At 42.2% G+C, this 230,364-nt stretch overlaps 1 protein-coding gene across 13 annotated transcripts; it reads right to left on the reverse strand.

Moving 5' to 3' along the window:
• Positions 1–80,712: 80,712 nt before the first annotated feature.
• SUSD1 (sushi domain containing 1) lies at positions 80,713–222,517 on the reverse strand. Of its 13 annotated transcripts, XR_007477858.1 has the most exons (18): positions 221,673–222,517; positions 210,321–210,434; positions 207,488–207,643; positions 196,440–196,592; positions 195,620–195,799; positions 182,589–182,768; positions 172,759–172,856; positions 171,954–172,140; positions 163,811–163,920; positions 159,971–160,163; positions 134,450–134,541; positions 133,094–133,280; positions 122,339–122,435; positions 117,661–117,919; positions 110,341–110,380; positions 98,816–98,909; positions 98,368–98,491; positions 94,848–95,227 (listed from the first exon to the last, which is right to left on the reverse strand). XR_007477858.1 is itself a non-coding variant. In XM_004269333.4 (17 exons), coding segments are annotated over exons 1-17 (2,247 nt in total). In that variant the 5' UTR covers positions 221,779–222,517; the 3' UTR covers positions 94,848–98,490. The 13 variants fall into 13 exon arrangements, 12 of the variants coding, with proteins under 12 accessions (XP_033283341.1, XP_049566919.1, XP_033283342.1 ...); XM_004269333.4 differs by having other exon boundaries at positions 94,848–98,491; XM_049710964.1 differs by having other exon boundaries at positions 94,848–98,491; positions 222,018–222,516.
• Between the last annotated feature and the right edge of the window lie 7,847 nt (positions 222,518–230,364).

Genomic DNA, 230,364 nt, shown 5'->3' on the forward strand with positions numbered 1-230,364 from the left:
TCCCACTTCCTCATTCAATTCCCAGGCCTGACTTATTTCAGAAACTCTGAGCCCCTTAAATGAAAGGAAGGTTGCATACCCCTGACAAAGGACTCTGATAACTTAACAGGTTTGTATGTGCCTCTTCCTCCTCCTCTTCTCCAAAAGACAACTATTGATCAGGGTAAATGTACACGTAGGGAAAGAAAATATCCCAACCTTTGGCTTTGAAATAATGGGAAACTAGAAAGCCACGATGGATTACCAGTCAGTGGCAGCCTTATGGCGATCAGATTATAAATGCTTTCATTTTAATCTGCCTCACCATGGGCCCTATGAGACCCCAAACTCATCTTATGGTGACCGTAGAGCTGGAATAAATAAATTCAGCCATTGGCATAGTTTCCAGATTTGTTTCCTAACCTCTGTCAAGAGGGCTATTACAGTAAGAAAAGCCAATGAAGCCTTCAGGCAGTACTGCCCCATAGAAATATAATGTGAGCCACAAATCTAATTTTAAATTTTCTAGTGGCCATAGTTTTAAAAGAGAAGAAGAAACAGGTAAAATTAAGTTTAATAGGACATTTTATTTCACCTGATACATCCAAAATACTATCATTTCAACATATAATCCACGTACAACTTATTAATGTACTTATTTTTGTACTAAGTCTTCAAAACAGGGGGCACATTTTGCACTTACAGAACATTTCATTACAGACTCACCACGTTTCAAGTGCTCATGTGACTAGTAGCTATGGTATTGGACAGCATAGCTTTAGAGCTTCTCCTCCCCACCATGAGAACAAGCCAAAAAAAAGTCTCATTCCTGGAAGATTCTCAGAAATGCGTGTGCGGTCAAATCAAAAAGGAACTGAGAGTTGCAGGGGTTATGGTTCCTTTCGTATTCCTTTTTAACATATCTGTTGTCTATGCAGTTGTCAGATAGATCTCAAAGAAATACAGAGGATTATTTTTTTATTGTGATTTTTTTAAAAATTGAAGTATAGTTGATTTACAAAGTTGTGTTAGTTTTAGGTGCACAGCAAAGTGATTCAGTTATACATACATATACATCTAGTTTTTTCGGATTCTTTTCCCTTACAGGTTATTACAAAATATTGAGTACAGTTCCCTTGCTGGTTGCAGAGGATTATTAAATGTTTAATTAGGTAGTGACTCCAATTGTATCTGCTGTTTCAGATGTGGTCTTTTTGCTGGAGTAAATCAGCACAGTTCCTAACACCTGGTATGCAACTATGGAAGCAGTAACTGTTCTGTTCATTCAAATAAGAAGAAAGCATTAGTTGCAATTTGCTCTCACCTGGCAGGCAGAGCCGTCCACCTCCACTGTTTTGCCTTGGGATTATGTCAACTCTGCATCTGTGCCGTGATTTAGTCCATGCTTGACTTTCTCCCTATTTCACAGGACGTGGTGTTGGCTCATTATGTTGATGACATCAAACTAATAAGGCTTGGAGGCCAGGATGTAGCAGATGCTTTAGATACTTTGGGTAAGATACATTTGTGCCTAGGCACTTCTCTTGTGGTCCAGTGGTTAAGAATCCGCCTGCCAATGCAGGGGACACAGGTTTGATCCCTGGTCCAGGAAGATCCCACATGCCTCAGAGAAACTAAGCCTGTGTGCCACAACTACTGAGCCTGCGCTCTAGTGCCTGCGAGCCACAACTACTGAGCCCATGTGCCACAACTACTGAAGCCCGCGCGCCTAGAGCCCATGCTACACAACAGAAGTCACCACAATGAGAAGCCTGCACACCACAATGAAAAGTAGCCCCCACTCGCCGCAACTAGAGAAAGCCCAGGCACAGCAATGAAGACCCAATGCAGCCAAAAATAAAAAACTAAATTATAAAAATAAATTATAAAATTAAAAAAGGACACATCTGGGCCTAAAGTGAGAGATGTATGCCCTGAAAAGATAGGGCGCTGCCACCTCATTAAAGTACAAATCCCTCATAAAGTTCAGGAATTGGGATCTCACCCTCAAAGGAAAAGATGAGTGACTGTACCTTGTAACTTCTACCATTAAGAAAGAAGCACATGTGCGATGGAGGGGTATAGGAATAAATTAGGAATTTGGGATTAGCAGATACACACTACTGTATATAAAATAGATAAACAACAAAGACCTACTTAGAGGACAGGAAACTATATTCAATATCTTATGATAACCTATAATGGAAAACAACCCAAAAAAGAATAGATCGATAGATAGATAGATAGCTGAATCACTTTGCTATACACCTGAAACATCGTAAATCAACTATACTTCAATAAAAAAAAAAGAAAGAGAGAAAGAAAGAAGAAAGAAACACGTTACTTCTTTAGATTTTAGAGGCACTATATACCACAATTAAGCATGCTGTTGACCCCTTTACTGCTTTCAGGATTGAGCAGGACCCAGAGCAAGGAACATACTCCACAGCTGTTTTTAACACTCAGCACTTGGGATTCCTGCGGACCCAGTGGTGTTTGAGGTGTGTGTGTAGATATAGGATGCTCTATGGCACCTGTAGTAGACCTCAACTGGAGAACCACAACAGAGTCCCCTGGGTTTTGAAGAAAAGCCAAGCACTCTTTGGCAAGTAACTATTCTCCTTTGGAGAGGCAGTCTTGGCTTGTTACTAGTACATGGTGATTGGATTCCTATCAGCGAACACCGAGTTCATACAATATGGACTGTCCACTGTGGACTGGAAGTTATCTGATCCACCAAGCCGTAAGGCCAAGCATACTTAATAACACCCCATCAAAATGTCCTGAAGGCACAAATTCAGATTACTCAAATTCTCAGTGTGCCTCTACTCGTCACACTGCCACCTCTTCCTTGACACATATCTATGATCTCATGCAGAGTTTTTTATAACTAGTTGGCCTAATGCAGATGACTCTGTGATGTTCTGGCATCAGAAGGAAGTAGAATGCTAAGCCTTTTAGGCCCCCTTAAGGTTAGGCCTGAAAGACCATCCTTAAGTGAGAGAGAGAAATCCTCCAATAGGCAGAACTTTGCCTGTAAAGTAAGGTGGCCTCAGCATGGATCTATAGCGTAGATTCATAGGGAACGTGCAATGTAGATTCATGGGAAATGGCTAATGGTTTGGCCAGAGTTCAAGAAGTTGGAATGACCAAAACATATTGATGGGAAAAAGTTAATGGAAGAAATTTGTTGAAGAACCTCACAAGATATGTGAGAGTGTGAGGCTGTGTCCCATGTGAATACTCATCAAAAGCCTCCACTGCAGAGGAGGTCATGGTGGCAAGAATGAAGGTTTTGCACACCTCAAGAACATGGATTCCCCTCATCAAGGCTGGCCTGGCTACTGCTATTACTGAATGCTCACTTACTAGCAGTAAAACCAAACCAAAACCCCTGATGTGATGATATAACGCAGGGGGACCAGTAGGCTATCTGGTGGCAGGTTAATTTCATTGGATTCCTTCCATTACAGAGGATAGTCCTCCCTAGAGAGACATTTTTTTCTGGGTTTTAATTTGTCTTCCCTTCTCTCCATGCTTTTTCCAGGTGTCACAAACTTGATTGGTTCTGACCAAGAAACTCATTTAAACATTTAAGAAGAAAATGGGCTGGTGTTCATGGGATTCAGGTGTCTCACCATGTATCCCAGTCACCCAGAAGCAGCCAGCCTTAAAGACAAGTGAAATTGTTTATTGAAGACTCAGTTATGGCAAGGGTGAAAGACAAGACCTTGAGAATTTGGGCTGAAGTACATGCTCTGAACCTGTGGTGCTATTTCTTCTATAGCCCAAATACGTAGGTTCTATAGCCAAGGGTTAGAAATGGTGGCTGTAGCATCTTTCACTATTACATCTAATAACACACTTAGAAAAAAATGTGGTGCCAATTTTCACAACTATGAACTCTGCTAGTTTAGAAGTCTTCATAAACAATCAAGAAATCTGTCCACGCGGGACACAAAAAGGATGCCACTGAAGTGAAAGCTGAAACAGTTACTTGGCCATTTGGGGCTTCTTATATTACTTGAAGAACAAGGGGTTATGGTGTGGATGGGAGTGATGTATCCTGATAATCAAGGAGAAATAGAGTTGCTGTTATAGAACGGAGGCAGGGAAGAGTACGTCTGAAGTCCAGGATATATCTTATACTTCCCAGTACTTCTTTGTCCAGTAAAATTTAAGTGAAAACTGCAAAAACCAAATACAGGCAAATAAAGATTTATGTCACCATAGCATGTATAGAAGCAACCAGCCAACATGCTAACTGAGGGCAAAGGAGCATGGGGTAGATGATGGAGGAAAGAAGACATATAAATACCAACTCTGACCATTTGACTAGTTGTGGTGAGGGGAGGATATAATGTGTACTTGTAATTTTTCCCTGATGTGTCATAACTAATTGTCCTTTTCCTTCTTTTCTACTCCCCTACTAATTTATATGGAGGGTGTGGTGACGGTGGCTATCTTTACAATATAATGCATAGGTTACAGGATATAAAAATAGAACCCAGATGGAACTAGAGTAAGAATATACATCACACAGAGATCCTGGGCTTGAAGCTGGATGCCCTAATTGATGAGAACTTGACTTGACTCCCTTTTTGGACAGAGGATAAGCCTGTTTTCATTTGAGGTGTAGTTGCGTTATCTCAGGCAGGAAAGTTGTTATTGGTAAGCTTAAGAATACAAAAACGGTATATGCTTTGTTTGCTGGGCAAACAAAAGATTGACTATACTGCAGATATTTGTCACATTTTCTAGCTGCCCAGTAAATTTTTGAGCAGCCCTGGTATATTTTGGAAATTTACCACCTTCTAAGTCCCACTTAACGTCCCCAAGGTGAAAGCCCAAAAGACTCTCTTTCCCAGCTTTTCTGGCAATTGTGGCATAAAATGTAAGTAACCCAGACTCCACCAATAAGGCTTATCCATGTAGACATAGATTTCAAAGTGCCCAACGTAAGGAAGCAGTACTGCATGGTTTTTTCTGTCAATAAAGTAACAAGTAACTTGACTCTCAGAGCCCTCAAGACTGAATTCTTGGTAAAGAGATGCCACAGATACTGGCAGCAGTCGTGTTTGCAATAAAATCGAATTTCTCCCACAGAAGTGGCAGCAGAGAAACCACAGTATTTGGTTAGTGCCCAGGGGAAACAACTTAGATGATTTTCTCATAAAACCAGTTCTGTGGCATGGTTTTGGGCCCCTGGAAATGTGGAACTGTGGCTGATTCTCTTGGTCTGCAAACTGCCCAATATCCAGTGACAGTTTCTGTTGCTTGCAACTGGTGACTCTGCCTGAGCCATATAGGGACTCGTTCCATTGAAAGGGTTGAAAGATACATGAAAAGAAGGAATGGAAGGAAAGTCTAGAAAGTGTGATTGTGGAATTGGTTCAGGTTTCTGACCAGGGAACTGACAATTACATTGGGAGAATTAAACTGGTAGCAGCAGGGAAGCTATATAAAGGAAAGACTTGAGACAAGTTCAGTTAAGGTCACGACAAGGCCAATGAAGAGACCTTCACTCTAGTCTGTGTTGGGACACTGAGGCTTAGACTAGATCGGGTGTCTAGATCCAGGATAGCAGACATGCCTTGCAGCCTCATTCCTGGTTTGACTGTGGGCAAGGAACTCACATGGCTTTCTAATCACAATTTTTAATCTCTTAAAAGTCACTGCTCATCATTTTTTCTGGTATTTGAATGAAAGAACAATCAAACTCAAATCTGTCTAGAGGTCACATGAGAGTATCTTCTCTGTGTGGAGTGAAGGTTGTCTTTGACATTCCCTAACTTCCTTTGTTGTGAGGTCCTCAAAAGCTGCACTTATGCAGAACATGTTCCTTCTATAGGAAACATTTCTGAAGAGTAGTGTCTTACTCCGTGTTTGATGGAAAGAAGAGAAGTAACATTTGATGATCTAATCACATGCCAGACCCATGAGCCTATTTATTCCAAGAATCTTATGAGGTTGGCATGATTATATTCATTTTACAGAGGATGAGAGTCACAAGTGGATTCCCCACTGTTTTCAGAATTCCCACCTGCCAGGCTAATCTAGCCCCAGTTGGCCTGGCTGAGGCCCCTGTTCTTCTTTTGCTCTATATTAAGGGACTCATGGGAAACTTAGAAATGCTACAGTCATGGAGAGAACTACTGTGTCTTTTTCACCTCCTGCCTGGGACCACAGAGACCTAATAGGAAAAGCAGAGGGAGGAGGGTGGGTAAGGAGAGTGTGCTCATCCTCAGGATTGATGGCAACCACTCCCATCTGCAGCGTTTACAAGCATGGTTCCCGCTTGTTTTCTCTTGAATGAAATCTTCACAAGGACTCTCTGAGGTAGGTATTCCAAGGCCCTTTTTTTTTTTTTTTTTTTCCCGATACACAGGCCTCTCACTGCTGTGGCCTCTCCCGTTGCGGAGCACAGGCTCCGGACGCGCAGGCTCAGCGGCCATGGCTCACGGGCCCAGCCGCTCCGCGGCATGTGGGATCTTCCTGGACCGGGGCACGAACCCGCGTCCCCCGCATCGGCAGGCGGACTCTCAACCACTGCGCCACCAGGGAAGCGCTCCAAGGCCCATTTTAAAGATGGAGAAGCTGAGTCTCAGAAGTAGACTCACCTGCGTGCAGTTATGCAACTAGTAACCAGCCGAGCTGAAGTTTGAGTTCAAAACCCCTGACTCCAAAACCAGTGCGTTTTTTCAATACATTAAGCCACAAAGGAAGATGAGGGAAGGAGCATCTTTCTGGATAGAGTCATGCACCTGGGACTCCCTGGTTGGAGGCCAGTATTCCTGCGGGATGTCCTTCTTTCCTCATGTTGCTTTGGGAGCCTTAAGGCAAATCGCCATATCCTGTACTCAGAGCTGGTGTGGCATGTGCTCTCTCAGCATCGAGGCCTAGGGATGGCAGTGTATTTGGAGAGGTAATGCTCATTACCCATACTCCTCCCTCCTAAGCCAGCTCCCAAAGCCACTGAGATTTAATCATAGGCATTACACAGTCCAAGATCAAAATACTAGCTCTCTGGCTGATAAAGGAGACCATAGCTTCACCTCTGAGACTTCCTACTATCTATCCCCTGCATTTTAGTCCTCCCTCTATGAGGGGCAGAACACTGGTAAGTTCACTGCCTGAAGGAGCAGAGAACCTGCGTCTGCTGACAGTAGGCTGCTCCAAAAGAAGATTTCCACATTCTCACTCTTCTGGTTAATCAATCTTCCTCCCCGCAGGAAGCACAGAGGAGCTGGACATATCTGCCCATACTTTCTCCTCTTCTCTGTGACAGTGTAAGGGAAGGGGAGCACGCATTCGTCCCTCTCAGCACTGTGCCTCCTACATAGCAACATCCTGAGTCATGGATCATCAGCTGATGCAATCATATAATCCCTTCTGATGAGGAAAGAGAGACAGTGGTCTCTGTCTTATCTAGAATAGTCAGTAAGTGAGGCAATCATATAGGAGGGAGGACTAGTAGCCTGGACGAGTAGGTGTGTTAGTTGGGGACCGATGGAATCACCAGTCAAGGAAGAACCTTAGAGATGATGTACAATAAATACCTGCATACCTGACAGGCCTGTCTGTCAAGGTCATAAGGGAAGCAATTACCATCATATGGAAGCTGGGATGCAAACCCAGACTTTTAGTCAGTTTGTCCTAAAGAAGTCTAACGACTTCAGCCCCATACTCATGAGCCCCTTCTAAAGCTTTCTCGTTTTTAGGTCCCATGCTCACACTGGTGACCCCTCTAGCCTGGCCATCCCTGAATGGGTATCTGACACAAGGGTAGCCAGGTTATATGCTACTCTCTAAATTGGGCAGTAGGCACTCCAGTGACCGATTGAATCAATGAGATTCTGTCTTTTGAGGATTTTTGAATATGAGACATTGGACATTGAACAGTTGAATGGAGGGGCAAAAGGCACAGAGAACAGGCAGCAAGAGGCATGAGCTGAAACCATGAGTGAGCAGAGGCTGTGAGGTCAGGTGGAGAATAAAGGGCATTTTTTAGGTAGGGCTGTGGACAGTAGAAGAAAAGATGGAAGAGCCGGATTCAAATGATGGTGAAGCTCTAGGGTAGAAATCAGCTTCTCCTGCTGCTGAGGGAGGGTTAGAGATCACCCAGTTGTCAGACCCATGTAGGATCCTGTACTACCCTCCAATTACCAAACTGTGTTCTGGGCCCTGGGGTGGCTAGCTATTGTGCTGTTTATAGATTCGCCAGAGATCTGGCTGTATGGTCAAGATACCACCCTTTGTTTTTTTTTTTTTTTTTTTTTTTTTGCGGTATGCGGGCCTCTCACTGTTGTGGCCTCTCCCGCTGCGGAGCACAGGCTCCGGACACGCAGGCTCAGCGGCCATGGCTCACGGGCCCAGCTGCTCCGCGGCATGTGGGATCTTCCCAGACCGGGGCACGAACCCGTGTCCCCTGCATCGGCAGGCGGACTCTCAACCACTGCGCCACCAGGGAAGCCCCCACCCTTTCTTAAAATGTATACTTCATAAACTACCAACACTCAGGGTCGTCTAGGTGAACCCCTTTGTACCTTACAACCCAAAGGCGCTAACCCACTAGCTTTTATACTGGCAATGGCACCTGTACAAACCATATAAATTAGTATTATAATTTTTGATCCAATAGTTTTATCCCCTCTGAGGTCTTCTGATTAACCCAGAACTCCCTGTGGTCACTTCTTCCATCTCAAATAATCAATGATACAGCTTTAGAAACCTTCAGGTATAGCCTCACCAGCTCCTTTTTTTCCCCTGACACTCTAAGCAGGGATTTCTTGGGCAGTCATTGCATCCGTGTCTAGTGTCTGTCCTAAGGTCTAACATGGCATGAGCAGTGAAAATGCTTAAATGCCCAGAGCATAAACTCCCTATTTACAGGAAGTGGAGCTGCTGGGTAGAAATGTTTGTGTTGGATGGAAGGAGGTAAGTTGAGTGGGGAGAGAGCAGGAATGCCCCCATATTAGCTCAGAAATATAACCTCTAGCTTCACTCTGATTTGCCCCGACTGCTACGCTAATTCCTTATCCTCCTCACCCCTTTTTTGCACTCTGCCACTCTTCTCTCCTCTTCCATCCCCTTGACCCTGGGTGGTATGAGTAAACCCTTAGGAAGCATCTGCAAAATCCAGGTCTCCTTCTCCCAAAGAGTCTCTGGTGGTAAAAACATGAATTTTCACCGTTAGGTGAAATTTAATCTTAAAATTTAATTTTAATTTTTAAAATTTTAATTTTATTTAATTTTCTCACCTATAAAATTGGCAGTTTAAAAGCTCTTTTTATTTACAAAGACACAGGAAAACAAGCACTCTCATAGACTGTTGGTGGAAGTATAAATTGGTACAATTTGGGGTATGAAAATTACAGATCACATGCCTTTTGACCTAATGGTTCCACTTCTAGGGATTTAGTCTATAGATATACTCCTACATGTAGCAAACTTTATGTTGAATCTCTTTCTTTCAGGGAGTATCCATTAAGGATTGCTCTCATGAGGAAGAAGCAGTGTTTGGAATTCTCTGCAGTCATGATATGAGATGACCAGTGTGGTAGCCCACAGCCTGTCTGGATGGAGAATGGATATAGGCAAGGTGACATCTCTCTCCAGCAAACCTTCCTCTGATTTCTCCAGTAGAATGACATAGACAGCACCTCACTGACCTCTCTTACAGACGGCAGTTGGAGAACTCAAACTATTCATCAATTCTTCTGCCTTTCTGTCTTTCTTTTTTTTTTAATTTTTATTGGCGTATAGTTGATTTACAATGTTGTGTTAGTTTCAGGTGTACAGCAACATGAATCAGTTATACATATACATACATCCACTCTTTTTTTAGATTCTTTTCCCATATAAGTCATTACAGAATATTGAGTCGAATTCCCTGTGCTATACAGCAGGTTCTTATTAGTTACAGATTTCATATATAGTAGTGTGTATATGTCGATCCCAGTCTCCCAATTTATCCCTTCCCCCTGTTAACCATAAGTTTGTCTTCTACATCTGTGATTCTACTTCTGTTTTGTAACTAAGTTCGTTTGTACCCGTTTTTTAGGTTCCACATATAAATGATATCATATGTTTTTCTGTGTCTGACTTACTTCACTCAGTATGACAATCTCTAGGTTCATCCATGTTGCTGCAAATGACGTTATTTCATTCTTTTTATGGCTGAGTAATATTCCATTGTATATATGTACAACATCTTCTTTATCCATTCCTCTGTTGATGGACATTTGTGTTGCTTCCATGTCCTGGCTATTGTAAATAGTGCTGCAATGAACATTAGGGTGCATGTATCTTTTTGAATTATGGTTTTCTCTGGGTATATGCCTAGGAGTGGGATTGCTGGATCATATGGTAACTCTATTTTTAGTTTTTTAAGGAACTTCCATGCTGTTCTCCATAGTGGCTGCGCCAGTTTACATTCCCACCAACAGTGTAGGAGGGTTCCCTTTTCTCCACACCCTCTCCAGCATTTACTTGCCAGAGGAAGAGAGAACTGTGACCATGCAATAAGAGCTATTGGGCAAAGGGGGATTAAAAAGCAATATCTCAACTTACTATGGCTGTAGAGGCATTTAGTACTGGTGCACAGGAGATGCCAGAGCCTTGTGCAAATGGAGAAGTCATTTTCAGTTCTGACCTCAAGCAGGAAGGAACTGTTTTGTCCAGAGAGCATTTAAAACCCCTTTATATCACCACAATCTGTAATGAATACAACTACTAGAAGAGAAGGATCCCAGCAGACTGCATCCTAAGAGTCCCTGGGTTAGAGATTCAGAGTGCTGGCCTCACTCAGCTATTGCCAGACTCAGCATCATAGTACCTTCAAGAGAATTCCCTGGCGGTCCAGTGGTTAGGACTCTGTGCTGCCACTGCACGGGGGCATGGGTTTGATCCCTGGTAGGGGAACTAAGGTCTTACAAGCTGTGTGGCACAACCAAAAACAAAAACAAAAAATCAAAAAACAAACCAAAAAAACACAGTACCTTCAGCTTGTGCAGAAAGATGATGTATAGCAAACAGATCCTACAGAAAGAGGCAGACCTCCCAGTGCAGGGCACATGGTGCGAGATGGGGAAGCAGACGCTGCCTACAAAGAATTAGACCCAAACTGCCCCTCTGTTTTAGGGTCATCCCTGGAATCGTCTGAAGAGCTGGGGGTCAGAACCTACCATGGGTTGTTACCCAGTGTGTATCATAGTCCCCCTTCAGGCATTCTCACCATTTCATTTAGCCTTTATTCATAAAGTTCTGGGCTTGGTGACTTCCAAGGCAACATTAGAGCCTTCTAAAAAAATAAAGATAGGCACTGCTTTTTACCAATTTCATTCCCATCATTCCTGACACACATTACAACAGTTCTTCATTTAAGGGAACATGGTAATTGGGTGTCAAGAGCATTTCACTAGCTCTTTTATGTAAGACGAACCTTCCTCTGCTTTATTTCCTTATCTGCAGTGACAATTTTTACGATCCTGTGGTGAAATTACTGACTCGGAAGAAATTTGGGTAGGGGTAAGGGCAGGAACAAAATGATGATGGGGTTTAGACTGCCCGGATGGCAGGGAGATAATTCAGATGGAAAAACAGCAAGTCCAAAAATAAACTGTGCCTTTGAGAGCCTAAAAGGAAATGAGAGATGAGTCCCTGCCTGTAATTTTAGCTGTGCTCATTGTGAGGATAGGTTTTTACCCTCTGATAATAAGTAGACTTTAATCCTAGATGTGAGTACATGTCAAGTGGGTGGCTCCAGAGAAATTCAAAGGAATTGCACAAAACAACATCAGCCCGCAGCCAAATTCTCACACTGGATTACTAGCAGGTAGGAATGGCAGTCTTGATATGGCTCATTAGGTAATAGAAAAGGCATTGATTCTTCCAAGTCAACAAACATTTTCCCAGTGCTTCAAGAGCCAGCCAGGCCAGCTAATCCAGCAACGGAAAGGCGTGCCTATAGCATGTGGTGACACATGATGCACACCCAAGCGCTACCGTGCCGATTACTTGTGTAATGGGTGGATGAGTCAAAGATCACACTTCCCGGGCTTCTCTGGTGGTTCAGTGGTTAAGAATCTGCCTGCCAATGCCGGGGACATGGGTTCAAGCCCTGGTCCGGGAAGATCCCACATGCCACGGAGAAACTAAGCCCGTGCGCCACAACTACTGAGCCCGAGCTCTAGAGCCCACGAGCCACAACTACTGAAGCCCACACACCTAGAGCCCGTGCTCTACAACGAGAAGCCACCGCAACGAGAAGTCCGCCCACCGCAATGAAGAGTAGCCCCCGCCTGCCTCCACAACTAGAGAAAGCCCACGCGAGGCAACGAAGACCCAATGCAGCCAAAAATAAATTAAAAAAAAAAAAAAAAAAAGATCACACTTCCCAGTTTATCAGCTGCGTGATAGCTCCCAATGACTTGCTCCAGGCTGTCAGTGGCTCCAGGCAGGCAATCCTGGGGCTGACTTATGAGCCTACAGAGTCACCATCAAGACCTGGGTTTCAGTGTCTTAGGTGAGGAGGCAGGATAAAGAGACTCCTGACTCACATCATTTAATCCAAAGAGGTAGATTCCATCAGGGACTGTGTTTCTGTGAGCATCCTCATTCTCTTCGGGGCATTATGAATTGATGTTGACAGCACAAGGGAAGGAGCGAAGTAAGAGTGTGATCCAGCAAAACGGACTCTGGCAACGTATAAAATCTTCCCTACAAGGCGTGGGCACCACTGGCCAGTCAACAGAACCCACAGCTATGGCTCCATGTTCTCTCCTGTGAACTTCCTTCCACAAGTCCCCTGACTGTAATATTGATATCGACACGGGTCACCCAGTTACCCGGTTAGTCCTAGAGAGGGTGAAGTGGTTAGCTTTCCTCCCAACCTGCAGTGGTCCAGGAAGAAACAAGGAGACATATAATCCCAGATTTAAATACTGGTTAAGCTACATAGTAATTGGATGACTATGGACAAATAATTCATCTGAGTCTCAGTTTCTTCATCCGTAAGTTAAGGATAATAGTATCCACTTTGTAGGGACGTTTTGAAGATTAAATTAAATCAGGTATACAGAGTATCTAACACAATGCCTAGCACAAAGAGAAGCTCTATAAATGATAGTTCCCATCTTTTGTGTTAGTGAATTTCAGAATTGGAAAAATTTTAAAGGTCATCCAATAAAACTCTTCTGCTTTTCTGTTGCCAGAATCACCTATTGTACCTCCAAGACATGTGACCTTCCAGCTTCTGCTTTGAATCTATCCAAGAAGTTTCGAGGTTCTTGTTGAAACTGAGCTGAAATACAATCTCAGGGACTTCTGCTATGTGGAATAGCAACCCCTTGCCCACGTGCAGGAGTAGCGCTCTGGTTGTGTAGACACGCACCGCACAGCTCCGGGTGCTGCAGTTCACGTAGACTACAATGTAAATGGTGCCCCCTGGAGTTGAGCAGTGTGATGGCCCTGTCTCTGTAATAGTCATCCAAATATTTGGTGTCAACATTATATTCCTTTGAGTCTTTTCTTCTCCAATGAAAACCTCCAGATTCCTTCTATCACACCTCACATAACAAGTTTTATATCTCCCATCACTCTAGTCACTCTTCTCTGAATGCTCAGCTATGTGGTGCCTGGATGTGGACACAGTGCTTTAGTCATCATACGACCAGTTTGGAGAATTGAGACTCACTCTTCACATCTCATGCTGCTAAGCTATATTTTCCCACCGTCACCCCGTCCTGTACATGCATGATTAGTTTTTTTTTTTTTTCTTTTTTTTTGTGGTACGCGGGCCTCTCACTGTTGTGGCCTCTCCCGTTGCGGAGCACAGGCTCTGGACGCGCAGGCTCAGCGGCCATGGCTCACGGACCCAGCCGCTCCGCGGCATGTGGGATCTTCCCGGACCGGGGCACGAACCCGTGTCCCCTGCTTCGGCAGGCGGACTCTCAACCACTGTGCCACCAGGGAAGCCCGCATGATTAATTATTTTAGTTTTCACTTATTCCAACAACAGGACTTTATATTTGCCTCTGAAATTTCATCTCACTAGGTTCAGCTCATCCTTCCAGATGGCAAAGACTTCTCTTTTTTTTTAAATAAGAAATAGACATTTTTTATTGAAGTATAGTTGATTTACAATGTTGTGTGAATTTCTGCTGTACAGCAAAGTGATTCAGTTATACATATATATACATTCCTTTTTATATTCTTTTCCGTCATGGTTTATCACAGCATATTGACTATAGTTCCTTGTGCTATACAGTAGGAGCTTCTTGTTTATCCATGCTATATACAATAGTTTGCATCTGCTAACCCCAAACTCCCAATCCATCCCTCTCCCACACATCCTCCCGCTAGGCAACCACAAGTCAGTTCTGTGAGTCTGTTTCTATTTCATAGATAAGTTCATTTGTGGGTGAAGATTTCTTTGTATCGTACAACATATTCATTCTCTCCTGGTGGTACAAAGATTTCTCAAGACTCACAGGACAAAGGACAGAGCTTTTTATTCCACTCTTAGAAAATTCTCTCCAACTTGACGTAGATTCTTTTTCCTTCCTTCCTTCCTCCCTCCCTCCCTCCCTCCCTCTCTCTCTCTTTCTCTTCCTTCCTTCCTTCTTTCCTTCCTTCCTTCCTTCCTTCCTTTCTTTCTTTTTCTTTCTTTCTCTTCACCTTTTGATACCTGTTGCACTGGCAACCAGTTAAGATGTCTCTTTCTTGACCACAATCATACTATGGGACACGGTGCCAAGCTTCTTATTCAGGTTATTTATTGCTTCAGCCAACAGTTATGCAGCACAAGCTTTGTCTTGGCATTGTGCTAGATACTTGCAGTACAGGCAATGTTGTGCTGGTAAATGTTTAACAACCAACAGCCCAGGGGGTGGGCGGGGGGGAAACACGGTTTGTAGTACTTGATGATTTCCGTGGTGTGACTACTTCCAACATGGCAGATTCCAGACTATAAATGTGATGCCACTGAACATGTTATTGGGGAGAAATGTGCACAGATAGCTCTTGTGAGCCAGCATGAGCCAACTCCAGCACACCACTGATGACGTACAGGTGAACCATACAAAACTCTGTGACATATTTACAGCCTGCTGATGCGTGATGTCTATCTTCCGTCTAGATCTACCATGGAGAAACTATGTCAGTGGAGGAAATAAGATTTGTCTGATATGTTTTGTTCTCAATGAACCCATGTTGTTTCATAATTGTGATGAACTCTTCTAGATGCTTTGAAACATTCTTTTCCATACTTCTTTCAAAATTATTTCCAGAAGCAATGTTGAACTCATTCACCTACAGTCTAGAGAATCTATCTTCTCCCTTTTAAAAATTGCTACTTGGTTTTGTCCATTTCTAACTCTTTTACTAGCCCCCATAAATCCTCAAAGCTGTCCATGAGCAATTTGGAAATCTCATTCTTAAATTCTCTTAGTATCTTGGGGTGAATTCCATTCTGATCCAGGAGCCCAGAGCTCATACTGCCTCTTCACTTATCTTGAGCTTTGAGTCCAAACAGTGTTGATTCTTCTCTTTTGAATCCAAAGATCTTTTTACTTGATGAGAATGACAGAAGGAAAGTAAGGATAAGGATACTTTCGCCATTTTTCTATGGCAGACAGTCTTTGTTTACTATGATAGTCAGGAAAAGCTCCCTCTCCGCCCCCCACCAAAGATGTCCACATTCTAATCCCTGGATCAGGGGGGGACATGTTATGTTACATGTAAACATGTTCTATTGTATGGCAAGGAGAAATTAAGGTTGCATGGGGAATTAAAGTTGCTAAACAGCAGGTCTTAAAATCCAAGACATTATCCTGGATTATGCAGATGAGCCTAAAGTAATTACTAAGGTCCTTTAAGTGTAGAAGAGAGAGGCAGAAAAGATTTAAGCATGCTATATTGATGGCTTTGAAGTTGGAGGAAGGGACCACAAGCCAAGGAAGCAGGTGGCCCCGGAAGCCGAAAAAAGGCAAGGAAACAGATTCTCTTCTAGAGACTTCAGAAGGAAAATAGCCCTTCTGACACAGATTTTAGCCCAGTGAAACCCATTTCCGATTTCTGACCTCCAGAATAGTAAGATAATAACTTTGTATTTTTTAGCCACCAAGTTGGTGGTAATTTGTCACAGCATCCATAGAAAACTCATACAATAACCCATTCCAGACCTCCTTCTCCCTTGCCGTCTTCCCTTAGAGAGGCTAGAAATTCCAATACTTGCTATGTCCACAGTTCTGTGCTGTTTTAATCCATCAGCAAAAACATGATGGGGATTGGACACCACTTTCACCAATGTATGGTGTTCTAGAAACCCAGAGGACCTTGGCCACTGAAGAAAGTGCTTTGACTATCAAGACATGCCCTCTAGGGCTTCCCTGGTGGCGCAGTGGTTGAGAGTCCGCCTGCCGATGCAGGGGATACGGGTTTGTGCCCCGGTCCGGGAAGATCCCACATGCCGCGGAGTGGCTGGGCCCGTGAGCCATGGCCGCTGGGCCTGCGCGTCCGGAGCCTGTGCTCCGCAACGGGAGAGGCCACAACAGTGAGAGGCCCGTGTACCACACATACACACACACAAAATGCCCTCTCACCAGAGCCTGATGGGGGATATAGTGCTACTCCTCTACAGTGTTATGCTCAGCTGTTGTCACATCCGATGTGGGAGCCCTCCAGCTACACAGCTCTATCTTTACATGACACATGCACACACAGCCCCTTTTCTCCAGGTGTCTTCATATCACTGAGTGCTACATCTGACAAGTTTCCAAACTTGGCCATCTCATCTACCTGGAACCACCTTTCCCTACAATGTCAGTGTCCCAGCCCCTGAGAGCAGAAGTCTCACCTCATCCCAGTTATTTCTTTCAGAGGGGGGAAAAAAAACACACCCTACCTTATGACAGTAAAAGTGCATCTCTGCTTCCTAATCCCCCTGAGGCAATGACCCCATTAGGGCATGGTCTCATGATTCTCATAAATGTCACTTCACTGTTTGATTAGTATTGCTTCTCCATCTTGCTTCTCTAACCGCTTCCTCTCCCCTAGCCCCCACCATGAAACTATCAGCAAAGCAAGTAAGACTTCGGGTCTTACACAAATGAGAATTTCAGGAGAGGGTGGAGAGGGAGCCATATCTGGCCCTTTCCTTCCCTGCAGCTGGGTGGGCAGCCCACAGTTCTTTCCCACCACCATAGTACTCACTTTTTTCTCCATTTTTGTCCTTCTCTACATGCCCTCCATTGAGTCTCTAGCCTAAGGTAATCAATTTCCACACCACCATAAATTACCCCTTGAGTAGCTCTGCTCCACTCCCTTCCATCTCTGTGTCCCATTCTTTGGTTTCATGCCTCAGAGTCTCTGGAACTGTATTCACTCAGTTGATTACTCATGCTGTGTACTCATGTACCCTCCGTTTATTACTCACTGATACATCCTAGGTGCTGTGGACAATCAAAGCTGCTTCATGTGACATGAGTCCTGCCTCATAGTCCACAGTCCAGTTGGGAGATTACCAGATGACTATGCGGTGAGGTAGGAAGTGATAGATGCTGTAAGAAAAGAATCGAGGAACTTGCCTGGTGGTCCAGTGGTTAAGACTCCATGCTTCCACTTCAGGGGGCACGGGTTCAATCCCTGGTCAGGGAACTAAGATCCCACATGCTCCGCAGCCAAAAAAGAAAAGAAAAAAATTGAGAATTTACAGTGGGAGCTCAGACATGGGCAGAGAGGTCACTCCCAATTTGAAGAGAGGCCTCAAAGAAGAGGGATTTCAAAGGTAGATCTGGAAAATGGGAGTGATTTAGAGATGTGGCATTTCAGGCAGGGGAGGCTATCATGTGAGCAAAGAGGTGTGATAAAGCTGGGCATATCCATGAAAAAGAATAAAGTTTAGCTTGGACAAAGCGTAGAGGGTGGCAGAGTGGGAGATAAGACTAGAAATGTGGACGTGGCCAGACCTTGGAGGGTTGTAAAGTCAGCAAACAGGACTTGGCCTTTCAGCTGTAATCAATGAGAGTCTTGAAAGTCTGGTAAGAAGTCAAGTCACGTGCTTTGTTTTTTTTTTATTGGAGGATAATTGATTAACGATGTTACGTTAGTTTCAGGTGTACAGCAAAGTGATTCAGTTATACATATACATGTATCTATTCTTTTTCAAATTCCTTTCCCATTTAGGTTATTATGGAATATTGAGCAGAGTTCCCTGTGCTATACAGTAGGTCCTGGTTCGTTATCTATTTTAAATATAGCAGTGTGTACATGTCAGTCCCAAACTCCCAGTCTAGCTCTCCCCCACGCCCCCAGTAAAGCCAGGTACTTCGAAAAAAAATCTATAATAACCACTACAGTTTTTTAAAAAGAGAGAGAGAATGTTGGTGTTCTGAAATTTGACTAAGTTGTATAGGTTGCCATCTAAGTTCTGATAGCTCTCAATTTTTTTTTTTTTAACACAAGTTCTGAATTAGGGACTTCTCTGGTGGTCCAGTGGTTAAGACTCCATGCTTCCACTGCAGGGGGCATGGGTTCAATCCCTGGTCAGGGAACTAAGATCCCATATGCCTTGTGATGTGGCCAAAGGAAAAAAAGAAAAGTTCTGAATTTAAAAGGGCCAAGTGAAGAAAGTGTCACTTGGATTCTGAAAGGCCCTGCCTGTGCGTACCCCAGAGATCAGGGCTGAAAACACAACCTTACCCAGATCCACCAGGCACTGGCCTCTTCTAAGCTGTGCAGTCGGAGAGGAGGAGGTGGCGATTTTCACATGCAACGAGGGCCGCAGTGAAAATGACCTTGAAATGACATTCAGGAATCCAGTTTTGTCACTGATTTACAGATACCTTCCCTTCTCCAAGCCTCAGTTTCCCGTTTGAACCCTGAGGGAGTCCGTCCAGGTGACCCCTGAGCATGGGAAGTTCAGTGACCTCTGCCCTGCTAGCTTCTAGAGCGTCTTAGCCTCTCTGCCACTGTCCCCAGCATGGACTTGAAATAAATGCACTCTGCCCTTCTTCCTTATCCCTGGGACTTCTCTTGTCCTAAAATGCTGCACGCAGATGTCTGGGTTCAGGAAATATCAACTATAACCCCCTCTATTCTATTACCTTCCCAGGTAGTTTTGGGCATACATGGGAGAGAATGCAGATGGGAGTTATGCCGGCATGGGAAAACCTTGAAGAAAACCAACTACAACTCTTTCTCCAAGAAAGGCCTGCCATGGAGTACTGTTGAGAAAGTGGCTTTTAGAGAAAGCACAGCTTGGGAATTCCCTGGTAGTCCAGCGGTTAGGACTCCCGTGCTTTCACTGCCAAGGGCGAGGTTTCGATCCCTGGTCAGGAAACTAAGATCCGGCAAGCGGCCAGAAAACAAACAAATGAAAAGCATGGCTTACTCGGTTGTGTTAACCTGAGAAGTGTCAGGTAGGGTGGGAATGACAGTCATCTTCTTTATGGAGTCTGGTCTAGGATGGGAAGTCGCATTAGAAAATGGCCCTTTAAGAAGGGCTTTACTCGTCACAGATTCTTTGGTCCCAATACCTCTAGTTGCAGGTGGGTCTGGGACATATCTAACTGGTTTGGAAATGCAGCTGTCAATCTTTAGGCATCAGCTGAGGGGCAGGACAATGCTGAGAAGCCGGCAGTGGAGAGAGAGTAGAGGCAGAAGTAGGGATGGTGAGGGAAGAGGAGGTAGGCAGGGTCCTAAAACTCCCCAGGATCCTGCAGCGCAGCCTGGCTAGGAGTGGGTCATAGCCCTTGATCTTGCAGAGAAGACACCCCATCTTCCCTGGCAACAATATCTATACTCTGGAGATAGGTGCTTTCTCAAACCTAAGCCAAATACTGGGCCGAAGGCAAGGGCTCATCTGTTGGTGGTCTTCCATACAGACCGTTCACCAAAACGATGGCATGGGGCCGAGCCTGGCATGGCTAAGTTAGAGGGCCCTTGGAGGGTACCTAGGTGAAGCCCCCTCTCTACCAAGGGGGAAAATTAGGTTCAGAGACAGGAAGGGGTTTGTCAAAATCATTCATCTAGCAAGTAGCTGCACTAGAACTTGATGGCAAGCCTTCTTATACAAGGTGCAGTGATTAAGAAAACATCGGCTTTTGAGCTGGCCAACATGGGTTCAAATCCTGCCTCTACCTCAACTAGCTGAGAGATTTGACCAACTCTTAACCTCCTTCAGGCTCAGCTGCCCCATTTATAAAAATGGAGACTCTAACAGAATCTACCTCACAGGGTTGTTGCAATGCTTAAATGAAATAATAAATGAAATGCACTTAACAGAGCAGACTCACATATAGTAAGTACTCAGTCCATGTTAGGAGAAAAGAAATCCAGGTTCTTTCCTCAACCCCCTGCAGGAAACACCTCCCACCCTCCATTCTTGCCCCCAGACCAAACTATACTAAGTAGATAATACTGAGTTTTTCCATAGCCGGTCATAGGCACCACTCCTTTGGTTTTGCTCAAAGCACAGGTCAGGGAGAGAAAGAAGAGGGTCTCACTCCATAAGCCCCTACCCCCTTGCATGCTCAGTCTATTTACACTGGGGTTGCAAATGTAAGTATCAGCAGAGAACAGACAAGTATATAAACAAGCGAAGCAGGCCAGGTGAGAGGTATGACTAACTGGAGAGTACAATTTGATCCTGGAGCCATAAAACTGCCTTTGCTTGCACTTCCTGTGATATTGAGGGTTGATAGAAAAACAGCCATATGGGACCAGCCGTATTTTGAATCATTAGAATGCTTGCAATGTCACCTTTGTGAGGACAGGTGGAAAATTCTTGACTGATACACCTATCAGTACTAGGTGGGTACCTCTTAACCAGTGATCTGGGCTTTTACCACCTTGACACAGTGAACTGTGTAAGCAACAAGATGTACTTGTGTGAGTTGCATTGTTGACAACTCAGAGGAAAACATGTGGCCATGTACAGAGACATGTTGGTCACTATGTGTTTTAGCTTTTTTCCTTTCTTTTATCCTACCTAATTTTTTAAAAATTCCTTACTTCCATTAAGGAAGAAATTGTGCTTAGTGCAATATACTCAAACAAAAACGTATAAAATGAATTGTATAGTTACAATTCCTTTAGAGAACCACCCCTTCAGAAATAATCTCAACAAAAGTTTGATAGATTCTCTTCCAGTTTTATGTTACTACCCACACGCTGTATTAATTTGCTAGGGCTGCCATAACAAAATACCACAGACTAGGTAACTTAAACAACAGAAATTTATTTTCTCACAATTCTGGAGGCCAGAAGTCTGAGATCAAGGTGTCAACAGGGTTAGTTTCTTCTGAGGCCTCTCTCCTTGGCTTGTAGATGGCCATCTTCTCCCTGTGTCTTCACATGGCCTTCCCTGTGTGTGTCTGGGTCCTAAATTCCTCTTCCTATAAAGACACTAGTCAAATGGGATTAGAGTCCCACCATAATGACTTCATTTAACCTTAATCACCTCTTTAAAGACCTTATCTCCAAATACAGTCACATCCTGAAATACTGGGGATTAGGCTTTAACATATTAATTGGGGGGCAAAGGCTGGGGGTGGGGAGTGGAATCCAACCCATAGTGGTATGTGTGTGTGTGTGTGTGTGACATAACAATAATTTTTCTGTACAGTTCTGCAATTTGCTTCTCTCACTTAAAGTAGTTTCAACATGTTTTCAAGTCAGAAGCTGTATATCTTCCTGAAGAGGCTGAGCTATTGAGTACTTTGCTTTTTCATCCCATATATAGAGCAAGGGAGAAGGGGGTTGAGAACCACCATGGAGCCGACAACCAACAGCTTCAGTCTAAAAGATATTCTGCCTCTTCACTGCCTCTCTTCCTTCTTCTTCTAACTGCTTTTATTTCTTTGTGTTTTCATCTGAAGTTTACGTGATTTTCTTAAGCTCGTTCTTCACATCACATATCAAGTCGGCTACTGCATAAATTATGCTCTGTTTGCTATTTCTATGATAATGTATTCGTTCTAACATGCTCTTTTGTCCTTGCTTTCTTTTCTTAGCTCTTCTAGCATCCTTGTTTTATCTCATTCAATTGATTTATTACCACATCTTTTATCTCATTTTTTTTTTTTTCACAGAGGTCACATGCTCTTTCTTTTCTGTGAAAAGTACAAGGCAGGTGTTGTCTGAAAGCTCCTGCTGCTTCCTGGGACATTTTCTCCAAGTCTTCTGTTTGATTCTCAATCGTGGGTGTGGTTCCTCCTTTACTCCCCTCCTGTGTCTTTGGATCCCCTGTAGATTCTGGCTCTAGTTCTTAAAAATGGACAGTGATGACCTATGTTCAGCCTTTCAATGGTGTGTGTGTGCGTGTGTGTGTGAGTGCCCACGTACACACATACATGCAGGAGTCTTGAGGGGTTGGTGTTCGTGAATTTTGTCTCCACTCCCTTCCTCTGGAATCTGATCTTGTTGGGGCCCACATGGTCCTGTGGGCACGCCTTCAGCTTTCAGACTGTCCCCATCCCTTTGCAGGCTCAGTCAGGCCCCTTGCGCATTGCTTTGATGTGGCAGTCAAAGCTATTTTGGTGTCTTTAATTCCATGATTAGAAAAGATTTTCTTGCCTTCAGATTATATAAACGTTCATCTATATATTCTTCTAGAAAGCCCAAAGGGACTCCAAATTTATATTCTACCCCCCATGGCTAGTCGACTTTTCCAATGTCATTTTTCTGTTATCCAAATCTTTCCTGTCTACAGAATATGCTGAAGTGTTTATATATATATATATATATATAGTGTGTATAATACACCGAATAATGTATAGACATAGGACTTTTCTAGGCTTTTCTTTCAGTCTCATTAACATAGCTCTTCTAGCTATATCTATTTTCAGAACACTAATATAGATTCACAATCATATTATATTATATTGCATTGTAGTATGTTATACTTAATTATTGAATAAATATAAAATTTTAGCTTTATGAATACAGGAAATCAAAAATTGGATAAGTTACATAAAATTTTCCACTGCCCTTTCCTACCACTTAGACCCCCATGTGCTAGGTCTCATCAAAATGCTGACCTGATTGGAGCACAATGGATTTGCCCCAAACAAGAAAACCCAGAATTTTTTTCTCTTGCCTGTGGGGAAGGCTGCCTAGAGCAGGGCAAAGGAACCCGTGCTGTGACTCAAGAGGTATAAATTTGTCCAAAGTTATCAAATTTTTATTTTAATGTAACAGAGGGGGAAAGTCTTATATAGATATTTTATTATTTTTTTATAGATCGTTACTGGAGTATAATTGCTTCACAATACTGTGTTAGTTTCTGTCGTACAACAAAGTGAATCAGCCATATGCATACACATATCCCCATATCCCCTCCCTCTTGCATCTCCCTCCCACCCTCCCCATCCCACCCCTCTAGGTGGTCACAAAGCACAGAGCTGGTCTCCCTGTGCTATGCTGCTACTTCCCACTACTTATCTATTTTACAGTTGGTAGTGTATATATTGCAGCACTATTTACAATAGATATTTTAAATCATCTCAACAAGTGGTCCCAAAATTTATCTTAGACATGAGCACTCTTTGTTTCAAAAAATATTTCAGAGTCCATTTAAATAGATAACGTTGCTTCTCAGGTTGGATGACCTGGTCCTAAAGTGTAAAGAGAGAGTTCCAAGGCTTTATAAGAACAAAAGAAATTATTTTAGACTTCTAAGAGGAGAGGACAGAAACAAGACAAGAACAGAGGAAAGTCAGAGGCTAGTGATACAGTAAAATCCCCAGGGGTGGGAGAGCTAAATGGACTTTTAAGAGGATTCCTGATATTCCAAGCTGGGTTGTTAGTATTGTTTTGACGTAAGCTCCACCGTTTCTCCAAGTTCTCGGTGTCATCAGCTCCTCAAATGAAGAGCATGTGTGTAGGGGGAGGGGAGGGGAGGAAAGTAGCTGTGTTCATGTCTAGGTCTATGTGTTGTCGTGGGATGGTCTATAATCTAAACGGATTCAGCAGAAACATGGGCTTAGAGCAGAGGTAACCATGAGCAGGTTCGTTCCCCGAACACTTGCAAACATTTGAAGAAAATCATTGATTTCTACAAGTTATGAAATTGGGACTTTTTTTTTGGCCGTGCCGCATGCAGGATCTTAGTTCCCCCAACCAGAGATTGAACCCGTGTCCCCTGCAGTGGAAGCACGGGGTCCTCACCACTGGACCGCCAGGAAATTCCCTGAAATGAGGATTTTTTTTTTTTTCCGGTACGCGGGCCTCTCACTGTTGTGGCCTCTCCGGTTGCGGAGCACAGGCCCCGGACGCGCAGGCTCAGCGGCCGTGGCTCATGGGCCCAGCCGCTCCGCGGCATGTGGGATCTTCCCAGACCGGAGCACGAACCCGTGTCCCCAGCATCGGCAGGCGGACTCTCAACCACTGCGCCACCAGGGAAGCCCTGAAATGGGGATTTTTAGATTGCAATAAATCCTGTGAGCAGGGTGACCCCAGCTGTCATCTTGCAGTTATCTAAAACTTCACTGACTTTATCTGTGTTTGTCTTTCAAAAGAACTGGCATCATTGATATCTTTGAAGAAATGAATCTCTATATTTCTCAATTTACCTCCCAGAAACTAGTGGGGAGAGAGAAGGAATAAACAAAATTTCAAAGTCTCTGTCAATTCTTTGAATGGTCCATTTTTAAGCAGATCAAATTAGATATGATTAGGTTTTCTAATCTATAAAATGTGGCTAATCTTACTAGTTTTTTCACAGGATTGTCATGAAGATTAAACAATCAATCTACGTAAAGTGCTTTAGAAGTGCCTGGCACATAGTCAATTCTATTTATATTTACTATTATGGTTATTAATATTACTGTCATTCTTATGCCTAGTAGGATAAGGGGAATTGAGCTGGGAGGGGGATTCTAAGAGAAAAGGACCCAGAACCTTCAGAAGTAGGGAGAGGATTGGGCCTGGGAAGTTGACTACATAACCCCCACCCCCGATTACCTCAAACCCTTGGACAAGTCTATATTTTAAAAATTCTTTTCTCTTATTTATTTATTTTTAAAAGTGTGGGTAAGATAACAACCATAGGGCTTTATTTTATTTTATTATTTTAATTTTCCCTTTTTATTTTATTTTTGTATTTTTTATTTTTGGCTGTGCCATGGGACATGGGACATGTGGGATCTTCCCTGACCAGGGATCAAACCTATGCCCCTTTGCACTGGGAGCTCAGAGTCTTAACCACTGGACTGCCAGGGAAGTCCAACTATATATATTTTTTAAAAGCCTGTTGGAAGTCTTTTGCGGGCAGTTGCAGGGCAAAGAATCATAGAACAGGAGCTGAGTTATGGAATAGAGAAGAGAGAATGGCTCTAGGAGGTAGGATGCAAGTGCAAGCAAGCGGGCTTAGGGAGCTGGAACTTGAACCCAGAGCCAGAAATAACCAGGAGTCAATAAACTTCCCAGGAATCTGTGGGAAAGGACATTAGACCTCCCACTGAATATGGGATTAAAGAAATCATACCAGTTGGAAAAACAACGCCACCACCCAGTAATGATCTCACCTGACCTAAGATCACATTAAAAATAGAATGTACAAGAAAGTTAGTAAGTTAAAAATATACCAGATGAGCACTTCTGATAAAAGGGGTAGCTTAAATGTACATTTACAAGATCCCTTCCAGCCTATACCCATTAAAATGAACAAAAATATCTAAATATAGAGAAGGCCCCAATCTCATACATATTAAGAAAATTAACTAGCTGTGGTCATTATCCTGCTTCTCCCCCATCTGTGACTAGGAAATTACAACCTAGGACATCACCTCTGCAAAAGATCCATGCCTAGATAAAGTGGTTTAAAGATGGTCTAAGAAGTGGGGTTTCTTGGGGTACTGGGGGTGCACACTGACATGGAGGGATTGAGCCTGCCCATACCACTCATCTGGAGAAGACAGTGACCAGGATTTCACCCCTCCCTGCAGACACGTGATCAACCAAGGTGGCCAACAGACACAAAGGAAGATGAAATCACAAGGAAAAAAAGAGAGAGAGAGAGACATGTGAGGAGGAAAAACACTATAAAATAAAAAATATAAACTGAAGAGCCAACATCAGAGCAGAATTAAGTGACCAGCAAAATAAATATTCAGATTAAGCATTATAGATGTCCTTGGAAATACAGAGTAGGAATTAGCAATGTGACGGCATAAAAAGATGAATAGATATTATGAGGAAGAAGCAATGCCACTTGAGGAATAAGATGAGTAAATAACTTTAAGTTTCTTGCTGCCTAAGTAAATAATGACAAAACATATTAAAACCAAAAAGTGTGTCCATGACAACACATAACTAGAACTAGAGAATACCATTGGACTTCCCTGGTGGTGCAGTGGTTAAGACTCCACACTCCCAGTGCAGGGGGCCTGCCATCGATCCCTGGTCAGGGAACTGTACCCCACATGCCACAACTAAGGAGCCCGTGAGTCGCAACTAAGGAGCCCGCCTGCTGCAAATAAGACCCAGTGCAACCAAATAAATAATTAAATTATAAATAAATAAATAAAACTAGAGAATACCAGCCTGATGGGAGAGAAGGCTGGACCACAGGGATGTGGAATGTGCTAAGATACGTGACTTATTTGGGGAGAAGACAAGATAATTTCAAAAGGTATAAAGAGACTGAAAATAAGGTGACAAGGAGAGACACATCAGATAATTAGAAGCAAAAGAAAGCTGGAGTAGCAGTTTAATTTTAGGCAAAATAGATTTTAAACTCTTCATCCACTCCCGCAAAAAATAGACTAAGGGAAAAAGAACAATGACGTCATAATTGTACAAGTACAGTAAACCAAAAAGACATAACAATTATGAAGCTATACACAACTAACTATTTAGCTGTAAAATATAAAAGCCACAACTGATGGAACTAGGGGAGAAACAGATAAAACCATTTTTGGAAGAAGTTTTAGCACTTCCTTCTCAGAAACTGCTAGAGCCACACAGATTTTTAAAATTAAGGACCAGTATGGAAGATTTAATAAGTATAGGATGGGCCTTTTTAAAACTGGGACTTACCAACATATTTTTCTCTCAACACATCTGAAGGAAGAGGCTCATTATGGCAATGATTCTCAAAAGCAGGAAGCATTGTTGTGAAAGAGACAATACAAACTCACAAAACTCAATAACGATGAAGGAAAATTAACTATAGAATCAGAAAAATGAAAACTTGGACAAACATTTTTAAGTCTGCATGAAATGGGTGAAATTCTAGGACAGTTGACTCAACAAAAGTGAGTCTCTAATATAAACATGGGATAGCTATCTTTTTGTTTTTCAAGTACTAGACCCTGGCTAACTCAGGATTCATCTCCTTTAATTCTTTTTTTTTTTTTGAATTTTTGAATTTTATCTTATTTATTTTTTTATACAGCAGGTTCTTATTAGTTATCCGTTTTATACATATTAGTGTATATATGTTAATCCCAATCTCCCAATTCATCACAGCACCACTTTCCCCCCTTGGTGTCCATACGTTTGTTCTCTACAAACGTATCTATCTGTGTCTCAATTTCTCCCCTGCAAACCGGTTCATCTGTACCATTTTTCTAGGTTCCACATATATGCATTAATATACGATATTTGTTTTTCTCTTTCTGACTTACTTCACTCTGTATATCATCTCCTTTAATTCTTTTTTTTAATTTTTATTATTTTAAATTTATTTATTTTTGGCTGCGTTGGGTCTTAGTTGTTGCACACAGGCTTTCTCTAGTTGTGGCGAATGGGGGCTACTCTTCGTTGCAGTGTGTGGGCTTCTCATTGCAGTGGCTTCTCTTGTTGTGGAGCATGGGCTCTACGCACGCAGGCTTCAGTAGTTGTGGCACACGGACTTAGTTGCTCCACAGCATGTGGGATCTTCCTGGACCAGGGATCAAACCCATGTCCCCTGCATTGGTAGGCAGATTCTTAACCACTGTGCCACCGGGAAAGCCCCTCTCCTTTAATTCTTGAAACTAATATTTAGTAAGTACCTACCTTATGCCAAGCACTTGTCCATGTAGAAACCCATTTCATCTTCCTTATGAGCTAGTTACCATTATTATCCCCATTGCACAGAAGAGGAAACAGTGGCCTGGAGAGATTAAGGAGCTTGCTCAAGGTTAATAAGCACTTATAATAAACTAAGTATTAGAATATGAGAGGTGATATTATCATCATTATTTCTATTTTTTAAAATTAAAGAATTAGACTTAGGGAAGTTTAATGAATCTTCCCAAGGCCACAGAGCTAGAGTGGAGCAGGTACTTGAATCTGGTTAGTCTCACTCTAAGAGCCTAAGCACGTGACCATTAATCAGCCTCTCAGAGATCAGGGGTAGCTCTCTATATACTCCTTGTGAAAGTGCCCCAGATACATCATTAGGTGGGGGTGGGCAAGGGGTGGGGGTGGGATTGAGCTCCAAAAATAGTATGTAAAATATTTCCTTTAAAAATATAACATACCTCTATATATACAATGGAATACTACTCAGCCATAAAAAAGAATGAAATAATGCCATTTGCAGCAACATGGATGGACCTAGAGATTATCGTACTAAGTGAAGTAAGTCAGAAAGAAAAAGACAAATACCATCTGATATCACTTATGTGTGGAATCTAAAATATGACACAAATGAACTTATCTATGAAACAGAAACAGACTCACAGACATAGAGAACAGACTTGTGGTTGCCAAGGGAGAGGGGGTGTGGGGGAGGGGGAGGGATGGATTGGGAGTTTGGGATTAGCAGATGCAAACTATTATATATAGGATGGACTAACAACAAGGTCCTACTGTATAGCACAAGGAACTATATTTAGTATTCTGTAATAAACCATAATGGAAAAGAATATAAAAATGAATGTGTATATATGTATAACTGAATCACTTTGCTGTACCGCAGAAATTAACATAGAATTGTAAATCAACTATACGTCAATAAAATAAATTTTCAAAAACTTGCTTCCTATATACATATACACACATTATATTATATATAATACATATTATAATATATAATATAATTATATTTATACACATTTATATTTTTATTTATGTTTGCATGTATATATTTATTTATATAATAATATTTATAATAGTATTATAAAATTATATAACATATTATATAATTACATTATATAGAAAGAGACAGAGAGAGAGACTGAGATATATACAACCTAAGAGCTTTGGAATCACACTGCATGTGCTGGATCCCATCTCTGCCATTTATAAACTGGGTAACCTCAGGTGAGCTATTTAATGGCTCTGTGCCTCAGTGTCCTTTTCTGTAAAATGGGGCTCACAGCAATACATAAATCATAGGGCTGTGGAGATGAAACAACTTGCTACACGAAAGTGTAGTTGACCAAGGGCAACTGCTTACTCAATATGAGTTACTTTAACAGTGCTATTTCTGGAGAATACTTCACTGTTATTATTTTTGTAATCAGGGTAAATTATGAAATATTAGGAATAGTAACCCTAATATAATTAAAGCCATGTGAGACTGATGCAGAAATAAGTAGATTAATGAGCTAGAATAGAAGCTTCAGAAAAGTCCCGATTATACTGGAATATTAATAGATAATAAAAATGTGAAATCAGTGGAGAAAGTATAGGCTATTTCATCTAGCCATTTGGGGAAAATGCTTGGCTACTTTGGAGGGAAAAGTAAAGCTGAAGTCAACAGAGCATCTCTGTTCCTTCTGCAGATGTGCAGGGCTGTGGTTGGCATCACTTTAGACTAACTGAACTATTCTACTATCTGCAGTGGACCGGTGAGCTTGTTTCATTTAGTGCCACCTAAAGTTGCTTTTTCTTTTCTTTTTTCTGGGGTAGGGTATCTACCTGGGGTGGGAATCACGTGACTAGAGTCCTGTTAGGACAGTGTTCTCAGCCCTGGCTGCACCTTAGACTCACCTGGGGAGCTTTCAAAACTCCATATCTGTGGGTTCCACATCCCCAGATTCAACAAACCACAGATCAAAAATACGTGGAAAAAATAATTCCACACAAAAGACCCCAAATAGCCAAAGCAGTCTTGAGGGGAAAAAACAGAGCTGGAGGAATCAGACTCTTTGACTTCAGACTATACTACAAAGCTACAGTAATCAGACAATATGGTACTGGCACAAAAACAGACATATAGATCAATGGAACAGGATAGAAAGCCCAGGGATAAACCCATTCACCTATGGTCAACTAATCTATGACAAAGGCGGCGAGGATATACAATGGAGAAAAGACAGTCTCTTCAATAAGTGGTGCAGGGAAAACTGAACAGATACACATAAAGGAATGAAATTAGAACACTTCTTAACACCATACACAAAAATAAACTCAAAACGGATTAGAGAGCTTCCCTGGTGGCGCAGTGGTTGAGAGTCCGCCTGCCGATGCAGGGGACACGGGTTCGTGCCCCGGTTTGGGAAGATCCCACATGCTGCAGAGCGGCTGGGCCCATGAGCCATGGCCGCTGAGCCTGCGCATCCGGAGCCTGTGCTCCACAACGGGAGAGGCCACAGCAGTGAGAGGCCTGCATACGGAAAAAAAAAAAAAAAAGGATTAGAGACCTAAATGTAAGACCAGACACTATAAAACTCTTAGAGGAAAACATAGGAAGAACACTCTATGACATAAATCACAGCAAGATCTTTTTTGACCCACCTCCTAGAGTAATGGAAATAAAACCAAAAATAAACAAATGGGACCTAATGAAACTTAAAATCTTTTGCAAAGCAAAGGAAACTACAAACAAGACGAAAAGACAACCCTCAGAATGGGAGAAAATATTTGCAAAAGAATCTACGGACAGTGGATTTATCTCCAAAATACATAAACAGCTCATGCAGCTCAATATTAAAAAAACAAACAACCCAATCCAAAACTGGGCAGAAGACCTAAATAGACATTTCTCCAAAGAAGACATATAGATGGCCAAGAAGCACATGAAAAGCTGCTTAACATTACTAATTATTAGAGAAATACAAATCAAAACTACAATGAGGTATCACCTAACACCAGTTAGAAACAACAAATGCTGGAGAGGATGTGGAGAAAAGGGAACCCTCTTGCACTGTTGGTGGGAATGTAAATTGATACAGCCACTATGGAGAACAGTATGAAGGTCCCTTAAAAAACTAAAAATAGAGGGTTTCCCTGGTGGTGCAGTGGTTGAGAGTCCGCCTGCCGATGCAGGGGACACGGGTTCTTGTCCCGGTCTGGGAAGATCCCACATGCCACGGAGCAGCTGGGCCCGTGAGCCATGGCCACTGAGCCTGCGCGCCCGGAGCCTGTGCTCCGCAACGGGAGAGGCCACAACAGTGAGAGGCCTGCGTACTGCAAAAAAATAAATAAATAAATAAAAAATAAATAACTAAAAATAGAATTACCATATGACCCAGCAATCCCACTACAGGGCATATACCCAGAGAAAACCATAATTCAGAAAGACACATGCATCCCAATGTTCATTGCAACACTACTTACAGTAGCCAGGTCATGGAAGCAACCTAAATACCCATCGACAGATGACTGGACAAAGAAGATGTGGTACATATATACAATGGAATATTACTCAGCCATAAAAAGGAATGAAATTGGGTCATTTGTAGAGACATGGGTGGATCTAGAGACTGTCATACAGAGTGAAGTAAGTCAGAAAGAGAAAAACAGATATCGTACATTAACGCATATATGTGGAACTTAGAAAAATGGTACAGATGAACTGGTTTGCAGGGCAGGAATAAAGACACAGATGTAGAGAACAAACGTAGGGACACCAAGGGGGGAAAGCAGTGGGGGGGGGGATGAACTGGGAGATTGGGATTGACATGTATACACCAATACGTATAAAATAGATAACTAATAAGAACCCACTGTATAAAAAAATAAATAAAATAAAATTCAAAAAAGAAAATTCCAGCAGTTTCCAGAAAGCAAAGCTTGAATTTGCTGGCAACTATTTACGTAGTGTTTACATTGCTTTTACAAATCTTTACGCAGAACTTACCTTAGGTATTATAAGCAATCTAGAGATGATTTAAAGTATACGAGAGGGTGTGCATAGGGTATATGCAAACACTATGCCATTTTATCTATGGGACTTGAGCATCCACGGAATTTCGTATTGGAGGAAGGTACTGGATCCAACCCCCTGTGGATACCAAGCGACAACTGTACTGATGCCCCGCCCTATCCCTGAGCATTGAAGTCATCATCTCTGGAATGGGACCCAGATGTCAGTATTTTTCAAATCCCCACCCCTGCCCCAGATGATTCCAATGTGCAGTCAGGATTAATAACTACTGCTTTGCGGGACATTATTTTACCAAAACAATATATTAAGTGTTGATTTCTTAGGAATAAAACACTTCACACAAGTTGTTTGTTAAGAGGTTCGATTTTCCCACATTCCTCCCCTTAGGGGACCATAGTTGGCAGGTACACTTTGCATTTAAATTTTCCTTCAGGAATGTTAATTGCTCAGACTGTCATAACAGAATGGATTTTTTATGTTTCCCTGGGACAAGTGAGGGAGGATTCTGTACAGCGTGGCTGAACTCTGACCTCTATGTCTGTGTGATGGTCCCTCAAACCCAGCCAAGCAAGTGGCTCTGTTTACTTGCCAGACTTCCGTGCCCCTAGGAACGCAAGATTGAGTCAGTTCAGAGGAGCGCTGAGAAATCACCAGGCCACCCTAGAGAGCCTGAGGTGATGAGGAAATCGAAAGTGACTCCAAAGTCAAAAAGTTCTGCCTATATTTCCAGATCGTCTTGATTTCCAAGCAACCACCACCTGCTCTCAGCTTTCACCTCTGACTAAACATTTTGAGGACAAAGACTATTCTAGCTCAGAAAGGTTCTGGGAAGCTTTAAATAACCTTGCCTCTGGGGAGTACATTTCTTGGCCTCTTTCCCTTGGCAGCCATGTCCATCTTCTGGGTGTGGGAGAAGAAAGCCCTTTATCTTTTCCTAGTCAGTGCCTTTTTCTAGACCTACCTACATGCCCGACCTCAGGCTGAAAGCCCTGTTAACAACTGCTATGGGGAGAGGGGAGCTGCTTAAGGTTAGACCATTCAAGACAAGGTTGAGTGGAAGGTCAGCTGCTGAGTCACGCCTTTATGTATCCACGGCCTCTGGGGTGCCATTCTGTAATAAGCCCACAGAAATAGAAGGTATTGAGGCAGAAATGACAAAACATCTCAGGTCTTTCTTGAAACCCAAGAAAGCTATCCTTCAGAGGTTAGGGCAAGTCCCACGTGAGAATGGCCAGAATGAGGAGTTTAAGAAATTATTTGACTCTTTTTTAAAAAAATTAATTAGTTTATTTATTTTTTGGCTGCGTCAGGGTCTTAGTTGCAGCATGCGGGATCTTTCACTGCAGCGCCCAGGCTCTTCATTGCGGTGTGCGGGTTCCTCGCTAGCTTGGTGCTCAGGCTTCTCTCTAGGTGTGGCGCATGGCCTCCAGAGTGCGTGGGCTCAGGAGTTGCGGCTCAGCTTAGTTGTCCCGTGGCATGTGAGATCCTAGTTCCCCGACCAGGGATCGAACCTGCCTCCCCTGCATTGGAAGGCAGATTCTTAACCACGAGACCACCAGGGAAGTCCTTATTTGACTTCTTAACATGGACACACTCCTTGCTTTTAGTGCCCGTCACAGACTTCTGATCTCTGCATGAAATGGGAGCAACTTCTAGAAAACCAATACGGTGCAGACTAAGTGTTACACATAAAAGTGGAGTTGGCACAGGAAACATGAAAAGAAAAAGTAAGAAGATGCATTAAGGCCCCAGCCAGGACTAGGATTCTCTCTCCTGCAGACGGGAGCCCAGGGCTGCGCCAGCCAGATGTGCAGGAAAGGCAGCCTGCCATCTACTGAACGCTTCCCAGTTAATTCCTCAGCTTTATGTCGCACACCTCAACTTCCTTCCCCTTTAGAGATTTTCTGGGCCCCAAAGTGAGATCTTTATTATTCAGTAAAAGGACTGAAAGAGTATGAGTCTGGAAAGGAGAGAACCAGAGTTCTGGGATCACGTGACTGAGGACACTGCTTTTTCCTTCTCTGAACCTCATTCCCATATTTTAAAAGAACAGAGGCTCGAGATTTTTCCATCCCATCTATGAACATTTACGGCACCCCACACCTCCCTCATCATGACAACTATATTGTAATTGCTTCATCAGTCTCTCCGACCAGATTGAGAGCTCAGTATGGGAGGGGGCCATGTCTGTCTTATTCATCACTGTGTCCCCAGTATGGTGATATGCATATAGGTAGTCAAAAAATATATCTGTTAAGGGAGAGAGAGAGGAAGCAAGGGAGGGAGGGAGGAAGGGGGAGGAGGGGAAGGTATCTCAGTAGGCCACTGGGGGCCTACTTGCATAAAGGCTCCTAGGAGCCCTGAAATTTACTGCAAAGTAAGAGGCAAGAAAGCTGCTTCTCTCCAATCGCTACAAGAGAAAGTAAATGAGGCAAGAGGCAACTGGCAAAAATGAGATGTGGCCTAGATCTCCAACAGAAGGCTCTGTAAACCTGAAAAAGCAAAGCTACCTTGGGGACCACAATTTTATGACCACCCCAGGCTGGTCCTCCTGAGGGGTTGGCAGACTAGGGGAGGGAAGGGTTTTCTTCCAGTGGTATCAGAGAGGCCTGAGGTCTTGCAAGAGCCAGCAAATGAGGGTTTGTTAGAGCTTTGCAGTTTACACTTATTTTCTTATTCTCAGGAGAACTCTGTAGAATAGGAAGGTCACCTGGGGCTTGGAGAAGAGTAGTGACAGTAGCATAGGGCTGGGCCCTGGTGGGACTGGCTGGAGGGGCCCCAGAGTTTTCTCCCAACCTGGAGGGATCTGGAGGATACTCTGATGCATCCCCTCAACACATGTGCCCTCAGAGGAGTGGGGAAAGGGGAAGCTGGAGGACTGGGAATCTCAGGACACCTGAGCATAATCTAGCAAATGCTTCTGAATATAATCTGGGCTCTTGAGTTTTCCAAAAACAGGAAAACTGAGAGAGATTTTTTATTAGATTGTTTTGCAATAACCCTAACCTCATGCTCAAATCACAGTGAGGCATTCATCTTGTGAAAAATGGAAGGGGTGCCAAAAAACCTAGTCATCACAGTAAATACTATGTTAATGCAAAACTTTTAAAAAATCAAAATCGATGCCGCCCCCCGCCCCCAAATTCATGGTGAGCAAAATATCAACATGTGAAATAAAGACGGGCTCTAATCCTGCATTTGCTTGACCCTGAGAGTGATGGCTTCACTCACCCACCTTAGTCCTGGCTCTGACCAAACTCCATCCTATTTCAGGGCTTTTGCACTTGCTGTTCTCTCTGTCTGGAATATTCCTCCCAGAGCCTTGCATAGTTGGCTCCTTCTCTTTATTTAGATTTTTGCTCTGATGTCTCATCTCTGCCTTCGCTATTTAAAATCATCCATCCCCTGCCCCCACCCCTGACAACCCCACTCAGTTACTCTCTATTCCATTATTTTTTCACTTTTTTCAGAGTACTTATCCCTAAGAAATTATGTTATTTGTTTATGCATCTGCCGATGTCACTTCACTGCCTAACACGTAGCATATGCTCCAAAAAAAAAAAAAAAAATTAGCTGGTCAAAGTAAATGAATGAAGCATCCATCTATGAGATATCACACTAAGTGTTTGATGTGTATGATCTCATTTAAACCTCGAAATAATCCTCTGAGATAGATTTGATTACAGATGAGAAAAATGAGGCTTAGAGAGGTTAAGAGACATTTTCATTTTACATGACAGAAAGGTCACATACCTAGCAAGTGAGTGAAAGCTAAAATCATCCAGAATCTTATTTCTTTTCACCACCCCTCCTCCTCTCCCTCCACCCCCCTTTGGCTTCCTTATTTCTCTCTTCCAAGGAAAGATTTAACTCTTTTATTCCCAAACTTACCTCTGCCTTCTTCACTGAACCTTTGTGAAAATGGTAAAGTCCCAACCCTTTCCTCTGTTGAAAGCACCGTCAGCCACCTACACAGGGTTGCAAGCTCACGGAGGGCTCCAGTGCAATGTGTTCATGGACGGGGCTAATTTCCCCAGTCAGTCTGAGGTTGGGTCAGCTTCCTTCCCGCAAGTCCTGCCTGTAATCACGTAGGGTATAACCAAACTCACCATCCTCCTTCCAACATCTTTACCCCAAACCACTTTTGTGAATTTGAGGTTACGAACTGTCATTCTGACCAATCAGGTTTGATGAGAAAGTAGCACCTCTGGGAAACAGATCATCTCTGTGTCAAGTTAATTTCGTCTTTGGCCTTGTATCAAAGGTGCAATATTTCTGGTTTCTCCATGACGTGTGTGTGTGTGTGTGTGTGTGTGTGCGTGCGTGCGTAAACAAGTTTAGATACTGTAAAATTCACCAGCAATTTTACCAAGTTGTGTAACCAACAGCACAATCCAGTTTTAAACATTTCTATCACCCCAATAAGATCTCTCACGCCCATTTACAGTTAATCCCCAGGCAACCACTAACCTACTTTCTGTATCTGTGGATTGGCCTTTCCTGGACATTTTGTATCGATGGAAACATTCAATAAGTGATTTTTGTGTCTGGTTTCTTTCACTTAACATAATGTCTTTGAGCTTCATGCCCGCTGTATTATGTATATATTTCGTTACTTTAATACTGAACAGTGTTTCAGATGTGTGGATTTGAATGGGACTCAATGAGCAGCTCCTGCCCATGGCTCCCTCCTCCAGGTCTCTTTCCTGGAGAGCAAGTCCAACACTGCTACTCACAGGGCTTCCCCCAGCTCTGAGTAAGCTTCCTCCAATTCTGTCTTCGTGGGAGGGCAAATCTGAGCCATTTCACCTTGCACTTGGACACAAGTTGCTCTAGACATGTCCTCAACCCAATGTTTTCTGGCAGCCCTGGGTCCGCCTTATTGAACTGAACGCTCTCTGCAGGTAGAAATTGGAGCCTCAGTTGCTTCTAGGTTGTCTCAGTCTTCTAAGAACAGTGCAGAGCAGAAAGCAAGTATTATTATTAGTTTCTGAAATTAATTTATTTATTTTGACCGCTCTGTGTGGCATGCAGGACCTTAGTTCCCTACCAGGGATCCAACCCTCATCCCCTGCAGTGGAAGCACAGAACCTTAACTGCTGGACCACCAGGGAAGTCCCAGAAAGCAAGGATTTGATAGATGCCTGTGAGGGATGCTTGTGGGTGAAGCAAGGATGCAGCAGGGACTGTGGATAATCCCTCTGCTCTTTCCATCCCTTCAGCCCCAGCTCCTGGCACTAGTGTGTGCTTTAACGCCGTAGCATTGAGCGAGGCCAGTGGGGCACACAGAGCAAGAGCTTGGCTGCGTCAGCTACCCTGAGGCCACGGGCCCAGATACCCAACAGTCAGTTCCACAGAATATACTGGAAAGAGCAAGGACTCCTTCCCATAGGCTCTGGCCCTGAGTGACCTTAGGAAATTTTCACTTTAGGAATGTAGGAAGAGTACCTACCGCACAAGCTTAAGGATTAAACAAGATATCCACGGCATAGGCAGGCCCGGAACACAGTAGCGCCCCTTCCACCCGCCCCCAATTCTTTCATCTTCTCCCCTCCCCTTGTGTGTTCTTACCACTCCCTTTCCCCCCTCCCCGATTCAGCAGGTAATGGAACTATGAGGCTGCTTTAGAGTTTTGGGAACAGTAGCACTCACACAATGCCTAAAAGTACTACCATTCCTGTGGGAGGATTTAACACGTTTGGGGAAGAAGTTCTAAGGACTCTGAATTCAGTTTTGATATCGCCTGTAAGTTGCAAGGCAGAGTGGCCGTCGGAGAGCTCTCAGATGTGTTTCATTTGCTTTGTATAATCCAAGTCCCAGAGAGACATTGCTTGTCTGTTTTAATTTTTGTATTTATTGTCAACATTTAACAGCTTAGAGATTTCCTACTTAAATCTGGATCGCTATCTTCTGTTGGAAAAAACACAGAAGATCTGGCCACTGGGTTTCATGCTTTGATGGGAAGCACCCTCCAGACGGCCTCAGCACCCAGGCTTTTCCTTTTTCTTTTTCTTGCTCTGAGGACTGGGGTGGGTTTTTCTTCACACACACTCACTTGCATTACCTGCCTGGCCTGAGGCACTGGAATCTGTGTCCTTTGGCAAGGTGATGCCCAAGGAGGGTCATCCCTGGAATATACAAAGGCTGAGTAAAGAGGTGAGTTGCTCAATGATGCTAGTTTTCCACTTGGGGCGAGGAAACTGTTGCTCTGCCTTCATTTCATCTTTACGTCTGATAAAGTATCATTTTCCTACATAGAGGTAGACGCTAGGAAGAGCTTGAAGGGGGACGGGATGGAGGAAGGATGGCTCACTTGGTCTTAACTTTTGCTGGGGTCTAGGAAGGGGAGGTGTGGTGAATTCCTTTCTATGCTTCAGAGCAGTTGTCCTGGCTGGCCCCACTTAACATGGGACTGCAGATATCAAGCGCTTAGTTTAGTGCCTGGCACAGACACAGGAAGCCCTTCCCACACTTGATGGCCAGTATCACTGTTATTGTCATGACCATCAAGAAACAGCCCATTTCCTGCCGCTCCACCAGCTCCCAGCACCCCTGCCTTCCTCTAATCCTGACCCACTAGCAGCCCCCTCCCCTGTACTCTCCCTCCCGACCTCTCCCTAATTCCCGGACTCACTTTGCAGCCCTTAGACCTGACCCAGGCCACTACCCCTTTGGCTCAGACCTGTGGCTTCCCTCAGCCACCAGGACTAAACTAGCACAGCCACGGCCTCACTGCTTCTAGCTGCTCCAGCCCAGCAGCTCAGCCTGTCTAGTCCTGCCTCTGGCCTAAATGCAGGCTTTGAGAGCAGTGCCCCCAGTGAGCTTGTTCACAGGACCTGGACATCAGATTCACAACAACCCACCCCCACCCCCAACCCCCAGCTCCCAGGATTGGCTCAGGGGAGCCAGGAACAGCACGAGAGCAGAGGCAGGTCTGTGTCTGACTTGTTCACTGCCGAATCCTCCGTGCCTCAGCCACTCCCTGGTACACAGCAGGTGCTCAATACATACTCATTGAATGGATAAATGAATGAAGGAATCAATGAATGCAGACCGGGGACCAGAGTGGTAAAAAGGATCCGTTTTTTGCTTTTGTTTTTTGCTCTGTTTACCAAATTTTTTTTTATTTTAAAATTTATTTTTTTGAAGTATAGTTGATTTACAATGCTGTGTTCATTTCTGGTGTCCAGCAGAGTGGTCCAGTTATATGTATATATATTCTTTTTCATGTTCTTTTCCATTATGGTTTATTATAGGATACTGAAGAAAGTCCCCTGTGCTATACAGTAGAACCTTATTGTTTATCCATTCTATATATGATAGTTTGTATCTGTTAATCCCAAACTCCCACTCTGTTAATCCCAAACTCCCACTCTGTTAATCCTACCCACTCCCCTCCTCTTTGGCAACCACAGGTCTGTTCTCTATGTCTGTGAATCTGTATCTGTCTCGTAGATAAGTTCATTTGTGTCATATTTTAGAATCCACATATAAGTGATATCATATGGTATTTGTCTTTCTCTTTCTGACTCACTTCACTTAGTATGATAATCTCTAGTTGCATCCATGTTGCTGCAAATGGCATTATTTTCTTCTTTTTTATGGCTGACTAGTATTCCATTGTATATATATGTACCACATCTTCTATATCCATTCATCTGTCGATGGACGTTTAGGTTGTTTTCATGTCTTGGCTATTGTAAATGGTACTGCTATGAACATAGGGGTGCATGTATCTTTTTGAATTATAGAAAAACGATCCGTTTTGTAACTCTCTTAGATGTGTTGGTTTTGTGATCCTACTGCTCTTTCACGTGGAGCAATACCATCTTTAAAGGGAAGAGGGTCTATGTGCTGGCCTTCTGGAAGAGGAAGCTGGGGAGAATTCCCCCTACACTCAAGCTCTAAGTAAGGCACAGGGTGAGTGGTGGTGAAGTCTGATGGAGTAGGGAAGCAGGGAAGGGAGCACCCACAGCATAGGAAGGACGGGGTGTTGGGCACCCGGCTAGGAATTGAGAAGCCACCAAGGGTCAAGCAGGAGGGAGGACTGCTGGGGTTTCCTCTTGTGGGCACCACTGGTGAAAGAGCCACTCTCCACAGATCATAGCCCTGACTCCGTACTGACCTTAGGCAAGGGCCTCACCCCATTAACGGGACACGCGGCTCGTGCTGCGGCTATCAAAAGGTGGACACCTCATAAATGCAGCTGGTTATTGGTGTAAAACCAACAGTATCACCAACCACAGTGCATGAACTTCTTCCTCCGCTTCCCTGATCGGTTTCTCTTCCTGCCTGTTTTCTCTGCCAGGTGGGCAGCTAAAGTGGCTCAGGTTGTCCAAGCCCCAGACTGACAAAGCCAATTCCCTGTCCTCTGAGTAGTCCCAGCGTGGTGAGCCCAGGTGTGGATATTTCCCAGTTTCCTCTCCACCCCACGAAGATGACCCTTGAACCCCTTTGGGCAGTGGGAGCCAAGGTGAAAGAACCAGGCCCCAAGCTCTGGGCAGCAAACTCTTACTGCTCCTCTGTCTTCCGGCCACGTGTCTCTCTTTTGGGGCAAAAGTTCATTTTAGCCAACCACCAACTTCTTGAGGCTGATTTCCTTTCACTATGATTTTTCTGGAAATGTGTACTTCCCGATTTCTGGTGCATAGCAAACTCGGGGTGCCCTGAAGGCTGGGGTGGGGGCAGAGTCTGAGCAGCTTCAGGCCTCTGGGGTGCTGCTTCTTCTGCATCCCTGCTTCATCCTGGGGCACGATTTCCCACCACCATGATGATGTCATAATTGGGGGGGCACCAGGGAAGGTCCTTTGCTGTCATAGGTACCATTGTACCACCTTAGAACACTTTCCTCTCCTTTGTTACTCAGGATCCGATGTTTTGCCACACCCACATCCTTGCCGAGGTGATAATCAGAGCTAAAAGGTATTGAGCGTCTATTTGGTTTGACCAGGCACTATATCAAACATGCCATCTTCATTCTTTCATTTGATGCTCATGACAATTTCACAAGGCATGTACTATTATTTCCTCATCTTTCAAATGAAGAAACAGGCTTAGAAAGTTTAGGTAATTTGCTGAAAGTCACTAACCAATATGTGGTAGAGCTGGAAATTCCAACCCAGGAAAAGAAGCTCCAAAGCCCTACATTCTTATTACCATTTCCGTGTCCTTTCATAAAGCTGAGGGAGTTGGAGAAGGAGGGGAGATCTACACAGGGGTTTCCTTTTAGGTCTAACCATTAGTGAGCTCTCTCCAGGGATGGGAAACCAACATCTGTGTGGAACCTGAGGCAGCCATCTGGTCTCCCCAGTTCCCAGCCAGTGGGGAATGTGTTCGTGCCAACTGGAATCCGGCATCCGACACTTACAATACCAGGGCACCTGCTTGTGCCCTCAGAATGACCCCAGCCTTTGGAGAAAAAGCCTTGAGCTACAGACCCAAGAACAGTTCCTCACCATCCATCAGTCTCGTGCCCCCTGGCTGGCCTCTGTTCATCACTACCTGAGCCACTACCTACCTTCCCTGTAAGGAAACCACCAGGTTACCTGAGATTAACACCACCTGGCAGAACTCTGCCCTCCCACTTATGGGCCTGTAGGAAGACTGATTTAACTGTGCCAAATCTTTTTACCTAAAACTGGGATGAGAATTCCCTGGTGGCCCAGTGGTTAGGACTCCACACTTCCACTGCAGAGGACACAGGTTCAGTCCCTGTTTAGGGAACTAAGATCCTGCATGATGTGTGGCTTGGCCAAAAAAAAAAAAAAAAATTGCTAACATACAATCTACCCCCTAGGCGCATGCCCACAGGTGTGCACATGCACAGACATGCACACATAACAAGTTTATATTTTTCTGGTTACAAAAGTAAGGTATGTTCACTGTGGTTTGAGATGCCTTATGAAGATAGAACTGACAGGCCTGGCTGACAGACCGGATGTGGAAGGTGAAGAGAAGGTAGGAATCAGAAATGATGCTGAGATTTCTGGCCTGACCATGTAGACAGAGAGGAAACTATCGGAAGGAAGTTTCCAATAGGCAGCTCACAATTCCACTACCTGAAAAGGGGGTAGACTATCCAAGAAAAAACAAAGAGGCAACTTGGGAAATGTGTCCCATTCCTCCTTATATGGAAGAGAGAGGCCAGGAAGCACGGGTGGGCTGGGGGACCCGTGGAGCCTCTGTGCCTGCGTCGTCTCTGCCACTGCGGCTCAACAGCGGTCAGAAGCAGCTTGCGTGATAACAGCAGACTCTGGGGCCCAGGGAAGGCAGGGGCCCAGGAAGGAGGCTGCACACCACCGCACCAGTGCCTTGAGCAACAGTTGAGACAGTATACAGGCAACTGGCCCCTGGTGTAGCTGTTTTACCAGACACAGAGAAGAAACTACAGAGGGCAGAATTCCCCAGTTAGGGCTACTCTTGGTCCAGCTCTTTGCAGGTTGCTTTGCACATCAAGTAATGGGTGGTTACTAAGGGGATATTTCCTCTTACTAAGGAAATATCCCCAATATAGGAATAATATTAATGACAAAAATGCCAGACACAGATGAGGTGGTGGGGCAGATATCTGGGGGCAGTGGGAACCTCCTATAAGGGCATTGCCAATTAGACCACAAAGTGCCCCCTTCTGAACATGGGCAGTTTTTGGAAACCAGTGTAGCTGATGAGAGCGCGTGACACTACGATGTAAGGAATGTCACATTTCTTTGTTTCTATAAATAAAATCAGTTTGCTCAGGGCCCCACCACTTGGTGAGCGGAATGTTCCATCTCAGTCCCAGTTCGGGTGCTGTCTCTCATCTCACCTCCCTGCCTCATACCCACACATACGCATGCACGGAGGAGGCTACAGATACTGGGGGATTGCAGGGTGCAAGAATGCCAGGGTGAGGCCAAGTCAGTCCGGGAGACAAACATTAATGAAAACTCATTGCGGGGCTTCCCTGGTGGCACAGTGGTTGAGAATCCGCCTGCCAATGCGGGGGACACGGGTTCGTGCCCCAGTCCGGGAGGATCCCACATGCCGCGGAGCGGCTGGGCCCGTGAGCCATGGCCGCTGAGCCTGCGCGTCCGGAGCCTGTGCTCCGCAACGGGAGAGGCCACAACAGTGAGAGGCCCGCGTACTAGAAAGAAAAAAAAAAACAACTCATTGGGATGGGAGGAACGGGCTGTGGAAACCACTAAACATCTAGAGCAATCAGGTGAGAACCAGATAGATTCCTGCAGAGGGCGCAGCGAATGAGGTGGTAAGAAGAGAAGTAGCCCTCGTCCAGGACCCTTCAGGCTGCAGAGTGGCTTCCCCCAAAGAGAGACAGTTGATGTGGGCCCACTAAGCAGCAGGCACCCACCGTGGGTCACACACAGGGGGAGCAGGAAGCAGAGGAGGGAGCCCCAATGGCCCTGCGAGCTGACCTCCTACCCAGGGCTCTGGAGGCAGGCCTTTTATAAATGCTCCTTCCCGAACATTCCTCCTGAACCTGATTGCTCTGTTCTCACCTTCAGACCCCGGCTTCGTATCTCATTTCAATTCTCCACCTGACCCCTTAGATATTTAGGCTCTCCACACGCCCTCATGGGGGTTTCAAGCATTAGTGCTCTGTTTCCCCACATTGAACACACAGGGCCTTCCTGCTGACCCCCTTTCTCTGCTGGCTCCAGAAATCAGCCTGGGATAAAGGCACAGCACTCTCTCTAAAGCGAAGGTTTAATGGTTATCCTTGTTGGGCCCCGGGGTCCCTATTTTTCCCAAGCTGCAGCTCACGCTTGCCGTGACACCTCTGAATTGCGAGATCTTTCTGTGGCCGGGCCTCACCCTGTCCTTTTCCTGGGCTCTGGTTGGTTGCATCTCCAACAATAACAAATCCTTCTTACTCAAATGAGGGGTAGAGCAGGGCCTACTTCGGGGCTGGGCTCCCCAGTCCCGGGATTCTGTGCCTACTCTTGGGGGAAAACCGCCACGCCCCTAAGGCTAACAACGCCTTCTAGTGGCAGTCATGCACCTGCAGCCGAAGAGGGCACGGAGAGTAATAGCAAACTTTTTTTTTTTTGGTGTTTGTAAGCACTATTTTGTGTATTTTACATATATTAGTAATTTAATAATCACATCAATCCATTGAGAGTGGCATTATTATTATCACTATTTCATAGATAAGGAAATAGGTACACAGAGAGATTAAGTAACTTGCCCAAGGTCACAAAGCTAGTTAGGAACAGAGCCAGGCTCTGAGCCCAGGAAGTCTGGTTCCAAGGTTGGTGATTTAACCTCTATACTACACAGCTGCTCCTAATAAAAGACAATACCCACCCACTCCACTAAAACCCTCAAACACAGAAATTCCCTTCCCCCTCCCTCAGAAATTCCTCTTATAGGCGCCATTACTCCCGAATGCTACGTATCCCTCTAAAGAGAGAAGCAAGGCTAATAGCTCAGCTGCCAGCTCAGACAAAAGCTAGTACCCAGAAACGCCAGGACCACCACAGAGCCTGAAGAGATGTCCAATTTCCAGCCAAGGGTCCCTGTATTCATAGGAGGGGCAATTTCAGGTTCTTCATGTTTCTCTCCCAAGACTCGTCCTGCAGGCTCAGCCCCAAGTGGGAGGAATGTGAAGGGCCTATGAGATGTTCAACTGACCCACATGTGGGGAAGCATGTGATCCCTGTCATTTGAGGATGGAACCCATGACAGTCTCGTGGGCGTTGTCCTCACTCTTGGCTTTCCTTTCACTTTTTCTGCCTGTGTTGCCTGGAGTCCTGCAAAGCTTCATTCTGACTCATATCCCCATGACAGGAGTTCTGGGAAAACACAGCCAACATTTATGAATCTCAAATCCAAGGAGGTATGAAGTCATATTCAAAGAAGCAGACTCCACATGCTAAAAGAACTTTTTAAAGGAAGCCCAATCTTTAACTTGCATCTCTATTGTATTAGGAGGGATTTAATTTATAATTCCCATCAAGATTTTGTGGGACTGAGCCTTTAAAATTAAGACTGCCAAGACATAGAAAACAAACTTATGGTTACCAAAGGGGATAGTGGGTGGGGGGAGAGATAAATTAGGAGTTTGGGATTAACATAGACACACTACTATATATAAAATAGGTAAACAACAAGGACCTACTCTATAGCACAGGGAACTATATTCAATATCTTGTAATAACCTATAATGGAAAAGAATCTTAAAGAGAATATATATATGTATATATGTGTGTGTGTGCATGTGTGTATATATATATAACTGAGGCTTCTCTGTCCAGCAGCAATGAATCCCTTATCTATACAAACTCAAGTCCCTTCACAATGGAAGACACAAGCAGAAGCGCTCACCTACACAGCACATGAAGAAGGTCCTGCTCAGAATAATGTCTCCCTGTCCCTTTGCAAACTTTACTGCAGCCTTTCCACCTTCTGGAGTGGAGGCCAGAAGCCCTCAGAATATTCAGGCAGTTCTGACCCTAAAATGATTTCTGCCCACTTTTACGATACTTGAGAGATGTCATTTCAGGCCTGATGTCAATCAGGCCTTTCAGCCTCAAGCACAAGAGAGGCAAACTCCAGCTGCCATCACCCATCTCCTACCCGCTTCTCACCCCCATCTTCTTCCTACATTGCCCCTTAGTCCCTACCTCCTCCCGGTTGGACTTCAGTCTTCCTAAGGCTGTCTAGGAAGTCCTGAGGATCTCATGCTCAGCAAGAAGGATGCCATCCCAGTCTGAGGTTGGCTAGGCTCTCCAGTTCAGGGAGGGGATGACACAAGACCAGGAAGGAAGGGCTATCTGGCTCAAGCCTGCTTCCTTATTGCCACCAACTGTCCCCACATTGACAGTTGCCATTTCTCAGCCAGTGGCACATGACTGTGAGGAAAAGAAATCCTTGGTTCACATCAAAACCACTGCACCTCATTTCTGGGTCACAGCTGAGTCACATTAAACCTGATGGCAAAATCCACCATGTCTCATATCCCTATTTTCATTTCTTCTTTTCCATTGCTGTTGGACAACCTGACCTATAAGATTTTTGCTTTGAGGAATGTATGATTATTTTCTTCCCGGCCAAATAAGAGGTGTTGTTAGTATTCCACGGGCAAAAGATTCCAATGAAAAAAGGCAAATGGAACACATATTTATCTCTCTTCATTAAAACTCCCCTAAAATGACAGTGAAAGTAACGTTCTTCAAAAGGCATAAACCAACAAAGGCAAAGAGAATTGTGGAGGAAATAACAGTAGACTTAGAGTCAGTACTACTTTTTAAAATTTTTATAACATTTTAAAAAAGTAATTAATTAATTTTTTATTTTTTATTGAGGTATAGGTGATTTACAGTGTGTTAGTTTCAGATGTATAGCACAGTGATTCAGTTATATATATATATATATACATACATATATATTCTTTTTCACATTACAATTCACACTTTAGTAGCTGTTTTTGTTTTTCAATTTTTTAAAAATTAAAGTATAATTCATGTACAATGTTGTGTTAGTTTCAAGTGTACAGAAAAGTGAGTCAATTATATATATATTTTTTTCAGGTGCTTTTCTCTTATAGGTTATTACAAAATATTGAGTATAGTTCCCTATGCTATACAGTACTATTTTTTTAAATGGAAAGCAGACAGAAAAGATCAGAGATAGCAGAAAGGTGGGGAGGCTGCAGGGGGAAGCCAAGAAGAAGCAAAATGATTCCTACCCAAGGAAGGCTTAGGGCTGAAGACATTAGGACCTCTCACAGCAGTACAAGAAGCCAGAGGACAGTTGAACAATGGCAGACAAAACTGCCACAAGTATTCTTTTTGTTAAAGGAAAAAGGTTTGTCTCCCTCATCTTAAGAAAAAAAAGAAAAGCATCATTCAATCAATCTCTGTCATTTTCAAGACTTATCCCCCTTTTTTTCCTCTTCTGTAGTCAAATTGGTCTTAAATAGTGTCTGCACTCCCTGTCTCGTGTCCTTACCTCCCTCCCATTCCTGAAGGAACTGCAGTCTACTCTTCTCTCGTATCACTTCCCTAAGCTCCTCTTGCTAATCCATTGGGCACTTTGGGCCCATATAAGACTTAAATTCTCTTCAGTCTGTGACATTATTCACCTTTCTTTCTTTCTTGAGACCCTTTTCTGACCTTGGTTTCTGAATCTCCACTCGTCTGGCATCTGGCTTCTCCTTCTCCTTCATGACCTTTTTACCAAGCTCTTCCTTTTCCTCTCCCTGAAATGTTGGTTTCCTGGAGAGATTCTGTGTTGTTCTAGTCTCACCCTGCACACTGTACCAACTATTTATGTATCTATGGGAACTCTACAATGGTTTCTCGTTGATGAATTGAAATCAACTGAATTCATCATCTTCCCAACCATCTTCCATCTCCAAAAAAGGCGTCATCACAAAATTCATAAACCTGGAGTTCCTATTATGCTTTTCCCTCTCCCTCACTGTTCTGGTTATCCATTGTTGCATAACAAATGACTCTCAAAGCACAGGGGCTAAAAACAGCAATTTATTTGACTCATGATTTTGTGGGTCAGGAATTCATGAAGGGCTTGGCTATGAGCTATGTGGTATCACCTGGGATATCTGGGGTGGGGGATCTACTTTCAAGATGTCTTCTTCATTCACAGTGTGGGACACGTCAGTACTCCTCTAACTCTTTCTCTTCACATGCCATATCATCCTCCAGGGCCTCTCCAAGGCCTTGGGCTTCTCACAGCTTGTTCTGTGGGTAGTCACACTTCTTACCTGGAGGTTCTAAGAGACAGGAAGTGGAGGATACCAGGCTGGTTGAGCACTGGAAATGACACAGTGTTACTTCGTGCATGTTCTGCTGGTTAGAGGGACTAGTCTCGGGGCTCACCCAGAGTTAAGAGTGGGGAGCAAGCCTCCATCTCTTGATCTGGATGGGAAATATTATTGTAGCCATCTTTGGAAATACACTCTGCCATGTTCACCCACACAATCAATCACCAAGTCTTATCCATTCTACCTTCTAAATACCTCTCAAATGTATTTACCTCTCTACTTCTCCAGTGCCATCACCTTCAGAAGGCTGCCATTTTTTCTCTCCTTGATGCTTGTCTTAGCTTCTTAACTGGCTTCTCTGATACTTCTAGAGCTCCTTCATTCTTTTTCTTTCTTTTTAAAATATTTATTTATTTATTTGGCTGTGTTGGGTCTTAGTTGCGGCACACGGGATCCTTGTTGCAGCATGTGGGCTTCTCTCTAGTTGTGGCTCATGGGCTCTAGAGCACCCAGGCTCAGTTGTTGTGGCCCACAGGCTTAGTTACCCCCTTGCGTGTGGGATCTTATTTCCCCGACCAGGGATTGAACCCGCGTCCCCTGCATTGGAAGGCAGATTCTTAACCACTGGAGCACGAGGGAAGTCCCAAGCTCCTTCATTCTTGCTGTGACTAATAGAGTGATCCTTCTAAATGGCAAATCTAATTATGCCTTTCCCTGTACTTAAAACTTTTACATAGCTCCCATTGCATTTAAGAAAAATCTAACATAGTTTATTTATAAGTTCTTTCATGACCCTACCCCTACTTATATTTCTACCCTCAACTCAGAGGGTACAATGCATTAGTCTATAGCTCTGCATATTTGGAAGCATTTTAAAATAGGTTTTTAACCTTACATAAAATTACTTTATACTTGTGTTAATGTTTCATCTCTGTCTTTGGGGGTAATTTAATATTTATTATGAATTTTTGGTGCATATAAAATAGCTATCACCCAAAAGGTGCTTAGAGGTGAAGGTAGTATTTCCAAAAGTACATGACTGTGATACCTTTCTATCCTCATACTTTCAATCTTTTTTGGATGTAACTTAAATGATTGTGTTACTCATAGAGATTTTTAAATTTCAACACCTCCAAAACTCTTTGACTATGTTCATGGCTTGTGATGTTATAACAATAGCTATTTTCGAATGGCCTATTTTATACAAATAAAAGTTATTTATCAGACATTAAACATAAATAAACAACAGACCTTTAAAATTAATATGGAAGTCTTTGTCTTTTAATAGGACAATTTCACTCATTTACATTTATTTTTATGACTGATAAATTTGGTTTCTCATCTCAAATTTTGTGTTTTGCATTCTTTCTTATGCTCTTTTTTTTCTTTGTTTTCTATCTTTGGATATTTAGCTTAAAGTTTTATGACAGAATTTTGATAATGTTTGGAAAATAAATCAATGTTTCTAATTCTATTAGTATTTACATTTATTTCTCTGCATGATGAAAAAGTTTTTAAAATTTTGACTAGCTCACATGTTTTTTTCCTCACTGTCCAATTTTGGTTACTGAGAACCTAGCATGTATAGGACACAGATGACACAATGATAGAGAAATAAAAATCCCTTCTCTCACAGACCCTACAGTTTAGCATAGAGATTATAATATAAAAAATGTAAAATAGGCAAGTATAAGTTCTATACTCAGGTTATTGTCATACATGTTTAACCAAACAATCAATTCCAAGAATAATCTTTGGTTTTTGCAGTCACTGTGGAACTATGTGTCCTTATTGTATATACTAAGTGATTTTCAGTGCTTGCATCATGTTCCCTTTCTTGAGTCCTTCTTTATTTCTCTCCTTGACTATAATACACCTTCCAAGTAGCTAGATAAAGGCATTCTTTCATGGGCCCTCCAAGAGCCAGCTAGCAAGGCAAAGGGACCTCAGTACCACACGAAATTGACACTTTCATGATTTTTCACCAGCAGGGGACCATGATACATGCAGCAAGACTGTGGATTAGAAAAGATGAAACTTCTTAGCAAAGTTTTAGAAAGTACTGATCAGTTTTGAAAGGGACATGTTTCTAAGACCTTAGGAAACTATATTGCTTTTAGGAACAATTCTTCTTTTTGCATTGCTTATAGAAACAGTTAACAACTCAAGGTTCACTGCACCAATAAAGAGAGCTTACAGCTAGCCATGCAAAAGTTGAGGCATACTTGGTAGTAGAAGCATGGAGAAGGCTGTCTCAGGAAACCAGAGAGGAACCGAAATGATGGACTCTGATCTCACAGAACCTAGATTGAGGTGGCATCTGTTTCCTCTCTTGTACCAGATGTCTGGGGACTGACACAAGACTGTGGATTAAGGGATGAACTAGATACTTGCATACTGAGTGCTTTGTGAACAGCTATTTATTCTAAGCAAATGTAAGCAGGAAGCTAACTCCCAAACTGTAGAATCCAGAGACTGGGGAAGGAAAAATCAATCTGAGGGTCAAGAAGTACGTGAAGAGATTCAAGTCAGGAAACCAGCCCAAGTTCTATGTCAACGTTGGACACTCTTGCCTGTATGTCAAACACAGCTGTTTACTTTCTGGTTATGCAACGCATATTAGTGGCTTGTCTGACTCTGAGAACATTTGGCCTGCTTGCTCATGTGACTCAGCCTCCGGAAGGTGACGGAAGAAAGAAAAAGCTAGTGTGAGACAGACGGAAAACCAACCAATATTCAGGCCTACTCTCTTGACCCTTGAAAGGTCTGAAGAAGTTATTACCTACCGTCAAACTCTTAACTTCTCAAATAAGAGATAGTCTTGGAAAAAAAGAGTGGGGGATTTGGGACAGAGGATCATGTCCCAAACTCTTGGGGAAGTCGGGGGAACCACCTGGAAAAGAGGTAAATTTTCTGAAAGGAGACATGTGAACTAATGGTTTTGTGATATAACTAAGGATTTTTTCTGCCAGTATTTCACTCATCTCCCCTTCTGTTCCATTTTCCCCCATCAAACATAAAATACATATTCACAAGTGATTTCCAGTCAAAAGTATTTCCTTTAGGTCTATATCTTTCTATCTACATATCTATGTAGTTTCATATATATTTATAGCTTTACATATATGGTTGTAAAGTTATAAATTTCATTTAACGCATTCTATTAATTACTCATACATTTGTCTCATTTCTTAGGAGTTAAAAAAGTCATCATTTTTGTATAGTATATAATAAAGAAACAATTTTAATTTTAAAATATTTTATTTTAGATCAATATCAGTATACTGTAAGTTCATTTTAAGGTACTCTGATAATTTTCATACTATATCAATATAAAGGCAAAACTCTACTTTTTCTTATCTAACAAATGGCACAGTCTAATTTTCTTTAAATTAATTATGTGAAAAACACTAATTTTAAACAAAAAATTTAAATGACGTGTTATGTTGAGTTTGGTTTGGGGATCAAGCATATACTACAATGAAGAATGAAATCAAGGGTGCATGTACCATCAAAAATAGAAAAAAAACATTTTCATAACTGTTTGAAATTTAAAAAATTTTTGAACATTAAAAACCCATGGGTGGGACTTACCTGGTGGCGCAGTGGTTAAGAATCTGCCTGCCAATGCAAGGGACACAGGTTTGAGCCCTGTTCTGGGAAGATCCCGCATGCTGCGGAGCAACTGAGCCTGTGAGTCACAACTACTGAGTCTGCGTGCCACAACTACTAAAGCCCACACACCTAGAGTGCACCACAACGAAGCCCCCGCACCACAACGAAGAGTAGTCCCCACTTGCCGCAACTAGAGAAAGCCCATGCGCAGCAACAAAGACCCAACACAGCGATAAATAAATAAATAAATAAATAATCCATGGGTTTACTGTTTTAATTTTTGCATTTTATTTCTGGATAACAAGATTAGAAAGAAAGTTCCAGGCAGCTAACTGGAGATTTTCTCTGAATATAAAACAATCTAGGTGTAGATACTCTCTATTCCCAATAAATAAAAAAGGTAAATGGGACATGAATGTCACTATTTTTTTTTTAACGTCTTAATTTTTCAAGTACAAGGGACTCTTTGTTATGTTATATGAGAATTTGGATTGGGTGAATGCTACATGATAGGATGAAGATCAGTTTGAGGCAAATTTGCAGAATTATTATTTTATATCCTTCACTAGTTTGTGGCATATATTTCAATGTCCGGGTCTCTTATGCTTTGCCTTTTTTTTTCTTTTGGCTGTATTGGGTCTTCGTTGCTGCGCATCAGCTTTCTCTAGTTGCAGCGAGCGCGGGCTACTCTTCGTTGCGATGTGCAGTCTTCTCATTGAGGTGGCTTCTTTTCTTGCAGAGCACGGGCTCTAGGCGTGCAGGCTTTGGTAGGTATGGCACGTGGGCTTGGTAGTTGTGGTTCACAGGCTCCAGAGCACAGGCTCAGTTGTTGTGGTGCATGGGCTTAGCTGCTTTGCAGCATGTGGGATCTTCCCGGACCAGGGCTCGAACCCGTGTCCCCTGAATTGGCAGGCGGATTCTTAACCACTGCGCCACCAGGGAAGTCCCCACTTTGCCTTTAATCAGCAATCAGTTGTGAGGATAAATCAAATAATACAGGTGATAAATAATAAAAACAGATGTTTAACCAAGTAATAAACCCTTTAGACAATCCACTCACCAGAGCATTCATCTGATTTCCACTAAATATTGTGAATGTTCACTCCATGTGCTCCTAAAAGCTCTCAAACGTTCCATATTGCAGGAAAGAATACAGATTTAAAAAATAAAAATCAAACCAGATACCATTAGCCACAGGGAAGAATATCAATTAAAGAAATAGAAATTGAACAAGATGCCATTAGTCACCTTTAATGATATGAATCCCTGAAACAGATGACTTGGGAGATGCTAAAATATTGATGTTCAAGACAGCAAGCCATCAGAACACAATTAAAAATTGCCCAACTTAGAACTTTAAAGCTGATCTGTTTTTCCTCACACATATATAAATGTTTCTGCAAATCATTATGTATGATGATTAGGGGGAAAGTCCCCATAAAATTCCTGGAGAGATGTAAACTTTCAAAATGCATATATAAATTTATCCAAACACGTGGGAGTTGATTTGAATTTAAAATACAGTAATTAGAGACAGGGCAAACCTCCTTCTTTCACTGAGAAAGTAGCCTTCTGAATAATTAATTTTAACCCATGTATTGTTATTTGCATTGGGTTATTGAGCCTATTCTCAAACTGCTTTGTCTGCCCAAGCCTACAGAATATGTAAGAAAGGGAAACCGATAGAAGAAGGGCCAGCCAGCCCTGGACCATCCTCTGGAAACACACCCTCAATAGCTGATAGGCAATAGCCTAGAGCTGAGAAAGGGATGTGAGTTTTGTCACTGGGAGAAGGGATATTGACACATGTGTTTTTGCATCAGAGATATTTGTTCTTTCAACCTGTAAGGAAACCCATCCAAATTGTCTGTGCTCTAGGGCCCCAAACAGACGACTTAAGAAATAAATTTTGGCATAATATTTTTTTGTTTGTTTTTCTGTTTTCCTGTAACAAACCAGTTTTAATACCCTTCCTCCCTCTGCTATGTTATATTTGTTCTTCCAGTACCTATCATAACTTACTTTAGTAGCAATGACATTGAGTGAAGTAACTTCCCAAGGTGCCCAAAGAAACCAGCCCCCAAACCAAATCCGGCTGCTAACTCAGAATTCTTCTTGCAACAGTGTGCTGCCTCAATTCTCCTGAGGTGTGCGTGGCAGGACTGGTTCCACTACAGCCATGAAGCAGGGGTGAGCTGCGGTTCTCAGAATTGCAGGTGTTCTGCCTTCAGACTAGTTCTTATAATCAAGTAAGTCACTTTTACAAACTTAGTTGGAAACACCATTCATTCCTTCCAGGAGAAAAGAAAGAAGGAAAGAAAGAAAGGAAAGAAAGAAAGAAAGGAAAGAAAGAAAGAAAGAAAGGAAAGAAAGAAAGAAAGAAAGAAAGAAAGAAAGAAAGAAAGAAAGAAAGAAAGAAAGGAAGGAAGGAAGGAAGGAAGGAAGAAAGAAAAAGAAAGAAAGAAAAGAAAGAAAGAAAGAGAAAGAAAGAAAGAGAGAGAAACAGAGAAAGAGAAAGAAAGGAAGAAAGGAAGAAAGAAAGAAAGAAGGAAAGAAAGAATGGATGGAAGGAAGGATGGAAGGAAGGAAGGAAGAAAGAAACAAAGGAAGGAAGAAACAAAGGAAGGAAGAAGGAAAGAATGAAAGAAAGAAAGAAAGGAAGGAAGAGAAAGAAAGGAAGAGAGAGGATGGGAGGACAGAAGGAAGAGAGAGTGAGAGAGAGAGATGGGAAGAGAGAGAGAGGGAGGAAGGAAGGAAGGGAGAGAAAGAAAGAAAGGAAAAGAAAGAAAGAGGAAAAGAGAAAGGGAGGAAGGGAGGGAGGGAGGAAGAGAGAGAGGAAGGAAGGAGGGAAGAAAGGAGAAAAGAAAAAAGAAGAGGAAGAAAAGAAAAGAAAGAGAAAGGCACCCCAGAGAGTGATGTTATTTCACATTGCCTTTTTAAAAGTCCTAAATTAGCCAGTGTCCCATTTCTTTCCCCACTTCAGTCCAGAACGTGGGAAGAAGCATTTCCTGAAGAAATGAGATTGCAGTGTTCCTGAGTCTCCAGAAAGCCCAGAACAAAGTCAGCATCAACTTAGGATGTCTCCTTCCCCCAGCTCGTTGTTCACACTCCCCACCATATGGACACAACTCAGAAGGACAACATCACTTCTGTTTCAGTTTCATAATGATAACAAGAATGGTCATCAATAAAACACTATCCAGGGACTTCCTTGGCGGTCCAGGGGTTAGGCCTCCAGGCCCTCACTGCCAAGGGCCTGGGTTCGATCCCTGGTCAGGGAACTAAAATCCCACAAGCCGTGTGGTGTAGCCAGAAGACAAAGCAAAACAAAACAAAAAGCCCCCCAAAACAACACTATCCAAAGAAACTGGAACCCTCATAGTCTGCTGATGGGAATGCAAAGTGATATAGGGTGTTTTTTTAAAAAGCCAAACGTATTAGGCTAATTGACAGAAGCCAGACACATAAGGCCACATATTGTATGATTCCATATTTATGAAATTTCTGGAATAGGCAAGTCCATACATACAGAAAGTAGACAAGCAGTTCTCAGGGGATGGGCTGAGAGAGGAATTGGGACTGATGGCTAATAGGTAGGGGGTCTTTTTGGGGGGTGATGGAAACATTCTGGAATTAGGTAGTACAATGGTTGCACATTGCAGTGAATATTCTAAAAACCATGGAACTGTACACTTTAAAATGGTGAATTTTATGTTATATGAATTATCTCAATTAAATTAAAACTAAAGCACTGGGTCGCACACTCGAAAGAGTCTAAATTAAAACAACAACTCTGTACGGATATATTCAACTACATAAAGAATACTTTTCTCGATTTGGAAAAAAAGGAAAAGGAGAGAAATAGAAAGGCCAGACATAGCTGGGAAAAATTATCTATTGTTCTACCTGTATTTTTACAGACAAAAAATAAAGTCAAACAGAAACTTACCATAAATCTTACCATAGATTTCACTCCTGAGAACCTACCCAAGAAAAATGAAAACACGTTCACAGGAATAATTACACGGGAATTACACTCACAGAAGCGTTACTCATAATAGCCTCAAACTGGTCCACCAACTGGTGAGTGGAAGAAAAAATGTGGTATATCCACATCGTGGAATACTAGTCAGCAACAAAGGAATGAAATAATGATACACAAAATACTTCAAAAACATTATGCTAAGTGAAAAAAAAGCTAGACACAAAAGACTGCCTAGTGTACGATTTCACTTGAGTGAATTTCACAGAAAACGCAAATTTATAGACAGAAAACATATCGTTGGTTGCCTGGGGATGATAAGAAAGTTCTAAAACTGGACTGTGGTCAGGGCTGCACAGCTCTACAAACTTACTAAAAACTATTGAAGTGTATATTTACAGTTAGTGAAAGGTGGGAGGAGAGGGAGAGAGGAGGAAAAAAGGGAGGGAGGGAGGAAGGAAGGATGGAAGGAAGGAAGGAAGGAAGAAGGAAGGAGAAAGGAATGGAAGAGGAGGTAGGAAGAAGGGAAGGGAGAGGGAAGGAGGGAGAGAAGAAAAGAATGAAAACAAATAAATATTTTTTAAAATCAAAAAAATATAAAATAATGTGACAGACATAGCACAAAGGTTTCAGATTAAGACACAGTTAAAGCAAAATACTTAGGAAATTTTAAAACATAGGCAAAGATACATCAAACAAATACAAAAAGGTCTGGCAAGTAATGTACCCTGTGGGGAAAATAGTCAATATATTGTAATATCTTTGTACAGTGACAAATGGTAACTAGACTTACTGTGGTTTGTAATGTATAAAAATATTGAATCACGATGTTGTACACCTAAAACTAATATAATATTGTAAGTCAATTTTACTTCAATTAAAAAAAGAAGAAGAAGGTCCTGCAATACTTATAGCAGAAAGCAGAAAAGCGGAATCCAAGGCTTAAGTCTTCAACAAGACAAAGAGAATCATTTTAGATGAATAAGAGGTAAAAGATGAATGAAGAAATATTAAAGCTTGTCATGTAATTTTCTAAATACACAATTGTAGCAGTATGTTTGTGACTTCCTATTGCTCTATCACCAAATGAACAATAAATAAATTTATTAAAGTGTTGACTGATACGTATAATAAGCTTGAATTAGTAGACATATTGAAATGCATATAAAATTGTTTCTTTTTAAATATCAAAGAAACAGTTGTACAGAGAAAGAGCCCAGCAAGGAAACGTCATTAATTTCTGAGTCCAGAACTTTTTGGGACCATATTGTCTGATCACAAAGAGTTAGGTAGACATGAATAACAAAACGATGACACAAAGATAAGCTCTCTACTATATGTAGGGAGGGAACATTTAGCTGCTTCTCCCCATGCCACATGCTTCTCTGCCCACTTGCTTCCTGCCTCACACTCTTCCCCCAAGCCAGGTAGCTTTACAGCATCTCTGCTCACTTCCTCATCCTCTTCCAGTTCTGTGTGCCTGGGGCTCCCTGATGTCCAGGTGACGATAATCAGGGCACCTCTCAGAGTCCAGCCAGCTCTTGCAGCCGGAGGCCTGAATATTTGGTCCCAAGATTTAGAGCAGGACCTCTGTTAGGCTTGACCCCATTCTAGCTTCTCCAGAGCTTCTCTCTGAACATTACATGAACTGTCTCAGCTATTAATAAAAAGGTGCTTTGATTTCCATTTGATTAGTGTGTGTGTTTTTGTTGTGGTGGTGGGTTTTTTTGTTTTTTGTTTTTTTTGGCCACATTTCGCAGCTTGCGGGATCTTAATTCCCCACCCAGGGATTGAACCTGGGGGTGGCAGTGAAGCACGGAGTCCCAACCACTGGATAACCAGGGAATTCCCTAGTATTTCTTATATACAGCTCTGCACAAACCTCTAAGGGGAAGTATAAATTGGCTGGGTGAAAATGATTTATGCATTTCTGCAATTTCAGATGTAGATAATATTGGCACGTGTCATCAACATTCCATCTGGATTTTTAATATCCACCATTTGGAAACTAGAAAAGACTTCAGCACTCCCCAACATCAACTTACTGTTGCAAGCTGTTTATAAAATAGAACTTATAAAAATAAATGATGCTTTCATTTAATAATACTTTTATTACTAAACAAAGAATAATGATAAAGGGTGAGCATTTAATGACAGGGATTTAAATAAAATCTGCCCCCAAAGAAATCAAGAAGATCAAAAGAATAAAGATAAAGGCGGAAACTAATTAATTAGGAAACAAAATTGGATAGAACAGATAAGTAAATCCAAGAGCTGTTTCTTTGGGAAAACAAAAAACAATGAGACGAATCTCTGACAAATCTAGTTATTAAAAAACACAATAAGGCCACACAAATAATTACATTTATCTGGAGTCTAAAAGGATTTAATTACGGATACGAAGATTTCGAAATCATTAATGAATGCCATAAACTGCTGTGTCCTAATGAATATGAAGATATCACTGAAACAGACAATTCTCTCATCTGCCAAGCTCCTTTTCACCCATTGCACCCCCTGTGCACCCCAGAACTTCACTCCTCACTTCAACAGCCCTGAAGCAGGAAAATTCCCTTAGAACAGGGCCACTGGTTGACAATTCAGGCTGGACAGCATTGACCCCTTTTTCTATCTAAAAATGCAAGAAGTTCAGTTTACACTGCAAACCTCAGGGCACAATGCCTGTTCCTTTCAAGTAACCTTGACTTTGTCTCTTTTCAAGCTAAACTGCAGCCCCACTTTTAGCCTGATCAGAAAGCCTAACTGAAAAATAAGCTTGGAAAACTTGGAGACCAGAGGGCACAGAGCCCAGGGTTTGATCTGGAAAACACTGAACTAAAGAATTTGTTATAGGCTTCCCTGGTGGCACAGTGGTTGAGAATCCACCTGTCAATGTAGGGGACACAGGTTCAAGCCCTGGTCCAGGAAGATCTCACATTACACGGAGCAACTAAGCCCGTGCGCCACAACTACTGAGCCTGTGCTCTAGAGCCCGCGAGCCACCACTAGTGAGCTCATGTGTCACAACTACTGAAGCCCGCGTGCCTAGAGCCTGTGCTCTGCAACAAGAGAAGCCACCGCAATGAGAAGCCCTCGCACTGCAATGAAGAGTAGCCCTGGTTCGCCACAACTACAGAAATCCCGTGTGCAGCAACGAAGACCCAACGTGGCCAAAAATAAATAAATTTATAAAAAACAATAAAAGACTTTGTTATAGGAGAAGGCAAATGGGGGTGGGGGTGAGGCAAGGGTAATACATGTTCCATGGGGGAAAGTTAAACAATTTTGCATCAGACTTATCAGTTAAATGTCTGATCTAGTTCCACGTTTTCTAGGTTATATAACTTCCAATGTCATCGTTTCTATAAATTGGAGACAATCACCACTTACAGAATTTTTAGGAGGAAATAAGATAGCGTATGTGGAAGTATTTTACAAAGAGCAAAACTTGTTATGATGGTGGTGCAGGGAGATGTCCATTTGGCAATGAGATAGGACAACAGATGCCTGGAATCTGTTCTACAGCAGTCGTGACATTCACCTTTCAAATGCAACAGTGCTTCATCTGCAGCAGTCTTCTTTGGTCTCTCCAGACTGGCCTGCAGCTGCCAGTGGGCTGCTGTGGACTTGAAGACCTATCATTGTCAGAAGGTCCAGTTGTCCCAGCCAAGGAGGGGAGCATACCTTTAGAGCCCAGTAATCCCACAAGGATGTAAATAAGGGCAACACAACACCCTGATTCCTCCCCTCGAGCACCCAGATTTCTTGATCACCAAGGCCCTTGGGCAAGAGGGCCTGCAAAGCTGGGGAACTGACCTTTACCTAGAAAACAAATATCTGAAAACCCTGTCAGGACTCAGACCCTGAGTGGGGAAGCATAGAGCAGCTCTGCCCAAGTGGGACTAGGGACTTATTTATTTGTTTGTTCGTTGGAACTTGATGGAAACCCACTCCTCTGTCTCTTCTAGAAAATATTTAGTAAAATCAGCATTGATCATTAATGGATTGGATTCTTCTTTAAGGACAAGTGCAAAGAAGACTTGAGTCTGGTGTCATGAGAGCAAAATCAGAGGCTGCACTTGGAGATGGAAATTCCTGAAACAGACCATAGTACGATGTGGCTTAAGTTCATGATAAAGGTGCATTTCATATCACTGAAAGGAGGGATTATTCTACAATTGATATGGTTAACCATTTGGGGAAAACTATAAGCTGGCCAAATATTTAGGGGGAAATAATTGATCCTTGCTTTACATCAAAATGCATTCAGATAAAATATAGATTTAAATGTAAAAAAAAAATCATAGTAGCTTATACAGGCAAATATTCATATAATCTTGGCATATGCAAAGCCTTTAGAAGCATGGCACAAAAATCAGAAACCACAAAGGAAAAGAGTAATAAAGCTAACAGTTACATAACAGTTACATAAACATCGCTGTAAAGCAACAACAATAAAAACAATAACAAAGCATAAATAAAAGGCAAACATGAAACTGGGAAAATATTTGCAACACAAATATTTTTTCAAACACCAAATGTGGTTTGAAAAACATATATGTGTGCATATTATATTATATACAAAGATTTCTTACAAATTATAACCAAAAAATGAAAATTCCAACAGAAAAATGGATAAAGTACCTAAATAGATACTTTATAAATGAAGTTATACAAATGGTCGTTAATTTGGGAGGAAAAAAATATTCAAGATTAGAGCTATCAAAGAAATGCAAATTAAAACAAGGATTATCATTTTGTTTACTACATTGACAAAGATACCAAATAATTTTAATGCCTAATGCTACTGTTCATATGAGGAAATTGCTCTTATTCATCAAAGATAAAAATATAAATTGGCACACATTTTCTGAAGAAACTATACAGTATAAATTAAAAGTCTTTAAAAATCCATTTATTTTGTCCAGAAATGTGATTTTCAGGGATTTATCCTAAGAAAGGAGCAGAATTTTTTATTTTTATTTATTTATTTATTTTCGCTACGCGGGCCTCTCACTGTTGTGGCCTCTCCCGTTGCGGAGCTCAGGCTCCGGTCACACAGGCTCAGCGGCCATGGCTCACGGGCCCAGCCGCTCCGCGGCATGTGGGATCTTCCCGGACCGGGGCACCAACCCGCGTCCCCTGCATCGGCAGGCGGACTCTCAACCACTGTGCCACCAGGGAAGCCCTGTTTATCTATTTTATACATAGTAGTTTGTATCTGCTAATCCCAAATGCCTAATTTATCCCTCTCCCACCCCCTTTCCCCTTTGGTAACCATAAGTTTGTTTTCTATGTCTGTGAGTCTGTTTCTATTTTGTAAATAAGTTCATTTGTATTATATTTTAGATTCCACATACAAGTGATATCATATGGTATTTGTCTTTGTCTGACCTACTTAGTATGATCATCTCTAGGTCCATCCATGTTGCTGCAAATAACATTATTTCATTCTTTTTTATGGCTGAGTAGTATTAAAAATGGAGATAATTTTAACACCCAGTTTATAGGGCTTGTTGTGAAAATTAAATAAAATACACTGTGCAAAGTGCTCAATAATCATGGACTAATATTGCATTCTTCTTTCAACCACATTGCATTATGCTTTCAAACTGACTTTCAGTACCTTTGCGGCTAGAACTGATTTTTTTCTAATGATAGTGTTTCGTGTTTCAACATTCCTGCCCGTTAATCAGTCTCTTTCTCCAGTAAACAAAACAAGGATATGTGCTCAATCACAGTTATCTCAATAGGGAGAAACTTTGGAGCCCCCATCTTTGGAGCCCCCATCTTTGCTCGGGTCCATGTCATCACAGAGCCTGTGCTATAATGAGAGTTTGTAGGTTGCACAGGAATGTCACCAGAAATGCTCTTGGCAGGCTGCCAGGCAGTAATAGCCAGAAGATGGGGGCAGCCATATTCAGGGAGGGCAGGTCCATCCCAGTAGAATCCAAGACAGTGTGGGGAAAACAAAACAGTCATGCTCATCACTACTGCTACCTCCCTACACATGGGGACACCCAAAAGCGTTTGACTTCTCTCTCTATATCTTATGGTTGAAACTAATTTTCCCCCCTCTGGGTTTTTAAGTATCAGCTAAGGGATTGGAATACATTCTTTACCTGGAAGAATATGTAAGTTTGAAACAGAAACTTTTTATGTAGTCTTTTTAGTTTCTCTGTATATAGAGACTACGGCTTTGAGGCCACCTCCATCTGCTAGATGGGGGATGCTTTGAAGGTGTAAGTGAAACCCAGAGTAAGAAGGAAATGCTGTGGTTAAACTTTACTTTTTATTAGGAGAATAAATTTTAGTATTCTATATAAAGATCCTAATTTTTATAACATCCTCAAAGATGTTAGGGCAAATTATATTTTCCAAAGATGGCTGCACCAATGTATATCTCAACACACATGCTCTGATTATAGACATTTGCAAATAACAAGTTTCAGCCAAAAGATACTGATTGCATCTCAGGAACTATTGACCTTTGAGTCATGACCCAAATTTCAGACCTTAACACTAAAAGTCATGTTATATCCTATTCTGCAATAACATGATGTTAAAAGCCCAAGAGGTAAGAGTTAAATTTCCAGGGTTTGATTCTTGATTTACCACTAATTGTATGACCTTGGATGAGTGACTTAACCTTTCTGTGCCTCCATTTCTTTATTTGTAAAATGGGAATAATAATCGTTCTTAATTCATAGAGTTGTTGCTAGTGAGAAAATACATGTAAATAATAAACTTAGAATAGTTCTGAAAACATATCATATGCTTAATATATGATACCTGATATTATTATTCTGGGTGTTCTAATTTACGTGGCTGACATAGAAAGAAGGAAAGGAGGAAACAGAGAAATATTGTACCAATATGCAAGTACCAAGCTGACATTCTTCATTGCTCTGCTGGGCATTTCTTGGGCAACCATGTTGTAATATGTTATGGCAGGACTGAGGCTGCCCCGGAGGGACGTGGCCTGACCCACATACCTTCTGGAAGCTGAGGTTTGGGATACATGTGGGTGGAGGGGAAGATGGAGAGGAGAGATAAGGACACTGTGAGGAAAGCTAACTCGAAGGAGAGAAAGGACCAAATTCAGGATATTAGCTGCACCAGAGACAAAGCACATATTTTATCATTTCTCCCAAGCCTGGGCCCCACCACTCTCAGTCGTGGTTCAAGAGGGGCAAGGCCTGCAGAGTAACTTGTGCCAATGGGGACCCAGGCTGAGGATGCTGGGCCAGGAGTGAGCTTTGGAAGAGAAGAGGGGAAAGGCAGAATGTCCTTCAGAATCTTGCAGCCTCCCTGCTTCCCTCACTGAGGGAGAGGCAGGGGCCGCCTCCCTGCTGTGTCCACCTGAATCCCGCATTCTCAGTGACTTATCCCATCCTGTTCACTCTGAGCACCACAGCATATGGAGACAGTGTCATGGTCAAAGACTTAGTCTGGATTTAATGCTAAAACTGAAACACTTGAGAGGGGGTTGGGGAAGGGAAAGAAATAGAATTTCTTGAGTGCCTACTAAAAGTCAGGAAAAGAGCTAGGTCCTTTTCCATTATTTCATGCAGCCCTCAAAAAGGATTCTGAAAAGGTATATGTATCCCCATGTTCATAGGAGCACAGGACATGGAAGCAACCTAAACGTCCATCGACAGATGAATGGATAAAGAAGATGTGGTACATGTATACAATGGAATACTACTCAGCCGTAAAAAAGAATGAAATTATGCCATTTGCAACAACATGGATGGACCTAGAGATTATCATACTAAGTGAAGTAAGTCAGACAGAGAAAGACAAATACCATATGATATCACTTACATGTGGAGTTTAAAATATGACAGAAATGAATCTATCTACAAAACAGAAACAGACTCACAGACACAGAGAACAGACTTGTGGTTGCCAAGTGGGAGAGGGGTGGGGGAAGGACTGGGAGTTTGGGATTATCGGATGCAAACTATTATATATAGAATGGACAAACAACAAGATCCTATTGTATACCACAGGGAACTATATTCAATATCCTCTGATAAACCATAATGGAAAAGAATATGAAAAAGAATATATATATAATATGTATAACTGAATCACTTTGCTGTCCAGAAAAAATTAACACAACATTGTAAATCAACTATACTTCAATAAAAGAAATTTTAAAAATAAATAAATAGAAAGGATTCTGAGTATAATATTTTTATTTATTTCCAGGTAAAGTGGGAAACTGAGGTTTAGTATTAGAACTGGAATTTGAATCCAACACCAGTCCCAAGGCTCACGATCTTCCAAGTACACCATGTTGATTCCCCCAGTGAAAAATATTAATGTCAATCTCTATAAATCCAATCACTCCCCTAACTGCAGGCTAGAAAAAGGAGAGAAACTAGTAGATGCCAAAGCAGGACTTGAGATTCACAATAACAGGATGTGCTGAGCACGGCACAGTTATCTGGTTAGAATACCCGGCAGTCACCTGCTCTCCTCCTGACTGTTTACAAGTCAGGAAATGAAGAGGGGATGGCAAGTATGAGGGGGAAATTGACAAGCAAGCAAACTCTAGAAGTTTCACTGAGCAGTGACAGTTCTCTCAAATTTTGTTAGCAGAGTAGATAAAAGTCAAGGTCACAGCCAAGCTGAGTGTGTAGGCCATGTCTCTGGGTCTACACAGCCTGTAGGCACAGTAAGAGCTATGCCATGATGGAAGCTGGCTCAGCAATCTTAGGCAGAACCACTGGGATACCAGCAGCTCCCTCCCCCAGCCAATTCCCCATTTTCTGACTCAGGGGACTCCAATAGGCTCACAGGCTCAGAAGGATTTAATAGATTCTGGAGGTAGATATATTTGGTTCAAATCTTGGGTCCACTGTGTTCCTTTATAGGGTTGTTGTGAGAAATACAATAAGACAGTATCAGTAAAGGAACAGCACAGGACAGTGTTCACTCACTTCACTTGTCAAGGGTATAATTCTAGACTTCTCCAAATGGTTACAGAGTCCTGCCAGCTCTTAAGGCCTTAAATAGTTCAAACCAGCTTCCTTCCCCAACCTCAGATCAGGCTACCAGAATGCTCCACTGAACCATCAGATCTGACTTCAGCATATAGTCACGGAAATATAGACTTGGAAAAAAAAAGTGTATCTTTCAACTTTAGACCTGTATCCTACTGTCACACTACACACCTGTGGTTCACTGTGAATTAATATGGTTAGAAATCCCCTAGCTGTCTTATAGAATAGCACATTCTGTACGCTATCTTAGGGCAAGTTGTCGTTTTCAATCGTTTTGGTGGGAAGAATCAGTTCCAGTGTACAGTTCCTCACCTACTTGTCACAGCTGCGCTTGAATTCATCCCTGGTCTAGGTGGTTTGGTTCAGCTCAAGTGGTTCTTCTTCTGGGGTCAATCCAAAATATATATCTTTTCTACTGTTAGTGACATTTAGTACGTTCATACTGTTGTGCAACCATCACCATTGTCTAGTGATAGAACGCTTTTATCACCCCAAAAGGAAATCTCATACCCATTATGCCGTCACTCCCTGTCTCCCCTCCCCCTACACCCTGGCAGCCACCAATTTGCTTTCTGTCTCTACAGAATAGGATTTGCCAATTCTCGATATTTCATAGAAATGGAATCATACAGATAATATATCTTTAAGAGCTAAGGTTAACCCATCTGACTGAGAGGCCCCAGGCCAATCAAGGGTCCCCAGGCCCACCGGCCCCATCACAGTCTAGCCCACCTTGACTGCCCCCAGTGAGTGACTTTCTCAGATGAGGAAAGATATTTCACTTGGGTTGCTTCTTCAGTGGTTCTGTGGATTGAAACCCCAGTTTCTCTCTCTTCTCTGGGCCTCTGCTGACCCAACCTGACCTTCCACATCAAAGCCAACACCTCAGATACTGCAGCGGGGCAGTTCTGCTGTAAGACGTGAGCTCTCTCGTGGTATTTAAAGCCAAAGAAGTGGATGCAATTTCTTGAGAAATGCATTTAGGATGAGAAGTGGGTCTAAGACATAACCCTGAGGAACTCCAACCAAAGAAACTGGATGGAGTCGTTGTTGATAAAGGAGACTAAGAAAAAATGGTCAGAGGTGTAATAGAAAAATCCAGGACTGTGAGATGTCACAGAGGTCAAAGGAAAGCATGTTTCAAGGAGAGCAAAGGAGTCAGCAGAGATCAGATCAACTGAGGACTGAATAAGCCAGCTTCACAAGAGCAGTGCTAATAGATGCCTCAGCTGGAAACCAGATCGCTGCGGGCTGCAGGTGGAACGGAGGTCAGGAGGTGGAGACAGCAAGGGTAATCAATATTCTCGAGAAGCTTTGCCATAATGGAGAGAAGAGAAAGTGAGTTGCAGCTAAAGGGGGAGCATGGGGTCTAAGGAGGGTTGTTTCAGGGCTTTTCCTTTGTTTGGGGGCATGAAAGAAAAGAGCATGTTTTCATGTTGATGGGAGTCTCCCAGAGAAGAGAAATTTAAGACGCAGTAGACAGGATAACCACATATTATGGCCCCTCAGAAGGCAAAGGACAGAGCCAGGACACAGAGCCTCCACGAGTGGTTGTTCCCCAGCCGTGAGAGTCTGGAGAGAAGATCCAGACACACAGTCTGTCAAACAGACCTAGAAGCAGGGAGATCCCTGGCCGTGACTATGGGGGAGCAGAAAACAGCAGGTGGAAGGCTCCTCCCAGGACTGGCCTGTCTTCCCATCAAAAGGACTTCCGAGTGTGGTCTTAGACAAGTAATTGGTGCAGAGCTAGTCTGGTTACTGTCAACCACCCCCTCAGGGACTCTTTCACAGCTGTCCTACAGGCAGACAAAGCCCCTCTGTGAGAGGCTCGAATTGTGTAAAGAGACAGTAAAGAGTGGAAAAGATGGATTAGAGAAGAAGCCAGAAAGCAGGATTCCTGTCTCCCAAACTTGGGATTCCCACCCCGTCTGACAGAGGGGACATCCCTCGATGGAGCGGGCTCACAGAAGTGGACCATCTAAGCCTACAAAGGAGGCGATCAAAGGAAGTGTGTTGTCGAATACAAGTTCAGGTGCCCGGCGCACAGTAAGGCCAAACAAACCTAAAGTCAGAGTTTGGATCAGAGAAAAATTTATTGCAGGTGCCAAGCAAGGAAAACCGGTGGCTCATGCTAAAAAAAAAAGCCTGAACTCTCCAATGGTTTTGGGGGAAGAGTTTTTATAGGCAAAATTTGGGGGGAGGTCTGCAGGGTGTGTGACCTTCCTCTGATTGGTTGGTGGGGAGGTAAGAGTGGTGTTCCAATAATCTCAATCATCAGCCTTCTGGTTCCAGCCAGTCTGGTGTCCACGTGCTTGTGCTCAGCCTAAAGTTACCATCCTTCACTTGGGTGGGGGCCTTAGTGCTTACAGAAGAACTCAGAGATTTGTATCAGATTGTTAGTATATAGACCCCTTGAGGAGAAACTGGGACCCTGCTTCATGCTGCACTATTGTTTTCTGTTTTGTTTGTTTGTTTGTTTGTTTTTAAATAACATCTTTATTGGAGTATAATTGCTTTACATGGTGTGTTAGTTTCTGCTGTATAACAAAGTGAATCAGCTATATGTATACATATATCCCCATAACCCCTCCTTCTTGCGTCTCCCTCCTACCCTCCCTATCTCACCCCTCTAGATGGTCACAAAGCACTGAGCTGATCTCCCCATGCGATGCAGCTGCTTCCCACTAGCTATCTATTTTACATTTGGTAGTGTACATATGTCAATGCCACACTCTCACTTCGTCCCAGCTTCCCCTTCCCCTTCCCCATGTCCTCAAGTCCATTCTCTACATCTGTGTCTTTATTCCTGTCCTGCCCCTAGGTTCATCAGAACTTTTTTTTTTTGGAGATTCCATATATATGTGTTAGCATACAGTATTTGTTTTTCTCCTGCTGACTTACTTCACTCTGTATGACAGACTCGAGGTCCATCCACCTCACTACAACTAACTCAATTTCATTTCTTTTTATGGCTGAGTAATATTCCATTGCCACATCTTCTTTATCCATTCATCTGTTGATGGACACTTAGGTTGCTTCCATGTCCTGGCTATTGTAAATAGTGTCAACAAACACATGAAAGGATGCTCAACACCGCTAATTATTAGAGAAATGCAAATCAAAACCACAATGAGGTATCACCTCACACCAGTCAGCATGGCCATCATCAAAAAATCTACAAACAATAAATGCTGAAGAGGGTGTGGAGAAAAGGGAACCCTCTTGCACTGCTGGTGAGAATGTAAATTGATACAGCCACTATGGAGAACAGTATGGAGGTTCCTTAAAAAACTACAAACAGAGCTACCATATGACCCAGCAATTGCACTATTGTTTCTTGACTGCCTTTCCTTTGTTTCTGCATTCCCTCACTCCTCTAATTAGTAGCTGTTTGAATCTGCCCTTTGGAACTCAGGGACGGTCTAGGAGGCTGAAAGCCTTTTTCCTACAAATAAGAAACGGGGGACACAGAAAGACTTTTGGACCCAGGAGGGCCCTGAGGGGTCCTGCTCTATTTCAATTCCCCCCCCCCACCTTTTTTTTTTTTTGCAGTACACGGGCCTCTCACTGTTGTGGCCTCTCCCGTTGCGGAGCACAGGCTCCAGACACGCAGGCTCAGCGGCCATGGCTCACAGGCCCAGCTGCTCTGCGGCACGTGGGATCCTCCCGGACCGGGGCACGAACCCGTGTCCCCTGCATCGGCAGGCGGACTCTCAACCACTGCGCCACCAGGGAAGCCCCCCACCCCTTTTTTTGATACTCCTCAATCTTGAGGGGAACAGGTGTTGGACAAGAAAGGTAATAACTTTTTGGATAGAGAGGTTCTCATAAACTCAGCAGAGGATCTCGGTTTTAGGGGGGCTCAGTTTTAAATGCACAGAGCATGTTTCACAGGAGGAAGTACATACACTATCTCAGTTATTTAAAATAAATGAATACAGAGGGTTTTGAATCATGAATTATCCTGTCTCTGAAGGATGTACATCCTGAGATTTCTTTGGCCTCTCCAGGAGAGTTGGCTCCGTTCCTAAGGAGATTACACGAAAGCCAGGGCCAAGCAGAGCAGAGAGGGAATTGTTACATCTCCTCTGGTAAAGTCACCTTATCAGCTGTGGCCCTGGTGACTGGTTGCCTGAGGCTGGAGCATTCAGAAAGGGCTGAGGGGTGGCTGCACATCTGCCCGTAGCATCTGCTGAAGCATTTGTCAGCTCTGCTCATCCGCCTCTGCTGGGAGCCCCTCCAGGCCTCCTTCTTACCCTGGCATTTACAGTCCCACCTGGTCCAGTTCAAACTCTCCCCTCCTCTCCTCTTGGGTGGTTCCACCACAGCTATGATCATGTGGTGGTGATGCAACTGTGAGGACCAAGGTGGGGGTCAGAGGGAATGCTGCTCCTTCTCAGGACTAGTCACAACCCTCAGGAGAAAGAGGAAATGCTGGGGCAAAGTGCTCGTTTCCAAAGCCAGGGTCTCATCTTGCTCCCAGTGTGACTGCCACAAACAATTTCAGCAATTTTGGGGGCCTCCTGTGCTGTAGGCTCTGGGTTGGACTGCAAAGGGTACTGGGGCAACTGATTCCTAAAAAGCACTTTCAAAGCACTATCTCATTTAGTTCTTATATCTCTAGGCACAGAGAGCATTAATGGAAGTTTTCAGATGATGAAACGGAGGCCCGTAGACATTAACGATATGTTCGTGGTCACACAGCTAGCTTTGGAACCAGAATTTGAACTTGGTTGAGCCAATTCTTTTCCAGGATGGCTTAGCAGGCTTAGACTCAGTCCCTGAACTCAGGAAACTCACAAGAAATGTACACAAATTACCAGAATGGGATCATGTGTATCAGAGTCCAATGAGGATTTACAGGATGGAGAAATCACAACAAAACTTTAATTTGGGAGAAATGGTCCAGCTGTCTGAGGAAAAGCAATCAGGATATTTGAAAGTATGTTTGTTCTGAAAAATGTTATTAGGTGGACCTGCAAGCTGAATAAACAAAGTTAGACTTCCAGGGATGGAGAGGAAGGTGAACATTTAAGTTACAATCTGATGGTAGGATTTGGATGTGCAGAGATGGAAGAGACCTATGAGTGTTACTTCCAAAACAGGATCTGTGAAACAAAAGCCAGGAAGGCCTATGAGATAAGAATGAATTTGTAACACAAACTTGAACGTGCAAGAAAGATAATACTGTTTATCTACTTTACATAAAGTTACTGTAGGGGTGACACTGAGCCCTATTGTATTCAGCTGTCGGGAAATTAAATTTCAGAGATTGAGAAGGTTCTCTTCCCTCCCCACCTCCCAGTCCCATCCCCACTCCCAGAGCTAATGACCAGGAGTCACGATGTGAAGCAAAACATTCAGGAGCATCTCTGGGCATAGGTGTGCCTCAGGGGCCAGCAACTTTTTCTGTAAAGGACCAGAGAGTAAATATTTCAGGTTTTGCAGGCCAGACAGGACTGTGTCACAACTACTCAACTTTGCCACTGTTGATTGAAAAGAGCCATAGACAATAGGTAAATGAATGAGCTTTGTTGTGTTCCAATAAGACTTTAATTATGGACACTGAAATTTGAATTTTATATCATTTTTTATGTCATAATATTCTTCTTCTTTTGATAGTTTTCAAATATTTAAAAATATAAAAAATGTTGTTAGCTTATAGGTCATACGAGAACATGGCGGGCCAACTTCGACCTATGGTGCAACCCCTTCTCTACATGGTTTCCGCCAAGTTGCCTGTAGACCAAGCTTACACAGATCGTTAAAGTTGGGTGACCCAGTTGCCCCATGGAAATCTTTGCCAGGGCCAAGAGCCTCGGTAGCCAGAGTCCGGAAGACCTTCCTATACTTAACATGGAAATGTCATCTTCCTGGGGTTCTACGGAGGATGGGCCACAGAGCCCATTACTTACAAAAACTGCAGACATCCATCTCTTCCCTTGGGGAAAAATCTTTGCTCTTTCACAGCCAGGAACTGTATCCTTCAAGCCACTCTTCCTAGCATTGTATGCTCAATCCTTCAGGACAAAGGAGAAAGTCAGGAAGGGAGGTGGCCTGCAGACTGCTTCTTCTTTAGGCCCTGCGGCAAGAAAGCACAAAGACTTGGTCACCTGCTGGAATGCTGAGTAAGGTACAAAGGAAACAAAGACGAATACCTAAATAAATTATTCTGTCTAGGACCAGAGCTTTCTAGCCCAGGAGCAAGTTCAGGCCTCTACATCCCAAGCTTAAAAGATCAGGCTGTCCCTCCAGACCTCAGTGGGTACTGGTCTTGGGTGCCCTCAGAAAACCTCTGAAGGGAGGTCAGGATCCTGGTGACAAAGAGGAGAAGTATGTGATTTGGACTTCCCCAGGACACCAGGCTCCACTGAAGATGACTCAAGGTCTTGGCTTGGAAGCAACTTAGCAATCACTTTGAACCAACCACTGGTCCTACCAGCCGCCCACTTCAGGAAGTCCTAGGATATCTGTGGTACAAAGAACAAACACCATCCAATTTCCACTTTCCCCGCAGAAGTTTTTGTTTCTACTTCGGATGAATTGCTTAAGGTCTGTGGGACTTTAGCCATAATTCCAAGAAGGAGAGGTTACATGCCACTTTGGTTCTGAAATCGTCTCCAATCCCCCAGCCTAAAGTGGCCTCTTCCCTCCTGATTTCAAAGCACACATGTGTCCATGTCATCATCATCCCCTTGGCCTATCTCAGAACCCTGTGGTAGCAGAACTGGCTTCAAGAACATTTCCTGCAGCCACCTGCTCCCCAGTAAGACATCCAGACTTACTGGAAAAGAATGTTCTCTAAGCAAGGCAATTTGAGATAGGAAAGGTCATCTCAGTGGGTAGGGATCCGGTAGACATCCAAGCCCAGGAAATGCAAGCAGTTTGCTGGGAAATCACTCTTGTAAAGAGCCCACAGGAGGCAGGGGTCTACTGCCCAGACTTGAACATCATTGTGTCAAGTGAAAACCATCATCCAGGTTGATTTCTCGCTCCTTATCTGTACACCCATCAACCTTTGGCAATAAGCTCACTTTTTATGCTCACATATGTCAAACAGGAAAGACTCAACCAGGCCTTATTACATGGATGAATTAATGAAACTCACTTTCAGGAGCTGAGCCAATATTTGCCTAATTTCCCCCACAGCTCTAGAGAAAGGACATTTTATAATATAGCCCTATTATAGAGCTGTATAAATTCCCCTGGCTTTACTTTCTTTTTTTAACTTGACAAAATGATTCTTAAGTTCAAGATGGCTGCCACATATCTGCTTTCAAGACAGGAAGAGGCAGAAAGGAGAGGCAACAGCCCTCCTTTCTGCTGTAGAATAAAAGCTTTCCCAGAAACTCCCCTCGTAGACCTCACTTCAGCCTAATTGGCTAGAACCGTATCCTCTGTCAAACTGGGGCAACAAAGGAGGTTGGGGGTGGAGACCTTGAGTGTTCACTTCTCCAGCCTCTAACAAAGAGACGATAGAGGATTTGGATGGGGATAGGAGAAGTCAACATGAAATTCTGCCACAAATTGCTGAACAATTTTGAAAAATTAAAGCACCGAAGGGGAAACTAGCTCTGTTGTCTACTAAAATATATTATAAAGCCACAGGAATAAAATCAGAGTGGTACATACAAGATTTAACAGAAATACATAGAAAAGAAGGAATGAGCTCAGATCCTAGTATATGTAACAATTCAATATATGATTGTTTTATTAAAAATTTTCTCACCCCCTGAGCTGGATGATGAAATATGCTTGATGCTGAGCGAACGTGTGAGACTGAATCGGCCATAGCTGTCATTGGAGGGAAAAGTAACCCAGAAGAGGAGAACTCACCATCTACTGCACTGATAGGCTAGACCCCCTCCTCCCTTTGAAAGTGACAAAGCGTGAGCAGAGGATGCTGGCACTAGCATCCAGGTGATGTTTGAAGATCCCGGAGTCTACAGCTTCTATCTCCCCTGCAACGAGGTTGAGCTTTCCAAGAAAACTGAAGTGGGAGCTAAGAACAGTGGGGACTTCAGAGGAAGTGGGAAGAAGAGCTAAAGAGAGTTTAAGGAAAAGAGGGCTCTGAGTGGAACACTTTCTTTCTGAAGGTTAGTAAGGACTTGCCCCTTAAGTTATGTTAGAGAAATGAGTCACCTGAAGAAAGTCTCAGTTACTGCTCCGTGATAGTAAATTTACTCTTCATTAATAGATCTGTGAGTATCCCATTACAGGCCAGCATGTGTTTTGTCCGTGGGAAAACTCTGAGCAGAAAATTCTAGGCGAAGAGAGCAACCATTATTATGCCACTTTGTCGAGCTCTGGTAGAAATGATCTTTAAAGGTCATCAATCCCCTTATCAATCCCCTTTTACAGATGATGATGATAAAAATAATAATAGCAGCTAACATTTCATGAGCATTTAGTATGTGCCAGCATTATGGATTATGTAATTTAATCCTCAAAACCACCCCATGGAATTCAGAATTCTGCTGTTGCCAGCCTTTTTTTTTTTTTTTTTCCAGATTAGGAAGCTGAATGTGTTAAGTTAATCACCCAAGACCACCCAACTAGTAAGTGATGAACTCAGGATGCAAACCTTGGTGGAGAGACCCCAGACCTCATGCTCCTAACCCTCATCCTGCTTCCTTTGACAGAACCACAGCTGGCAGTGAGAGATGAGATTGACAGCAGTAGAGATGGTTCCCCCTGGAATGAGAGGTCATGAGGCCAAATATCCTAATTTCCTGCCTCCTTCCATCTCATAGGTTAATACAAAACACCCGCTTGTATAAAAACAAGGTCCACTGCTACATTCAGGATCCACCCAGATTTACAGTGTTTCAAGTGCTCTGGCAAGAACAAGGAGCAGCAGATGTTTTCTAAATTCCTCATATTCAATAAGGAAAGCACATTTCCCTCCTTAAACCCCATCGTTGACAAACAGGGAAGTGTCGCTTAATGACTGCTTCCAAAAATCTTAGTGGAAACCATAAGCGGAATTTAAAATGTGATCTATGACACCCAAAACCTAAATGTGACACAGAATAATAAAAAGATGGACGAAGAAATCGGACGCAAATGCCAACTAAATGCAAGTGGAGACTATAGTTGTTTTTTTTAATTAATTTATTTTATTTGTTTATCTTTGGCTGTGTTGGGTCTTCGTTGCTGTGCGCGGGCTTTCTCTAGTTGCGGCGAGCGGGAGCTACTCTTTGGTGCGGCGAGTGGGCTTCTCATTGCGGTGGCTTCTCTTGTTGCGGAGCATGGGCTCTAGAGCGCAGGCTCAGTAGTTGTGGCGCATGGGCTTAGTTGCTCCGCGGCATGTGGGATCTTCCCGGACCTGGGATCGAATCCGTATCCCCTGCATTGGCAGGCGGATTCTTAACCACTGCGCCACCAGGAAAACATGACAAAAATATAATAAAAAGTAGTTATTATTTAAGATAAAGTAGAATTCAAAAAAAAGAATCAAATTGTAAAAAGGTACATAATTTATAATTAATATTTAGTAGCTGTTATCTTTTATGTATCAAATAACATGACATCAGCAAGTATAAAATAAAAATTGCTGGAAACTTTTACTTAAAAAGATTTTTAAGTATTTCTACCAAGTGACAAATCAAACCTGCAATAACAGAAAAGAAGCAAGGAAAGGAGGAACTGAATAATAAATAATAAGATGAAGATCAATTATGAAGAGTATGTTGTCTGTAAGATTTGTTTCAGGGCCCAGCCCCCCAAGTCTAACTGAAAGACCCCATGCCTCTCCCCTCTGACATTTAGCACAATTGAAGCTGCAGCAAAGATCCTTGTACACATAAATACTTACATACCAGTGTCCTTATTTCTTGGAGGTGGATTCCCAAATATGAGATTTCAAAGCCGAAGATAAATATGTTTTTACTTGTAATGGATAAAGCTGGATTCCATTCCTAAAGACTGCAGCAACTCACGTTCCTACCATATCATTGGTGCTTTAATGTTTTGCCAATCTAAGTGAAAAATGATATCTCATAATTGCCTTAATTTGTATTACTCTGCCTTCCACATTTATTGGTCATTTGCATTTGTTTTTCTATAAATTTCCTGTTCATGTCCTTACCCACTTAAAATTTGTCTTCTTGGGGTATTTTTCTATTAATTTGTAGGAGCTCTTTGTATATTAGGGCATTACATCTCTATTATATGTATTACTAATATTTTTTTCCAACCTGTCATTTGTGACTTTGATTTTGACTTTGGTTTCGGTGTTTTTCAGTATATGAAACAAAATTTTTAATGTAGCCAAGCACATCTGTGTTTTCTTTTATAAATTCTGGGCTTTCTGATTTGCTTAAGAATTCTCCCCTTTTCTAAGTTCATGTATACAGTCTTCAAATCTTCTTCTTTTTTTTCACATTTAAAGCTTATATCCATCAGAGATATACTTACCATATGTGATGTGTCAGGAAGAGGTCCAATTTCATTTTCCTCATGATGCACAGCCAGTAATTAAATAGATGGGTGCTTTTCCCACTTAATTAATTAATTTTTAATATATTTATTTATTTATTTTTGGCTGCATTGGGTCTCCATTGCTGTGCGTGGGCTTTCTCTAGTTGCGGTGAGCAGGGGCTACTCTTCGTTGTTGTGCACGGGCTTCTCACTGCAGTGGCTTCTCTTGTTGTGGAGCACGGGCTATAGGTGCGCAGGCTTCAGTAGTTGTGGCTCGCGGGCTTCAGTAGTTGTGGCTTGCAGGCTCTAGAGTGCAGGCTCAGTAGTTGTGGAGCACGGGCTCTGCTCTGCGGCATGTGGGATCTTCCCAGACCAGGGCTCGAACCCGTGTCCCCTGCTTTGGCAGGTGGATTCTTAACCACTGCACCACCAGGGAAGCCCCCCACTTAATTTAAAGGCCACCTTTGTCCTATGTTAATTACTCACGCGTCCTCAAGGTTATTTCTGGACTCAATTATGCTTCTCGGATCTATGTATAGATTCTTATGTCGAGTACATATTGTTTTTATTACCATTGCTTCAGAGAATTTTAAATGGTGTTAAATAACAGGTTAGGCAAAATGAAGAGTGAGAAGCTACTGGATTTGGATTTTGGTCCCAAAACCATTGATCACCTTTGTGAGTGCAGTTTCCATGGAGATACGGAGATTGAAGTTAGCTATGGTGGTGTCCAGGAAAGAATGGAAAGTATAGATATTACTCTTGAAGAATTTAGCAGTGGGAGGTTGGAAGAAGGTGGTACGGTGGGTTGAGTGGAAAGCAGGAAAAAGGAAAATGTTTTAAAGCCCAGGGAAGATTTGCACATTTGTGGCCCAGAATAAAGGAATCAGCGGAAAGAGCCTAACAGATGACTGAGGATTCACATCTACCAAAGAGTTATAAACATCCCTAAACTTCTTCCCAAAAGAACTAAAATAATGTGATTATCAGAAAATGGTGTTACTTAGTTTCAGGCTCTGTATAATGTATATTGCCATTAAGGTTTGCCGTGGTCTCAATTCAACATTAAGCCCTACATTAAAAGACTGACTGACTGACTGAATGAATGAATACATAAATACAATAAAATAAAATCAGCTATATCCTCCCTATTGGTGAAAACAATAATAAAGTTAAGTAGGATTCTGAGGACCAACAGTGGGGGAGGAAGCTGATGGAAGGAGGCATCACAGGGACTCTGCTTCCTGATAACCAAGGTAGTAGGAATGGTTTTACCTAACATTTGCTTGTTCCCTTTTATTCTGTTTCAAACAGGATTGTGGCTAAACCTGCACCCTGGGGCTCTGGGCAGTGGTTTCCAAACTCAGCTGCACAGTAGAGTTACCTGAGGCCCTTAAAAAAAAAAAATCTCAATGCCCAGGTGGCACTCCAGACCGATTAAATCAGAGTCACGTGAGACTTGTGTCAGTATTTTTTTAAAGCTTCCCAGATAACTCCAATGTGCAGTAAAGCTTGTGAACCACTAATCTGGGGCCTTGGAATCAGCTGACAATGTAATGTTGTTTTCTGAAACTGGGACATGTGAGCTTTGGCAAGGTCTAGTGTGAAGAAATATTAGAGACAGATGACCAAGACTGTGTCATGGGACAGAATATAGTCTCTGCAATCCAGTTTACTTAGACTGTCCTTCAAAGAAAATGCTATTGATACCTTGAATGGGGGTGTTTTCCAAGGGGGGTTTAACATGCGCAGGAATCAGAGTGTTTGCATAATGGGGCGTTTTGGTCACTGTGCAGGAAATAAAAAAGGGTTTAAATATCACAGGAAATGAAAGAGAAGCTACTTCTGATATGGAGTTGAATGTGAGAATTTAATTACCAGGAACAAGAAAGGAGTCATTCATTTTGTAGTTTCCTAGGAAGCAAACTCATTTATTTTTCAACTCACTCAGCGGCTAGAATGTTGTTTAAAACGGCTGCCAAAAGGCATTTAAAAATTAACTGTACAACAAATTGTTTTGAAACACAAGCACCTAGAAAAAACACACATTCACACCCACCTTAAAATCAGAGTTTCCAAAACTAAAATCATATTTACTGGGAAACAAAATGAGTCATATTGAAATTTGAAAAAATAGAACACTTAGGTGTCACCCTGACAGCTGAGAAGCAAAAAGAAATGTTTGCTAGTGTTTGAATTTTATTTCCAGGGGTCAGTCTTTTTGTGATCTCTTAACTAGAGAACAGGAAATTGAGTTTCTCACCCAGAGAATCTTCTAATAATGAGAGATTTTTGCTTTTATGTAATTGTGTGCACACAAAGAATTTCCAAGCTTAAGATTTTTTTTTTTTTTTTTTAATTTTGGCCGCACCTGAGGCATGCAGGATCTTAGTCCCCTGACCAGGGATGGAACCCATGCCCCCTGCAGTGGAAGCGCCGAGTCTTAACCACTGGACTGCTAGGGAAGTCCCCAAGCTTAAAAATTTGCAGTACAAAGATCTGGGTTAGAATTCCAACTCTGCTAGGTACTGGTAGGTGACCTTGGATAATGATTTAACTGCTTCTAAACCTCAGTTTTATCATCTTTAAAGTAGGGATAATGATAATTATGACGATAATAACTTAGATACCCACAGCATACGTTGTTCACAAAGTGCATAACTCCACGCCTAGCACAAGATAAGCATTTAGTAGATGGTGATCATCCCTCTAGCCTTATCCTATTTATAAACTAAAAGACCCAGAGAAATACCCCTGTCACTCTCTGTTATGTAAAGCTCATATAGACACAGCTGAAATGTTTTGGCTTTAATAAAAGACACGTGGTGGGGCCACTGGGGTAGACAGGGCAGGGGGCTGGAGTTGCCAGCTGCCTGCCGTTTATTTTATTTTATTTTATTCATTTATTTATTGGTTGCATTTGGTCTTGGTTGCTGCGTGTGGGCTTTCTCTAGTTGCTGCGAGTGGGGGCTATTCTTCCTTGCGGTGCGCGGGTTTTTCATTGCGGTGGCTTCTCTTGTTGTGGAGCACGGGCTCTAGGCACGTCGTCTCAGTAGTTGTGGCTCACAGGCTCTAGAGCGCAGGCTCAGTAGTTGTGGTGCACGGGCTTCAGTAGTTGTGGCTTGCGGGCTTAGTTGCTCTGCGGCATGTGGGATCTTCCCAGACCAGGGATCGAACCCGTGTCCCCTGAATTGGCAGGCAGATTCTTAACCACTGTGCCACCAGGGAAGTCCCTGCCTGTCCTTTTTTTTTTTTTTTTTCCTATAAATTTATTTATTTTATTTTTATTTTTGGCTGCGTTGGGTCTTTGTGGCTGTGCACGGGCTTTCTCTAGTTGCGGCGAGTGGGGGCTACTCTTTGTTGCGGTGCGCGGGCTTCTCATTGCAGTGGCTTCTATTGTTGTGGAGCACGGGCTCTAGGCACACAGGCTCAGTAGTTGTGGCACACAGGCTCTAGAGCTCAGGCTCAGTAGTTGTGGCACACGGGCTTAGTTGCTCTGTGGCATGCAGGATCTTCCCAGACCAGGGCTCAAACCCGTGTCCCCTGCATTGGCAGGCGATTCTTAACCACTGCGCCACCAGGGAAATCCCCTCCCTGTCCTTTTAATGGAAATTTTTTAAAGTATTTCTAGGAAATATTTACTAAACTAATCCCAAGACTCCAGTCCCTTGGGTATTCTGGGATTTGGGGCCAAGCGCAGTCAGGTGCTATCACGTGAGTAGATGGAGCAGCGACTGGGCTCTGCCTCGGGGCTCATGGTGTGATATGAGAAATAACTCAGGTAAATTAATAAATAGGGTGATTTCAGAAAAAAAAAAGCCATGTGGTTTCATTTAGACATGCAATATTCTGAATCTTCACTCTGATTCCTCAGCTGTGACTACTCTCATTCTGAAGTACTGCTCCTGTCTCTTGGTTACCCTAGTTCCCTATATCCAGTGAAAAACTAAAAAATACACTGAGTATAAACTATTGGTTTATTTTAAAATTGTCCAGATTCCCTTGGAGACATACCATCTCCCATCAGCATATCAGCTCATGCTTGCTTTCTCCTTAATCTCTGCTGCCACCACCATTTCCATAATCCAAACTCCTTTGAATCTCGAATGCCCCATCTTCAGTGCCATCAGGTACTGCCCTTTGGGACATTCATTATTTCAGTACTATTTTCACAGTCTTTCCATCTGCCCCAGATTCCTCCATCAATTCATGGCCTTTCTAATAGTTTTTCACACTCCAAATACGGGGACCCTCATCCTTACTTCATTTTATTTTTTTTTAAATTAATTTTCATTTTATATTGGAGTATAGTAGACTTACAACTTTATGTTAGTTTCAGGTGTACAGCAAAGTGATTCAGTTATACCTAGGACTTTATAAACACCTAAATATCGAATTTTTCAAATATTGCTTATCCTCCATTCTCTTTATTCTCTCTTCTGAAATTCTGATTATATGTATTTCAGACCTTCACATTCCACCTCCATATCTCAATCCCTCTTTATATTTTACACAACTTTTTCTGTCTGCCCTTTAGATTTGCCTTCTTGGTTTGCTAATTTTCTCTTCAGCTGTATTTAATATTCTGTTTAACCCATCTACTAAGAAAGGTTTTTCTAAAAATATTTATGTGTTTCATTGCTAAAAATTCTATTTGATTAAAAAAAAATATTTTTCAGCTGCTAAAAAAGCCATACGGGGGCTTCCCTGGTGGTGCAGTGGTTAAGAATCTGCCTGCTAATGCAAGGAACACAGGTTCGAGCCCTGGCCCAGGAAGATCCCACATGCCGCGGAGCAACGAAGCCCGTGCGCCACAACTACTGAGCCTGCGCGCCTAGAGCCCGTGTGCCACAACTACTGAAGCCCGTGCGCCTAGAGCCCATGCTCCGCAACAAGAGAAGCCACCACAATGAGAAGCCCACGCGCCGCAACGAAGAATAGCCCCCGCTCGCAGCAACCAGAGAAAAGCCTGCGCGCAGCAAAGAAGACCCAATGGAGCCAAACATAAAATAAATAAATTTATTTAAAAAAAAAAATGATGGCAGAAGTACATGTTAACCCCAAACCCTACACTAACACAAGCAGGAAAGAAAATGAACCAAAAGCAAGGAAAAGTATTAATACTTTAAGTAGGCTGTAGCTGGGAAAGGCCTCAACACTATACACCCTGAGGAACGCAGCCTTTATAATGCCGTTTGGAACAAACTGATTTGCATCACCTGACAGCAGTTTCTAGCTCGTGACCACAGTCTGGTGTTACTGACTGTAAGTGGAGTCAGTTCTGAAGGTTCCCACCAGCATGGGTCCTGAGGGCATGGATTAGCTGCTGGAAGAATAAGAAACACTCCCACTGGGGCCCATTGGCCCATCATTGATTGCTAAGGGACCCAGTGTTGCAAGAGATACTTGCCTGCCAAGCACATCATTTTTTCTCTGTCATCATTTCCTATCAGATTGGGGCAGTGTCTACAGGCAAGGACTACTTCACAATCCCAGGGAACATTGATTAATCCTATGCTGACACATTTGGAAAACTAGATGGGAAGAGATGCACAATTACTATCTATCTACATAGCTGAAGTAGCATATTTTAAATGTCCTCGGCCAGAGAAAGAAGGAATTCTTGCCAATTAACAAATACCAATGTACTGCTGCTTTGAATAGGTAACGCAGGAGAGAAAACCAGAGATATCAAAATTGATTTTTTTTAAGTTCTCAAATAAAGTATTGGGTTGACTAAAAGGTTCGTTCAGTTTTTTCTGTAAAATGGTCTAACAGCAGTTAGTTGTCTTTAACTGCATTCAAAACAATTTTGTTAGATTGTATGTGACAGCTGTCATATCAGCGTGCATTTAAAAAAAGACTTATCGAAATTGGTGAACTTTTGTGTAGCCATTTTAATATTGAAGATGGAAGAAAACAAGCAACATTCTCGGCATATTATGCTTTATTATTTCAAGAAAGGTAAAAACACAACCAAAACGCAAAAAAAGATTTGTGCAGTGTATGGAGAAGGTGCTGTGACTGATGGAACACGTCAAAAGTGGTTTGCGAAGTTTTGTGCTGGAGATTTCTCACTGGACGATGCTCCACGGTAGGGTAGACCAGTTGAAGTTGATAGCAATCAAATTGAGACATTAATTGAGAACACTCAACATTATACCACGCGGGAGACAGCCGACATCCTCAAAATATCCAAATCAAGCGCTGAAAACCATTTGCACCAGCTTGGTTTTGTTCATCGCTTTGATGTTTGGGTGCCACGTAAGCTAAGCGAAACAAACCTTCTTGACCTTATTTCCACATGCGATTCTCTACTGAAACGTAACAAAAACGTTCCGTTTTAAAACAAATTGTGACGGGCCAAGAAAAGTGGATACTGTACAATAATGTGGAAGGGAAGACATTGCGGGGCAAGTGAAATAAACCACCACCAACCACACCAAAGGCCGTCTTGATGCAAAGAAGGTGATGTTGTGTATATGGTGGGACTGGAAGGGCGTCCTCTATTATGAGCTCCTTCCGGAAAACCAAATGATTAATTCCGACAAGGACTGCTCACAACTGAAAGCAGCTACTCGATGAAAAGCGTCGGAATTAGTCAACAGAAAACACATAATCTTCCATCAGGATAATGCAAGACCCCATGTTTCTTTGATGACCAGGTAAAAACTGTTACAGCTTGGCTGGGAAGTTCTGATTCACCCGCTGTATTCACCAGACATTGCACCTTCGGATTTCCATTTATTTTGGTCTTTACAAAATTCTCTTAATGGAAAAAATTTCAATTCCATGGAAGACTGTAAAAGACACGTGGAAGAGTTCTTTGCTCAAAAAGATAAAAAGTTTTGGGAAGATGGATTTATGAAGTTGCCTGAAAAATGGCAGAAGGTAGTGGAACTAAATGGTGAATACATTGTTCAATAAAGTTCTTGGTGAAAATGAAAAATGTGTCTTTTATTTTTACTTAAAAACCAAAGGCATTTTTTGGCCAACCCAATATTAACAAATAGAATCTGGGGGCAGATTTAAATAACAATTTACCATGACTATGACTGTGTATTACAAGAATGCAAAGGTGGCTAAATGTTTGAAAATTTATATTAATGTTGACCAAAGGGGGAAAAGCATATAATCCCATGGTAGATTTCAATAAAACATTCATAAAATGTAATGTCCATTCTTGATAAATGTTCTTTGTAAAATGGGATTAGGTGAATAATTTCCTTACTATCAAAACATATCTTATACCAAAAGCCAATATCAAGCTTAGCGATTAAGCACTTATAATTTCTATAATGTGACATTGCTTTTATGCGATAAACATTGCAATTAGACAAAAGAACAAAATAAGAGGTTTAACTATTGGAATGAAGAAGACAAAATTATCATCATTTGCAGATAATAGAAAGCCTAAGATTCAGCAGAAAATTACTGAAAATTAAAAGAGTAAAAGAGAGTTGAGAAGGTTTTGATGATATATTAATATTCAAAAATCAAAAGTCTTATAATGTATAAGAAATATAACCCAAATTTAATCCATTTTAAAAGTACAAAACATAAAATTATACAAATAAATTTGAATTATGTGAAAAAAGATAAAATTACCAAGAAATAGAAGATAATATATGACTAAGTGAAAAGGCATCCCCTGTGAGTGCACAGAAATATTCTAATATAAATTCTTCCAAAATAATCTAGAAAATCCCTTTTCTGGTCAAAATCCCAACATGATATTTGCAGAAACAAGCATAGTTCAAAGTATTGTATGAAAAATATGTGCTATCTCAAATCAGTGGTGATTGGGAAAAGATAATCACATAAATAATTGTGCTATTTTAACTGCAGTGAATAGTGTGAAAGAAAAATACAGGTTGGTGTGAAATGTTTTAAATAAAATGTGGGTTCTTGTTTCATTCATTACACAAAATAAATTCCAAATACAGCAAATGTTTTAAAGTAAAAACCAAAATTACATAAGAACTAGGAGAGAGACTAGACAAATATTTTTATAATCGTGGGTGGAAAGTCTATCTGAGCATGTCATGACAGCCGGTGGTCACAAACAAAAGATTAATAACCTCAACTATGTAACAATGAAAACTTTCCAATGGCAAAAACAGACAAGAGCCCTATAAGTAAAGTTGAAAGACAAAGGACAAATGTGGAAAAATATGTGCAATACAAATGCCAGACAACTTGCTGCTACTCTGGTATGAAAAGAGTTGTGTAGTCATTGAGAAAACATCATTATTCCTCCCAAGGGAAGAAGTATCGGTTCTTCAGCTGATAGAATTTTTCTCCTTTCTCTACTGACCTGTTCCCACAGACTCTGAAGATGTAGGGAGAGGGATGACCAATGGCAGTTCCTATCACTCACTCCTGCCAGGATCGTCCCAGTGCCCTTCACACACACACACACACACACACACACACCACGTGAACATACCATACACACATACACCACACAATACAGACATGTGCACATACAACAGACAACACACACATGCAGCCATGTACCATACACACGCACCACATGAACATACACATGCACCACACAATATACACGTATGCACACACAACACATGTATGCACACATGTACCATACACACTATACACACCCCACTTGAACACACCATACGCACATGCATCACACAATAACACATGTGTGCACACACAACAGGCAACATAAATATGCACACATGTACAGTACACACACACTCATGCCCTTTGGGCAATTTATTGAGGAATCACAACTGCCTGTTTGCAGTGTGTACCTTCCAGGAATACTGTTCAGCTGTCTCTAAGCTTTGCATTCTTTCTGGATCCAGAACATTGCCCTGGAATGTGGTTGTGGATGGGACATGTCCTGTCTGCCCCAGAGTGGATTCAGTGCCTAGAGGAACACCGCAGCCTATTTCCCCATTCCAGTCACCAGAAAGGCTTTCCTCCCTCTGCAAAAGGGCTCTGCTTTTGTGAAACGAAGCCAGAATGGACAGTGAGCTGAAGTCCGGTCCTCCTCAGACTCTGCCGTTAGGTGGTCTTAGTGTCCGATGGTTTTAGGAAACCCCCTTCTCTTCCCAGGTTTGGCAAGGTCTTCACGGGGGACTTGGGGAAGGGGGTCTCTGATCATGAGTGACTGCATAGAAAGCCAACATGGACCATAAACTGTCATATGACAACTTGTCCAGCCACGATGACAGAAATTCCCCAGAATGTATCTAATCGTGGGACAAGGTCCCTGTGGCAACAGTCACCTGTGGAGGTCACTTGTGGAGGTCCACATGACTTCAATTCTGTGGAGGCTCAATACTGCTGGAATCCCCCTTTGAAGATTGCCGTCAGAGCCTGAAGCACATTTTTTGGGGGTGTTCTGAGTCCATAAGTGAAATGTTTTTCAGATTGTATTCAATTTTTGGAAATAGGTAAAAGCCATTTGCCACATGTTCTAGTGTTTTTGTTTTTGTTTTTGGCCATGCCAAGTGGCATGCGGGATCCCGACCAGAGATTGAACCCATGCCCCCTAGACCTCCAGGGAAGTCCTCCCACATGTTCTAGCTTGTAAAAGAAATGTCCATAGAGAACAGATTTGTGGTTGCCAAGGGGGAGGGAGGGTGGAGGAGGGATGGAGTGGGAAGTTGGGGTTAGCAGATGCAAAATATTTTATATATACAATGGTAAACAACTAGGTCCTGCTGTATAGCACAGGGAACTATATTCAATATCCTGTGATGAACCTTAATGGAAAAGAATATGAAAAAAGAATGTACAGGGCTTCCCTGGTGGAGCAGTGGTTAAGAATCCGCCTGCCAATGCAGGAGACACGGGTTCGAGCCCTGGTCCGGGAAGATCCCACATGCCGCAGAGCAACTAAGCCTGTGCGCTACAACTACTGAGCCTGTGCTCTAGAGCCCGCCAGCCACAACTACTGAAGTCCGTGCACCTAGAGCCCGTGCTCCACAACAATAGAAGCCACTGCAATGAGAAGCCCGCGCACCGCAACGAAGAGTAGCCCCCCCTCGCGGCAACTAGAGAAAGCCCCCGCGCAGCAACGGAGACCCAACACAGCCAAAAATAAATAAAACAAATTAGTTTTTTTAAAAAAAGAATGTATATGTAACTGAATCACTTTGCTGTACAGTAGAAATTAACACAACATTGCAAATCTACTATACTACAATAAAAAAATTAAAGAAATGTCCAACTGGTTCAGTTTTAATGATACATGTTTTATATGCATATATAATGTTTTCACCGTATGTAGAGAAACAGAGACAGAAAACCGTGAGGTAATAAAACTGCTTGATGTTCTTTGGTAGCTCATAAACAAATGCTGAAGGCAATTCCCAAAGGGGATTTCTAAAGATTTTTCAAACACTAATAGCACCACTGGAATAAGTGTGTATTTAGTTTTTCAAAGCAACTACTTCGAAGAAGTATATTTAAATGAATATCTAGTATGTTTGGGGGAAAGAAGTCTCATTAGAGTCACAAATTGTGTAGCAGATGTTCTTTCTAAAAGTTATTTTCAAAGGCTTAATAAGCATATCTCCCCCTTCCTATATGTACCTCCCTGCATCCCTCCAGCACCCAGCCAATCCAATGCACCATCAACTCCTTCATTTTTACTTTGGTAATGTGTCTCTTATGTTGGTCCATCCCACTCTTGTGATCTTGAATGTCTCTTCATGAAATTTCCTGCCTTTGTTCATATTTTTATACCCCTCCCCCCTTCCATTACTGGAATTTCCCTTCTAGTCTTCTCTGCCTGATAAAACCCTCCTAATCCTTCAAGGTCCAGCTCAAACTCCACCTGAGTAACCTTTGCTACCCCCTTCCCTCTTCTTCTTCTTTGCACCCCTTCCCTCTTGCCTTTCTGCTTGTCATTCTGCTTGTAGTGTAGAAACTCCATCACTGAAGGCATTCAGTAAAATATTTGCTGGGTGTTGTGAAATGAAGGTTGGACTGATGTCTCAATCAGAGGGGAAATTCAGGGTCAAATGAAAGCAGATGACGTCAGCTTCTTTCAGCTGGGCAAGAGTCCAGTCTGCTCACAATGAATGCTAAACTAACAGGACGGGACTAGATTTCACACTTCCAGTCTCATTTCTTTGAAAGAGTCCTGGGAAGTTTCCTGGCTATACTCAGATAGAGGACACACATCAAATCCTCCTTAGGGTTTAAGAAACACACCTCAGACAGATATGATCCATTGGAAGCTATCAATTAGGGAAGAGTAGTATTAGGCAAGAAAAGAAAAAAGTGTTATCTGGGAATAGAAAGGTCGAAGACACAGGCTGTGTGAGCTAGGATGGAAATCACACCTAGCCTTTGGACAGTGAACATTTTGATCAGCTGTCTGATGTCCACCTGGCTTCCTACTCCCATGTTATGTTCTTCGTTTCTTGCTTCATTTTTGCTGGTGCAAGAAAAATTCAAATATAGGTGTGACTTCCAGAGAAAAATAACAGCAGAACTTGTGAATTGTCTGATCATTCTTTTCCCCTTGCAAGAGGATCTTACAGTTTTTGTTATTGATGTGTAAGACTATTGTACAGTAAGCCTATTAACTCATTTTTTAATTGATTTTAAACAGCTTTTATTCTTTTTTTAAACTAATTTTTATTGGAGTATGGTTGCTTTACAACGTTGTGTTAGTTTCTACTGTACAGCAAAGTGAATCAGCTATACGTGTACATATATCCCCTCTTTGTTGGATTTCCTTCCCATTTAGGTTACCACAGAGCACTGAGTAGAATTCTCTGAGCTATACAGTAGGTTCTCATTAGTTATCTATTTTATACATAGCATCAATAGTTTATATATGTCAATCCCATTCTCCCAATTCATCCCACCTGCCCCTTTCCCCCTTAGTATTCATACGTTTGTCCTCTACGTCTGTGTCTCTATTTCTGCTTTGCAAATAAGGTCACCTATACCATTTTTCTAGATTCCACATATATGTGATAATATACGATATTTGTTTTTATCTTTCTGACTTACTTCACTAAATATGACAATCTCTAGGCCCATCCACGTCTCTACAAATAACCCAATTTCGTTCCTTTTTATGGCTGAGGAATATTCCATTGTATATATGTACCACATCTTCTTTATCCATTCCTCTGTTGATAGACATTTAGGTTGATTTCATGTCCTGGCAATTGTTAATAGTGCTGCAGTGAATACTGGGGTGCATGTGTCTTTTTGAATTATGGTTTTCTCAGGGTATATGCCCAGTAGTGGGATTGCTGAGTCATATGGTAGTTCTATTTTTAGTTTTTTAAGGAACTTCCATACTGTTCTCCATAGTGGCTGCATCAATTTACATTCCCACCGACAGTGCAAGAGGCTTCCCTTCGTTGTTCATCATATTTATTGCAAACAATGGTTCCGCAAATGGTTAGACATTGATTCCCACACTTCCCTAATAATCAGTCATTCCCCACTAATTTGAAATCGCTACCAAGCTCTATACGTAGCAGGAAGGACCACCAATAGTTCACTTTGCCAAGTGACAGGCTCAAAAGGTGGGCTCTAGGGTGGACCTAGAGCAACTCCAAGCCAAATGGACAGCGACATTCAGCAAACTGGTAGTTAAAAAACCAAAAAGCCTGTGGTGATTCAGCAAGCTTACTCCTGAGAAGAAGAATAATAAAACAATCTGCGTACTTTGGTCTTAGAGTACGTGGCATAAGTATTGAGTTCAGAAGATTTCCAAAACACAGTATAACTCAGGGTAACTTAAGCTATGATTTCTTTCACTGGGTGTCATATCTCATCCCTGTGTGCTATGGATTTTTTTTTAAAGCTTTCTTTTCACTGTAAGTATTCAGTTTATACTGAATACTTATAAATACTTATAAATCTTATAAACACAGATTTAAATGATTCTAGTGGCCTATCACCACCCTCAGAGTGGGGTTCCTGGGGGATCTCTTCAGAATTAGATAGGAATTCACTAAGACCAGAGAATTTCGGAGCTTCTCAGCTGAAATGCTTAAAAGTTCAGCATAGCTGGGCAGCCTCTCCTTCAGGCTCAAGTCTCAGGCTCTCATTCCACTCAGAAAGCATCGGTTCAAAATAAGTTGTTTTCCCTGTTGCTCAGTTCTAACAATTTCTTTTTCTTTCAGTTTACCAGAATGCAGCGTGGTGGCTGATGAAGCAAACAGTTATGCAAAGCAGGAGTCATATAGCAAAAAAAGGTAAGTCAGTTTGGAAACTTTATCAGAGTTTCCAAAAATGCAGGCTAATACACAGCAGCAGACCAGAAGTAGTCCAAACAATTTATTCTTAGGAAACTGGTGAAGGCCCAGGAATTAAGGGCAATGACCTGGGTGACGAAGCTGACAACAGCTGGGTGGGCAATAAAGGGCCAGTTGGCAACTCACTTGCAGGCAGAGGCTGAGGATGATGTGTTGGCCAGCCAACCTTGGAAAGCTATGAGTGCAATGCAATCAACACAGACCACAGTCCCAGGTCAAGTGTAGAATAAACACAAGTATCCCTCCAGTGCACATAGGTAGCCCTCCGAGACACACAGGCAACTCCCCAAGTCTGTTCGGCACTGTGTGTCCCTCCAGGAAAGCAGACAGCCTCCTGCCGTCCAGAAGTAGGTCTCTGTTTCTTCTGTCTCATCCAGTGACAAGCCTTGGTCTTTCCATGCCTGGCTCACAGTGAAACTCATGTGCCCTCCCAGCTGTATCTCCAGTGTAGGTTCCAGCTCTGTTCTAGCTCCAGCCCCATCTGAGTGATCTCTTTACAGAGGTCTGCAGGGGTCTGCAGCAGCAGCCTGCAGGTTGAGGGAGAGGAAGTCCGAGGAGTGGCTGCAGAGAGGAGGGGAAGTGGAGGAAAGGGGCTGACACCAGGGGTGTGTTACAGCTGGACACTGAGATGCAGTCTCACGAGGTCGGTATGGGGGCTGGTCCTTTTACCCTTGTGGAGTTCCTTCAGCCTCCATCTAATCCAGTGAGCTGTTCCAGATGCACAAATCCAGACCAGAGAGCTATGTGTTAATTTTCTACAAGAAATCCAGTGAAAATGCTCAGGAATGCTGATCACAGGCAGTCAGGTCAGACTCAGCTGTTTTGTGCCCTTGGCAGCAAGCTGCAGACAGGCTGGAGTCCTTGAGTCTGGCAGCCCCGTGCACCACCTCCCTCACAGGGCCACACGCAGTATGGACATTTACACTCCCCGACCAGGACCAAGACACTGTCTTCCTTGTTCGGTGCAAGAGATGCGCTGCCCATCTGCTGCCCCTTCCTAGGTCTTGTGACAATGATTCCCCTTTCCTGGGCTCTGCCCCTCTTTGCCCCTCATGGTTGTCCCTGACCATCCCAGCACAGCAAAGCAGCAGTGTCTGCATCATCTGGTGTTCATCCCTGTGAGATCTCAATTCACAGTCATCATCCCAAGACAACCCAAGTTCCCTCTGGTTCTTGGAGCTGAGCCCTCTTTCAGGTTCTAAGGTTCACTCTTCACTGGAAGGCCCCTTGGACAGAAGGAATCACAACTTGTGGCAAGAACCGTACGCGCTTTACGCTCAGTCTCAGCCATTCTCGGCTGCACACAGCTACTGCCAAGTCCTTGGTTACGGAGGGTCTTGGGACTGGGAAGGACCTTTGTGCTCTCCAGCGCTGGTCCCTGGAGCTCTCACCACCCTCTGGAAGCCTTGAACCTGGTCAATATTGCCTTACCCTGCCCAGCCCAGCCCACCAAGACTCAGGATGGCCCTTTATAGGGACTATAGGACAACTCACCCTGCAGGCCGTACACTAGGCTCACTAGAGTTCGGTGGGAATAGACTTTTGCAGGCCAAGTTCACAAATCCTGAATCCTGCTAACCCAAAGGCTAGGAGATGGGACACATGCCCATGGACCCAGGGAAATGGTGTTCTTTCCCTTCCCCAAATCTCTGTGCCTCACTCAAGGGAACGCATCCAGTCCAAGGGGAGACAGCAGTCTTCCAGACCCGGTTACCTTCCTGAAACCTCTGGCCATTGGTCACTTCCACCCCTGGCAGCCTTGGTACCTCTCCATAGAGAAAATAGGAGTATTCCTAGGCTTTTGCTATAAAGTTAAGTAGCCCTGTCAGAAGAACCTAGGAAAAATTGTGGTAGAATTTAAAGTCTATAATTGATTTTTTCTTTAGTAACTTACGGTAGGCAAAATTCTATGAGATGACCGTCATAATCTCTGCCACTTGGTGTCCACAGCCTGTATAATTTTTTCCCCTTGAGTGTGACTTAGTTCTAACCAACAGAATATGGAAAAAGTGAAGGGCTTTTGCAGATGTAATTAAGGTTGCAAATTAGTTTATTTTTGGTTAGTTAAAGGTAGATTATCCTGTGTGGGCCTGACTTAGATGAAAGCCCTTTAAAAGAGGAACTGGGGGCTTCCCTGGTGGTGCAGTGGTTGAGAGTCCGCCTGCCGATTCAGGGGACACAGGTTCGTGCCCCGGTCTGGGAAGATCCCACATGCCGCGGAGCGGCTGGGCCCATGAGCCATGGCCACTAAGCCTGCGCGTCCGGAGCCTGTGCTCTGCAACAGGAGAGGCCACAGAGGTGAGAGGCCCGCGTACGGCAAAAAAAATTTAACAAAAGAGGAACTGGGCCCTCCCTGTATTCAGAGATTGTCCTTGCTGACTTGATGAGTTGGGCCGTCTGTGTAGGAAGCCCACCTGGCAAACAACTACAAATGGCCCTCTAGGAGCTATGACTGGCATCTAGGACCTGAGGACAGCTTCCAGCTGACAGCCAGCAAAAAGTTGGGACCTTCAGCCATACGACCACAAGGAAATGGATTCTGTCAACAATATGAATAAGCATGGAAGGGGAATCTTCCCCAGTCGAGCTTCTTGATGAAGATGCAACCTAGCCAACACCTTCCTTGCAGACTTGTGATACCCTGAGCAGAGAAACCAACTAAACCAAACCTGGATTCCTGACCCATAAAAACTGGAGGATAATAAATGTGTACTAGTTTAAGCCATTACGTTTGTGGTAACTTGTTACACAGCAATAAAAAAATAAAAAAGCATATATAGCCTTTGCTATAATTCTCTGTCAAATACTTCATCTTCTAGTTTCTAGTTGTCCCCCAAAATCACATTATAAAAGATTCACAAAAAAATTGTAAGAAATCTGAATCAGCACTGTGAAACAAGGAAGAATACATTCAACATTCAGAAACTTTGGGAAATTTTCAGAAGTTTTTTAAAAATATAAAGTTTAAGTTAACAGCTGGCAACAGAATTTTTAAGGAGGAAACTACTCTTGTTTAAAAAATTACTTTGGTAAATTACTTTGGTTAAAAAAAAAGAAAGACATAGATGAGTTGTTCTGCATTTCAGGAATTTAGGGGATTTGATAAAGAATGAAGATGGGAAGGGATGGGAAAGGAAGGAAACTTCGAAGAACAAAGATAACTAACATCCACTTTTAATTATTTGCGTATCTAAAATATAATACTCTCTCGTTATAGGCAGAAAAATGGCCACCAAAAATGTCCACGTATTAATCCCAGAGCCTGTGGATAAGTTATCTTCCATGGTAAAAGGAACTTTGTAGATGTGATTAAGTTAAGGATCTTGAGATGGGAGATTATCCTGGATTATCCAGGGAGGCCCACTGTAATCTCCTATAAATGAAGTGGGGGCAGGGGTGGACAGGAGAGTCAGAGTCAGAGAGAGATTCAAAGATGCCACACTGTTGGCTTTGAAGATGGAGGAAAGGCCACAGTCAAGGAATATAGGCAGCCTCTAAAAGCTAGAACAGCAAACAAATGGATTCTCCCTCGAGCTTCCAGAAGGAACACAGCTCAGCCAACACTTTGACTTTAGCCCAGTGAGACTCACGGCAGACTTCCGACTTCCAGAAGTGTAAAATGATAAATTTGTGTGGTTGAAAGCTACCAAGTGTGTGGCAACTTGTTACAGCATCAGTAGGAAACTAATACACTCTCCATTCACGTTATCTAAATGCCCCAAGTCCTTAGTGAAACTTTGGGTGGAAATCATGAAAAGGAGCTGAGTTCCACAGGTGAGTCGATGCAGGCGGGAACAGGGACCCCACGTAGGAGGATGAGATGATCCATCTGCTAAATTAATTCATAGGAAGCAGAAAGTAGGCCCTAGAGTTGATCATGGGAATATAACACACCCACCTTTACCCCCTCATGGAATTTTCAGAAATCTTAAAAGACAGCACTGGATGCCCCACCAATTTTGTGATGGAAAATTAAACCAAACTTATCCAAATCTAAGTGTCTTGGGTTTAGAAGGAAACTAAGCAGTACCCATCATATTTTTATTTGACACATGTGAAATAGGATATTAAATGGAACACTTTCTTTTCCTTAAGAAATTTTATTTTTGTGTTTTTGAATAGTAATATACTTACATGTTTAAAAATAAAACAAAATAAGATAAACACTTAAAAGGCTCACTCTCACCCTGTCCGCCTCCACCCCATTCTTCCTTGCTCCATTTGTAACCATTTACTTCAACTCATTGCTATCATTCCTGTGTTTCTTTATGTAAAATTGAATAAATATTCTCATTCCCTCTCTTTCTTACATAAAAGATAGCGTATGATATACACTATCCTCCATCTTGTTTTCCTCATTAAAACAATACAGCTTAAAGATCTCCCCATTTCAATGCATAGAGTCCTTCCTCATTCCTTTTTTACAACTCAGGGTATTCCATTGTGTACATAGAAGTATCATAGTTCATGTAACTACTTTCCTCCTGAGAGGCATTTGGGTTGTTTCTAAGCTTTTGTTATCATAAGCCACGTCATAATGAATAACCCTGTTCATGTGTCATTTGGAACATGTGCAGGTGAATCCATAGGATAGGTCCCAGAGGTGGATTGCTGGGTTAAAGACAAAGGCAATGTAAATATTGCCAGATTTCCTTCCATAAAGGTTGTACCGTTCTGTACTCTCACTAACAACCTTTGAGTTCCTATTTCCCCACAGCCTCAAAAGAGACTGTGTTGTTAAATCTCTGGCTTTCTCATTGACGGGTGAGAAATGATACCTCACTAACTTGCACTTTTCTTAAAAGTAAGGTTGAGCATCTTTTCTTACGTTTGGGAGCCATTTGCATTTCTTTTTCTGTGAACTGTATTTTCGTATCATTTGGCCTCAGATTGGACCCTTTTTGTTTCAACTAAAGTTCCAAAAAATTGAAAATAATAGGTTGCAAACACTCCCATATTCTAAAATAAGGATTTCCAAATGGTCTTGTGATCCTTAGCCCAATACCCAAGATATAAAGGGGTTTAAAACTGAAAAGGCCAAAAGAAAGTAGTTCTTTAGGGAAAGCTGTTGGCATTCTCTGCATTTTCTATCCCCCACCATGATGGTAGGAGGTAAGGGGACCTTCCTCAGTGCAAGTCAGGAAAGAGGAGCTTCAAGGGGACGTCCACTCAGAGACTTTGTGTCCCCTAAAACTTCAGAGGACACAGAGGCCTGGTACCTGACTCCAAGGATAAGAAACCCAGGGGTCAAGAAGCTGAGGCTGTCAGGCCAGCATCAGGACAAAAGAGTGGGAACCACATTGGAATGTAGTAGAAGCTACACTTCCACTGATGGAGGCCAAAGGGTCTAATGGGTAAGAAAACTAAAGTCTGTGGCTGGAGTGATCTGCGATGGTGGGGCAATCCCTCATTTGCATGGCAAGGGTCTGTGAGTTTCCGTGAGTCAAGTAGATACTCAGGAAAGTAACTGAGCTGAAGGAGCCATCTTGATGTGACTTTTCCCAAAAAAGGCAGATTGCCAGGGCAAGAGAACTCTAACAACGCCAGCAGTAAGGGGCTGTGGGATGCGCTTTCAGGGGCAGGATCAGAGGTAGTGACGTAAGAGTTCAGGATAACGAGATGTAAAATATCTAGACACACACAACCAAAATTAAGAATGAATAACCTTGTAAGTTGAAAATTAGAACACACTAGACAGGACACACACAAACATTAAATGGAGACACATATTGTGTTCTGGGATAAGAGCACTCTTTATTTAATACATCCCCAAGAAAAATATGAAGATTTTGGGGGGAACTTGACCAAATAATTCTTTAGTTTACGTATAATAAATATGTACACATGAATAAATATATAATAAAACCTGAGAATACTCTGAGAATTAACAGAAAAAGGGTGGTAACTTACTTTTAGTTGGTACTAAAAAAAACCCCCTATTTTAAACTTATAGCAGGTGGTACTGGCACAGAAATAAATCAGCAGAACAAAAGAGAAAGTTCAGAAATAGACTCTAGTATATGATTCAGTATACGAGTCAAATCACGAGGGGAAAAAAATAACAGTCAAGGAATATTCATAGAACAACTGAAACCATTTAGCAAGAATAAAAAAAGACCCCTCCCGACCTCATTCCTTATACTAAAATGTTTCAGATGGATTAAAGATTTAAATGTTTTTTTAACTGCTGAATTATAGTTATTACCTTGAGATTGGAAAGTCCTTCTAAGCATGGTACCAAAGGCAAAATACATAATGAAAAAGACTGATACATTTGACTACACAAATTTAAAGTTTTTGTGTGGCAGTGCATGACACAAACAGGTCAAAAGGGAAATAATAAAGTAGAAAATTTGTTTACAACACGTGTGACAGCTAAAAGTGAAAATTACTATAATACAAAGAACTTTTTCAAATCAATATAAGACAAGCCAACTACTGAGAAAAAAAGCATATCACTACAACAGAATTACAAATGACCCGTCAACATGCAAATTAGTCAGAGAAATGCAAACAAAACATTGAAAGGTCATTTTTCACCTACCAGATTAATCAAGATTAAGAATATCAACGATGCCCAGGTATGTTGATGCTTCCTGCTGGTGCGAGCATAAACTGGTATAAACTTTCTGAGATTCCTCTGACAATATGTAGTAAATCTACAATGTATATCGTTTTCATTCCAACAACTTCAAGTCTAGGAATTTAGCGTAAGTGATAACTGCATACAATTATACAGACATATGTAAGAATAGTAAACATCTGGAAATACTCTAAATGCACAATACTCAACAGAGTATTAGTTAAATAAATTATGGTACCAACTTTTAATGCCATCATGATTGACATGAAAAATGTGTCCAATGCATGTTACAAACCACATGCCTAGTTTGACCCCATTTTGGTAGCCTTGAGTTATGCCCAAAAAGTATGGGTATGGATACACACACACGTCACCAGAATGACTCAGTCATTCTCTCTCTTTCTGAAACAATGGACGTACACTTTTTTAAACTGACCTGCCTCACTGCATCACCTGCCCACAAACGGACACAGAAAAATCCACACGCACTTTCCTCTCCAAAATCAGGCACTTGAGTTTAACCAACGATGGCTGTGGGAGGCAAACGGTCCTTAAAACACCATTTGATTGACGTCTACTACCCACTGGTTTTCTCTCTGATGAAGGGAATGGAAAAATTAAAGGGTTAGGAAATCGGAATATGAGATTAGTCAAAAAAGGGAGCCTTGAGAACTCTTTTTTACCTCCTTTAAAATCAATTTAAATACTAACTTTATTCCAATCCACTATGGAATTTCAAGGTAATGACTTTTGCTCTGGTCTTAATCTTAAGGGCCCAGCTGCAATTTTAGGTCTGGGGTCATGGATGGACTATTACCTATTTCCCCTAGTTAACCTCCATCTATTTTGGTTGCTTGTGGCTCCTTCTAGAAGTGATGGGAGAAGGTCTATCACAGTGAAAAGATGAGTATAAAAAGACACAGGTGCTATAATAGTAAAAGCAATGCCTATATATATATATATATATATATATATATATATATATATATGTATATAGTTCGGAAATATAAAGGCCTAGCTCTCCTAGGAACCCAAATGTCCTGTCAAGTCCCAGGAATGAGAACTGGACTTGCAGGCAGAATATCTGGCCCCACAATTGAAGTTACATCTCTGTCTGAACCCATCTCTCCACTCTAAAATGGGAAAATGATAACTCCTAACCTTCCCACCACACAGAACTGCTGTGAGGATGGAATGAAAGAACATGTATAAACAAAAACTATGGTGGAGATAAATAAAAACTATGGGCACCAAAAAAAAAAAAAAAATTCAGCCAGGGAACACTCTGCTCCATATCTGGGCAACCCTCCGTTTTGATTCCTAGTCTAGAAGGGAGCTCAAGACTGGATCTTGGCACTCGCCTCTACACACTGTCCCCAAGACAGTTACTAAGGAAAAGATCCTTCTTCCATCACTACCTGAGGATCCAGCTTTATTTAGTGGCACTCATAACCCAACTCTGAATGCTACCTGATCAGTCCTTCAACAGAAGGACCCTGCATGCTTCTAGGAAGACCCACTATTGGTCTCCTGAGATGCTCTCCCCACCTTAACCAGGAATCCACTTGGGAAAAAAGGGGACGGTATTGTGGTTAAGCTACCAGGCGAATTCAGAGGACTTAAGGCTGCCTTCATGTGCATGAGAAAATGATCAGAAAAGAACTGCAGGAAAATGGTGTATCCTTCTTGCAAATGCTCAGCACCTACTACCTACACTGAGCAACTCTGTGCTATCGTTTGGAACATTTAGAGGAAGGACAAAATCTATGTTTTTGTTATTTCAGTATTCTTTCATGAACTGCTTTTACATTTCTGCACTGTACCCAGAAGTACATTTTACTTCATAGTCAGTCAGTTTTCTTAACGAGAAACTTTTGACACCAAGCAAATAGGACTTCTTCCTTTCGATGACAATTATGCTAAGTTCCCATGTGGACAAAGGTAGCTTCTTTGACAGTTAATTCTAGAATTTGAAATTAGGGGGACTACAGAGACATATGGTATTTACAGAGCTGGTAAAAAATAATAATAAGGGGGAGAAACTCAGATTCTCTCTTTGGTTAGAGGAGGCTTGGAGGAAAATCCTTACTCATCAGAGACCCTACCTAATACTAAGCAAATAATTTGTAAAGATTCCAAATTTAATTCAAGAGCTGTGAAAACTGTATGAGTTTGAATTGTTGCACATAAAAAATAAAAGTCAGAAGCTATTTGTATTAGTCTATTGAGAGTTCTACTCTACAGTTCACCTGAATGAGAGCAGGAAGTGTTCTACATGTTGATCCTAAGTTGTAGTCTGAGATGACACCTCAGAGGACAAAGGACAATTATTCCTAATACTGCCCAGTACTGGCTGGGGCCAGGGCTGACAGCTGGCCTTGAAAACTCAAGCATCAGGGGATCACTTCCCTCTCTCTGACTCTTCCCAGTTGAGAGGATATGCTTTGGGTCAGATCCCCCTGGGGAAGCAGCTTCATAGAGAGTTGCCACCTGTTCCTATCATTGCTCATGTCTCCTCATCTGCCTACAAGCCCAGGCTGCTCAGATGTGTCCCTCACTGGTGCCCAGTGAGCCGGTGGAGAACACACCAGCCCACCATGTGGGAAAGGCTGCCCCTTTTCCTCAGGACTGTGGTGTCGCCCAATACTAGGACCATGTTCATATATGCTTCACCCCGAGTTGGGCAATATCACTGTCCCCCCCACCCCTCCCCATGATTTCTAGTCTCCAGGCCTGGAGAGGGAGGGAGAAGGCATAGGAGGACACCACCATCACTTAGAGAAGCCACAAGCCTCCATCCTTCTTCTCCCTTCGTTCCTTGCTGAGCCTTGGAGTTACATTGTTGGTTAGGGAGGAAAGTTCAAGAACACTGATTCAGGCTTTAAAAGTCAAATCGAATCCACTCCATCTGTAAATTCAGCATATTGACAGTAGTTCTGGGACATGGTTCATGATAAAGTAACACTCATAGCTACTGACGTTGTAGATAAAAAGGACGATCGTGTCGCCCGCATTGTTCCCCTCCCCTATAAACACAGGACTCTGGCCGTGGGCTTCATAATGTTGCAACCCATTGTTACCACTCCACCCCCAAGTCTAAAAGGAGGCATGGAGCATTTTTAGGAAATGTTCAGTGAAAAAAAAAATTGCCAAGGCTGTTCTAAACATTCATGTGGAAGAGAACTGTCTAACTTAACAGAATATTTTTACTGGAATGAAGGCTTATGGCTTTTGAATACATATAAGACAAAAGGAACTGTAACAAAGCAACACTGCCTAACAGATATTGCAGGGAACTTACTGGAGTGGCCAGGCTAGCATACTTTCTAATTAGTGTGTCAACCAATTGTCGGAAAAGGGCTTCTGAAGTGTTTACCGTATTTGCCTATGTCAATGATCTCTAGCCTTTGCAATGACCTCCTTCATAAAGTCAAATTCTAGCCCACACTTCAGTCTATCTCATTACTTATTGTAAAAGAATGGATTCTGAATTAATGACAGAGATGCTACAAAGGAAGAGGCAGACAGTCTCTTGTATTCAGTGCCTAGAGGAGCTGACTCTCAGGCATCACTCAGAGGAGAACACAGGCCAGTCCATGTGACCTGTAGCCTGTGGTCAATATTACATTGTACATCAAGGTTCTCAAGTTCAGAGACACAGAACTGGTCGTGTAGCAGGGAAGACATCAACAATTCCCGAGTGTCCTCTTTTGGGGGATTCCAAAGAGATAGTCACCGTCTTGAATCCAGGAATGGGATTGCAGGCCCACGCACACACAGGGCCTCTGTGCAGACACCTGAGAAGCTGTCATAACATCTGCCCCAGCAGCAGCGCATCCTCTTCACGCAGCATTGGCAATCTAGACATGGCGGAGGAAAAGAGAGTTCACTGACACTTAGGTTCTCCTGCGGTGCACCCCTGTGTGCATGGGAAGCGGTACAGGAGATGAGCCACCGCTCTGTGAGTGGTCAGGGCGCCATCACTGACCCTGCTCTCTTCCTGGGACTGGAGGGCATGCCCCTCCCTCCTGAGGTGCAGAGTTACCCGTGCCTTTCACCTGCTGAGCCTGGGACAACCTCCCGCACTCCCCCTCTGACCCTCCTCGATCCCAGCTGTTCTTCCTGACTCCAGCCCCACCCTCCCTCCATTCCACTCATTCCTCAAAAGTGACAGTCGCACATACCACACTGCTGAGAAGGAGAGGAATGCGAGGACAATCACAACAGCCAGGGAGCCTAGCCCGACGCCTACCATCTGCTGCAGCGTGAGCGATGAATCTGCGGGACAAAACCACACGCTGAACCCACAGAGCACAGAATCACGGCCCTCCACAGAGGTGCACACCCACCTGACCTCGTTCTCTTTTAACCAGAGGTTGGCCCCATTTAACAAACCATCCCAAGAATGCCCAGAGGTTCCTCTGTGCCGCCTCAGTTGGCCCTGAGACCAGGGCATCAGGAAAAACCGTTCCACGACATCTTTGAAAAGGAAGCGTAAAACTGGGCCACATTCAAGTTACAAGGGATAAAAGTTGATTTGTTGGGCACACACGTACAGCACCCTGTGTTGTGTGTGTTGGTCTTCTCTCAAGTCAATTACACTTGATCGATTTTTACCGGCACTTTTCCTTTGCGTCGAGGAAGATGTCATTCTGACGTCGTTTGGACTTTTGCTCCAAAAATGGTAGCTCCAGTGATCAAATATAGCAAACAGGGACTTCCCTGGTGCTCCAGTGGTAAAGAATCTGCCACTGGGGGACGCGGGTTTGATCCCTGGTTGGGGAACTAAGACCCCACATGCTGCGGGGCAACTAAGTCCGCGCGCCACAACTACTAAGGTTGCTCGCCTCCACTAGAGCCTGCATGCCGCAAACTACAGAGCCCATGTGCTCTGGAGCCTGCGCGCCACAGCTAGAGAAGAGAAAACCCGCTGCCACAAATAGAGAGAAGCCTGAGCACCACAATGAAGAGCCCGCATGCCACGACGAAAGATCCCTCACGCCTCAACAAAGATCCCGCGTGCTGCAACTAAGACCCGATGCAGCCAAAAAAATAATAATAAAAATATTAATAAAATAAATAAATCTTTAAAAGAAAAACAAACATAGCAAACAAATCCTCTCTGTTGGGTAGAGTCATCTGTCATTTCCCCTACAGGAAGCAAGGGTAGTACCTCCCTGCTCTGTTCAGCAGGTTGCCATGAAGATAAAATAAGAAAATTGATGGAAAAGCTCTTTGAAAGACATTCGTGTGTTCTATTCAGAGGTGCATCGCATGTCAACTCCAGAGAGATCCCTGGCTGTTCACTGAAAAACGCGCACATTTGAGTTGTACATTTGGGCCAAGTGACTAAGTCAGGGCATCATGTTCTAAACCAAAGATCTCATTTTAACTTGCAAACACTTACTTAGCACTTACTATGTGCCAGACACTGTTCTAAAACCTCTCCTAACCACCCACTGGGTACCATAATAATAGCACCAGGTATTATTACACTGGGTACTGTTATTATTCGCATTTTATAGATGACGAATCCAGACATGGAGTGGTTAAGAAACTTGCCCAAGGTCACCCAGCTAGTAAATGACAGAGCCAGGATGCAAACCCAAGCTGCCTGGCTTCAGAGTCTGCTTTTGACCAAAGCACCATGCTTTCCCAGTGCAGATCTGAATCCAGCTCTTTCTGCAGCAGAGTGGGTCATGTTCTCCCCCAAAAGTCAGCGGTGCTGGCCCAGATCTTTCCTCCACAGGCTGATGATTATGGGGCCTCGGGCTGTGGTTGCTCAAATTCCTCTTTGGAAGAACAAAAATCTGTACGATGGTGCCACCAGACATTGAGAAGATCTTGGGGGGCTGACTTTGCATGTATAGAATTAAAAATAAAAATGCCACCAAGTCATGGAATAAGTTTGAGGGAGTGCAATCAATTCCAAATTTTTCCAGATGATTTGTTGCAGTTGTCGTCGTTGGAACATCAAATTACAGTCATCCCTCAGTATCCATGGGGGACTGGTTCCAGGGCCCCCCTTGGATACCAAAATCCTCAGATGCTCGAGTCCCTGATATAAAAAGGTGTAGTATTTGCTTATAACCTACTGTATACTTTAAATCATCTCTAGATTATTTATAATACCTAATACAACATAAATGCTATGTATATAGTTGTAAATACAACATATTCAATAAATGCTAGGTAAATAGTTGCCAGTGTGCAGCAAATTCAAATTTTGCTTTTTAGAACTTTTTGGAATTATTTTTTCTGAATATTTTCAATCCACAGTTGGTTGAATCCATGAATGTGGAACCCGCAGATATGGAGGGCCAACTGTATTTCATGTGTCTGTACCCTCCTTTTACCAATGCACCAGGCATATGCTTACTGCTCCCCCTGGGTAATCCAACACTGCCATTGAAGAGCTGAAAACAGCAAAAGCAAACATCTGTTACCGTAAGGGGAGAGGGGCTTAAGAGGAAAAATAGCCCCTGGACTTGAGACCCTCAAAATGTAGATGACTTATTTCCCTGGCAGTAAATGTAGCACATTTGAGAACCGTTCAAGCTACTTAACTTTTTCATCATCGATTCTGTGCTGTCTAATACAGTAGCCGCTAGCCACAATGTGGCTATCTAAATCTAAATTGATTTAAATTAAATTAGATTTAAAATTCAGTTTCTCAGTCATACTATTTTAAGTGCATATTTCAAGTGCCCAGTAGCCACAAGTGGTGAGTGGCTACCATACTGGACAACACAGCTTTAAAATCTTTCCATCACTGCAGAGAGCTCTACTGGTCGGCACTGCTCAGATCTCTACAACCAGGTTGAGAGCAATTTGATTCTACTGGAGACTCTACAGGAGAACTGGCACCAGCAAAAGCAGCCATGGAACGTATCTCTTGCTAAAGAGCCTGGCAAATCATTACCTCAGAAAATGTTGTCAAGAGACTTTCTAGAGGGACTTCCCTGGTGGCTCAGTGGTTAAGAATCCGCCTGCCAATGCAAGAGACACGGGTTCGATCCCTGGTCCGGGAAGATCCCACATGCCATGAAGCAACTAAGCCCGTGTGCCACAACTACTGAGCCTGCCCTCTAGAGCCCGTGAGCCACAACTACTGAGCTTGTGTGCAACAACTGCTGAAGCCCGCGCGCCTACAGCCCGTACTCCGCAACAAGAGAAGCCACCACAGTGAGAAGCCTGCGTGCTGCAACAAAGAGTAGCCCCCACTCGCCACAACTACAGAAAGCCCGTGTGCAGCAACGAAGACCCAACGCAACCAAAAATAAATAAAATTGATTCTTTAAAAAAAAAAGAGAGAGACTTTCTAGAAAAACATGGCATGTATTGTTTGGCTACTTTTGGTATTCAGAAGAAAAAAGCCTTGACATTTTTAAGAAGCCATATTATAAAATGGGAGGAGGAGTTCTGGTTAAATTAGAAATTAATAAAGAAAAAAAATTAAAGGAGTGACTTGAATTACTAGATATTAAAACAGCACAGTAAGCTCACAGTACTGTGAGCTTACTGCTCACAGTAAGCTCACACCCAGCCCTCATTTCCCCACACTGTCCACCGGGCATTGTTAAGTATTGGCTGAAGTCAAAATCCATTGTGCTTGCCACAGTTCCCTGACCATTTAGTGACTCTGTGCCAGAAGAAAGAAGAGTAGTTTCATCCAATCTGCTCATAGCTCCCATACTGACTGCTGGGAACTACGGCTTCTTCTCCCAGGTGGACACAGAGCCATCTCTTAAAGACCATGCCTGGCCTTGACTTCAAGTTATCATCATGCACACTTTGCAAAATCTACCTCCCTTTCACAAAGTTCCATGCCCTTTGCTCATCCTCTGTCTTCCCACTTTTCACTTCTTCGTCAAGATTCCTCAAAGATCACTTGCAGTGGTTTATCCATCTCATTTGCAAATTGTATGAGCCTGCTAGAATTTAGTGCTTCATCCATGGCAGAAGACTTTAATGTATGGAGAGCAGTTAGCTCTTCTCTAGTTTTCAAATATCAAAGAGGACATCTTTCACCCTTAGCAGGAAGCCCAACTATTCCTTACTCTCGAGGTATGTACTGGGAAATCATCTTTATTCATTCTGTATAACATGACTTGGGTTGTAGCTCCAGGCACAATTCTTGCTGGTAGAACAGTTCCTGGTTATATGTCTTTTTTTCTACATTATATATGTACTCTGTGAACATGAGTCAATCCAATCATGGTATAACCACATGCTTCTTTAGGGACTTCCCACATTAATTCCTTACTGAGAAAATGTATAACTGGCCAATGTGAATTACATTTTTCAGAGTTTTGCCATCCTCTGGTTACCTTCCCTTCCATGGTCACATGCCATGAAACCATACTTATTTTTCTTCTCAATCACTTGTAGAATATCCTTTTAGAAACCCAAGTGAGTGAGCCATGTGTTATATCCCAGATTCTCAGTGATTCATTCTTTTTTTCTTTTTTAACATCTTTATTGGGATATAATTGCTTTACAATGGTGTGTTAGTTTCTGCTTTATAACAAAGTGAATCAGTTATACATATACATATGTTCCCATGTCTCTTCCCTCTTGCGTCTCCCTCCCTCCCACCCTCCCTATCCCACCCCAGTGATTCATTCTTAAAGCGAGTAAATCCATGAGGCTTAAACTCCACCAGTCTCTGTAGGGTGGCTCCCCGAAGAGGTATAGTGCTCAGGAAGAGTGATAGGGATTCCCTGGGCTTATCTTGAACCTTTTCACTAATGGAAATATCACAGGTGTTGAAGAGCCAGTTAGAAAGGCCCTATTCCTACTCACAGACTTCGTGACAGCTTGAGGACTTCCTATGGCTGTGGACATTTTTTCATGAATTTACACCAGCAGGGTCATTTCCTGAAAGCAACAATTCTGTTCTCCAAAAGGCACAAATAATTAGCACTGTGACTTCTATTTAGTGTGTTAAATTTCTCTCTGCTATTTTAGGGTTCCCTTGCTTGAATCCCCTGTGGAGTAGGAGATGGCAAAGGAAATCAAAGTAGAAAACTAATTTAGAGATAAGTAAAGTCTGATGAGTCAACAACATTATTGAATTCATTCTCTATTGCAGCTTAACAAATTACCATAAACTTAGCAGTAGCAGCCATTTATTAGCTCATAGTTCCATGGGTCAGAAGTTCAGGCACACTGTGACTGGGTCCTCAGCTCAGGGTCTTACAAGGCTGAAATAAAGATGTTGAGAGGGCTGCATTTCCCTCTGGAGGCTGTGGGGAAGAATCTACTTCCAAGCTCATGCACGTTGTGGGCTAAATTCAGTTCCTTGCAGTTGTAGGACTGAGGTCCTCATATTCTTACTGGCCGTCAGCCAGGGGCCGCTCAGCTCCTACAGGCTGCCCGCATCCCTGCCACGTGGTCCCCTCCATCTTCAAAGCCAGCAGGAGAAACCCTTATGTCAAATCCATCTCTCCCTTGGAATCTCCAATTTCCCCTGTCTTTGACTTCTAGACACAGATTTAAAGGGCTAATGTGATTAGGTCAGGTCCATCCAGATAATCTCCCTATTTGGGACTTTAATTACATCTTCAAATCCTTTCACAGCAACAACTAGAATGGCCTTTGAATGAATAACTGAGAGAAAGTAGGTGTACCCCAAGGACCAGGAATTTGTGAGGCCATATTAGAATTCTTCCTACCACTATTATGAAGGTTTAAAATGAGTGTGACTTCCTAACATCCCATACAAAAATAAACTCAAAATGGATTAAAGAACTAAATGTAAGGCCAGACACTATAAAACTCTTAGAGGAAAACACAGGAAGAACACTCTTTGACATAAATCACAGCAAGATCCTTTTTGACCCACGTCCTAGAGAAATGGAAATAAAAACAAAAATAAACAAATGGGACCTAATGAAACTTAAAGGTTTTTGCACAGCAAAGGAAACCATAAACAAGACGAAAAGACAACCCTCTGAATGGCAGAAAATATTTGCAAACGAAGCAACTGACAAGGATTAATCTCCAAAATATACAAGCAGCTCATGCAGTTCAATATCAAAAAAACAAACAACCCAATCCAAAAATTGGCAGAAGATCTAAATAGACATTTCTCCAAAGAAGATATACAGATTGCCAACAAACACATGAAAGGATGCTCAACATCACTAATCATTAGAGAAATGCAAATCAAAACTACAATGAGGTATCACCTCACACCAGTCAGAATGGCCATCATCAAAAAATCTACAAACAAGGCTTCCCTGGTGGCACAGTGGTTGAGAGTCCGCCTGCTGATGCAGGGGACACGGGTTTGTGCCCCGGTCCGGGAAGATCCCACATGCCGCAGAGCAGCTAGGTCTGTGAGCCATGGCCACTGAGCCTGCGCGTCTAGAACCTGTGCTCCACAACGGGAGAGGCCACAACAGTGAAAGGCTGGCATACCGCTAAAAAAAAAAAAAAAAATCTACAAACAATAAATGCTGGAGAGGGTGTGGAGAAAAGGGAACCCTCCTGCACTGTCAGTGGGAATGTAAATTGATACAGCCACTATGGAGAACAGTATGGAGGTTCCTTAAAAAACTAAAAATAGAAATACCATATGACCCAGCAATCCCACTACTGGGCATATACCTTGAGAAAACCATAATTCAAAAAGAGTCATGTACCACAATGTTCATTACAGGTCTGTTTACAATAGCCAGGACATGGAAACAACCTAAGTGTCCATCAACAGATGAATGGATAAAGAAGATGTGGCACATATATATAGTGGAATATTACTCAGCCATAAAAAGAAATGAAATTGAGTTATTTGTAGTGAGGTGGATGGACCTAGAGTCTGTCATACAGAGTGAAGTAAGTCAGAAAGAGAAAAACAAATACCATATGCTAACACATATATATGGAATCTAAAAAAAAAAAAAAGGTTCTGAAGAACCTAGGTGCAGGACAGGAATAAAGATGCAGACATAGAGAATGGACTTGAGGACACGGGGAGGGGGAAGGGTAAGCTGGGACGAAGTGATAGAGTAGCATTGACATATATACACTACCAAGTATAAAATAGATAGCTAGTGGGAAGCAACTGCATCACACAGGGAGATCAGCTCGGTGCTTTGTAACCACCTAGAGGGGTGGGATAAGGAGGGTAGGAGGGAGACACAAGAGGGAGGGGATATGGGGATATATGTACACATATAGCTGATTCACTTTGTTATATAGCAGAAACTAACACAACATTGTAAAGCAATTATACTCCAATAAAGATGTTAAAAAAAATAAAATAAAATGAGTGTGAGTGTATATGTGTATACATGCATGCACATAGCATATTCATAGATAATGTACACACTAAGCTTATACCTTGATGTTAATCTTCTCTGGCTTATTTGATAAATATTGCACCCACTATGCTTCTTTTCTCACCAGACTGTACTGTTGGTTCCCCAGTAATCATTCAACTCAATTCAATAAATTCTGACTGAGCACCTACTGTGTGCCAAGCACTGCTCCAGCCTTCAAATGCTCTCTCTCAAGCGTATGAAATCTAGTAAGAAAAAACAAGTACACCAGTGACTCAAAAGTGTGGCAGAATGGCTAAAGAGAGGGAGGGAGAGAGATCCTGCCCTGTTGAGGAAATTTTAAAAAGTGTCAAGGAGGAGATGGCATTGATTTTAATCTTGAAGAACAGGTGGGGTTGTAATAAACAGAAATTACAGGAAGGTTATAGGGCAATCCAGGTGGAAGTAAGTACATAATCGTATGAGCAAGACATTAAGGAGAGAAAGCAAGGGCCATATCCAGAGAAGAGCTGCCACATCGCTTTGAATGGAGAAGAATGAGAGATGCAATCAGAAGGGTACATTGGTGTCCAACTGAGGCCTTGGAAAGAAGAAAAAGAAATACTGGAGAACTGTGGAGGGAACATGTCAGGGGGTAGTGTAGGCTCGACTGAAGAGGGAAACCTGAACACTGTGATGGGAGAGGAGAAAGAGGCTTGGCCATCCATCCAAAGGCCTCTGCTCAGGGAGTGAACACAGAAATGACAATCAGAGAGGTCTGCCCAAGTGCAAAATGTGGGCTAAATGGGAAAGAGGAGTAGTCACTAATGACTCAGAGCTTTCATGCCTATGACTAACGGATGTTCCCTGATGACAGTTTATCATCATCTCACGTATATCAAATGACCTTGCTCTGTGACTCAAGAAAGCACAGAATCATAGTACTTTGTGGCTGGAAGGGATCGCAGAGATTTTGGAGGAAGGCAACAGAGAACCAGCCAAGTTAAATATAATTTCTAAGACACTCAGCTGATTAGTAGCAGGACTTGGGCAAAGAAGCCCAGGCCTCTGCACTTCCCATCAAACCGACTGCTGGCTCCCTGAGAGTCATCACAAAGCTCTTTTAGGGGCAATGTGCAAAAGGTAAGTAGCATAATTCATCAGAGGACAAAGGCAAGAATGGGGCTGTTGCTTGGCATGAGTGAAACTGAAACAATTTGAGGACTTATTTGGATTCTAGTTCTCTCCAAATTACTTTCTGAAATGGCAGGCTCCAAAATTTTGGCAAAAGGAGACTGCCAGGTGAGCGCACAACCCATTCTGTATGTAGACGTATACCTGCTCGAGCTGCCTTCAAAATTTCAACATAACTGGGTTTTCTATTATCTCAGCTCTTTCCAGTAGCTTGAATTCAAAGGTTCAGACTCTCTTTCAACATGAGGGGAAAAAAGCGCGGCCAAAAGCCACTTAGATATTTCCAAAGCAAAATCCTTCCTGTTAACTTAATCACGGTAGAATGACTGTAGCCAGCTCTTTGGCCATTACTTCTACCCAGTTTGAGTTTGTTAATCACACTGAACAGCTGCTGAAAGCAGTGGATTCTGGAAGCTATTGTATCTGTGCCTGTCCATGATGCTCGCACATCTCCATTCTTCTGGTAAAAGCACCTCTTTTCCTGTAGGAACTCCATCCCGCCCTTAAAGCTTCAGGGAATGGATTGGCAGAAAAATTTCCAGATGTCGGAATGCATGATTGTTTTTTGTGGCCATCATTCAATTCTAAGAAAGGGGGCTTAGTCTATCTGCACGCAGAAATGTAAGAGCGCACATCTTTGTTCAGAGAGGCCCTCACTCATGGACATATATACACTACCAAATGTAAAATAGATGGCTAGTGGGAAGCAGCCGCATAGCACAGGGAGATCAGCTGGGTGCTTTGTGACCACCTAGAGGGGTGGGATAGGGAGGGTGGGAGGGAGACGCAAGAGGGGGGAGATATGGGGATATATGTATATGTATAGCTGATTCACTTTGTTATAAAGCAGAAACTAGCACACCATTGTCAAGCAGTTATACTCCCATAAAGATGTTAAAAATATATAGCGAGAAAATGCAAAAAAAAAAAAGACGCCCTCACTTATGATGCTAAGTGAAATAAGTCAGACAGAGAAAGACAAATACAGAATGATCGCACTTATACATGGAATCTAAAAAAGCTGAATTCATAGAAATAGAGAATAGAACGGTGGTTGCCAGGGGCTGGGGGTGGGGAAACGGGGAGATGATGGTCAAAGGGTACAAACTTCCAGTTGTAAGATAATTAAGTTCTGGGACATATTCTAATGTACAGCATGTTGACTGTAGTTAACAGTACTGTACTGCACACTTGAAAGATATTAGGAGAGTAGATCTTAAATATTCACACATACATATACACAAATTATATATATAAATATATACATACACCTATATACATAAATTACATATATATATGGTGATTATGTGAGGTAATGGAGGTATTAACTAACCTTACTGCGGTAATCATTTTGCAATAAGTACGTGAATCAGATCATCACATTGTACACCTTAAACTCACACGACGTTATATGTAAATTATTTTCTCAAGAAAATTGAAAAAAGAGAGAGAGGCCCTTGCGGCCTGGCAATCTTCAATCCAAGCTGGCTGACAGTCAGGTAATGTGCCTTGCCCAGTTGAAAATCCATGCCCCCTACCCTTGTTGAATTTGGTGTGAGTAGAGATAAAGACGTGGGAAATGAGATTAGGGGATAAGCAGAAAACGAAGGAAGCTTATTTCACCAGGTTCCTCCCAAGCATTTCCTGCTAGGTACCCTCTACACACAGGGTAACAAACCCCCCAATTGTAAGGGACCATCCACTGGACCCTCCTGGGAAGCACCCCAGCCTGTTGTTTTATGATGCTCTGAGGTGAGGGAGAGGATGTAAGGAGTTAAACCGATACTCTGGGCTGAGAGCAGAATTCCTCAGGCTGTTGCTAGGATTCATGAACCACAAGGAAAAGTTCCAGACTCAAAAGGTCATAAACTTGACAAGATTTCTGGTATTAGCTACAAACTAATGGAATTCTTATGAATCAAATCCAGTGGCTGGCTGCCTGCTGGTTTAAAGAAATGTACTGCCAGGGAAATCCCAGCCTGGCAAACAAGGACCTGTGATTGCTCAACCCCTGAGGCAACTCCGCCACCCAGATAACTGCCCCCATGAAGCAGACGGTTTAAGTTGTAGGCACTCAGTGGGGCTCCTTCTCTCTGCCTCTCTTAGGGAAGGCTCTGGAGGAAAGGGACAAGGCTGCTCTCCCATCAGGCAGAGCCCGAGGCAGCCAAACTAACTGACCAAGTGACCCATTCTGCTGCCAGGGCAGGAGATGCTTGCCTTTCCTGTCCAGCAGGATGTGGTCCTTGTTATGGGCCCCCTGGCCACTGCACGGTTCTTTATCTTTTCTTCCTTTCTAAATGAACGTACTGATTGTGATTATCCACCTTTCCCTTTCATATTATATACTGTGGTTTGAGAATGGTTAAGTTTGCCATTAATCATAGATTGCTAACAGATCATGAGAAGCACATCTAGATTAATTAGATCAAGAGAGACGGATCACCCCCAGGAACCCTGGTCTTGGAGCTGGATTCAGTAAGAGACCCACCTTTGAGCTGTCTTCTCCTTGGGTTCCAGTTTTGGTTGTATGGAGGATAATTTCACTTTCTTAATGGAGGGTGTTTTTCTAAATAGTGTATGTGTATGTGTGTGCACATGCTAAGTAGCCAAATGGTTGAAAGTAGTGGACTCCTGGTGGCTCTTTGTTTTGGTCCGCCAACATGGTTTTCTGTGCCTCTTCCTGATGGGGATCCTGTCCCCCTCTCAATGTAACCCTGGTTAGGTTGCTGATCACATTGATCTGCCCCCAACCAGCCATACCAGTAAGCCCCAAACGCAAGGTAGGCTAATCATACTACCCTATCTCCTCTTAATAGTGATTCATCCAATGGAGAGTCACTTAGCTAGGAGAAGAGACTCCCTGAATTGAAAAACTGTCTGTTCCCACTGCAGTGGCTAAGCTGGGGCAGCTGGTTCCCCCCCAACCACCACCACCACATAGCTTATAGTAGAAGAAAATGAGGCCAACTCACACTTAGAGAGGAGATAGAGACAGATAGAAAGGGACAGTCCTACTTCTGGTGTTGAGTCCCAAGTCCCAGTTTCTGGAGGCCTGGTGATGCCACTCTGGTTCTAATTCCATAAGTTCCCACCCCTCATCCTTTTCAGCTATGGTTTTTTGTAGGCTAGTCTGAGATGTGTTTTTGTCACCTGTGACAATTTAAAAAGAAATCTCATTAACATACACTTGATGCTGCAGAGTGGACAGAGGAGAAATAAGGAGAACAGTCTTAGGCAGAAAATGGTTTTACCTTTTACCTGAGCCCAAACTGCACAGGAGCTTCTTCTCACCTATAAAGGAAAACACAGCAACACATATAATTGGGTGGCATGTGATGTCAGTTTAAATAACACACTTTAGCCCTCCAAGTTGCAGGGTTTTATCTCTTATTTTGGACCAAACGATCTTTAAAATCTCTTCTAGCTCTACCATCTTACAATTTAGCCTTATGATCACCAAGTGTTCAAAAGGACTGGCGTGGGCAGCAGAGACAGAAGTGATCTTAGGAATGGATGACCCTAAAGCTTTCCAATGTATCTCAGAAAGCACATGCTATGAGGAAAGAGCAGGGATGGTGGTAAGTTCCATGCCCCTTGCCAGCTCTCAGCAACTGGCACTGACTGCCTGGAGAACTACAGTATGTTGAAAAGGATTCTGGGGTCACATCCAGGTTCAGCAAGAAGTAGTAATGCATGTTACGTGCAAGGCTATGAGACGGCCTGGTATATACAAATACTTCACTTCTCTAGATGATATTTACCAGGCAAACTCAGTTACCCAAAACATAGCCAAGAACCAGGAAGAAAGCTAAAGGAACATGTATGAAAGCTCATCCATGGTAGAAGCAACCCACAAACTCATTGGCATGAAATACCTTCTCTTCTTCTCCCCTGCTGATATTATAGGCATATTTGTCTGTTAGGAATGCTAGGATTACCACTGATTTATGATACAAGTCAGCAAAAAATTCCCCAGAGGAAACCAAATAGTAGAGGTTAAAGAAAGATTCCTTCAACTTCATTAAGTAATTCTCTTTCAAGTGACAAGCTTAGTCATTCTGGGTTTATTTTATTAAAAATTGAAAAACTATATTTACACTGATAAATTCTGGGAAAAGCTTAAAATGTCCACAAGGTTTTGAATGTGACTAAATTTTGCCTTGATGCTTAGTGCATCAAGTGCATTTAATAAAAGATAACATGCAATTCCTATACACTAATGATGAAAAATCTGAAGGAGAAATTAAGGAAACGCTCCCATTTACCACTGCAACAAAAAGAATAAAATACCTAGGAATAAACATCCCTAAGGAGACAAAAGACCTGTATGCAGAAAACTATAAGACAATGATGAAAGAAATTAAAGATGATACAAACAGATGGAGAGATATACCATGTTCTTGGATTGGAAGAATCAACATTGTGAAAATGACTATACTACCCAAAGCAATCTACAGAGTCAGTGCAATCCCTATCAAACTACCAATGGCATTTTTCACAGAACTAGAACAAAAAATTTCACAATTTGTATGGAAACACAAAAAAAAAACCCGAATAGGAAAGCAATCTTGAGAAAGAAAAACGGAGCTGGAAGAATCAGGCTCCCTGACTTTAGACCATACTACAAAGCTACAGTAATCAAGACAGTATGGTACTGGCACAAAAACAGAAAGACAGATCAATGGAACAGGATAGAAAGCCCAGAGATAAACCCACGCACATATGGTCACCTTATCTTTGATAAAGGAGGCAAGAATATACAGTGGAGAAAAGACAGCCTCTTCAATAAGTGGTGCTGGGAAAACTGGACAGTTACATGTAAAAGAATGAAATTAGAACACTTCCTAATACCATACACAAAAATAAACTCAAAGTGTATTAAAGACCTAAATGTAAGGTCAAACACTATAAGACTCTTAGAGGAAAACATAGGCAGAACACTCTATGACATAAATCACAGCAAGATCCTTTTTGACCCACCTCCTAGAGAAATGAAAATAAAAATAAACAAATGGGACCTAATGAAACTTAAAAGCTTTTGCACAGCAAAAGAAAACATAAATAAGACAAAAAGACAACCCTCAGAATGGGAGAAAATATTGCAAATGAAACAACTGACAAAGGATTAATCTCCAAAATTTACAAGAAGCTCATGCAACTCAATATCAAAAAACAAACAACCCAATCCAAAAATGGGCAGAAGACCTAAATAGACATTTCTCCAAAGAAGATATACAGATTGCCAACAAACTCATGAAAGGATGCTCAACATCACTAATCATTAGAGAAATGCAAATTAAAACTACAATGAGGTATCACCTCACACTGGTCAGAATGGCCATCATCAAAAAATCTACAAACAATAAATGCTGGAGAGGGTGTGGAGAAAAGGGAACCCTCTTGCACTGTTGATGGGAATGTAAATTGATACAGCCACTATAGAGAACAGTATGGAGTTTCCTTAAAAAACTAAAAATAGAACTACCATATATGACCTAGCAATCCCACTACTGGGCATATACCCTGAAAATACCATAATTCAAAAAGAGTCATGTACCACAATGTTCATTGCAGCTCTATTTACAATAGCCAGGACATGGAAACAACCTAAGTGTCCATTGACAGATGAATGGATAACGAAGATGTGGCACATATATACAATGGACTATTACTCAGCCATAAAAAGCAACGAAATTGAGTTATTTGTAGTGAGGTGGATGGAGCTGTCATACAGAGTGAAGTAAGTCAGAAAGAGAAAAACAAATACTGTATGCTAACACATATATATGGAATCTAAAAAAAAAAAAAAAGGTTCTGAAGAACCTAGGTACAGGACATGAAAATAGACGCAGACATAGAGAATGGACTTGAGGACACGGGGAGGGGGAACGGTAAACTGGGACAAAGTGAGAGAGTGGCATGGTCATATATACACTACCAAATGTAAAACAGAGCTAGTGGGAAGCAGCCACATAGCACAGGGAGATTAGCTTGGTGCTTTGTGACCACCTAGAGGGGTGGAATAGGGAGGGTGGGAGGGATACACAAGAAGGAGGAGATATGGGGATATATGTATATGTAAAACTGATTCACTTTGTTATAAACCAGAAACTAACACACCATTGTAAAGCAATTATACTCCAAAAAAGATGTTAATTAAATAATTAATTAATTAAAATAAAAGATAATATGCAAGAGTAACCAGTGAAGGGTATAGTTCAAGACACTGAGGAAGAAAAAGGACCTCAGACAGCAAGGCAGTTACTAGGGAACTGAGTGTATTAAAAGAGAGAAATTGAAATGGCAAGGTGAAGAAGGGAGTTCATTAAAATGGAGTGCCTTGCTCAGATGTGCATTTTATGAAATACATGATGGCAGTAGTATGGAGCAAGGAGATAGGTAGAATAAGAGACAAGAAAATGAGTTAGAAAATTGATGTTCAGACAAGAGATGTCAAAAGCTAAGCAGTGTTAATGAAAGAGAGGAAAGGATGATCTTAAATGGCATTAATGTGATAGAATTGACACAATTTAATGATGGACTGCACAAGAAGATAAGAAAAAAGGGAGGAGACAAGAATTATTCCTAGATTTCTGTCTTGACAACTGGGAACATGGTAATGATGTTTATTGGGACAGATATACAGAAGGAAAAACAAAAAGGGGAACTGGAAAACTCACACTTCCTGATTTACAAAGCTACAGTAATCAAAATGGTGTGGTACTAAGAATCTAGTATATAGCACAGGGAACTCTACTCAATACTCTGTAATGACCTATATGGGAAAGGAACCTAAAAAGGAGTGGATATATGTATATGTGTAACTGATTCACTTTGCTGTACAGCAGAAACTAACACAACATTGTAAATCAACTATACTGCAATAAAAAGTAATAATAATAAAAAAAAGTGTGGTACTGGTCTAAAGACAGACATACAAACCAATGGAATAGTATAGAGAGCCCGGAAATAAACTCTTGCATATATATCAAATGACTTTTTTTTTTGGCTGTGCCTCACAGCACGCAGGATCTTAGTTCCCCGACCAGGGATCGAACCCATGCCCCCTGCAGTGGAAGCGTGGAGTCCTAATTACTGGACCGCCAGGGAATTCCCTCAAATGACTTTTTTTTTTTTTTTCGGTACGCAGGCCTCGCACCACTGTGGCCTCTCCCGTTGCGGAGCACAGGCTCCGGACGCGCAGGCTCAGCGGCCATGGCTCACGGGCCCAGCCGCTCCGCGGCATGTGGGATCTTCCCGGACGGGGGCACGAACCCACGTCCCCTGGATCGGCAGGCGGATTCTCAACCACTGTGCCACCAGGGAAGCCCCCCTCAAATGACTTTTGACAAGAGTACCTAGACCATTCAATGGGCAAAGGAAATCTTCAAAAAATCGTGCTGGGAAAACTGGATAACCACATGCAAAAGAATGAAGTAGGACCATTACCTAACACCATATACAAAAATTAACTCAAAATGGATCAAGCCTAAATATAAGACTTAAAACTCTTAGAAGAAAACACAAAGGAAAAGCTTTGGGAAATTACATTTGGCAATGATTTCTTAGATATGACACCAAAAGCATAGGCGACAAAAGAAAAAATAGGCAAATTGGATTTCATCAAAATTAAGAACTTTTGTGCATCAAAGGACACTATCAACAGAGTAAAAAGGCAACTCACATAATGGGAGAAAATATTGGTAAATCACGTATCCAGAATATATAGCAAGCGCCTAAAACTCAACAACAAAGAAATAAATCACTTCAAAGATGGGCAAAGGACTTGAATAACCATTTCTCCAAAGAAGATATACAAATTGTCAAAAGTATCTGAAAACAAGCTCAACATCATAAATCATTATGGAAATGCAAACCAAAACCACAATGTGAAGCCACCAGACATCCATTAGGAAGGCCATCATTAAAACAGAAAACAGCAAGGGTTGGGGAGGATGTGGAGAAAATGGAACGCTTGTACACTGTCGGTGGGAGTGTAAAATGGTGCAGTGGCTATGGAAAACTGTATGGGGATCTTCAAAAAGAATTAATAAAATTATCAAATGATCCAACAATTCCACTTGAGGGTGTATACCCAAAAGAAGTGAAAGCAGAGACTCAAAGAGATATTTGAACACCCATGGTCACAGGAGCATTATTTGCAATTGCCAAAAGATGGAAGCAACCCAAGTGTCCATCTACAGATCATGGATAAACAAAATGTTTATCCATACGTACAATGGAATATTATTCAGCCTTAAAAAGAAAGGAAATTCTGAAACATGCTACAGCATGAGTGACCCTTGAAGACATTATGCTAAATGAAATAAGACAATCACAAAAAGATAAATACTGTATGAATCTACTTATACAAGGTAACTAGTCAAATTCATAGAGACAGAAAGTAAAAGGGTAGTTGCCAGGAGTTGGGGAAGAAGAGGAGGAATGGGGAGTTGTTTAATGGGTACAGAGTTTCAGTCTTGCAAGATGAAAAGTTCTGAAGATTGGTTTCTTAACAGTGTAAGTGTACTCGACACTACCAAATTGTTAGTTTAAAAATTGTTAAGATGGTAAATTTTATGTGTATTTTACCACAATTAAAAATAAATATTAAAAATTATCACTGCTAAATGTCTGAGTATTAGATGGTGATTGTTGCATTACCACCATCTTGTAAATATATTAAAAACCATTGAATTTGTACACTTTAGAATTATATGAATCGCATCTCAGTAAAGCTGTTTTAAAAAGAAAAATAAATAAATAAATCACTACTGATTTTAATATGTCTGCAACACTAATATATTTGAAACCCACAGGGGAAGTAATAGCAATTCAAATATGTGAGTCCAAATATAAATTATTTCATAGAACAAGCACGTGTTCCGCTTAGCTGTATGAAAAAGAGGCATCAATGACATCACAGGAAAGTTCCCTATAAACTAGAATTCTTATCGTAATCTCCCACTTCATTCCCTTTGTGCCCCAAATTGATATTGATCCATATTGAAGCCCTAACCCCCAATGTGATGTTATTTGGAGGTAGGGCCTTTGGAATGTAATTAGGTTTAGATGAGGTCATGAGGGTAGGGCCCACATGATGGGATCAGGGTCCATAAGATGAGGAAGACTGATCAGAGCTCACTCAGTCCCCACCACATGAGGACACAGCAAGAAGGCAGCTGTCTGCAAGCCAGGAAAAGGGTCCTCCCCGGGGAACCAAAGTAGCCTGCACCTTAATCTTGGACTTTCCCGTCTCCAGAACTATGAGAAATAAATGTCTGTTGTTTAAGCCACGCAGTCTGTGGTATTTTGAAATGGCAGCCCAAGATAACTAATACACCCTCCCAGACCAAAGTCTCAATCTGAGACAGCAGCTCTCTGAGCAATCTCTAAGTTGCACACATATGGTACTGCCCGTGTTGTCTATGGCTAGAAACACCAAGTCAGGATCTCCGGGTAATTTTCCAGCAAGGAGGCCTTGTCTAAGTCATAAACACCTTTGGAACAAATTCAGGGCAATATATTCTGGACTTTAGTCTTCCAATTCTTAATCCCTACATAATTGCCACAAAACACCACCAGAACTTTTTGCTACTTGGACATATTCTTAGTTTTATATCAAGCATGATAATGGCACATGTAACTTGTGTCCTATACAGAATTTAATTGCGTGTTTCAGTTTTAAATATGTGATGAACCTTACACGCAAGATGCCTCAAATTCATCAGTCAAGAGATGTTTCTATTAATATTATTTTTTCTAGTTTCCATTACCAACCGATATGAATTGATACCAAACCTTGAGTCCTCCTAGGGCAACCATCACAATGTTTCTTCTAGATCTTCCACCCCTGACTGACCCATCCAGCTCTTGCTATGTCTAGCTCATTATATTTATCTATTCTTTTTTTTTTTTTTGGCCACACTGCATGGTAGATGGGATCTCAGTTCCCTGACCAGGGATCAAACCCGCGCCCCCCTGCATTGGAAGCACGGAGTCTTAACCACTGGACTGCCAGGGAAGTCCCTATCTATTCATTCTGTAATGAATATGTCGTTGTATGTCTCAAGAAAGAACCAGCACTGGAAAAACATAGCCTTTCTAAGGATGGAGAGAGGAGAGTGAGGCTTACGCAATAGCCAAGGAAATAACGGAAGCAGAAAATAGAGCCAGAAAATAGTGCTGAACTTAATCTGCCCCTCCTGCTGGCTTCCTGGAGAATGGGGAGAGGCAGCAGTCTGGCAGGAGTATGGGGAAGTGACAGAAAGATCTAGATGTTCCTCTCCAACTCAGGCTTCAGCAGTGCAATAGGATGAGGGCATTCTTGAAGCTTCTTAAAGAAGAACCCAAACTAGTTCAGTCCAAACAGGTCCCCCAGCAAGTTCAGAACATCAACCTCCAAAAAGGTTTCACCTGCTCATCCTTTATAAAGTGAAAAGATTCAACACATTCTTATTGTTCTTACAAGCAGTGTTCATCTCAAATATTGGGAAAACAAATGTGCAAATATTTAACTTTCACATGAAGAGGAAAATATAGAATTCACAAGAGTTTTTAAAGAAATATACCTTATTCCATTCACTTGTGATTCGTAATATAATGCAGTAATCATTCCCTATTTTCAAGGGTGCATTATAATATTTCCCATAGTACAGCCTGTCTCCGATAGATATCTCCATGGCATCATCAGGAACATCCTTGGCCAGCAGTTCTGCCGTCACATATCCATCAGCCCCAGAAGCATTGCTAAAGAATGAGGTAGCCTCTTCAGAATCACAAACAAATGTGCTTTGGAGGGCCAGGGGAAGCACTAACACCTGATATGAACTGGAAGAGAAAAGAAAATGTCTATCAGATCCTTGCTTGGGGGATTCGTTCATTCATTTATTCGTATTTGTTGAGCACCTGCTATGAGATCAACACTTTTCTAGACACTGGAGATGCAACACTGGATAAAAGTCCTTGCCCGTGTGGGATTTACGGTCTGACGGCTCCCACCGTCATGGAACTCCAGTTGGAACCAGCAGTGTTAATGCCAGATGACACTGGGTGAGGGATCTCTCCAAGTTCTGGCTGCAGATGGCTATCCGGTAAATCCTCTTTAGCTGGGAGAAGTTGCTGCACGTATAACTACCTGGAGTATATGTGTCTTAAAGTTGATCTAATCAGTGATTTTCAAATGGGCAAATAAAGCCCAGCTGTGGAAAGGGTTTAGCAGTCACATGGAGGCCAAATGCCTACAAGAGTTAATGCACTAAGTCTGCAAAAAGGCTCCACGCAATCACATGGGGTACCTAAAATGGAACTCATGTGATTTACATTCCCTCCAGTTCGCTACTGATACCAAAGTTCCTGTGAAATGAATGAGAAGCATGGAGTACAGATCACCATGAGTTCATCTAGTCTAACAATATCCTGAAAGAGCCAGAAAGGGAAAATCTCATATGTTCCCTAGATGTGGACAAAGAAACAAACTAGCAACCAGGTGTCATTTTTGTCATGTGTTTTAGTATTATTTATCCCACCAAATACAAAATCTGTCAGTGAAAGGAAGTGTAAGAACAAAAACACTCTGAGAGACCTACTAGAGCATGGACTTGAGGATATGGGGAGGGGGAAGGGTAAGCTGTGACAAAGTGAGAGAGTGGCATGGACATATATACACTACCAAACGTAAAATAGATAGCTAGCGGGAAGCAGCCGCATAGCACAGGGAGATCAGCTCAGTGCTTTGTGACCACATAGAGGGGTGGGATAGGGAGGGCGGGAGGGAGGGAGACGCAACAGGGAAGAGATATGGGAACATATGTATATGTATAACTGTTTCACTTTGTTATAAAGCAGAAACTAACACACCATTGTAAAGCAGTTATACTCCAATAAAGATGTTAAAAAAAAAAAAACACTCTGAGAATGAATCACGTCTTTCTTTTTATTCCCATCTATTTGGGACTCATCTCCTGCCTCTAGTATAGTAGGTGTTGGAATGTCTGCTTTTTCTATCAGGCTTGATAGCAGGGATTTGAATGATTTACTCTTTTTTCTTTTTTTAAGTTCATAGGGGTGCTTTTTTTTAACATCTTTATTGGAGTACAATGGCTTTACAATGGTGTGTTAGTTTCTGCTTTATAACAAAGTGAATCAGCTATACATATACATATATCCCCATAACTCCTCCCTTTTGCGTCTCCCTCCCACCCTCCCTATCCCACCCCTCTAGGCGGTCACAAAGCACCGAGCTGATCTCCCTGTGCTATGCGGCTGCTTCCCACTAGCTATCTATTTTACATTTGGTAGTGTATATATGTCCATGCCACTCTCTCTGTCCCAGCTTACCCTTCCCCCTCCCCGTGTCCTCAAGTCCATTCTCTATGTCTGCGTCTTTATTGAATGATTTACTCTTGTATCCTTGCAAATCCTTGCACAGCTCTTTGGCTGTGACTGATTCCTCACTAATGTTTCTTGAGTTGAAATTTCAGTAAAGAAGAAAAACATGCATCAGCATCAAATACGATTAGGGTAATTTCCAAAACTCATTAGCACACATAATTCTATTTTACCAATAAGTATACACTTCCTGCTCCACATTCCTAATGCCCCATCTCCTGCTTCCTAAGAGCTCATGAGTTACTAGGTTAAGAAAAGGGAGTCCTCCCCAACAGCAGGTGTTGGATTTGGAAACTATCCACCAACCAGGCTCCCCAAATTCCTAGGTGTCCTCAGGCCCCTGATTTCCACAAAGTTTCTGGGTTCACTTTCAGCATAGGGCTTTCTACAAAAGGGACAAAGTAAAGTCTGCAGGGCAATGACATGTCACTGCCATCACCAGTAAACATTTACTAAGCCTCCACTGCCGACAACGGAACACTTATAACAACAAACTTTCCTGGGGACTTGAAGACATCCCTATGAATCATGGCTGCAGGTAAGAAAGTAAATAGGCAGCAGACTCCATGCTGTCCGTAAGCACATCTTCAAGTCCCTCTCACCTTTCCATGTAGGTGGCGATATGCAAGTGCAAGTTCAAGGCTCACCTGAACTCTTTTGGTTCTGAACGTTGCCCAGTAGAGGCACCATTCATGACGCATAAAGCGGTATCCCCAATTAGCATGATCATAATCACCTGAGTTGCTTGATAATTGTACAAATTCCCAGCCCCCATCCCAGATCTACTGAATCCAAATCTCCAGTGGAGTCTGAGAATTCATACAGCTGATAAAGCACCCCAGGTACACTTGTAAGCTGGCAAGTGTGGGAGACACTAGCATGAAGAGAGCCCAGCCATAGCCTGCATCATCCGCCCAAGACCACCAAGCTAAGGAAGGGAGTGTGGACCCAGAGCCCCTGCTCCGCCTTGTGCCCAAGCCACTGTCCCCTGACAACGTACAAGGCAGACTCCGGCCTGTCACACGCTGGCGGTGCTGCTACCCCCAGCTCAAACCAGGTAGTCGGGCCAAGAAAACCCCCCAGTTGCCTGCTGGTAATTAGCCCCGATGATGTTGGGGAAGCAGCTGTGGCTGTTTAGAGCATGACTGCTCTGGAAGGACTTCTCCCCTCTTTTTCACCACCACCCTCCCTTGAATGACTCATAGATCTCCACTTCCTGTTTTGGAGGCACTGGTCGGCACAGAGCCACAAGGATAGACTGTCATTTGGCTTTTCTTTCTGCCTTACATAATCATCTGGCCTAAATATCACATACGTCTTGCAAATTCTCTCAGGCAGTGAGATCACAACTTCTGTTCTCCTTATAGCAACAGAATTACAATGCCTTCCAGTAACTTGTCAGGAATCAAGAAATAGAACAACTTAGGCCATATCCATGCCTGGAAAGACTTTTGAGCACTTACTGAACTCAAACTAATAGATTAAAAAGCTCAAGTTTCATTACAAATGGACACATAATATCGATAGGCTTTCTTTTTTTTTTTTTTTTTTTTGCGGTACGCGGGCCTCTCACTGTTGTGGCCTCTCCCGTTGCGGAGCACAGGCTCCGGACGCGCAGGCTCAGCGGCCATGGCTCATGGGCCCAGCCGCTCCGCGGCATGTGGGATCTTCCCAGACCGGGGCACGAACCCGTGTCCCCTGCATCGGCAGGCGGACTCTCAACCACTGCGCCACCAGGGAAGCACGACTTTCTTTTTTATAGTTTTGTGATACCTCACGAATTTTACCTTGATGGTACAGCAGGGTCATTAGACTGAAGGGTCAGGAGAGACACAGGCAGTATAAGTTCGGTCAAAGAAACAGGTTGTTGCCATCTCCTTGATTTGCTACTGTCACTAAGTTACTCATCTCTCCAGGCAAACCTCAATTTTCCTCTCTGAAAAGGGAATAATTCTGCTTTCCTAATCCTGCCATGACCTTTGTAAATAAAAAGCTTAATTGCACACAAGGTAGTCCAGCAACTAAGGTAAATTCCTTCCATCCTAATACCACCTGGAGTCCCAGAAGCAGTTGTTAACAATGCAGTGTCTTGCTCACATCTCAATACATGAATGAATTAAAAGAATGATCCAAATGACTCTTCCAGAAATCACTACACACATGGGAGTGGGGGAGGGAGAGGGATGGACTGGGAGTTTGGGGTTGGTAGATGCAAACTGTTACTTTAGAATGGATAAATAACAAGGTCCTAATGTACAGCTCAGGGAACTATATTCAATATCCTGTGATAAACCATAATGGAAAAGAATATTTAAAAAAAAGGTCTGTACGTGTATAACTGAGTCACTCTGCTGTGCTGCAGAGATTGTAACAACATTGTAAATCAACTCTACTTCAATAAAAAAATAAATAAATAAGAAAGCACTACACACCCCCCAAGATCATCCTTAAATAAAGGAAAATATATATATATTTTTTGTAAATGAAATGATGTTCCTGATCCACCATCACTAAAGGATGTACCTGGAGGCGTGAGTGCAAAGTGATAGCCTGACATGTCACGGGCACCCAACCAGTGCTCATCTAATGACCAATGGAACGGATTTAATTTCTCGAGCTCAGCTGCCCAAATGCTTGTCTCTGGTCCTTTACAAGTCTCTCTATTCATTAGGGAGGGTGCTAGCTGGAATTAAAGGCCCAGTCTGTACCCAAGGAAACAAAAAATGAGGTACTGACTGCACTGACTCAACTACTCCAGTGAAGCCACCTAAAGAGAAGTCTCCTCCTCACTCAAACCAAAGTTTTCAAAACACTCCATGGAGATCACTGGGCAGCCATGGAAAAGAGGCCACTACTGACCTGATGGGTCCATTTTTCTCCTTGGCTTTCCTCAGTCTCAGGCGTGGTAAAGGCCCTCCGTGCACAGTGAAAAAGTCTACTTCCGGAAGGGGAGGCTCTGAAAACATGTTGAAAAGAAGAAAGGGGGTATGATCAGAACGAGCAGAAGCATGAAAAAAGTGGTCCTCATGGGGCATCAAGAGGAAAGTTTTCATGTAAGAAGAGATGAGCAAATTCAGACACATGCTCCGACATGGATGAATCTTGAACACATTAGGCTAAATGAAATAAGCCAGACACAGAAGGACAACTATTGCGTGATTCCACTTACATGAAATATCTGGAACAGGTAAATCCATAGAGACAGAAATAGATTAGAGGTTGCCAAGGGTTGAGGGGGTGTGTAGGAAATGGGGAGTTATTGCTTAATGGTCAACAGAGTTTCTGCCTGGGGTGATAAAAACATTTTAGGAATAGATAATGGTGATGGTTTACAACATTGTGAATGCACTTAATGCCAATAAATTGTGTCCTGAAAAAATAATTAAAATGGTACATTTTATGTTGTATATATTTTATTACAATTTAAAAAAAAAATGATGCCCCAGCCCTGACAGATGGTGGATGCTGTGGGCCTTTCAATTAACTTGGTAAATAGGTTCTTATTTGGTGGGGAGACCAGCTTATCAGACTTCTAGATCCTTTAGGAACAGTTTATTTATTATTATTATTATTATTATATATTTTTTGGCTGCGCCGCGCAGCTCGTGGGATCTTAGTTCCCCCACCAGGGATCGAACCTGTGCCCTCGGCAGTGAAAGCACAGAGTCCTAACCGCTGGACCACCGGGGAATTCCCTAGACTTCTAGAGCCTTTATAATCACACAGCTGTCTGTCCTTATCTTGCTCTCCCCAGCAACCAGATTTCCCAAATAGGTATTCCACAGGGAGGAGAATGTTGGTTGATTGGCTGACACCAGCGTTCTAGCATCTAACTGGGAGTTATATTCATGGTATAAATGTACCAGCTGCCACTCTGCCTTGTGAGTAACACAGCTTACATGTGTTGGGCACACAACACATATATAGATGTGTCCTATATATGCCTCATCTCATTTAATCTTCTCCACAGTGCTATCAAGTGGATGAGATTTATAAAGGGAGGGAGGAAGAAAGAGAAAGAATAAAATATGAACACCCCCTCCCCTGAAATTCCTCTGAATCCTGCCACAGTGAAATTAGTACTAAGAGGCCAAAACAGACACTCAAGACTCTATTTACCCAATTAGAAAATAGCTTTGGGGTGGAAATTCTCAATTCAAATTATAATAAATAAAAACTTAGACCTTCCTAGATAATTTTTAAAGCTCTACTGAATATGTTATTCATACACTGCCTTTCAACAAATATTTATTAGCCACCTCTATGCACCTCTATGTGAGGCTGGGAGAAACAGCTATGGAAGACATGGTTTCTGCTTTCCAGGAGCTCAGTCTAATAGTGGAGAAAGTCTTATAAACAGGCAGTGCTTGGAACTACGATACAGTTCCACAAGAGGGTGGTGGGAGTGCAGAGGAAGACCACCAAGGGCAGGGGGGTGAGCCTATCCAATACAGAAACAGACATACGCAGGGGCAGGAGGTAAGAGAGAGTGAGGGCAGAGACAGAACTGCAGGAGTCCAGTGTGTCCGAAAGGTTGAGTCCCAGCTGGGTAGAAGTGGGCAATAAAGTGGACATGTGAGTATAGGCCAGATCTGAGGTCCTAGAAATAATGAGAAGCCATCTAACGATTCTTAGCAGGTGTGTATTTTAGAAATACAATTTGGACTGCCTGTTGGAGGATGAATTGGAAAAGAGCAAAAGCACAGGTTCTCCAAAATCTAGGCAAGAAGTGCCTGAGGTCTGAAGCGAGTGACGGCACTCGGAAGGGAGAAGAGGGGGCAGGTGGGGGAGACCCGTAGGGCAGAGACGGAACAGAAGGTGGTGGAAGATAAGGAAGGGGAAGGAATCTGGGCTTCGGTTTTGGCTACTGAGTCAGTGGTGACGTCACTGATCAAGGTCTGCAGGGAAGGTTCAGACGCAGCTCACTTCTAGACCTGTTAAGTTTGAAGTGCTTGTGAAGTCGTCCAGCAGGCAGTTAGAAATGCGGGTCTAGAGCTTAGGAGCAAACTGTGATGGTGATATGGAGTCAGTCATCAATAGAAGAGGCGACGGCTGCCCACGGGGGAAGGTATAAATGCATCTGAGAAGAGATGAGGGCCTAGGGTGAACACCGGGGAAACCCAGGCATCTAAGACCAGGTGGACGAGTGAGAGTCCCCTATAGCTCTTATTAAACAGTGCTAAGTCTAGAATTTCTTCCAAAGTCACCCAGATACACCACGCAAATTATGTTTTCCATAAATCCGTGGGTTTGTTAGGGAACAATCCCCCACCTACAGTTAAGACCCCACACTATGGTGTTGAAGGTCTATGCTGTTTGCAAGAGGTGTCCAGTAAGAGATTCCATAACTGACACCCCTGAGGAAGACACGACCAGCTCCCTGCAGCGGTAATGGGGAGACGGGAAAATGCAGTTTAAAAAGCCCCCACCAGGTTTCCCAGGGAAATGTGAGCATTTGGGTACAGTAAGTCCCCTGCATACAAACAAGTTCCATTCCAAGAGTGAGTCTGTAAGTCCAATTTGTTCGTAAGTCCAACAAAGTTAGCCTAGGTACCCAACTAACACAATCGGCTATATAGTACTGTACTGTAATAGGTTTATAATACTTTTCACACAAATAATACATAAAAAACAAACAAACCAAAAATAAAGAAAACATTTTTAATCTTACAGTACAGTATCCTGAAAAGTACAGCAGTACACTACAACCGCTGGCATCCAGGGGCTGGCATCGAGTGAACAGGCAAGAAGAGTTACTGACTGGAGGAGGGAGAGGGGGTGGGAGATGGTAGAGCTGAAGGATCGTCAGCAACAGGAGACGGAGGGCAGGCTGCAGTGTCACTCATGCGTGACGCTGATGGCACAGGTTCTGGTTCCTTGCTGGATTCAATTCTATCTACCCTCTTGAAAAAACGATCCAGTGATATCTGGGTAGTAGCTCTTTTTTTTCATCGTAGATGACGTGGTAGCACTGGATTGCATCCTGAACGGCTGTTGCAACCTTCGTGTACCATTCTACGTGCAGGTGCTGTGCCTCAAAAACTAACAGTGCCTCCTCACATAAAAGAAATCCCCTTGCCATTTCCTGTGTCGTGAATCTCTTCGGTTCTTCAGTTACTTCTTCTTCCTCTTGTCTCTCTTCACCCTTTCTCTGGGCCTCCAATTCCTGGCGCTTCTTAGCAGTACCAGCTACATCACCGCGGCTTTTACACTTGCTCCTGGTCATCCTGGGCTTGAAATAAAGATACCGTACTACTGTACTCTACACAGTTCTGTAAAGTACGCAAAAGCACAACCACTCGTAGAGGATGCACGCATGTGACAATGTACGCCAGACACGTGAACTAACTTACATGATTGGACATGCGAATGCACGTTCTCATCCTTGAAAGCTCACAACTTGAAGTTTCATATGTAGGGGACTTACTGTATCTCTGCACTCAGCCCTTCAGGCTATCAATGAAATGCCCTTTCATTCATGATGTTTTGTCATCACAGTAAAGTAAGTGGTTTTTATCACAAATTTCCTGTTTTCAGCCCAGAGGGAGATAAACTGTTTACTCTTTTCTGTGTGAGAACTCTCCTTAAGCTCAAATTATTCCTCTGTTTGCTCTTCTCTGAGATTAATAATTCTAGGTCCTCTAATCTGTTGGCTAACCTTTTATTTTATTTATTTATTTATTTAATTAATTTATTTTTTTACGGTATGTGGGCCTCTCACTGTTCTGGCCTCTCCCGTTGTGGAACACAGGCTCCGGATGCGCAGGCTCAGCAGCCATGGCTCACGGGCCCAGCCGCTCCGCGGCATGTGGGATCTTCTCGGACCAGGGAACGAACCCGTGTCCCCTGCATCGGCAGGCGGACTCCCAACCACTGCGCCACCAGGGGAGCCCTCTTGGCTAACCTTTTAAAACCACCAGGTTTCTCACCCACCCCAGGAACAGCAGAACAAAGTGCTCGCCCAGCTTGGAGAAGGCAGGCCCACAGCAGGGGCAGGAAGGCCATCGCCTGCTTATTCTGTACCACGCTGCCCCTTTTCAGTCCTAGCATCATTCTTGCCATTCTAAATGTGCCACTACCATGCAGTTGATTCCATCAACACGTGACTTCTAGACTGCTTTCTGCTCTGCCTGCTCAAGGCCTTCCCCACCTTAAAAACTGTCTGCCTTTTCTCTCGAATGTGAAAGCCTGGACTTCATCAGGCTGGTTCTTTGCCACACTTTTGAGTTTAAATAACCTTAACTTCCAGCCATATTTTCCAAGGTGCTGTTTCCCACCCCCCAAACTGCTGTCTACGGCAGACCTGCTCTCCTCTCCATCGGCTTCATTACTGATTTAAACCAAATCAGACCCAAGGCAAGAAATGGGTCGTGTCTAGGCTGGAGTTCTTTCACCCTGAGTATGTGAGATGAGGGGACATACTCATTACTACCCCTAGGTGTCAACAATATCCATTCTCTACTAGAAGCAAGTGACAAAGGAAATTATGGAGGCTACCATCTGAGAAAACTTTGAAGAGTCAGGAAAAAAGCAGTGAAGCAGGACTTGTCCTACAAAATATTAAATATATTATAAATTTACAATAACTGAAATAGAAAGGTACAAGCACAGGACAGGCAAAGCAATGGAAGAAGCTAGATAATCGAGAAAGAGACCCAAATAAATAGATGAGAATATAGTGTGTGGCCTGGACAGTCATTCCAAAGGTGATGGGGAAACTGGCTTATCATCTGGGGGAAAAAAATTCCCATGTAAATTTAGCCTTATACACTCATCTAAACAAATTCCAAATGGGTCTAACCTTCAATGTGAAAAGCAAAACCATTAAGAAGCATTTGAAAATAGTAGAGAATAAAAATTATTGATCTGATTTTCAGGGTGGGGAAGGCTTTTCTTGGCATGACCAGAGGCAGAAACTATAAAAGAATCAATAGAATTGATTACATGAAAACTTAAAATGTCTAAATGTCAAAAAGAATATTGACAAGAAAATTAAAGAGTAAATAACCTGGGGGTGTAATATGTAGAACAAAAGATTAAAACCATTAATGTAGGCAAACTATTAAAATCAATGAGAGGAAGGAGGTAACAGAAGTGCAAATGTGTTAAAATTCCTCTGAAACCCATTAAAATGAACCAAAAAAAAAAGTAAAAGAAAATTTTATCTGCACCAAATCTAAACAAAGGTCGCAACCTTATGCTATAAACTTCAAGTAAATGCAAGGAACTAATACATATAAATAAATATATAAAAATAAAGACACCCAATGGTTCTTTTCTAATCCTCAGCATCTCCCCAACTGGACCACAGCCCCCACTGAAGGCACGATAAATTGAAATTGATGGCAATAGAGCAAATGGAGCTTACACCATAAGTCATCAGATATCGCAAGGTGAGCTGCATCTCCCCCATCAATAAGGTTATGAGACTTGGCTTCCCAGGAAGAAGGAACAATCTTCTTTTTATCTTTATCCCCCCTTCAGCACTTGGTGCCGGTCTTTGTACATAACCAATCAATAGGTATTCACTGAATTAAAGGGGTAAGTTGCAGCGTACCCTTCCCCCACTTCTATAACACAGAGACCTGTGTTTCTGTGTTATAGATGTGGGGGAAGGGTGTGCTGCAACTTAACAATTTATTGTTATCTTCTATAACAGAAACCCTGTTTTTTAGGCTTCTGATACAAAGAAACTCTCCCATCCATATTTTGTAAAAAGCTAGCGTTAATATAGGAACATAACACATCCAGCCCATTTTCCTCTGTGGTGTACCATCTTGTCTCAGTGGGGCCTCAGCAGGGATGCAGATGCTTTCAGTGAGAAGAGTGGGGAGATATTCATCCCCATATAGCCATTTCCTTGAGAGGCTAGGTTTTGATTTGAAGCTGGAAAGTAGTTGGGAGATTTCTGGGGATGAGAGGAACACGTGGCCCATGGAGGTATGGAAGGACACATGTGCCTCCCTCCTGGCCTGACCTAACATTAGGTCCTCAGATGTCAAAGAACCTGTGTCCGTGAAAGACTCGACAGATGAAGAAAAACAGTTGGGATGAAGGCCAGCTCCTCTCCTAACCTCTGGGGCAGTTCCTACCCATTCAGAGCCAGGGGAAACAGCAGGATTAAGTGTGGTACCCTGGAACCAGCCTGAGAAGACAAGGTCCTCACTGAGGACACAGGAGTGCACAGTCCTTGGCTGGTTTGTGGAAGAGAAGCTCACAGCAGAAGAATGTCAAGACACCTGGTCCTGCACGGTCCTTCCTAAGGACACTTAACAGTAAGAGAGGAGGGGTCAGAGGAGCGGGCAGTGGTCCCCAGCCCTGTAGGAGGAATTAGAGCTATCCTGACTGGACCTCTCTGTTAGAGGGATAGCCTGAGAACGCTTGGGACATACCTGTGTTTTCAGTGGCTTTCCTGAACATCTGAAAAAGTACATTGTTTTTCTTATTACGAATGCAGGTAGAGATGGGAAATTCCCATGTACATTGCCAGCCTTGGAATTGAAGGTGGACTTGGGAAGGAATGATTTCCTTTACATATTCGTTTCCCTGTTCTCTTCCAGCATTCTTGGTTCCATAATAAACCTTCAACCTCAAATGATCACCACATTGTGCGGAATAAATGGTTTATCTTTACATTCCTGCAGGCACTTGCTTTCTCTCTCTCTCTCTTTCTCTCCCTCCCCCCACTTCCCCCTCTCTGGTTCTCTCCCTCTCTCTATGAGAAGAAAATTTTGCCTACAAGTTTTTGACTTGGCTAGAAAATAGCATAACCAGTGTGGGGCAGCTCTTCTGACCCTTTGGGTCTACATCAAGGATGAAAGTTTGTTCTTACATAAGGGAGTATAAATGGTGGCACTGTTCTGATGAATTCCCGTCAATGGGCTGCCTGCAGAAGCATGTGGGCCATGAGTCAGAAGCACTGTGATAGCCTCTGCATCTCACCACCTTGCTCACCAGCACCCTCCTCCATTGCCACTACAACACTTGCCTCTGTCCTTCAACATTCCAAAAGCTTTCACTCTCCTCTGAGGTCAGCAATATATTTAAAGCGCTCGTTTTCATCCTGTTCCCATCGGTAAGATTTAGTTTAATGTAAGACACTCAGAAGGGAAATTCCTTTCACTCTTCTTCTGGGAAATCAGCTTCTGTGTATTCCACGTCCAAACCCCTTGCCTCACATTTCTGGTAAAATTCAAAAGTTCATAATTTTGCTGAAACAAAGCCACATCTTAGGCAAACAGGCATACCTCTTCACATCAGTATATGGTTCTCTTATTAAAGACAGGGCTTGGGGTTTGTTCTTATTTTATTTGTTTAGTTACTCTTTCATAAGATCTTAACAACTTGAATTTTCACACTTTTTAAAAATTGCTAATTCTTTAAAGTAGAGTGAAAATATGCAGTCGTGGTTTCAATGAACTTAAACAGCTCAACAGTGTCCCCTGGTGGCCATGAACACAGACACAGGGTGCTTGAGCTACGGGGCAATATTTAGCGTACAAAACAAGGTAGAAGTGTGTCTCATCAAGATGAAACTCCCTCTCCCCAACTCAAAAAATAGGAAATGCTAATGTGAATCAGCAATGCAAACCTTCAAAACATGAGAAGGACCAAAGAGTAGGAGACTGAATAGCTATCCATTTTGATAAGTCACCATGGGAAAAAATGCCCAAATTGAACATCTCTTTCCAGTCCCGAAGTTGGTAAATTCTTTTCGGTCTAAAGCCTTTATTAACTAACCAGGCATTTCTTCAATGCCAATACCACCCGCTGGCCCTTTGGGGGTTAGCCCTCGTATGCATTCATTACAAAAATATTCTTTTGTTGTGCTATCATTGTCCTTATGTGTGCTCACACTGTCCTTACGTGTTGGGGATTCAATGTAGAACACACAGACAAAAATCTCTGTCTTCAAAGAGTGCCTATTTTAGTAGGGGAAAAGAAAATAAACAAGTCCTGAAAACGAGTTCTATGAAGAAATTCAAGCAGAGGAAGAGAACAGAGTGATGGGGTGGCAATGGCAGATGAGTTTTGAAAGGATGGGCAGGGAGAGGCTCTCTAGGTAATGGCACTTGAGCAGAAACCTGAGTGATTATAAAGAAGCTATGGGGAGAGAGTGTCCCACGAAGATTACGCAGCAAATGGAAAGTCCTGGATGCAAGAACAAGTTTGACCCGTTTGAGAAATAGCAAGGAAGGATGTTGCTGCTTTTAGTGAGAAAGGGAGAGGGCAGAGGGAGATGAGGTCAATGAGGTAGGCAGGGGCCAGACTCCATGTTCCATGGTAAGGAACGTGGATTCCATTAGAACCCTAATGCAAACTCATAGGACTGTTTAGAGCTGGGGATGACATGTTCTTATATGATTTTAAATTAATTTTTATTGGAGTATAGTTGATTTACAATGTTGTGTTAGTTTCAGTTGTACAGCAAAGTGAATCAGTTATACATATATATACATCCACTCTTTTTTAGATTCTTTTCCCATATAGGTCATTAGAGTATTGAGTAGAGTTCCCTGTGCTATATAGTAAGTCCTTATTAGTTATCTATTTTATATATAGTAGTGTGTATATGTCAATTCCAATCTCCCAATTTATCCCTCCCTTCCTTTCCCCCTGGTAACCATGAGTTTGTTTTTTACATCTGTGACTCTGTTTTGTTAATAAGTGCATTTGTACCATTTTTTTAGAGTCCTCATATAACCAATATCATGATATTTGTCTTTCTCCGTCTGACTTACTTCATTCAATATGACACTTTGAGTGATATTTTTAAAGTTATGGCGAAGATTAAGACTTAGGGCAGCAGGGGATAGGCAACTGTGAAAACAGGGAGAAGAGTTAGAATGCTATTGCAGGAGTCCAAGCAAGAAGTTGCTGGCTTGGATTAGGTTGCTAGCGGTAAAGGCAAAGGTGGGGAGAAGTGGCTGGATTCAGAACGTTTATTTCAGAAACAAGCCAGCTTGTTGATGGACTAGAAATGGTGGGAGAGATAGAATCAATTATGATTCCTTTTTTGGCCTGAGCAGTTGGTGAATAGGAAGGCCAATAACTGAGATAGAGAAGCCTGGGTGGCAATGGATTTGGGGGTGAGGCAAGAGGTGAGAAATCAAAAGTTCTACTGGGTTTGTCTATTAGATGTTCAATAGGATATGTTTAGGAGACAGATGGATACATATTTGGGACTGCTCGGCACATAGGTAATGTTTATAGCCGTGAGACTGGTAGAGATCGCCTAGGCAGAAAGAGTAAATAAGGAAGAAAAAGGAAGAGAAGAAGGCGAGGCGAGGGGCATCAATAAAAGTATTCGGTTGGCCAAAAAGTTCATCTGGGTTCTTTGGAAGCTCTTATGGCAAAACCCGAACGATATTTTTGGCCAACCCAATAGATGGACCTAGTGAAAAAAAACTGAGAAGGAACAGCCAGCAAGGTAGAAGGATCCAAAAGCCAAGAGAAAAGGTGTGTCAAGGATGGAATGCCAAATGCTGTAGAGAAAATCCTATAAGAACAAAATTGGACAGTGGGTTTTGCAAGATGGAGACACTTCCAGTAGAGCATTGAGGACAAATGCCTCTGGACTGGAACCAGTTAAAGAAAGAAGAGGAGGTAACGCTGTGGAGCCTACACAACATTCTTTCAAGGAGTTTTACTGTAAAGAGGGGCTGAGAGAAGGCAGAGTAGCTGGAGGGAACATGGGATCAAAAGAAGTGTGTTTATCTTTTCTATGTTTTCATTTAAAAATGAGATATTACAACATGCTTGTGCAGTGTTGGGACTAATTCTTTACTGGAGGGAACTGAGGATGAGGCAAGAAGGGATGACGGGGTTGAGGGAGGATTCACCTTAGGAGTGGGGACAGAGAGAAGATAAAATATAGGTTCTGCATGAAGTCAACAATGGGAGATTCGGGAGTGGAAAGTCCTCACCTGATTACTTTTTTTTTTTAAATTTTATTTATTTACAAAAGGTTGTTATTAGTTATCTATTTTATACATATTAGTGTGTATATGTCAGCCTCAGTCTCCCAATTCATCCCGCCACCACCCCCTCACCTGATTACTTCTAATTCCTCAGTGAGATAAGAAACAGGAAGCTAATAGTCTGAATATTAGCTCAGAGTGTGTGTGTTGGGGGATGGAGTGAGCATCACAGATTTGAGGAGACATGAGAAAATGAGTGGAAAGTGAATTTTCTAGGGGACTAGAGTGGGACTGCCAGTCATTTTTCCCTGAGAGTAACCTACTCTTAAAGTACTTGTAACAGAATGACAATTAAATATGTTACTGAGAAAGAAAGAGTAATAGGAAAATTTCTTTTTAAGTATGAAATATTTTAAATATTTCAAATATCCAGAAGGAATTTAACCAACACTCATGTACACACTACCCAGATTTCTTCAATGTTCCTATTTTGTTTCAGGTACCTGTTTAAGAAATAAAACATTGCAGTTCAGGCTGCAGTCCCCTTAGTTCCCCTCTCCAATTTCATGTCCTTCTTCCTCTTTCTCTTAAACTTCATTATATAAAGATAGAAAGTAATAGTGTGCCTCTTTATTTGAGCCTATACAGCTCTGCGGTGACTTTGTTCATCCAAATGCTGTTATTCAAGATTTACCTGTTATCTGCGTTGTCAGGGAGATGACCGCAGGAAGTTCAGAAGACAAAGCCTGGATGCTGACACTGTAGTTGGTACCTGGCCTCAGGTCCAAACACGTCTCAGGAGCCTGGCTGCTGGCAGTGATATTAAAGACCATTTCCTGGGCAAATTCCTTCTGATACCATCTCTGGCCCCAAATGTGGAACTAAAACATAGAAAAGTTCACCAGGTGAATTGCTAGCTTGAAAGGCTCTGAATGCCTGGATACCTATCCTTTCTCTCACACTCTCTTACTCTTGATTCTAAAGTGCCTTCAGAAAGTGAAATACGGCAGAAAGCAAATATTAGAGTTGTAATACCATAAATATTGTAATTACAGTATTATCAGTATCATAAACATATTTTTAAATCAAAATGCACAAAAACTCGAGGCCCCAACACCGACAACTTTCTCTTTCTTGTTCTCACACATATAACGACACATGCCCAATGTGAAAGTCTGTTGTTAAAACCACAGGAGCAAAACCAAAGAACAATTTCCTAGAAAGAAAATTAAGAATCTGAACTAAGGCTTCTCCCAGGGCAGAACGTGCATTAGGATAGGGGTCCCCAACCCCCGGACTGCAGACCGGTACCAGTCCACGGCCTGTTAGGAACCAGGCCACACAGCATGAGGGAAGCGGTGGACCGAGCGAAGCTTTGTCTGCCGCTCCCCATCGCTCACATTACCACCTGACCCATCACCCCACCCCCTGGCGGTAGAAAAACTGTCTTCCACGAAACCGATCCCTGGTGCCGAAAAGATTGGGGACTGCTGCATTAGGGTAATCCTAGTCGGTTTGGTAAAACCTGGGAAGAGTTTTCCTCCTCTGCCCGCCCCCTTCTGACATTCCCTACACTTTACTGTAACATCCCAGCACCTGGGCCAATAGATGCACTTTTCTTCCTACTTAATTGCTTCTAGTAGCAGCTCATCCCATGGTCTTTACCTTTCTTACTCACAACCACATCTAGCTTTAGAAGTTCCCCTTGACTCTCCAGGCAACAATTCAGACCCTGATCAGAGGCACTGGTGTGGAGAGACACACACTTGCAAAAGCCACTGGCTTCCTTCCATGACACTGCCTGAACATCAGCTCTGCATCAGGCTATGTTGCACAAAGAACCTCTCATGATTTTCTCATCAATCCCCAATGTCTCTGTCTTCAAATATGCAGCAGAAGTTCCCACTTTCTTGTTTCTTACTGCAATTGTCACTATAAATCTTCCACTGATAATGGCAGCTATATAAGTAGTTTTTTTGGTTTGTTGATATTTTTTGAACCTCCCACACAAGACAAACACCTATAAACAGAGTAACTTTCAGTAACTTACTAAATACATCTCCTCTATATCAGCTGTCTTCATACTTCTCCATCTCAAGCAGGTTTCATTAAATATTGAAATGTTACTGATGGTCTGTTTTACTGCAAGGGGAAAAGAATGAGAAATCAACTTACACCTTATACCAAAATACTACCTTTTAATTGAACAATATTCCAAGGATAAGCATTTACAGCGGATGACTTCAGCAGTATTTTAATTTAGAAATAAGTGGTAGCAGTCCAAGAAACACCATTTTTATATTTATGTAAACACAGTCCTGATGAAAGATTTAAGATCAAAAGATACCCAGTCTGAGAATCCTTCTTAAAAAATTAGTTAAGTCGATCCACTGCAAATTCCCTTGGTTTACTAAGCTAAAACAGCGACTCATTGTCCTGGCCTTGGACAACCTCATTTAAACAAACAAGCATCAGTTTGAAATTCTGAGCTGAGAGTAACATTTCCGCAGAGAACTGAGAATTACTCCTTGAGGAAATGAAAAAGGCTACCTCAAGCAGTCAGGCTTTTCATGATGAAAAGCGGGGAGTGGTCCCTCTTGGTTTGGGCTCCCTCATCTCTTATGATCAAAGAAGCATTCAGTGGTCTCTGCTCAATTTCATGGTAATGAATCCAAAAGATAGTTCAGTACTGGTACCATATAATACAGAGGCACATCCCCCAAGCTTTTTAAAATAAAGACGAGTTATTCAAACAACACTGTAATTCAACTATACTTCAATAAAAAATAAATTTTTAAAAAGACTGGTTATTCAAAACTCTGGTATCAAAGGTTATTTCCTTCAACGATGATCCCTGTCCTTAAACTGAAAATAATACATCAGACTTGCTAAGAAGTTTCATAGGAACACTGTGATGATTAATAAGTGATAAAGAACTCCCAAAGCATGTGAAAAAAAAAGAAAATCTCATGGGAGCCAAACCTTTATTGTGTAAGCCCCTGGACCAACAGGTTCCTATGAATGAAGCCTAGTTGATAGATGCGACCCCTCTTTATGGATGGGGCAGCTTTGCCCAGAGAAAACCTGTTCCACAGGTCACAAGCTATTCTTCAAATGCTGTAAGACTGAGTAAGGAATAAAGTACGGATGATTCAGGATAAAGCAACCTTTAAGGAAGGTAAGGAAGATGTTTTTAGAGATAAGTAGTAGTGGCCCAAGGAAACTCACATTTATGAAACTTTCAAAAAGCATATAACTTCAGTAGTATTTAAACAGTTCCAGACCATACAAAAAGGTAGAAAGTTTCCCAATTCACTCAGTATGACTGGATAATCCACAATGCCCAACGTGTACAAGGACGGCACAACCAATTACTAAACACACTATGCCAAATTCACTTATTAATATAAATACAAAAATAAAATATTAACAAATAGAAGTCAGCAGTACGTTCAAAGAACAATACACTATAAACAAGGGAGATTTACTCCAGGAATACAGAGATGATCATTACTAGGAAAGCTATTTATAGATTGAAAGAGAAAAACCATATGGTCACTTTTATAATCATAATGGTTAATACATCTAATGTACATTCCTGCCTAAAAATCTTAGCAAACTAGGATTTAATTTGATAAAAACTCCTTGATTTAAAAGAATGTTTATTAGAAACCACCACACTCAGTGGTAAAACAATTTCTAATAAAGTTAAGAACAAGCCAAGGATGCATGGTTTCACAGCTATTATTTAGCATTAGTCAGGAGATTCTAGACAATGCAGAACGAGGCAAGGAAAAAAATGAGCTATAAATACCAGAAAGAAAGGGAACAAATTATGCAACTGACAGTAAATTAAAAAAAAAAAACAACTGAAAAACAAATATGCAATTGTTTGAAAACGACAGAAAAATAATAGGAGTTTGGCAAAATGCACCCAAAGACAAGAACATAGAAAAACTAATCGTTTTCTACATATCTGTAAGCACAAGTATGGTAGGCTGAATAATGGTCCCTTCAAAGATGTTCACATCCTAGTCCCTGGAATCTGTAACCATGTTACCTTACATGGCATAAAGACTTTGCAAATGTGATTATAATAGGGAGATTATCCTGGATTATCCAGATGGGCCCAATGCAGTGACAAGGGTCTTTAAAAAAGGGGGACAAGAAGATCAGGGCCAGAGAGAACTGAAGGTTGAACTGATGAGCTTTAAAGATGGAGGATGGGGCCACAAGCCAAGGAATGTAGGCAGGGTCTAGAAACTGGAAAGAGCAAGGAAATAGATCCTCCCTTTGAGACCCCACAATGAACACAGGCCTGCTGACACAAATAAACTAAAACCACAAATAAAATATAATAGAAAAATTAAAAGATTTCTATTCACAAGAGAAGAAACCATGAACAAACTTCAGATACCTAGCAATAAATGTAACTAGAAATGTCCAAGACTTACAAGAAGATTTTTTTCCCCCAGAAGGACATAAAATAAAACAATAAAGAGAAAATGCCACATCCTTGAATGGAAAGATTGAAAAAAGTGAAAAGATATCAATTCTCCACCAATTAACCTGTAAGTGGAATGTACTTCCAATGGTGATTCCAATGGACTTTCTTGGAACGTGATAAGTTTACACATTATTCAGTGAATAGAAAGTTCTCACCATGTCAGGCATGCTTTGGGGCTAAGGATAAAGTGGTGAGAAAACAAAGTCCCTGCACCTAATGGAATTCATTCTAGTGAGAAAGGCAGAAAATAAACAAGTGAAAAAATAAATTTTAAAAATATAGGGCTTTCCTGGTGGCACAGTGGTTAAGAATCCACCTGCAAATGCAGGGGACATGGGTTAGATCCCTGGTCCGGGAAGATCCAACATATGCTGTGGAGCAACTAAGCCCGTGCACCACAACTACTGAGCCTGTGCTCTAGAGCCCACAAGCCACAACTACTGAAGCCCACGTGCCACAACTACTGAAACCCGTGCACCGTAACAAGAGAAGACAGCGCAATGAGAAGCCCGTGCACTGAAACAAAGAGTAGCCCTGCTTGCCGCAACTAGAGAAAGCCCACGCACAGCAATGAAGACGCAACGCAACCAAAAATAAACAAATAAAATAAATAAATTTATTTTTTAAAGTATATATATATATACATAATTTTGTGTACTGGTAAAGACTATGAAAAGCATCATACAAGAATAGAAAGGATGGTTAGGGAAGGTCCTCTGTGGAGGTGATATGTGAGCAGAGACCTGAAGGATGAGTGAGTGAGCATCAAGAGTGGAGGAAGAGGGGTCAGACAGAGGGGGCTCCAATGTCAAAACCCCACATGCAGGAATCAGCTTGGCATGCTCAGTGAACAAAAACACAATTACTGCTAAATTTTGGGGGGGAAGATTAATGAGAATAACAAGAAAAAATTAAAATAAAAATATTGAAACAGGACATAACCAGGTTTCAGTAACTATTATAAAATTATGACAGTATTTCTCAACCTTTTTTCATTATAGCCCTACACGGAGCCTTTTTAAACATTTTTTTCCCTAATCTCTCACACTTTATAAAATTTTAATACCACAGGTATGTATATGTTTCTTATTTACTATATGTTTATCTATGATTCATATATATATATATATTTTTAGTGTTAATTTCCTGAGTTTTGTTTGTTTGTTTGTTTGTTTGTTTTGGCTATGTTGGGTCTTTGTCGCTGTGCCCAGACTTTCTCTAGTTGCGGCAATGGGGGGCTACTTTTCACTGCGCTGCACGGTCTTCTCATTGTGGTGGTGTCTCTTGTTGTGGAGCACGGGCTCTAGGCATGCAGGCTTCAGTAGTTGTGGCTCGCTGGCTCTAGAGCACGGGCTCAGTAGTTGTGGCACACGGGCTTAGCTGCTCCACAGCACATGGGATCTTCCTGGACCAGGGCTCGAACCCGTGTCCCCTGCATTGGCAGGCGGATTCTTAACCACTGTGCCACCAGGGAAGTCCTATGATTCATATATTAAAAGAATAATATTTTTCCACCCCTCGAGAAGCAATTTTTGCCCGTTTAGCTGATTTTGCCCCCCCACTCCCTGGGGTGAATTGAGAATGCTAAATTGCTAGTTTGTTGCTAGCAAAGGAATAAACAAAGAGGTCAATGGAGCAGAGCAGAACCCAGAAACAAATCTATCTATGCATCGGAATTTATATAAGATAGGGGTGGACTTTCAAATCAGTGGGAAATAAACTGAGTTGGGAAATAGTTATCCATAGAAATAAACTAATATTAGATCCCCATCTTGACATACAGGCAAAAATGATTGCAACTGTAATAAACTTATAGTTAAAAAATATACTAGAAAAGAATATAGGAAAACAGTTCTATAATCTTGGTTAGGAAAGAAATAATAAGAAAACTAGGAAAAAATTTTTTTAATTTGACTAAATAAACTCTTAAATTTTCTTTAGGGCAAACAATTCAACAACCTAAGTTTGAAAGACAAGCAACAAAGTGTGAAAAAAAAATTGTAACATATTTGAAAAAGTTGATGGCCCTGATATCTAAACAACAATTACCATGAAGAAAAATACCACCAACAACACATGAAAAGGAGCAATAAATAGAAAAAGTGATTCATAGGAAAACTGTAATAGGACAATCAATAAGCAAAGAGGTACAAATTAAACCAAAATAAAATATGCTTTTCACTTATTAGGCTCTCAAACATTAAAAAACTGGAATATCCTGCATTGGTGAAGGTGTTGGAAAGCAGGTGTGTGTGTAAATTGATACAGTCTTTGTGGAGAGGAATTTATGAGGCTCTTTATCTTGGTAATTCCACTCTTAAGACTTAATTCTACAGAAATATCCTGCCCAATTATGCAAAGATACAGTACATTTCATCAAACCTAAGATACCATTCTTGTAAGATGCACTATTATTTTGTTTTATTAAGAAAGAAAAAATACTGCCAAGTAAATTCTGTCATGATTATTTTCTTGTCTCAGAATTATTTTATACTGGTTGAAAGAGTTTTTTCAGACCTATAGAAACATTAAAATTTTATAATATATAATAAAAGAAAAATCAAAAAATTGATTGAGACACTACTAAAATTTCTCCATATTCAGTATGTAACAATTCTCAATCACTTTTCAATTAAGAGATATCAGTGTACATTTCCACAACCTATGTTCTATCCTGAGTCTTGGTGAGGCAGTATTTCTTTTAAATGTTCTATTTTCTTTTTCTTGCAAGCCATTCTGATGCTGACACTTGCTTTTATACATTGCTGATCTATTTCCATGGTTTTCTACATACACAATAACTTTTTTTTTTTTGGTGGTACGCGGGCCTCTCACTGCTGTGGCCTCTCCCGTTGCGGAGCCCAGGCTCCAGACGCGCAGGCTCAGTAGCCATGGCTCACGGGCCTAGCTGCTCCGTGGCATGTGGGATCTTCCCGAACCAGGGCACGAACCCGTGTCCCCTGCATTGGCAGGCGGACTCTCAACCACTGCACCACCAGGGAAGCCCTACAATAACTTTTTGTTTCAATGTCAAATCATTGGAAAAGTTCTGAAAAAGTTTTAGTAAGCAAAATGTTAATATGTCACTAATGTCCAAAACTAAATAAAAGTAGCAACACTGCAAGTAGCTATGACCAATTTGATACATACATGAGTAATGTCAATTATGTTCATGGCAGCCACCTGACTGTATAACACTTGTAAGAATTTATAGGTATTAAAATGTGAAAAAATGTGCCTCTGAGTATCGGCAAAACATAATATATGTAAGTATATTAAAAGTAGCATTGTCTATAACAACAAAAATTTGAAGGGGAAAAAGAAAACCTAAATATCCTTCCATAGTGGACAAGTTAATAAATTTGTGAACCTCCACACAGTGGAATACTATGCTTCCCTCAGAGAAGGAGATGGCATTATAGGAACTGATACAGAAGTATGTCCACAGAATATTGTAAAGCCAAAAATGTTTTAAATAAAATAAAAAAGCAAGATGAAAAATGGTACATATATGATTCTGGTTTTTTTTAAAGGACACACACACACACGCATATATACATGAACATGTAAATGTTACAGTAATGGTGGGTCTGCAATTCCTTCTGCTCACAGAAACATCCCACTGGTTAAGTTCAATTCCATCTTGGTCAGAGAGGGACTCTCACTCTAGGTCCCCTTCTCTCCATCCAAGGGTTCACAGTTTGAACCACAGGCAGGTTGAACCCATGCTGAGCTCACTGGAGAGAAAAGGATCCCCAGTAAGAAGACAGCTCATCCTGAGTCCCTTGCTACCCCACTCTCTGCTCCTTTGCTATGGAAAGTAAGTACATGCCCCTCATTCAAATATTCCTTCTTTGCTCCATTTTCAGTGGTCACTCTGCCTTCTCTCTCTCCTTTCCCCACCCACAGGGCTTCTAAGCTAGAAGCCTGAAGTTGAAAAACCAGACCTGCAAGAATGCCTCAGAGAAGAGAAAATTAGGCTCTTAGTTCATCAGATTTTTTTGAAACTTTGTTTCTGTTTCATTAATGTGGGCAAGCAACTCTGGGCAAAATCAGTCATTACTGTACTTCCTCAGGGCTCCCACAGTCCCCTGCAAATACCTCAAACTACATTTTATGCATTGTAATATTATGTATGTATTATTATGCATGTGTGTATCATGAGAGACTATGTCTCATTCATCTTTGTACTCCTAGTGTCCAGGACAGTGGCGGGCACAGCATTCCTGGTTGTTTAAATGTAAACAATCAGGGGTTTCCCTGGTGGCGCAGTGGTTGGGAGTCCACCTGCCGATGCAGGGGACACAGGTTCATGCCCCGGTCTGGGAAGATCCCACATGCCGCGGAGCGGCTGGGCCCGTAAGCCATGGCCACTGGGCCTGCATGTCCGGAGCCTGTGCTCCGCGGCGGGAGAGGCCACAGCGGTGAGAGGGCCGCATACCGCAAAAATAAATAAATTAAAAAATAATAATAATAAATAAATGTAAACAATCAGCAATAAGGGGAAAGCTAAGCAAATGATATCATATTAAGCAAATAGAATACAGGTACTCTGAATAAGACATGGTTTCTGCCCTTAATATGTATTTAATCTAGGAGTTACACCCTATATTAATATAACAAAAATATGAGAGTATATAATAAATGTCATAAGGTAAACTTAAGTAACAGTTAACTTGATAGATAGTTAATTTGATAGATGCTTATTGTGTATCAGGCACTGTGCTGGTTCTCCATATGCATTAACCCATTTAGTCTCACAACAAATCCATGATGTTATTCCCATTTTTACAGTTAAGGCAGCTTATACACATAGAGGTTAAACAACTTGCCCAAAGGCACAGAGATGGTAAATAGCAGAACTGAGATTTGAATTTAGATAACCTGACCCCAGAGTAACTGTGCCAAACTCCTACCAATATTTCCTCCTGAAAGAGAGTACGGGAATTTAGAAAGAAGAAAACTTACCTTCAGTTGAGGGGATCATGAAAGAAGGGAATATAGAAACTGAAGAAAAGAAGAGGGGAGAGGGTTCCAGGTAGAAGAAATGGCATGAGCAGAGAGATGGAGGGGGAAAGTTAGCACTTAAGAGTTTATTACAGGTTAGACTTCCAACTAGTTCAAGGATAACGGTGGCCCCTTAAATCCAAATCTCTCCACACATTCTCCAAAATATTCTTCAGATCAACTGGAAAAGCAAATAAACAACATAAAACCAATGCTGTCATCACCACTGGAAGACAGAGAATACTACAAACTTTAAATTACCCTTTAATGGAAAAATAAATACCAAATTCCAGCAAAGCTTTCTCTCAGTCTCCCACAAGTCATTCTAGAGACTGAGAGGGCTCTAGAAGAGCCCTGTGAAAGAGAAGAGGGAACAAAGGGCCCAATCATGAGTTAGAGTCACTCCCAGAAAGAGAAATTCCACCTTAAGTATGAAAATACTGAAAAAGAGACCTGGTATATCAGAGTACTGACTACAAGCAAAGGATGAAAAGTCTGTGAGACTTCTATGGGACCTCTGGGAGGGAGCTGTGAATGAAGGAGGAAAAGTTTCTACACACTAGGGAGCCCCTTCACTTCCCCTGTGGGGACAGGGGGTAGGGGGAGAGGGAAGCTTTGGGGCCACAAAGGAGAGTGCAGGTAGTAGTATGAGAAAGGTATTGCTTCTGGGAAAGAAGAGGATAAAAAGGAAGGAATAGGTGTTCTTTGGAAACTAAGTGGTGACAGGAAAAACAAGTGCAGGGGAAAGACAAGATCTTATAAGTCAAAAGAGTACCCAAAATAGAAGAATACAGAATTCATTCCTACTCTCACCAAAAAAACAAAAACAAAAATATCCTTTAAAAGAAACTGCCCTTCATTCAGTGACAGAAGAAGGCACTCTTAACCTAGAAATCTTCTTGAATCTCCCAAATGACCAATTCTGTCTGTGGAATTAATAAACAAAGGAGTGTTCATTTAAAAACAGAAACAGAAAATTATAATCAAAACATTTCTGCTTGTGAAAAACTCCACTTTAAAAAAAAACACACAAAATAGGGGGGGAAAAACCTGTAAGACAATAAACAAATAAATATCCTCAAAAAAGCCTTTGGAATATAAAGAAAACACCTTGAGTTAGAAATTCAAAAATAAGAACAGAATGAACAAAAAGCAGGAAGGAAATGAAACACAAGTGACTGAATTCAGGAAAAAAGCAAAAGACAAAATCACATCAGAAATAAAGACTAAATTTCATGGTGCCCAAAGAAGGATAGATTCGAATATAAATGTATTGAACAAATACAAGAAAACCACCAAAAAGAATAAAAATGAGATTAAAAAGGAAGTAAAAAGGATCAAAAATAAAGTGGTTGACATGCAATATAGGCAAAGATCCAACATATGTATAATTAAAGTCTCTAAAGAAGAAAAACATGGAAACAGAATAAATATCTAAAACTATAATCCACGACAGCCTTACAAAAATAAAAAGACCTGAATATAAATACTAGAAGGACTCATCAGATACCTGAGAAAACTCACCCAGAACAATCAGCCCTAAGATTTAGCTAAGTAAAACTATTAGACTTCAAAGATAAAGAAAAACTCCTCAGCATCTCCCCTCAAATAAATAAACAATTAAGATCCAAAGGCAAAAGAATTAGGCTGCACCAGACTTCTCAAAAGCTACATAAAAAAGCAACAAAAGAAGTTATTTTAAGGAAATTCAAACAAAGAAAGTGTAAATCAAGATTTTTATGTCCAACTATGCTATCTTTCAAGTTTCAAGACCATAGAGAAACAGTTTTAAACATCTAAGAACTCAAGGAATACTGTACTCTTAAGGAATCTACTAGAAAATGAGCTTCATCCAAGAGGTAACTGAAGAAACTTCAGTAAAAAGACTGATGGTGGTCGGGCTTCCCTGGTGGCGCAGTGGTTGAGAGTCTGCCTGCCGATGCGGGGGATATGGGTTCGTGCCCCGGTCCGGGAGGATCCCGCATGCCGCGGAGTGGCTGGGCCTGTGAGCCATGGCCGCTGGGCCTGCGCGTCCGGAGCCTGTGCTCCGCAACGGGAGAGGCCACGACAGTGAGAGGCCCACGTACCGCAAAAAAAAAAAAAAAAAAAAAAAAAGACTGATGGTGAGCATCTGATATATTAAACTGTAAATCTAAGACTAAAATAAAGGTGGGGCAAGATGGAAGGATAAAATATAAACAGTATATGTTGTGAAAGTAGAAATAAGGCAACTGAAAAATTGAGAGGAGAAGGAATAAAGAAAAAGGGAAATAGAATAGACTAGTTTGAATGTTATATAGGCAATACATGGAAGTTACAGTATGCCATTTAAAAACTTACAAACCAGGAGAAGACCTTCAAGATGGCAGAGGAGTAAGACGTGGAGATCACCTTCCTCCCCATAAATACATCAAAAATACATCTACATGTGGAACAACCCCTTCAGAACACCTACTGAATGCTGGCAGAAGACCTCAGACTTCCCAAAAGGCAAGAAAATCCCCACGTACCTGGGTAGGGCAAAAGAAAAAATACAGACAAAAGAATAGGGATGGGACCCCTACCTCTGGGAAGGAGCTGTGAAGGAGGAAACGTTTCCACACACTAGGGAGCCCCTTCACTGGTGGGGAGGGGGGATGGGGGGAAGGGAAGTTTTGGAGCCACGGAGGAGAGTGCAGCAACAGGGGCGCAGAGGGCAAAGTGGAGAGATTCCCACACAGAGGATCGGTGCCAACCAGCACTCATCAGCCCGAGAGGCTTGTCTGCTCACCTGCCAGGGCAGGTGGGGGCTGGGAGCTGAGGCTCAGGCTTCAGAGGTCAAACCCCAGGGAGAGGACTGGGGTTGGCTGTGTGAACGCAGCCTGAAGGGAGCTAGTGCATCACAGATAGCCAGGAGGGAGTCTGGGGAAAAGTCTAGACCTGCAAGAGCGGCAAGAGGCCATTGTTTCGGGGTGCACAAAGAGAAGGGATTCCTTCCCAGAGTGCCCACAGAAGGCAGAGTACCACCTAAACGAGCTCCAGGGACAGGCATGAGCCACAGACATCAGCTCGGACCCCAGAGATGGGCAAGAACTGCTAAGGCTGCTGCTGCTGCCACCAAGAATCCTGAGTGCAAGTGCAGGTCACTACCCAACCCGCCCCCTGGGATCCTGTGCAGCACGCCACTGCCAGGGTCCTGTAACCCAGGGACAATTTCCCCGGGAGAACACACGGCACGCCTCAGGCTGTTGCAACATCATGCTGGCCTCTGCCACCTCAGGCTCGCCCTGCATTCCAATTACCCCTCCCTCCCCCTGGCCTGAGTGAGCAAGAGAGACCTAATCAGCTGCTGCTTTAACCCCCTCCTGTCTGGGTGGGTAACAGACTCCTGAGGGCGGCCTACATGCAGAGGCGGGGCCAAAACCAAAGCTGAACCCCAGGAGCTGTGCGAACAAAGAAGAGAAAGGGAAATTTCTCTGTGCAGCCTCAGGAGCAGCAGATTAAATCCCCACAATCAACTTGATAAACCCTGAATCTGAAAAATACCTGAATAGACAATGAATGTTCCCAAAATTGAGGTGGTGGACCTTGGGAGCAACTGTAGACTTGGGGTTTGCTTTCTGCATCTAATTTGATTCTGGTTTTATGTTTATCTTAGTTTAGTATTTAGTACTTATTGGTAGATTTGTTTATTGGTTTGGTTGCTCTCTTCCTTTTATATATATATATATTTTTTTTTTAATCCTTTTTCTCTTTTTCTGAGTGTGTATGCTTCTTTGTGTGATTTTGTCTGTATAGCTTTGCTTTTACCATTTGTCCTAGAGTTCTGTCTGTTTTTTTCTTCCTTTTCTTCTGAGCCATGGGGCTGGCAGGGTCTTGGTGTTCTGGCCAGGTATCAGTCCTGAGCCTCTGAGGTGGGAGGGCTGAGTCCAGGATATTGGACCACAAGAAACCTCCCTGCCCCACGTACTATCAATCAGAGAGAGCTCTCCCAGAGATCTTCATCTCAGCACTAAGACCCAGCCCCACCCAAAGGCCAGCAAGCTCCAGTGCTGGATACCCCATGCCAAACAACTAGTAAGACAGGAACACAACCCCACACATTAGCAGATAGGCTGCCTAAAGTCATACTGGGTTCACAGACATTCCAAAACACACCACCAGATGCAGCCCTGCCCACCAGAAGGACAAGATCCAACCCCACCCAACAGAACACAGGCACCAGCCCCCTCCACCAGGAAGCCTGCACAAGCAACTGAACCACCCTCACCCACTGGGGGCAGACAACAAAAATAACGGGAACTGCGAACCTGCAGCCTGCAAAAAGGAGAACCCAAACACAGTAGGTTAAACAAAATGAGAAAACAGAGAAATATGCAGCCGATGAAGGAGCAAGGTAAAAACCAACCAGACCAAACAAATGAAGAGGAAATAGGCAGTCTACCTGAAAAAGAATTTAGAGTAATGATAGTAAAGATGATCCAAAATCTTGGAAACAGAATGGAGAAAATACAAGAAATGTTTAAAAAGGGCCTAGAAGAACTAAAGAGCAAGCAAACAATGATGAACAACACAATAAATGAAATTAAAAATACTCTAGAAGGAATGAATAGCAGAATAACTGAGGCAGAAGAATGGATAAGTGACCTGGAAGATAAAATAGTGGGAAAAAAATGCTGCAGAGCAGAATAAAGAAAAAAGAATGAAAAGAATTGAGGAACAGTCTCAGAGACCTCTGGGACAACATTAAATGGACCAACATTCAAATTATAGGGGTCCAAGAAGAAAAAGAGAAAAAGAAAGGGTCTGAGAAAATATTTGAAGAGACTGTAGTTGAAAACTTCCCTAACATGGGAAAGGAAATAGTCAATCAAGTCCGGGAAGCGCAGAAAGTCCCATACAGGATAAATCCAAGGAAAAGCACACAAAGACACAAATTTATCAAAGTATCAAAAATTAAATTCAAAGAAAAAATATTAAAAGCAGCAAGGGAAAAGCAACAAATTATATACAAGGAAAACCCCATAATGTTAACAGGTGATCTTTCAGCAGGAATTCTGTAAGCCAGAAGGAAGTGGCAGGACATATTTAAAGTGATGAAAGGGAAAAACCTACAACCAAGATTACTCTACCCAGCAAGGATCTCATTCAGATTTGACAGAGAAATTAAAACCTTTACAGACAAGCAAAAGTTAAGAGAATTCAGCACCACCAAACCATTTACAACAAATGCTAAAGGAACTTCTCTAGGCAGGAAACACAAGAGAAGGAAAAGACCTACAATAACAAACCCAGAACAATTAAGAAAATGTTGGTAGGAACATACATATAATTAATTACCTTAAATGTAAATGGATTAAATGCTGCAACCAAAAGACACAGACTGGCTAAATGGATAGTAAAACAAGACCTGTATATATGTTGTCTACAAGAGACCCACTTCAGACCTAGGGACACACACAGACTGAAAGTGAGGGGATGGAAAATGATATTCCATGCAAATGGAAATCAGAAGAAAGCTGGAGTAGCAATACTCATATCAGACACAATGGACTTTAAAATAAAGACTATTACAAGAGACAGAGAAGGACACTACATAATGATCAAGGGATCAATCCAAGAAGACAATATAACAATGGTAAATATTTATGCACCCAACATAGGAGCACCTCGATACATAAGGCAAATGCTAACGGCCATAAAAGGGGAAATCAACAGTAACAAAATAATATTAGGGGACTTTATAACATGCCACTTTCACCAATGGACATAGCACCCAAAATGAAAATAAATAAGGAAACACAAGCTTTAAAAGACACAGTAGACCAGATAGACTTAATTGATATTTTTGGACATTCCATCTAAAAACAACAGAATACACTTTCTTCTCAAGTGATCATGGAACATTCTTCAGGGTAGATCATATCTTGGGTCACAAATCAAGCCTTGTTAAATTTACAAAAATTGAAATTGTATCAAGTATCTTTTCCACCCACAACGCTATAAGACTAGATATCAATTACATGAAAAAAGCTGCAAAAAATACAAACACATGGAGGCTAAACAATACGCTACTCAATAACCAAGAGATCACTGAAGAAATCAAAGAGGAAATAAAAAAATACCTAGAAACAAATGACAATGAAAACACGACGACCCACAATCCTACCTCAAGAAACAAGAGAAATCTCAAATAAACAACATAAACTTACATCTAAAGCAATTATTGAAAGAAGAAGAAGAACAACAACAAGAAAAAAAAACCCAAGTTAGCAGAAGGAAAGAAATTATAAAGATCAGATCAGAAATAAATGAAAAAGAAATGAATGAAACAATACCAAAGATCAATAAAACTAAAAGCAAGTTCTTTGAGAAGATAAACAACATTGATAAACCATTAGCCAGACTCATCACGAAAAAAAGGGAGAAGACTCAAATCAACAGAATTAGAAATGAAAAAGGAGAAGTAACAACTGACACTACGGAAATACAAAGGATCATGAGAGACTACTACAATTAACCCTATGCCAATAAAATGGACAACCTGGAAGAAACTGACAAATTCTTAGAAAAGTACAACCTTCCAAGATGGAACCAGGAAGAAATAGACAATATGAACAGACCAATCAAAAGCACTGAAATTGAAACTGTGATTTAAAATCTTCCAACAAACAAAAGCCCAGGACCAGATGGCTTCACAGGTGAATTCTATCAAACATTTAGAGAACAGCTAACACCTATATTTCTCAAACTCTTCTGAAATATAGCAGACAGAGGAACACTCCCAAACAAATTCTACGAGGCCACCATCACCCTGATACCAAAACCAAACAAAGATGTCACAAAAAAAGAAAACTACAGACCAATATCGCTGATGAACATAGATGCAAAAATCCTCAACGAAATACTAGCAAACAGAATCCAACAGCACATTAAAAGGATCATACATCATGATCAAGTGAGGTTTATCCCAGGAACACAAGGATTCTTCAATATATGCAAATCAATCAATGTGATAAACCACATTAACAAACTGAAGGATAAAAACTATATAATAATCTCAATAGATGCAGAAAAAGCTTTTGACAAAATTCAACACCCATTTATGATAAAAACTCTCCAGAAAGTGGGCATAAGGGAACCTACCTCAACATAATAAAGGCCATATATGACAAACCCACAGCCAACATCATTCTCAATGATGAAAAACTGAAACACTTCCTCTAAGATCAGGATGAAGACAAGGTTGCCTAATCTCACCGCTATTATTCAACATAGTTTTGGAAGTTTTAGCCACAGCAATCAGAAAAGAAAAAAGAAATAAAAGGAATCCAAATTGGAAAAGATGAAGTAAAACTGTCACTGTTTGCAGATGACATAATACTAAACATAGAGAATCCTAAACATGTTACCAGAAAACTACTAGAGCTAATCAATGAATTTGGTAAAGTAACAGGATACAAAATTAATGCACAGAAATCTCTTGCATTCCTATACACTAACGATGAAAAATCTGAAAGAGAAATTAAGGAAACACTCCCATTTACCATTGCAACAAAAAGAATAAAATACCTAGGAATAAACCTACCTAAGGAGACAAAAGACCTGTATGCAGAAAACTATAAGACACTGATGAAAGAAATTAAAGACAATACAAACAGATGGAGAGATATACCATGTTCTTGGATTGGAAGAATCAACACTGTGAAAATGACTATACTACCCAAAGCAGTCTACAGATTCAACACAATCCCTATCAAGCTACCAATGGCATTTTTCAGAACAAAAAACTTTACAATTTGTATGGAGACACAAAAGACCCCGAATAGCCCATCTTGAGGAAAAAAAAAAAGGAGCTAGAGGAATCAGACTCCCTGACTTCAGACTATACTACAAAGCTACAGTAATCAAGACAATATGGTACTGGCACAAAAACAGACATATAGATCAATGGAACAGGATAGAAAGTCCAGAGATAAACCCATGCACCTATGGTCACCTAATCAATGACAAAGGAAGCAAGGATATACAATGGAGAAAAGACAGTCTCTTCAATAAGTGGTGGTGGGAAAACTGGACAGCTACATGTAAAAGAATGAAATTAGAACACTCCCTAACACCATACACAAAAATAAACTCAAAATGCGTTAAAGACCTAAATGTAAGATCGGACACTCTAAAACTCTTAGAGGAAAACAGAGGAGGAACACTCTTTGACATAAATCACAGCAAGATCCTTTTTGACCCACCTCCTAGAGAAATGGAAATAAAACCAAAAATAAACAAATGGGACCTAATGAAACTTAAAAGCTTTTGCACAGCAAAGGAAACTATAAACAAGACGAAAAGCCAACCCTCAGAATGGGAGAAAATATTTGCAAACGAATCAACAGACAAAGGATTAATCTCCAAAATATATTATCAGCTCATGCAGTTCAATATCAAAAAAAACAAACAACCCAATCAAAAACTGGGCAGAAGACCTAAATAGACATTTCTCCAAAGAAGACATACAGATGGCCAAGAGGCACATGAAAAGCTACTCAACATCACTAATTATTAGAGAAATGCAAATCAAAACCACAATGAGGTGTTACCTCACACTGGTTAGAATGGGCATCATCAGAAAATCTACAAACAATAAATTCTGGAGAGGGTGCGGAGAAGAGAGAACCCCCTTGCACTGTTGGTGGGAATGTAAATTGATACAGCCACTATGGAGAACAGTATGGAGGTTCCTTAAAAAACTAAAAATAGAATTACCATATGACCCAGCAATCCCACTACTGGGCATATACCCAGAGAAAACCATAATTCAAAAAGACACGTGCACCCCAATGTTCACTGCAGCACTATTTACAATAGCTAGGTCATGGAAGCAACCTAAATGTCCATTGACAGACGAATGGATAAAGAAGATGTGGTACATATATACAATGGAATATTACTCAGCCATAAAAAGGAATGAAATTGGGTCATTTTTAGAGACATAGATGGACCTAGAGACTGTCACACAGAGTGAAGTTAGTCAGAAAGAGAAAAACAAATATCGTATATTAACACGTATATGTGGAATCTAGAAAAATGGTACAGATGAACTGGTTTGCAAGGCAGAAGTAGAGACACAGATGTAGAGAACAAACGTATGGACCCAAGGGGGGAAAGCAGGGTGGGGGTGGGGGTGGGGTGAATTGGGAGAGTGGGATTGACACATATACACTAATATGTATAAAATAGATAACTAATAAGAACCTGCTGTATAGCACAGGGAACTCCACTTCGTTGTACAGTAGAAACTAACACAACATTGTACAACAAGTATACCTCAATAAAAAATTTTTTAAAAAAAGAAATTATATCAAATTAAAAAGTCACAAGGAAATGAAATAAAAAAGAACATCTTGTAGTTAGCTTTCCTTCGCATTGTATTACTGGATAGAGTAGACTAAGAAGCAAGCGGTCTTTGATTTCAGCCGAGAAGATAGTCTTGGAGCCTCTTTGTCTGTACACATGATTAGAATATCGTGGCCCTGAAAAGAATGAGATGAACCCATTGCTTCTAGAGCCATTTAAAACCCATTTAGTGATGGGCTTCAATTCCAAATAACTTATTCATCTTTATATACCCCATGGGTATGGTTCTACCTAGCGGGATCTTACAATGTCATTATCTTATAAAGAACAACCGTTTACTCTCCCCAGTTTTGGCGTGTTACAGATGATTGGATATTCCATACAAAATATATGCCAATTTCTGGCTTGGCCAACTGCAACTGTGAGTTTCTCAGGCTGATGGTTTATAAGAAAAGCAGGCTGCCTTCAGACATAACTTTTCCACTACAGAATACCATTACAATATTTATCATTTTGTGGGAAAATATCAGAAACAATGTTAAAATGTTTAGTCTTTATTATCTTTTGTTTGGACTTCGATTCTGTGAACAGGAATCAGTTATGGGGAAAGTTTTATAAAGTCCCTGTAGATCTCAAATTACGCATGCTGTTAGAAAACCTGCCATCATAAGCCACCTCATCGGTTAGGCGTTCTACCAGGGAATAGAGGAAAAAAGTGGTCTGTCCCTTCTTTAGATTTCTTTAAATTTACCAACACTATTTTAGAAGTAACTAAATGCATGCAGTCCTCTGCTAAAGAGAACAGAAAAACCAGTATTCTCTTGATCATAAATGATATGGTTTTAAAACCTCTAATTAGGAGCAGCCTAAATAGACAGTTGGTTTTGCAGGGTAACTATTGTTGGAAAGAATGGCTACAAGTCAACTATTTTGAAAGCAAAGTTACTATTTTTATAACACCTCTATAGCTCTATAAATAGGGGCATCATTTTATTATCCTTTAGTTAGTTGTCCTTGATGTACATTTCAGTTTGTCTTAGAAGGATATAACATAGTTTAAAGTTGGGAGTTCGACTGTTATTTTGTTGAAATTTTTCTTAAGACAAATTTGGTATCTAGTTACAACTACCATGAGATTTTCAAACTAAAAGTATGCAGTCACATTATATGGAGAGGAACTGGGATTCAACCATGGAGAAGCAGATTCATACAATTCCCTTAGCTCAGCTCCCTAGGCTCGGCTCCACCTTCTAACCGAGGTGGCCAGCCTTCTTTTCAGGCACAGATTCTTGTTATTCAACTGGCAACAGAGACCAACTGCTCCCTTGGTACAGATGAAAGAGGATTGTCTGAAGCACAATGGCCCCATCATTTATCAAATCTGAGTTGAGAGAAACAATATTTAGGAAACATTGTCTGAAAAACATGGACTCCAGTCATTCCTCCAAATAATCTAAAATAACCTAATCCTACCCCTGAATCAAGCCAGGTCAGCAGAGCACAGGCATTTCTAAGGAGTCTTTCCTTGTCCACCCCACAATGCATTGTGCTTTCCTCAAATATAATGAGCCATGTTGAGGGATGATGTAAGAAACAGCATCATAAAATCCTCATAAAATGCTGCTCATACATGGAACTATTTACGAAACCCCCCAGAATCAGAAACTCCTATCTGATCGTGGTGTTGAAAATAATTGTACTTCTCCCAAAAAACACTGCTTTGTTGTAACCTTATGGATAATATAATGGCTCCCTTTCTGACTGGATGGGCTGAAAACTTAAACCTAAACGCGTGAGCCACTAATGAACAGGTAAATAGGTTATAAGGATATGAACTATTCTTAGCCTTATCTGACATCTTTTTTTATGTCCCTGACTTTGTTTTCATTCTTCTTTAGGTTACCTATTTAACTTATTTTCTTTTATTTTATATACCTATGCAGGTCACTTGAAGTCCTTCCTAGAAAAAAGATAGGATATAAATTTAAAATTTTGTTTACAAAAATTCTAGGGCTTCCCTGGTGGCGCAGTGTTTGAGAGTCCGCCTGCTGATGCAGGGGACACGGGTTCATGCCCCGGTTCGGGAAGATCCCACGTGCTGTGGAGCGGCTGGGCCCGTGAGCCATGGCCGCTGAGCCTGTGCGTCCGGAGCCTGTGCTCTGCAACGGGAGAGGCCACAGCAGTGAGAGGCCCGCGTACCGCAAAAAAAAAAAAAAAAAAAAAAAAAATTAATGTAATATCACAAAGGAAAATATCAATAGATTGGACTGTTTAGAAATCTAAAAACTTTACATGTCAAAAACACCATAAAGAGAATTAAAAGAAATTATAAAACAGGAGAAATATTTGACACAAATAGTAAACTCGTACTATATGAATAACTTGTAAATATCAATAAAAACACAAAGTAGAATAGATAAATGAAATAATGATGGTAAATAAATCAGTCAAGAAATTTGGATGTTGAAATAAATGAATTTGAAGAAACTTAAAATTGCTTTCCTAACATAGACTCCTAGAACTAGAATGGACCTTTCCTGATCAACCCTCTAACATTACAGAGGTCATGTGTGTTCAAGGCTGCTATTTACCTGTCTTCTCATTTTTATAAAGGAAAGGACAATTTTGGCCTCTCTCCACACCCTACTCACTAATCCTCAAGGAATGAACAGTAAATATGTAATCTGACAGGTAAGAAGGAGACTACTATTCCTTGGGTCACATTTCCTAGTGGGTGGAGTTCATATATTACAGGTCACTGCCCAAAAAAGATGCAGATTTTTGCTCTCTGGGACCTGCCTGTGCTTAGGCACAAGGGGCATGTGTACCTCCAGTCTCCAGGAGTAAGTAACCTGTCTTTGCCCACTCCCTCTCCTCAGATCTTCAGCCTAAGACTGGGTGGGTAAACCAGGCAAGGTCCCCATGCAGATCCAACTGCCCATACTTCCAGGGGGAGAGGCAGTAGAAAACCCCATTTGGCCATTTCTAAGCCTCATTCTCCAATGTAACTTTTAGTACTAGAAACTGTGTTGGGGGTAGTTCCTGGGAGCTTGCTCAGGCAATAAAGTTGATACTTCACTTCTTATTTGTCAGTCTGTAGGAAGGAGGGGTAAGATTCAGTCTCTCCCCCCTGCAACATGTGAATACACTGACTGGGACTCTGAGTTTATATAAAGAGAGGAGCCGCCACAGGGGAGCAAAGCACCATCAGGGAAGATGGAGGCTCTTGGTCTCTATAGCTGGAACTGCAAGAATACATGAGGCAGATATTCGATTACCAGGAAAACTTCACAAATCAGGCAAAACACATAGGTTTCTTAGGCATGAGCCCTTTGAATTATTTTGGTTATCACTTTTTTTTTTTTTTTTTTTTTTTTGTCTTTCTCTTTATCGGGTCTTTTCTTTCAAGTGAGGGCTTTAAATTGCCGAGAAGTAGCTGAGGTCTATGTGGTTAGAGCAGTGCTGCTCAAAATATGGACTGGCAGCGTCAGCAAGGCCTGGCACTTGCTAGAAATGAAAATTTGGGGTCTCCACTCCCGGCCTGCTGAATCTGAACCTCTAGCATGAAACCCAAGGACCTGCGCTTTAATAAACTCTCCAGCTGATTCTTTGTTCGCTAAAGTTTGAGAAGCACAAAGAGAGCATTAGTGGAAGATTTTGATAGATTTCAGAAAGCATTTGGGGGAGCCTGACATTAGCAGACAACAGGAGATTAGCTGCCCAAAATTCTGTCCCTCTTTATCTTGTTCAGAAGAAAGAGATCTGAGAAAAGACTGAATCCACGGTTTGTCTATAGGCTCAGGAGTCACCCCAACACCACAGGCTCTCAAATTGCTCTGGATTGTTTTACAGAGCCCCAGACTGGGGATTCTACACCAGGGATTCTTCTTGGGTGGAGAGGATAAAATCCAGTGCGACTTTACCAACTCAAGTGCTGGGAAGGAGTCATAAAACGTGTACGCCTAGAACCCTCTGTTTCTAAAGATGAGATCTGCCCAACCTCTGAAAAAGGAATGAAATCAGTTTACAAAACAGGTTTTGATCTTGCAAATGGGACAAGATTAGGAGAGAATGGAATAAAGTGAAGGAAAGCACACCAAGGAGGAGAAGAAAATTTGAAATCATATTAGCCCAGCTAGAAATCTATGACAAGGAAAAGGAGCTATATCTAAACAAAACTGCTCTAAAGAGATTAGAAAAGCAGAAATATTTACTAGGTCAGGGAAATGGCTGAAAATCATCAAAGAGAAGAATAAAGGGACTATTTTGGAGAACAAACTAAAATGACTCCCCTAAAAGGGTACCCAGAGTCAGGTATTATTCTATCAAAAAGGATCCTCTTACAGTTTTAAATAGGGAACCCAGAGTAGGCATTAATGGAGAACTCTTTAATAACTGGAGTTGTGGTGCTATGTAGTTACAGAAAATGTGGACATATTTAAAAAGAGAAATACTAGAAGGATCAGTGCAGAATTCTTCAGGTATCATTAAATGAATTACAAGGTGGCATTGTTCTTAAAGATGAAATAGAGGGTATAGCCCAGGCTATAAGGAAGCCTGCCTGGGAAATGCAAGGATTTAGAATTTGAAAAGAAGGAACAGAAAAGCAGAGAAATGTTAAGGAGGATCCAGAGAGCATGACCCTTGATCAGGGCTGAGGTTATAGGCTAAACTGAATAAAAATAAATACCTCCTAACAAAAGGGAAGGTTGGCAGAATTTACCTGAACACTGGGTGAACCGTGGCACCATTCTTGCTCTATAGAGACCTCACAGGCAGAATCGAAAGTAATATGTTAGGAGAACAAAAATGTAAGTATGAAAACAAAAAGCAAATACAGAGAAGGAAAGTACTAAGACCGAGCAAAAGGTATTAGCCAGGCCTGGGGAGGAAGGAGGAACAGAAACAGCTGGCATGGAAGGTTGAAAGCTTACTACTCAGCTGGCCTGCCGGAGCAGTAGGAATACTTAGAAGGACCTGGAACACTGGAGGATTATCTCTCCCAATGCAGAAAAGGAAATGGTGGCAGGAAAGAATGCTTCAGTTCCCATCAAAGAAGCACAGGCAGTTCAAGTCTCAGAAATTCAGTTCTAAGGAAAGGTGGGGCTTGGGTGAAAAACCACTAAAACTAGGGGACTTCCTAGACCTCATTAGACCAGTGAAAACACAGGTTCCAGAAACTCAACAGCAGCTCAAGGATCAGCTGATGGTGATACTCCAGAGAAGACAAGGGAAACCTCCTAACCAGGAAGCAGGATTCAGAAGCAAGGCATTCAATAATAGGAAGCCACGCCGCTCAGAATTAAAGCAATACTTAGGATCCTTCTGGGGATAGAGAAATTCGGAGAAAACAGCAGGAAACTGGGAGTGTGAAGGAGGCAGGCATGCAAGACAATGCACTTCTTTTTTTTTTTTTTAGTTAAATATGAGCTTATTGAAGTACTTTTCTCCCCATTTGGTATGTTCCCTCCTTTTTTTTTGTTGTGGTATAACTAATTTACAATGTTGTGTCAGTTTCAAGTGTACGATTCAAGTGTACAATTTTACATATATATCTATTCTTTTTCAGATTCTTTCCCATTATAGGTTATTACAAGATATTGAGTACAGTTCCCTGTGCTATACAGTAGGTCCTTGTTGTTTACCTACCTTATATACAGTAGTGTGTATAGGTTAATCCCCAACTCCTAATTTATCTCTCCCCCTGCCCCCCAGCTATCCACCCCCCCAGCAACCATAAGTTTGTTTTCCATGTCTGTGAGTCCATTTCTGTTTAAGACAGTGCATTTCACTTGAAGAGCTTCCTCCTATAAATATGTGATGTCCTGCTCACAAAGAAAGGAGGCTCTTTCACTGCACAGATCAAGATCTTCAGCAATGGTGGAGGGTAGGTAGAAAAAGGGCTCAAAGGAGACATGAAAATAAAAGGTTCTAAATACTCGGGATAGACACCAAGAAAGACCTGGAACTACCATTGGCAAAGTTCCAAAATTTTCAAAAAGCGTAGATTTCCTTCCCCCACAACAGATGGGAAGCCTGGTGTCAGACTGAATCCAATAACCTCAAGAGAAGAGATTTCCCAAATTAAGTTGAAATTCACAGGGGGTGGGCTTCAGACAGCTGAGTAACCTATAGAGGCCGTCACATCACATGCTAGATTATACGCACTACTGATAATCTGGGGTCCACATTGCAAAGGAGGAGGTAACAATAGTCTCACTTTCTGAACTTGACACCATGCCCCCCTCGTTATACTGAAGCTAAGACTTCATCTCCCACCACTTTCTCCAGCTCACTCTGCTCCAGCCACGCTGGCTCCCTTGATGTTCCCAGAACATGCCAAGGACATGCCTGTCATTTGGTGTTCCCCCTCACTTCCTTCAGACCTGTGCTTACATGTCTCTTTATAATAGAGGCCTTCCCTGACCATCAATTGACACTCCCTTGGCCGAGCTTTATTCTTCATCTTACCACTTAGCCCCACCTAACATATATTTCCTTACTTGTTTATCTCTCTCCTCTCCAACCTCCTGACTCCAACCCCATGACAGCTGAGTCTGTTTTATTGCTGTTACCTTGTCAGCTATCAGAACCTGCCTGACACACAGTAGATAAGAAATGAACACTTATTAAACGAATGCATTTACACATCCATGGCATTCGAAGTTTTTGCTCACGGTCCAAGGTCGAAAAAAGCAAGGTGGGTCCAGACTGACTTACACACTAGGTTCTAGGAACAAAATTTTCCTTTTTTTCTTTTTAAGCACTAAATATTTAGTAAAAAGCAGTAGATGTACGATTAAAAATGAGGGCCCTGGAGCCAGAATGCCTGTATTCAAATCCCAGTTGTACATCTCACTCTGTGTGATCTTGGGCAAGTTGCTTAACTTCTCTGTGCCTCATGATCCTTAATCTGTAAAATGGGAATAAAATAATGCCTTCCTCAAAAGGTTGGGTAGGTTTGGATTGCCCGAAGGACAGCACTTTGAAAAATTCCTGGACACCCTCAGGGCTCAATAAACAAACCCGGTATTGTCATCATCATTATTATGTACTAGGAACCGTTCTAACCATTTTACTTGCAGTACGTCACGTACGAATCACTCAGAAGGTAACTGAGGCCCAGGTGCAAGAAGAACGTATCTAAGCCATTGGCTTTTCTTTTTTAATGGAGATGCAATTCACACAACATAAAATTAACCACTTTACAGTATACAATTCAGTGATGTTTAGTACATTCACAGTGTTGTATAACTATCACATAACTTTGCTTTTCTAAGTTTTGTATCTCTGGGACTCATGTTGAGAAATGGGACAATGAAACTTGGAACAAGATTAATTCAACTTTGGAGGTACCTAAGAAGTAACATCTACTACAAAAAAAAAGATTTATAGGATGTAACAGTTAGAACACACTCGCTGTCTCAGGGAGGCCACTCTAATGGAGGCTTAGCAGAGAAGGCACTGGGGAGGAAAGAACCTGGGACTTGAGTGCCTTTACACGTTAATTTACAGGGAGAGGTGGGTGTTATTTTTAGACTTTAATTTCTCTGAGGATTTAAAAATTGGAGGAAATGCATATTCAAATTGTGAGCATTATTCTGTAGCTCACAGAATAATGGGGGCTAGGTTTATGCTGTCAGGAGGTCTTCATCGTGCAACCTCTGCTGATACAAGGCACAATCTGAGATGAAAAATCCAATAAAGAGTGAATTTTCAGCCTCCGGTGCTGCATGGCCCTCATTTGTGTCTACTGCATTTCAGAGCCTTCCAAGGACAAAGACCAACGTGCCCACTACTGACCCACAAAGATCAGTCGGTGAACAGGATAAAGGCCTCAGGAAGGTAGGAGCGAGACCTATCTTATTCTACTGTTTTCTTTCAATGGTTGCCCAGAAATTTGTCCATTAAACCCAACCGATGAGGGACTTCCCTGGTGGCACAGTGGTTAAGACGCCATGTTCCCAACGCAGGGGGCCCAGGTTCCATTCCTGGTCAGGGAGCTAGATCCCACATGCATGCAGCAACTAAGAGTTCGCATGCCACAACTAAGGAGCCCGTGAGCCACAACTAAGACCCAGCACAACCGAATAAATAAATAAATAAATATTTTTTTTAAAAAAAGCAACCCAACTGATGAAAGAACAAAAGAAATGGTAGAGACTTCTGCATCCCTCCCCACCAGGGAGGGCTGTGGAGTTGACACAGCCACCTTTATTTGGCTTCCTTGCAAGCAACAGAAGCAACAGCCTGACCTGCTTTAGGTCACTGTTCTCTGTGTCGGGTTAATGTGCTCGTACGGCGCTGTCAGGTGGCCTCCTTGTCCTACCCATGTCCAACACACTGCAGCTCACATTTCTGATCTCCTGGAAGTTAGTTCTAGTTGCCCATAATGACTACCCTTAGGGTTCAGCTGTCTTAAATTGGAAGTGAGAGATAGGAAGCCTTACAGTATTCTCAATCCATCACTCCTAGGAATTCCTGAGTAAAGCAGTCCACTCCTGGTCTGTACCGTCTCTGAGCCTGAACCCAAGTGGGAAAGGGGAGAGGTGGTAAGATTCAGGGACACTGTGCCCCAGAAAACATTGGTAGTTTGTTAGAACTAGAACCCAGGTCTCTTGACTCTGAGACTATCATTCTTTATGCTGCCCCATGTTGTACAGTTCAATACACATATTTAACTTGTTGTCTTAAGATACCAAACAGAAAGACATCTACACCCACCTGCTGGTGCGGTTGTCATTGTTATTTGCACTGAGCGCTGCTCGGGAGATCCCAGGAGGGTGACATTCACTGTGTACTCAGTTGCTGGATACAGATCTAAACACACCACTGCGGTTTGTTCCCTCGTTGTGAAGTTAAATGATGTTGCGTGATAAAAATTATTCAGATACCGCCTTTGACCTAGAACTTTAAACTGTCGTGAGATTAAAAGAAAGTGATCATTAAATTCATTTGGCTTGCAGATGTCTAGACTATAAGCAAAATGGAAAGAAAGCAGGAAGGTTCCTTCTACTTGTCCTCACCCACACAGAATTATTTTTAATACAATAGCAGGCTAAACTGGACAAGAACTTTACAAAGCTACCCTACGTACCCTATTCAACCTCCCTCTCAACCAGCTATAAGACTAAGCTTAAAATGCATAACTACATCTCAGATGGACAAAGTGTCAGGCTATCCTAAAGTAACCCCTTGAGCCTTCCCAGGTGAAGGAGACTGTACTGGAGTTACTGGGAAAAATTCTTTTCATTTTTTTTCATTCATAAGGAATCCACAGACAAGCCTCATGGAACAGACTTTTTACACTGTATGAGGACTACCCCAAATTATGCATGCAAAGAAACTGAGTCATGGTACTTCACTGGAGCCTTCCTATTAGGGTTCTAGAAAACAGTTCTTGGTCTGTTTGGGAGATTCCTCTCTCCCCCAATTCCTAGCATTCTCTTGGGTAATATAAAGGTCCTTATAGGTAAACCATCAAAACTTGGCCTCAGAGTTGCTTGGGTTCAGTGCTGTGAAGTTCCTCCACTCTGCTTCAGCTTCCCACATCCACCGCCACATCCTTGACTGTCATCCTCTGAGCTGCTCCACCAAGATCTCACAATCCCTTGTTCTTCTGGACCACTCATTCCCACTCAGTCTGATCTCTCTCAGGATATCCCCCAAGATTTCCCCACTCAAGATTTTCTACCACTATTTTAACACCCCCATCCTCATCTTCCCACCTATCTTGGATACCATTGTCTATCACTTCCACCATTCTCTTTGCCTGATACCCTCAACACACTTGCTGCTTTGTTCTCAATTTCACCCATTCTTGAAAACTCAAAGCCCTGGGCCAATCCAGATGTTTGACTTCACCACTTCTGCATTCAGACTGCTGCCCTCTGCTGGAGAAAAACCTCACAACTATGGAGGCTGCATTTCTATAGAAAGTCAGTCTCATCCTAAACTACACGTAGTTCAGTCTATAAACGAAAAATTACTTTCTAGTTAATGAAATTTGGATCACACTCTCTGTACAATTTTATAATATAGTCCTTTTACTTAAAAACATATTAGAAAGTTTTTCTCTATCATTAATTCATTCTATAAATAGACAGACTGCCTATTATTTACCAGCCAGAGTATACAGTGTTGGTTATACAATAGTAAATAAGATACAGGTCCTAACCTCAAGGAACTCACAGGTAAGTATCTAGGCAAATAAAATACCCAGGGATAAGTGTTATAATACATGAAGCTGGAGGAGTACATGAAGCTGGAGGATCAGGGAAGGTTTCCTCATCTTAATTGTGGACCGAAAGAGAAATTAGCATTAACCAGGTGAGTTGGGGATGTGAAAAGTAAGGGTAGGAAAAACAATTCAGAGCAGGGACAGCGTTTGGGGGAGGAGGTCAGTGAAGGCCTCCCGCCAGGGAGATGACTGAGCTGAGCACTGAAGGACGAGTAGGAGTTATCCTGGTAAAGGAGGGAAGGGCTTTGCAGGTAGGAGAGTCACCTATGTGAAGACACAGTGCTAAAGGGAGCACAGGAGCCTTTTGGGGGGTACAGGGCCCAGAGCTTAGAGAGCAGATTAGCCCTAAAAAAATCGATTTAGGAGTCTTCGGCATGGAGATGGTCAAGAGAATGGGTAAGACAACCAAAGACGGGTATAGAAGGACAAGAGAACAGGGAAGGCACAACCTTGGGGGTAATCAGATTTAACTTGTGAAAGAGACTGAGAAGGCTCAGACCAACAGGAGAAAAAGAGACCATTTCAATGGGAATATTGGTCCACAGCAACAAATGTTGTCCAGTGGGAAGCAGAAGGTATTTCATGTCTGCATAGTGTTCTATCCAATAAATGTATGATTATTTATTTAACCAAATCCCTATTGATGGACACTTGTTTCCAATTTCCCCTATTATAAATAAAGCTTCGGAGAACAGTTTAATCTTTCTGTGTATGTTTGAATAATTAATTATAGTACACTTGTGGAAGTTTATGGATCCTAACAAATAACTATTCCAGAAAAGTCATGCCAATTTAAGGGCCCACGGCTGTGTGTAGTAGTACTTTCTCCAGGTTTACAGAAAAATCATGGTGTCTCATGATTTAAAAATTCTTTTCATGTGTGTATTCATGTGTGTTTTGGCAGTATCTATATTCTCTTTTGCAAACTGCCTTTGAATGTTCACTTCCTTCCAATGGATTTGTTAAGAGTGTTTCACATGTTACTTAAATTAACCTTCGTCTAACATATTAAAAAATAGCAATTTTTTTTCAGTTGAACTCTTTAATCATTTTAGTGTAGGATATGAAGTGAGAATCATTTATCTTCTTAACCAAGTAGTTAACCAGTTGTCCCAGAACCATTTATTTCTGTACCCATTCGAAAAATCATCTTTGTTTTATATTAAGTTATTTGGGGACCTGAATATATTTCTAGGTCCAGTTCTTTCCAATATTAAAATTTGAATATTTCACTCACCTGCTTAAAATCCTCCAGTGCCTCCATATAGACATAAAAAATAAGATCCAAGCTTAAAAGTACGGGATACAGGGATGATCACTATTCAGATTTTTGCCTCATCTCCTCCTACTCGCCCTTGCTTTCTCTGTTCCCCAAGAAAGCCACATTCTCAATTATCCAATAAGCTACTCGACTTGTCCACACTGCCCTTCTTCACTTCATCCAACATCTTTTATCTGGTTAATTCCTACTTACTGTTTATGACTCTGCAATGTTTTTGCTTCTTGTTAAAAAAATTGTACCTGGACATGGGGACTTCCCTGGTGGTCCAGTGGTTAAGACTCTGCGCTCCCAATGCAGGGGGCCCAGGTTTGATCCCTGGTCAGGGAACTAGATCCTGCATGCTGCAACTGAGACTCAGCGCAGCCAAATAAATATATTTTTTAAAAAATTGTACCCGGACATATATATACATACATACAGTCTCCTATTCCATTTATTTACTTTTTATCAAAGCTCTCATTACACCCTATTGTAGTTGTCTGTTTACTTGTATGTTTATATTAGTTCGAATAGAACTTCCAGGTCCTAATACATGATATTCTTTTGGTAAATGGCTAATGAATTAATTCTAATTTAATACTTACTTAGTCTACTCTCTGTCAGATGATTTGCTAGGCACTAAAAATGATACAAAAATAATAAATTTCAGTTCCTGCCTGAATATACTTATAATTTTACTTGAGATTTGTGATGTTTATAAATTCAAGTTAAGTGAGGACCAAGAGCCCTGCAATAAGTTTCTTAAAAACCCACATCTGAGTGTGAATTTGATGACAAAATAAGCTGCAACTATAAATGAACCAAAATAAAATATAAGACATGTGAAATACCAGACAGAGAAAATGAGAGCAAATCACCCAATAGTGTCTTCCTTCAATTTAGTCCCTCACTTGCAGCCATCTCACATCCATCTCTAGAAACAAAAATCAATCTAGAAGTTCATTCCATTCGTGTTTTTAAATACTCTGGATCCCCACTTGGAGAGCACCCAAAGTTTTAAGTGACACAATTCATTAACGAATAGCATAAGAGATCTTCTTACTTGGTACATTCGTTCTGATCCAACTTTCCTAGAATGCCTGTTCAATTTCAAACAAGCTTCATTAAGTACTGAAATATTGAAAATCCTGTCATCTTCTAAGAGATCATCACCTAAAAGATAAGAGAGAACACAGGGAAAGGTTACATCTTCTTAGCAAAACATACCATGGCCAAGGACAACTGAAACTCCGAGAGCCAACAGAGTGTTTAACAGCAGAGGCATCAAATCTGGCTTCAAGTCCTAGCTCTACAACTTCTTAATTGCATGACCTTAGCTAAGTCACCTAACCCCTCTGAACCTCAGTTTCCTTATTTGTGGAATCAAGTAATCAGGTCTGCTTTTCTTATATCATAGGCCGTTGAATCAAATGAAATAATGCATATTTTAAAACTGTTGTAGGGCTTCCCTGGTGGCACAGTGGTTGAGAGTCCGCCTGCCGATGCAGGGGACACGGGTTCATGCCCCGGTCCGGGAAGATCCCACGTGGTGCGGAGCAGCTGGGCCCGTGAGCCATGGCCACTGAGCCTGCGCATCCGGAGCCTGTGCTCCGCAACGGGAGAGGCCACAGCAGTGAGAGGCCCACGTACCGCAAAAAAACTGTTGTAAACTAACAAGGCTGTGAGATTTTTAGAGAGTTAATTCTATCACTTGGATGGTCCATAAGCAAAATGTCATGAAGGTAAGTATATCAATAGCCAGAAAGTCTGAGAATAAGGAAAAACCTGAATAAAAGTCAAAGGTCAGGGATTAGAACTCTCAGAGCAGGTGTTTCCAACCTAGAAGATGACCAGAAAGTAGATGACCAGGCAAGATGTTTATTCTCACAGCAGACAGTATTTCAAGAGCTACTCAGATGAGGCAATGAAATAATCAGAGAGCTGATATATTTGCATTGCTATATAGAAAAAAAGTCATTTCATGCCTCCTGCAGCCTAATTCATTCCTTTGATGTTCTATTTCCTTAATACAGGAAATGAAAAAAAAAGAAGAAGAAGAAGAAAAAATTTGTTACTAATGAATTAAAGAACCCACAGAGAGTCTAGTAGTACCATGGCTAATTTTCAAGGAAAAGCAAATTTCCTAACAAACAGGTCTGTGCATTTTCTACAAATGAGAAAAAGTTAAATGTCTACAGAGAGAAGCTTTTTATTACTATAAGATAGTTATATTTCTCCCACGGGAGTCTTTGCTACCTAAGAAGTAATAATGATAACAATAAATTATTCTACTCAAAATTGGAACTGTCCACAGCATTTTAAATATCACTGACATAGGCAGCACCAGGCAATTAGCCGTGGGAGAAAATATTCTTGGTTAGCTATAACTGGAAAATGTAAGATATGGTTATGAGAGAGAATTTGAAGACCTATCACAATGTGCTCTCCGTTATCTTCATAGCTTTCATTTTCAAGATTTCATAAGGACACCAGAAACAAAAATTTCCCCATGTACGCACATGATTTTGAGGTATACCAAATATATGTATGTGAGAAATACCACATATAGTATATGTCTGTACACAAACAGAGCATAAAGCAGAAGTATTGTCTGCAGAGTTCCCATCTCAATATGATTTTCCCACTTATAGCCATTATAGTCTGAAAACAAAAGCATCTGGCTCCCACTTCCCACCTCCAACCCTGACAGAAGTGACTGCGAATAGTGAAAATGGGTCAAAATTTGCATCTGGGTTGGAAAGGATTGACTGCCATCCATAAGGCAGAAACATGAAGATATTTCTGCTTAGCACAATGTGGAAGAGACTAGGTAAAGAAAGATGCTGAGAGCTCTAAGCAACATGCCTTCCAAGCAAAGGAGCAGGGTTCCAAAATCTCAAAGAAAGGAATAGGGGAGGACTGGTGCCCATAGAGGTAGGGGCTGGAAGCAAGCATAGGCCACAGGACTGCTCCAGCTGGAGCCATTTAGCCTGCGGGTTCCCAATCCTAAATGCACATCAGCCTCACCCAGACATGGCAGATCTAAAGCAAAGCTTGGACATCTGTGGGGTTTTTGCTTTTTTTTTACTTCACCAGGCAATTCTGATAGGCACCCAGGGTTATATACTCTGCTATCACTATTTCTACTTCTAATAATAATAGCCTTTCCTTAGCACAATGGAGATCAGTAACAGGGAAGGACTTCTAAGGGGAGGCCTAGGGACCTGGAGGTTCCACCTGACAGACAACCTGGGTTGGCAAAAGGAGAGACTTGGTTCCTTCCTGCCTCTGTAGGCTATAGCACCATAATGAAGCCAGGCAATGCTGAGCTGGCCCAAGGGCTACAGCTTCACCACTCAAGATAGCAAAGTGCTCAGAAATAAAACTTGGGGCAGTAGGTTTTCTCACAGCTGCTCTCCAAAGGATACTGGATCATCCAACCAGCAGTAAATCCTTCAAGATGAGATCTGAGATAAGCATACCAATATCATCCAATAAAAAGTAAGATCAAAGGGAATGCCATCCATTTTATTATGAGGGAAATATCAAACCTAAATAAAACTTTTATCTTCCAAGGATAAATAATATAGAAAGGGAGGGGGGAAGCCCATGAAATGATTTTACAAAGAAGAAGAGGGAGATCGCGCCTAGAAGGCAAAGAATGAACACTGTTGAAAAAAAATAGTGAGCAAAATAATGGTAAACTTCAGCAACATCTGTTCTGTACTTTCAGTAAAAAAATTTTAAAGATGATTCAAACAGATTAAGGATGAGATGTAAGAGAATGTGACAGCAGAGACGAAGCTGGTTGAGAGAGGCAGAAATAAAAAGGGAACTAGAATAGACAAAAAGAAATGAAAGTGCAACAACAGAATTTAAAGTGCATCAGAAATGTCAATGCAGGGACTTCTCTGGTGGCGCAGTGGTTAAGAATCCGCCTGCCAATGCAGGGGACACAGGTTCAAGCCCTGGTCCGGGAAGATCCCACATGCCATGGAGCAACTAAGCCCGTGCGCCACAACTACTAAGCCTGTGGTCTAAAGACCGTGAGCCACAACTACTGAGCCCGTGTGCCACAACTACTGAAGCCCATGCACCTAGAGCCCATGCTCCGCAACAAGAGAAGCCACCGCAATGAGAAGCCCAGGCACCGCAACAAAGAGTAGCCCCCACTCGCCGCAACTAGAGAAAGCCTGCGTGAAGCAATGAAGACCCAACGCAGCCAAAAAATTAATTAATTAATTAATCTTAAAAAAAAGAACTGTCAATGCACATATGCATAAATGCATATAGAGAACAAACTTGCTACATACTCACAGAAGGCAAAGGAAAAAGGCACGGATATAAAAAAAACAGAAAATAGAAGACCAATGCAGACAGACAAGGAATTGCACATAGGAGTATTTGAAGAGCAAAAACAAACAAAAACAATAATCAGAGATTTAATGAAAGAAAATATTCCTAATGTGTAGATAGGTTGAAATTTGAAGATCCAAAACCTCACAGGGTACTAGGAAAACTTTGTGAAAAACATTAACATGTATATAACCCATGACTGAAATTTCATGAAAGAAAGGACTCCTGTCTCATTCACTATTGAATTCCTGATGCCTAGAACAATGTCAACACATAGTAAGTGGTCAATAAACATTTACCATGTGCATGAGTAAATGATTAAAATCTTGAACTTTGCACATAAAGAAAGCTTCTATGATATCCAGGCTGAAAAATCAGATTGTCTACATAGGATTTTTTTTTTTTAATCACACCTTCAAATTCCTCTTTCAAAACTTTAAATTCCCAAAGCCAATGTGAAATGCCACCAGAATTCTGACAACAAAGGTTTTGGCCCAAGAATATTATCTTCAATCAAGTTCCTATTCACTTGTGAAGACAACAAAAGGATATTCTCAGATAATCCTGGGCTCAGAAAGTATCCCATTCCTCAGTAAGAAGATAGAAATCACTGTGCAGAGAGAGAAATAAAAATACAGAGAAAGACAAAGATACTTTGGTGTGAAAGAACTGGTACTAAACACTGAAACTATTAAAACATATACCTATTAAAATAATTTTTATGAATATTGCTATAAATTAATATAAAACTGAATCCTTTAAAGATGTAGTACATGTTAAAAATAATTAAAAATAAGAAGCTGGCAATAAAATGCTGTATTAAACCAATAACATAAGGGAAGCAAAAGGGGAAGGAGTAAAAGGAAGTAAAGAATGCTAACTTCCTTATCTTACTGGGGGAGAAGTTAACATTATTTCAGTCAACACAGGCAATAAGAGAAATACACATTCAAATAGGATTTTTTTATTTTTGTTTTTTAATGTGTAATGCAGAATAAAAGCAAAATCTATACTGTCTGAATCACTGAAAAAAGAAAATCTGGGGCTTCCCTGGTGGTGCACTGGTTGAGAGTCCGCCTGCCGATGCAGGGGACACGGGTTCATGCCCCGGTCCGGGAAGATCCCACATGCCACAGAGTGGCTAGGCCCGTGAGCCATGGCCGCTGAGCCTGCGCGTCTGGAGCCTGTGCTCTGCAACAGGAGAGGCCACAACAGTGAGAGGCCTGCATACCGCAAAAAAAAAAAAAAAGAAAATCCGTGCAGCAAAAAGAGAAAACAATGGACATAACAACATAGCATAAAAAAGAGAAAAAATTAAGATGACAGAAGAAAGGAAAACCATATCACAAACAACACTAATGTAAATTGCTTAACTACTATTTTTCTCAAAAAGGTTTGCAACATATGCTGTCTCCTAGCGTACATCTATAGCAATGTTATCCAGATAGCTTTTAAGAAGAACAAAAGGGGGGCAAAGTCATATCATGCAAATAGAGCACAAAGAAATCAAGAAAATCGGGGCAAAAAAAAAATAAAATAGGCTAAAGTGAGCCACTTCTTAATAGTGGAAGTTAGAATCTACAGTTAAGATATCAATCACGGGGCTTCCCTGGTGGCGCAGTGGTTGAGAGTCCGCCTGCCGATACAGGAGACATGGGTTCGTGCCCCGGTCCGGGAAGATCCCACGTGCCGCGGAGTGGCTAGGCCCGTGAGCCATGGCCACTGAGCCTGTGCGTCTGGAGCCTGTGCTCCGCAACGGGAGAGGCCGCAACAGTGAGAGGCCCGCGTATAGCAAAAAAAAAAAAAAAAAAAAAAGATATCAATCACGAACATAAATATCATAACATCAAAATGTGTGAAACAAAACAATTAGAATTTCTAAGAGAAACTGAGAAGAATGGCAATCCAAGTAAGCAAAGAACAGTAACGACAACAAAAACAGAAGTCCTGAAAAACCTTACTACTAGAGCTGATTTAAGACTAGATCTTACCTTACAAGCAAACACTCTACCTATTATCACAAAACTTTGCCAAATAGTAAGCCCCAAGAAAATGTTGATAAATTCCCCACAAAGAATACTAAAATGTAAAAAAAAAAACTAGAAATCAACAACAAAGTGTAAATGTTAAAAATATTTTAAACCTACCACTTGATAACACACATAATTAATCCTTCAATCAATGAGGAAATCAAACTAGCAAGTAGGGACTTCCCTGGTGGCGCAGTGGTTAAGAATCTGCCTGCCAATGCAGGGGACACAGGTTCAAGCCCTGGTCCAGGAAGATCCCACATGCTGCAGAGCAACTAAGCCCCTGTGTGCCACAACTACTGAGCCCATGTGCCACAACTACTGAAGCCCATGCGCCTAGAGCCCATGCTCCACAACAAGAGAAGCCACCGCAATGAGAAGCCTGCACACTGCAACGAAGAGTAGCCCCTGCTCGCCACAACTAGAGAAAGTCCACACGCAGCAACAAAGACCCAATGCAGCCAAAAAATAATAAATATATAAATAAAAAATAGCAAGTATATAATAAAGTAAAGTAAAAATAAAGAGAACATATATTAACACCCTCATAAATAATTCTTTGATCAAGGAAAAATCAGAATAGCAATTATACCATGTCTTGAAAATAAAGATAAAGACAACATGTATAAATGCCTAAAGAATTCTGGCAAAGCTCAAATCGGGAAGGGAGAAAGAAGCACTGAAGGCTTTTATTATCAAACAGAAAATAATGGAAATAAGTTGAACTATGCATTCAGTTCAAGAATTTAGTAATAGAACAATATAATGAAGTTAAGAGAACTAGGGAGAAGGAAATAATAAAAAAAAAATAAGGAGAGAAATTAATAAGACAGAGAAAGAAAAACAATTTAAAAACCCAAGAGATTACTCTTTGGGGAAAACAACAGTAATAAAACAGACAACCCAAGCGAAGCAGATCAAGTGTTAAAAAGAGAGAAACACAAAACTACAAATCAAAATAACCTGGGGTTATATAATCTGTAACCCCAGAGGAGTTGTAAACAAATATTCCATGTGACATTCTGCCAATATATCTGCCAATATATTTAAAATCACAGCGAAATGGACGTTTCTTAGGAAAGTACAAATTATAAAAATTGACTCAAGAAAATGTAAGAAACATAAACAGATCCCAAAAAACATAAAAGAAACTGACAAAGTTATCAAAGAATCATCTCCCAAAGGGGTGAGACTTAAATAATATTAAGAGCAATGTGTCCAACTTTAAGGGAAGGGGATAATTCTAAAGTGATATAAACTTTTCCAAGGTATAAAAAATATGGAAAACTTCCCAATTCATTTAAAGAGAACTAGCATAACGCTAATAATGAAATCAGATGGCTAAATGTGCAGGATAGAGAGGTGGGAATGACAGAGCTTCACAAGAGTGCATAAGGAAACAGCAAAGACAAAATTTGAGTAGATAGGGAGTAAATGTAGAAACATACCTTGTTCCCAGTTGGAATAATTCAATATAAATCCCAATTCTCACTAGGTTAATTTGCAAATTTAATCCAATTCCATTTAACATCTCAGACAGAGGAAGGAGGTCTGGTGACATTAAAAAACTCAGTCATGGTCACCCAACTCTTAAGCAGCAGAGTTAAGATGAAAATCCGGGTATGTCTGACCCAAAAGGCCACGCTTTTCTCAGTGGAAATTAACTTGAAGAGGTTGAAGAGGATATTAGTAAAAACAGCTGACACTGAACAGCAAGCTCTCATTCTGACTGAACAGAGACAGATGAGTTTGGAGTCCTGGGATGCTCTTTCAAAGAAGACATATTCCTAATAAATCCACAGTAGTTTATTTTTAACTTTGAACAACTTTCTCTAGTTACTATATTAATTTGACAATATCTTTCCCTACCTAGTATTTACTTAGAAATAAATCATTTTGTTTTATTTATATACAAGTACCCTGAGACCTATTTTGTATAATTTCATAGTTGGCTTGATATTGTTAAGACTGGCAGACTTCAATTATTTCTGCAACATCCATGTTACTTCCCAGTTCCTAGTGGCAGCAACACCTAAAGGTTGAGTTTTCTTAATTAGGACATCAAATAGCTAGTTGAGAACTACCTCAACTCATCCAAAATAATAAATGACACCAATGGCTTTTCAAGGTTTGCTTATTAGGAGTTTAATTAGTCCTGACACCCCACAACCAGAATTATGAAAAAAAAAAACTTACTGTAATTGTCATGATGATATAAAAATCCATGTGATAACTATGTGCATTGGGGTTTATCATGACTTCTTGAAGCTCCTTCTGGTCCACTCCTCTTTTCACCCCACATCTACCCTCCTGCATCCTAAGGCTGCCTCCCCCTCTCCACCTGTCCACTCTCAGCTCGGTTCTCCACCCCCAATCAGTCCTAGGGTCAGTTCCCATCCTGGAGCACAGCTCCTGGGTCAGCCTCCCTGGCTCCACCTTTACCATAGGCAAGAGTGAATGACTTTTGAGTTTCCTACCAAAGATAAGCCATGTGGCTGCCCTCTATTGCCTTGGATAACTGAAATGGACTGCATCATCACCTACTGTTCTCCTCTTTTAAATGCCTTATTACCTTCCGCGTCAACCAGAAGACCCAGCTGAGAATCAATACATCAGTGACCATTCAGCCTGGCATCAATAGGAGAGGAATATCTCCTACCAGACCCGCTCTGGTTCTGAGCCCTAGAGCAATTAATCCCCTGGCTACAAATCTCAGAAAGCAACCGTGAACTCTCCTGACCAGTAGATTCTGAAGCACATTTTTCCCACATCCTGTGCGTAGCATTTTCTAGGAGGAAATGAGACTTCACCTCCACCTACCAGCTGTCTGGAACTCAATGATGGCTGGCACAGAGCGTCTGGGAGAGGCAATAGAAATGTGCATGGTGTAGTTGGTGCCCTGGTACAGATCTAGGCACACTTTCGGGGTCCTGTTGTCTGTGGTCAAATTAACTGTCTCCTCATGAACTGTTTCCATGGGGTCCAACCGTTGTCCTTTTATGTATATCTTTGTGAGGGGAAAAGACAAGAGAACCCACCAGAACTTCAGTTAAAACAAACAAGAGAGATTTTTGTGGTGCTGGAACCTACTCCCTTACTACTCCCTTTAATACTGCACTGCTCACCCCAGGGGAGATAAATAGGGCAAACCTCTGCTATCAGGTATCTGATGATGAAATCTGATCAGCCCAGTAATCCATAAATGCTGAGAAGTAACATAAAATGAGGAGTATCTCCAGGGAGTGCTGTCCTGCACTCAAATGACCAGCGATCAATGGAGGCAACACAACCTGAGACCCGCTCACTGCAAACTGTCACCGAGGCAGCAGATGCTTCTAGGCTTGTTCTGGGGGAGTGAAATACAAGAGCTTGCAAACAAGCGATAATGACGATGCCAAATATAAATACATCCCACACACATATATGGAGGATGACAAATAGACTAAACTCAAAATGTAAAATAAAAGAATCCAGATATCTTTAAAATTCTGTTCACTTTTTTAAAGGACTATGGGATTTGAAAACTGTTAGATTGAGAAGCACTTCCGGAAGCAAGTCCCTCCTACTCTTATTCCCATGGTAACCATTGCTGCCCTAGCAGGAAAAAGGAGCTCACCTTACTTACCACATATACGATCTTGGAGTTTATTCTTCCTGGGTTTATTTGCCACCTCACACAAGTGTTATTAAACACTGACACGTCATTAATTTCTATAATTATTTCTAAAATAGAAAAAGAGAGAGTCCACTCACAAAATGCATTGATGGGCTTTGGAAAAACCCTAATGGCCACCACATTAGAGGGCGTGACTTAGTTTATCTGCCCAGCTGGTCTCTCTGATGATCACCATTCATGCTCTGATTCAGAAACCGAATCAGCAATTCAAGCTACCCCAGGCCATCACCCAATTTAACTTCACCATGAGTGAGCTTGGCCCATTACCTGATTTGGAGGAAAAGGAAAGATTCCTGCTTAAGTATGGGTGAGAATTCCAACCTGTGATTGGTCTGACAGGCCACTGGATGCCACTGGTGTTCCACACCTGTGGGATAGAAAGCGGCCCAGAGTTGAGCCCTGAATCTTCCCTGCAGTTGCACAGGTAAGATCAGCTTCCGGCTTCCTCATCCCACCCAGCTGATGGAGCGTTATTTCCAGGTCACTGCTGTTCCCAAGAGGGAAATGACACGCATCACCACATGGGACCATTCCTCAGGAGTAACCCGCCGGGGTAAACTAAATAAATTCTCCACAAGGTCCCTGGATACTTCCAGAGCTCCTTTAACTGAAGCTATTTAATCCTGACTTATTCCGAAGCCACTAATTTCTTCAAGTTGTTCTGCTTTTTTTATATATTCTGTGTGTATTTCATGTAATATATTTGGGAATGTGGGAAACAGTATTAGGACCTCGGTTCCTGAGGTAACACAGTTCCCAATGAACCTAGTAAACCACCTAGGAAGTTGTCCAGATGGGAAGGGGGCAAGGATCTAGCTTTTTATCCATTTAATAAATTCCCTGCAGATAAGTAAAACCATTTTTACTTGCAGTTGACATACTCTTGTCTATAAAGAATCCTAAGGAATTCACATACACACACACACACACACACACACACACACACACACACACACAAGGCTAAGAAAGGAGTTCAGCCAGGTTGCAGGATACAAGGTCAATGTACAAAAATCAATTGCATTTCTGTCCACTAGCAAGGAACAATCCCAAAAGGAAATTAAAAAAAAAATTTCACTTACACCAACATCAAAAGGAATAAAATTCCCTGCGGGTAGAAGTTACCAAATCATCACCTCTGGAGAAGGGAATCATCACCTCACCACACAGGAATGTTCCTCAGCCCAAATTCAAGCTTCCCCACTGAATCAGACATCCCTTGTGGATGTTCTAGAACCTCTCAGCTTCTCCTGTTCCTTGTTCCAGCCCTGCATGGGCTTTGACACCATAACCGTGTCTTGTCTCCCATGCTGGGGCTTCCCTGCTGCACACCCTAGCACATGCAACCTGGAAGTGGGGGGGAATTAACACCTCCTGGGGGACAGGAGGTACTAGATAAGTCTGCCCCTTATCTTTCTTCCCCTTGAAGGGCAGACCTACAAAGACCTCTCAGGGCGCTGTCGCACTGATGGAGCAATACTTGCACTCAGTGAAGACGGCTGCAACAAGGCGTCCTTACACTGGCTCTGCTTCCTTCCCTGCTCTACTCACCTTAGCCCTCACTCCTGCTTCCTGGGATAGCACTCCCTATTGTGAAAAAAATATAAGCCCTCTGCCTCAGGCCCTGCTTTCTGAGAAACCCAAGGTAAGACTCCCATCAAGAAGGGTGAGAAAGATAAGTCTCCGCCCCAGAAGATTCCTCTCTTCATCTCAGCTCCCATCCTTCCCTTCTAGTAAATCTCTTCTCAGCCTCCAAGTGGGAAAGGGAGCCTGCACCTCAGGCACCTGTAGGGTTGACTAATTTCTCCTCTACTCAGAACCAATACTATCTTTAGACAGACCCTAGTCTACTGCTCTCTTTGCCTATGGAAGAGTTTATATCTTTATTAAATCATCCCTTCAGCAGCATTGCCGAGATTCTATGTCACACATTACCTGGTCTTGGGTAAGCCCAGGTCAGCTGACTATAAGTGAGAATAAATGGAGGCAGAGAGAGGAAAACAGGCAAACTTCTGGAGAGACACCAGAGGATCACCTACGGCTGTCTAAAGCACCCCTGGGTCTCTACATCAATGTTTCTCCCTGGAGCACAGATAATTTGAAATCAAAGAAATACTCCAGTTGTGGACATGGGTATCCTGATAGATGCAAAGACCTATCCATTCACCTCCTTGGGTAGCATAATGATGATGTTGGCACCAGTCTTTTATCAGCTTGAACAAGCCCCAAATATTCCTGGCCCTTTCCCTCTCCACTGACCTTCAAAGCCCTAGAGTTCTATATTCCTCTGCTCATTCCCACATCCCTCTGATACTCACCCCCTGGTCCAGAAGGAAAAGGAAACATCCCACCCCTCACCTTCTCTCTGTTGCCAGTAAAGCACATTTCCTTCCCACTCGGGACCTCTTTGCCACCCAAGCAGAGGTTAGAAAGGAAACATGAAAGTTTCCTTTCTTGTTCTTCCTTTTTGCTCATTCACTATGACAACTGCAAATAACATCTCAAAAATGCTATCTGCCTCCAGGCTGTGCCATGCTCTCTGCACAGAGGGACCCAGATCTGATTCTAGGGATGTCAGATATTTCATCCCAAGGAGTAGCATAACAAAATCCGGTTGCTTTTCCCTCCAGGTGTCTACGAATCAGCTGGAAAGACTTCGTTATAAAGGTATCAGCTATTAAACACCCATATCCATGCTGCCCCTTTAAAAGAGATGACTCGGGAGGCTACGCCCTAATTCTAATAGTACCAAAAACTGAAAACATTTCTGGAAGTTCTCTTTGGAACTGACTCCAGGGCACTTTATTCACCACTGACCCTTAACTGAACGATTATCGCATGCCAAGCGTCCTCCCATGCCAGGCACTGGGCTGTGACGATGATCAGAACAGAAGTCCTTCCCTCAGGAACATGGCTTCTAATGGAGGGAGCAAACGTATAAGCAGAAAAATTACAACTTGATAAATATCAGGACAAAGTTGCACACAAGTACCACAAGGTATAGAGAAAGAAGCCACCAACTCTCACTGCAAGACCTGGGGAAGCCGGCTTCGTGGGGGGCATGACCTTCAGGGCTGAATGGCTGAAGAGTGAGGAAGACAGAAGACAGAACAGCAGGTCCAATGCCTGCAAGCGTAAAGGGTGTGGCAGATTCAGACAGAGACGTGTAACGTGCTGGGGAGGAGGAAAGAGGGGAAGCGAGGTTGCAGAGAGAGGAAGGGATCAGACTTGGGAAGACCTGCTCGCTAGACTAAGCACAGACTTACTCCGACGAGCCTTGGAGGGCTAAAAGCAGGAAGATGATGGGGACTTCCTTTTTTTTTTTTAAACAACTTTATTGGGGTATAATTGCTTTACAATGGTGTGGGGGACTTCTTTTTTTAGAAAGATAACTCTGGTGTATTTTGAAAGAGACACTGGAGGTCACAAGGAAGGAATGTGATACCCTTTACTCAGTGATTACAATACATCAAACACTGATACGTAGGTCTTTATAGATTTGATCACATTTTCCCAGCAGTCATAGGAGGCAATCATAAAATCAATAACGAGTGAACATTTATTGAGTTGTTACTATGGACCAGATAGCATGTACGGTACTTTAAATGTATCATTCATCTAATCTTCAAAATAACACCATGAATTTGACATTATAGTGTCCATTTTACAGGCCTAAGGCTTAGAGAAGTTAAGTAACCTGCCAAAGGTCACACAGCTAGTAAGCAGTGAAGTCAGGATTCAAAACTAGATCTGCCAGACTCCATAGCCCAGAGCCTTTGCACTGAAGTAGCTATTCAGCAAAAAGGTGAAAAGATGAAATCAGGGCACTGGATTTAAAACCGTGAGCAATTCTGAAGGAAAGCAATAGGAGGCAAGAGATAAGGAGTCTAGGCTGACTGCCAGTCTCTGAGCCTGAGAGTCTGAATAGATCGCCTTCTACTGTACTCATAAGAAATATAGGAGGAAGCAGACTGGGTTTGTGAGAAAGAGACGAACGAATTGTGTTTAGAACATGCTAAGTCTGAGTTCATCTACCTGGGTGAAAAAAACAGTCTTGAAGGTCATCAATGGGTAGATGGTAGTTGAATCCCTGGGTGCAGGTGACATGCCCAGGTAGGACATGGAGAGCAGGTGGCATGATAGCAGGGCACTGGGACACATGGAAACCAAAGGGGAAACTAGAGGAGAAAGAGGAAAGCAGAAGGAGGTCAGAGGTTGGCTGGGAGAGTGTGATGCCTCGAGAGTCAAGGAAAGAGAAGATCTGAAGGAGTGTCTGCTTCCTCGAACGTTATCTCCCTTCCTTTCTACCAATCCTCCCGACCTCCTCGCTCCCACCCAAGAAGGGCCTGGAGCAGAACATAAGCACTGGGGGCTCGACCTCTTGCTCTCCCCTCACATGGCTCTTTCTTCCCCAGTGGAGGGCACATGGTGCCATGATCAGATCTGAGGTCTGACTTTGGACAGAGGCAGGCAGAGCAGGTCTCTGCCTTGTCCAGTTGTAGGACGTTTAGGCTCCTCTGGCCTAAACAAAGTAGGCCCCCACAGCATCCAACTGAACTCTGCATTGGACTTTGGGGACCAAAGCCTCCATGGGTTATAAAGTACCTTTGCTTTGCTTTAGATTCTGCATGTGGTGCATGGGTGTGTGTGTGTGTGTGTGTGTGTATAAATGTACATATATAAAGTTATGTATTTTAGTATTCTATTAGCATCCAGTATTTCTCTGTGGTACTCATCATGTTTGTAACTAAATAATTTTGTGATTAGTTATTTAATGTCTATTTCTCCTGAATGTAAGCTCTATGACAGCGAAGACAAGATCTATCTACCTCTCCAACCCCAGAAACTAATACAGTTGGTTGGACATAGATATTTTTAAAATATTTATTATTTGGTTGACTGGTTGAATAGATTGATAAATGTATGGATAGATAATCAACAATGCTAAATGTTGTGGAAAGGTTAACAGGAAGGAGGACTGGCACTAGACCATGGTCATTAGTGACCTTGAGAGAGAGCAACAGTGAAGTGGGGTGTTGGACGCCTGATTCTCCTTCAGGAAGCTCAGAAGAGAACAGGGTGGGAGGGGACAGAGACAGTGAGCACAGACTGCTCTCTCAGAAGTCCCATTGTGGTCAGGGCCTAGTCTAGTGCACTCTCTTGGTTTCCAATTTTATATCCATTTTCTCTACTTTTGAAAACAGTAAAAGGTCCTACAGAATAAATTCAAGAGACCTTAACAGAATGTCAAGCTCAATGTCATTTCTAGTATCTGCTTTCCAAAGTGATATGACCAGTCTTCTAATATGACTCATAAACTACCTCCAAAGGCAATTCCCAAATAGATTACAAAACCAACACATTTTGATAATAGCAGCATCCCTGAAATGAGGGTATGGCTTCCCAAGGTGACAACTTTAAATAAATGCATGTTTGGCTATAAGAGTTTTGCTGTGCTTCCTTTCTTCTTTTTAAGTCATTAGAGTCACATAAAATAGGTAGAAGCAGCATGGCTTAAAGTAGTGCTTTCCTAAAATGCGTTATTCACTTTAGGATGAGTTTTTTGGTGGCACATGAATATATTTTTATATGTTTGCTTTGTATTGATTTTTGTGTATATTTGAAAAAGCCCAGGTGTTCATCAAACTCATGATATCACATATATTACTGTGTCCTTGATCAATAAATTTAAAATTTAAGTTTTAAACATAAGTTGTTTTAAGAAACTTATTAAATTAAAAAATACTTTAGTTCTGGCAAACACTGTCAGGGTGGTCTACAAATAATTCAAGCTTAGGAAAGTGGCAGGAGACAGCTCGTGGGCTTTCCAGGTCTAAAGGCCTGAGTTCAAATCCTGTCTCTGCCATTTACTAGTCATTGAAAGACCCTGTGAAAGTTGCATAACTTTTACGAGTCTCAGATTACTCATCTATGAAATGAAAACATCAATACTTCACAGGGTTTTTCTGAGGACAAAATGAAATCAAGCATCAAGGCTCCTAGCAGCGCCGTGGGTGTTTAAGTTGGTGCACGATCAATGGTAGCTATAATGCTTGATGGTCTAAACATTACGCACATATTCAAACAAATCCCAGCCCTGCGGCTATTTGCATAAATGTGCCCATTTATTCCGGCTGACCTTTCTCTTCTATCTGAAATATGTCCAGCTGCAAGTGAGCACTCACTGGGCTGAAGAGGAGGATCGACCACAAAACAGAAGGGCAGGAGCTAACAGGAGGCCTGGAGGCATTTGGACTCGGTCCCTGAGTCGGGTGAGGGGCCCAGAAAGGATCCCAGCAGCCACTCTGTGTTTCCATAGAGATGTTGCTCTTTAGAGAGCCTGGAGTGAGTGAGCGTCCACTTCATCATTATTAACTCAGATTCGAAACGTAAAAAGCCAAACGACCTGTGCAGAATGAAAGCCAGGGACAGTCTTATCAAGAATGGATCAGTCCCTTTGATCTTGAGGTAAACCGACTCACTGAACATCAAGCTTCCACCTGGGGTTTTTCCAGACACTAAAGTAATTGCCTAATTCTCAGCTCTCTGGAGTTTCCAGTCTAAACTGGCCTTAAAAAAAAAAAAAAGTCCCACCACCTTGCTGGAGTTCACACTCCATTAAAAACATATACATATCTAACTGAATCACTTTGCTGTACAGCAGAAATTAACACAACATTGTAAATCAACTATACTTCAATAAAATTAAATATATATGTGTGTGTGCGTGTGTGTGTGTATATATATATATGCATACACATACACACAGATCTGTCCTATTAATCCAAAGAAATAGGGACTCCAAAAATATTTTTAACTAACAACAACTCACGTAAAGTGAAGATAAATTATTCTACCCAATTTAGAATGAAACACTCATGTATAAAAAGATGGGTAAACAGAATGAAAACAAAGGACAGGGGTAGAAGGCATTCACAGGTTAGGCAGAAACGTAAAAGAAGATGGGGAAAAAGCCCAAAAGTGAACATTGAAGGAGGTAAATACAAAATACACAGAGAGATTTGGGACAGAAGGCGAGGTGTGAAGAAATAGGTGAAAAACAGGAAAAAGCAGGAAGGGAGGGCAGCTGAGCGTGAGCCATGGTAATCAGCATCTCTCACTACAGTTCCAGAAGCCTCTCGTACCTACCTACCCAGCGATCATGTGCACTGTGCCATGAATTAATCAGCATGTAAATCGCCCCCTTTATCTGCGGAAATTGAATTTAGCTGCCAATCTTGATTGAGGGCATAGAGGCCTCCTCACAGAAAGATCACAGCCCTCAGGGAGAAAGCCTTTTCTCTCCTTAAATCAAAGCTTGCATAAACCCATGGAAACAGCTGCAGCTGGAGCCACAGACTTTGTGAACGGTGGCAGGCTGAGGTTGGTAATTATAATTAGCAGTTACATAACATGTTTGTTCTTCAAAGTGCTCTACAAGCATCAGCTAATTAATGGCTTACTATGCCCCATGCAGATCCACTGGTTTTTCATGGAGTGACTAATCCTGGTGCCCCCACCGAATTCTGATTGGTGGAGGCACAGCAGCTTGAACAATGAAGCAAATGGCTGAGGGTCCAGAAGCTGGGCCCAGCTCTCTGACCAAGTGACTCCATAGGCAGCTCTGGGCCAAGACCACCTCCCCAGATGTGGAATTCAGCAACCCACGAGGCAGCTGCCTCACTTCCTCCAAATAACTCTTAGAGGTGCTGCTGGAGGTGCAATAATAGTTTGGAATGACCATCAGTCTGGTTCAAAACGGCATTAGCTCTTCTCAATGTCCCCAAGTATGAAGACTGGGACTCTGGAGTCCTTGGCGTTAGTTACAGGTTTGCCCTTGCTTCTCTGTGCAAGTTCGGCCAGTCAATGGGACCTAAAAGAAAGCTGAACTCGATCTCTGGGTTCTCATCCGTGTCTGCCCTTCCTTGTTACTATGATTGCAATCTCTAGCCTACAGCCTGCTGCAGTTGTGGTGGAGAAAAATGAATGTGGGAAATGCATGGCACAGGCAGGGCCTCAGCAGCAGAGATAAGTTCTTCATCTACTCCTGGGATGCTTTTCCCAAGGCCTTCAGAGGTCCATGATTTTATAAAATATTATATCCGTATGTGCATTTCTTTGGAGAAAAGTCTATTTACCCTATTGCCCTGTAAATTCCAAGAAGGTAGTGTCCAGCAAAGTACCTCACACACAGTGTATGCTAAATAAACATCTACTGAACAAATTGATAGATTTCATCAAATTCCTAACCCCAAAATGGTCATGAACCGTTCCTCTATGGACAAATAATCACCAGCAGTCTGCATGTTGTATTTGCTCTGGTTAGACTTTCCTATGGAAAACTTCGATTGGCAACACCCAAGACATTCTTCCATAATTCTGCTACAAAACCAAGCCAGAGACCTAGACCAAAGTGACCTAGAGATTTCACTCTTCAGAGTCAAGCAAGTGAACAGCTTGAAATAAATTCCCAGAGCCATTCAAGACCAGGTGACAACCATTTGTCACACCCACGGCCAACCACCACAAACCCAAGAATCATTACCTTTTCCCATCTTATTTCTTGGAGGCCGAGGTGTGAAATAAAGCATGTGGAAGTCTACACTTCTGACTCATGAGAAGATCCTCTTCAAGCAAGGTTAATAATTTCAGTAAAAGACCTAACATGGGCACAGTGGTTTAAACTTCAAAATGCTCCCCATAGATTATCTCATTTGATTCCCTCTCAACAATTATTTGAGGTAGGAAAAGCAGGTTTTATTTTCTCCCTTTTATAGATGAGGGAACTGAGGCTCCGAGAGAATAATGCCTTACCTAATGACACACAGCTAACACATGGCACTGCTAGAACGTGAACTGAAGTCTCAAAACTCCTTTTCACCGGTAATTTCATTTGGGGGTATATATCCAAAAGAATTGAAAGCAAGGTCTCAAAGAGATATTTGTATACCCATGCTCACAGCAGCATTATTCACAATAACCAAAAGGTGGAAGCAACACAACTGTGCATCAATGGACGAATTGATAAGCATAATGTTTATATATATACTACAAAATATTATTCAGCCAGAAGAAAGAAGGAAATCCCACCATTGGCAGCAACATGAATGAACCTGTAGTACATTATGTTAAGTGAAATAAACCAGTCACAGAAGGATAAATACTACCTGATTCTGCTTACATGAGGTCAATTAGTCAAACTCATAGAAACAGAAAGCAGAACGGTGGTACCAGAAGCTGTGGGAAGGGGGAAGTAGGGAGTTACTGTTTAACCCGTAGAGAGTTTCAGTTTTTCAACACGAAAAAGTTCTGGAGGTTGGTTGCGCAACGTGAATCTACTTAACACTGAAAAAATCGTTAAGATGGTAGATTTTACGTTGTTCGTATTTTACCACGATTAAAAATAAACATTAAAAACCTAGATATACATTACACCACCTTCTCTCTGAAAAGCTGTCAAATGTGCTTAATTAGGACTTTTAAGGATTCCCCCCCTGAGAAAATGGCTCATGGCGAAAAATCTCTCAGGCAACCAAGCAGAAGAGAGAGGAATCACTGTGATTTAAGGTGGGTCTCAAAAGATTAGATGCATAAAATTTCCTATCCAACTTATTTTCCCAATCCGCCCTCTAAATCTTCAGGGTTTAGCTGACAAACCTAAAGCCAGGTACCTGCCCAGGTAAATGGCACAGCCAGGGCAGTACACAGGGTAAGCAATCGAAGGTTTTAGGTTCTGCTGTTTGCTTCCACGAGACAGGAGACCCACAGAATGGAGTCTATACCTGTGCATGACAAAGTACTTGTTCTCCAGATCCCTTTCTCTGTGCAAACAGAAGTGATCTTTCCTCCAGGGCTCTCAAAGCCCTCTTGACAGACATAGTGAGCCATACTGCCCAGTCTGGAGCTGTGATTCCCCACCAGGACCGCATGCTGCACTTCCGGAGGGCGGCCACAGTTGATCTCTGCAATGGGAAGTAGCACAGCACTTGTTATGACCCATGACTTCTACCCCATAATTCACCTTTTAGAAATAAATATCCAGTAATGATAGAGTCTAGTCATATGGGAGATGAGAAAACACTAACCCCATCAAATAATCCAGTTGCAGGTATTTAAAATAAGATCGTTCAGAAGTAAGGAAAATAGAGATCTCTGAATTTAATAAAATTTATAAACATGCATGTATAGAAAATATTCCAATTATGAGATTATTTATACTATAGAGAATTCCTTGGTCAATGAAATAATCCATCTCAGGGTTATTTTACATATTAAGATTTTCTGGTACCTTTTAGTATGTATCTTCAGATCATTAACTCCTGAGTAGATAATAATGCAAATGTAGTTTTTTGGGGTTTTTTTGCTAACTGAAGAGTAAATGAAATATATACAAAATCTCTGAACTTTTTAAAGCAAATTAATGGGGAAAGTATTTATAGTTTAAACATGCAATATATATGTACCTTTCAAAGAAAAATAAATCAGTTGCATAGAGGGAGACAAACCTGGAATTATAAAATTGACATGAAATTTCTTCTCTGCAACTCTGACTACCAGAAGACACTGGAATATTTACAGAAAACAATCTGAAGGACAGGGATTATGACATTACCATTTTAGACCCAGCCAAACTCTACTTCATATAAGAATAAAAGAGTCATTTTCAGATATTTACAATTTTTAAAAAAATCTATACATATATCTTTTCTGGAAAAAAAATTTAAAAATAACCTCAGACCAGCAAAAAAAAAAAAAAGAATCAGAATAAATGCCCTAAGAAAGGAGAAGGACAGAGCTTTAGAAGAAACACTAGTAAGCAATGAAACCAGCAGGATGTACAGGTAAGTCTCCATAATTATTTAAGTGTGACTGTAGAGCTGGATAGAACTAGCAGTAAAGGATTCTAGAACTAAAGGCTGAACAATGTGAAAAAATTAATAATTTGAAAATTAAATTCCAAACTATTTCAATAAAATCTGGGCAGCAAAGTGAAGAGAAGAAATAAAACATGCTAAATTTCCCATACAGCAGTGGGGAGCTCATAGACACAATTTTATTCAAGAAAACGTAATAAATATAAAATATAAAGTAATGTAGTCATAATAATTGCAAATGTAATCCAGTTATACCTAAATCCAGAAAGAAAAATACATAACTTTTGGCCTTCATTCTGATTTTTAGTTTTCTCCCCCATCTGCAGAAAGCCAAGAAAATTAAGCACTCTTGATATCCAGACTTTTAAAACATGAGTCCATTTACGGAGATAAAGCATACAAAAACAGAGAAAATGTTACGATCTGTTCCCAACTCCCCATTAACCATTCATGGCATTAGAAATAGGTGGCTTCTCTTAAATGAGCTTCTGATACAGAATTGGTAGATTTACTGTAATTGTACTCTTCTCCAACCCCTTATGGATGTCTGGTCTGTTCTAGAACCCCAGAGTTACTTCCCTGAGGGAGGCCTCTTGGAGCAGGGTTTCATCTGTTGTCACTGGAGTTATCATAAGACTCTCAATATAACAGCTCAACCCACCTGACCAGTCACTTGGCTCTGAGATTTTTCAAAAAAGAGTTAGGCTCTGGTCAGTGCAGATGCAAATCCTGAGCAGTTATGGGACCAGAATGAGGTGGTCATTAAATAAATCCTCCAACCCTATCTATCTCTCAAGTCCCATGTTTGCTCATAGGAATTTGTTCCCTTCTCATACATGTTGACCAGACACAAGACAAGACCCCTTGGCCCTCAGAATGTTTTCCCAACATCAAACCTTTAGACATGTTTACTGGCCCAAAACATTCCAAGACATGAGTATATTTGTGTGTACATGAGCAACCAACCGAACAGGTGGTTAATGTTTCCTAAGACTGCCCAGTGATTGTTGACATCAAAAACATCTAGTTTAAGCCAGGGTTCAGTTACAGCAGGAAATTGGAGGGATTATCAGTGAATAGATTGAGGGTATAGGTTTATGCAGGTTTATTGACCTTGAAGCTGGAATTCTAAACAGCATATTGGAGAGATATGGGAGGGAACCTGGTGACAGATAGTCAGATTAGGGGAGAAGCATAGATACTAAAGGAATAAGAGTACAGAAGATAACTAAATTGGCTCCTATATTGGACATCACCAAGAATAATGGAAGGCATGGTGGCTTTAGCTGGGACGACAAGATTTTTTTTTGGCTGTGTTGGGTCTTCGTTGCTGCACGCAGGCTTTCTCTAGTTGTGGTGAGCAGGCTCTAGAGCGCAGGCTCAGTAGTTGCGGCGCACGGGCCTAGCTGCTCCCTGGCATGTGGGATCTTCAGGGACCAGGGATCGAACCCGTGTCCCCTGCATTGGCAGGCGGATTCTTAACCACTGCACAACCAGGGAAGTCCCAAGATGTTTTTAAATTAATATTAACTTGGGGGTAGATAAGAAATCAATAGCCTGTCCTCTAGGGACTCAGGTAGATGTCCAGTGGCAGGCAATCTGGACACAACTCTGTGAGTTCCCATCACAGAGCTATTCGAGTTGGACAGTCCCTTGGCAGGAGATATTTAGAGAGGATTCCGGCATGGCTTGGATTAAACACATGGTTCTAAACAATAGCTATACAATCTGAATCACCTGGGGAGCTTTTGAACCAATCACCCATGCTGGAGTCTCACACACACATCCCCACCCTCACCCAGAGACAACTCTTCTGAATGAGTAGTACTGAGTTGGGTTCTTGGCATCCACATTTCTACAAAGGTGCAAATTTGATTTGTATGCACACCCGCAGCTGAGAATCTAAATTAAACATTGGTATGAATAGCTACCATTTAGCATCACATGCATCCCAATAGGGCCCCAAGTATATATCATTACTTCTTACAGTAACCCTCCATGGTAGAGATTATTTCCCCCATTTTACAGGTAAAATGGCTCAACACGGTTAAATAAAACATCCAAAGTCACATAGGTAGTCATGTGATGGCTAGGAGCAGAATCCACATCCTTCAGACCCCTTCTCCTACACCCACTGCCTCTCAAGAGCAGCTCCATCTCTGAAAACCTACAGTATATGCCCCCTTTCTACCCCCTTCCACCTTGCTCATCCTCTCTCTCTCCTCGAGGTACACTCTATCTCCCTGAGACCTAGCAAAATCCTTCCCAGTGATGAATCTGCTCCATGACTAATAGAGGGATTCCTTTTTCCTCTGAACTTTCGTGGCCTATGTTCATTTGTTCATTTATTCATATATTTACTGAGCACCTAGTACATGCCAGACACTATGCTAGTCACTATAGCAGAGAACAAAATGGAAAATATCACTGCCCTCGCAGAACTTAGGGGGAGAATAATTAGACAAAAAAATAAATCAACAAGGTAATTGTAGATTGTAGTAAATGTTATGTAGGAGGAAAGATAACGTGATAGGATAGGAAAGACTTTTTAAATAGAGTGGTCAGGAACGGTTCGAGCTCTCTGAGGAGGTAACATCAGAGTTAGGACCTGAAGGATGAGAATGAACCAGTCATGTCCAGGACCAGAGGAAGAACATTTCAATCAAATGAAATAGCCAATGCAAAGACCCTGAGGCGAGAAAGCTCTTGATGTGCTCCAGAGAGGGAAATGCAACCTGTTGGCTGGAGCACAGTTAGCAAGAGGGAGAGTGGCATGAGATGAAGGTGCAGAGAAGAGCAGAGCCAGGTCACAGAGGGCCTTGTAAGCCTTAGGAAAGAGCCTGGGTTTTATTTAAAAGCAGTGGAATGCCATTGGAGGATTTTAAGCGAGGGAATGAAATAATCTGACTTAGATTTTTAAAAGACCATTTTGACTGTTGGGTAGATAAGGGATGGGAGAACAGGAGTAAAAGGAGAGGTTGGTTAGTGTCTACAGCAGTAGCCCAACAGAAAGAGAGATGAGGTCTTGGATGCACTTGAGAGGTGATGGCGGAGACGGAAAGAAGAGGATGGATTCGAGATGCATCCTGGAAGCCGAACAAGGTTCTTGGTGATAGACTGGATGTGAGAGTGAGAGAAGAAGTAGAATCAAAATACTTATCTATCCTATTCATTTGACCTTTATTTCCTCCTTGAGGATTTTGTGGGTTTGTTTTAATGACTATGTCTTCCCAAATATATGGACAGTTCCTAAAGGGCAGAATCTTTATCTTATAATCCCTTGCTTCCCCACAATGCCTACTTACGATAGTAGTTTTTACATAGTAAATAATAAACAGTTGTTCACTGCTAGCTTGCTACTACTTTATCATTGTTCAAGATGCAATATATGTTACTTCGATATGATCACAACCCCTGAGGAAGGAAACACACATCAGTAAATTGTAAGTATATATAACAAGACAGGAACACATTACCTCTATATTTTGTATCCAAAAGAGGTAACATAGCTACCAGACACCAAGTAGATGAAAGCTGAGAAAAAGACCCACAAAAACTAATACGTATCAGTCTTGTACCAGTGAATTCTGGGAAAGCTGTTTAAACTGCAATAATTTTAATCATAATAGCAGGCATCAAAATCCTACTAAACACAAGGTAGTCTATTAGATATACACTATCTTATTTATTTCTCACAGAAAACCCTACTGCAAGGTAGATGGGTTTTTCTCATGTAGTTTATAGATACAAAAATGGAGGTCCTAAGAGTCTGTCACATTCAAAAATTACACCACTACTAAAAGACAGAGCCACAGAACTTCCCTGGTGGCACAGTGGTTAGGAATCCGCCTGGCAATGCAGGGGACACAGGTTTGAGCCCTGGTGCAGGAAGATCCCACATGCCGCAGAGCAAATAAGCCCGTCTGCCACAACTACTGAGCCTGCGCTCTAGAGCCTGCAAGCCACAACTACTGAGCCCACGTGCCACAACTATTGAAGCCCGCACACCTAGAGCCCGTGCTCTGCAACAGACAAGCCACCACAGTGAGAAGCCTGCGCACTGCAACAAAGAGTAGCCCCTTCTCGCCACAACAAGAGAAAGCCTGTGCGCAGCAACGAACACCCAATGCAGCCAAAAAAAAAAAAAAAAGGCAGAGCCAGTATTCAAACCATGGTTTTTGTGACCCCAAAGTCCAGGTCCATTATATCTGGGCAGCTTCACACTGAAAGGGGTCCACTCTAGGCTCTGACTGGGACTGACCTTATAGTTTAGCTAAAACCTCAGAAGAAAAGGTTGCATGAAAAAGCATTTAAATCAGTCTGGAAGGGTTCTATGACAACTCCCTCTGCCCCAATCTTGTCTCCAAAACTTTCCCAGAGAAGAGAGCTGCTGGAAATGGAATTCCTCTGCCACTGTATTTGCCCTGAAGCCTTCTTGGTAATGATGTTTAACCCTATGACATGGGGGTCTGGCCCAGGTCTTGCCTGGAACATAAGCCCATCACAAATATTCCCACCATGCTTAAGAGAGATGGCAGCCACTGCCACTTCTACTCAGACCAAATGGTACCCAAGAAAGCAGGTGATCCCTATTAAGACATATTCAAAAATCAATCCAACAGATACTGCAATAGGTAATAAAACTATCATTATCACAAGGAAAGAAGCCATTTAAAAACAGTTAACATCCAAAGGAAAGAAAAAAAATAAGCATCACAAATTTTGTATTGCATATGCATAGGGGTGTTCATTAAAGCACACGTTTCTCTGGCTAATTACATTAGGAACAACGTTTGGATCTGCATCAGGAATACAGTCAACTAATTATGAACATGGCCGGGAGTTTTTCCTTAGTATCCTATTATCTGTGATTTTATTCAAATAATCAACTTCAAAATAGGTCTGTCTCCCTGGGGGGAAATGTGTTGTGCCAGTTTCAAGGACGACATTGATATTGTAACTCTGTTTCATGTCTTGAAGGTAAAAATGTTTATCCTCACTGCTAGCTTTAAAATTCTACCCAAGAAAATATTCCAGAAGGAAATCTGTTTGATGAAAGGTGTAGGCAATTCGTGGCATCTAATCAACAACTGACTGTACCACCAATGACTGCTATTTATGACACATACCAGCACAATCATGTGAGTGATGACAGAAATAACAGAGTAAAATAAGGCTTCATCTAAGACTGTTTTAGAGACCAAAAAATACCAGGCTGAGAAAGAAAAAAGAATGACCAATAATGTCTATAAATTGAGGCAGACATTTTGCCAAATGCTGGGGGAATAAATGATTGACCTATTCCACTTATTGATATTGACCAAAGGGGGGGGATAAAAAAAAGATCTTCCCAGAAAAATAAACTACTAGATGAAAAACTCCAGTAAAAGGGCAGATACAAGTACGAAAATGGAAGAAAATCACATTAAAGCCAGTGTTCATCTTTACCCAACGATAATAGGAAGAAGTCTCTATTGTGCCTTAGGATAAGATCAGAAGGTTTATGTAACACCTGGAATTTAGTGCAACACGGTAGGTGGTAAGGGCCCAAACAGTCTAGGCAGATGAAACCAGAGACTACACTACATTCATGTTCTAGATCGGATAATTCAGCATTTATACCTATACTTCCTTCATTTATAAAAATGTTCTCTTCCCCTCTTAACAGTAAGCTCTTTGTGGGCTGTGTCTATATTCTATATCCTTAGAATATCCCCTGCAGTCATGTGAGTTATTAATATCATTAGGAACATTAATTTTGGTGAAGTTTATATGTAAGAAATATGGCCTAAGGAATAAGGCTGAAAGCGTAACCTTATGACAAAGTTTCATGCACTTTATGGCATGTTCTGAGTTTGGCCAAATTGTTAGACCCTCAATCCAGGATCACTTGGGCATTAAATTACGTACATAACTGATGTTGGGCGTTGGAATCTAACATCACAATATGTGGCTACTTGAATTTAGACAATGTTATCACAGTCATCAAAAGGAAATGGGAGGGTTATAGCATTCCCTGAAGCACATTCCCAAAAGTGTCGATAGCTTATTAACGGCTGTAACTAAGCCCTTTAGTAACAAAAAGTGTACTTGCCCTTAAGACAGTAGAAAGAAAAAAATTACTTTTTGATGGAGTTTTTATTCTAAAGTTTCCCATGAACTTTAACCTCAACTAATAATACATTTCCTTCAGATCGTATTCATAGATCATTTGGAGGAAAAAGAAAATTTTCCGTTTCACATTAAAACACTTACTGTCAACAAATAGTGTCTAATATGGAAACAGCTAGAATCTGAACACTTCAGAAACTGCAGAGGAGGTGATAGGGTAGGTAAAAGCGTGAGTGCTGGAAGAAAAAAAACACGGGTTTATCAGCATGTCTCTTAAAAAGATCTTCCATTCATAGAGGTGAAATGGTTTTTGATGCTTTGAGCTGCATAGGAATCTTTCTTTTTTAAAAAAAATAACATTAAAACTCTTCATTTTAATGTTCTAGCTGTAAACAGAACATTTGAATCAAAAACCAATAAACAGGACTTTTCTGGTGGCACAGTGGTTAAGAATCTGCCTGCTGATGCAGGAGACACAGGTTCGATCCCTGGTCTGGGAAGATCCCACATGCCGTGGAGCAATTAAGCCCGTGCACCACAACTACTGAGCCTGCGCTCTAAAGCCCACGAGCCACAACTACTGAAGCCCATGTGCCAGGGTTTCAGCAAGGCTCAGCCACAGGACAAGCTGGGATGCAGTCTGGAAGCCAATTCCACTATGCCTGCCATCATCTGGGCCACCTTTTGGGGGTGATTCACGGTGCTTCTACAGGCCTTAGGTATGCCAGGCACTGTGCCAGGTGCTGAAGAGATGATACTGAAGAAGACTACATGGTCACTGAGCTCCCAGATTTACAGCCCAGTAGGGCAGACTGATAAAAACTATGAAAATAATGATAAATAATATACTTACGTGTTGGGAACTAAGTAAGAGAATGTCAGAGACGATATTTCAGCTGAAACTTGAAAGATGAGAAGGAACTTCCTGGGCAGAAAGCAGGTAGCCTCCCTCAACAGATGAATGAATAAATAAAACGTGGTATACACATACAGTAGAAAATTATTCAGCCTGAAAAAGGAATGATACTCTTCAAAAGGTACAAACTCCCACTCATAAGATAAATGAGTACTAGGGATGAAATGTACAACATGACATATGAATATTGTTGAGAGTAATTCCTAAGAGTTCTCATCACAAGGAAAAAAATACCACTTTTTTATTTCTTTAATGTTGTATCTATATGAGATGATGAATGCTCACTAAACTCATTGTGATAATCATTTCATGATGTATGTGAGTCAAATCATTATGCTGCACACCTTAAACTTATACAGTGCTGTGTGTCAATTATATCTCAATAAAACTGAAAGGAAAAAAAGGAATGAAGTTCTGATACATGCTATAACATGGATGAACCTTGAAAATATTATGCTCAGTCAAATAAGCCAGATATAAAGAAGACAAGTATTGTATGAGTCCACATATATGAGGTGCCTACAATACAAATTCACAGAGACAGAAAGTAGGTTACCAGGGGCTAGAGGGAGGAGGGAATGGGGAGTTCTTGTTTAATGGGTACAGAGTTTCTGTTTTGAGATGATGAAAATGTTCTGGAAATGGACAGCAGTGTTAATTGCACAACATTGTGAATGCACTTAATACCGTGGAATTGTACTCTTAAACATGGTTAAAATGGTAAACTTTATATTATGTGTATTTTACCACAATAACAATTTTTAAAACAGGTTGCCAATTATTTCAAGTAGAGAGAAAAGGCCCTGAAGCTGATAAGAGATTGACATACTGGTTGGGAGAGAATGATGGGAGACGTAACCTGTATAAAAGCCAAAAAAGACAAACCCCTGTTGGCTTCAAAATCCATGGTTAGGAGTTTGGATTTTATTCTAAGTGCAGTGGTCATTTCACTGTTTTTAGAAAGGTTTTAAGAAGAAGTAGTAAGCTTGGAAGCGGATTCTTAAAGGGACTGTTCAGTACCAGACACATTGCTGGTGAGAATTCCCAGCCCGAAAGGAAGATAAGGCCCCAAAAAGGATGGGAAGAAAATCTGGAAGACAGAGAGTCCCGGAACCCTCAACTGGTCTGCTTACACTGCAAACCACTCATCACTGGACCCTTCCATGAGAGGCAAACTACCAAAGGGAAGAACACAAATGCCACCCCTTCCATGAACCACCCAATCCCCCCACCTGAACTCTCTTAGTCTTTACCCATTCTTCTCACATGATACTTAGGAGTTCATCCTTACAGAACAGTTCGTGGTGTACCTGTCTTTACTCTGCTCCCAGACTCCAGACTTACCTAGTCACAGGATCTATCAAGTATGCTGGACTCTGGATTTGTTGCTAATGATAACACAGTTAAAGTGATTCCCTCACCTTGTTCCTGGCTTGGTTGAATTATAAAAACTCAAATTCTTTAAGCTGTCACTTACAACTGGCACCTTCTCTGAAAATCAAAAAAAATAATAATAATAAGGGACTTCCCTGGTGGCGCAGTAGTTAAGAATCCTGCCAATGCAGGGGACACAGGTTTGATCCCTGGTCTGGGAAGATCCCACGGAGCAGCTAAGCCCGTGTGCCACAACTACTGAGGCTGCGCTGTAGAGCCCACGAGCCACAACTACTGAGCCCGTGTGCTGCAACTACCAAAGCCCGCGCACCTAGAGACTGCGCTCCGCAACAAGAGAAAGCCCGCGCACAGCAACGAGGACCCAACACAGCCAAAAATAAATAAATTAGAAAAATAAAATGTTCAGCAGAAAAAATGTTTAAGAAAGTAATAATAATAGCAAAATAATAGGAAATGCAAGCTAGAGATTGTGTCCTTTCCAGAGAGCGCATGGAAATGTGTGATGGATGTTTCCACAAATTCCTACCCATTTTGGAAGATTTCATCCTCACTTCCAACATGCACTTCTGAGGCCTGCTCAGGTGCGGAACTTGTGTCACAATGCCCCACCCCCCACCCCCAAGGCAGCAGCAGAGCCTCCAGGGACACGGTAATTGGGAAAAGGCAAACAACAGGAGCCGCCAGCTGTGTCTTCTCTAATGGGGAAGTCCGTTATCCGACACACACGCTGCCGTCTGGAATGCACGGCTGCTCCTTTCAAAAGTACCTGCTTCTCTGCATCCAAGTTCACAGTTTGCTAGTGTTTTTAGTGGAATTCCCAATTCCTGTGGCTTCATAACGCTGAGCTAAAAATACAGTGCCGGCTGGCACATAGCCCAGATTCTGGAGCCCCAAAGAAGAATGAGGGATAAATAAGAGGGGTGTGTTTAGAGAGAAGCAGGCACAGCCAGGAGAAGCCGGTGGCCATATGGTGAAACGGGGGAGGAAGAGGGGGGAGGGTGTCAGCAGGCAAAGGGAACAGTTATTACGGGAGGGAAAAAAGAAGTGATGACCTGCTAAATGACAGTTCTTTGGGAAATGGAACAAGCCCTCTCCTCTAACATTCTCAGTACAATAATCCGGATGACTACTGATTTTCAAAGTAATACAAATGGTCTTATATGGAGTTTCTTATATAAATCTCTAGGGGGTTCTTTGATATACATTATGGCACATTTTAATCTAAGTTCTGTATTTTAATTGATCCATGGAAAGATAATGTTAGAACTCAATTGTACGTTTAGAATTTCTTAACCCGCAGGATGATAATTATCAGAATGTGTTTAGAGCCTGAATTGCAAATCAATATCAAAAGGATTAACTTAGCCAAGTGCATCACTGAGGTTGCTTAGCTACGCAATAAATTCACTGAAAACTTTTCTTTTTTCCAAAATGGAAACAACTTTGTTACTTTTTCTAATGCATTAAAAAAAATTCCTTCAATACAGGAAGTATATAAAATATAAAAATCATCCAGGACTTCCCTGGTGGCGCAGTGGTTAAGAATCCGCCTGCCAATGCAGGGGACACGGGTTCGAGCCCTGATCTGGGAAGATTCCCACATGCCGCAGAGCAACTGGGCCCGTGTGCCACAACTACTGACTCTGCGCTCTAGAGCCCTCGAGCTACAACTGCTGAGCCCGCGTGCCACAACTACTGAAGCCTGAGCGCCTAGAGCCCGTGCTCTGCAACAAAAGAAGCCACCGCACGCCGCAACTAGAGAAAGCCCACGCACAGCAACGAAGGCCCAACGCAGCCAAAAGTAAAAAACAAATAAATAAATTTATATTAAAAAAAAATCATCCAGGATCCCTCCCAGTGGAAACTACCATGGTTAATGTTTTGATATATAGCTTTCTAAACTTTTTCATAAACACACATGTACATATGAAACATTTTCATGTACATTTACATGTACATTTTTCAAAGTTAAGGCCATGTTATTCATACAGTTTGTAACTCAGTAGTATACTGTCAATACTTACCTATGTCAATAAAGATTCTTCCCAACATAATTTTTATTGGCTACAAAATATCCACTTTATGTACATGCTATGATTTATCTAACCAATTTCCTTATCAACAGACATTTGAAATTGTTTCCAATATTTCACTATTATAAAGTAACTACAGAAAATCAAAAACGTGAGTGCCTTACACTTCTCTCTACAAATAAATTTGAAAATAAACTTGAAATAGATGATTTTTCTTAGAATATGTAAATTACCAAAATGGATATCAACAAGAATAGGAAACTTAAACAGGACCAGTAAGTATTAATTTTTTTAACTATCCCAAGGACTGCCTCTCCCTAAGTGCCACATCCAGATGGTTTTCTAGGTGAAATCTTTAAAAATCCTATTTATAGTATTCCAGAGAATAGAGAAAGAAGGAAATGTTTTCACATTCTTTCCTCAAAATTTAGAATAACATTAATACCCAAATCAACAAAGATGGCATAGAAAAGGAAAATAGACCAATCTGACTTATGAATATCAATGCAAGACTTCTAAGTAAAATTTAGCAAATATAATGCTGATTAAAAGAAAAAAAACACCAAAGACCCAGAAGAATCCATTCCAGCAACTAGTATTGATCAGGAAATATAAGTCAGCATATAACTGGTTAAAAGGAGAAAAAATATATATGATCACCTTAATACATGCCTAAAAGACGTGATAAAACAACTCATTTCTGATTTTTTTTTAAATCCCAATAAAATGGGAATAGATGAAGTCTTCCTCAATATTATGTACATATAGTCAAAAACTGGTGAACTGACGAAGAGAGAGAAAGCCAAAAGTAGAAACAAACCAAAAGCCAACATCATCACAAAAATGGAAGCAGTATACCAGAGTGATTAAGCACACAATCTCAGAAACTAGAATTCTAAGTTCAAATTTCAGCTCTATTACTAGTTGGATAACCTCAAACAAATTATTTAACTTCTCCATGCCTCAGTTTTCCCATCTGTAAAATGTGATAACAATAGCACACACTCATAGGGATATTGTAATTGAATGAGTCTATATATATATATATGCTTAGAACAGCACTTGGCTCACAGCACTCTCTCCGTGTACATAAGAATATAAATAGATGTATGTAACATCAAAAAGCCAAGATCATGAATGAATAATGAAACACTCCCATGAAAGTCAGGAATAAGAAAAGAATATTCAAAGTTAATACTACTACTTAATTTTTTGTTCTGAAAACACAAGCTAAGTGGTCAGTCAAGAGAAAAATATAACTTTTATAAACATAGAAAAACAAAACATGGAATTATCATTATTTGCAGATGATAAAATATTATTCCTATAAATATCAAGAGAATCAACTGAAAACCTATTAGAAACAATAGGAATTTACTGGATTTATTTAATTCATTCAGTACCCCAAAGAGAGATTTAGAGAGAAATATGAAAACAATCTCAAGATGGTATAAGCTGGGAAGCTGGACCTTTGGAAAACTCACCTTGGCAATTTAATTTTGGGGATTCCCATGTGCCCGAGGCTGTGCAGCTTGAAACTGTATCTTCTGGGCCACTGAAGAATCCTTCTTTGCAAGCATAACGAATCTGGCTGCCAAGCCTAGAGGTATAATTTCCTATGATATAGCCATCTGGGACCTCAGGAGGGGTGCCACAGTCTATTTCTGAAAACAAATTAATGTCAAACTCATTGCTATATGAATGTGAATTTTCAAAATTCATAATCTCTCTCCACCTCTACCTCATGCCCTCTCCCCTCACCTATACACACCCGAGCCATATTTTAAATAGGCTGGTTCATTTCCACATGACTTCTGGGCATGTTTCCAGTGAGTGTCTCTATTCATTCTTCTGGCCTTCCACAGGTAATAGCATTTATACATGCACAAAACTGAAAGGATTTGGCAATCAACCCTCACTAATTGATACTAACTAAAGAGGAGAAGCCTAGCCCAGCAAAGTAAAACAACTGAATTGCACAATACCTTAAGATATATAGGCTTTTATAACTTCCCTGGTCACTTTTGAGATGGTGTCTCTTACCAGATCAGCTCTGTTTACTATCTAACATAATGGTTAACATCTGAATATCTATTAACAACTCAAAATCCCCGAAGCATACTAATTTTAGCTTTTTTAATATAGCCCCTTCTATCTTGACTGTTATTTTATTTCATAGGTTACAAAGGAACAGATCCAACACACATCCCCAACACAGACCCACAGACTTAGGCTCAGAGCAGGAGAAAGTCACCACCAACAGACTCTCACCTTCGGATGCTGCATTCTTTGACAGAAACCCACCTGTGCACGACGTGGCATCTCTGGTTGGATGGAAAGGCTCAGGCCCACCCTTTGGCAAGTATCCATCCATACAGTAGCATTCAAAGCTCCCACGAGTGTTCACGCACCGTCCTCCATGCCTGCACCGGCCGGAAACCTCACACTCATCTATGTCTTGAGACCCATATAAGAAGGGACAGAAAAACAGAAAAAAGAAAAAAAGTGGGGGGACATTGTGACAGCCACTTCTCACATTCCCAATCTACACTTATAAGTGAATGCATTCGCTTGTAATTGTATCATGAATTTTATTTTACTCCTTAAGAGTTCTTCTCCTGTATCCTACACATCATAGGCACAAAGAGGTGCTCAATAAATATGTCAGTGTGTTCTGAAAATTTATAAAAACCAACAAGTATCAACAAAACAAATAACCCAAGAAAATGAACCCAAAAAAGTATGCTAAAAAAACTCAATTACTATAAAATAAGGATAGCCTCAATCTCGTACTAAAATATCTGAAGCAGAACTCCTGATACAAAACAATTTAGACCAGAGTGAAAAATGCTTTCCAGCTCATGAGCATAGGACGACGCAGCCAGAAGTAAAGAAGATAACTCAGAAGGGTCTCGCTAATTTTACCAAGATTAGAAGGGCTTAAAACAGCCTTCAAGAAGGACAAGACATGCTCCTTTGCCGACTTTTCCCCTTGACTGAAGATTGCCGGTGGTAGCAGGTCCAGGAGTAAAAACCACACAATAATTCAGAGGCTGAAAAAGAAATCTCTCTGCCAGTTAGCAGTCTTTTCCCCCCAGAGCTGGCTTAGTGAACAAAATTTAAAACTTTGGAAACTCCATCAGAGCCACACACACACCAATTTCATTTAGAGAAAGAAAAGTACTAAGTAAAAGGGGACTTTTTCCAGGACATTTGCAAGAACCATCGGGGGGCAGAGGACAGGGGGGCATCGTGACGGAAGAAAGCCTGGTTGTTCCCAGACTCTGGGATTTCAAAGAGCAGTCATTTTGGAAGGACTGATATAAGGTGGCCAATATTCTATTTTGCCAGTAAAGACTTTTTTTTTCTTAAACTAGCACTATGATTTCATTAAAAAAAAGAATATTTTAACAACCCCCCCCCAAAAGGAAGAATATAATCTCAGAATCCTTTTAAATTGTTTAGTGTGATTTTATTAAAATTCACTACATTCTTTATATTGGTTTGTTTGTTTTTTGGTTTTGGACCAAGGAACACCTCATCACTTCCTGATTGTTCTCTGGGAACCAGTAATTCATTCAGTTGCTGGAGGAGACCCAAGTTACCAATTCTGATCAACCTACATCTTTAGTGCAGCAAACTTTGGGAACTCTGTGGGAGATCAGCTCCAGAGATAGCTGTCAACAATTCCTCTCCTTCCTTTCTTGCATGCTTCTCCTCCCATCAGGAATGCAAACCATTTCCCCTCCCCTTGAGCTGGTCTTGAGACTTGCTTTAGCCAATAGAACTCGGCAGAAGTGATACAGTGCCTGCTCTGGACCCAGCCTGAGAAGATGGCTGGTAGCTTCCTCTTTCCCTCATTTATTTATTTATTTTTAAGATTTTTTTTTTTTTTAATGTGGACCACTTTTAAAATCTTTATTGAATTTGTTGCAATATCGTTTCTGCTTTATGTTTTGGTTTTTTGGCCGTTGAGGCATGTGGGATCTTAGCTTCCCGACCAGGGATTGAACCTGCACCCCCTGCATTGGAAGGCAAAGTCTTAACCACTGGACCATCAGGGAAGTCCCCCTCTTTCCCTCTTTTAGAATCCAGTGTCCATGCTGAAGAAAATCCGTGCTTGGGAGAGAGGTCCTAAAGATGAGATGCCGTGTGAAGACAGAGGCCACATGGAGGAGAGCTAAAGTGGCCTGGTGAACAGCCAGCATCAAGGCCCGAGCCATGTGTGAGAGAGGCCTTCTTTTTTTGGCTGTACCGGGCGGCATGCTGGATCTTAATTACCTGACCAGGGATCGAACCCTTGCCCCCTGCAGTGGAAGCGTAGAGTCTTAACCACTGGGCTGCCAGGGAAGACCTGAGAGAGGCCTTCTTTCACCTGCCAGCACAGCACAGCCTCGCCCAGCCACCAGCTGACTATGTCTACACATTACAAAACCACGCAGCCATGGAATTGTGACAAATGATAAATTGTTGTTTTAAACCACTAAATTTGGGGTAGTGGTGGGGTGGGAGGAGTGGGGTTATGCAGTAAGAAATAACCAAGACACTCTTGACATAGGAAGAGACTGTGAAGTCCAAACAAGGTTAAGAGGATACTGTATTAATGAAAAAGAGGGGAAGTTCTGAGAAAACAATGAAGTCTTAGAAATTAAAAACAAAATATGAATGCCAAAAATAAAAACTCAGTGGAGGCATTGAATAATAGGTTGGTCACTGCTAGAAAATAAATTCACAAATTTCAACCTGAGGAATTCTCCAAAGCACATAGAAATCTTAATTATATAAGATAGAAACTATGGGACAAAAAAATGATATGAGGACAGACCCAAAATATTCAATATCTATTTAAAAGGAATTATAGAAGAGAATGGAGTAAATGTATAAGAATTAATATCAAGAGAAAAATCTCTCGGCTTATGTATTCAAATCCAAATAGCCTTTTAAGGTGACAGGCATGAATGTTGAAAAATGAGTCATTCTGAATTTCATGGAATAAGAGAAAAATCTATAAACCTCCTGAGAGAAAGGAATGGTAATTTATGAGGAAAAGAGAACCAGTCTGACCCAGGACTTCTTGTTTGAAACACTAAATGCTAGATAGCACTGGAAAAATATTTATAGAGTTCTAAGGAAAAGAGAGCAAAACATCGTGCTATATTTAAGCAAAGGAATGACATTTTAGAACATGAGTGATCTCAAGAACTACACTACTGACATTTCCTTTCTGAAAAAGATTTTGAGAAAATACTCGAGCCAGTGAAAAACATCAGAATAAATAATGTCAAGAAAGGGGAAGACATCATAAAACACAACAAAGAGTGGTAAGAAATGAAACCAGTAAAACACACAATTGTTGATAACAGAATCATGGAGGTTTGGGTAACTGTTAAGAAAGGATTCTTAAAAGTAATATAAAATAAAATCAATCTCAATCTAGTACAAACTTTAGAAATGATTTCAACACTGCAGGATCTAACATGTGTTCCTAGATTGGATCCATCATTTTAGCTTATCAAGATTTTTTTATTCCACTGAGGAATTTGTAAAATGTGTTTATGTATATACCTTTAACACAGAAGCCATATTCCAGCCTGTCCCCCTGCCTCAGACTCCTCAAAGACAGTGAGTGGGAAAAATGAATTTTTCAGTAGACTGCTAAAAATAAGGGCTCCAAGTATTATAAGGCAAAGATGCAGTGGTATGGAAAAGACCTGGAGTTTCTAGATACTGATTAGCTCTGTATGAGTCACTATAGGCATTAATCAGTTTGCTTCGTGTACAACCATTCAACAGCCTAATAACAATAATTATTATAATGATTGTTAATAACAATAACTCCTGCATGTCATCTTGTACATGCCAAGCACTGTTCTAAGCACTTCATTATTTATTACTGATTATTTTCCATCTTATTTAATCCTCACAATAACTCTGGGTGATTGATGCTATTATTATCCCCATTTTATAGATGAAGTAACTGAAGGATAGAATGGTTAACTGGACTGAAGTCACACAGGCTAAGCAATGCAAAAGCCAGGATCAGAAGCCAGACATCTGGCTTCTCGGACCTTATTCTTAATCACTATGCCACACCCTTTCTCCCTTTACAGTCTAATTGTACCATCATCCAATCAACAATTCTCTATCTTGTCCACAGAGATTGTCGAAGATATCAATTGCCTTAAGGATGTCTAGATGTATCTACCCTGTATCACTGAGATGAGTATGACACGATTTTGACTTTTAATCCCCTGCTACCTCCTAATGCTCACAAACCAGCCCTTTTCTAAACTTCTAGAGGGACTTCTCTGGTGGTCCAGTGGTGAAGAATCCACCTTCCAATGCAGAGGACGAGGGTTCGATCCCTGGTCGGGGAACTAGGATCCCACGTTCCGCAGGGCAACTAAGCCCACGCGCCACAACTACTGAGCTCATATGCCTCAACGAGAGAGCATGTGTGCTGCAAACTACAGAGCCCACGCGCTATGGAACCTGCGGGCCACAACTAGAGAAGAGAAAACCCGCACACCGCAACTAGAGAGAAGCCTGAGCACTGCAACGAAAGATCCCAAATGCCTCAACAAAGATCCTGCCTGCCGCAACTAAGACCTGACACAGCCAAAAATAAATAAAATAAATAAATAAAATTTAAAAATAAGTAAATAAACTTCTAGAATCTTGGCTGGATAAACACGTTAAATTCATCAGAACAGCTTCTCCACGTAGTGGTAGATTCCATGGGGTGTCCAAGGTTACCACATGTTTGCTTGTGAAGAAAAAATGTTCTGAGCAACCTTATTAACATACTTAATTAATCAAGGGAGAAAATTCCCTATGCCCCATTCTATATATAGGATTATTTAATTTTACCCACAGCCAGAACAACTCCTTGGTAGAAAGTAGCAAAACCGAGCAGGACACTCTGACCTCGTGCCAGGGCCCTAGTGTTCTATATTTAAAGTCTTTTCATGGATTTGAACATCAAACAGACCCAGGTTTGAGAACTGATTCTGCTACTTACTATTTGTACTAATACCTGTTCCTTGACCTTTCCAAATCACTTCTGTAAAATGAAGTTAATTATAGTAGGTCTTTTTGCAGAGATTAAATAAAACATGTGGAAAGCACTTAGCACAGTGCCTGGCTGACCTTTGGTCCTCAATACGTGTTAGCTAATAAGTGAGTGGACCTTGCCTCTCTACTGAGTCAGTTCTTCCTGGAGCACAAGCCACTCCTTCATAACCCTGACCCTGACCATGAGCAATGAGCGTGCACATGCATACACTCACTGTCACAGGATTCTTGGCTGGAATCAGGGGAGTGGCCACATGGCTTGTTGCACTAGATCTAAATGCTCTAAGACAGAGGCCACATTCCCTCCTCAAATGCCAAGTTCAGCTCAGAAACCTACATCTTAAGAAGCCACATTAGAGGAACACAAACACCCATTTAGAATCAGAACTGTTAAATTCATATCATTTATTGATATTATCCAGTGTTGGCAAGGATGTGAAGAAATGAAGACCTTCATGAAATGATTAGTGAGACAGAATATTGGTATGAACTTTCTGGAATACAGTCTGGCACTATGCATCAAAATGTAAAATGTGTAGGTATCCCTTGGACATAGAAATTATTTTCCAGAATTTATAACAAGGAGCTAATTACTTGTAAGGATGTAAGTACAAAAATGTTCATTAGAGCATTACTTATAATGGCAAAAAACAGAAAAACAATCACAATAGGGAAAAAATGAGTTAAGTAACATGGTACAGCCATGTAATAAATTCCATTCAGGGACTTCCCTGGTGGTTCAGTGCTTAAGAATCCGCCTGCCAATGCAGGGGACACAGGTTCAATCCCTAGTCCAGGAAGATCCCACATGCCATGGAACAACAAAGCCCATGCACCACAACTACTGAGCCTGTGCTCTAGAGCCCGCAAGCCACAACTACTGAGCCCACGTGCTGCAACTACTGAAGCCAATGCGCCTAAAGCCCGTGCTCTGCAACAAGAGAAGCCACCGCAATAAGAAGCCCGCGCACTGAAACAAAGAGTAGCCCCCACTCGCCACAAGTAGAGAAAGCCTGCGCACAGCAATGAAGATGCAACACAGCCAAAGAAAAAGAGTTGTTGACTCTGGGTTAATATTAGGTAATCTTTTTTTCTTTCTCCTTTATATGTGTCCCTAATTGCTTGACTTTTCTACATAAGTATTTTTTAAAATAAATGGACAAGATAAAGCTATATTTCTTCTCTGGGGGGAAATATTGACTTATTCTTCTGTCTCCTTTTGGCAAGAACAATTTTGGATCCTCATAATCAGAAGTAAACTATGGAAAGTGGGGAGGAGGGATAAATTAGGGATTATCATATATACACTACTGCATATAAAATAGATAACCAGCAAGGACTTACTGTATAGCACAGAGAACTATACTCAATATTTTGTAATAACCTATAAGGGAAAATAATATATATATATAAAGTTATATATATAACTGAATCACTTTGCTGTACACTTGAAACTAACACAACATTGTAAATCAACTATACTTCAATTTACAAAAAAAGAAGTAAATGACCCATTCACCCAGACTCTATTCCAGAGCTTCATCCTAGGGTAACAGCTCCATCCTTTCTTGACACATAACTTTTGCAAAAACAGTAGCTGAATAAGTGGAAAACCATTTTCAAACCATATTCATGGGGACTTCCCTGGTGGTCCAGTGGGTAAGACAGCGGGCTCCCAACGCAGGCATCCCAGGTTCGATCCCTGGTTGGGGAACTAGATCCCACATGCCCAGCTAAAGATCCCATGTGCCGTGCAACTAAGACCTGGTGCAGCCAAAGTAAATAAATAAATATTTTAAAAAAAAAACATATTCATGCTCAGAGATGCGCTGGCCATGAACAAAGAGCCTGAACTTAAAGGGCTAAGCACCTCCTTCACAATCTTGCTAATATTGATAGTTTGCTTAGGAAAGCCTACTTTACAGACAGTTGTTCAAAAATAAACTTAAGCCCAGCTCCTGTCCCTATTACTCCTCCCAAAACTTTAAATTAATAGAGTAAAAAAGAACCCTGTGTATATATTTTACTATACTCAACAGGGCCTTTGGAAAGAACCTGGGTTATCTATATCCTGAGGCTTGAGCGAGTAAGAGGCAAGAGTAAAGGGTGGGAGATGTTAACCTGTAGGGGGAGCTCAGGCACGGCGCCATCACTCCCCAAGAGTGACAATGGTGCCTTAGTCAAGGCCTCTGGCATTTGGGGGGATGGAGCTTTGTTTTAACCACCTTTTGATTGAGAATCTTTGGCCTCTCCTTCCAAGGCACTGGGGCAGTAGCAGGGGTCTGAGGCCGTCACCCACCACAGTTGGAGACCTAAGCAGGAGGCAGGGGATTCCACAGGGAGTAAGGCAAGGAGCTAATGGCTATGAGCACTGCTCTGGGCAGTAGCGAGCAACACGTCCCCAGTGTGATTTTTCCCTTGGGTTTATCCTTCCTGGCTTCTTCTTTCTTCCAGAGTGGTAAAGCATGACTCTAGGGATAAATCCAGCTAAAACAAAGGATTGGGATTTGGGCAGCAAAGTTCTGTTGGAGACAGCACTGGGAGAAATCTCAGGATGGCTGCAAGGCTAGTGAGCACAGCCCACGTCGAGCAAGCAGCATCTCGATGGGGCTGAGCATTTGTGTCTGAGACCACAGCAGGCTGCTCCGGGACCCGAAACAACAGGGCAGCTGAGAAGCTTGTGGGCAGAGGCTCACATGGAAAACAAGGCTCCTGACCTGCGAGAGACACCAACAGACTACACTGGTCTCAGTTGTGGTAGTGATTTACGTGTAGGAATGAAGGTGTTTACTTCACCATGGGCAGACCTATGGGATGCAGGTTTGGGGCAGCAGGTTCCAGGAGATGACAAATGGCAAAGCAAAGCATTCACTCCCTCCAGGTTCTTTCCCCCCCACACACACCCAACCCCCATTTTTCTCATTTCTCAGCCAAAGCTGAAGTGCTGTTACATTTCTCTAGAAGAAATGGCATTAGGCCCTTATACTGCAGGAAATGAGCTTATGAAAAAGAACGTTGCTGTTGTCAATAGAGCCAAGATGGATTCCCAAGAGCTGGGGAATTCAAAGGCACAGAAAGAGTATTTTGCAGTTTTCAGCAGACCCTGAACGCTGGGGTCAATGCCTATTTGGCACACACACCAGGGCCATGCCTATCTGGAGTCATGCTGGTAGAGAGATGACAGCCCTGAGCCTTATTTTCACATCAGTCTCATCTCTCTCCACTTACTCTTTTATTTATTTATTTATTTGGGCTGCACCGGGTCTTAGTTGCGGCATGCAGGATCTTTAGTTGCGGTATGCGGGCTTCTCAGTTGCGGCATGCACGTGGGATCTAGTTCCCTGACCAGGGACCGAACCAGGGCCCCCCGCATTGGGAGCACGGATTCCAACCCACTGGACCACCAGGGAAGTCCGTCTCCACTTACTCTTGACCCACTCAAGTCAAAAGGCAGGGAAGAGGCAAGAGTAAAGTGTGGGAGATGATAAACTGCAGGAGGAACTCAGGCATGGCCCCATCACTACCAAAGAGGGACAATGGCATGTTTGTCAAGGCCTCTGGCATTCTGGAATGCCCTCACACCACAAGTACCACAGAGCTTCTTCCTCTGGGTTATGGCTCATAGCAAAGTTCCCATGATCGCCAGGAGTCATTCCGGGGGCAGCCTGGGGGCCAGAACATCTGCAGGTTCTCCAGCACTAGAACCCCTGCAACTCATTCCTCATCTATACGCAGTGACCTCCAGAGGCCTACCTGCAACAAGCTCCTGAACTTGACTTGAACCCTGCAGAGTACAATAAACACCAGGTCCCAGGATGTCTCAGAATTCAACAACTAGGATTCACAATCTTCTGGTTCCAGGCAAGCACTGGATAACTGCTGATACCCCAAAACTTGCTAAGCTTCTGCCTCACCTAAAGACACTGATGTTTCTGTGGCAACTGTGATTATGGAAGAAACTCAGTGTCATCAGGAAAAGTCATCACTCGGCTTTTACAAAGTGGTAAATGGGGACCTCAAAAAAAAAAAAAAGGTCATGGGGATAACGGCCAATGGATATGGGACTTCTTTTTTGTGTTAATGAGATGTTCTAAAACTAGATAGTGGAGATTATTGCACAGCTTTGTGAATTATACTGAAAACAACTGAACTGTACCCTTCAAAAGGGTAGATTTTATGGTTTGTGAACTATAGCTCAATTTTCTTTTTTTTTTAAGAAGGGGAAGGTTACTAAATAATTACAAGGAGTAGAATAAACAGAAGCAGAGCCTAGATCAGGATTTTATTCCAGGAAGATTGGTTCTTCCTAGGCTGACATCTCTTTGGATCTTGCATAAAATATTTCTTTCTTCTTCTTCTTCTTCCTACCTTTTTAAAAACAGAAAGCATTCTGGGAAACTATACTGATATATACAGTTACAAAAGTTTTTCCTGTCAAACTCCCACAGCCTTGAAAACACAATTTCAGGTATCATGTCCTCCAGTCTCTCACCCACTTCCAAGGTAAGTGCCCCCACAGATTCTGGATTCTGGAAAGTGCCCTTTGCTTACCATGACTAACACTTGATACAAAAGTAGCTGTCTGCCGTCACCTCCCACTAGCATAACCTTGGCACATAGAAAGCGCATGAAAAATGTAAATATATTGAATGAACTGAACACCAGATCATCATCTTGTAAGGGTTGTTTTTGTTTGTTTGTTTTTGTTTTTGTTTTTTGCGGTACGTGGGCCTCTCACTGTTGTGGCCTCTCCTGTTGCGGAGCACAGGCTCCGGACGCACAGGCTCAGCGGCCATGGCTCACGGGCCCAGCCGCTCCGCGGCATGTGGGACCTTCCCGGACCGGGGCTCGAACCCGTGTCCCCTGCATCGGCAGGCGGATTCTCAACCACTGCGCCACCAGGGAAGACCAAGGGGTTGTTTTTTTTAATATTTATTTATTTGGCTGCACCAGGTCCTAGTTGCGGCACACAGGATCTTGGTTGCCCTGAGCAGGATCTTCCTTGCAGCATGTGGGCTCTTAGTTGCAGCATGCAGGATCTAGTTCCCTGACCGGGAATCGAACCGGGCCCCCTGGGTTGGGAGCACAGAGTGCTAACCGCTGGACCACCAGGGAAGTGCCGAGGTTGTTTTATTTTTTAATTAGTATCTTTTTTTTTTTAAGGCACCTAATTTAAATCTGCAACACTGCACTTCTGCAATCATGTAGCAAGTAATTTGCTACCTAAAACAACAAGGTATTGTAAAATGTTTTCTTTGAGGGAATGTGTTCATTCGTCGTGCCAAGAATAAATCAAATGTTCCCTTTGAGGGATTTTTACCTTGGTACAGGTCAAGAGGGAGAATGAATCTGAGCATCAAAACCAAAGATAAAAAATGCTCTCCTCTCTCTTTTTTTCTCCCCCAAACCTTTAAATATCACAAAGCTTTTAAGGAGAGTCATTAAGACTATGCAAAGCCATCTTAGAACCAGGAGTCTTTTCCTGCCTTTCCTCTTCATTACTGTTCAAAGATTTTCTTAGAAAACCTAAGAGCTATATTATCATGACAGGCTGTAAATAGAGTTCAGATAATACAGGAGCTACTGAAAATTAGGAGGGTTTTGCCCACCCCTTGTATTTGACCAACATATGCCCAAAATCTGACCTTCAAAGCTACTGAGATCCTAAAAGCTCGACTTATTCACTCCTCACTCATCTTATTCCTCCAGGAGACAAGCCCGCATCCCTAACAGGTGCAGCACGCCGCTGCATCACAGGGCCCACCCCGTGGGCAATGTGCACAGAGCTGGCGGGTACCAGAGTCACTCCAAGGGAACTGCAGATGGCATACCATCTCGGAGAGCCCCCCCTTGTTGTTTGTTATAAAACTTTTCAAACACACAGAACAAGAAAAAGAATATTACAGTCTCCCCTAGTGCCACCCCTACCCTCAAGATTCAACAATCGTTCACATTTTGCCATTTAAAGTACCTTACAGATAAACTAACACTAGATACTTCATAATAACACCCCTAGGTACTTCAGCATGTAGCTCCCAAAATAAGAATATTATCCTAAATACCCCAGTACAGTTATTCCCTCTAACAAAGTGAACAATAATTCCCTAATATGAACTAATACTCAGTCCAAGTCCAAATTTCCCTCATAGACAAAGGAGAGTCCCTCCCTTAAATCACACTATGTCCTGTCTCCACCCTCGCCCTCCTCCACATCCCAGGTACCAGGCACCGTCCTGCCGTCACCATGTTGCCATCACTGCAGCCCCCTTCCCAAGTACCTGTGCAAAAGGTGCCGTCATTGGGGATGAACACCTTGTTGTTGTTTGTGGCTCGATATCCTTCTAGGCAAATGCAATAAAATCCTCCAAGTGTATTGTGACAAGACGTGTGGTTCCCACAGACCACAGTGGCTCCGAACTGGCACTCATTTTTATCTGTTGATACATTGAGACAACGCACAGAAAGGGCTGTCAATCCATCCCACGATCAATCACCCAGACTGTTCTCCTGTGTTACGGACTTGAGAATCAATATTCTGTGGCAACAGCAGAAAGATCTATTTCCCCAGCCTCTTCTCCTCTCACTATGCTTCTCAGACTACAGGACACGGGCCCCTCGTAGTCTTGCACCAGGTGTATTACAAAACCACAAGAGAAACCCAACATCTCAATCTGATAGTCCATCTTATTTGAAGATTGGGAGAAGGGAATGCTTTTTGAACTTCTCCACACTTAAAAAGATCTTGTCATAGACCTGGGAAAACAAATCCAACAGAATCCCACTTTTCCAGCCCAACCATTCTCTTGCTTTTTTTTTTTTTTTTTAACAAAAACCAAGGTAGGATGATTTTACATCCAATGATTAACTGGAAAATTTGTTACTTCTGAGTTACCGGGAGACACAATGGAATTAGTGCTCAAGCCTCACCCAGGGGCAGGGCTAATGTTGAGGCAGAAGCAGCTCCTGCTAATCGTCAGTGATCCATATAAATAATGTTAATCACCCAGTGAGGAGGGGCTGGAACATGGGATGCTGGATGAGACCACAGAACCTGCCCCAAGTATTTCTAATTCAACAATTTGACATCAATGTAAAATGAAAGTAAACCTCCCTCCCATCTCTGTCCTCCAGCCCAGGGGTCAGCAAACATTTTCTGTCAAAGGCCAGTCATAGGTCTCCAATTGCAACTACTCATGCATACTTTGGAGCACAAAAGCAGTCCCAGACAATCAGTAAACAAATTAGTAATGAAAAACAGGCAGCAGTGAAGTTCAGCCCCCAAGCTCCAGTTTGCTGACTCTGCCCTAGCCTCTACCATCAGAGGAAACTCCTGTGACCAATTTCTTTTGCATCCTTTGAGAGCTGATCTAACCAGCTAGTTTTTTGGCGGGGGGATATCATCAACTTATGAACTGGAGTTTTCTTGTCTGTTATTTAGTGTTTTATTCCACTACTGGTTCCCTCAAAGCAGTTCAGTCGCCTCCCACAATTGCACTCCATTCCTGCTAACTCAAGAGCCAACCCCCCCCTGCCCCCTGCCAGCCCCACTCAAAATCTGGTGGGGTTTTATTTTTTTCATTTTTCTTATATTATCTTTTTTTTAATTTAATTAAACCTGGAACACTATTCATCATTAAAACCATCTGTGGTAAGATCTGCATGAGAGCTCAGACTAGCAGAACAGACCCTCAAGGCATTGCCAGGCCAAGTGTCCAGTCAGTCCAGCTTACTGAGCAGGGCACGGGGGTTTCAGATACAAGTCCACCTGTGCATAAGATGGAATATTCCTGTCCTTTGCCATTGTTTCTGAGGCGTATCTCCCCTGCAGACTTCATCAGAAGGGACATCTGTGTTTGTAAGAGATTCTAGAATTCTTAGGTCCCTTGACATAATACCATGTTATAGCACCTCTGGCACACCTATGATCTTACCTGTAACCTACGGCATGGTCTCATCAGGCCAAGTACTGGGATATGCAGTGTGTAGTGTTTGGGAGCGAGTACCACATAAATTGATAAAGCCCCCTCCACCCACTCAGAGACGTTTCTATTGCTCAGAACTCAAAGAACAATCAAGATTGCAGTGAGCTTTCACGAAAGGAGGACTTCAGTAGGGGAGGGAGTAGAAAAGCCTTGTCCGTGCTCCCCAATCCCAACTTCATTTCTAAGCACCTGCTCGTAAGCAGTGGGGGAAGAATCTTATGGGCAGAATTCTAAAGAGAGAAGGCCCAACTCCAGCCTGCAGGAACGGGCAATGGTGTGTGATTGTGAAAACGTGTACCTGTGAAGTAGAATATGGCTTTTTAAACTCAGGACTTAATTGCCATTTTTCTTTAGGGAGGAAAAACAAAACAAAACAAAAACAAAGATACCACAACAAGGCCGTATATACTGTCAGTCCACAGCTACAAGGCAAAACCATCCATATTTTTACTGCAGGTAACATGGTTGCTGGGAGGAAACTGTGATTATCTTAACATTCACTACTACAAAGTTACTATGAAACTCTCCCTCTCTCTGAATGGGGCTTGAACCTGGATATTGTCTGACTCTCACGGCATGGTGAATGCTATGAGACAAAAAATTATCCCAGATGTTTCTAGCCCAAAGGTGTCTGTATTTCTTTAAGTCATCCAAGACCCTAAAGGGTCACAGCTACAAAAAATTTGGAGGATGGATCCTGGTAGACATGAGACTCAAAGCAACATTATTTCACTAATCAGCCAAAACGTTGGCAACTGTGTTTTGTTTTTCCCCACGGTACTAAATAGTTTCCTATCAAAACAACAAGAGAAATTAAAAAATGCAATACTCACTCAAGTTGTTAAGTTAAACTCAAGAGTTAAAACAGATTTCAAATCTGTGTTAGGTCAGAGAGTTTCCAGAGATTCAAGTTCAATGACCTCTAACATGAGGGATAATTCCTTGGAAACGCTAGAGAAAGGATACATCCCAACACTAAAACAAAGACTTATTATAATTGACAAAACTTCTTGTAATAAAAACACATGAACAAAATAATGTTTTCCCCCCAAGGACATCAACTCTTTAACCCTAGAGAATCTTGTTTCTTGACTCAACTTTTCAACTTAACCCAGGATTCAGAACTTACCAATACATTGAGTCCTCCCATTGCCCACAAATCCGTATTTGCAAATACACATCTTCTTCCCTCCTCTTTGCAAGCAGGTAGCATGTTCATGGCAAGTGGCACAGACATCTAAAGCTGAATCATAAATTATATATATCAGGAAAAGAACATTTCAATCACCTACTCTAGGTGAGTCACATTTTGGGTAATAAACAGTTAAAATGGAGAACCAAAATTTGAATACTAAAATTATGAAGGGTAGACCTTATCCCATTCTTAGCTACCCATTGCCCATGGAGTAAAGTGCAAATCCCTCTACCTGGCAATCAATGCTCTTTTCCGTCTAACCCCAGACTAACTCCTGCAGCCTCACTGCTCCCAAACCCAAATACACACAGTGTTCCCCAGGCAAGAGGCCAGCTACTCTTTCCCATACATACATGCTATCCACTGTCTTATGTCATGCCATAGTCACGATGCTCCCTTCGTCTAGAATGCCTATCTTTCCTTCTCTGTCCAACTAGCACCTGTTCCTATTTCAAGACCCAGTTTAATCATCACACTCTCCCTAAGGTCTTCCGCATTCCTCCATTCTTGAGGAAAATTAAACCTTCCTCTGTGCGCCCCTAACACTTGTACATTTCCATATCAACCATATTAATTTGTCAGTATATTCTATTCCACCTCTATCTTCCCAGCTTGCTATTATGAACGAGCGTCTCAAGGACAGGGATTATGTCATTTGCCCATACATCATTATGGCATGGTATAAACATTCAGTGTATTTTTATTGACCAACTGGATAAAGGAAACTGCAGTCCTACTGCCTACAACTTAAAAAGCAAATGGAAGAAAGAAGAACTCGTCTACTGCCCTATCCATTTTCCTTATAAGGAAACAGTGGTGAATGTGTTTAAAATGTCAGTGAGATAACAGCCAGGTCCCAGCAGGATGACCAGATCCCAATTATTTAGATAAGCAGCAAAAATGTTTGGGGCTAAAATTCCTGAAACATTCAAATCTACCAGATGGTGATACATGGCCCAAGATCAAACACGAATTTCTACCCGAGGCTATGTGGGATACTGTGTTGCACTCCCAGTGTCTGTAATATCAGGCGTGGCCTAGTAAGGAGAACATATCAGCATGGAATTTCATCTTAGTCTTGGCCCCATTACCACCCAGGTAATAAAGACTTAGGTCTCAGGCTGCCCTAGGCATGAAACCAACTGAGAAAGGGACATATATAAATTCTCTTAACCACGCTTGGTTTTGTTTTTTTTGTTGTTTTTTTTTTTGCTGTACGCGGGCCTCTCACTGTTGTGGCCTCTCCCGTTGCGGAGCACACGCTCCGGATGCACAGGCTCAGTGGCCATGGCTCACGGGTCCAGCCGCTCCATGGCATGTGGGATCTTCCTGGACCGGGGCACGAACCCGTGTCTCCTGCATCGGCAGGCAGACTCTCAACCACTGTGCCACCAGGGAAGCCCACTTTATTTTTTTTAAAACAAAATATAACACAAAAATGAGACAAGCCATGCTTATCACTAATACTAAATTAACCATAGGATATTTACAAAATTTATTATATCCCAGACCATAAAGAAAAATGCAACAAGTTTCAAAAAAGTAGAAATTATAGAGGTCATACTGACTACCATGTAATAATGTAATAAAACTACAAAATAAAACATAAGACTTGCATTCCCAAAAGAAAACCTACTTGGAAACTACAGAACACTCTCCTAAATAATTCTTGGGGCAAAGAGGATATCAACATTGAAATGTTTAATACCATACATAAAAGCTTATCTACACCAGAAAATTTGAGTTTGACATGTTTTTATATTTCAAAAGAGAGAAAGAAAAGCAGGCGGCTGGGGGAATGGGGGAAACTAAAATTTTAATACAAGAAGCTTGAAAAAAAGGAAAAAAACAAAATGGGGGTTTAAGAGGGGGGTGGTTAGGACTCAGTAAAGATTAAAAAGATGTTAAAGAATTAGAAAATATATTCAAATTCATTGGAAAAACAAAAAACTTTTGCCAAAGTCAGTGCATCATAAAGACCAGTAGTCAAAACTCAAGACCAGTGAAGGAAAACAAGGGTATATACAAACATACAACATTAGGAATAAGAAAGAGCTTGTAACAAAAAATACATAACAATTTCTTTTAAAGTACAAATGAAAGACTTCCAGTTAAACACAGCAGATTTAATACACCTGCAACCCACACCAAAAATTTAAAAATGAAATCAAGGACCAGAAAGGTATAAACTCTGGGAGAGAAGAGGACAGCAGACAAGGATGTTGACAATATTTCAGAAGATGAAAGAGATGGACATATGGGAACTGCCTGAGAGGAAGAAGTAAAAGCCAAGGAAGGAAGGAAGCAAAGAAAGGAAGAAAGGAAGGAAGGAAAGAAGGGAGGGAGGGAGGGAGGGAGGGAGGGAGGGGACATTAATTAAAATAAAATTTAAAACGTAAATAAAAGCCAACTTGAAAGGCTCAGGAATGGAGTCACTTAGCACCCCAGAAGGCAAGCATGAAGGGTAGGGGCTGAGAGTTAAGCAACAAGTTGAAAATATGGAGGAGTAGTTAGATGCTCAGATCCCCTAACTCACCCTGGCATAAGATGGAGTTTTACAACCTGGAGAAAACAGATCAGGAAGGCTCCTGATTATAGGGGCAACAGACAGAGCTGAAGGGAGAATGAGTCTCCGTACTAAATGTCCACCAAGATGGGGTAAATTTATTTAACCATTTTAACATTTTAATACACGACATTTTAAAACAGTACCATAAGGACACTGTCAATCCATAATCACCTGCAACCAAAATCCTGGAAATACCTTCTAAATAATGGGTCCTGGGTCACCTCCACAAACCCAGCTGTGGTCAACCATATAATGATGGCCACTCACCCCAGCGTGTGTGGGTAGAACAATAATAGATATATACACTAAACTTTTTTTTTTTAAGTATAGTTGATTTACAGTATTATGTTAGTTTCAGGTGTACAGCAAAGTGATTCAGTTATACATACATATGTATGTATCTGTATTCTTTTTTTCTATTGACACAAACACTATACTAATGAAATAATAAAATGATAAGATGTTTGATGTTTTTCCTATATGGAATACTTATCTTTATAAAGATGGAAGCATTTTTATATCCATCCAGTTCCAGAAACTAACATTAGATAGAAAATGATTACTTCATGTAACTGTTGAAAGAATCTAATAAACACGAAATATTAAGAAGCAAAGTAGTACCACCCACAGGCTCTGATCTTGTTAAAGCACAGGCTCTGATTCAGTTGGTCTGGGGTGAGACCCTATATTTTGCATTTCTAACAAGCTGCCATGTGGACTACATTTTGAGTAGCAGGGATTCAAGGGCCCCTGAAGTCCTTTCTCTCTAATGTTCTGACACTTCATTCTTAGGGTGCATGTTTTAATGACCAATTAGGAATAATTTAGCATAAGTGTAGCCCCAAGGACAGTACCTGTCATGTTTGGCTCAATAAATGTTTTTTTGTTTTGTTTTGTTTTGTTTTTTTGCCGTACGCGGGCCTCTCACCGCCGCGGCCTCCCCCGTTGCGGAGCACAGGCTCCGGACACGCAGGCCCAGCGGCCACGTCCCACGGGCCCAGCCGCTCCACGGCATGTGGGATCTTCCCGGACCAGGGCGCGGACTCTCAACCACTGCACCACCAGGGAAGCCCTCAATAAATGTTTGTTTCCCATACTGGCGAAGAAGACAAGATGTGTGCCAGTCTACCAAAGGCTTCCCAGACCACTCACAGAAGAGAAAGTGGTTTCCAGAGGTAGAGGAAACAAGAAGCTTCTTGTTCAGCCATGATTAGCCCAGTCTGCAGGGCCTAGTAGGGAGGTCCTCTGAGTTCTAACTGCTTGAGGGACAAAGTTGTCTTCTGGGGGAAAAAAAAGGGGGGTAGGAAGCACAACCTCAATACAAGGAAAGGCAGGGGCTGGGGTGGGGTTGGGGGCTGCATCTGACCACACAATAGTGTCCATTGGTCAAAAGCTCAGTTAAGAATCACTGGAGAAGAGCATAAATGTATACAACTAGTCTACAAAGCAATTTTGCAACAATTGTAAATTTTGCAGACATTAATTACATATTTATTCCTTTCTAGTTTATAGTTTTTTACTGCTACTTAATGAATTACTCCAAAACTTAGCAACTTAAAACAATAAACATCTGTTGTCTCTCACACACACACACACACACACACACACACAGAATCACTGGAGACAGAGTAACCAGTTCAACCCAGTTTTAATACTAAAAGTCCCCTGCCCAGGAAACCCCTCAGTTCGGTGCAAACCAAGACAGTTGATCACCCTACTTGGAGAGCTTGTTAAAACAGAATCCCCAGAGAGTTTGATTCAGTAGGTGTGAGTGGGGCCTGGGAATCTGCATTTCTAAGAAGATCCCAGATGCACCGCACTACCAGCAACACTGAAAGTCTCCCTCAGTCTCAAGGACTTATGTCAGAATCCTGGGGAAAGAAAAGGTAATATCGAAGACATCTTTCACCAAGTCTAGACTGAGGCACAGCATAGCTATGGGGCCAACGTGACAGAGAGAATAACCCAATGGAGAAGAATTCTCCAGGCCTGTGTCAAGACCACTGTGCCTTCCTTATAACCTGGGGGTGGAACTGTGTCAGGCAGCAGCTTCACATCCGAGTCAAGGATGACTTGACTTCTGTCTTCAGCAGATTCTGCTCAGGAGAGCAGAGAGGTGGCTGCCACACGGTAACTGAGGGGACTACTACAGGGGCGAGGGATCCCCCTCTTCCCCTTGCACTAGGGATGCCTAGAATTACTGGCAGAGAAACAGGAGAGTGCGGACTCCAAAAATCTAGGAGGAGAAGCCTGACAAGTACTCTTTGTTACTCTTACTGTGTCCCCCAGCTGAGGGTTGCTCCTAGATTCACTTCCCTTCTCTACCCTGTAGTGACTAAGCCAGCTAAATCCACATCCAACAATGAGAGGACCAGGCAGGTTTTGGTGTCTCGACCTCGGTTGGAGTCTTCTCTCTTGTTCCCTAACTATGTGATCGAAGGCAAATGAAACTGTCAGAGCTCTGGTTTTAATCTGTAAGACGGAGATCGTGTTGCGAAGATTAAATGAGAAATATAAATGCTGTATGAGCTCAAAGCACTAGACAAAGAGCTAATTTACATGAATATCTATGTCTCTTTCCATAGATATTGTTATTGTTGTTAGAAACAAGTCATGGATGATGCAGTGCCTGGTAGGAGACACACTGGTTCAGAGCGGGGTTGAGAGAGAGAGAGATCACTTGGGCTACAATCCTAGCTTGGCCACTTGCTAGCTGGGTAATCCTTGATAATCTCTGTGCCTCCGTTTCCTGTAAATCTGTAATATGAGGATGATAATAAACCTACCTCATATGGTTGTTTTGAGGATTAAAGAGTATATGAGTTAATACGCATAAAGCAATTAGAATGTGAGACATTATTAATACAACCACTCAACAGCTCTTTGTTAATGAGTAAATGAAGGTACTGACAGCTAGCCAGCTCCCAGTTATACTAATGAAGAGAGTGATGGAGAGCTGCATTGATGCAAAAACCCAAAGCAACATCACTGTGTGGACAGATGCCCAACTATTCATGGGGCTGATATTCTGGGAACCATAATACCTTCATTTCCATGATCACTCCTTGCTTCCTCCACATCCTCCCAGCCTTCTGGGTAATACCTGACTCAGAAGTTGCAAATTCAGCTTCCTCACCCTTTCAGCCCTGCTCACACCTCCCTCCCCTCCCCCGCACACCACGTAAACCTCGACATCAGGATGGAGTGGAGGCTGCCAGCCTGAGACTGCTCCTCTCGCTCTGTATTTCAATACTCAAGCAACAACTTACATGCACTCTTGAAATAACAGCAGCTACTGTGACAAAACAGTGAAGAGATTTTGTCCACTGTCAAGGGAAGAAGGAAGTGTTAAAAGCACAAATAGAGTGCTTGAATTCAAATCTTAATCTCATCCCTAGCCATTCACGGTCAGACCAAACAAGCCCACTGCACAGCCTTCCTGAGACCCTGTCTCTCAAACTCGTGGAGACATGTGGAAACAGATCCAATGACCTGAGGAAATAAGCAAAGGGGCGCAAAGCTCAGGAAGAGAAAGCATTCCCAAGTCTTCTGCAACACGATGGAAAATTGCATTGCTTGTAAGAGACGGCATCAAATTCCAGAAACAGAAGGAACCTGAGAGACCTCCTCTCCAACATCCCTCACAGAAAAAAACAAAAACATAGCCTGTGCTTTAAAAATCTGCCAAAGGGGCTTCCCTGGTGGCACAGTGGTTGAGAGTCCGCCTGCCAATGCAGGGGACACGGGTTCGTGCCCCGGTCTGGGAAGATCCCATATGCCGTGGAGCGGCTGGGCCTGTGAGCCATGGCCACTGAGCCTGCGCGTCCGGAGCCTGTGCTCCGCAACAGGAGAGGCCACAGCAATGAGAGGCCCGCGCACCGCAAAAAAAAAAAAAAAAAAAAAATCTGCCAAAGGACTTCTGTGGTGGTCCAGTGGTAAAGAATCCGCCTTCCAATGCAGGGGACGTGGGTTCCACCCCTGGTTAGGGAACTAAGATCCCACATGCTGTGCGGCAACCAAGCCTGTGCCACAACTACTGAGCCTGCCCACCACAACTAGAGAGAAGCCCACACACTGCAAGGAGGACCCTGCGCACCACAACGAAAGATCCCGCATGCCGCAACTGACACGATGCATCTGAAATGAAAATAAATAAAATATTTTTAAAATAATAATAAAAAATAAAATAAAATAAAAATCTGCCAAGACAGAGAGCACTCTACTCTTTCAAGCAGTATAATCCTTGTGGGGCAATGGGAACCATCATCCAGTCCCCTTCTCCTCCCCAACCCTGGGCTGCCATTCCCCATCAGGAACCCAGAACCTTTCCTTGTGTAAAACGGTTATCAGCCCGCAGCTGCTTTTGCTCTTTTGCCCTCTTCTGACCATTTTCCTGTTTGACCAAGACCAACTTGCAGAGCGGGTCCCACACCTGGCCTCCAGACTAGGAACCAACCCATGCCGAGCACCCCAATGTCAATGCTTTAGAGCTCTGAGCAAAGCAGCCACACCCTAGGTTTATGTCCTGAATGTCACACATGAACAGGCTGCCCCACATTCTCGAGCAAGCTGAATACCTTTTTTTTTTTTTAAGATCCATGCAATTCAACACCCCTGTCTCCTCTGCAGAGCTAAGGCCAATAGGCCTCTTGCCACCTTTGGCTGCAGAGACCTAGGAGCCCATTTTAGGATTTGACCAGAAGCTGAGGATGTGCTCAGGGCCAAGTCCTTGGAGAGGGAACACAGGCCGTGGCAGGGATCGTCTTCATTGGCTCTAATCCTGCTACATTACTTTGAGCAACTGTAAGTCACTCCAAAACCACGCACCCGCTCCATTTCCCTTCTTTCCTCCTCTTCCTCACTCTGAACAGGGAATACGCTGCTGTGATTCATGATGACGGAGTGAAGACCAAGCCTATGGAATGCACGATTCAGGAAGTCAGGTGTACTTTACACAGTAACAACTTCCCCAACCCTCTCTACCACCGCTCCCCAAGCCTCTCAAGGCCTCTGCCTGCCCTCTGCACACCCTCTGGCCTTCCCAAACCCCAGCCGCTCCCAGACTCAGAGCAATGCCAGGAAAAGGTTAAGAAACAGGACTGACTGGTTCCAGCCCTCCTGGCCCATTCCTAACCTCTCTGTTCCCCTAGGGCTTGGCACCGTGCCCACCACCAACACCCTCCTGCTCTACCAACTACCACTTCACCCTTCCCTCACACTCAGGCCACCTGACTTTGGCTCCCCCACTCTCTCCTCCCTGAAACGCGTTGGATAACAATTAAATGTAATTCAGCAATGTTACCGTGAGAGACTGAATATGCAAATGGACAACCCCAGACCACACATAAAAATAGAACTCTGACCCATAATCTGCAGCCATCAGTCTAGGAAGTCAAACCACAACCTCTGTAGCAATAAGTCCCAAGTGGTCAGGATTTAATCAATATTGGACAGCTTCCATAATTTTTGCCCACGCTTCAAACTTAGGACCAATCAGAGAAAGCCAAATACATTCCCCTAACCAATCACACGAGATGCCTACTGTCAGAGAGAAGCTATCTCCAGCTTCCCAATGGCAACATCCTCCAACCAACCCGGGCATACCTGAAACCTTCCTTTCTGTTCCACTGTAAAGTTTTTACACTCCCCGGCCTGCCTGTGAGTCTCTGACAAATGTCAATGACGATCGCTGACTCTTTTGTTAGAGCAAGCTCTGAATAAACAGCCTTTTCTCATTTGAGTGGTCTTCATTTATTTCCATACCAGATTCCTAATACAAGCCACAGTCCCTACGCACAAGGAGCTCTTAGTCTAGTAAACAATTACATTGCAATATGGTGTAAGTGTATAGAGCAAGGGTACCTTATAAATATGTATGTATATAAGTAAGTGTGTAGTGGCCCATGTAATACAGTACAGAGGGGCCTCCAGGAGGGAGGACAATTGGGCTGCTTTTGAAAAATGAACAGCACTAAGTAGCTAGCTGTGGGGGAAGGGAAGAGCTGTTCTCCATTCTTCTCCTTTCCTCCCCTCTCCCTATCGAGCTTTCCCACTTGTAGACCAACTTTGCTTTCTGACCTGCTCCAATAAATATCTCCTTTATTTTTCCATTTTCAGTTTCTCCCTCTACCCAATAATTCCCCTCATTCGTGCCGGAGTCTGCTTTACCACTTCCCCCAGCAAAAAAATTTCTTGCACTGACCTGGCCAGCCCAACTGAATGCTAACTTCTCTTTCCTTCTATCTTCTATCTTCTTTAAAGAATATCTACTCTGCAGCCAAAGTCCTGCACTCACTTGAGCCCTCTGCATCTGGCTCTCACCCTCAGTGCTCTGCTAGCTCTGGCTTCCACTGACAGAGTCACCAAATCCAAAGCCTTGTTCTCAGTCTCCACTCACTTGGCTCCCCTTCCCCTGGTTTCCTTGATGCTCTAGTAGCCTGGTCTTCCTCCAATCTATGTGGCCACTGCTCTTTCTCCTCCATGTGCATCTACCATCTGAACTTAGTCTTTCCAAGAATCTGTCCTTGGTCCTCTTACTCTTATCAACCTCAAGGCTTCAAGTGACCATCGAGTCTCCATCATTTGCACACACTTACTGTCCACAGTCTCAACTCCCTGTTGGTTTCATCTCTCCGAAAGTCCTAGCATTACCTCGAATTCAGGATCTCCAAAACAACTAGGCATCTTTCTTCAAAAATCTTTTTTTCTCCTCCCACAGACCCATATACCCAAGTCACCCAGTCCTAAACCCTTAGTGTTCCAACTTCCCTTTTCTGTTCCTTTGCACCTTAACATCTGTCATTAAGTCCTTCCAGTTCCCTTTCTACCTTATCACCTACATGCAGTCCTCATCTCCCGCTGTCATGACTGTGGGGCCAGTCTTCCGGCCTCAGAACTTCTAGAACAGATATTACAACTTCCTCAATGGCCCTAAGCATCCAGTCAGTTCCCACATTGACCACTGCAAGGAAACCTGCCCTTAATCAAACCAGGTTCTACACAGTTGTAAATGATGGGAAAATGCCTGCATAAGGAGAGGGGGCTCATCCAGGTAACCCTGGCTTCCATTTCCCAAAATTCACCCCACAGCCGTTAAGCTGCTGCAGATGGATGGCCTTAGGTAGTTACTTTGTTCAACCATCTCAGGCCAGCGAGCCAATGGGACCCCAGTGGACAGTTTCCTAGGCTACAGTCTTAACACAAAGATTCTGAAATAGGCTCCAAGCATCTGCAAACTTTTACGCACACTGCTGTGGGAGACCAAGTTGGAGAAGGAAGTTAGAAAGCCCACCAGAGCATCTGATGTATAAAAATGGCCATTTCAGGAGGTTTGGCTGTCAAGAAAAACACCGTCCAGTGATGGTAAAGTCCCAAGGTAAAGAGAATTGAGGGGAACGGGAGTCTGAGCCACAAAGTCCCCTCATATCTCCTTACACAGAATTTGCCATCCACTATAGGAGGAGTGTTTCATTTTATGAAGGAAGCTGGAAGCTTTTCTTATACCAGCTTTTACATCACTCCCTGTACTAAAAGCTGCAGTGATTTCCAATGGCTACTCACTGCCCAGGAACAACTAAGTCTAAATGCCTTGGTCTGCCAATCACAACACTCTGCCTTCTGGTTAAATCCAATCTGCTTTTCTGCCCCCCATTTCCCACGCACCTCCTACATACCAGTCAAACTGAAACACAGCCCCCGTGCTTTCATGCCTTCGTGTGGTTCCTCACTCTGTCCCCTCCACCTGGAATTCATTCATTCTACACGTATTTGCGGAGAGCTGCTGTGCCCTCTGCTCTGAGTTGGGATGCCTTTTCCTCCTCTTCCCATAACCAAATATTACCAATCGTTGTTGGCCCAGTTCAAAGGTCACCTCATCCATGAGGCCACCAGATTCCCTTGGTCAGAAGTAGTCTTTCCCTCCTCTGACCACCCACCTCAGAACGCCTCTGATGGCGTTCTGCCTTTATTACAGTTATTTGAGTAAATGCCACCTCCCATCCGTGTCTGAATCCTCTGCGTAACTCGTACCACGTTCAACACTGCGTTCTGCAGGGGGAATAAAAACTACTCCAACTGCCTAGAAATGGCTTATTTGCTTGTCTGTCTTCTGCAGAATATGAGCTCAGAAAGGACCAGCACAAGGCCCTCACACCCTTCACAGGGAAACTCAAGGACCCTTCATCTGTTGAATGAATGGCTTAATAACTGCTTTATTCCCGTAAACTTCCTTACACTTCTTCCTCACCCGATTAGCATCTGGTTCTTCATCAAAGGGAAAAAATTAAAAGGTAGAAAGACAACTGCTCCGGGTCAAGAATTTGTCGCGGAAAAGCCACAGCCGGGCCGGAAGCGTGACAGTGCAGGCGGAACGCCCTTCCACGCCCTCGCGCGCCCGGCGCGGCTCTCCTGGCGGGGAGAGAGCCTCTCCCCTCGCTCGCGCCCGGCCCCCACTCGCGCCAGGTCCCCCGGGGGCGCGGGCCGGGCCGCTGCGCATTTGTTTCCCGCAGCCCAGGACCGGGCCTGAGGCGGAGAAGCCCGCCCGGGAGGCCCTCCCGCTTCTCGGAGCCCCGCCCTCCGATCCCCACCTGCGCCCAGCTACCAGGCTCCTCGCCAGCCCGGCCCAGGGGCGGGGGAGCGTACGGGGCGCGCCCGGCATAGTCCGGGCCGCCGCCCCCCGACCCCGCGCCGCGCCGCGCCTGCTCCCCGCCTGCACTCACCGTCCGCGCCCGGCGCTCGGGGCACGCCGAGGGCCAGGCTGAGCAGCGGCAGGAGCGACAGCAGGCGCCCAGGCGGGAAGCCGGCGCCCCGGGGCCCCCGGGCCATGCCACCGCCGCCGCCTCCCTCCCGGCGCGCCCGCGACTCCTCCTGCGGCCCCAAGGCGCCGAGATAAGGCGTCGGGCGCCCCGGGGAGGGGGCCGGGCGGGCCGCTTCCGGCGCCAAGCTAGGGAGCTGAGGGCTCCGCGGGGTCCCGGGGAGTGGCGGCGGCGGCGGTGCGCGGGCCCTTCCTCCCCGCCAGGCCCGCGCGCCGCGGGGGACGCTCGTTCAGCCACTCGCGGCTTCACCTGGCCGTGCCCCCTGCTGCGCGCCGGGTACGCGGGGGGCCCGGGGACACGCTGCGGGTCCGGCTTAGTGACACAGCTGAACGTAGAGTCCCGGACTGTGCCAGAAGGAAACTGTCTCCCGTGCTCTAAGCGTGTGGAACGATCGCGGGATCCAAGGCGGTCGGGAGCTCAGGGAGGCACCCCCGGGGTGGCAAAGGAAGAGGGGTGAGGGGCAGAAGGAGCGGGAATCTTCTAGAAGCTGAAAGCGAGCCGGGCGACGTGGCTGGAGCTCCAAGGGCGAGAAGCCGCCAGTCCAGGCCACCCAGGGGCGACAGGCTTGACCAGGCGACAAGACCGTCTGGGCGAGAGAGCTGGCAGGACTTCCTGCTGCTCCGAGGACACTCAGCTTGGGGCGTCAGGGAGGCTTCAGGAAGAAGTAAGCGAAGACCTGAGAGTGAGAAGGGCGCGGGAGAGGAGTCTAAGCGGTGAGAGGCGTGGGCAAAGAGACAGACTAGAGTGTATTCTAGCAATGGCGAGCAGGACCGCCTCAGATTGGAACGGACGGCTGGAGAGCGGCAGTGAGCTGCGGAAATAAAGACTTCATAAAGCATGTCAAGGAGGTTGCTCAGAAGCTGTCACGGGGTTTTCAGAAGCGCGACCTCATCAGGAAAGGCTCCCAGGGTCGGCTCTGTGGGATTGGGTTTGGGTCTGAGGAGGCAGGGCGACGGCCTGGAGCTGCTTCAGGGCTCCAGACAAGAGAGGACACGTCCAGGAGCAGGGCACTGACAATGAGTGTGGAGAGAAGTGGCAAATGAGAGTGGTATTGGGTGGAATCCACTGGATTTTATGGCCTGTGGACTGTGGTGGACAAGGAAAAAGAAATTACAGATGTCACCGAAACTTTTGGTTTGGGCAACTGGGTTGATGGTGGCAGGAGTCACTGAGACAGAAACACAAAGGGAATTGTGGCAAATTAGGGTAGAGAGGCTGCAGGGGGAGAAAAAATAAGTTCCAGGTTGAAGGCTTTCAGCTCGAGATGTCTGTAGGGCTCCCCAAGAGCAGAGCCTTCCACTCCTTCACCCATATCCTCACTTGCTTTCTCTCTGTGCCTTGAGCCCACGCTAACCCTAACCACCCATGAACACGCCCATATAAGGGTTCCACTTGTGCAGCCTTAAAAAGAAGTCGTTAAAAATACACTTCCGAGGCCCTTTTGCAGCAGGCTTTCTTGCTAATTATTTTTTGCTCAGCAAAGATAAGAGCCTGCTTTGGGGAGCAGGAGATGGACAGTGCAGGTAGTGCAAACTATCTCCTATTATTTAGACAGTTTCTTTGTTAAGCTCCGCTCTCCATGAACTTTGAAATCATGTCACTGTTTCAACAAAAAATACATTCAAGACATTTTTAAGCCAACCTATATTTCTCCTTCTCTGCCATGCTCCCCTGAAAAATAAATAAATTTAAATACATTTGTGTATATATGTGTATAAGTGTATATATATATATATATATATATATATATATATATTTTAATTGGTGATGTCGAAAAATATCCAAAATCTGGAAATGGGCAAAAGAGATTACTGGGTGTCTTTTCAGTGGGGTGCTGTGTAGTAGCCCTTCTGGAGATTGATTCTAGAGGGTTGTGCACCTTTGATGGACTTTCTATTGACTAGGCTATTTATAACTCTGTAGGGGTAAAGTTAACTTGCAGAAAGTTGATGATAATGCAAAAGATTCTTGTCCATAGCAATGCAAGTTAATTTTTCCAGTAGAGATATGGGTGATTTCTGCCAGATAAAAAATAAGATAAACCTAATTAGATTGTGTCTTATATGATATAAACCAGTTACCCAGTTTTGCATCTATTAGCAAATTCATTTCATCATTCCTAACTGAAATATATGTAATATATATACATATATGTTCTTCACATTTTCCTTTAAACCTTATTATCTTACTAGTTCTCCTTTGAAGTCAACATCTTGCTGAGTCCCTCATGAATTGGTTAAATAAAATCTTAGATAAGTTTTCATTGTATGTTTGCATGAACCATGTTTTTTTTTTGTTTTGTTTTTTTGTTTTTGTTTTTTTGTGGTACGCGGGCCTCTCACTGTCGTGGCCTCTCCCGTTGTGGAGCACAGGCTCCAGACGCGCAGGCTGAGCGGCCATGGCTCACAGGCCCAGCCGCTCCGTGGCACGTGGGATCTCCCCAGACCGGGGCACGAACCCGTGTCCCCTGCATCGGCAGGCGGACTCCCAACCACTGCGCCACAAGGGAAGCCCAACCATGTTTTTTAAATTTTGAAAATTTTACGTTAGTACAATACATTATACTGATATTCTACGTTAGATTGTGTGACTTTCATCAGTTCTTTCTATTGGCTCATTTTTTGCTTTCAAACAAATATTTTTTTGCAAAAAAAAAAAAAAAAACTACATCCTACCCAATGATGAGTTCATGGAACCACAGAATAAAAAATTATCTCCTCATCAGTATTTGTCACTAGAATTAAAAGAGAATATTGAAACAGTGTTAAATTTGGAGCAATGAGATCATTGCCGAGAAAATATTTAGCTTAAGAAAAGTGTTCTTCTTTTAAGAAGCACGACCAATACACAAATATCTTCTAAAAGAGAATTTAGAGAGAGCTCTTTTTTTCCATGATATCAAGATTTTAATGACTTAATCTAAGAAAAAATTGACTTTTGGTTTCAAGATGGCATCATAAACCCTGAAAGATCTCTCTCCCCTGCTTCCCAAATCCCAGTAAATACACACATACACACACCCAATTAAGTATGCAGAAGTGCTTTCAAACAGCAGAGAATGCCATCAGTGAAGCAGATAGCTTTGAGAACTGCACTGGATTAGATTTGCCACGTGGCCTCCACAAAAATGTCCACTAAAAGAGATGGGAGGTGGGGTTAAAAAAAAAAAACTAAAATACATGTAATTTAAAATTGTTTTAAATTATATGCACACTTCAAGTTACTATTTGTACATATTAACACAATGTTCATATTTTTAGGGGTTTTTTGTTTTGTTTTGTTTTCTTTTCTTGGCTGCGCTTCGTGTCACGCGGGATCTTGTTTCCCCCACCAGGGCTTGAAACTGCACGCCCTGCAGTGGAAGCGCAGACTCTTAACCACTGGACTGCCAGGGAAGGCCCTGTGCAGGTTTTATAATATTTTCAGATTTACTCCAGAACCACTATGTAGGAATTGTTGGGAAAAAAATGCATAGTACGCTTTTTACCAGTTCAAAGCATTTTATTTTCCTCATCTGTGTACATATTGTTCACTGCAATCTGCTTCTTCAGGCTTCGGGCCACCAAATGCCAGTTTCCTGGCTCTCCAGAAAAACTATAATTTTCCACACTTAAAAAAATAACTTCTAGGGCTTCCCTGGTGGCGCAGTGGTTGAGAGTCCACCTGCCGATGCAGGGGATGCAGGTTCGTGCCCCGGTCTGGGAAGATCCCACATGCTGCGGAGCGGCTGGGCCCGTGAGCCATGGCCGCTAAGCCTGCACGTCCGGAGCCTGTGCTCCACAACGGGAGAGGCCACAACAGTGAGAGGCCCGCGTACCGCAAAAAAATAAAATAAAATAAAAAATAACTTCTAACTTTTTAAAAAGTTTTTTTATGGTAATTTACTCATCAGTGAACCTTCATGTGATTAGACAAAATATTTAAATCCTACCTAAAATATTGAGATTACTGACCGATCCGTGGAAGTGATCTTAAAGTACATCAAGCAGGTATACATAATCCAGAGAGCTTCCCGATTTGTTCCTGTTTCCCATCATCGAAGGTTAAGAAATATTGAAGTCTATCTTAATGCATCTTGCTACACAATCAAAACATTCAATGACAACAAAGAACACCCATGCTCACAGCAGCATTATTCACAAGAGCCAGAGGGTGGAAACAACCCAAATGTCCATCAAAGGATGAATGGAGAAACAAAATGTGGTAGAGCCATACAATAGAATATTATTCAGCCTTAAAAAGGAAGTAAATTCTGACACATGCTATATTGTGGATGAACCTTGAGGGCATTATGCTAAGTGAAATAAGCCAGTTAAAAAAGGACAAGTACTGGAAATTCCCTGGCGGTCCAGGGTTTAGGACTCCACCCTCTCACTGCCTAGGGTCCTGGGTTCTATCCCCGGTCAGGGAACCAAAATCCCACAAGCCTCATGGCCAATAAAAAAAAATAAAATAAAATAGGATAAGTACTGTAAGTTTCCACTCATGTGAGTTACTTAGAGTAGTCAAATTCATAGAGACAGAGAGTAGAAGAGTGGTTGCCAGGGGCTTGGGGGAGAGGGGAGTGGGAAGTTGATGTTTAATGAGTAGAGAGTTTCAATTTTGCAAGATGAAAAAATTCTGGGGGTGGGTCATGCTGATGGGTGCAAATCAAGGTGAACGTATGCCGCTGAACTGTACATTTAAACATGATTTTAAAAATCAATGAGAAAAAAAACGTAGGTACCAATTTTTATTTTACCAGGCAGGCACTAACATGTAGGACTCCCCATATCAATTTTGGATCCTGGGAAATCAGAATTATAGAAAAGGTCCCTTGGAAAGCCCCATCCCCCAACCCCTGAGACGTAAATGGATAGGATTCCTAGAGATCCCTGAACGGGCTATGAGGCAGCCACGGGTGTGGGCAGGAGGAGGGCAGGAAAATACAAAATGAACACCGGCTATTACCTCTAGCGTTTTCCCCCTGGCAGCTCTTCAGTGTGTCTGCTTACAATGTAAAGTTTGGGGTTTGCCTGGTGGGTTATCATCTGGATAAAATATAAAGCCAGAAGGAGAAGAGGGACAGGGAGGCTGGATACCATATATCCTGGAACTTTCCTGGAAAAGTCCCTTGCTTGGTCATCACACTCCTGACCAGAAATGACGTACTGCTTTTCCCAGAGGCTGGCTTGGGCGTGCTACTAGCGGGCTTGCAAATTGTAAATAAATTGCTCATCTGTGGGTATTCCGGGAATGGTTCGAATATCTAATTCTAATGAGTTGGATATACTCTGGTGTTGAACTTATTGCTTGAAGTTTGCATTACCAGGAATGATTTAAATGTTTGAAGCCTTTGAATGATGTTGGTTGAAAATTAGAGTGTTTGAAACAGATAAAAGTCACTCCCTCTGTAACTCCACGCTCACACACATTTGTCACACACATCTATCCCTAACTGACATGACATCTGAGAACACCGCAAGGCCGCCTGAAAGGGGCCACATTGACCCTCCCAGAATGGAGTCATCCTCTCAAGCAGATTTGTCCCATTGATAACAGGGACATGTCTCTATGGAGAAATGCCCTGCTGATGACTGTCTCTAAGTCAAGTACTGGTAGACTTACCATTCTTTTTTTTTTTTTTAAGATTCTTTTGATGTGGACCATTTTTAAAGTCTTTATTGAATTTGTTACAATATTGCTTCTGTTTTATGTTTTGGTTTTTTGGCCACGAGGCATGTGGGATCTTAGCTCCCCGACCAGGGATCGAACCCTCACCCCCTGCATTGAAAGGCAAAGTCTTAACCACTGGACCGCCAGGGAAGTCCCGACTTACCATTCTTTTTTTTTTTTTTTTTTTTTTTTTTTTTGCGGTACGCGGGCCTCTCACTGTTGTGGCCTCTCCCGTTGCGGAGCACAGGCTCCAGACACGCAGGCTCAGTGGTCATGGCTCACGGGCCCAGCCACTCCACGGCATGTGGGATCTTCCTGGACCGGGGCACGAACCCGCATCCCCTGCATCGGCAGGTGGACTCTCAACCACTGCGCCACCAGGGAAGCCCCTGACTTACCATTCTTAAAGCCACCATCACTGTTGGTTTTTTTGTTTGTTTCTTTTTTTTTTTTAATTTTTGGCTGTGTTGGGCCTTTGTTGCTGTGCGCGGGCTTCCTCTAGTTGTGGCGAGTGGGGGCTACTCTTCGTTGCGGTGCACGGGCTTCTCATTGCGGTGGCTTCTCTTGTTGTGGAGCACGGGCTCTAGGCACGTGGGCTTCAGTAGTTGTGGCACATGGGCTTAGTTGCTCTGCAGCATGTGAGATCTTCCCTGACCAGGGCTCGAACCCATGTCCCCTGTATTGGCAGGCAGATTCTTAACCACTGCACCACCAGGGAAGCCCCAGACTTATCATTCTTAAAAGCTCAATGACTCTCAGACACTTTGTTGTCATGTGAGAAACAGCAGGATTATTCTGCCTTCCTCATCATGCCTCTCCCTCCTCCAGAGCACACACACGCAAACCAAACACCCTACCTGGAGTTAGTTTGTGGAGCGTGGGTTACAAGTAGACTATTGGCTACTGTACATGGCTGTGCTAGAAGCTGTGCTGTCTGATGTGTCACCCATTCAGGACACCACTGTTCTCAGAAAAGCAAAGCAAATGTGGGTGGGAAGTGATGGCTCAGTAGAGCAGGCCCTCCCTCCTCATTTTGCACTGGCAAGGGCACTCTGACGGGACTCAGACATCCTGTGATCCCACCAGCAGAAGCTGGAGGAGCGGAAGATTTGAATTTGGAAGTAAACTTCAGGCACTCCAATTGCAGTTCAGGGAGCAGCTGGCATAGTATTCCACCATCCTCCTCCTGATCTCAGGAGGCAGGGGCAACACCAAGCGAGACTGGGGCTCTGTCACCCAATTCTCTCCCTCTCTCTCCTTCTCTCTCTCTCTCTCTCTCTCTCTCTCTCCCTCTCTCACACACACACAACACACACACACACACACACACACACACACACACACACAGAGTCACCTGCCTCACTTGAGGAAGCCTCAGCTGTTGGTCTGTTTGTCCCACAAACCCCAAAAGGAAGCCTGCTGACAGCCCACTTCCGGACCTAGAATCAGCCTGAGGACCCTTGCAGCCACCCACAGCCTTGAGGAGAATTGGGGCACCTCTAACCATGACTGACACAATTGCTGAGGAAGCCCACAACAGCTGTGAAGGCTGATGGAGCTAGACTTTGCTTGATAAATACCTGCCAACAGTGAAGACTCATATCACCGACCTTGGTAAATAGTACAATCTTCAAATTAGAAATAGTGTATTCAATTATTTTGCAATGGACTTAGCTGCAGGTTTTACTGGTTTCTTTACTAACTGCTGGTTTTTGTGCCCTGTGTCTTCCTGTTTCAACCTCCTCCTCCTCCTCCTCCTCCCCCTCCTTCTTTACTAACTGCTGGTTTTTGTGCCCTATGTCTTCCTGTTTCACCCTCCTCCTCCCCCTCCCCCTCCCCCTCCTCCTCCTCCTCCCCCTCCTCCCCCTCCCCCTCCTCACCCTCCTCACCATCCCCCTCCTCACCCTCCTCACCCTCCTCCTCTTCCTCCCCTTCCTCCTTCTTCTTCATCTTCTGGTACATTGTATCTCTTTCAGAAACTATTCCTGGATGATAAACTTTCAGAATCCTTGCATGTCCAAATATATCTTGATTTTGCTCTCATCATTTACTTAAAGATTAACTGAGTTGAGAATTCTGAATTCAAAATAATTAAGTGATAGGGTAATGGTGTCTAGAATCTGGATTCAGAATAATTTTTCCTCAGAATTTTGTTTTCTGTATTAGTATTACAGATTTGTAGCATTGGATGACACTTCTGCTGGTTTTCCTCATTTGTTTCATGATTTTCAATTGCCCATTATTTTTTTACATGAGAGTCTCATCTGTTTAGAATTAGTAGTTTGGATCTATTTCCCCAGGCCAGGTGAGAATCCCTGCTTTCTTAGGAGTAAATGGAGATTTGGTTACAGTGGTCCTAGCTCTAATGGTTTTGAGGGTGGGAGGGGGAAAGTGCACAATGGCTACTCTCCCTGGCTCCAGGGCCTTCTATGGAAGACTCATGTATCATAAATCTCATCTTATTTGATAAGCAATAAGCTTTACTCAAAATTTTCACTTAGGGAAAAAAATCCAGGACCCACCACTTCTAAGGTAGGAAATGGGTGCAGATGTTTGCGGTTCATGAATTAATTACCAGTTCACCATCATACCAGTTCCTTCTCCCTGTCCCTGCTGTCTCTGAACTTGAGGTTATTCTGGTGTTCTAATTAGAAAGTTCACTTTTTTGAAGAGCCTCTTTCTGCTTTCATGGGTTGGAGGTGCATTGGCTCTTTCATGTTTTTATTAATCTGACATCTGCTTTATATCTTCCACAAATCATCTCTATTTTGGTGCTCTGATGATACCCTGCCTGGATTTCCAGTACCACTTTTTTTTTTTTTTGCGGTACGCAGGCCTCTCACTGTTGTGGCCTCTCCCGTTGCGGAGCACAGGCTCCGGACGTGCAGGCCCAGCGGCCATGGCTCACGGGCCCAGCCGCTCCGCGGCATGTGGGATCTTC

This window comes from Orcinus orca, chromosome 6 (assembly GCF_937001465.1).
Source record: "Orcinus orca chromosome 6, mOrcOrc1.1, whole genome shotgun sequence".
Classification (NCBI taxonomy): domain Eukaryota; kingdom Metazoa; phylum Chordata; class Mammalia; order Artiodactyla; family Delphinidae; genus Orcinus; species Orcinus orca.

Coding starts and splice junctions, on each gene's coding strand:
- SUSD1 (XM_004269333.4), bottom strand. CDS start 221,778: ATGGCCCGGGGGCCCCGGGGCGCCGGCTTCCCGCCTGGGCGCCTGCTG. Junction 134,542..159,970: donor AATGACAACCGCACCAGCAG/GTGGGTGTAGAT, acceptor TTCCCCTTGCAG/TAAAACAGACCATCAGTAAC. Junction 98,910..110,340: donor AGTTTGGGCTCAGGTAAAAG/GTAAAACCATTT, acceptor TTTGTCCCGCAG/ATTCATCGCTCACGCTGCAG.